The sequence below is a fragment of the Tympanuchus pallidicinctus genome, unplaced genomic scaffold (genome assembly GCF_026119805.1).
Source record: "Tympanuchus pallidicinctus isolate F22 unplaced genomic scaffold, pur_lepc_1.0 scaffold24, whole genome shotgun sequence".
NCBI lineage: Eukaryota > Metazoa > Chordata > Aves > Galliformes > Phasianidae > Tympanuchus > Tympanuchus pallidicinctus.
This window is the reverse complement of record NW_026294741.1, coordinates 1735082-1978874: the sequence shown is the minus strand read 5'-3', so window position 1 is coordinate 1978874 and position 243793 is coordinate 1735082. Positions and strand designations below refer to the sequence as shown.

The following is a 243793-nucleotide window of genomic DNA, read 5'->3' as shown; positions in this document are numbered from 1 at the left end:
TCACTTCCTAATTATGTATTGATGATGATGTTATTTATGCTCACTCATCTAAACAACAAGGTGTTCCTAATCCACGTCTGCCCCAGTGCTGCTGCTGAGCTGCAATGAGGGGCAGCTGCTCCCTGGTTGGAAGGCTTCTCCCACCCTCTTGCAGTCCATCAGCCCCTGCATATCGCTGTGCTCTGGAGGCAGCTCCATGCCCTGCACTGCACAGCCCTGCCTGTATCACAGGCTGCACCTACCCCTTCACTTTCCCACTTTTTTCCTCCCCAAGCTGAAGGTGTGCTATTCTGTGTTTTGATTTTTCGTTCAGGGGGAGCAATGGGGTAGAAGAGTTTGGAGGCATTTGTTGCTCAGTGCTCCTGCTTTTTTTTCTTTACATTTCCTTATTGTTGGGGTGTCTTTCTGGAGCCCTCTAAACAAGCAAACAGCCTGATATCCCTCTGCTCTCATATTCAGACCTCCCACTTGCTGACAGCTGCATTGCTGCCAGCACTCAGATGGCCGCAGCTCTTTAATGTGAAGCACAGGATCACACCTACTGCAGTTTCCTAAATTGCTCAGAACACTTTCCCAGATGCCTTCAGTATTGCTGTTTGTTTTTGGCTTTTTTTTTTTTTTTTTTTTAACACTGGGACAGTTTTTAATATTTTAAAATAAACTTCTAAAAGTATTTCTTATGGACCTTTGAACTTCCTGGTGCACTCAGCCTTTGCTCAGGGGCTGTGTTTCTGGATGGCTGTTTTCGTGGCTTAACCCTTTGGGATGGGGTTCTCAGTAATCCACTCAATACAGCTCCGTTGTTGGAGGGCTCCTGTAGCTGCTGCTCGAGCACAGAAGTAGAGTTGACAAATGCTTGCTTTACCTGAACAAGTCGCTTCTTTCAGAGCTCAGCTCTCACTTAACCACATACAACTAAGGATCAGTGTTGGTCTGTAAAGCATGACTAGGAGCATGGGATCTGCTCCTGCAATTGCAAACCATGGTGGTGGGGACAGCAGCTCAGCTGCTGAGGAAGGCTGTTATCCTGCTTGCTTACCTGGAACTTTTGCATCTTGTTTCTCTTGATGTACTTATACAGCTTCTGCAGCTGCTTTTCATCCTTATCTGAGAAGAGGGAGGTGAACCTCCACAGCATCCTAGGGGAAAGACATGTGAGTTGCATACTTGAGCACAGATTGCATGCTCTTCCTCCTGCTGTTTCTGGCTTATGGAGGGAGACAACTGGTGAATCCTTTGCATGGCACTTTTCTCCTTTTCCCTGAAGCTAATAAACTTATGAAAAATGACCCTTCCCAGAGCTGTAAGAGGTCAAAGCCTTACTTCTTCCAGTGCCGGACCTCTGAGGCTCTGCAGTGCTGCTGGAGGAACAAGTCGATGCGGTCCCCAATTATGGTCACGCTTTCTTTCGTATACTTCATTTTTTTTTTCCTGGAAAGGTGCTGGGGCAAGTGCAGCTTCCTGAGTGACCTCTTGAAGGGCCTCAAGTACTCCTTGCACTGCAAAGGAAGTGTTGGAATAGCTGTGTTCTGTTAGTAAGCTACTGAAGTAGTTGGCTGGGAAAGCATCAGAGTGTTTTCTGGGTGAGTACGTTCTGTGTGGGGATGGAGGGCTGAAGTGGGTCCCTGCCGAGTGTCTCCATCACCCTGAAGGGGCCTATCTCACACCTCCTGAACTTCGAGGTGCCACAGGCAAAGCATGTTGGGATGACACAGAAGGAGACTGAGGGATTTTCATGGCTGGGACTTCCCTTTTGACATCATAGGGTGAAACGTATTAACTTCAGGGTACGAAACAGCTGTTGTTCTGCATGGATGGGAAAAGGGAACTGCTTTTCACACACTGCTGTTTCCTGTGGCTGTGCCTGGGATGGTGCAAACCTCAGCTTGTGATGCAAGAGCAAGTACTGTGTCTGCATGCCCTCCCTCTGTGCCCGCATGGCTTTCTGCATGTTACACACACAGGGCCATGTGTGGGTAAGGGTGGGCGCATCCACTGTGGGCAGTGGTGTGGGATGAAATTTTGGGGCTGCCATCAAAGCTCCATGTGAAATGCTGAAGTGGCAAAATGCGTTTCCAAAAACTGAGCGGTGTGACTTTCGATGTGGATGGCCTGTTGTTTGCTTAACTGAAGTGTGATGCTGAGAAAACAACAAGGAGGTTAACCACTGTGGCTTTCCTCCATGCATGAAGGTTCAGTTTGCTGTCCTGCTGTCTGATTCCTCTGTCAAATGCCTGGGTTTTATTTTTCCTCCCTCCTTCTTGAAATGCCACAAATTAACTCTTTTCCCCTCTGCCAAATCCCGTTCAGTATCTCACAATTTTGAAGGTATCCTGGTTGAGGCCAACCGTGGAGCAGATGAGTGGGGCCCGAGGCTGTGCACGACCCGTGCTGCCCGCTGCAGGAACTGCTGCCTCAGTGCTGGCCACATCCTTCCCTAGGCCCTGTGGGTGCCAGAGACAGAGGTCAGTTACCCACTGGTGCCAGCTCTGTGCCCTTTCCCAAAAGCACAGCTGAGGACAAACCCTACCCTCAGGCTCAGGAGCATCGCTCTTCCTGCCAAAAGCATTTCAGGCTGGGTTTTCAGAGGTGCTTAATGAAGATAGATGTTTAATTGCAATTAAAAGCCTGTAAGAATTGGTCACCTCACTTTTTTGGTTTTGTGACCAACCTAAACCCAAGATAATGGTGTATTTTAGAATACCCTATGTGATATGTAATGAGTCCTCCCTCTCTGATGTACTCTGCTCTGTAGGAAGATGCCTTTGCAAACTTGGTTCCAAACTGAGTTTTGGAAGTGTCACCAAGGCTGAGCCCTGCTCTGGCTGTGTGTCCCTTCCTGCTCATGCTCACCTCTCTGGCCATGCTGTCACTGACTGCCTGCTCCTCTGTGCCCACCTGTTCTGTGGCACACACAGCCTTCATGCTGCCACCTGTGTCCAGGTGAGGAAGGGAAGCAACCACAGAAAGTGTTTGTGGGTCACCAGGGTGCCTGGATACGGGTTCCAAGTTCCACCAGCCCTGGGGATGGCTGGGATATGATGATGGAAGGCGCTGGTGATTGTGATTGTCACCTATGGTGTGGTCAGAAAGGGCCTTTTTCCTCCTTTCCTATTGCAGCCACTGGGCCGTGAGGCCAGGGCTGAGCTGCCATTGAGACGGCCCTGCTGGGTGGGGAGCAGGCGCAGCCACAGAGTGCAACACAAGGTGGTGTTGACAGAGCTGGTTAGAGCTGTGTTCTCAATTCCCAGTGAAGTGTAATGGAATTCTGAGGGTATCTCCTTTGTATGTGCCACCCACAGCAAGGTGTAGCTCTGCTGGGTAGCATCTCTTTTAAAGCTCTCGGTTTTAATAAAGAATAAATTGCATTTGCCAGGAGGAAGAAAGGCTTGTAGTTAAAGGGATTATTTTTTGGAGATTTACTTCCAGGCAAAATGCTTTCACAAAGAAAAATGTGTTGGGCCGCAGTCATGCCCTGACCAGTCAGACAAGTGCAATTGTTTTGTCCCTCAGACAATTAGTGTAATTGCTGCAGCTGTGATTCAGCTGTGCTCCTGTGCCAGGTTGCTTCTGGTACCAGGAGTCAGCACAGGGCTGCACAAAGGCCCTCTCTGAGGTTCCATGGCCACACGGAGGGACGGCTCTGCTCTCAGCAGAGCACGTGTGGCTGCTGCAGCATCTCTGTGACCCCAGTGCCTGAAGTTTTGCTGTCAGTTCCCTGATGTAGGAGCAAACACAGGGACAATTATATCCAAATGCTTTGCAGTTGGCTTTGCTTTGACTCTCCAAGGTACGTTGCAATTTGTTTAGTCTAAGCTGAGATTTCAAGGTATGTTACGCATTAGTTAACACAAAGCAAGGTCACTGTGTAGCAGAGTGGAGGAGTGGTGGCAGTGAGGATAAGTGAAGCTGTGCTAACTTCAGCCTGGATTTGGTAAGGCTGGTGCTGGAGGTGGCTTTGTTGAAGGGGATGTTGAAAAGTTAAAGGCTGTGTTGAAAGTGTGCTCAGTTTCTCAACGCCTGCTGCCAGCTGCACACCCTCTTCCTTGCCCTCCGCCTGCAGCTGTGAAACCCATCCTGATGTGGCCACCTCCAGAGGCTCAAGCCAAGAAGCTGGCAGCTCATGTCCTCAGCTCATATCTTGGGGCACCATGGGGCGGTGTGTTCCTGGCAAACAGGAGCACTGGGAACAATAAAGCTGCTTCAGCACAGGCTCTCACATATGGTAGCAGCCAGATTAAAGACCATGCAGGAGCCCTGGGACACACACCGGTTGTTATCACAGGCATAACCTGTATTTCGTGGCCATATCTGTGTACTTGTGAGATTACAGCCTCCACGTGACAGCTGAATGGAGAGGCTCTCTTGCTCTCTCCTGCATACTCTGCACCTTGCAGGCCTGAAGGTCCCCTTGGGCACAGCAGTGTACATTCTGCCTCTGAGTGCGCACTGCATCTGAGTGCAGCCAAAGCAGAGGGGCACGAGCTGCAGCTTTGGATGGATCTCCCTGGGCAGCCTTCATCTGAGGAGCTTGCTGTGTTTGGGAGCTGTCAGCCAGGGTCAGAGTGAAGCAGTGACCTTACAGCCTTCTCTGGCATTACTTAGTACAGTAGCAGAGCCAGAGTCTAAAAAGCTGAGGCTGCAAAATGCCTTTTCCCACTGTTGAGCTGTTTGATAATGCTCCAAGCTGCACTCTGACTGGAAGCCATAACCCTTCCCTGCCCTTGAATTTCTATGATTGCACGGAGCAAAGCTGCAGTTCATTTTGGTCATGGTGTAAGGTGTGCCAAAGATGGCATAACCCAGACTACATCTCTGTAAATCTGTCGGGTTGTATCGCTTACTTGAGGTCAGGAGTCCTTCCAAACAATGTTCTAATTGGGTGGGGAGAAGTCAGGAGTACAAATAGATTCCATGTCTCGTATTTCTTCTAATGAAGGGAAAGGAGCCTGAGTGCTGCTCAAACACAGCTGTGACAGTACAGCCCAGGAGCACCCCCAGTTCTCTGACATCTCCCCTGCAAACAGCGATTTCTGCACCTTAGTGAGTGCTTTCCTGGAGCTGTGCAAGTGCAAACAGCAAAGCTTTGCTGGCACAGCAGCTCTTTCAGTGCAAGGCTGGGCATATAGCCAAAAGGAAGAACTTGTGAAGACACCCTTTACGTGGCTGCTGTTTGTTGGTTTGTGCAGATTTAGCATGAAAACCACAGGTGATTTGATGAGTCAGGTTGCAAATAATATAGGCAGGTATCTGATGCAATATTGATTTAGCAGGAGGTCACAGGGAAGGAGAGCTGATAAACGCAGATAAATGTACAAGTAGTTGGTTTAAATATAATGTGAAATGTGTACAAGGTGATGTACTTAAACCTAAAAGCCAGACAACATTGCCAGACGCAATGCAATGTGATAATAAAGGAATTGTCAAGGGGAATGTTTCTTGGTAACCTGTTTGTACAATGCGGAGGTGAACGCCTCGTTTGATGGAGTGATTAATGATGCTCAGCATTGATGCCCAGCCTGCAGGGCGGAGACTTTGCTAATTGCCCTGGAAATTCCTCTCCTGGTGCTTAAGGACCATGCAAACTTTCACAGCCAACCAGAGACCTGTCCTGCAGCTGAGTGCCCATCAGCGCAGCTCCATCTCGTAGCCCTCTTGTCACACAAAGAGACCAAAAAGAATTTGGGCCTCGTTTGTATGTGATGTTGTTAGAAGAATCCTATTACGGCGTAGAAATCCCTTTTTGTTGAGGTTGGAAGTTGTTCATTTAATTACTTGTCTGAACAAATGTGGTGAAAATCCCAAATGCTTTTTGCGACCAGTGGTGTGTCGAGGTGGAACATGAAGCTGTAACCACATCTGCATCCCTTTCGCCCTCTCTGTCCTTTCTGAAATCTGACCAGATGTGCTCCAAGTGTTCCCACCCTGGGTGGCCCAAAGCTGCTGGTGACCTATTCCTCACTGTCAATAAATGTAGCTTGGTGTGTATGTATGTTATCTCGTGTTTAGGCTGTTTTGCAGGTGAGTTTCTGCCTTTACACTTCTAGTCTAGATGTTAATGAGTTTGTTGGTGTTTGCTGATGTCATACAAAAAAGCCTTTTGAAGTCTTCAGGAAATGAAAGAGCATTATCAGCTTCCTCCATGCATTGTGAGAAACAGGACAGTTTCAGGCCTTCCTTCTTTCTGTGTGTCAAAAGTTTTCAGAGTTTCTTATGCAAATTGAAACAAGCCTTGCTAATGACATGTTAATAAACCCTTTCCTTTGCTTCTGCTTAGCAAGGTGGGTATCTAAACATTAAAAGCAATCCAATTTATTTTGTTAACCCATTGGATGATTCCATAGGAGCTGCTTGAAGTGCTACCTGCCTCATTCATTTTCCCCTTCCCCCAGCTTACCCACTATTGTAGCAAAGAAGCAGAAAAAATAATAAATATAAAGGAGTGAAAAGGGCTTTTCCTATCTTTGCGATAGAGAAGTAAAACTTTCTGAAGGGGTTCTCCTGTCCTGTGTCAGTTTTCAGTCTTGAGTCTTTTCTCCGAATGATCCAGGGGGGAAAGCGTGGGGATGGAAAATAGCACCAACTGGGGCTGGGAGCGGGGCTGTGCCAGGTCTGCCCCTCTCTGAGCCACGGCGCCCTCAGTTTCAGTGACTCTATTTACGGCACAGGCTCCTAAATCTGCATCTCCTTTTCTCCTCCTCTCTCCCTCAGAAGCTCTGCTACCCACCTCAGTGCTCGCACAGGAGCTGCACCAGGCAAGTTTCCAGCAGAGTTGGTGCCAGCAGGCTGCCTGCCTGCAGGCACAGCGTGACGATGCTCTGGGCAGTGATGGGAGCTGCGCTGGCAGGGCTCAGGCTGCTGGCAGTGCCTGCATGCTGTCCTTGCTCTGACCCATGCCCTTTGCCTAGCCCGGCCCCGTGCTGCGCTGCCCCGCTCCCCACCATGCACAAAGCTGGGGCTGCTGCTGGGGCTGCTTTTACAATTCTGCTTAGCACTTCAGCTTGTGGATTTTTCAGAGGAAGTCACGTTTGGGTTTGGGGGCATTTTCTTATTTTTTATGTTTGGTTTTATTTTGAAAAGAAAGGAAATTCCCCTCCGGTCTACGGAATGCAGCTATCAAGAGAAGCAGTTAATTTTTCTGTCTTTTAACGTTAAATCGCATTTAAATAACAAAAAGAAAGAGAGGCCCTGTTTGTCTGATGGGTTTCAGACCCTATCGATATTGCAGGGGGGCAGCTGCAGTGAAGTGCAGGCTCTGCAGGGATGGGCAGAGGAGGAAAAACAGTGTGTGCCAATGTCTGCAGTGTTCTGATTCCCTCCTGCCAGCCCAAAAACGCTAAATGTGATCCTTTGTCTGGCATATGGGGATTTGGAGAATTGTTGCTAATTACTGCAGTTGTGCTATCTAGCTTAACCAGCTTAAATAATATATTAAGTGCTTTTACAATCTTCCACAGCGTGCTGGAATGTAAAGTGCTGCATTTAATGCTGTTTTCACTTTATAGCAGGCATAAGATATAACATTAATTTGCAGATAAACTGGGTTTGGATGACGTATTACTTGTATGGCTGGCAGTCAGGGCTCCGGGCTGTGGATGTAGGTGCTGTGCTGCACAGGGCACAAACCTCTGTGGGGTTTGAGTCTGCAGGGCAGGGGGCACTGAGTGAGCGCAGGGAACGGGGAGGCCAGACCTCCTGGGTTCCAGGCAAGCATCTAGAAAGGCTGATCCAGAGAAAGGACGAAGATGACATTATAAAGCTGCTCAAGACTCTTTTCTTTTACCTCCACTGTTTTTCTGGGGAAGTAATAATACTGATAGTCATTTGATTATGCTCAAATTCTGGCATCTCTTCCTTCAAAATCTGTATTTTGTATCATCTGCTGAAACAAAATGTGAGAAGGGCATGCCATGAGTGTGCTGCTGCTGGACTTGGAGTGATGAAATAACTCCGGAGCAGCAGAGCAGAGCTCATCTGAGGTGAAGGATCTTGTAAGACACGTGGTTCATCTTCATTTTTGTTGTTGCTTTGGGAGTGGTGGGGATGACGACTGACATTTCAGGATGTTGTAAACCACAAAGGGAATTAGAGATAGTGATAAAAAGGCCTGCATGCTCTGACCTATAATTTGGTTTAGTTTGACACAGCTCCCTGTAAAATCACAGGGACTGTTGGAATGTGCAGTAATTAGCAGTATTTTACCTACTTGAAACTGAAGTGCTGTGCAGGCTATGCAGATTAAAAAAATTATGTAGCTTTTTGTCTGGTTTTGCTTGATTTTAGCTTGAGAACAGGGGGGTGAGAGGCGTTTGTCAAATATTCAAGAAAAATTTTGCTCTTAAAAGATTGTGAAGACCTTCAGTTTCCAGGCTGTGACATGAAGTTAACAGCTACATTTATTCTGTTTTAATATGCTGGCAGAGAAGCAAACAGAAACAGCTGCCTAGACTGGCTTCAGTGAAATGGAGGAACTGATAGAAAATAATGGGGTATGGATTGGCAGAGGAGTGACTGTTGCTGGTGCTAGCAGGAGAATGTTCTCACCATGCTTTGGATGCTATAAAATGATTGATATCTATTGCTAAAAATTGAGAGATGCTCTCTGGGAGATAGGAAACACTGTGCAAAAGCTTTTTTCTGATTGGCCACACAGAAAAATTCAAGGTCATAAATATGGCAGCTTGCAGGGATGCACAGCTGGTACCTCAGCACTGCAACCAGCAGATTCAACCAGAAGGGTGTTAGTTGGCCATGTGGGCAAAAATGGAAGGATAAAATGAAACACCTGACAGAGGAAGAAACAGCTGAGGAAGAAACAGCTGGGAAGTGAAAAGAGAAAAAAGAGAAGCTCTTGCCCACTGCTGTGGTGTCCAAGCTCTCTAACCACTTCAAATTGCTCTCTTCCTTGACTGCACCAATTTTCCTTCCTGAGCTGCAATGATTTGGCATCCTCCAACTCCTCTGAATTGGCCATCGACTGCTGAGACCTGCTCAAGAATCTGCACAATACTCCAGGCTGAATTTAGGTACGGTCATTGAAGAGCTGCTGGGCCAGAAGCTCTTCCATGAGCAGCTGGGCTTCTAATCAAAGGGAGAGGCAGTGCCAAAAGCTTTTAGGGATATTTTTTGATGCTGTGTTTTATATAATAAAAACACATGCAAATGCTTAACTCAGTAGGCAAAATATTTGATTAATCCCCAGTGCTTTACCTCGCTTTGTGGGTACAACTGCCCACAGAGGTGGCAAAGCGTGACGCTGAAGGAGTTTTGTCCAGCAGCAATTTAGCACGCGTTGTTTTTCAGTCACTGTAGCACATCAGCACGCTGGGTGCTCAGCCGAGATGGCAGCTAAGCAGTCTGACCATCTCCATCTTGCTGTTTGCTGCTGCACTTAGGGGGAAATGAGGAGCGATGAGGTCTGAGCAGACCGCAGCCCTTGGACCTTTTTTGTTGCACTGTTGGCTCGACCAGCAGCTCTTCATTGACTCTGGGCAGATTACAAGCATGATATTAGCTCAGATAATGGCACTTTGTAAATAATCTTAATTACTATCTTTAGCCATTTGACACCATAAAATAGAGGTCTCTTATTTTGATGTTTTTTCAATCTCTTTAGTGTCCCTCGGGTGATGTCACTTTTGGATCACTGACAGTGGCAGCGTGCACACCAGCCTCACGTGTCCTGAGCTCTACTGTCTGTGCTGTGCAAGTGCTGAACAGAGCCACCAGCCTGCTGGCATGGTGCTGAAGGCTGACAGGTTTCTGTGTTTGGGATTTCTTCTTGTTTAGAAACCTTAAGTAGCAAATAAGATGCTTTGGCCTTGCCTCCCAAAACCAGAAATGGAATTGAGGAAAGCACGAGGATGTGCCAGATGATGTGATGGTCCTGGCTCCATGGCTTTTGCTTTACCCTGCTGTTCTGGAATACGTTTTCTGTTATGTCAGCTGTTGGCAAAATGTTCATAAAGTTGTTACAAGATTTATGTTTTGATACTGCTTTCTCTGTATACAGCAGTCAAGCTGCTAGGATGATGCTTGTTGGAGATCCTGTGTGCAGCAGCTGTTGAGCTGAGAAGAAAGCAGCTCGCCCTTTGAAAGACAAGCTGCCCTGTTGTGCCATGGTGGTGAGCCACTGCCTGCTGAGCTGCTTTGCTGTCACACTCTAGGGGCAATGAGAGCATTCTCTTCCCACAACATAACTCAGTGTAATTTGGATTAGCATTAGTCACTTCTTGCGAAGCCATTGCTTTGATTTGCTCTTCTGTTATTAATTACTTGCACTTCCTCTTGTCACTCTTTTTTTTTTTTGCTAATGAAGATAGGGCTGCAGAGAAATCCTTCATTCCCATTTCCAACAGCACATGGGTTATCTGCCTACAAGAAAGTACAAAACTATTTTATCAACCACATTTCTTGTTGTTTCTTGATGACAGATACTACTCTTAATCTACACAGCAACAACACTTTGAGATGGGAGATCTGTGTTCCCATCAATTTTTGCTATGCTGATAAATCACAACATATCTCAGTTTCTGAATGATGTGTTTCTGGATTTAGGTCTGCTCTTCTTCCTTTATCAGTTTTTCTTAGTGCTAGCAACAGCCTTGCCAAAACTCATCTGTTCCCTTAGCGTTCAGCCCAGCAAGCTGATAACTCTATCACTCTTCTCCCAGCACCAGCATACTCAAATAGGTTGATAGAAAATCAGGAAGAACATGATGTTCACAAAAGTTCACAATGCATCATGCTTCTCCTCTGACTTTGGTTAGTTATGGCACCTTGTGTCCTCTGGGTTGAAAGGGATGCCAACGATGTCTGCTGGGAAAAAGGAGGAATTCTCTTGTTCTCTGTGGTCTCAAGTGCAATGGTGTCACCCTGCACACACGTGAGCTTTGAGCACAGGGCACCTTCTGGTGTTTTCTTCTGTACACATGTGCCTCATCTTTGGTTATACAGATCATGCTGTTATAGCACAGGCTGAAATTATGTAGCGCTAGTGATATGAACAGCAATGTTGAGTCACTTCAAATCTGTTGTGATCTCTCTAAGCAAAAGCATCAGAGGGGAAGCAGCAAAACTAATAACTTACCCTCCTCCTCCTTCTTAGGAGGTGGCAAAACCAAGCAGAGGTCATCTGCAGCCCAAACAGGGCTCCTGCCTCACTCCTCTGTTCCTGGAGAGGGAGGGGAACTGCAGCCCATGCTGCTCCTCCTGCCTCCCCACCACGTTTGTATGGTAATATGTATGGTTTGGTGGCACTGACTCAGTGGGAAAGAAGGCACAAGGTGTCTGCTGCTGCTGGAAGCACTGCATTCATTTACACACCCTAGAAGCAAAATGGGGGGTTACTGGGTTTGCATAAACCCCATCTGAGTATTTGCAGTTAATAAATACATACATATATATATGCAAAACTTACTAAAAACACAGTGGTGCTTCCTGAGATAGAAGGTAATACATTAAGGCCCCATTTTCTTTGCTGCTGCTGCTAGCTGCAGTGAGATTATAACAGAATTCTGCAAGTACTACATCTATTTTCTTGTGTATGTAGTAGTGTTTGTTTGTTTGTTTAATTGTTATAATTCAGTTTATACCATAAAAGCTACAGTATTTTCCCCAGCGATGTCTTGCTCAGAGTTCATGGTGGCATCAGTGCTGGAACCTGCCTGGATTGTGAGACAGGAGGACCCTGGTAAGAGTCTGTCCCTTTGTTTCTGATCCTAGTTCATACAGATCTGTCATGAATGTCACCCTCTGACTGCTGTCTCGAACCACTTATTTCCTGAAAAATGGGACAGAAGCTGCATTTTGCATGTGTAGCTTGGTTGTTCTTTAAAAAAGTCTCTCACATTTTCCTATCTCCCTCTGATAACATCAGAATTAGATTGGCAGAAAATGATTTGAGAAATTTGTCTCATTCATCCCTTAATTATAACTAAAAAGATACGAAACCCTTCAGCTCTTAGGTGAATGAAAATTCTCACTGTACCTTGATATCTTTCCTACCTCCTGCTCTTTCCAAATATTTGAGATGTGCTGCACTGCACTCAGGACTGTGTGTAGCACAAGGGATCAAAGTTGTCTCATGTCCATACAGTGCCTGCTGCAGTGTCTCAAACCTGCACTGGTGATTTGCACTGTTGTCTTGTTTTTTCCACCTCTGTGCTGAAAAACTCTGCTCCCACCTAGCTGGTATTAAGCACAAGTACTGAAGATTAGTTTAATGTATTTTATTCATTTATTTGGAGCATCTTAAAGATTGCAATTATTCTCTAGAATGAAGTGCAGCATTTACATAGAACACCCTTATTTATTTATTTTGAAGCAGTATACAAAGATCAACCAGTCCTTAAGTGTCAAATGTCTCTGGAGGGAGACAGATACTGGGGAAAGAGGCAGAGATGTAGAGGCAAATAACAGAGCAGGGATCAAAGTTGTGTTTTCAGTTCCTCTTTTTTTTTTTTTTTTAAGCCAACTTTGAATCAGGAAATCCTAGGGACGACACCACCGCTGTTCTCAGAATTGTTTTTATTCACCACAGAAGTTCCACAATTGTATTTGGCTCATCTCTTCTGAGTTCAGATCTTATCAATGCAACTCAAATGCAGATGTCCACTTCAGCCTTAGTCTGCATCTCAACCCCATGACTCTTCTCTCCTTCCTGGCAGCCTGGGGACTGCCTGGCACCCTGCAGGAGACCAGCAGCTGCCCTGCCATAAGTGCCATGTTGCCACACACCTCCCCTGCACAGGAATAGACGTCTGCTTTGCCGCAGACAGTTGACAGTGATGCAAAGGTGCTTAAAGATATTTGCTTGGTGCATCTGAATCTGTGATTCGTGAATGGCTGCATAAATCACAGCAACCAACTGACACATGACCTGTCACAGTTAGCTTTACTTACATAGCACTCTTCAAACAGAGGAGAGGAGGTCAATTCATCTAATAGAAGTTTAGATTCACTCTATCTTAACTTGATTTACCTTTGGCATACCATTTAAATAGTAGCAATATCCGTAACCTTGTGCTCCCCAATAAGGCTTTGTTAAAAACTTACTGCCAGATCTAATCCACAGTTAGCATACAAAGCCTTATCTCTAGGTTCCTGCTTCAATGCCTTTGAGAACATGCTTAATTTAATCTGAACAAAGACACTGCCATCATAAGCCTCCAGTCTGATTTTCCAATCTAGAATATCTTTGTTATTAAATTTGGTGCAAGCCATGGTGCATACAATGGATACAATGAATTATTTTAAAGCACTCTTCAAGGAAAATTCTACTGCTTGTTAGACATCATTTATATCTGTGGGACATGAGATGTCACTTCCTATTTTTTTTATATGCCATATAAAAATGCAGAATTAGTCTAAACAACTTAGCAGTGAAAACCAGCAAGTTTTAACATAAAATGTACTTTTTTTTTAACCATTTGGGAGATAACTTTTTATCAAATAGTTTGTTCACCATCAGTATGATCTTTTCAATCTATCCTAATTCCTTTGGAGGGAAGGACCTCCTCAGTGAGTGTTTCTGCTTCTTCGTTGGAATCAAATACTGACAGCTGTTTCTGTCTATGCCTTAAGCTAGGATGGTAGCAGGGTCTGATTTGCAATCATCATTTTAGATGGTCAACTTTTTAAGCTATATCAAGTAAACCAGTTATCATTAAAAACCCTATGCAGCCTGTTAGCAGGGTTTGTGTGTGCTACAAGTAGGCATTCCTTTAAAGCGCGGCTGATAAATACCAAGAAACTTTGTAACACTGCTGTTGTTTAATAACGTAATCTACTGAAAGAAGCAGATTAAAGGAGGTTAGGCAAGGACAGTCATGGAGAAATCTGTGTGAAAACTATAGGAAATTGGTGTGAAGCCTGTAGCAGCTGTCTTAAGGCACCAGTAGTTGCTTCCTGCTCTCTTTGCTCTGCCAGTTTGGGTCTGGCTGTATCCCAGTGCAGCTTTTTGCTCCAAGCAAAATGGAGACTCTCAATGTATCATTATCTCTGTAATGCAGGGGACAAACCAAAATACAAAGAGATTATTACTAGGCACAAGATCACACAGCATCACATTGCAAAGTCAGGAATTAAACCATGTCTTCCCAGCTATGAGTAAATACTCAGAGAAGTGATCCATCACAAACGGAGCATAGCAGAATGAATGCTGCTAGCTGGAATTCTTTATTTAATCACAAGATAAAGCAGATATTCCACCAGCTGTTTCTACCATTGCCAGCTTTGCTTTTGGTTGCCATGATTGTTGTACCATCCTCCAGAATATCTTAAAGAGTTTATATTGCACCTAAATCAAAGATGCTTTGGGTGAGGGATGGTGTGGTGCAGTGAGAAGAGATATATAAGAAATGAGGGTGCTGAAGACCCAGGTTTAAAGGACAGGTATGTAATGAGGAGCCGATGTGTGAAGTATTCATTCCTGCAATTTCACTGATGCTTTCAAAAAAGCACTCCAGTTTACACCTTCTCATGGCATTCTGTGCTCCAGGGAAGCAAAAGGTTCATTGTGGGCATGTGTTATGCTTCAGTGCAGTAATTATATTCTTTGTCACAAGTCCAAGATACGCAATTCAAATGATGACAGGAAAAAAACAACAACATAAAGAGGATTTACAAAGTTTAATTCATGTGCAGTGACTTTGCACTTCAGTAGTGTTACACAGGGAGAAATCTGGCCTTCAGACATCACGTCTGCGAGCCGCGTTCCTGGCTTTGCCTATCAGGTATGGCATTTGTTTGGAATGTTTGCTGTAAAAATACCTACACGTGGACTCAGAAAATGACTTTGGCGTGACCTTCGGTTAGCTCTGGTGGGGTGAGAGCCTTCAGAGAGAAAACCATGCATTGGGGAAAGCTTTGCTTCTGTGCAGGAACAGCCCTGTGTACAACCTGGCCCTGGTGGCCCCTGTTCTTCTATGTCAGAACGTTCTGCTAAGGAGTGAGCGGGGCACGGTTGAGCACTGTAACAGAGCCAGCTGGGAAATCCTGCACTGGGACTGAGAGCAGGGCTGAGCGCTGAAGGCAAAGAGCAGGAAGGACGGAGCTGATCTCCACCCTTTCGGCAGTCAGTTCGTGTTTCTGTTTCAGATGCAAGGACGTTTTTACTGGTACAGGAAGCTCCTCTGCTCCCCGCGGTGGCAGTTCTGCTCGCGGGCGGATTCCCTGAGCAGGGCTGTGAGGCGCGTCAAAGGCCCCGCGCGCAGCCCGCCGCCCCGCAGAGCGGAGAGCCGCCCCCGTCAGCGCCGCCCCCGCCACAGTTGAAGGGAGGCGGGAGCCACGCGCGACGGCCGTCGGGGCGCAGCAAGCGGGAGAGGTGGGAGGTGACGCGTCACGTGACGCGGGGCGCTTCCCTTTCGCGGAGGGCAGAGCCTCCGCCGCCTCCTCAGCTTCGGCGCGCGACGTCCGTTAGCAGGCGCCCAGGGAGGGGACAGCAACGGCCCTCCTTCGTCACGTGACGCTCCGAGGCGGGCGGCCGCGTCACGTGACACGCCATGGAGGAGGCGGCAGGGAGGACGCGCGGCCGCCTCCTCCCCCCGGCCTCCGCGGCCAGCCCCGCCCCCCCCCGCCCTGCGCTCCGGAGGCGCTAGCGGCGCAGCCCGGGCTCCGCGGCGCCCCGCCGGCCGGCCGGGCCATGGACTGAGGGGCACCATGGGCGCCAAGGAGTCCCGCATCGGCTTCCTCAGCTACGACGAGGCCTTGCGAAGGGGTGAGGGCCGGAGGGGGGGAGGCGGGAAGGGGGCGCGGCGGGCCTGCGGCGGGGGGGGGCCGGTTCTGTCAGCTCCCGGGGGCTGCCGGCGGCAACGGAGCGGAGCGTGGCGCGGGGGGGGGAGAGTCGTTGTGCGCCTCGGGCGCGCTCCCCTCCCTGTGCTCGTTTTCTCCCCGCACGCTCTTTAGCGCCGGGCCCTGAGGAGCGCCCGTCCCCACGCCCTCCGCCCTGGCGGCTCTGCCCACACCCAGGCTCCGCCGGCACCGGCCGGGCCTCGTCGCTCCGCGGCCGCCCTGAGGGTGGCACCGGGCGAGGCGCGCTGACAGGAGCCGCCCGCCGGGAGCAGCGCTGCGCCCCGCGGGGCCGAGCCGAGCAGTGCTTGCCGCTCCGCGTGCTGCCGTGCCGGGATCCGGCGCTCCCGGAGGGGGAGCAGCGCGTAAACACGGTCACGCTGAGCGCTCCCTGACAAGCAGCCCCGCTCCATTCCGCTGTCCGAGGACAAAGAGGGACCGGGATTTTCGACGGGAGGTGATTTGCGCGGAGAGGAATGTGAAATGTCTTGGAATCGTTGGGCTGTGTACGCGCGTGATGTCCTGCGGGGTCTGGCGGCTCACCTGCTCCGTGTTTGCAGCGCTGATAAATTCCGTAGGCTCAGAGCGGTGCGCGGCTGCCCTGTTTGTGTCTGCTCACACCTGAGAAGCACATGACTGATAGGGAGAGCTGGCAGGGAGAGGTGAGTGTTAATTGAAGGGGAAGCAAAGTAACGCCAAATGGAATGGTTATTAGATGTTTATTAGTATTTCTCTTTTTTAATGGTGGAGGTGAGGGATGCCGTGTCAAGTAGGAAATGGAGCAGCATATTCTAAATACTGTCAAGCAGAGGAAACAAATGTGTGATTCGAAGTCCTTTTCATTACAGATCTCAGGCAGAGCAGTCTTAAAAGAATTTCAGTTCAAGTGATTGTATCTGAAGCTCTTCTAAAGCATCTCTGTATATATAGCTCTGTATATTGTATGTATTTTTAGAGGCACTGGAGTCATAAACGTAGTTTAGTAGAGGTGTGATGTTGAGTATAACAGGAAACGTTTGAAATAAACTCTGTGGAGGAGAATATGTTCATTTGGTCAAGGCTGAAAGCTCATAAATTAGAAAAGCTGTTTGAAATCATGAAGTTAGATTTAAAGTTGTATATTGCTTCAAAGTCTGGAGGCTAATCTGGAAATTTTGTAGGGAAAAGTCACTTAACATGAAAGTAAGATTAATTCTGAAGTTATTTAAAATTACTACTTGCACAGCGAATGTAATTTTTCTCTTCAGTGTTATTCTATCTATATGAATCTTTCAGTGCTGTATTTTTGTAGGGAAGCAGAAGTTGTTTCAGGCTTTCCAGTGCAGATGGATGCTTTGCTGAATGGTAGCCAGTGAATGTGCATAAAACAGGCTATCAAAACACTGTTACTAAGAAAATAAAAGCCACGTACATTCGTGATCAGTTGATGTACCTTATCTAATGTTGTGTCTAGGGTATTAAATGTTGAGACGTTTTTATATTCTATTTATATTTCATGTATCGTAATTTCTCTTGGGGAAGAACCAAAAGGAATGAAGGTGAGGAGAGTTCCTGCAGTTAAATGCTCACAATATAAATAACTGTAGCTAAAATGTAACTTCTGTTCAAAGAGAAGAAAATGTGAGGGCAGTGTTAATGGCCCGGTTGGCTCTGGAGCATGAGAGATAGCACTGTGGTTCTTATTTTGTTATATCTTGCTCGTGGGTGCGGGCAGCTGAGTGCCCTGTGGGTGATGTGGCTGGCGGGTGGCCCTGGTGGAGCTGTCTCATGGCCCCAGCTCAGCTTACTCTGTATTACAGACTTCTTTCTCTCTTCTGCCCTTTAAAATTGTTGATTGTGTAGCTTTGGAGTGGAAAGTAAGGGGTTCTATTTTAGACGTATCTTTTCTTGTTAGGAATATTGCTGAGGTATAGTCATCTTATTTACAGTAGCCAGAGGCACAGCTTTGCCCGTTGCTGTGGGGATGTTAGAGGTTTTGAACTTATCTTTTAGTAGGGCTCTTCCTGACCCGGTAGACTTGGAGATTGACTTCTTTGTAAGGAAATGAAATTCTTGGACAGGTGATCATAGATTAAATGAAGTACGTATGTTGTTGCAAACTATACATAATGAAATAGGTTTTCTCATCAAACTACGTTTGTTAAGAGTAGTGATACAAACATGGTTCTTGGGTTTGTTGCTTTTTTCTTACCCCAAGGGATCTGACTGTGGTGATGGCAGCTTTTTGTTTTCCCTAGAGCAGTGCTGCAAGTCAGGCAGGCTTCCCTGGCTCAGTCCGTACCCCTCCTGGATTTGGTACCTCGCTCTGAGGTTGCCCAGCGCCAGGCCTTATCTTACACTGAGAGATGGTGCTCTGAAGTCTGCCTTCTCTTCCCCCCTTCCACTGGCAGCCGTGGCTCCTGCTTTGCTGGGGGCTGCTGTGTGCTGCGTTGTGCTTAGAGCACTTCAATGAGGATTTCCCAGGAAAGAAATGTCTGCATGATATTAATTGATGGCTGGCTTATTCCTGATTCCTAAGGACTGTATGTTCAAATGACTTTAATGCATGCTGCTTAAATAACATTTAGAGTATAAGACAGGCACACAGAGCATAAATCTATCAAGGTACTTGCAAATTATGAGATGAAGCAGCGATTGCAGAAACTTGGTCTCCTATCAAGATAGCGGGTCGTGCTAACTCAGGCTGTTTTCAGCTTATGTATGCTAGATATTCAGTCAGGTAACCACTTAAACTGAGGCAATGTCAATGAACGGTCACGTATCTGTGCAATTTATGCTGGGGAGGAAGGCTGGGTTTTTATTCTGCTAAAAGCATGCTAACATTGCTCTGCCACATGTGCTGGGGTGGAAGAGGAGCTGCAGCAGCATCAGAGTGGCTAATGAGTATTGCCTTCAGAGAAAGTGGCTGCTGAGAGGTCTCTGGAGTCCCTTCCTACCCAAATCAGGCTTTGATTCTCTGCTCATTCATGTCCTCGAGCATACAGATGTAGTAAGTCTGACAAAAGGATGACGTGAAGCTGACTCGCATGTGTCAGTTGATCTCACCCCGATGACAAAATCCATGGGCTCAGCCCTTGAGCCCCAAGAGGACTCCTTTATTACTCCAGACTTTGAAATGAGCTACTTAAATCTGCGGTGCATTTTTAGGATCCTTACTGGGGCTGTCTGGATTAACTGGGGAGCTCATGTCAGCAGGTATCTGCTGGCTTTGGGGCTCTGTCACGTGATGAAAGCAGGTATGAATGCATTGCTTCTCACTTCCTGTTTATAAATCTGCAGAGCTGCGAGTAGCTGCTCGAATTCACAGAGCAGTAATTATTTCACAACTGTGGCACTTAGTTCTGATGCTTGTTTTGGGAGGAGACCTCGGTAGCCTTAGCTGGACATGTAGTATTCTGCACAAATGGCTTCTTAAACTTCAACAAACGGATGGAAAAAGGCTGCTTTTAGAAGTTTTCAAGCTGCAGTGCTGCAGCAAAGTTGCAGTGATTACTTTCTTTTTTACTTCGTGTTCCAAGATGACAGAAGTGGTTGTTTTCAGTCTCTTCCTATTTACCGTTGGAACATTTGCGTGGTGAACTTCAGTCTGCTAATGGTGTTGCCTTTCCCGAGATGCCCTTTGTTGGTCTTTAGAAGAATTTATGAAATACCAATTGAAAAGTTCTCAATGAGAGAAAATTGTTGTCATCTGATTAAGCTTCTGTGAATGCTGTGGTTTTTGAGGGAGCGCTTCAACTGCTGCACCTTTTGAGTAGGCCTTCAGTGACGCTCGGCTGGCTCCTGAGGCCGGCTCTGCCAGGCGCAGCCGTGAGCTGGGCAGTGAGTGCATGGTGTGGGATGGGCACACAGGGGGTAAGTCTGAGAAAGCAGTGTTTAAGGGTGCGGGTGTTTGATGAACAGCAAGTGGTTGAACACCTTAATGCAGAAATCCCTCAGAACCTGTAAGTATGTTTCAGTAAATGTTGGGAGTTCTCTGGTTTCTCACTTTAGCAGATTAAATGTATCTTTTAAGTAATAGTAGTCTCATAACATTAGGTGCATTGTTATCCTGTCAGCGTGTTACTAGAGATTCGAATCAGAGCAGTCAGGAAAGCTGCCAAGTGAGCGTAAATAGATAATATCATTTCAGCCATGGTGGCTGGGAGCTGAGGGATAAGCTGAGCAAATCCTCATTTTGAGTGTTGAACAACTTGGCATAAGCTACGAGTATACTATCTGGCAGTTATTTACATAATACGTTTTCTTACATTGATGTTGTAGATTTAAGTGAAGAGCTGAAAGCATTCTTATGTTGTCCTAGAGAAGGCACGGCTGTATCTCATTGCTCACCTACCTCTTTCTGTTCTGCTTTGTCTTACGTTTAATCAATGAAATCAAGTTATTTGTGGTCAGCTCTTTCTAGTCACTATGTAGTTGTTACTTGTGTGACTGCAGGCTTGGCTTTGTTTTGTTTTTTTAAATAGATATACATACCCAGAGAGATCGTTAAACTCTCACCCTTACAGGTTTCCAGGACCTGTCTGGATAAAGCCCTCTGCGCTCTCGTCTGAGTTGCTCTGACTCAGCTTTCAGTGACTTTCTGAGATGCTTTCTGACCCGATGGATGCTGTGAAATATTTCTGTTCATTTTCAACTTGGGAAAGACTTGTTTTTATGGAGTATAACTTCAGGCTTCTAAATCTACCTGACAATATCCTGGAGAGATGACAAAATAAGACAAAATAGGAACCTAAGAAGCTTTTCAAAATGATTTCAAAAGCATCTCTAATGACATGTGGGAGACAAAAAGGTTTGGGGATGGCTGCTTGAGTCCTGCTGCACTTGACCCAGACCAGTATTGGGCTTTCTGACTGCTGGCACTGCATGAGAAATCAGTAACACAACCTTCTTTCCCTTTCTTATGCTTAAATTGAATCCAGCCTACTATCTCATTTTGTAAGTATGGCATTCAGTTCTTTAGTACTCATAAAAAATGAAATTGCCTTCAAAACCTGGGTCTGTGAAGGGAGGACAAGCCATGTGAGAATAAAGAACATCAGAAAGTGATGTGGTTAGGTGAGACATAGCATGTCTGTTTAATTTTATAAATTCAGTTGTACAAGTGCTACTTTATGATAGCACCCATTGTGATTTTTCTGTAATTGAAAGAAGAATCAGACATTACTACTGTCTGTCATTTTGGAATGATAGCGTATGTTCTGAAAATTAGATGGGTATTTATTTTTGTTAGCTTCTGAATTCCCAAATTCATTCTAAACAAGTTGGTATGTGGGGAGTGTCTAACGAGTGTGTCTAATGGGTGCTGTAACCTTGAGGCCTTATCTTCACACACCAGTTATTTTTCAAATAATCCTGCTTGCTTTTGTCCAAGAAGAAATTCAAAACACAGTGAACATACAGAAAGGAAACGGAGGAGGCGCAGAACAAGTGTTGCATTTCCAAATACTGGGATTGTTTCTGTCTACCGAGCCAGTTATTTCAAGGACTGCTGTACGCCAGAGCTGTTCAGCTGTAGGCTGTTTGTTGGTGGGTTTTTTGCTTGTTTGTTTTTAGGACTCCCTGGGTTATTTAAGTAGCCTGGCGGTTGGCGAAGCTTTTCCCAGCCGGGAGCTGCGCACCCCACAGCCAGGCAGGTGCTGTGGGAGCTGCTGTCTGCAGGAGCTGCACAGGGTGTTACTGCTGCTGGCTGAGGGGCCGGGAATGCGTCCAGAAGAGCTTGGTGTCACAGCACAGGATCCCTTACAGAATTATGGACACCTCCGAAGTGAAGCTGTGTTCCCAGCAGTGGAGGTGGTGTGAGTTTTTCTGACTGTCCTTGACTGGTTGGTTCTTTGCCCTTGTGACCGGTGACACGTTGGCTGTCAGCGTTGTTAGTGTGCCCTAGGTGGCCAGCAGCAGCAAGCTATGTGCTAGCAGCAGAAAGACTCGAATAACACGCGGGACTTGGTGTGCAGAGGAGATACTTTGCAGCATGTGATGTTCATTCTGATCTGCTCCAGGTCAGCGCTGGCTGCTGGCTGGGTGTGTGAGGGACACGTGGTGGGATGGGGAGTGTGGCGAGGGCACGTAACATGAGTCTGCAGGCGCTTCTTCGTGCACATCTTTAGAACTGCGTTTTGCAATCTATCCTTGGGTAATATTCATAACAAAAACAGCCTATTCCTTATTTAGGTTCCTATACAGGAAAGAAAGTTTTGGAGGTTAATTCTAAATAAGGCTTTCAATCTTTAAGTAGTTTTAAAACAAGTTACTTAATTTGTTATTGCTTGAAGCAGTTGTTTTTTGTTTAAGTTATAGTTAATCTAGATTACTGTGAATATCCTTGTGATATTTGCAGTATTGAAGAACTACAGAAAGCATCTTTAACATTTAATTTTCATATGAAAAGGTCATTTACATAATGAGACAATGAAGCCTTTGGGCGAAGATGAATGTAGAAGAAAAAATCCATTAATGTAGATTCTGCCTCTGAGTTTGAAAGGATGTGATTCACAAAACTTTGAATACTATATTATTGCTAGCACTTACTGGAAGGAAAATACCCTGCTTTCTGAAGGGTGGCAAAATCCTGACGCACATTCTGTTTTGTGATGTCTGAAGGGACATCTCGCTTTTGTTGGTGGTGGCTGTTTCTGCATAGATCTGGTCTTCTCAGCTGAGCTGTATAATAATCATTACTTTTTACAAGCCAAATCTTAGCACCTTGGAGAAGTGGGTTTATCACTCACCTGTGCTTACAGCTGAGCGTGGTTGGTGAAGGCCTTGTAGGTAAGGATGGGCTTGGAAAGAGGGCCCACCTTCTGACTGCAGTTTTATTAGACTGTGGGGAAAGCTGGTCTGCATTTCTGATTCTTAATAGGTCTTCATTTGGAGCAAAATACATCTGCATATAATTTGTTGTGTTTCAACCAAATCTGTTTACAACTGGTGCAAGTTGCAATCAGTCACAATAATCTTTTGTGCAGGCACTTGGGTCACTCATCCCAGAAACCAGAAATCCCTCATTGTTTTAGTTTAGTCCTGATGGGAAGCTGAGTTCTGTGAGGCAGAGATGTGTGCTTGTAAGTTAAACAGTCTAGTAGTTTTTAAAAATGACTTCCTTTGAAAAAGTCAACTAACATTTGTAACAAGGCCTTCATTTGCCTTTGAGGCAAAATGGGGTAAGCCAGATAAAGGTTTGGGCAATTTATAATCAAAGCAGTTTGCAGTGGCCAGGGTTTATTTCCCACTGTATGCTTTATTTAATGTAAAAGCGGCTCAGGCACAAAATTTACCCCCCCAAATCACCGCTTGTCTCTTTTTTGCTCTGTGATTTCCTCTGCTGCAGTGATTGGCTCTTGCAGGTAGGTGACAGGCATGTGGAGGACAGGCCATGGTCTGTAGGCTCTTTTAATCCTTCTCCTTTGTGGCCGGCAGAACAAACCTCCCCCCCCACGTGGAAGCTTGCAGATGAGGCCGCAGTCAGTTGTGCTTAGTGCGTGCTGTGTCTGGGGACAAACCAATCAGCTCTTCTGGATGCTGCTTGTGAGCTGAGCAGGTGAAGTGTTCACCTGTGCATTAAGGAGGAATGTGCTTCAAACCATTCTGGGTTCCTGGGAAGCCAAGTACCTGCTGCAGGGGGAATGCGGAGCTGTGCTTTCTGGTGTCTTATATAACGTTATTCTGATGGTGATTTCTGTGTTCAAAACCTTTGAAGCTGTTTCACTTGGAGCCTAGGTAATTGCTGGCTTCTTGGAACTATGTGCAGGGTAAAAAGAACCATGTAACTTGGCTCCGAATCAGTTTCAATATAAAACTTTAACCTTTTTTTAAAATTGTAAATAAATAACTTCAATGGCTCTGCAACATCAGATCTTAGATTGCAAGGAAAGGGGAAGAAAAATTATGATGTGCTTTGCAGCCTTAGAGAAAGAACATTGAGAAGCAAGACTTGATGCTTCAGGAATAATGTTGCAATTGTTTAGAGTCTGAATTGGATCCAGGAGCTCTGAGAGGTAAATCCACCGTGCCGAAATAGGATGTGCTTTATTCTACATAGAGATATATTTCCCTAACGTTAAAAGTAACACCCATTACAACCAACCCACTTCTGATTCTTCCTCACATCAGCTATGTTTGGTATTCACATTGAATAAATTGAATAAACTGGTCTTATTTTTATTCTTAATGGTGTTTATCTTCCTTTCATACCATACAGGTATTTAGCATAGAACACACGTTTGTATTTCCTTTGCATTTTGTATTGATATTCCTTAGTTAATGCACAGTGCTTATGGTATTCCTCAGGTTTTGTCCTGCTGCAGGCTTTTATGGCCTGTCCAGTCATGAACTGAAAATCTTGATCAGATATTGTCACAGCAGGACTCTGCAAATGATCCGAAGACTGATTTAGTTGAATTTTGGCAATTATTTTAAGTGAGCGCTGTTGATTTGTTAGTTTGGGATGTTGCTACTTTGAAGATCTGAAACCTCAAATGGAAAAAAACTGGAAGATTGTGAGCAGAACAGGAAGTGCAGCGTGCAGTAAGTCTGCGTGGAAAGAACTGTGAGTGGGGACTTAACAACTAGAACTGCAGTTTTATGGATTTAAATTTCTTCTGTAAATGAACTCAAATATGGCATCATGAGTCTATTTTGGGCTGAAGAAGTACTTCCTTTCAGACCGTGCTTCTAGTACTTAAATGTCCAGAAACAAGAGCTTTTCTGCACTGGAAATTTCCTACTCTTGTGAAGAAGAATTTTACTGCATTTTATCCGATGTTGTGGTACAGTTAAATACGGGATTTCAGCTCAGAAATTAAGGAGGTGAATTTGCTTCATACAGCTGAAGCAGCATTGCTTTAAGAAAAGTAATTGCTGGCAGTGAATGTGAATAGTATTACCTGCTCAGTGTTCCATGGGGCTGTTAATGAAGGGTGTCATCAGAGGAAAAGTAAAACAAATACTTCATGGTCCTCCATTCTCAAACACTGCAGCTAATGACATTAATGACAAGTTCCTTCTGTTCCTAAAGAATTATAATCAATCTTTTTGCCATTGACAAATTCCCCCTCCCTCTTTTTTTTTTTTTTGTTACCCACAGCTCTATTGTCTTCTCGAGGTCTTGGTTAAAGAATGGCTGTTTAAGTGTCTTGGAATAATTAATCTTATTCCCTAAATAATGAGTAAAAATTGCTCCATTCAGATGTCTCAGTAAAGACTGAGCTATCTTAACACACTGCTTGGCAGTCACAATATGCAACAGGAATTGAAGGATTACTGCAACGTAATTTTGGTATTTAAAAAAAAAGAAGTTATTCAATCTTTTTTCTTTTTTTTCCCCTTCATATCTATTCTTTGGCTCTTGGTGGCTCATCCAGGGGATAAAGCTTTTCTTGGTTATATTAGACCTAACCACAGAGCATATCAAAGGTATGACTTCTTGTGTGTGGAGAGCAGAAGATTTAGTTATTACAATAGGATTTGCCAATTTTCTGTAACGTGAATACTTAGCATTTATGTGACACTTTTAATCTTCAAAGAGCTTACTTCTCACAGTTACCATCCTCAAAAAGAATGCCATTAAGTATTATTAGCCTGTTTTATCCATCTGTAAAGTATCTCTATCAGGGCACTCACTGTCACGTTGCTATTTGGATTATGTTTGCTTCAAGCAAAGCTAATCAGCGCAGGTTCTGTGACAGCCCTCCCCATAAGGCTGTGTGGATGGGAATTGCTACATAATAGCCCCAGCAGTGAAATAATCCTCCCACCATCTGAGCAGTGGAATCTTATTGGCTATATTTTATATCCTCAAGAATTAAAGGAGCCTGGTTTTACGTGCTCTTCAGTCCTACTCTGTAAGCCGCAGAAGAACGCTGAAAGAACCTGCAATCTCTGCAGGTCATTAAAAGAACTTTTACCGTGTGTACTCTTGCAAATTTAAATGCAATAGATTGCAGTCTTAAAGACAAAGTAATTACCGTAATCAATTAGAGAAGTGGTAAACTTGTTCTCAGCAGGTCCCAAAGCTGTTGCCAGCCCCGGTTCACCACGGATGGCACTGCCCTGGCCGTGGCCCTCTCCAGGCATCCCTTCTTCTTTCCAGCTCCGGGTGTTCTGGAGGAGTTCTCCCTGCCCCTGGAGAGGAGAGTGCCAGAGCCACACAGCCAGCCGTGGGAGCAGCGCAGGAAGGGCAGGGAGCAGAGGCATGCACCTGGAGCCGTGTTTAACACAGAACAACACAGGGTTAGGGGAGCCCTCACGGGGGGCAGCCCTGCATGGGGCGCCCGCTGCCCTGGGGCAAAGCCATCGCTCCTTGCTCTGCTCTGGGATTTTTTCCAAACGTTTTCCTTGCACGTTTTTACCTCGTTGAAGATTTTTAATAATTGCTTTGGTTCTTGACAACTTCATAACCGTGGCCATTGAGTCACAACAAGGACTAATGAAAAAAGTAATAAAATTTCCATGTATAACTAGGATGAAGGTTCCTGAGGGAAATATTGAACAAGTGATTACAGAGAAGATAATTGTCTGGTTAGAGAATTATATGCCCTGCGAATTTGATATTGAACCTGTAGAATTGTCACTTAAAAATCAAAATATTAGAGCTGTTAAAATCAGAGGTGTAGTCGGAACTTGAGGTAGGTGAGTTTTGCTTGCTTTCTGAAGGATAATCAAGTCTGTTATTTTAAAACTCAGTTTTGATTATTTTTAGAAAAGGATGAATGCTGATGGCTGCAAATTATCGCTTGCCTTGTGCACTTGAGATCTGCAGGGCAGATTTTGCTATAGCAAGCTGTCTTTTATTCAGTAGTGACTGGAATAAGTAGTGGGATTTCTGATTTCTTTTTTCTTAATTATTTTGTCTCCTGTTTGTTGAGTATTGCGGACATCTTGATGCTTAAGAATTCTGGGGGGAAAATCACCATCCCTGATAGGTATTTTGTAAGCTACCTCACACAGTGAGCTGAGTGTATTTCTCCTTCCTCTCAGCAGAGCTCTCTTTTTATTTAAATGAAATATTTTAGGCTTTTGATACATTAAGATCTTGTCCACTGTTGGTGCTGCTACTGCTGCTTACAGCAGTGCAGATGAGCTATGTGTGCTGCTTCGGGGCTGGTGGTGTAAGTAGAAGTCACCAACTCACTGAGTTGCTTTCAGCAGTCACTGCTGCCCCAGTAGGATGGCAGTGAAGACAGCAGGTAGGATGTAGGTTCTGTGGTTTGTTACAGGGGCTTTTAATTGGCTCTCAGTTTATAGCATCCATGTCAGACTGGCTCCTCCTACTCTCTGTTGCACTGCTGGGATTCTGTCCTTCTCACAGATTAAAGCAGCTCCTTTGTACAGTGCTTTTACAGAGCGTTTTAGATCATTTATTAAACATCTGTCTGATGGAGACTAGAATTTAGATTCGTTTTAGTGTTGAGAGACAATTAAGACAGGGAGAGGTTAAGTGTCTTTTGCCTGAATGTCTCAGGCAGTCTTAAAGAGCTGAATGCTGTGCTTTTATTCTTCTCTCTTGCTACAACAGCCAATTTTTCATGCTTTAGAAGGCCGCATTTCATATCTCGTTCTGCATCATCACAGCATTTTATATAATTTTGCTTGGATCTTGAAGATCAGGAGAAGAGGCATTGCAAAGGAAGGCATTTGTGTCTGATCTTGACTTTCCTAATAAATGTGAAACAGAAATTTAAAGTGCGTATACTGTGCTCACTCTTTGCACGTGTTGTAGGCAGTGTGTATAATAATCTTGCTATATAAGCCATAAAAAACCATTAAGCCTGACTAAACACTTCTTTTAACCTTTATGTAAGCTTCCATCAAAATTAATACCCATTTCTTATAATGCTTAACGTTCATGTGTGATCTGTTGCATCTTAAGCAGCAGTGCTTGCTCCCAGACTTTGGTGTTACTCTTCATTGCACCTGAAAGTCTTTAAACTTTGCAAGGACAGTGATGAGCAGCGTGGGTATGTGTGAGTTGGAGAGGGCATTGCAAGAGCTGCAGGCTGGTTGTCGGTGCTGAGCAGAGACTGTGGTGCATGGTGGTTATTTCACAGAATCACAGAATGGCCAGGGTTGGAAGGGACCTCAAGGATCATGAATCTCCAACCCCCTGCCAGATGCAGGGCCACCAACTTCCACATTTAGTACCAGCCCAGGCTGCCTAGGGCCCCATCCAACCTGGCCTTGAACACCTCCAAGGACAGGGCATCTACAGCCTCTTGTTTCCTTCTTGACCACAAGTGTTCTTGGTGGTGTATCTTTGTTGTTGTTTTGTTGTTGTTTTGTGTTTTTGTTTGTTGTCATTTATATAATTTGGGCTGATTTTAGCTGTCTTTATTGCTCTTTGTGCTATTAACGTAATTTGTGAGAGCCTTTAAGGACTGATGAATCTAACCCAGGGAAGTGTGGTAGGGCAGGCACTTCTGCTTGTGAGGAATTGACCTCAAGTTAACGATATTTTCTAGCTGTGCTTCCAGGCCAGGCAAAGAACCAGCAAGGCGCTTTAAGTCCAGGGCTGGGCACTTAGGCATGCGTGGTTTGATCTGTGGGTAGGGCTTTGTTCTGAAAGGAAAGCGCTGGGATGAGAACTGGCTGATAGGCACCTAGAGTGAAAGCAGCAGAGAGAGAGAGGGTGGCTTCCAGCACAGAGCTGTGTAGTGATGTGGTTGGTTTTGGAAGGTGCCATATAACCCTTGAGCTGGGCTGCTGTTAGTTAAAAAAATAACACTAGGATCGTAAATCCATATAAAACAGCATTAAGTTTAAATAACATTATTGAACTAAAAATAACCTTGGCAATTGGGTGAGCTGGAGGTTTGTTACAATTACTCTAAGTTGCTGTGACACTTTTAGCTGAGGTTGCATGGTTTCATTTATACTTTATTAAACAAACTGGAGCTCCAGTATTCCCCGGAGGGTTGGATGCTGCACTAATCTTCTGTTAAACTGTCTGCAGTGTTGCTGGAAGGCGTCCAGCCAAGGTAGAGCTCTGGAGGTTTGCGCTGCCTAGTAAGGTTGCCTGGACAGAAAGGCACAGCCTGTGACCTTTCCTTTGGTGGAAAAGACATCTTGTTTCAGGGATGTGATGTGGCAGCAGGCTGACTCAGATACAATTGTAAGAATTAGAATTCAGTATGTAACTACTGAAACTTGCTTTTGGAATTGGATCCTTACAATAAGAAGGTGGCTTCTGTAGTCTTGAGATGTGTAGAAGCAGGCACGTGGTTCCAGTTAATACCTGCATGGCTTTCTCTGCAATGAGATTGAGGTTCTGCCACCTGTTACTGGTAGGAATGACGAGATGTGTTGCTGTGTTGACTATCATAAGCTTATTTTGGGAAGTCTTAGGTGTGCTGTTTTTCTCAGGTTGTGAATGCAGCAGCAGTGTCTGCAAGCGCAGCGTCTGTGCGCGTGTAGGGAGAGCAGTGCGGGATGGGCTTTGTGGCTGCTGTAGAGACAAAAAAGAGATCTCCAGTAAATCCAGGGAAGTGCTGTTCAAGGCTGCTGCTTGGAAGCTGAGGGCAGTGTTTGACATTGACCTCTTACTAATATCTTTATTTGTGTAAGGAACACCTCTGACCTCAGTTGGGCTGCCTGTTCAGCGTAGGACTTGTGCGACTGAGAAGCAGTAGCTTGTGGCGTGTGGGTGTGCTCACTTTTGTGAGCTGTAATGAATGTACTGCTTCTGGGAGTAGTTCTTGGCTAATTTGGGACTTATTTCTTCTCATCACGCGCTACGTCTGTGTCAAATAGATGTTTTTTGTTGGGATTTTGTATTCAAATATTTTATGACTTCCTGACTTAAGCACTGATAATATCTTTTATTTCTCTGCTCATTTCAGTAGTACTTTCATGTGCTTTGATCTAAATGTATAATGAATTTATTTTTGTGAAGCTTTGCAGGTGATTTGAAGTGGCCTGCTTCAGTCACTTCAGTGTGTCCTGGGGAGGGAAGGGAAATGATCATCTTTTCTGTAATTCCATGACCTGTTTTGTAGTTTCTGTATGCAAACAATAACATTGTCATCTCCAGTGCTAGTAATTTACATTTGAAACATGACATAGACTGGCAGTATCATCTTATCAGCTACTTAATGTCATACTGGCAGTTCTTTCTGAAGGTGTGAGCAGTGCTGGTTGGCTTCTCCCTGCCCATCGCTGCCAGCCCATCCCTTGCAGGTCTCTGAGCACTGCACGACAGGGCATTTCAACACCATATGTGCTGGGTAGCAGCAGCATCTCAACATTCTTTTCCCTTATAATTGGTCTACACTTATTAAAATAAGACACAATGATAATAATTTCAGTATGTCTTTAGCCAAATTCTTATTTATTGGCAGCACCAATGTAGTGTGGATCCCACTTCAGTTGTATTTCTGAGATCCCCGGATTCTTTTTCTGGTTTAAAAAAAAAAAAAGAAAAAAAAATGTCCCTGGAATCTATAATAACATTTGAAAAGAAACTGACCCAATTTTTGCTCTTAGGCACAGCTGTAAAGTCACCAGGCTACTTCAGTGCTGATGAGGTTTGAAATTCAGAGGGAACGTTTTGACATGATTTGCTTTTCAAGCAATGATTTTTTTTGGATGAATTAATTGAAATGTAAAAGCAATAAAGAGTGCTGGATTAAGTTCTGAAGTGTTCTGTTTTATTTCGGCTGACAAAAACCTTGACAAGCTTTTGGCCATTCAGAGTTGCTCCATCTGACTGGTGATAGCAAGGAAAGGAAGACGTCTTCCAGTAAATAGAGTGAAATAGCTGCCAAGTACAGCGTCAGTTCCTTGGTGCCTGGATGGTAAATAGCTCTTCCTGCACTACATGGGAACTTGCTGTAGATCCAGGACACTGTTACGCTCTGCAGCTTGATTTTGACAAAGTACTTGAGATACTTCATGAGAGTACTTGATGCTGGTGGGACTGTGGCAGTTCTGTGCCTTGTTCAGAGCTTCTTAAGCGTATTGTTAGAAAAATGCCTTACACTTGTGAAATAGGAAGGCAGGGCTGCTTTTGAGAACAGTCATGTGCAAGTATGTGTGGGATCTCTTCAAACTCCTCACGTGTAAAGCTTCTGAAAAGTTTGAACAGATTTCAGCTGGTAATGAGATTTTGACTGTGTGGGATAACCTTAGTTGAAGAGTTACTTTTAATCCAAACTAGCTTTGCTGTTAAATTCTTGTTTTGCTCCACTGTTTTATAAGCCAGTACGTAGTGACCATGTTTTTTTTTTTCTACAGAAAAGTAGGCTGGCTGTGAGATGGGGTTGTTTGAAGTGTGCTGCTGGAGCTGCTCTCAATTATACTCACTGCTGTTGGTTTACAGTTCATCTCTCTAGCTTGTGTGCAACATGAAATCAATCATAATACTGCTTAATTTTCCTTTTGTATGAGGATAATGGTACTCAATTTAGAACAAACTTACAATACATTATTGTAGTCAATGAAAATTTAGACAGCAAACTGATTGTAATTGTTGTTAACTTTCAGTTCTCGCTGAGATTAGAATATTGGATCTCATCATCTAACTCTGCCTGGGTAAAATGATGCATTTAATTTCTTCGGATCTTTTTATTTTATGGTAAACATAATGTGGACAGGTTCTTGGTAGTCCTTAAGCTGTTACATTTCTATGACATTGCTGACCAAATCTTTTTTTCTCCTCTGACTCAATACAGTTACAGACATAGAGCTAAAGCGACTGAAAGATGCTTTTAAGAGAACTTGTGGACTCTCGTATTATATGACCCAACAGTGCTTCATCAGGGAAGTTCTTGGTGATGGAGTCCCTCCAAAAGTTGCTGAGGTAATCTGCAAGCTTCTCTGGGGAGGTGTGTGGTTGATAATGTGTGCCTACAGAAATGTGCGGCCAAACTTAATTTCTTTCCATTTTTCATGCAGTACCAGTGTGTTCTGTATCTGATGATGATGTAGGAATTACGGCCCTTTTTATGCTCTAAGTGGATTTCTTGTTTGTTTTTCCTGGCTCTGGAGTAGCTATATTAAGACTTAAACTATAGTATTCAGCAGAGCTGTGCATTTTCTTTTAAAGTAATAGCTCCAATGTAATGTAAAGGTAAATTACTTACATATGCAGTGTAGCCTCGAAGGCATCTTTTGAAATCGGAATGATTAGAAGTAGAAGGGTGGAATTCAAATCTCTGCCATAACGCTGGGTCCAAATAGAGCACAAATTTAGTTCTAATAATTTATCCCCTCAAGCATTTGCAAATGCATTAAACTTTGGTAATAGCAGATGATGATCTGAGCATCCTGTGGGACTTTAATGTGTTTGGGTAGCACTATGTCTCCCAGCAGAATGAAATTGCAAGTTATACGTAATGCCTCTGATAGAATGAGATCCTTCTATACTGTGAGCCTCATTTAAACTTGCCTTCAGACAGCTTTCAGTAGTCTCGAGTGCGTAGCAATGGATAGCATGATAGGTGGGCAAGGAGAGCATCTCCCAAAGGTATCGTGCAGAACTGTCTGGACATAGGTGTCTTCAGGAAATCTGTCTGGTAATAACCTGAATTATGTCAGGTAATAACTTTGGTATGGAAGTGAATGAGATTTTGGAACTTCCTACCACCTTGTTGCCCAGTGTTTCTGTGGAGGTGGGCTAGAACACTCACTGCAACTGCTAGTCTGCTTCCTACTGCTGCAAAGACAGCAGTGGTAGGTTTTTCTATACCTTGTTGTATGAATGGCAGTTAAGTAGTTAATAGAAAGTAGCTGGTCTGTGTTAGGTATTTCCTTTGCTTCTGTTTGCTGGTACAGTGCACTGTAGCTTAGCCAGACCTACCCAGCAGCCTTGGCAAGCCCATGGCTGGTTTTGTTTGGTTGGATAAACTGTTTCCTGTGAACATAAACCTGAGTGAGTTGGTCTTGTTTTGGGAAACATGGCACTCACATTTTGCAAAGGGATTTCAGTCTGTTAAGAATTGATTTTTCTCCTTAATGCACTTGGTTGTAGTGGGCTGTCAGGCTCCTTTGAAAGGCATGACTGATAATAGATGGCACTCGATGACACAGAATGTCCTGCACAGTTATGGTAGGGTATCGATGTTCTCTCGTAGTATTTGAAATGTGATTTGTGCAGTTATTTCATAGCAGTTTCATGGTCAGCTTAATTCTAGCTGCTTATTCTTGCCTAGAGGTCAACTGCTCTGAGTGAACTGGATTAGTGAAACCTGATGACAAAAATGGTTATTTCAAATCCAAATTTGTTCCCTAATTTCATTCATAGACCTGCTACATGAATGCTTGATTTGGCATAGATACAGGAAGGAGGTGTGGGAGTTGCCGGGCAGGCAGAGGTGCTGGGTTAAACCAGAGTTAATGCTGCAGTTCTGAGAGACAGAAGAGGGAAAGTACTTAAAACATGCACAGAAAAATTCTAATCGTATTTAAATACAGTTGGTAATTTATTTTATTTACGGCTTAGGATTATTCCTGTAGTTTTTTTGTAAAATAGATGTAGTATTTATAGTGATGTGGTCAGTGAAGCATCCAGTAGCTTTATGATCTCAGTTCTGTTTGTGAGAGGTCCTCAACATGTGGGTTTTGTCCAGTGTTTTTCAAATGATTCTCTCTGCTCTGTTGGTGATTCACAGAGTAGTGGCTCTGTCTACAGTAACATGGAACTTTGAACTCTGCCATTGCTATTTGGCTAAGTTGTCATGCAAAGAGCATGCTTTTATGGAAGAAGAATGAGAAAACAGTGCATAACTTCATGTACACATCCTGTTAGTAACGTTGCTCATTTGCAGTGTAATGCAAAGCGAACACTATCTAACATGTACATAATACTTTGATTTATAAAATCAAATCGAGCTCAATTTCTTTATTTTGCCCTTTCTCTCCCTCTCTTTTTTTTTCTAAATATAACTTCTTTAAACTAAAGGTCAGCACATGAATCTGCTATCCCAGCTGCGATCGGTGACAAATCACTTTGTTCTGCCCTTTCACAGTAATAGTTCCCTTTGGCTGCACTTAATGCTTTGTCCTTATGGTTAGATGCCCTGTGTGATACCTATAAGAAAATCATACTAAAAAAAACCAGAAGTGCTGAAATAACTCTCCTATATAAGAATAATGTATAAGTTCTGACTGCATTGTTTTCTTATACGTGAAGTAGATATCTCTCTTGTGATACTAATGAGGTACTGATGCTGTGGGAATGTATTTTGGGATTTAAAGGAGGAGTGCAAGTTAGAAAAGCAGTACAACAACAGATGTAAATCCCACTGTTAGCAGAATAGGGTACTGACTTGGAGTGGGCATTGCAGCAATAGGGGCAGTGCACAAAAGTTAAAAGCCTGGTTTTTTCCCTGTCACATCTTTACAAGTCAGCAATTCTTGGTGGTTTCTCCAACAACCTCTTGGTAGTTCTGAGGTTACTGTACCCCAATCTGGAGGAGAGTCCACCTTCATTACCTTGGTAAAGAAGAGTAGAGAAATAGCATATGTGAATGAATCCTTCTTTGCAGGATTGCAGCTTGTTAAAAAATACTTCTGTTCAGGAAAAATGTGTCTTTCTCTAATTGAAAGACCCTCAAAAGACAACTTTATAACTGCAATATCTACAAAGGTGTTTCAGAATTAATATTAAAAGTGTTTCGGTGACTGTGAGGTGATTAACTGGAAAAAAACATGCAAAATAGAGCCCTGCTATAATTTCTTGCTTTCCATTCTTTCTTAACTTTGTGGCTTAACTTCTGCTTTATTCTCCTAGGTTATCTACTGTTCATTTGGAGGAATATCTAAAGGGCTGCACTTCAATAACTTGATAGTTGGATTAGTTCTACTCACTAGAGGCAAAGAGGAGGAGAAAACAAAATGTAAGTATGTAACTTAAAAACAAACAAAAAACCAACAGGATAGTGTGTATAGAATATGCTCTTTTGCTTTGTATTAATGGACAATGATAAAAAAAAGGAAATATTTCTCAATCTAAACCTTATTGAGTTGCATTGGAATTGAATCAATGCAAGTTTTCAGTGCTGTAGTTGTTGCATTGCTTTTGGCATTCTTAGCCAGCTCTAAACCTGGTATTTGAGAAGTATAGCTGCAGTAGTTGCTTAAACACTTCTCTTCTTCCTCAGACATTTTCAGTCTCTTTTCTAATGAATCTGGGAGTTATGTGGTTCGTGATGAGATGGAGAAGATGCTGCATGTGGTTGATGGGAAAGTCCCAGAGTCTCTCAAGAAATGTTTCTCTGAGGTATTTAATACAAGTTTTATCTCATTGCATTAAAAAAGTGAGTATTGCATTGTGCAGTTTTTCTGCCATATACGTGCAAGTACCTTGTTTAAACATTAGAAAAGTTCTTCATCTTGTAATATACACTGATGTAAGTTGCAGCTTGGTGTGTACATGCAAGAGTTCACCATCCTGCTTTGCTTAGTCTGCTGCTTTGAAAGATACAGCTTTAAAATAGTTCTTGTGTCTCTCTGTGCCTACCAGGAGCTACAACATGTATTTATGTATTAGATTCTTTGAGAAATGTAATTTTCATGAAGCTTTCTGAAGTTCCTATCTTAAACAGGCTTCTTATATTGACTTGTAGATATTCACAGTACTTCTTTCTCCCAGAGAATGCCAGGTTTGTTTGATTTGTTTGTTTCTGTTGGTATTGGAGGATTACAGACCAGTAAAATTTAGTTGTTCTACATTCTACTGAAAAGCTAGATTGAGGAGCTTAAATTGTGGATTTCAGATTACTTTATTACCTTACGTTGTATGGTGTTCTGTGTTTATGGTAACTTTAGTGTGCTGTGAAGCTTGTGGCCAGCACTGGCTGAGGCAAACTTGTTTAATCTGGCATGGTATCATGTTGGCTTTGTGGGCAGTGATTGCATTCTTCATTCTTGACTGGAATCATAAATCATACGTATGCTGCAGTCCAGTGTCTGGAGCTGACCCACTTCAGTGTTTCCTATATTTAATTTCCCATCAGTGTGGTATGATGAATTGTACCCTACAAGTTAATTGCTTACTGTCCAAGAAATATATATAAAATAATATATTTATAAATATCTTGCAGGCAGAGAAGTATCAATCTGCTTTGATACCATTTTCCTGCTCAAGAAAATGTTCTATATTGATTATCTTCTAAAAGAAAAATAGTGTAATGACCCACTCAGCAGGATTTACTGACCTGTTAATCATACGAGGTCTTTGCTGGAGAATGAGAAAGTTTAATGTTCCTGTTGTGGGCCTTCCTTCCTGCCGTATGGCAGATGAGTTTATGTTTTCCAGGGTGATGTTGAAAGGTGCTCTTATTCTTTCCTTCAGAATTGTTGTATGTGCTCATCTAGAACAAGGAACTCTGAAGTTTATCTCTTTTTCCCCATTCCTGTTTCTAAAATGAAGGAAACAAATGCAGTGATACCTGCATTGCTCTGGTTACTTGAGTTCCACCATGGCTCATCTGTAAAACTTAAGTGATTCAAGTGGTTTTTCTGCCAAAACTTTGCTGTCCTTTGTCCTTCTTGTTGCTCCAATCAATTAGAATGATGTGAAAGCGTTACAAAACGTAATATAGCTCCTCTTCCATTTGCAGAAAGCTGTGAGGAAAAAAGTAGCAGGAAAGCAGAGCGGAAGAGGTAGTGAGAAAATGATGATGTGTCTGATCCAGACTTCTGGATAATGATTCAAAGGAGACTGAGAAGACAATTTGAACTGCATGTATTTATGGGAGAAAAAGCGTAACACTAATGTAGAAAGAAGAGGCAGAGAAGATCAGTGTTTGCAATCTGGAATAATCCATTACAGCTAGAATAAGAAGCAAATCATTTAGCAGCAGTGGTGATGAACCATTTTCTGCAGTTGGCAGCTGCCATTACTCCATGGCCAAATGCAAGTTGTTGCATTCCCTAGAAATGTAATTCAGTGAAGTTTAATGGTCTGTGATATTAGGGAAGTTTAGCCAGTCAATGGCTTCAAATGCTTTTTAGTTTGTAGACTCTTGTTTATTTCCCATAGTCATTAGGACCTCTAGATAATGAGTTTGTGTGCTGATAGTAAGCTTGCTTTTATTTTCAGTATTTCTACATTGCCTACAAAGCTAAGCTGTGATTTCATGGCCACATCTTGAACACCGTTCAGCTCAGTGTTTCAAACAACCTCTTGTGCATTTAAATTGTGTGCATGTATGGCTTTCATGTACTCCTGAACAGCCAATTCTATAAGACGTCCAGCAAGAGAAACTTGAGTTAGGAGATATTATGAATGTCACATTTGCATACATGCTATGAAGTAGTTTTTGGACAACAGAAGCATAAATTTTGAATGCTTCTGCAGTGATTCTTAATGCTGTTATTCACAAACCTAAACTTTCTGTGTTAGGTGTTTGCATACTTACATAAATATAACAGAATGTTCATGATTTTTTTTTTTAGCATCAGCTATTCAGCACAAAAGAGCTTTTATCTGTCATAATAAGCTCAAATTTGTAAAAGTAACTGCTGCTCTCATGAGTTGTAAGAATCTTTTTTTTTTTTTTTGGTCTAATTCCTATAAACTGAGGTACAGAGTAAATGACTTTTCCAAAGGCCACGCTGAGTAGGAGGCTGAAATGCAGGGAGAGCTGAGGAGTCTAATTTCCTTCTCTGTGCTGTATTTCAGGATGAAATGGAAAAGCAGGCATGGCTCCAAAAAATAATCTTATTGCTTATTTTTATAGGAAATTATTGTTCTTACAGCTATATGGTTTCTGTTTAATCACAGAATGGCCTGGGTTGGGAGGGACCTCAAGGATCATGAATCTCCAACCCCCCTGCATCGTGCAGGGCCAGCAACCTCCCATTTAATACCAGGTGAACCAATTAATGAGAAAGGAGAGAAAAACAGTCATGTTTTCTTATTTTCTAATAGGGTGAAAAGGTAAACTATGAGAAGTTCAGGATTTGGCTGTTGCACAACAAAGATGCTTTCACGTTTTCCCGTTGGCTGCTGTCTGGAGGTGTGTATGTGACACTCACTGATGACAGTGACACTCCGACCTTCTATCAAACCCTGGCTGGAGTCACACACTGTAAGTAAAAGATGATTATTTTGCACGCTTCTTAAAACTGTTTCAGAGATCAAAAACTGTAGCCTTGCTGCTTGTTCATTAAATCTTACTACTCTGATTAGTTCTGTTCAGCATACACAGCTTGTCTGTGCTAACTTGTTCTTTGCTTTTGGTGCTGTGATACATTAAACGTTGTTATGGAAAAGGATAGCTCAGGTCATTATTTTTAAGGGGGAGCAACATTTAATAACAGCATTTCCTATGGAAGATGGTGACTACAAGGTTGATTTAAAAAAAATAAAAAATAAAAAAATTTCTTCACAGAATGGCCAGAGTTGGAAGGGACCTCAAGGATCACAAATCTCCAACCCCTCTGCCACGTGCAGGGCCATCAACCTCCACATTTAATGCTAGCCAGGCTGCCCAGGGCCCCATCCAATCTAAACATTGATTCTTAAGTATATCAGTCTAAAGAGACCTGACATTAATACAGGTGTGCTATTTGCTCTTCCAGATATGGTGTGTCATGAAACTGTTGAGACAGTTTTGATGATGTTTGCTTCAAAAATAAATATGACCTAATCTGTTTTCTACAGTAAAATAAGAAATATTCCTGACGTATGATGTAGTCAGGGAACTAAATGAAGTAAAGAGAAGCCTCCTCAGGATCTGCATGTAGGAATGATCTCCAGAGAGCAAATGCTTCCTTGTGTCTACATCTTGATGTAAAAGGAGGAGCAGCTGTTTTTGCAGATGAAATGTAAAAACAAAAGGCGGGCAGATCAGATGTGATGTGCATGTATAATGTAAGCACACAGCGCAGTACTATTGGGGACTTAATATCCCTTAGGAAAAAGGTGTTTGCTTTTGAGATATCAATGGTTTGAACAATCTGCTTGTGCTTTAAGCAATCAGATTTCTTCAGGTGGAGCCTGGCAGTTTCTCTCTTCAGTGGTTGAATTATTTGTATAAAATTACGTATAGTTTTTTCTTTTGCTTTTAAGTGTGAGCATTACAGTTGTGTTTTGACCATCTAAAATGGAAGTACATAATAAAACCAGAATTTATGGATAGATAACTTATTTGCATTACAAGAGAGACTGCAATAGACATGGAGGCTTCAGGAAACCACTCCAAAACCCTGTAGGACAAAAGGGAATAATAATTAAACAAACCTTTCTGAATTGTGTAGGTGTGTGGGTGCTTAGTGTTCTTTCATCTGGGAGATGTGCAGGCATGGCTGCTCCTTTCTGCGTTCTGGTTTGTATGATCTGTTGCAGAAGCGACTTCATCTTTAAAGCCTTGAGAAAAATACAGAATTTCAGGTCTGTGCCGGGTGTTCCAACACTGTGTATATTCTAGTGGGGAAAAAGACCCAAACCCTTGCATTCAGGGGAAAACAAAGCAACAAAGTGTTGCTATGTAGGAGATCAGGCTACTGAGAAATTCAGTGTATTGAAGCAGCTGGCAGTGTTGTGCTTCTCCACCGGCAGCTTATTTGGAGAAGCTCTTGGGTACTCAAAGTGAAGATGGAAGTGAACAAGAAGTTAAGTTTTCCCTTGTCAGGATTAAAAACTGAAATAAAAATAAATATTTGTCAGTGTTTGAAACAATTGTTGAATCTTGAGGTATACAGTGAATCTAGTATCAAGGTTTTCATTTTGTTCAGGGGAATAGCATAGCTTACGCTTAGCACTGAATCAGTAAAACGTTTCCAACTGTGAGGTGTCTGCAGGTTCAGTATATTTGACCTCGACTGGAAAGCTCACGTTACAGGGTGTGTTTGGATTGCTAAATAACAGAACTACCAGAAAGTTCAATTTTATCTTACAACAAATGTTGTTAACAGAAAAGCCAGTGTATCTGTGCTGTGTTAAGGTGGCTGCAGCTTGGTATCGTTCAGAGGAGAGATGTGGGAAACTGACTGCACTTGGAGATAGTAAGAAGACAAACTGGTGAACTGCCCAGCCCTCCCAAAGCCTGAACAAATGCTTTTCATTGTGACCAGTGGTTTCCCTTGAGACTTGAGGCAGTATAGGAATCTCACAACAGATGTGAAAGTAAGGATAATCTGAGTGCTTGTGCACTTAAAAGTAATTGCACTGAATGAGATATGAACACCTGGGGCCTTTTTTTTTTTTAAAGTTCAGTATTTACGGTCTAGTTAAGTCAATCTGAAGAACAAGAAAGTAATCTAAACTTAGCTGACTGGGTAGAGCATAAGAGTTCCTTTTGTCTGAAGTCAGGTTTGTTTGTAATTCTTCTGATGGAGATAATTGTCCTTTGGGAGAAAAAGAAACAGAAAGAATGTTGGATAAACTCAGACATGCTGTTAGCAGAATGTATAAGAGAGCACACGTTGGGAATTCCTACTCTCAGCTGAAGACTCATTAATGAAACTCTCTGGTGTGGTGTCAGTGTATCCCCACTGCTGGGGCTGTGCTCGAGCCCAGCGCTGCGTGTTCTGTTAAACAACTGATTGGATGGGAAAGATCAGGACAATAAAACAGGGAACATTAACATTGATTTAGAAATTGACAGTGAGCATTGTACTGCAAGGCACCAGTGACTCCATTTACATTTGTTTAATGAGCCAGGCTCTCAGGGAAACAAAGGAATTCTAATTTTTCAGTTGTAAATAACATTTGTTTTGGAATGCAGATGACTTCAATTATTTTTCTCAACACATAATTGGAAATTAAACTTCAGAGATACAGGAAGTTATTCACACTTGCTGCTTTTAATCAAATTTTGTTCCATTTCGCTTAAATCAAAAATATGAGTCATTTTGTTTAAAAGTTATTGAAATAACTGAAAGTTTTCTTGGGCCGTTGTTCCCCACAAGTAGTGCAGTGGTTGTGAGCATCCCTTCTGTGCAAGCAGTGACAAACTGGCACCCTTTTGGATTGTCTCAGTTTTTCGGTGTGATTGCATACTTCTTGTTTTTGTTTAGTTGATCATCATATTGAATAGCATTGTAGTGGTACATGTAAATCAAAGACAGTCCTGCCAGGAACTGCTGCTAATCTGAATTTCTCTGCAGGAGAAAGTTTCCTACAAATCATTGTAAATCCTTAATAATTGCAAATGAAACACCTCATCTCCTCTAGTTCACTGAAATCCAAACGCAATAATTCAGCAATACATCAGCTGTTGTTCTGGTGCCCTAGCAAGTGTCCATCCTAAATGCACAGTGGGGCTCTCTGTTGCTCACTTCAGCAGATGGATGCAGAGGAGCAGGGGCATCTGGAAAGGTGAGGTGTTATGGCCTGGGTGGGCATAATTCTTCTGATGCAACCTGGGTGGTGTTGCCTTTTTGCAGCTGTGTCTGTTTGGTGTATCCCTGTGCTGGCCTGCGTACTCAGGTTTTCTGTCCTTTTCTATGAGGAGAATGGTTCCACTTATAGCGTAGCGTAGTGATAGGCTGTGTAATTTGTCCTTCTCTGTCATCCTGTTCTTGTGTCACTCAGTTTGTGCTAACTGACATCCTAATACTCTTCTGAAGGGACCATCTTCTGTTGTCAGAAAAATTGATCAAAACTCCTTGCTTTTGTGACAGCTCTCACAGAGATTCAGTATGATGACAGTGTTTAATCAGTATAATGACTATATTCTAGAACGTAGTTATTGCTGATTTAACATAATGAGAGAAGTCCTGGATAACTGGATGGCATTGCAGGAGCGAGTTTTTGAAACTTAAATTGAAGCAGAGTACTGTGGAAGTAACCTCTTCTGTCAGAGAAGTTCATGATGCACACAGATCTGTGCAGCACAGTGGGGCGACTGCTTCACGTGGGCTGCTGGGAAGTGTTTTTCTGCTTCTTCAGTTGTGGCACCCACCCTTGGGACACCATCTCTTAATGATGCACAGAAGGCTCCTGTGTAAGGTGGTTCTGAAAATTCAGATTGTATTAAAGGTGTTTTTAGGATACATTCTGTTCCCTCCTGTTGTTTTTTTTGGGGGGGTGTGTGATTGTGTGCTTTGAGGCGAGGTGTCATGCTTTATGCCTCTGCAGTGTGTGTTCAAATCCTTAAGGTACTGATACACACTGTATTCTGCTGGATGAATGTCTGGTTGGTAGCATCTGATGCACTGTGATGTCTTGGTTGAAGTTGTATTCCCTTCTTTGTGTCTCCTTTTCTTTAATAAAAAAACCTAAAAATATATATTAATTAAAGAAGCAAAGGGAGGGGGAGAGGATGGGGGGGAAAAAGGTATTCCAGCGGAGCAGGCCAATAAGAAGAAGCCTCAGTGTCACTTAAGCTGCATCTTGCACTTTGTTATCCTCTTAGTTCCCAGGTTATTTTATGTCTTGCAAAGCAGCTCTCTGTGCCCCAGGTCCCAGGATCTTCCACACGTTAATGTGGAAGTGGTGAGCAGCCACGTTCACACAGGAGTGCTGCCTGTTCACCACGCAGCCTTGGCTCTGGCCCGGGTGGGTGGCGATGAGCAGCGCTGTGCCCGGGGACTGGGCTTTGCCTGCAGGCTGTCATGGTGAGCGGAGAGGCGAGCCGAGTTTCAGGTAAAATGTTGAGAATATGGTATGCTTCTGCTGCTGTGAGCCAGAGAGGATTGTGCCGTTAGGTAGGTAAAAATTAAATCCTTCGTAAAATGTATTCAGATGGGTCTTTCATTCTGATGCTGTTTAAAAAACAAACAACAACAAAAAAAACCAACTGTAATGAAACCTTAAATTTTGTTTTCCCTAAGAATATTATTCACGGCTGTGCTACCTGTGTAATATTTAGGGAGTACGTTTCATGGAAATGGAATTAAAATGAAGAGTGCTTTCTTTCTTTTCTTTTTAGTGTTTACTGCTGATGTTGCAGCCTATCAGTCTCTGTGTAGTGGCTGGTTAAAATTGGCTTGTTTGCAGTAGGTGTGCAGTTCTTGCTGAAATGCATTAGTTTAGCTGTTCTTCCTTTGCTGTTTGAGGGCTCCAGTTAGACCTGTGCTGGCCCTTGTCTCATGGCCCTCTGCTTGTGCTTGTCTGACTGAGTTTCAGAGCAGAATTAGAAAGCCCCATTCTTGATCCTACAGATCTGGAAATTTTCCATGTTTTAATAGAGAAATGGCAAGAGGAAAATGAAATGTCACCATCACATGGTCATCTATGCTTAAATTTCACAGGTGCCTAATGTGTGTTACCTCGAATAATTACGTATCTTTAATTGACACAAATGAGTATTTGCCTAAGAAGCAATTCTGTTCTTGTGTTTTGGAATATATTATATTTAGAAGATAAATGTTACCTATTTAACATTTACGTTTTGACTCACTAAATGAAAGTCTACTTTGCACCTCCTGACTTGGTTTGTACAGGCATTAGAAACAGAAATTTATGCTTTAAGAAGTTAAAATACTTAATGCGAAGCCTATTGCAAGGAAGATGGCATTTTTTCATACACATCATTATAAGTACATAAACATTAGGGTGGTAAGTAGTCCTTATCACGCTTCATTTAAACTTCAGTATCAAACATGTTGTATGTATATATCCTTAGTGTCACAGGATTCCTCGTTAGGTGTAATGAGGAATGTATGATGTATGGTGCATTGCGTATGCTGGGATTAATTTGTGACATTAAGTGCAAAAAAAAACACTGAAGAAATTAGCTGACAGCTGGCTTCTGCTCTTCAGACTTAAACATTTACATGTGCTATAATCCAGTAAGTCTCTGTTTTAGGCAAGCGAGGTAGGCCTACAATTCTTGTTACCCTGAGATAAAAATATTGTTACATTTTTACTCCTAGTCAGTCTGAGTCATGTAGGTCTGTTCAGCACAAAGAATGCTCCTTTGTCCTCCTGTCAGTATCACTTTCTAAGACGTTTGGCTCTTTGCTGTAAAGCTCTTTCCTGTGTCCTGTCACTGCTTTCCCCCAGCACAGTCCCTCCTGGCTGTCCTGCCCCTTCGGGTTCTGCCCTTGTTTGGTGCCTAGCAGTTCAGAGAATCTTGTTGTATTTAAGATTCTGTCTCATAAAGTTGCTTTCACTTTTCGTTGGTTATTTTAATTTTTGATTATTTCTGTTCTTGAAACTCCACAAATATGCCTTTTTGCACCTCCTGCAGAGTGCTGATACTGCAGCTCTTCTTTGACTCCATGCAGGCTCTTTCAGTGTGGTAGCACGCTGATCCCTGTGGAGGCAGTGAGATTGAGGGAAAGTGTATTTTATCTGGCAGACTCTTTCTCACCTGTTGCTGCCCAGAGTGAAATAGGAGAGTCACTGGGCCATCACAGCACAGCACTGCTGTGTTTCGTGGCACGTTCCAGCTGCCTACCATCCCTCTTGGCTGTTCCACTTAGGCCCATGGAGCTGCCTGCATCTGTGGCACTGTCTTAAGCATCTCATGTTTCTATATGCTGATTTTCAAAGAAGTAACTGTCCTGTTACTCCTTGAATTCTATAATCAAATTCCTTTGTATGTGTATATTAGTGTTTCCATATGTATTCCAACATAACCAAGAGCCAGCAGATGACAGTCCAGATAAGGGAACTGATCCAGCTGGGAAGGAGGAGGAGAGAAGAAATAAATCAGTTTTTCTGCAGGATCAGTTCTCTTATCTCACTTATGATGTAAATGCACAGTAGCTGATAGTGGTGCAAGTGAGGATGCTGCAGTGTGCCTGGCACTAAGAGGAAGGTGAATTGGAGTTACATGAGAAATACTTGACCCTCAAGCTGCAGCTTTTGTCTGGATGTTCTGCACATCAGCGTCTCATCTGTTTCACGCCTATGCTGAATGTGCATAGGAGGAGGGCTTATTTTCACTGAAGTTGCTTTTCTATTTGCTGCATAAAAGCACAGAGAGATCCAAACCTTTCCTGCTCCTTGAGCCTGACTTCAGGTGTTAAACTTTTATTTTATTTGAACAATTTCCAAACTTTGTTCTGATGAGGGTATGGTAATGTATGCTTTGTGTTGCATAATGCCCCCTGCCTGTTGGGTAGATGCAGATTATTCTTGTGTTACCTAAGCTAGTATTTGGAATAAATTGCTGCTGTAAATGACATAAATAGGAAAAATCAATACTATTTTAACTTGACATGTGACTTTTTTGGTCTTTTCTTAAGCTGTACAGGATTATTATTGTTTCTGTAGACTAAACCAGGCCAAATAGCTCAAGTTAAACCTATTAGAAAGCTGGCATGGGTTTAAAGGCTCAGAACCATCTGGGAATGGGATCACACGTAGTGGTTCTTAATATAGACAGCTTTGTCATTACATATCTATTAGAGAACCAATTAATTTGCACTGACCTGAAGCGGTGCTGTGACACACTTGCATATGTGAAAAAGGCTAAAAGTATTGTTGAGCAGAAATTTAAATATATATGTATTTATATATAAATGATATTGATTTGAAGGGTAAAACTACAGCTGATCTGTGAAACTTAAAGAAACTAACCTTTGTATACGAATTGAAAGAAAACTCAGCTTCTCCCTGTGCCTATTTCTATTCACCTTTGCCTAACACCTCTTTTCTCAGTCTCTTTCCTTTTCCCTTTCTTTACATCAGATTGTGAGTTCCTTGGTATAAAGTCACTGTGGGGTTTATGTAATCCCTCTGCAATGTTGACCAGATTTCTAGGTGCGTCTCTGATAAAAACAACAGAGTAAAATAAAATACTTGTTTGGAAATAATGCTGGAGCAGTGTGTGAATGTCGCATCGAAATTCAGCCTTACTGCTGTATAAGTAGGCCCAAACTTTCGTATAGGGATTTTTCAAGGGCACCAAGGGATTTTCTTTCGTAAGAGTTCTGGTTGCTTTTTTTTTTTTTCTTAGTGCTGCTTTACATCCATTTTAGAGCATGTAAATATTGGCTGGTTTTGAAAGATGGCATTGTCATACATCCTGCGTGTTCAATTCATTGAGAGTATGTGAAAATGAAGAGATTGCTGGAGCCTTTTATAGAGTGTTCATTTCTGTATGTCTAAACGCTCATCACTTGCTGACCTCATGCTCCTTGACATTAAATAGCTAAAATTATTCTGTAGGTAAACCAGGTAATAACAGAACTTTATAGCTTGTATCTTTATTATTTATATGCATGAATAAAACAAAACAAAACAAAAAAAGCACCATTCTCTTTGTGACAAAATAGTGCTGTAATCATATTTAGTGCCCAGTTCTAACATGGTCCAGATGGTGGTAGATCTCCTTTTCTTTGTGTTGCTTGTACAGTGGAAGAATCTGACATCATTGATCTTGAGAAACGATACTGGCTGCTAAAAGCTCAATCAAGAACTGGACGCTTTGATTTAGAAACATTTGCTCCCTTGGTTTCCCCTCCTATTCATCCATCTCTGAGTGAAGGTATGGAACTGCGACAGAGCATTGGAGGAAACAGTGTGCTGTGCTGTTGGGGCCCTGGTGGCCTCTTGACATACAGATTTTAGTGCTTCAGAAATGGGATTGTGGTTTTGCCATTTTTTAAAAATATTTTAAGCTTAAATTCTGTTCACTGATTTGTGAATGTTGGAAATAAGAAACAATGCCTGAGAATCTGCATTCGTTGTGAAAGGTAGAATGACAAATGGAAGCAGTACTTCTGGCTGCTGTTCTTTAATACACTTTATTGAAAATCAGTTAAAATTACAAATGTTTGTCCTTGCTGTGTGAGCTGTTACAATTCACAGAGATGCTGTTGTCAGCTGTTTCAGTCAGGTGCTATAACAGATGCTTTGTTGTTTGCAGGTTTGTTTAATGCCTTTGATGAAAACCGAGACAATCACATAGATTTTAAAGAAATTTCCTGTGGGCTCTCAGCATGTTGCAGGGGACCCCTGGCAGAAAGGCAGAAGTGTAAGTATGCAAAGTATTAACTATTAATTCTAGAGAACTTTGTCAGTTTGAGCAAGTACGCTTAGTTGTTTTCACCTTCTTAGAAATTTGTTCTACTTGAGTGTGTTCAGAAGTTAAAAAATAAAATGAAGTTTAAAGTAGGAAGACTTCCCTTTTTAAAGCATGATAAAACTGAGCTCTGTGTACTTCATAGCTGATACTTTGCAAGTTATGTTGCACTGTTCTGTAGCTATGTGTGTTGTCCTGGCTGCTGTCAGCTTTCAGCTGGCTTCTTTTCTGCAAGGTGTTGTTCTGCTTTGGGAGAGCCTTCCTTCCATACTTCACCAAAGCCATATTGCTGGAACTTAAAGGCATTTACTGGGGATTTCTGTATGCACATATGTTCCCTGCTAAGTCACATCAGAAAACGCAGCACAAAATTGCAGGAATCTAGATTACAGTTTATTAAACACAGCTGCTCCATTTCCTCACTACCACATGCATCCTGCCTCATCAAAACTGTCAGCACTAAATAATGTTTTTGTGACTCTGCAGACTTGCATTCTGCAAGGGAAAAGAGAAAAGTTGAGTGGTTCTGATGCACAAAAGTCATTTCCTTTTTTTTTCCCCCAGTTTGCTTCAAGGTTTTTGACATTGACCGGGATGGTGTGCTGTCTCGCACAGAACTTAAAGAAATGGTGGTTGCACTTTTAGAGGTCTGGAAAGATAACCGTACTGATAAAATACCTGTAAGTTATATGTATGTATTTTCTTGCTCACTTGCTTCTGTTTCCTAAAATCATCTTTCAAAAGTAGGAGTAATATTCCTGTTTCAGATGTCAATCTTGTTTGATCATAGTTTCAGTGAAATGAAACAACTTTTAAACTGTCTTAACTGAGAACTATTGATAATATAACTTTGCCCTGCTGTAAACCAAAGTACTGCCATGGCTGTAATGTATGCTGCTTCATATGAAGGAGCCTCAGGTACAAAAGTACAATTGCCTGGAAGCACTCAGTTGTGAACTACATAGTGCTATCGTCAGCCTTCTGATAGTTGCATCTTTATTCTGAACACGTACTGCTCCAGAGAGTGCTTTGAGAATTTGAATCTTTTTTTCTAATCCTTTTGTGTGCCAAGGAGTTGGACATGGATTTGTCTGAAATTGTAGAAGATATTTTGAATATGCATGACAACACAAAGGTAGGAATTTGCTATTTTCCTGTCATTTCTATCAATTCTATCAGTATCTTCAATTGTGTAAATAAATTAATAAATGAAATAGTTGTGTGCTTTCCTTGAAGCAGGGGTGTCAATAAAATAATCTTACGTGAAATGTCAGTTTTCCACATTGTTCTGTTGCAAAGTAATGTTTGAATTTATAAGCCATTATATACAAAGCTAAACCAAAAAGGCTTAACCAAATAAAATTAATTTGAAGCATGCGCTGTTTATAAGGCTTTATTAGGTGTAATTAATACCACTTTTAAATCTGATGGCTTACTTCTCGTGAAGAATGCTGTTTGTTTCTTTCGTGTTAAAGCGATCTGGAGAAGAAAGATGTAGTGCAGTGGTGAATTTCATCTTTTTTGCTCTGTAAAAAGATACATTATTCTCCTGTACTGGAACAGAACTGCATTGATTCAAAAGTAACTCTGGTGTTATAACAAAATTTTTTTGGCAAATGACATCATATGCAGTCAGTGAATACGAACAGCACAGTATTACTGTTGGAAAGCTAAGTGTCTGTGAAACCATGGAGGCCACTGTCATGACAGAACAACAAATCTTAATAGTTTCTATTGTGCTTTGTAGTTAATTGTGAGTAAATCTTTAATTATGTTCCTGCTTTTTGCAATGGGCACCATTATCTGCAAACAATATTGTGACAGTTGTTTCCATTGTTTCATTCTTTGCTTCGCTAATTATAAGAGGAAGTGCAAATTGTGAGTAGTGTAAGAAAGGCTCTAAAGAATTCTTAGTTACTTGTTTGAATACTTCTCTTGACCGCTTGTACTTCTACAAAGCAGTAGGCAAATATTTTATTAGAGTTCAGTTACTGCTAGAGCAATAGGAAATAAGGCTTCACTGAGCTCCTTCTTCTCATGCTTTGAGGCTTTTGTTTGGTCTTTTAATGAGGTGTTTATAAGAGCAGCCTTATCTCCATAGAGTTGAAAAAAGTGTCTTTGGAATATCTTTCCTAAGTGCATCATGGATGTAGTGCTGGGAAGAGTTGGTGATGCATTAATTATGTAAATTGCATAACCTGTTCTCATACGTCAGCTTTGACCTCTGAACTTCAGAGCAAATGATCTGTGAGAGGAGGTGAGCAAACTGCCAGTGCTCTGAAAGTGACTGTGGGCTATACTGAAAAATCACAATTGCTTTTATCACTGAATAATTGACAATCAGAAATTAATTGATTCTGGTATTGGTCAGTGTTATGCTAGTGTAACTTTGCAAATGATTCAGAGCTAATATGCCATATTGTACGTTAAGATCATGAGGGTTTTATCCAAAATCGTTTTTCCCAGCCCTCAGGGAAGACAGCAGTCTTGTGTAGATTCCAAGTATCTGAGCAGCCACGCGCTGCCCCTGCTGCTGTAGTGGCTGGAGAAAGTAGTGGTCTGGATGGTACAGAGCAGGAGCAAAGGTTGCATGCTGTGTGTAGTTTGATGTGTAACCTTCAAGCTTTTTGGTTCTCTGGGTTGCTTGTTATATTGGAACTGGCTTTTTCTTATTTTATTGGATCCAGCTTTATTATGAATGGTAGATGCTAATTTTTCTCAACTACTAATTTTGTCATGCCTTGCGTGACACATTTAATGAGCTTTTTAATCGTACTTCTATTAAATAGTCAGGTTAATAGTTTGGTTCTTCATCCCTTTCTCCCATTCCTCTTTTAACTAAGCTTGGACACCTCACTCTGGAGGACTACCAGATATGGAGTGTGAAGAGTGCTCTTGCCAATGAGTTTTTAAACCTACTTTTTCAGGTATGTTTAAGAAAATTTAAAGATGTAATGCGTGGTAATTGGCTCATCAGCTTTTTGCACAGCTGTGAGTTGCAGCACCAGTGTTTGTGTCAGCATGCTTACACGTTTGTCTGTTGCATTAAGCTCGGTTTTACTTTTTCTTCTAGCAGTTATAACGTGTTCATTTTAGATGTTTCATTTCCCTTGATCCCTTTATGACATGGGGCACGGTCATTTCAGGCTTCAAGCTCAAAAGCATGCTCACACAGGACAGGGTCTGCCATTGATTTGTCTGGGCTTGTATTTAAACTGTCATGAGCTTCTGCATCTCATCTGCAGACAGAAAAGCTAAGTAGTCTGAATTGAGTGCCTTGGAAAGCTTTTTTTGGTTTGTTTGCAGGGTGGTTTATGTGAAAAATCTGATACTAGCACAGTGTAACATGACTTAAAAGGAAACATTGGAGCCAGCTGTGTTGTGTGTGCTGGAAAATCTGTTGCTTCCCAGCAGCTAATGGCTTTTGTTTTATTCAGAATGTAAAATGGTCCCTCACACTGTAATATAAATTTAAGTAAGATATCTCCCCAGTCATTAGAAGGCTCCAGCTGAGATGCAAATTAGTAACCTCAAAAGAGATGTAAGGAAAAGACTATAAATCATGTTATGAGTAGCAACCAATTTGACAAATGTCTTAGAGACAAGACAGCTGACCCTCCTCCCTGTGGTGGGAAGCAAAGATTCCTGCAGAGTGTTTCCCTGCTTGTTACTCCCCACTGCGTGCCCTGTGGCTGGGGGCTGCTGGGCCAGAGCTGCTGGGGACTTGGTGGCTGCCAAGGCCAGGATGCTTAGTAACATCTGGGAGTGCTGTCCTGCACACATAGCAATGCCCGCTCAAAACAGGGACTATCAAGGGCTTGTGCTTTTTTTTCTTCTGTATGTTCTTTCATTATTATTTTGTGTGCTGTTTTCCCTTTGAAAGAGAGAGGAAAGCAAAGGTTGTTCGAGAGCAGCTTTGACCAAATTTTCTGTGGTACTTTATTATCTTTACAGTGGGAGCAGGTGGCAAATACAGTAACTCCGAATATTTCTTGTTTAGTGACTTGTTTGATTGTAGGTAATGTTGCTACATAGACTTTTCAAAAATTCTTTATAAGTTATTCTTTTCTTTCACTCACCTAACGTTTGTTTCACATTGATGCAATTCTTAAAAATTACTTTTCCTTTTCCAGGTATGTCATATAGTTTTGGGGCTGCGACCTGCCACTCCAGAAGAGGAAGGACAGATCATTAGGTGTGTGCTTAGCTCTCAGTTCTAAATATATTTCGAAGTCATCTTTTAATAAATACTATCAAAAGAAGGGTTGCAACTTCCCCTTTTCAGTTAATACTCCGTGCTGTTTGTTGTTTGCAGAGGCTGGCTAGAAAGGGAAAGCAGATATGGCCTTCAGCCAGGGCACAACTGGTTTCTTATTGCAATGCCGTGGTGGCACCAGTGGAAAGAATATGTCAAATATGTAAGTAGAAGAGTAATGTGAAATGAATAAGTGATAAAGAACAGAAAGCAAGTGGCTGCTCAACCACCAATGCTTGAAATTAAGTATCCCCTGTTTCATAGTGGAAAATAATTGTTTTACTGAATCATCATTACACTGCGGGCTTTTCATTCAGCTGACACCTCTTTCAGTTTGATTTACTCATTCCTGATCTTTGAAATAAAAGCATACTCTCACAGAAATACTTCCTTGAAGTCTGTGGAACCACTCAATAATAAAAGTACATTGTTTGGTTTTGACTTCACACTTTAGGAATGTGGGATGGCTCTTATGCCATAAATTCATGCTGTGTGTACTCTGTGCAGATAAAGGAGGAAAGTGATTTCATTTGCCTTAAAGACTATCATGAAAATTAGTTCAACACCTGATCATGATCAAAGGAGTCCTGCTACAGCCTTGTGTTATGTGGTGCAATTTGAAGTCCTTCAACTGAAATATTCGACATAAAGCATGCATGTGAACTTGATTTGCATGCAGAAGAAATCGTGCTTAATAAAATTTAATTAAGATGGAGATAAGTATTCTTTAAAGGTGACAGCCAAGAATGCAGAATAAGGGAAATAAACAACTTATCAGAATAAATGTACATAGCTATAACTTATCACATACATACTTGAATTTTCATAAATTCAAATAACAAAAAAGGTTCAGAAAATTGCAACGCCTGCATTAACTAATGGTGTAATTACAGTTATTCATTGTGCACAATGAATTGGACAAATGATGGCTTCAGTGCTGGAAATGCTGGGTAATTTGATCCTTATCATAGTAGAAGTACTCAGATGGATGTGTAACTTCGTAGCTAATACTTTACGTAATAGTAGAATGCCATTAGTCGCTGTGTCTTCTTGAACAAAGTAAATACTCAAGTTCTGTGGAACTATAAATTACTGCTGTCATTCCAATGCACATTTTAGTCTCTTTTTTATACTTCCAGCTTTAGTGCAGAGTTCTGGTGTTTGGCTGATCAAAACAGGAAGTTAGGGAAGGCTTGTTCGCAGGTTTGAAGAGAGAGCGTGTTTTGTTTTGTTCTTGGATGTGCTGTCCTTGTTTCACCATGTGAAATTCAGTAGGGACAAATCCTCAGATATTAAGAGTCTGTAATTACAGCTGTCTAAAATGGTTGTCATTATACATCTGGTTAGAGAAAATATTTCTGCTAGTTCACAACGTTTATGTTGTGTAGAAGAATATTCCATTGATTTAACTATTCTGGCATTTCTTTTTCTCTTTTACATCTGTAGTTGTAGTAAGTTTCTTTGTCTCTGAAGTTCATTACAGTGTGTAAAAGTGTTTTCATAACTGTGAATTCTGGCAGTCGGTTTCACTGTTGTTAAGTCTTTGATACTGGCTTATAAATAACTTTTCCACTTGCTTGTCAATTTTAGGATGCAAACCCTGTTGTGATAGAGCCTTCATCTGTCTTGAGTGGAGGTAAGAATTCACTCATAGCTGCTGCAGCCAATACTTCAGAACAGGGAGAAGACAAAATGGGAGGTCTTAATTACTTCAGTGCAACAGAAGAAAAGTTTTCAGATAATATTTCTACTGCATCAGAAGCCTCAGAGTCTACTAGCAGCAGTAAGCATAACATCTTATTTCCTTGGAGGTTTAATATAGAAAAAGTTCTGAGAACCTAGATGCTGCATGGATTCCTCCAGACAAAAAGATACAAGTCTAGGTTGCAGTAGTAGCAAGGAGAAAAAAATAAAACAAACAACAGAAACATTAGTGCATATATTTTCAGTTTTGTATATAAGAATTTCAAGCGTTCGATATTCAAACATCAGAGAATGAGCACAAATGCAAAACACGTTTGCCCATGTGAACCAATTTGGGCTGTTTCTGTAAGTATCTCAAGAGTAGATTGCATGTAGTCCCTTGTTTACCTTTTCTGAGACCGCAAATTTATTTGCTTCTACTATGAAATTTGAGTTGTATACTGGAGTTTGAAGAATAGAGATCTTCAGTTATCTTTTAAAATATATACAAAAACAGTATGTAAAGATCAGTTTAGTTGATGCATTGTTGTTTTAAGGAGTCACTGAATGAAATAGAGAATGTGTTTTTCATGCTCTGCTGCAGATGCTCTTTATCCCAGCACACCAGGGACGGATGTGTGTTTTGCTAGGCAGCATAACACTTCGGACAATAATAATCAGTGTTTCCTTGGAACCAATGGGAATGCTTTGCTCCAGCTCAATCCTCAGAAACCAGGAGCTATTGATAACCAACCTCTTGTAACACAAGAACCAGTGAAGGTAAAAACATCTTCTGTTGCATGAAAACAAAAACAAAAAGCCAACAGTTTTCACTATACTTGAAGCTGTCAGAATAGGTGACACAAAAGATGGTCTTTATATTTGGACAGTCATTAGTGAAATAGTGAACAGTGAAACTTATTGGTATATTTACATTCTATCTTACTATGAGAAACAGATGCTAATTGTAGCTTAATGTTATTTTAATTGTTCACGAGCTAAAATTGTTGTAGCTGTGTGCTAGTTTTTGCACTTGAGATTTGATAAAATCCCTTTTTGTTCAAAAGGCTGCATCGTTAACAATGGAGGGTGGAAGATTAAAGCGATCGCCGCAGCTGGTGGAAGGAAGGGACTATGTCATGGTCCCAGAACCAGTTTGGAGAGCACTTTACCACTGGTATGGAGCAAACCTGTCCCTGCCCAGGCCGGTGAGTTGTGATTATGAACAATTAACTTGCCATAACCCCTTAAATAATGTGTGAAATCTACTGTCTGAGTTTTACCATTTCCACAAAGCAATCTCTTACGATCAGTTTCTACTTTATCTGAAAATTCATAGACAATGAAAAATCTTGAAGATCAAGTTGGGGAAATAGATAGTCTTAGAAATGCATGTGGTCAGAAAACCTGGAGATTTGTAGAACATACCCCAGAAAATATATTGCAGCAGTGCAGAAGTACTGCACAGCTGATCAGCTGGTCATGTTGGCTAAAACAGAGAAAGGTATGAAAACTTTCTTGATAAGAGGGAAGAAAAAGACCAACAAACTTAAACAACTGAAATCAGCTTCTTGAACTCATTGTGAGATTGTGTTAAAGATGCAATATCCTTAGTTAAAGATTAAACCTCTTACATGAGGGAATGTTTGGTAGATCCCTGATTGGTTTAGCGTTCTTCAATGTAATTCACCTTGTGGTGAGCAGAAATTTTGGAATTGATGGTCTGCCTGTATGTAAATTTTTTTAATAAGTTGTGAAACATTTTGTAGCCTGTAGATGAATGAGTTTATATAAGACAGGCCTCTCTTTTTCTAATGTTCTGATTTCAAGCAGATTTGAAGCTGCACTTTTTTTAAAATTAGTTTTATGTTCGGTGTTGGAAATGGGGAAAATTTGCTTTATGATTCTTTGAGGATTTGATCAGTTAGACATAGTATTGACAGTGATTTTTACAGTGAAAAATCACTGGCTTCTGTTAACCTCCTCCCACACATTCTCCATAGAAACAAACACATTTCATAATCCAGGAAAGGCCATATCACTTTATCACAGTACAGAACTAATATGCTTGAGATTTTTGTGATAATGCCAAAAGAAAAGAGGCTTCCATTCCAAATGAAAGAATTTAAGTTTAGATACCCTCTTTATGCAAATATAAATCGTGTGTATGTGTAAGCCTCGGATTTGCAGACCATAATTAGCTAACTGTCAGAATATTTATCTGAGCACTTGAGATGATGGGACCCTTTGGTTATGTGTGTACAGGCACTGCTCAGTCTCCCACCCCACATCAGGGTCTGATTGCTGCTGCTTTCCAGAAAATGTCAGCACCCTGATTTTTGTTGTAGCTGAGGTTTAATGCCATGGAAGTGAAGTGCATTGTATTGCTACTCATGATTTATGCTGAGTGTTTTCTTCTGATTCTCCTGTTCAGAAAAGTCCTGCCATTCATGTACATCTCCACTTGGGCAGCTCTAGATAGCAACTTCTTTGTAGGAATGTTGGCTGAAAAGCTGCAAGTCATGTTCCAGGGAAATTTCAGCTTTTTCTGCCAGCGTATCACGAGTTAATTTTGGTGTACCCTTACAATACAAAGACTTGAATTTCATACTGTACTTGAAAACAGAAGAAATGTGGTTTTTTTAATAGCTGTGAACCTTTTACATTGAAGTATAATGACTGAGTATAATGAGTTTCAGTGTAAATTCAAATGTATTTCATGAATTTCCACGAATGTTCTTTCCATGGCATTGTGCAGGAGGCTCTGTTTCCTTTAAGTAGGATGCTTGCTTTTGATAGTCTGAAACTAAAAAGCTTCAGAAAGCGCACAGAAATGAGTACATTTTTATTGCAGTGGATATTTGCATAAGACTTCAGGAAGAAATTCAGAAGACTTCTTGCCCCTTAGTAAAACATTAATTTTTCTTTATCTATCCCAGTGCTTTAATTGTTGCTTGCTGCTCCTTATAGGACTCCCTGCGCTTCTGATACAAGTATCTCTGAAATGTATTTTAAATGTCTTCCCTAGGTGATCAAAAACAGCAAGACAGATGTGCCTGAACTGGAGTTATTTCCTCGCTATCTGCTCTTTCTGAGACAGCAGCCTGCCACGCGAACGCAGCAGTCAAACATCTGGGTGAATATGGGTATGATGAGCCTGAGAATGTTTCCTCAGCATTTACCTAGAGGTAACTTAAGAATGCAGCAAGAATACGAGTGTGCAGTTTCTCAGAAATTGAGACCCAGAGCCGTAGAAGCAAGCTTGCTGCCACTGTGCTTGCACACCAGCTAATCAACTGTGAGGCTCAATCAGCTTTTGGTAAAAATTAAAAGGCTTTCCTTCCCTCTTCTTTTAAAAGGAAGAGGCGCGAGGGAGCGTTTTTAGTGAAATCAGTTACTTTGTGTAGTTAGTGCAAATAGGTGGACGAATTCAAAGTGAGAAATGAGCACTGCATAAGGTAAAGAGCTAAGAAGAGCAGACTGATCCCCACCGTTAGCTAATTGCGTAGCCCTAGAATCCACGCAGGCTACTTTGGTGTAATAAAGTCATCTGGTTCTGAGTTACTTGGGCAGCTAGACTTCAATGCCCAAAGGCTTTTTAATATCCTATAGAAAGGGGCTGAACTAAGGGAATATGAAGGCTGTTACTTCATGCAGCTTGGTAGGAAAATTGGATAGAAATTAACTTCCAAATAAAATACTTATGCTGTAATTGTAGAATTAATGCTCGCCAAAAAAACTGTACCAGTCATTGGCTGAAAGAGTTTGCAGCTTTTCTTGTTTAAGCTTAAACCAAATCCCTGTAAAAATGTTTAAGTTATCCATTTGTGACTGTAGTTGCATACTCGACTTGTACAGTAAGTCTGAAGAGATACCTGATTTTCACATGTATGTGCATTTGGATACACACAGATTGAATACCCACAGTAACGTATGTCTCAAATTGAGCTCATCTGACTACTGAAAAGACAATTCTTTCAGCCTTTTTGCTCGTGGCATATGTTTAAAAATCTCATGCAGATGCTCCATTTTTCACTGCTTTGGTAGAATCACAAACTGAACTGTAAATGGTGGCTGCCTGCTTGATCAAGTTCTGCTGCAGAAACTGCCTGCTACCCAAATTTGTTTTTCCTTGGATGCCTAAAACACCCAAAGTCAAATAGAGGGAATTTTCTGACATGACAATTTGATCTTGATTTAAAATTATTTTGCTCTGCACTAATTCATTTGCCCAATCAATTATTAATCTTTTTGAGTTTTCAAATGTGCTTTCTTGCTGTAATCTTACAACTAATCCTCTGATCCTTAATCTCAGAAAATGCTTTTTGTATTCTTTAAAAAAAAATAAATCAGTACTTTGCTTGATATACTTGAAAACTGACTTGAAAAGTCAGCTCTGCTCATTTTTAAGGTGATTACAGTACAGTCTTGCCCTGTTGCCAAATTGCATGTAATACTGCATCTTTTCATATGGTACTGCTTAATTTATTTTAATTGTTTGATGAAAGTAGAACAGTCATTTTTGTGGTTACTTAATGCAGTTGCCCAGTTGGGCTGCAGAACAAAAGCTTTCTGTGAATGTGCTCCAGACTGTGTAGGAATGGGGAACTTCTTAAGTTTTTAAACTGAAGAAGCTTGAAAAGCAAGGCATAGAAAGATCATCTCTTTCAAACTGAGCTTTTGCAGATGTTTAAAGATGTTTTCATGTTAGAGAAAACAACAACTGATGAAGGGTTTTTTTTGCCAACATAGAAATTCTGATGAAAATTGGAGTGATGGTTGTGAGGAAGTTGGCTAGAAGTACCTCTGTTGTGGAACGGCTGGGATGCTTTGTCTTCTCAGATCGGCGTTCCACCCAGGGAGAGGTGGAGCAAAGTTGTGCTGCTTCCAAGAGTGGTCAGAGCGATTTTTATTTGTATTTTTTTTTGCCTTATTTTTAGCTTGCAGTGTGCTTTCAAAAGAAAATGATGGTGGAATTTTGGAAGCTTTTTAGTTTGAAAACTACCATCGTCTTTGGTCCCATCTTTAAGAGGAAAAAAAAGCATGGAGTAGTCCAGTCATTTTGAAATTTCTTTTAAATTGTTTCCTTTGAGGATTGTAATGGAGCGATTTTCTAATAGGTCTTGGTAATAAGGGAGATGTTTTTATCTTTGTGATCGCATAACTTTTGTGTTGATGTGAGACATTCCCAAGGGTTGTTAACATCTAGCTCTCAGTGTAACACACTGTTCTTGTTCTGAAACTGAAGGAAGACTACTTTTTCAAACACAAAAAACCAAAATATTCAGAGTGTGCGCAGTAAGTTGCTGTGGATCTGATTTGTATTTCAGTTTGCATGTGGGTATATACGTTCTTTTGCCTTTTGCTTTTGTTCTGAACCCAGGGAATGTACCTTCACCGAATGCTCCTTTAAAAAGAGTGCTGGCTTACACTGGCTGCTTCAGTCGAATGCAAACAATTAAAGAGATACATGAATATCTCTCTCAGAGGCTGCGTATAAAGGAGGAAGATATGCGCCTCTGGTTGTACAACAGTGAGGTAATGTTGGTCTGCTTTTGTCTTTCTGTTTAGCAGCGTATGAATACTGTATATCATGTTATTTTATACGTGCATAGAAAAAATGAAGGCCGTAAGTTTCCTTTGTTACTTACAGCCATTCATGTCTGAGAGCTTGGACCAAAATGTGTAAATAAAAATTTCACTGACTTCACTTAAAAAAAAAAAAAAAAAAAAAGAGATTTTATTGCAAACCAAGCAATGAAATTTATGTTCTGGTGTTATTAGCTTGATAAAGATCAATTCTTCCTGTAATATGTTTAAAAATTGGCAGTTGGCTGACAGATTAATAGTCATGATGTAAATTTTCGTAGAAACTGTTCTGAATGGAAGTAAAAATGTGCTTTCATTGATATACACAATACTGTAGGGCTCTGTTGATGCAAGCCAGGAGCCACACAGGATGTCTTCCAAATGTGTATGAGAAGAAATGACAGTAAGCAAGCAGTATTCCTCCAAAGCACTGAGTACATGTAGTTCTCTATTGAGAAATACCATCTAAAACTGGAGCATTGAAACAGATACTTGTGCTGATCAGTGAACTGCTATATTTAATTAATTTCAGTTAATTAATTAGGAAACTGGTACTCTTTTCTGAAAAGAAAGTTCATACTATGTTAGTTTGATTGCTTTGAGACTAAAACATCCTCAGAGAATAATAACTGTGAAGTCTTTTTCTCCTGCAGAATTACCTTACTTTGCTGGATGATGAAGACCACAGACTGGAATATCTTAAAATCCAAGATGAACAGCATCTAGTAATAGAAGGTATAAAAGGAGGATATGAAATGGTTTTCATACTAAGAACAAATGGTTTTTTGACTCTGTGTATCCTTAATATGTTGTGCATATTACACCACAGAGTAATTGCCCACGCTACTACTCAAATGTATTTGGCCTGCTGTCCAAGTATTTATTCTTTGGAGATGTTTTGAGAAGGAAGAGTATGTGTAAATTTTAACCTATCTGTATAAACTGAGAGAAATACTGAAAGAAATACCAAAGCTGCAATCAATTCATTACTGCTAAGTAGGAACTGGAACGCCAGAGATAAAGTGAAATCTGTGTGATGTGGTGCATCTGAGGCTTTTCCATTGTTTGATTCTCCCCTGCCCCCACTGATTTTACAAGAATTCATGTTATGATACTTGTGTGAACACGTTCTTACAAGTGAAAGGTCAGGACAGCTGCTGCAGTCCTGTTTCAGTCCACATCAGGTTCCTTTCTAAGAACTTCATTACAAGCTGTGTTTCTTTTCCAGTCTGCAAAGAACCAAATACATTTCTGCTTGACTGACTGTGCTCACGGTGAAAAAGCTTTGTAAGCGAGCAAAGCCTTTCTTGTTTCAGTTTGTCGATTGAGTCTTCTGCCATGCAGTGCTGTGTCTGGCAGAGTACAGTCAGTTACTAATAAATTAGACCTTTGCCAGAGATATCGGAGTGCATGGATTAGCTGACTTCTTAAATTGGTTTGACCTGACTTTTTGTCTGATCTCTTAATTTGAGAAACAGATCCACCCTGCTCTTGTCCATAAGGTGACACGGGCTATAAATTTGGTTCTTGTGTTGTTTCTGTAGAAGTTTCATTTAGCATAGTTTCATGTTACGCTTCAGGCTGTTGTGCCAGGTGGAATTGTCCTTATGCCACTTGCTCAGTTCATATATTATCAATTTAAAATTGACACAGTGGCTCATCCAATTAACTGTTGTCTGTGTTAATCACTAGAAACATGGGAAGAAAGGAGTGTTTATGTTTTAGAGGGGAGAGAGGGTCTGCAGGTATCAGCTGAAACGATCCTGAGGCTGTAGTTGAATGAACAAAATCAACACTGCCACTAAATAAGCCGTTTGCTCCTCCTGTTTATTGTGTCATTTGTGCCCAACTATTTGTCACCTACCTGATGAGCTGGCTGTGAGAAGTAATACAGTAAAAAATAACTCTTATTTTTTATTTTTAGCAATATTGGTTCCTTAAGCCAGTTTGCTGATGTGCCTTAGCAAGGACTGTAGCAATGCAAGACAGTGGCTTACAGAGGGAAGGGATTCATGGGGAGGTGGTGGACAAGTTAGCTTAGGAATGAAATGTGTGAGATTTGTCACTGTTTTGAAGTGCAAATGAATCTTTTGTTAGTACACACAAACAAAAAAATAGTAGTGATCATTCCTGAAATAATACAAGTCTGAAGGATGTATTTTTAAATATTGAAACAGGTACTGAAAAATTGTTACTTGACAAGAAAGAAATTTCATAGCTGCTCCCGTAGGACATTCTTGACGTAGCTGAAGTGATGCCAGCGTTAGAATGATTTTCAGTAATGATGGGAAACAATTGAAATGAAAGCAAAAGTAATAATATACTGAAAATAAACAAATGTATGATCTCATTTGCAAATTTTAATTAAGAATCTTTAGCTGTGTAAGATGACTGGAATATTTGGCAAACCAGAAAATCTTGTGCTATATCTCTTTCTAGTTCGAAACAAAGACATGAGCTGGCCTGAAGAGATGTCTTTTATAGCAAACAGCAGTAAAATAGACAGACATAAAGGTAAGTGCTTGAGCCACAGTGAGGAGAAAAATCCAAGACTACATTGTACTGAAACAACTTATTTTAAGTGTTGTTAACATTGGAAATGGTTTTCTACACCCATGGGGCTTTGCATGTTCTTTCTGTTTTGTTAACTTAGATGCTAGTAAAGTGTGGTAGGCGGATCTGTTGATAGATGTATTTTCAGGCACTGAGATGCAGCAGAAGCAAATTCTGAATTTTGTGGGTTTCATCTTTTTTCGATGGTAGATCAAATCCAACAAAATACTGACTTCAATTTCTGTTGACATGAGCAGAGCTGGGAGAGTGGACGCTTTGAACAGGCTGGCCCTCTGTAGGATCTATGCAAGCTGTAGTCTCATAAGTGGGAGCAATTTCAGCTGTAATGGTTATGGTGAAAAGGTTGTATTCTGAACTTCATTCCTGACTAATCATTCACATCTGCTGAATTGATATAATTATGTTTTCTTTTTCTCAGTTCCTACTGAGAAGGGTGCTACTGGATTAAGCAATCTGGGTAACACATGTTTCATGAACTCCAGTATCCAGTGTGTCAGTAATACGCAACCTCTGACACGGTATTTCATCTCAGGAAGACATCTTTATGAACTTAACAGGTAATTTTTCTGAGACCATTGGCACTTAGGTGTCATAGCATTTCTTGAGATTAGTTTCTACTTTCAGAAGTAGTATGAGCAAGTCCTTCAAATCCATCATTATAAAATGTCAGCTGTGTAACAGGTGGTAATTTAGATGCATGGAGCTGTAACGTTTTTGTTGTTGTTGTTTTGGGCTGAGTTAAAACAGTTCAAGAAGCTTTTGTGCTTCCTCATTTATATTCATGCGTGAATTTTGTTTAACTTCACTTTGGTATTAATTTCTTTGTCATTTCTAGGACAAATCCAATAGGAATGAAAGGACACATGGCCAAATGCTACGGGGATTTAGTTCAGGAGCTGTGGAGTGGGACTCAGAAGAATATAGCACCACTGAAGTTGCGGGTGAGGCTGTGATGTGTATTATTTAAAAGCAGAAAGGAAGGATTTCTTAAAACAGCAGCAGATTGAATGCACTTTTTCTCAGTGTTAACTGTATTGGTTCAGGGACTCAAATCAGTATCTCCATAGAGAAAGGAAAGGAAATGTGGACTGTGCTCTGCGTGATAGAAGTTGGCTATGAAGCCAACAAGCGTAACTGGAATCATCACTTTTTACTCCAAAGTGGTTGCAGTACTTGCTCCTTTGGGAAAGGCCTGCCTCCTGCCAAGACACCCATTTGGAGGTGGCCTGGGTGCATCTGTCCTAGGGGTCAGCAACAGAGCAGCTTTCTGTTGAACATAATCATGATTCAGCGGTCGTGAGCTCAAAGGTTTTACCTGATGCAAATTAGAGGTTCTAAGATGTGGATTTTTGTAGCTCTTGTTAGGAACAGAAGATCATGCATTACCTGTCAGTAGTTTCTCATTCTGAAAACATAGGGAGTTGTCTTTAAGTCCTCACAATTGCATTTGTGTTTGTTGACAGCGTGCGATTTCTCTATGACATTGCTACAACTTTTGTCATGTAATGTGATGGAACTTTCTGGCTTTTTTATAGTGGACAATAGCAAAATACGCTCCAAGGTTTAATGGCTTTCAACAGCAAGACTCACAGGAGCTTCTGGCTTTTCTTTTGGATGGTCTTCATGAGGATTTGAATAGAGTTCATGATAAGCCATATGTTGAACTGAAAGATAGCGATGGTCGGCCAGACTGGGAAGTAGCAGCTGAGGTATAGGTTTAAGTATTTTCATTTGTTTGTTTGGGTTTATTTGTTTTATTTTTCTTTTGCCTTCATAACAGTAAGCTGTTAGAAGCTACTTGATTTCTATGTGTGGCAGTATTCTTTCAGAACTGGTCTTCTGAAACTTGTTAGATTTGTGATTTAAGGAGTCAGTTTCACATCTGATCTCAAAATGAGTTTAAATTAAATATTATAATAAGGTATAAAGATGATACTTCACAGTCATTTTGAATGACTTCAGAACAGTAAGACTTTTTTTTTTTTTTTCCCCAAGGGATGGTCCTTTCAGAAATACTTCAAATGATGTTATATTTTGATGATCTTGTTAGGGGAAGGAACTATCTTCACTCCCATGGAAACTGAAAACTCAGTAATTTTAATAAATCAGTAAACTGTTTCTGTGGAAGTACACTTGAATTCCATAGGCTGACAGAACTTGAGATGTCTTCCAACATAGCCTTTTCCTATCGAGCAAGCAAGTAGACTGCAACTTCTGACTTTGTGTTGTTTCTCTGTAATTTGTTTTAGGCCTGGGAAAACCATCTGAGAAGAAACAGATCAATTGTTGTAGATTTATTTCATGGGCAGCTGAAATCACAAGTTAAATGTAAAACTTGTGGACACATAAGCGTTAGGTTTGACCCTTTCAATTTTTTATCCTTGCCTTTGCCCATGGATAGCTACATGCACCTAGAAATTACAGGTGAGTCGTGTTATTTAACTCCCTATCAACTTGCCTGTGCTAAAATAGAAGCTCTACGTAGAATGGATTTCCAAGGAACAGATCTAAAACATTCTAAATTCATTTGTGTCAGCATTTACACTTAAAACACAGTTAAATAATTTTATATTATAGAGCGCAGGAATGTTAAACAAAAATAAAACCTTCAGAATCTGAGTGTAGATGGTCTGCTTTCAATCTTGTTGGAAGAACTTGGTACAGAAACAAAAAATTGAGGTTTTCGAGAACTTTGCTGCTTGTGTTGTGGAGGCTGTCCTTGGTCTGTGTACAGCAAGAACAGGAAAGGTGATAAAAAGCTAAACCGATTTTATTGCCGGTAATAAATTAAAAAGTATAAAATGAAAATCAGGTCTTAGTGGAAAAAGTTACTTCCGTATGAATATGTAATATTTTATTTCCATTAATTCTTTCCTGACTTGCTGACCGTGGCGTTTCTGTTCCCCTTTGAAGTAATCAAGTTGGATGGCACTACTCCCGTTCGATACGGCCTGAGATTGAACATGGATGAGAAATATACGGGTTTGAAAAAACAGTTAAGTGAACTCTGTGGGCTAAAGCCAGAACAGATACTACTTGCAGAAGTGCACAGTTCCAATATAAAGGTAAAAAAAAAAAAAAAAAAGCTGCAAATTTCTTACTGTTATTTGTATATGTTGGCACATGTCCATTCTTCTTGACATTAAGCTTTGTATTCCAGGAATGTGAAATAATTTAACTGAAAGTGTGATTAAACAAGTCAGCTTAGCTGAATCTCTATATGAGCTTCGGTTTATATTGCAGTCTTAAACTGTAGCTCAATTTGTTTTAAATTAAAATCAGAGTAAGCTGAGCAAAGGTAAACATCTTGTAAATAAAATGAGAAGTAAAAGCTTGCAGAAATTTAATTGAATTCATTACTAGTGATATTTTTAGAAAAACATGACATAGTCATCCTGTAACAAATCTCAAGTGAGAGTGCTGTGATGAGCTTAAACACTGTCAAGAGGCTGGAGACTAAAGTAGAAGCTCTGTACAGAGTGCATGATATGCTTACATCGATGCTAAATGATCTGCTTGTTGGCTCTCCTTTCTCCTTTTGGAAAGGTGTAAGAAAGCAGATAATCTGATAGGTGTAATGTTTTCAAAAGAACAAAACGTGTTCAGAGTCACAGAAACACGGACACATCTGACTGATCTTCCCTTTTTCAATGAAGAATTTTCCTCAGGACAACCAGAAAGTCCGGTTATCAGTGAGCGGGTTTTTGTGTGCATTTGAAATACCAGTTCCAGGATCACCTACATCAGCATCAAGTCCTGTGCAGTCAGGTAAAAGAAAACGTTCTTATTTCCTATTCATGTAAAATACTCAGTGCTTAGGAATATAAATACATATATAATAGGAATATAAATAGAAAGTGCAGGAGAAAAACCATACTGCTTAGTACAGTGTAAAAGGTGACACTCAAAAGCAGGACACAAGTCCAAGTTTTGGTCTGCAGGGGTGCTGTGAGCAGTCTCTGTGTGGGCTGATTCAGATTCTTATTATGCTTAAGCCCAGCATAGCGATCTGAAGATCACTAGATACACATTTTAGTTAGAAATATGCAAAATATTTTGTTATTTGTGAGTTGGCTCTGATGTAGGATGTATTTAAAAAAAAAAAGTGTTCAGTTTTTGCTTTTTTAAATTGTTTGTGGTTTCATGGATTGTAAATGCCTGTTATTCCTTGCTCTTGCATACTCTGAGTTCTGCAAAATTTTAGGCAAATAAAGGATTATGACTAAAAGACTACCTAAAAAGCTTGTGATGCATTATGATTGATGAAGCTGAGTAAGAATGTAATTATCTATCTGCAGATATCTCAACTGGATCATCAGCTAATGGAGCACCTAACATAATGATGAATGGGGACCTTCCCAAGCCAACCCTGATTCCAAATGGAATGCCAAATACTGTTGTGCCATGTGGAACAGAACGTAGCCTTGCCAACTGGACTCTCAATGGTCACGTGCCTGTGCTTTCTGATAGTCCATGTACAGGGTACATAATTGCAGTCCACAGAAAAATGGTTAGTAGATTTTGCATTTGTTTTAAACGATTTGTGTAACACCTAGAGAAAGTCAGAGAGGGTATTCTATCTACATCTGTACGATAAATTAATATGTATTTCTTATTAGGGATCATGAATGTTTTCCTACTGTATGTATTCTCTACTGTGTAAGCACCAAGTTATTTGGACGTACAACTCTTGTAGATTTCAATAGTAATGTCTACTGTTGGTGTATTTTTCTTCTGTGAGTATTGGCATGCTTACCACTTCTCTAATGTGAGATGCATACTTGGGTGCTCCCCGGCTCCCTGATTAAATGTTCTAGGATTCTTTGAGCAGAAAAAATCCTTAGAGGAACTACTTGAAATGCTTTTCTTCTCAATTATATGAAACAGCCTTATTTCATACACAGAAACAGTGAAGATGCATAGTGCATTCATAGTTCATTTTGTTGGCATTAACTACTCTTCATAAAAAGCATCTGTATTAGTGTTGAACTCTAAATGCCAAAGTTGGATGGCTGACCACCTCCAATAGCCATGTATTTGGTGTGCACTGTCTTCTTGTCTTCAGAGCCTGTTGACATTTACAGCTTAATGGATGTGGGCTGGGAGGCTATTTTAATTGACTGCATGTTTGTATGAGACTTTTCCTGCTTTGTTCTCTCAAGTTTGGTAGAATTTCTTAGGCGTTGGGTAGAATGCTTTTGAGCCATTATAGCTTGTTAGTTGTACTACTTTGGGTAAGAGGAAAGAGGAACCAATTCCAGCAGTCCTTCAAAAACCTAATTGAAAGGGTCAGTTGTATACAATTTTTGCAAGGCCATAGCAGCTTACTGTACCCAAGTGTCATTAAGCTGGTGTGATGTCTCTGTTGCAAATGAGACATGTAGCACAAAGGCCAATTTGTCTGTGTGGAGTAAGTTGTGTATTCTGTAAATGTAAAGATTTTCTTTCTATACAGAATATAAGCTTGCCTAGTATAGAGGTCATTTGGGAGCAGATAGCAGCATCACTAAGTGTCTGTCTGCATTACAGTGTTGCTGTCTGATGAGAAAAGTAAGAAATGTGCATCGTTTGATATGCAAAAAAAATGTACATAGTTGAAACAGATGTATGTTGATGTGGTGTAGTGCTTAAATAACATTAATAATTAATTAATAGCATTGCTGTGGTACCATAAAATAATACAAAAAGGCTTTCAGGCAGTTTCAGCAAAACTGGAAAAAAAAAAAAAAAAAGATGAAAAATTGCTGGAATAGTGCACTTTTAATAGAATTAATAGTTTGTTTTAATTGCTGAAACCTAAAATGTAAACCAAGGTCAGCATCCTAGTCGTCATGGTAAGAAGAGGTAGTAAATACTTGTATCTGAGTCATTCTTTTTTTCCAATATGCAGATGCGGACAGAGCTGTACTTCCTTTCATCTCAGAAGAATCGTCCCAGTCTCTTTGGAATGCCACTGATTGTTCCTTGCACAGTTCACACACGGAAGAAAGATCTGTACGATGCAGTATGGATTCAGGTTTCCAGGCTTGCCAGCCCCCTTCCCCCTCAGGAAGCTAGTAATCATGCACAAGACTGGTAAGTTTGGCATGCCAGCTTTTGGCTTGAGCTGTGCAATGCTGTAGCTGAGAGATTTGTTTACAAGATTTTAAAAATACTCGGTTTTCATTTCGTGAATTTTCACTTCTCATAAAGCTCTGTTGAATGAATATATGCTTTTAAATGTATAATTAAGTTTTTAATGTCAGCAATTCTAGAAATAATTGTGTGCTTCTATTTCAAGTGATTTCTGCCTATAGATTACATCTAGAGGGTTATTTTCATAAGAATTCATTTCAGAGTCCTGAAGTTTAATAATTTAAAAAAACAAAAACCTTTAAATCCTTGCAGTGTAGCTAAATGCAGCAGGCCTTCCAGTTGCCCTTAAAGATATGCTTGGCACGACTTAATTGGTTCATTCTCATGCTCTGATAACTCATTCAAATGGAAAAATAACACAGCTGCCATGTGGTCCCATTTCATACATCTTAGCAATAAATTACTGCGTAGTTTGTTATGCCAGGGACTTCTAGCAGTCTTGCACATTGTTTCATGTTGTGTTCTCTTCTGTTTTAGTGATGACAGCATGGGATATCAGTATCCATTCACCCTAAGAGTGGTTCAGAAGGATGGAAATTCTTGTGCTTGGTGTCCGTGGTACAGGTAAATCTTTAGACCTAAGGGAATCACTTCAGCAGAAATGTAATCTACGAAAATGGGATTTTGATATATTTCGGTCTTCAGAGCTAATAGCAATAAGAATCAGAAATCTAATTTAACCAGCACCCTCACGTGGCAGACTTGTGCTGCAGAATAACTTTTGTGACTCAGAGCTGTAAGTTCTGCTGACAGAAACCTTAAATTTGGAGAAAGTCAGGAAATCATAAAAACCCAAAAGCCTTTTAACTCCTTACCATCTGCTGTGTGTGTGTGTGTGTGTCTATATGCAAGCACATACATGTACTTGTTCAGGTGATTTGTGGGGATTTCATACAAAACTGAACTTTTAAAGTAAGTACATTATCTGCCCTCAATCATTTCTCTACTGTTCAAAGGGTAAGAACAGAAATAGGATGGTTTGAGATTCACCCTGGGCACATGCTTTGAAATTTTCCCTAACAGACATGCTACTGACAGTTTCAGACCTTTACAGTTAGGTGAATGTGTGTTTGCCTGTGGAAACAAAGCGTTGTATTTATGTGTGCAGCAGGCAGCTGCGTTCAACAATATACACAGGTACACAGGCTGGGATTACTCAACTGCTTCAATTTCTCGTGGGTATTAAAATTCTGTACTAAACCAGTCCTAAAAATCGTTTTGTAAAAATGTCTGTATTTTTCTTAGAAGTGTGAAGTAATGTAAAATTGGACATGTTTTGGGCAGTGTACATCCCACGTCTTTTTGTCTTAGATTTTGTCGTGGCTGTAAAATTGAGTGCACAGAGGATAGAGCTTCTGTTGGGAATGCTTACATTGCTGTAGACTGGGATCCAACAGCACTCCATCTACGCTACCAGACGTCCCAGGAACGGGTAAAATTGCAACAGAAACCCTTTGTTATTCTGTAGTAGTTCACCAAGATGAAGTTAATAAATAGATTTTTCTAAGGGTGCCAGTGTCAAACAGTTATCCCTAGTTAACCTGTTTGATTCATTGAGTCTGCAAAACCAATCTAAAGATAGTCATGTAGCTGAGTTGAACTCAACCAGCTATTCAGAATTCTGTGCTCTACAGATTGTTTTGTAAGCTGAGAATAAGGACAGATTATTTGTATGTTTGCCTCTTCATAATTGAAACATATTTTTGCTAGAATTTTTTGCATCTGGTTTCCATTCTTAATTAGCGTAGGATGTTATTCGTGTGATACTGTGAACAGAGGCTTCCTCTGAGCAATTTGTGTGTGTTTCCAAGTCGGATACAGTTCTATCTCACTTCAGATTGTAGAAGAGCATGAAAGTGTTGAACAAAGCCGCCGAGCTCAAGCAGAGCCCATCAACCTGGATAGTTGTCTTAGAGCCTTCACCAGTGAAGAGGAACTGGGTGAAGATGAGATGTACTACTGTTCCAAATGCAAGACCCATTGTTTGGCTACAAAAAAACTGGATCTTTGGAGGCTTCCTCCCATTTTGGTATGGTATTGTTTCATTTTCCTCCACAGCAATAAAAGCAAAGGGCATTGGTTAAAGATTTGAATTGCTAATTGTCATCTTGTTCTGACTAAGTTGTGTTTTTGCTCATGGTCTCAGGAGGGCCCTGACTTAGTTTGCAGCACACGTTTCTGTAATGCAGGCAAATAACTTGAAATAAATCTCATATCCCTTTGAATCTTTTTAGCTGAAACACTGCAGCAAGTGATGGCATTTTGTATTCTGTTTCATCTGCTCTGACAGAGTTCACACTTAAACAATCTTTTTGGCAATGTGATTTTTTTGTCTAGTTGTGTAACCACCTCCTTTGTTTCTTTCAAACTTGGTAGGTTATGCAAAACACCACTAAATTTGTCACTGAAGAGAAGCAACTTTTCCATCATTTCCCTGTGAAAATATTAGTTCCACAGTGCACACTGTCACATACTACATGGTTAATGTTTTATTAATAAATGATAAAATGTGTCTGCTTTGGGGGGAAAAAATACATTTAACAGTGAAATTACTCTGATATAATACTTTAATTTTTTTAACATATTTCTCTCCTTAGATCATTCACCTGAAAAGATTCCAGTTTGTAAATGGCCGCTGGATAAAATCTCAGAAAATTGTTAAATTTCCCCGAGAAAATTTTGACCCAAGTGCCTTTTTGGTACAAAGGGATCCAAGTCATTTTCAGAGAAAACAATTAACTCCTCAAATTGACGAAATTCCTGAAGCACGGATTCTTCAAGGGGACGCTAAAAAAGTAGATCTGCAGATCACTTATTCAACAGAAGGAGATGTGAACAGAAGTCCATCATCCCTTAACACTGCTAATGTCATGAATAATATCAAAGGTAGGTAATTATTAGGTAGAATTCCATTAAATGCTGATAATTGGGAAAAATGATATGTATATATATATGTATATATATATATGTGTGTATATATACATATATATGCATTACTAATATATATATATAATGCTAAATCACTACATTATTTTGAAACATTCACCACTTCTGTTTTTTGCCTTGGAAAACTTAATGAAGCTTTACCATTTTTTTAAAAAAAAGAACATTACAGAATACTGGTACTGTCCATGTCTGTGTACAGCGGGCAGAATTCAGTCTGAGGAGCATGCTTCTACATGAGATTTAAATGGGAGTGTTGGTGGGGGTGTGTGCACAGCTACTTCTACTTTTATATGGAACACTGTTCTCTTAATATTTATTATTATTATTATTAATATTATTATTTGCGAAAGTCTGGACGGTGTGTTTCCTTAGCCTAATAGTCCACATGTTTTCCGTTCTAGCATCTCCATCTCTGGGAAGGAAGAGTGGAACCAGCTGTCCTTCAAGTAAGAACAGTAGCCCAAACAGTAGCCCAAGGACTTTAGGAAGAGGCAAAGGGCGCCTGCGGCTACCGCAGCTGGGGAAAAACAAACTGTCAAGTAGCAAAGAAAACTTGGATGGAAGTAAAGAAAACTGCACTGACCAGGAACAGAAAATTGCTTCTGATCGAAGTGATGCTTTTACGAGGGGGCAGAATTTGGGTGGTAGTCAGAATGAACTGTATACTGAACTGTATACTGCTCAGGACAGTGAGGTAACTCTAGCCAACGGATACATCTGTGAGCAGAACGCGTATAGCAACGGCAGTATCAACGGCCAGATTGATAGCCACAGCGAGGAGGATATTGCAGATGACCAAAGAGAAGAAGTTTGTGTTAACCCTATTTACAACCTATATGCAATTTCGGTGAGTTGGCTTTTTGTGCGAGTAAACTATCTTGGTGGCATTGATTGACTGGACGTGTTTATTGTATTCATTACAGAAAGTAAAGGTTGATCAAACAGGAGAAAAAAGTGTAGTCAGCAAAATAAATTTGCCTTTAAAACTGAGTGAGAAGTACGTCTCTGCTTAGTGCTTTTTGTGCTTGGTCATATCCAGTCATTTAATAAAAAAAAAGGGTAAAAGCAAAACAGAATTAGCAGGAACACTGTGATATTCTTTATGAGATGAGAAAAATAATGTGAAAATTTGATAGCAAAAGAAATTGAAGGACAGAGGGAGACTGGCTGTGGGTGGGGAATGTTCAGCTGCTGGGGCCAGTGTGCACGAGGTGTCTGGCGCATGCAGTGTGCTGCTACTTCAGAGGAAAGAGATTTTGTTTAAGAGAGTCTGTGTCATTTAAGCATCTTTGGCAGGCATAGATTGTCGTCAACCATTGCTCCGTAAAAAATGGTGAATTTGTTCTGTGAATTCTCAGCTGTGATGTCTGAGCGTGAATTTTTTTCTTCTTTTTCCTCAGTGCCATTCAGGAATTATGGGAGGGGGTCACTATGTCACTTATGCCAAAAACCCAAACAACAAGTGGTACTGCTACAATGACAGCAGCTGTAAGGTAAATCTTCTCTTGTAACAAATTGCAGCCTCAGGTATCTAGATTCAAAGAAACTTGTTTTGTGTGAACTCTTCTTTTAAAATCATGAACATCTCAAATACTGCTTCATTTAATTATTCTTGTGGCATTTTTGTTTTTTAACTAAAATTGTACATGATGCTTCTTTCAAGTTAACATTTGTTCATCAGCTGCTATCATGTGGTTAAGGGAAGATGCTTGTTTTGTACAAAGATAGAAATGCTTCTGAAAATGGAAATCCAAGAATGTGTTTTCATGACACTTGTTGTTTTGTATTCAGTGACTGAATAATTAAGTTCCAGTATTTCTGAGTATTTGCATTTGGCTCTATGAAATTTGTTACACTTTCCAAGTAAATAATGGAGCCTGATAACTGTAATGAGGAAGGCAGAAAGCATGATCCTTCTAGTTGTGAACAGCCTCTAAAGAGTACCGTTTCCAAGGCAATTGTGAGTATTGTAAGTCGAGTGACAGTAACACAGTTGTACCAATGTGTATTTCAGAGCGTGTTTTTCTGTTCTGCAGGAATTGCATCCTGATGAAATTGACACCGACTCTGCCTACATTCTTTTCTATGAGCAGCAGGGGGTGGACTATGCACAATTTCTGCCAAAGATTGATGGCAAGAAGATGGCAGACACGAGCAGCATGGATGAAGACTTTGAGTCAGATTATAAGAAGTACTGTGTTCTGCAGTAAATGGATGGTCTTCAACGGGCAGTTTGATGAGTATGAGGGATAACACCCTGAAACTTACATTTGGCAAAATGTTATTGGGACAGATAAGCTAAGTGTAGTTATTGTACCCTGTGATCTGAAAGCACAAAAAGAAAACCCTAACTAAACAGCAGTTAATATAGAGATAGTATTGTTTCGTTCTGTTGTCTCACTACATGCTCTAAATGTTTCTGATGTTAAGACATCAGGCTGAGACTGCCATTGGCCTTTAAATAAAATGGTTTGAGAAAAGCCGACAAGGACCAAATAAGAGCTAAATTTAATAGTCAAAATAAGAGCTAAGCAAAATAGTGTAGAGTTCATCACCTATTCTAACGACCCCCTACATTTCTCCTTAGATTTAAAATATGGGGAAAAAATGTAGTGTTGTCTTTGGACAACATGATGTTGCTACCTCCTTTTTCCTGCAGTTTTATTGCATTTTACTGGCAAAATGGGGAAAGAAAGAGAATGGAAAGTAGACAAATTTAAAGAATGAACACCAGAAGTAGGAAAGCTTTCCAGTTTTGCCACCACTAATGTATCAGTTGCTTTCTTTCTATATGTTGGGAGCACAACCAAATCCTAATTTGGAAAGAGATTAATTTCTACACTTGAATGGTTTATTTTACCTGTGTTTTCTCCACGTGTTGGCTGTGCAGATCAACATGTTTCAGGAATGGCTTTTCTGCCTGAGAAGTGCTATCTTAAGCTTTTGAGATGCCTCGAGAAGAAACTTCAGGTTGAAGAGAGTAGCGGTGATTGCACGCGCGGTGTCTTAAAATGTGCACATTGCACAAGATGTTCCCAGCTTTTGGAAGGAAAGATGCTTGAGCTTACGTTTCATGACTGGTGTTGCTTTTAAGTTTGCACTTTTAAAAAAAATTCATATAATTCAAAAACAGTTTGTTTTTGTTGTTGTAAGGGCTCTGGAGTGAATGGCTGTGAATTAACCCACTGTGTATTTCAAACCAATAAGAAGCTGTGGTTGTCAGGTAGCTATCGTAGCATTCATGGGTTTTTATTTTTTTTATCCATTTCTTAATTTAAGAAGGTTTCTTTCTTTCAAAATTCGGTTGCCTTTTGGAATCTTCTGTTTTGCAACAGGTTATGCATATACTTGCAATTAAAACAGTTTTCGTACCCTCGCAAGATGCTCTTTTGAGTTAATGGGCTTATTGCATTGAAGGAGAGAACGAGCAAGTCTTGGCAGAGAGCAGAAAAAAGATGGTTATTTTTTGAATAGGCATTTCTTGAAACATTTTCAGTGTTAAAGCGTTAGCATATGTAAATGAAATGTTTCACACTTTCACCCCTTTGTTCTTCAGCTGAATCTAAGATCTTACTGATTTTGTCACGTGTCATCTTCCAAATTATTTGGATTTTCTATTCTCACTAACAGTGGATATTTACCTTGCTGATTTCTGAAATAAATTTTAGGCTTCTTTTTAATGTGTTTTACAAGAATGCCAAGCCTACCAGTAAGTGTTCAATTTTCAGAAGGATCTGGGTTTTATCTATTTAAGAAATTCTATCAGCTGATCTTGCTGTCTGTGTTCAAGCTGAAACCTCCCAGTCTGCGGAGGCCATGCCTCTGTCAGGGCAGCAGATCAGTTCCAAAATAAGTATTGTCTTACTTGTGAAGTGTTGCTCCCTATCCCATATGCTCTTTTATCTCTAAAGTGATCTGAACATTGAGACTGAAGAAAAATTGTGAACATCTAGGTTAGAAGCTTTTTTCGGTTCCCATTTTTCTATTCCTCCCTTCCCAAACTCCATGAAAAGTGAAAGATTTTTCAACTGATTTACTTTGAAATGTTTTATTTAAGCAGGTAGCACAATCTACTAATGTTATTTGATCTTCTGTGTTTGTTACATTGGTTGTAATTAATTTTTTTTAAATTAAATTAATTCATGATTTAGTAGTAAATTTATTAAGTTAACTATTAACTACATTCACTTTGTAAATTATTGTATAAAGCTTATTGACAATGCACTGACTTTAGAAAGATGTTAATGTACATAAATACCTTGTAAATAAAATAGTGTTGATGTACTGGAATATGAGCTGTATTAAAAAAAGGTATTGGTAATTGTATATGGAGTGAACCTGTTTATCTGTAACTATATTATTCAAACAAATTAAATACTGTGGATGCAGATAGTGTCGCTTCTTGTCAGATATTTCTAACAGCTCTCTTCCTCAAAGTTCCTGTGCTCTTTTAATGAAGCTCAGATGTCAACTCTGCGAACTGAAAAATACATGTGTGAGTAAGTCCTTGTCATTTCCCAGCATTGCTCGTAGCAGTGCTAAAATTACTCGATAGTTCTGAGGTTTAAGTTATTTTACTTCTCCATTTGAGGACGTGCCGTTCAGGTTGTAGTGTTCGTCCATTTAATCCTATTCAAAATGTGTTCAGTGAGAACCACAGGTGGCAGCTGGGGGTTGGACTGATGGTCCTGTGGGTCTTTTCCAACCTCGGTGTCTCTGTGATTCTGTGCCAGGTTGGACGGGGTCCTGGGCAACCTGATCTGAATGTGTACGTTTGGTGGCCCTGCTAGGCAGGGGGGTTGGAACTACATGATCCTTGAGGTCCCTTCCAACCCAGGTGATTCTGTGATTCTGTGATTCTGTGAGCTTTGGTATCGGTCTGAAAAGCCTCGTGCACTGAATTGCATTTAATTAAGCAATGCTCTCATTTTTTCTGCGCTGTATTTTTGCTGTTGGATCTCAGATCGTTGATGACTGAAAGCACAGCGGGCGAATTTGAAATTGCTAACTAACCGCGCCTGGGAATCCTTCTGCAGATTATTAAAGGTAGGGGGGAGGTAATTTTTAACACTTAATTATTTTTGTGTGTTTTGGGCAACTGAAATTGAAGCTATAAAACTTCATTCCGGGTTCCCGTACAGCGATAAACGAGGCCGTTGGAGGCCTCAGCGCAGGCCTCGCTGTGGCGGCGGCCCGGGCGGCTGCGGCGCCGCGCTGCTCTGTGGAGCTGCGGCACCGCGCGAGGGCAGCGCAGCCCCGCGGCCGCGCGGCGCTCAGGCGGAACGAGGCCTTTTGTGGAGCCGCGGTGAGGAAATGCGAGCGTTGCGGTGCTGGGGACGCCTTCGGCCCGTTGTTTATCGCCGCAGGGTTTTGCCTCACCAGGTAAAACGACTTCTAAAGCTAGATTGCTTCGTGGCACAGGAGAATCTGAGGTGGTGGTTGGTAATGCTGTGCTGAGGCGTTTCTTCAGTGTTTGTTGTATAACTGGTAGTTGTTCTAGAGCAAGCGGAATTCTTGTTTTGGTCAGTGGACATAACTTACAATTCATACAAAAATCACAGGCTAAAGGCAAATGCAGGTTGAGAAGTGTGGTTCTTCATCAGGGCTGTGGAGCAGTGCAGCCGTGCTGCTGCTGATGGCTCTTCACCTGTGGTCTGGAGGATGAAACTGCTCCCACAGCCAGCAAAGGAAATTCTCCTCTATCTGAAGGAAAGGACTCACATGGAGCACAGGCAGTCGTAGTTTCCAGCCCGTAGTTTTAGCAGAGAGCTGCCTTGTTGGATGGAAGAGGAAGCGTTCCTTGTATCTCAGATGCGTAGCACAGATTTGCAAAGAAAAGAGAACCAATATTTTCTCAAATATTCTTTTTAGTGAGAATTGAGTGACGTTTCCTCTAGAATCTTTTCATTGACTGATTATTCTTCAATGCATGCCACTGCATTGCTGATGTGCCCTACTGATAGGTTTTAGTTGAAGCAAAATATCACATTAGCGAAGTGAGAAGTCAGAGGCAAAATCAACCATTTAAACATTGGAGTGGTATCAGCTCTGAGGCAAACATGCAGAAATAAGGGGCAAAAATCAATCTTGCTATTGTTTGGATGCAAGCTTGCAGATAGGTTGCACTTCAGAAGTAAAATATTGCTTGAGGTTGTATGCACTCATTGGTTCGTGGGATTTCTCAAAAGAAGGAAGCAGAAACCCAACAGCTCTGATAAGCAGATTGAAACCGAACTGTATTTTCATTTGAATCTATTGTTTTGTTTATGAAAGGTAGGTTTTGTATTTTCTCTTGCCTCTCTTGGTCAGTACTGCAAGTACTGCAATTTGATAACAATGATATTTATTCTTAAGCAGCAATCCATTTCAAAAGTAAATGAAATGATCTTAGATACGTGAAGGGTTTGCTCTCGGAAACTGTCTGAAACAAGGATCTCAAGGTGCTTGATGTATGAGCACTTGGTCACGTATTTACTTCTTGACTGTGTATAGCACTGAGACATTTCCTCTGAGCAGCCACTAACTATACGAGACTTACTGTTAATTATAATCATGACTTGTTTTCTTTTTTTCCCAAAAAAGGAAGTAAATCTGGCAACTGGACTGAAGACCAGAGTAAGATGGCCTATCAGGAGTTGCATCACTAGGTGTTTGTTTGGTTTCAAATGTTTCCAAAAACAGTGTCGTTACATTTAGCTGGAAATGAACTATTGTTCTTATTTTTGGGCCCTTGAAGATGCTAAACAGATAACCAAATAGGGTGCATCAGGGCCTTCCTTGGACAGGGAAGCTGGTGTCTCAGTGGAAATGACACAGACTGTGCTGTAGTTATCAATTGTAATTGGAGCATTGAACAACGGCACTTGTTCAGCGTAGCCTTTGCTGCCTTAGAATAAGGGATCATGCTTGTGATAATTTCACAGTGGTGTTTGCTTCATTTGTGCATTTGCAGTGTTGAAAAACTAATTTAAAGAATATCACCTATGGTTGCTCCTATCACGGATTTGTCCTGTTAAGGCTTTGAAAGTGAAATAATGATAATCTAGTTACCTAAGATGTTTGTATGTACTGTTTTTGGTAGTAAAGCTGGATTCAGTTCTGAAGTGTGCCACAGGCCGTGAAGTAGATGAAGGGATCAGCGCTGCCAAAAAACTGCAGCTGCTTTTTGCTGTTCAATGCCTTTTGCTTCGGAAATGAAAACCGTGAGGTCTGTCTGAAATCAACAAAACCATCTTGGCCTGAGCAGATTGACAAAGTGGCCTGTGTTAAAGCTCTGCCCCTTCTGTGTGTCAGCGGTAGGCTGGTAGCCTTTGTGTAGAGGCTATCAAGTCTGAGAACTAAGGCTGTTTTTTTTCTCCTGTTAGAGAGAGGGGGAAACAAGCAGACGGGAAGGTAACTTCTCATGCTGAGAACTGTGTTTGCATCAGATTGGAAAGTGTGAATGTCCCAAGTCCTGTGAGTGCCCTGCTGCCAAGAGGAGTTGACTGCTGTCACTTCCCCCTAAATCTTAAAAACTCAACTCCACAAGTGATTTTTATCTTTACACCATTGTTTAAATCTGTTCTGAAGCTGCCAGTTGTGGCTGGAGTGTATCCTCTTGCTCCCTGAGCTCCCTTTAGCTAGCACAGGAGGTTGTGTCACTTATTTTCTCTATATTGCCCATTTGTCCATTATCTACAGATTGGGGCCATTAAACGCCCTGAGAAAGCACACAGACTGTAGGCATGGCTGTCCTTGGCTGGCTGAATGCCCACAGGATCAGCGTATGTATTCATTTCAGCTTTTGTTGTACCTTTTTTCCCTTAGGACCAGTAAATGGAGGCACGAAATTAGTGAAATGCAGTCATTCGTGCTTGCTGATTTATTGTTTCATGAAAATAATCCTGACAGAATCTTGGAAGATTGTGCCTTTTGTTTGGGACCAACCTCCAGCTTCCTCGTTCACGTGTAAAAGATTTCCTGTTACTGAAAATTAGCAGCAGTGTGTGATAAGGGCTGCTCAGCATATTGGCCACAAACTGGAATACTAAGATTGCTTTTCGATTTAATGAAAACAAGGATTTTTTGAGCACGTTTACAGAATCCAGAAACGCTGCTCTTCCTGCTGGTTGATCTCTTAATGAGCCTTAGTTCACAAAGGAACCAAAGCACATGGATGAAATCCTGGCTTTTCTGTTACATAAAATTCCTACATTTGGATGCCTGTCTTCTATTCAATAACATCTATTTCTGCTCCTCACCAAGGCAGAAACTCTTTTCATTGATCAAAAAAAAAGGTATGTTTCTTCATTCCAACTGAGCGGATGGAGGTTGTTCTGTACTGTCTGTTGCTTCCACCTGGTGCAACATAGATTAGACAAGTAGACAAGCACATCTTCTAACTTACTCTTCCCTTTTACTACTGTCCTTTCACTACTTCCCAGCATGCTGTGACTTGGGTTATCTTTACACCATCCATTGGAGAGGTTTTGTTTAAGCAGATAGAAGAAATGAACAAAGCAGGCAAATAAATGGCAGAAGTGGTGGTTAGTTTTGAAATCATAGAAATAATCTGAGGTACCAATAGCTTGGGCTTTAACCCAGCCCTACAGGACAACAGAGAAAAACTTGGCCAGATGAGGCTGCTTGTTTAAAATTTGCTCAAAAATGATAAAGGAAGTGCAGCATTCAGCTGGACCCTCTTCGTGTTTTGCATACAATGGCTGAGATGGTTTGCAGATTAAAAATTGTCCCTTCACTCAGTGCAGCATTTTGATGGAGAAAATATTTATGTGTGTTATAAATAAGCCTTGGCCTCCTGATGAGCTGCAGGAAAACTGAAGGGTTCATGCTAAGAACTGGATGACAACATAGGAAAGCTGCTGCTTCAGAGCCAGGAACAGGATCCAGCACCACCAGTGCTGAATTAAGAAAGCTTTACAAAATATGCTTGCCTTATGATGTTTGGAGTAAGGAGACAATGCGAGGAACAGTGTGATTACAAACATGTGGCCCTTAATATTGTTACATCCCTCCTAAAAGTGCTTCGTAGACGTTTGACAGTTGTCCCCATGCACTGCTCTCCGTGCTGGTGCCGTACTGAAGTGTAGTGTGAGGGGAAAGAGGATGCAGGATTTATTTATGAGGCCTTGTTTATGAAGATGAACTCAGCAGCAGGGAGTGGATGGACGTGTGCTGAGGTGACACGGCCTCAAAGTAAAGTGAAGATGAGGACAGTGAGCACAGCACACAGCAGCAGCGCATCCTGCCTGGGGGGAGGCAAGTGCCCCGGGCTGGGTTAGCAGGAGCCCGGCCAGCACAGCGGGGGAAGGGATCTCTCAGAGACTTGAGTTCATTGCCAAGCTTACAGGAGTAGAATGGACTGGGTTTTAAAGCTCTGATGGTCAGAGGTTTACTTGGCAATCTAATCAATGCTCCACCTGGATTCTGGATGTTTTTCTTTTGTGCTCAGATCCATCAGCAAATGGAACAGAAAGTCAGCTGAGGTTTTGCTAGGTGATGTTTTCCTTTTGACGTGCGAGAATGCTGCTTGGAGACTTTTAAATCAAAAATATTCACAGTGGGGAAGAATGCTTGTTCAAGGGGCAGGAAAGGATTCCTCACAGGAAGACCCAGATGATGTATATTGACCGCTTGTGTTTACAATCTTGCTCATAAGCAAGTGAATTGGAAATGTTTGCTTGCCCATGTGGTCTTTTTATCTTCAGCTTTGCTTACAAAATGTTCCTGTTTAAAATACATTTGATAAAATGTTGGCAGCATATCAGAGAACTAATGTGAACATGGGGTGTGGACAAAGATGTCACAGCAGGTCTTTAAACTTCTTACCTTTTCCCCTTGCTGTATTTCTTTAAATGATTGAATGAAATAGAAGTTAGGATGCTGCTGCCTCTGGTGATGTTTTCAAATAACAACTCAGATAATGAAGTCATTAAATGCTGGTTTAGCATAATCCAGGGATCTGACTGCTCAGTAAGACACGAGGCAGACTAGCAGCAGTTTAGAGTGGTAAAAATTAAGAGTGACCTGAAGAATTAGCGGCTCTGAGCACAAAATCTGTAGGAATCAGAAGCCTGACTTTGTCTAACTGACTTTGATGTAACTGGGACAAAAAGCGAGCTGTATTTTAAAGTAGCCTTCTCTTTCATGTGAGCGACAGGCAGGCTAATACAGTGAGAAGCTGAGTGTGAAGAAGAGTAGAGTTCAAACAAATTAAGAAGAGTCGGGAGTTGATTAAAGGGAAGTAAGGGATAAAATACAGATGTGAGGATCCCCTCTAACACTTCAACCTTCGCAGGGTTGGGTCTCCCTTTACCGGCCGGTTTTTGATGTTCTGGGGTAGAAAGCAAACACCTCCTTTACTTCAGCTTTTGTGTTCAAAGCAGCATTGACCCTTTGTCTAACAAGTGCTGGGGCAGGTTATAAATCTGTAACTTTGCATTTCACCTTTTGTATCTTGCTTAATGACCTTTTAAAAATAAATGCAGTGTGGCTGAAGGAAACTGTATCAGGAATGGAAAAGCTGACACTATGCAACCTGAGCTCTGATTTTTTCAGATCGCTCCACTCCGTTAAACAAAACTTCTTTTCTTTGTGGTTTAAAAAAGAAAAGAAAAGAAGAAAAAGGGGAAGAAATGGGACGGGGGAGTGTTTTTGTGTTGGGTTCTGTCTGGTAGTTTCAACTGTGAACTTCTTGCTGGAAAAATGCTGCAGTTACTGGCCTACAGAGAAAGGCCTGCAGTCATCCGACTGTGCAGACAATTTCTCAGCACAAATACCTGCAATTTTGTTTTCAGCTGTTTATGGAAAGCCTGCTGTTCAGGGGGATGCTTGCAGGAGCCACTGGGACTGCCTTTGTTTGTTTATGTGCGTGAAAAGAATCGTTTCAGATTCTGATCAGGTTCTTTTGCTGTTTCCCACAGTACTAAATTTAATATATGTAGCTTTAAGATGAAAAAAGTCATACTATCTTTTATCTATCTCCATGAGAACGTGTACTATCCCTGAGGATATCTTACTGTAAAACGTCAAATTTCTCCATCTCAATGAAAGGAAAACTAAACTTTCCCACCATTTAGACCAGTGTGATATTTTATTGTGGTGTTTTAAAGCACATTTTGGATCTGTGTATACAACAGCAAAGCACTGACATTATTTTCTGTTGTTTATGTATTTCGCTTAAAACAAAAGATCGCTCTGGAGGGGAGGCATCCGAGGAAGAATCCTTGCAGAGAGAACCCAGGTTGATTTTGGGTGGCGGCTCTGGTTTATCAGCTGCAAACACCCTGAACAATTGAGGGCTTCAGCCCACCTGCAGGTGCCTTTACCACAAATAATTTTAATGTAGAAAATCCACGGCAGCTGAACCGACTGTCATCTGCAAGCTGTAGCAATGGTTCTCCAGTAATGTTACTCCTTCAATCCCTCAGATGGTTGGGATGCCAAACACCAAGCAGGGCCGCGCTATGGGCGGTCGCTGGGGCTGTTGGTAGTTTCTTCACGTCTGCAGTTGTGTGCCCTGGCTCAGGATGAATAGATTCAGAGTGAACCAGTTTCCCAGTGCCCTCACAGCCTTTTCTCTGCGGTGAGTCTCTAAATGGCTGCTGCTGCCTATTCTCAGGGTCTAACTGCAAGCCTTCTCTTTTGCGTGTGCTTTTCCTCTGAGTCCCAGCTCTGATAAATGGTCGGTCTGAAAAATGTCTCGGATGCTTCACCTTGCCACAGCAGATGATGCAGGTACCAGCAGGAGGACGGGGAAGCCATGCTGCCTGCTTCGGGGCAGTTCATACACTACGTGCTTGTATCAACTTCTGGGAGTTGCACTCCACCCTATGCAGGACTATTTGTTTTGTTAAAGCCCCGACTCTTCCTTTCAGAATATCAGCATTTCAGTCCAGCCTTTGCACTTATCTGCCACCCTGCAACAGTGAATTCCCTGGCTGTGCGCTTCAGTCCACCAGCTCCAGACCTTTGCACTTTTCATAGATGATCCTGCCTGGGTTACAGATTCACGTGGTAAATTACTGTAATGTGTGCAAAGAACATCCTGCTCCCACAAAAAATATTCCACGTCAATTTGATTTAAAGTGGTATCGATGCCTTGAGCCCGACTTTCTAGAAAGAGGAGAGGAAACAGCACTGTCCACCGGGTGATTTTTGGAGCTGCCAGCTGAGCTTTGGTTTCTTTTGGTTTCTGCTGGTGTGTGGCAGTGATGAGGAGCTCAGCACACCTTACTGCACACCAGTGAGAAATGCAAGCTGCCGCCGCAGCACTAAGTCTCCTTGCTACTGGTATTTGAATTCCTGGCCCTTCTGCCCCAGTGAAAACTGAAATTTAAATACGAACTTAGAATTTTCCAATGGGAATTTCTACAGATCAGTTTAAAAACGTAGAGCTGTTTGTGTAGAGGCCAATTTCTCCCACTGTGGCTCGCTGTTTGTCCTCATGCTTTTGAGCAGTTGTTTTTTCTTATTTATTTGGGCATTCACAGCTGAGTGAATCTCTTAACGTGAAGAGTCGGATAGAGGATTTATACTGATACAGAGCATGACCTCTAAATTCTGTAATATAATTCCTTTGTTTAAACATACAAATTAATTTTCTAACTGGTTTACTCATTAAAAGCTGGTGACGCTGCACATTGCTTTGTCATTTATAATCCTGGGCTCTTCTAAAAGATGGGGGATAAAAAGAAGCAAGGGGTAGATGGAGGAAAAACTTGCTTTTCCAGCTAACGTTACAAATAACATCACTGATAATGTAATGCTCATAGGAATTTGATTGTCACAGATGACTTCTCTTAATAAGAACATATTGTGGTGTTGACTGAGGACATTCTGCAAGGAGCTTCTTTAAGGAAGTGTTGGGCACAAATTCTAACTGAGGAGCATTAAGAGCAATGGAATTAAAGCACGGCCTTTTCTTAGATTCGCTCTCACATAAGTTTGAAGATGAGAAAAAGCAAACAGAAACCCAGCATCAGAGTCAGGAGCACACAAGCAGGCTGGCACTGGGAAGGTTGTACAGAGTTTGCAGTGTGGAGACTGTGATACAGCACTGTGCTGAAAATGATGTTTCCCATGGAGCACCCTGGGATAATTGAGTGCTCTATAATGAGGGTGCAGGATGTGTTAATCATTCCATTTCAGCTCTCTTGGCAGGAATCTGACAGTTGCCTTATAGCAAAGCAGGCGTGGATACTGATGGTTTTACAGCTGCTGCCCATGCGACCAGCAGATTTTATTACTGTGCTGTTCTTACTGATTTTCTGAATGGAGGAGCAAAATACTGCACCTTTTTCATCTGCTCTGCTGGGATAAACTTGTACCAAAAAACGTAAAATAATTTTGTTGTGTTTTAAGCTTTCTCTTTTTACATTTAAGCTCTGTTTAGTTTGGTTAACCAGAAAGCTGAAAGCTTTGGGAAGATCTTTTGCCTGATGAAGCTGAGGCTAGCTTAGCCATTTATGTCTTAACCAGAGTTAGAAAAGGACCTGTTGAAGTGCATGCTTTTATCTCACAGCCGTTTTACAAAGCTCTGTGCATTGCCCCGCGTTACTGAATCGAGCCACTAGGTTTCACCAAACCGTCATCTCCATCTGAAAGCTGCGTCTGCCGCTGAAGTCATTTGGGTCTTCCTGAAAAACTCAGGTGTGTTTTTTCTTTTTAACAGTCTTCATGTGAGGCGTTTATGAATCACGAGCTGTGACTTATCTGTTGCCCGGCCATCTTCTCCCTGTCACAATCTCAAATAATTCCTATGGCTGCAATAAAAATCGCACTGACTTCTTCCCATGCAACAGGAATGTTTGCATTTTATGAGCTTTAATAGCTGTTTTTAAAATAAATCAGTCTTGTATTGTAACTTGTGTAGACATATCTGTGGGATCATAAATCTTAACATCCCGTTTATGCTCTGGCACTGCAGTAATAACAGTCAGGACAATAAGAGCCTGCTTCAGTGTGGGTATTTTTATATGGGTGACACTGGAGTCTCTTTTTGCACTGCTTGATAAGACACTCTGTTGTCTGCCACTCAAATTGCACTAAAATCATCGAAGTAAATGGAGCTGCAGCAATATTTCTGCTTACAACCTGCTTCAGAGCCTTTATCTAACTGTCACAATGCTTGTTCCCAAAAATGGTTCAGTTCTGTCAGTGATCTGGGGCAATGTAAGTCTTTCCCTTTGCTTATTCATGTTTGGAATGAAGTGCTGCACAAAGCCCAGAGCTGTTGGCTGCAGTGAGTTTACCTGAGCAGGACGGGGAGCCTTCAGCACCTTGTTGGCTGTCTGTGTGCCTTCCTCCTTCATTAAGCAGCATCTTTATTTAAACAGATCGCTGTTTTCCTCTTAGATTTATTCCTAGGTTCAACAGGAACTCTTGGATTCCATGACGCAAAATATTGTGTGTTACCACTTGTAAGGAAGTATTTCAGGTGATGTGTACAGCAAAGTCAAATGATTCTAGGTTTTTAGAAATACATCTTTCCTGGTAGAGAATGGCTATGATTTACTCAGGCCTTAATCTCAACATCAGTGCAATCAGCAAGATGTAAAACTTCTGTCTTCCTCTCTAATAAATTCCTCATAACTGCATGCATCTGTAACCTAACCAAGGGCACTTCTCTCACATGCTGGGAACAATGACTGCTCAGTAACCTGGGAATTGACTGGGTGTAGTCATGATGGGTGTAGTCATAATTTTAGTAGATGGAAAGTAATGTATTTTTCTGTGAGGTTTCTTTCACATGACAAAAAAAGAAAAAGGCACTGGGAAATTTAACTACATGAAAGTAGATTATAAGGAAACAAATGCCACAGGTAACAAAGTGATGTCTGTTCTTTTCTTTTTAAATTCAAACTGTTTGAGTACTAAATGTCTGAATTGTTTTAGAATACATTAATCAATAGAAGATTAGAAAATAGCCCAAACTCATCACAATCTTTGAAAACTTTATACCCTTTACATTATAACTTTAAATGTAATTTGCATTCAACTCTAAGAAAGAAAATAATCTCCCAGAGACATTTTGATTAATTGCTGTAGTTAATTTCATTCATAATTTTACATTTTTGACCGATTACAATCAAGTTTTATGGAATATATTCATTTATTTCTGTTAGAAGCCTGAAATTAGGTTTGTATGGGGGGGAAATGCATTTAAACTGAGTACTAAACTGCATGTTCTCATTCTCAGCAGTTGGTTTGGGGGAGCTGTGTCTGTGTTCAGGAGGGCCCTGCCGAGGTCACCATGCTTGCTGCTCCTGCTGCCCTCTTGCTCCTGGAGACTTTTCCCTGCTTCCATCTCCTCTGATTCCTTTTTAACCTGCCTCTGTGAAACAGTTCAGGCTCGAAAATGCCAGTGAATGATTTTAATAGAGAGGCAGCTCGATTTACTCGTGCAGTTGGGGAGGACTCTTGTCTGCATGGTTTGGGTTGCTGGCAGTGACTGGTGCTAACGCAGCAGCCCGTAAGTCCATGGCGATGGGCACTGGCACACGTGGCCTCAGAGTGCTGCCAAGTGGAAGTGCTCTGGAAATGTCCCCTGTGTACCGAGGGCCGTCCATTCCTGCCAGCCCAAAGCAGCTCTAAGTGGAGGAAATCCTCTTGCAGCTTGTTGTTTGCCATCACGTTTGTACAACCTGGGGTGGCAAGGCAGCAAGGCGGGGAAGCTGTGGTACTTTTGTGATCTGAGGGGACAGACTGGGGCCTCCCCTCAGCCTGGAAAGGCCCTCAGAAAATGGCCGCCAGCAGTGGTGGGAGCTGTGGGTGTCTCTGCTTTGCCCAACACCCCGCCGTCCTGAGAGAATGTTTCCTTTATTTTTCTTTCCCTCCACCATTTTTCCTTCAGGTTATTTACAAGCAGCAGGGCAGCCCTTGCTTTTGGTTCCAGCTCTGGCAGCAGCAGGTGCTGCAGCCCAGCACTGCGCAGTGCCATGCCCAGCCCTCAGCCCCAGCCTGGGGCTCTGTGAAACGTGCAGCCTGGGGATTCTCTGTCAGTGCCTCCCTCTCCACGCTGGTTGTCAGGTGGGTGTGAAGCTGGGCTGCTTTCCTGGTGCAGATCTGTTTCTCCATCTCTCAGCCGCTAAAAGCCTGTACTCAGATCAGTCTGATCCAAGGCTGGAGAAGGAGCGCTTTGGGCTTTTAGACATGGACAAGACCCGCTGAAGTGTGCTGTATTCCTACTGCTCAGCCTTACAGTGAATTGGCTCTTTCCTGGCAGCCATCACAGGTAAACCCTGTACCCAAATCCTACTGCCTCTGAAGGATGGAGTTCTCATTAGCTATTTCCAATCTTGTGGTAATCTCCCAAAATAATCTTCCAAACTCTTTTGTGAGAGGAATCTGCCGTTTTGAACACGCATGCTGTTTGTATACTGCTTTCTGAAATCCAAATGATAGTCATGAATGTCAAAGCCACTGCTATCTTTGTTGCTTTAAACCTAAAATATACCACTCTAGAGAACTTTAGTTTCTAGCGTTGTTTCATTTTCTATTAGTTTATGTGACTAAACATTGGGATATAATGGTCTTTAACCCTGGGTCCAATGTATGTAAAATGCATCAACAAAGTTTTGTGTTAGCCTCTAAGTAGGAAAACACTATTTCTTGTTTTGTTTTGTTTTTAGTATTTCTCAATTCTCTCCTATAGCATCACAGGTCAGCTATTAGTTCTTTAGGAGTTTCTGTAGTTTCCTGTTTTCTTGGGAGAGATTTCCTACTAAAATTCATGTGGATACAATTCTTGAAAATCTGTTCCTGAAGCTAGCTGTGAATAACAATTACTTCTCCATAAGGACTATCACAAAAGAAAGCCAAATGTTCCACTTGAAACCTTTCTGTCTTTTAATGTTTTTGACTGAATGGCTGTTGCTATAGATTTGTATTGATTTACTGCATTAATGCTAGTCCTGTTGTTGTCATACTCAGCACCAGAACAGTATGTGTCCACTTGGTTGCCAAGGAGCCTCTAACAAAGAACAAATTGAACTAGATCACTAACACAGATACAGACTGTAGACATGGCCCTCTGCTGTTTGTGTTGCATGCATTCTAACAACTTCCATGAAGCTCACAAGTTGAGTTAAACTTATGGAGCTTGGTGAGGCTTGGGACAGCTTAAAGATTTCTGTAATTGTGACCTGCTGTAACAGCTGGAAATAAGCAGGTGTGCATTAATGTCTGATAAGTCTAGGTATGGGGACATGGAGCTGTTGTCAGGGAGACCACAGTCAGAGAGGACTGATAATCTGCAAAAATGGAAAAGTATGAGGTCTCCATGCTTTAATTTCTATGAAAAAAAAAAAGCGTACTACACCTATGTGTCTTACACCAAAAATGTGAGGGAAAAATAAAAAATATCGTCAAGAAGAGTATATTGTCCAGAATGCACTGCCATTGCTTGAAACACAGTTCTGCACACTGAATAAGCCATGTTCGTGGCACCTGCTGAAGTGAAATTACTTAGGTTGCGTTTGTCTTTGAGGATAGGACTAGGATGATCATTTCTTGACATGTTCTCTACTTGCAGAATATTGAGATATGTAATGAAAATAGTTATGAGCAAAAGAGAGAGGTGCATTTCTCCTGGCTGCATGGGTGGTTATACTGGGTAGATCCATGGTACTATTTGTTGTCTTGTAAGAAGCCTGCATGGCCTCTACCTAATGAGCTGGAAGTGGTCACTAGGTCTGGTGAGCAAGGTACTGCACTCAAAGCTATTTTGTTGGGGGACAAGTGATACTTTGATGGCCAAGCTGAAGTAAAAGCTCCTGGAGCCTGTTGACATCAGAAATGTCCCAGTGTAGTACAGCTCCCCCCTTTCCCTCAAACCACCCTGAGAAAAAGCAAACCCAACCCTAAAACTTGTGAAGAAAATAGAAAAAAGAAGCATATTCCTTTTCTTAATGAATGTCGCATGGGTTTTTCTTCAGCAAAGATAAAATAAATAAAAACTCAATCCAAAGAATATATAGTACGTTCAGTTTTAATCTTTCTTTTTTGTTTGCTTCTCCAAAGATTTTCTGTTACTTAAAAATACAGTTAAAGTCCTAACCATTCTTCTAAACATAACAAGGTAAATCTGATTTCCCATGGTTTTTTTTTAAGCTCATATTATTAATTATTAAATATGAAAATAACTTTTCTCCTTTGGTGATCTGCAGTTAGTCACACTGTCATATCGTCCTGAAAATGACTGTGTAGCTGTAACGTAGAGACTTCCTTGCAAACATTGCCCTAAAGAAAGTAGTCATCCTCTGGAATGAAATGTCATCCTGGGATGGCCAAAATCTAAAATGCTCAAAGCAGCTGCAATGCTTATGGCACTAGCTGAAGGAAGCAGTCAGTTCTGTCTGTCTTCAGAAAGAGAGCTGGAACAGTGCAAGGAAATCCCATTCTCCAGTATGTTGAGTGTTCCTGAATGTAACTGGGTAAGAGCTGAAGAAACCAATTCAAATTGAAATCTTCTGACTGAAACTATGAATGTTAACCATACATGAATATTTTGAAGGTATGTTATGCTTTAAATAATTGTGGGAATATTCACTCTGAGATGTTCAAACTGAAATTTAAGTGTTTCTAAAAAAGTGATACTGGAAAGAGCCATTTCTTGAACTGTTCCATTTCGTTATAGAAATGAAAACTGTGAAGGATCTTGGAAGTCTTGTGCTCCAAACACAGCTCTACAAAGAGGGAATTTCTGCAGATGTGCAGCTCATATATGTGTGCAAGCTTCCCTTTTTCTTTATAGCACATTGTATCAGTCACGGGCATCCTGGACTAGAACATCATACTGGGCTGAATAAATAGATTTAGTAGAGAAACTTGGATTGCAGAGTCAGTAGACTGCATGTAAGAAATGCAGTATCCTTCCCTAAGAGTTAACCTTTTGGGTACTCTGAAGGAGGAAGGGGGAAAATGTGTTAGTCCAGGTGAGTTTGTCATTTCTTTCACTGGATAGAATGACCCAGGAGTTGTTCAATTCTGTGAGCATCTCTATGCTCTGTATTTTACCTTCATACAGGACAATGTAGGCATAACAAGAATTCCTCCAGGCGTTCCTTCCTGACTCGCAGTGTTGAATGTAAACATACTCCAGAAAAAAAACACCCTCCCAGGCACTTAAGAAGAGATTCCTCCTGAAAGTCCTCCGTATAACTTATCAAGCGTCCTTCCAGTGTTGTGTTAAAACCACAGGATTGCTGATAATCCATCCTAACGTTTTCTTTAAGTGTTTTTAAAATGAGAATCTTCGTAGTTTAATCTTACAGTTCTTTAGGATTTTTGTAATTTAGGCCATGAATTCATTTTATATAGGAGCAGCAACAGAAATTGTTGGTTAATGTACGAAGGAGGAGGAGAGAATGTTCTGTATTCAGATATAATTAAGGAATCAGTGGTTAGAGGGAATACTTGATACAAAACCAAAACAGAATAAAAGCCCAGAACCTTGAATGAGGTGAGAATTATTCATTGGAAGAGAGAATTCAGGAGGTATAGAAGGATCAGAGCCAACATTAAAACATGAGCAGGAGGCAGGAGGCTGCTGGCACCGGACCAGTACACATATCGACCATTCAGAAACTGAGCAGGCCGAAAGTTTTCAGACATGAGCGTTGAGTTCGTCCCTCCGAAGTGAACTGATGAGAACTGGGAAACCTGCAGACATTGGAAAAAGAAAATTGTAAAATCCTTTTTTTTTTTTTTTTTTTTTTTTTTTGTGGAACCCTGGGGATGATAAGCTCTTATAGCCGCAGTGCCTTATTCTGTGGCGTTGTTTTGATCTGTGTGGATGTGCTGAACCTTACAGGAAGCACCGTGCTGGAGGCTGCTGCCGGAGGTGACCCACTGATTTCAGAGTCGGAAATCACATGGGCTTCCTGTGTGAGCTGAATGCTTTTTGTCCAGCCCAAGCACTTGGTTAGATCAGACCTTGTGACACACACGTTCTGTCCTTGTCTGTCACATCACAGGGATACAACGTAAGAGGATTAGGTTTATGTGACTCATTTCTTTGTTTGCTTAGAAACTGGCGCAGGAGTGAGATGTGAGTGAGTATTGAGGCCGAGCCTTGCTCTTTGAGTAAAATGATTGAGTACACTGCAAATAACAAGCAAAAATGAAGGTGCTGACTCTTACCCAACTAGTATTGCTGAGATTCCATTCCACGACATCTTGATTGTTTTAATCATACAGTCTGTCAGCTGAGCAACATGCATTTTAGAGACAGTCATGACTTGGTCTCCTGTTCCTCTTTTTTGAGAGTTGATTTAAGAGAGCTATTAAGTGATGCTGTCAAATCTGGCATTAGGAGTGTGTATGGATTTAACCTAATGCTGACATGTGTCTGTTTGTCATAGCAACAAAACCTTGGAAACTTTTTTACACCAGACAGCGGTGGGCACGGCAGGCTCCCCAGGGCAGGAGCACAGCCCTGAGCTGCCAGAGCTCATGGAGCTGGTCCCTTCCAACTGGGAACGTTCTTTGTTGTTCTGTTCTGTGATTCCATAAGCAGTGGAGCAACTAACAGGCCTGAGTTAACTCATGCGAGTGAGCAGGCAAGCAGGAAAATCACGGGAAGCAGATCTTTCAGAGCATCCCTCTGAGACTCACCTGCCATAAACTGAGTTGAATTGGCTTCTCAAACACTGTCCAGATGACCGTCTCGTGGCAGTCAGGAGTGGTGAGGGAGCCCTCGTACCGATAGTACTTTTCAAGTTCGGATGTCGGTGGGAGAAGAGAATTCAGCGGCAACGGCTCCATCTGTGATGACGTGTCTAGGCAAACCAGGCAGAAATGCTGTTTTTAACAAGCACAGCTGAAGGTGTTGTTCATATATGTCTTCAAATGCACCTGCAGCTAATGCATGTGTAAGTTCTTGTCCCCAAGTGCTCTCCCCAGGCTTGCTGGCACAGCTGCAATGCATTGCTTGTGAAGTCTATGACCACTGCCTGCAAAATCCCACAGAACTCAAAATATGAACACCTCTCATTATAAAAAACATTTGTTTTTTTGTTAAAACGTTCTTCTGCATGCTTTTCTTCTCACTTTGCTTTGTTCTGCAGAAACAGAAATACTCATTCTGGTGCTTAGGTGTTCTTCACCTGCAATTATTGAGAACTAGATTTTCTCCCACCTCCAATGCTCTGAGTTCTTGACAAACCAACCTTTATTCTTTGCCTGTGAATTTTCAGTAACAACCTCTACTATAACCAGGATGGGATTGGACCTTGAATTGCCGTGTGGAATATATGCTCAAAGTAAATAGATATGTGTATCAAACAAGCCAAGTTTCTTACCTTTCTGTAGAATATTATCTAATTCACTTATTAGAGTTGTATAGTTTTTATTTTCTTCATCAATCTGAAATGGAAACATTTTTATTCCAGATCATATATTCCTCAGCAAGTGGTTATTTTAAATGAATTGTGAATGTGGCAGTCAAGATTCACAAAGGTAACAGCAGCAAGTGGAATATAGAAAAGGATAAAGGAACCACGCTCTGGCATTGCATGTCCATAGAATTTTAGGAAGGTTTAGGTCTTGGAATAATGTAATATTGACATCGTGGTACATGGCCAACTTGCTATTAGATTGGAGAGAAAGAAGTAGAATTTGGCCACCTACCTTTATAAAGAATGCTAGCACAGCTATACCATCTGCATAGTTCTTTGCATCTGTTAAATCCAAAGCATCTTCTCTTATGTGGACAATATGAAGCTGTAACAAAACAGCTAAGTTAAAAGTTAAGGCCAATGATGTGATTGCTTTCCTCTGCAGTTAGTTTTAAGTGTAGTCTGGCTGTTTCTCTGCACTTTGGCTTTAGTAGAGCAAGAGCTGCTTCCCCACCCATGTACCAGAAGATAAGTGCTCTGTGGACTGCAGCAACCCTCCGTTTTCAGGCTGTGCAGTGGAACAGTTGAACTTTTACTCAGTTTGACAGTGAGTGGTGATGTCCTTCCACCAACCCATGCACACCAGCACTGGCAACTTGCCTTGACTTGGAGAGACTTTTATTTTTCTCAGGTAAAGCGATTAGTTCACTGTTGCAGTCCGGGAATGGAATACATAGTCTGAATAAACATATGAGCGTAATCAGACTATGCAGACTTGGAGATAGTTCTCCCTAAAAGCTGCGTAACTCCAGACTTGCTATCAAAACTGTGCCCTTGTTACGTAAATTCAGCATGTTTTCCTTGGTGTTCTGATTAGTGAGCAATGTGTCCCAGATTCTTTATTTCCACTTGTTGGTGATTCATAGGAAAATTGCCCAATACTTTTTCTCTCACAGTGTCATAAAAATACAAAGTATTTTAATTATGGCCCAAATCTACTGGGTGTCCCACCTACCTCCATAGCTTGTTTTTCACCATCTATGCTGTGTTCTGACCCAGGAAAGTAGAGCTGTTCCTCTTGGACTCCCCAGTGCAGATGGAATTCTACCGCCTTGTATCTTCTATTCAGACCTCCGCCTTCAATTTTAGGGTGCGTGCTCAGTGTTACCTTAACTGGGGAAAATGAATAAATAGTTTCTAAAATGTTCCCATCATACATTAATACACCGGAGAGATTGAAATTTACCCTGAAGTTCAGGTTTGATTTTTCATACCAAGTGTTCCACAAATTCAATTCTTCAGAATCTGAATTTATTAAAACATGCTAGCTGAGACAGATTGGAGATGAAAAGGTGGAATATCACAGCCCGCTTTCTGGTTAAATGAAACAGCATTTGGGTGTTCCTCACCTATGGCACTGCACCTGGAGCTCCTGCTCCCTTTTCTAGCTGGGATTTGTTCTGAATTACTTGTTTATCCTCTTAATTGCTAGAGAACTGAGTTACTCATGACTTCATCTGCAGATGTAAGAAAATAAATTTGATAAATGCTGCTATAGACTACTCTGGGAAAGTGTTTTATAGACCTCTATGGCTTTCATTTGTTTATCCTTCAGAGAGTTATCTGTTGCATTTTGAAGAAAGCAGGGTAATAGATTGTCTTTTCTTGTTTGAGTAGGGGATGGTTCACTGCCGTTACAACCCAGGGACTCGAGGTGCACGTCTCGTTTGGTCGATCCTGTACTTCTTCACAGTGCCCCCTGTCAACGTGCACAAACTTGTCTGCGCTGTAACATTTATTTTAGACACTATTATTTAAATTGGGCCTGATTCTGCTTTAATTTAGATTGGTGCTACTACTTAAGTCAAAGCATTAAATCATTTTATCTATTCAATGTGATGATCAATTCTCTGCTAAATAGCAAAATAAAATTACCCCAGAAAATATATTTTCTATCTGTAAGTGGCCATCGCCTGTGTAAAGCACGCGGTGTGCCTGAGACATCCAGTGTGTGCTTGGAAATCTGGCTTATGAGCGTCTCTGCGTGAAAGCCGGTACTTCTGTTTTTTTCCATGAGGAAGATGGATTAAAGCCCTGGAGATTTCACTTCAGTTCTGAGTTCCAGATGAACTGGAAGATTCTGTGAGTCACTCAGTTACTTTTCTGTTTTATCTTTATGTGGATGTTAATGTATCTTTGCTGGCTTGGTTTCTTTAGGTTGTAGGACCTTTGAGGCACTGACCTTTACTGTCTGCACATCACTGAACATAATGATAGTCTAATCTCATGTAGAGCTTTTAATTGCTCCTGCAATTTAAGCAATAGCAGTTTCAGTGTTGTTCTCACAGCACAGGAATTGGTTACACACAAAGGAAAGAAATTTCGAAAGCCCAGATATAAATGTAATTCTTTTGCTTGTTTGAAAACGATGGCAGTTCTGAACAATTGTTTTTAATATTAATTTTTATGTAAAAGACTTACTATGCACAGTGACTGTAATATGGACTCTAAAATGTCATAATATGAAATTCATTAACCTGTATATTAGTGAAAAATCAATCATGGATTTTTCTTATGGTTTGTCAAAACACCGATGATCTGAATGAGGATCTGCAGTGGTGAAAACTTACCCAGCTGTCTGTGTACTACCTCTCCATCTTAGCTGAGGAATGTATTTAAAGCCCTCAGCTTCCCCTTCTGAGAATTCAGCCATTAAAACAACACATCTAAGATTTCAAGAATACCAATGGATAACTTTAAAATAAACTATGTCTTGTTGCATTTTTTAATAGTAAGTTAGCGTAATATGGCTGAAGTATCATCGTTACTATTGCCTTGATTGAAAAGAGAAAGTCGATCCGTGTTGAACTTCTATTCCTGGGATTATGGTTTATTGAGTTGCTGTTCACAGACTTGTTTACTGAGTCAGTAAAGAGCTGATCGACAGCCCCACGTTGTATTACTTCCTCATTTGGAAAAAATAAAGCCCATGTTGAAGTCTGAAAGGATTTATGCTAGTTATTTACAGAACTAGCAAGACACAGCATGGCACGCCAGGGGTTGAATGAGTCTCCCAGGTTGTATTGTTCAGCAAAATCCTTCCTTACACAGAACAAGTGTTAGAGAGGGCAAGCCCAGCAGTGAAGGACGTAAGATTATTCAGCAAATGCCACGTACCTCTGCAAAGTCTGTTACCTCTGTGCCCACCTGCCTCTTGGTTCTAGATGGTGTTATCTGACTTAGAGGTTCCCTGGCTGTCTCAAGCTTAGTTCTGTACAGACACATAGATCAAATTTCTGTTGCAGTGCTCAAGGACTGTGTTCAGGATCCAGAGATCAGACAACAAAGTTCCCACAAAGCCTTGGTTCAGGTTTTCTGAAAGTTTTGTTTCTGAAATAGGAGTGTGCTAGCTTCTTTCTTTCCATTAAGTGAAAGCAGTGGTAGGTAACAGCTTGCTCAGAACATGGAAGGAGGGAAAGGAGATGCAGTGTGAAGATGCAAATAAGTTCTATCGCAACGTATTTGACAGTACTTGCCTGTATGTCCGTTGTTTTCTATTGTCCATTTTGAGGTCTCTTTCACATCATAATTTTCAAAATACAGTGGCGTCAGGCTCTTGTCATAAATGACGTTTTTGGTGACAATATTGATGGGTGACTGTTTGCTTCCTTTGCAGTTGGCATCTACTGCATGCCAGTGTCGAGGGTCTATTTAAAAACGAAGAAAATATTATTTTTCTGTAGACTGAAATCCTTGATAAAACCAGAACACCCACCAGCTAACACACACTTGCTTGGGAATCTGGAAATATTTTTTTATAAAAAGAAAGAAAGGTCTTTGGGTAGTGGAAACTTAATAAAGGAGTTTTCTTAGTGTGTAGTTGTTGTATTCTAAGCAATGTTAATATACTTCAACAGTGTTAACTGAAATAGGAAAATAAGAACACAGACATGGCTGTAAAGTTAAATTATACTATTGTTGTGATTAGCTGGTTGACTGGAGAATAAAAATAAATAAAAGAGTTGTGGTGATGGGGATGTTGGGATTGAAATGCTGTTTCCAGCACAGCCAGGCTTGGGAAGGGCATCACTGGGCACAGTGTTGAGCAATGGAGCACACAGCCAGCATGGGTACTGCTGCTAAAAGAAAGGCTGCAGCTGTAAGAAGATCAGGGTTTCTCATAACTCTGTCCTCAAGAATTTAAATGCTTGTCTATATCAGACTTGCTAGGATGGTTCTCTCTCCGGTGTGTTTTTGTATTTGTACCTTGCCTGGTACAAAATGAATAGAGCAAGTACTGACATTTTTAAAATGCCCTCGTTAGGCACTGTATTCAGCACTTGTGGTTACTTGTAGTGTGATACACAGCATTACATGCAGCTGTGTGCATCCTGCCCTTTGCAAAGCAGAAGGGCCCAAACACCAACGTGACCAGAGAAACAAATTGTTAAGCAGTACCTTCACAGGTTGGCTCTTCGTTCTTCTGCGACAGATAGCACCAATGTTGTCCAACTAAGAAACAAACAAATAATATGGTCAGACATTCAGAATTAGATGAGTGAAAAACTGTACAAATTGCCCCTCCAAAAAGCAGATGTGGAACGGGTTTGGAACTTGCTGTCCTTGGGGAGTGATGAGGTTATGACTGGCCGTGCAGCTTTGACATCTGTTTGATCTGCTTAATTTTATTAGAATCAGAAATCTCATGTTTCATATATATAAATAACAACCGGGAAAAGGTGAGTGCTTTGCTTGTAAATAAACCTATATCTTGTTTCTAGACACTTCTTAGCAATATAGAATGCACACCCAGGTTATCCTGGTTCTAACATCAAATACTTCAGAAGACAGTGTGAAAATTACAGCAGCCCTGTCCTCTTTTTAGATCTCCTTCTGGTCCTACGTGAATCAGTCTACACCTGTTAATACTCCTTCACAAAACTGTGGTAGCATGAAATAGTAGACCTGTGGATGAGTTGCAGTTCTAAACAATGTGGTTTTGATACCTTGGCTTAAGGGAAGGTTCTAATCTGAATTTATGTAGTGTTAACGTAAATAATGTCTTATCTGTACTTGTCATTGTTTCATTTACTTGGAAATTAACTCACTCAGGATGTCTTACCTCACTCTTTGCACAGTGCTGCACAAGATACCTTGTGCAATAAAAAGTTTTAAGTAACAAAGGGTCTCATTTTTAGTAGGAAATGAAGCATCCTCATTCTAATTCAGCTGTGATCCCCCAGAGAAGGTTGCAGAATTTTTCAGTGGAAAGCCTTTTCCTTTAGCAGGAGAAATGTGAAATTCAAAGGAACTAAACTGATGTAATTTAACTATGAGTTCATCTACTCAGGAAATTAAGGACTTTTTTTGTTTATAGCCCCATGTTTCAATGGTTATTTGTGACAGTAGTGAATTTTAAATGGATTTTAATGGAAATAGTTCTCTTTGCCTATCTAACTGTGATCAACAACAATTCAAAACCTCTTATAATCGTTGTTTGTATCAGACTAATCCATTTATAGAAATTGCTATGGAATCCCATGTGTCATTTGACTGCTAATTACCATGATTTGTGACACATCTGCTGGAAGGCTCTTAGCTGCTTTCAACACTTGGCATCGATAACATCACAGTGCCATTTTTCTATTAAGTTCTTAGGAAAAGTTAGAAAAATGTAGAACCTCAACCAGCTGCAGTAGAATAAGAAGGAAGCTTGGGGGAGCATTGTTGCAATGAATTTAAGGTTGACAAAAATGATATTGTTTTAGTTCATTTCTCACAAAAACTTAAATTTATGCTGGAAACTACAAATAACGTTGGCTCATTCTAGTTAAGAAACGTTTATTAACATTAAGACAAGAAGTAAGCAAGGAATACGGCATTCGTGCTGTCAGAACAGCAGTGGTTTTACATTGTCACTCCTTCAATATTTTGTAATTATCAAAAACTTTGTTGAATCAAATTTTTACCTTCTGGCACACTTCTAAACATCTACAAAGCTTGGCTTTAAAGCCTGCCATTTCTAAAAGTGATTGCTGCATTATTTCAGGCCTGTGTATACAAGGCAGTGGGCAGACCTTCAGCAGTGCTGAGCAATTCCTTATTTCCAGTAGGAAACAGCAGAACCCAACATTCCAGGTGCAGAATGTCACCGAGCACCTTAACCAATATTTTAATCAATAAATGCTTAGCAAACAGTGGGTAAGCCAAGCTCCACAGTGCTTGATTATGTTTCAAATGGGTTAAAGTTTGCATAGGTAAATGACTGCAGGCATTTTTAGAAACTGCTTTGGCTCAGTGGCTGTCTTGTTAAAGCATCTGAGTGTGCAGGCACGGCACACTTGGACTGGGGTGGGCTTTCTATGCAAGTTCTATACACATAAACCCTCAGGTTGTGCACTGTGGGAATGACCTGGTTGCGGATGTTTAAAGGTAGTCGGATGTTTGCATGCAGGGCTAGCTGTGTGCAAAGACTTGACTCAGACTTTTTGGGATGTGAGTTATACCAAAGAGGAAAGCTGTTGGGTGAAAAATCAAGATCATATGAGGTACTGTAAATTCTTGAAACAAAGTTTACTGTTCTGGGTTTGTATGAACATGATTGTGACTTGGACATCACAGCACCATTGCAATGCAAATGAAAATTTACGGTCAGCCTGATTCACCACTAGGAGAAAGTGCAGTGAGTGCATTGTTCACTGGCTGCAAGGCTGTGGAGTTTTGGGTTGTGACCACAGCAGGATGAAAATCAAAGACCACCATGGGAAGCACCGAGTAAAGGAACTGTCATCACATGGTACCATCAGTGCTCCTAATCCTGTGCCTCTGTTTCAGAGGAGTGAAATGGGGTAAGCAGTGGAGCCCTTCATTGCTGGGACTGAGTCCAGCCCCTCTCAAGTGAAGTGACCACCAAACTTACTGCCAGCTGGCAGGAATTTGGCAGGTTCTCTCAGATACGCTTGCGAGTTTCAGTCACATCTTAGTGGACTGGCACACAGACACTAAGAATCTCAACCCGCACAACAAATTGCAGAGAAAAAGAAAATAAATCCAGCCCACCAGTGATCTGATGCCTCACATGCAGCACCCACGAGAATTCTCCTTACTCCTGTTGAATGAAACCTACACCAAACAACCAGTATCTAATTGTTGCAGACTTTCCACAAAACTCATAACCTCTACAAATAAGAAGTCTTTTTCTGTCACGTAGTTCTCACAGCTGTGGTTTAGAAAGCCGGATTGCATCAGGGAAATAGAACAGAATATCAATTCAACAATTCATAGGAAAAAGGCCCTTAAAGCTGTTAAACCATAAACAATGAGCTAATTAAACACTGTGGAACGCAACGAACAATGAATTAATGTTTCTTGTGAATGAGACATTGACAATAATGCGCCATTAGATAACGGGATGTTTGCATAGATACAGCTCAGGAAAGGCCATACTGCCATACTCCATGTCACTTACAAGGAAAATTTGTACTTGGATTTTCTTTGAATCAGATGTGGTTCTTCCCTACGTCTTTGGGCCTTGCATTTACAATGGTCCTTCTTTCCCCCTGGACTTTGTTTCTGAAGCAAATAGGAAAGATACTTGTCACATTCGGTCTGTTGTCTGTGCTCAGAGGTATGATTATGCCCTAAGGTATGTTGTCTAGTCTAGTTTTGATTGTCTAGGTGGCTCCTGCCACTTCCTGCAGGACACTTTTCCACAGTCTATTAGAATTCACTGTCAGGAAATGTTTCCTGTTTAAAAGCTTACATTTTCCACTTGCTTATCTGCATCCCATCACTCCTAGAAATATCACTGAACCACCCTAAACAATTCTTTTCCCTCCCTGATGTTTACAGTGTTCAGATAGCTCCTTCATAATCTGCAATTCCTGCCCTTGCTGCATCCATCCTTTGTCCCATCCCATGACAACCTGCCCTTCACCTTTCTGCTTCAGAGTCTGTCCCGCTCTCTTTCTCTGAAGCTTCTTTCTGACATTCCTCTGACCCCACTCCTCTTCCGCCCAAACCTCAGCTCCCCTGTTTTCTTTCATGTTGTTTACTTTATTACCTGGAACAATACAGAGGATATTTTGTGGGGGCTTTGTTTTTGATTTTGCAATTGAGGTGCTGAAACCATTGCTGTAATATCAGCGGCGCTGCAGGATGTCGCAGATCATTCCCATAGATTTCATTAGCTTGTGAGTTAAGCCGTGAGCATCCATGCTTAGGACAGCATTAGATACTAACCAGGATTTCCAACAGCTCCTTGTATTACTGACATTAACTTGAGACAGTGCTGCTGTTGCCTTTGGCAGTACCGTGGCAGTGTACATACGCTCACCTGTGCACTTGGACTTAAACTTGCTGTGTCGTCATCCAGTTCTGGCTCTTACGCTGCGTTATGGACTCTCAACTTATGTTACAATGCACCATATAAGAGTTGTTACCCTGACTTCACTGAGTTTTACTTTACAGCAGGGCTGAACTGGGCTGAAGGCCTCCTCTTCTTTCACAGGCAGTTAAATTTAGGGAGTCTGTCTTGGCAAGTAAGCAGCCCTACTTATCTCTGCTTCTTCCTTGTCAAATTTACAACTGATTTCCTGACCAAAGCTGTTTCTTGGCACCAAAACAGCTGCAAAACAATACAATTACGCATTGTTTTCATTTTATTGTAAATGTTTTCAATTGTTTTAGCTATCAAGCCTAGCTTGGAAGCCAGAGGAAAAAATTCCTTCAGTTGAGAACTCCCTCTTCTGTTCACTTACGCAGCTGGATGGAAGAGGACAGTGCTTCTGGCTGGAAGCCAGAACGTCAGCAGTTGCTAATGTGCCATTGTGTGATGTAGGAAAAGACCCTTCAGCTCTTTGGACAATGGTCAGACTGCCTGAATTCCATCAAAGTTCCCTACTTTGTCCTGCTTGTTCCCACTTACTGCCCCGCCTGGACCTGCTTGGAAGCCTGCATCTCTGACTGCAGGGAGGCTGGTTAGCTGAAAATTGCTCTCTTAATTTGCCCGTCTCCAGAAGAAAGTTAATTAAACCATTTTTAACCTTTGAATAAAGTGCTTGGCAATTTAATAATGGCCTGACTGCTAGCTGTTTCTACGAAACATACTTCATCTCTTGAAATAACCTTCCTGCCGCTAACAGCCGAAGTACCGAGGCAGTAAGAATGCCTCTGTGGCTCTTTGTAATCCCTCCTCTCTCTCTTTCACTGACTGGCTCCTTTGTTTGCCCCTTAAGATCTCGTCACCCTCTTTCAGCCGTGTCCTCTGACAACCCCTTGTTCCCGAGATGCTCAGCTGATAGCGCTCCTGCCTCGCAGGGAGCCCGGGCTGCCCTCAATGCCGCAGCTCCCCTGGCTGCGGGGTGGCCGCCTGAGTCAGGTCCGTGCAGCCGAGGGAAGGCTGGCCTTTGCTATGAAATTACGAGTGCTGGTTTTGCACTCGGTGTATTTTTAGCTTTGGTTTGTGTTGGGACAGGAGTATTTTTAGCTGGCTTTGAGAAACGTATTATCTTTAGTACAAAAGAGCAAGCAACTTAAGTGCAAGCGGAATCTAAGTCTGTCTTTCTAATTAATGACTTGCTAAACACAAACTAAGCATGTATGTATCTGTCTTTGTATATGCTTTTAGGTATTACTCATTCTCAGGAAGCTCTCATCAACCACTCTGACAGGCAAAATCAGTTCCAAATGTTTGCATCTATCTCTAGCATTATTAAAACAAATGCTAGTAATCGTTCATCTCTCTTCTATTCATTTTTACTTGGAAGTTGTATTTTTCATAATGTTATGCATCTGTATGTATGTGTGTAGGTGTTGCTTTCCAATCCATTACAGGGACTTAGGCTCAAAGATAAACTTTAGTATGGTAATGAGGGGACTGCATCTGATTTGAGCACAGCATTTATAACTTGCACATGTGTACATAAATCGTGTGCTCAATGATGTCTTACTCTGCAATGCATATAAGCTAAAGAGGATTATAGAGATTGAGAGGTTCTAAGTTTACTTTATAAATACTTGTAAATGGCTTCCTTTGTGTCACATAGTGAGGAAGATAATTTTATCTCTGACCTGTGATACTATTGTAACTTCTGTCATACATGTATATCCTCATAAATCTCCTATGTCAAAAAAGGAAGCTGACTTTTAGCAAGAATAGAGTATCCAGGGCTAAGGTGATAGCTTCTGTGGAGAAATTTGCTTTGCTTTGTTTAAACAGAGCAGTGCCAAACAAAATTCAAGCAATATCTTCTTGAGTATTTTAAAAATTCAATTCAAACAAATTGCTATCTGGTTTTACAGCCCTTCCTCTAATGTTCTATGCTGGATTTCTACTGACTGTTCCTGCAGCTAGGTGTTAGTAACTAACCACTGACCATTCCATGTGCTCTGCACCCTGTTAACAAAGCATCACCTACAGTGCCACAAACTGAGGGGAAAAAATATATTTGTATGGAGATGGACATAGAGATGAAGAACTGAGCCTCGCATTATGCCTTAAAGACCTTGAGGTTTATGCTGGTTGTTTGAACAGCTAAGAGGAAGCTATGAAAGTGCTTATCTGCTTCCAGTTTTCAAAATCCAACTGTAAAATTTATGACAAGTCATGATTCCAGTTTTAAGTACCACTGCACAACGTGCATCATGTAAATGTTAATCCAATGCTTTTTGCTGTAGGAGAAAGACAAATAATTTATAAGCTGAAGTAACGTTACTTGTCACCTATGAATACCTCCTGTGTACATTTTCTATAATGTTCCTTTTTTTCCCACAGAACTGAAGTGAATGGCAGCATGAACGTACCTGGCTTGAATGCTGAGAAGGATGAGGTGATGCTGCACATTGCAATTTTGTATGAGGATCAGCTGAACAGTGAGTTTGTACAAATTGATAACAATGTGGTGTTCTCACAAGGTGATCTTTAAATTGAGCTTTGATGATGCGGCTGGGTGCAGTGTGCGTACAGAAAGCTGCCCACTCGTTACATGTCACCAGAAACAGGCTGCTATCTGCTGACCAATGGTTTTTGAACTTGGAGCTGTGATGCCCTTGGATGCACCAACGTAGTAAAACATCTGTCTGCTCAAGAGCATCAACTCCTACTGTCTTAGGCACAACACAAATACAACAAAGCACAATTCATGTCACCTGGGCAGTCATTCAGAGCTACATGCTACATGCAATGGCTGCTCAGCAGTTCAGGGTGAAGGGGCAGGTTTTGGTTTTATGTGCAGCAGAGCCAGCAGAGGTGATCTTATAAACTTATGTAATTCTTAAAGTGAAAGTCAGGATCTGCAGATGAATTTAAATTACAAGATGTGACTAAACAGTGCATGCTCTTCAACAACTTCACACATCGACTAACGTGACGAGAATCAAAGCATTCCTGTTCTGACATAATTGATTCCTATGTGTAATGTGGATGTGTTTGGATACTATAGCAGGCTCGCTACAGAAATGAACAAAGGTAAAAGCATTTCAAATTTCATTCCATACACAGCTCTAATGCCTTTTAGCTGCCTTTCAGGAGCCCTCCAGCAATGTGCAGTGTTGTTTTGTGGCTCATCATATCCTGAGCTGCACCTCTGTTGGCAGCAACAGTCCCTTTTATAGAGCTAAAATGTAATTAACCCAGTATTTAATGGAAAAGTTTGTTAGTAGAATTTTCAGTTTTGAAGATATTGAGCACTTGGCGCTATTACTGGTTAGTCACAAGGACAGAGCTAGAAAAACCTCTGCCTTCTGAAGGTTGCTCGTACAGTTGATCTGGCTGTGCAGACAGTCGGAGTGCAGAGTGCTATCAGTGGGCGTCTCCTGCTCTGAGTGCACATTCAGCAACTTGCGAAATGTGACCTCTTCTTCTTGTGTACAATGGATCTGACACGGCATATGCTGATAAATATGGACTATGGTAAATATTCACAGATAAGGCACCAATAATATTTCAGCAGCTTGAATGATTCTATGAAAAAAAAGGAGAGAAGGAAGCCCTAAGAAACATATCTTGTGTAACAATCGTAACTTGAGTGCAAAAGTCTGTCTGTGCTGAGACTGCCAAGGTAACTTGTTGGAGATAATGTCAGCCATTCCTCTTAAAGAAGTTTATTTTTCAGTGATGTGTGAAGCTGGCTCTAACACCAATACCAAACTCCTAGGTGGAAATATTTTACTCTCCACTGCAATTGTTGTCCTCCGAATGGCACTAGACTGAATGTATCTTTCATAAAAGCTCTCTATCAAAAAGTTTGGAAAGTTTCTGATGTAACACTGCAGATACTTTGCTTCACTTCTATTCACCTAATAGCAGTTCCAGAGGGTCATAGATCTCTGAGACGATTTGCTTCTGTGTGAAGTCACAGAGGGCTGTTAGCAACATACATATTTTTAAAAAGTAAGTTCTATGCTGAGATACCAAGAGAGGTCAAGTTTGAAGCAACTTAACATACGAGCAGCTATTGACATTGGCTTTGTAAGTGTGGTGAGTATTGAGGCTGCCTGTAGTAAGGAAACAGCCTGGTACAGGCATGTTAAATGTATTGATAAGGGGGTAAGTCTCAAGGTAGTTCTGAAAAGTGACAAGAGCAGGAAAAAGAAAAAGATACAGGAAAATATTATTTAGGCAGATGCTCAAAAGTCATAGCTTCTTAAAATGTCCAGCCTTTAAGGTAGCATGTAATGTACCCTGTGAAGCTTCTACCTCATGAAAAGATTTGGAAAGGAAGGTGAGAAGACAGCAAGTTTCTTGAGCATTAATGTCTGTGCCATTAATTCTACACTCAGAAAAGAAATGGAAATTGTAACAGATTGTGGGGAAAAAAAGAACAAAATGTATTACATGCATTCCCTGTGTTGATTCTTTCTGTTAAAATACTAATTGCTAGTGTTAATTTAATAATACCTATATGGGTTTTCTAAGTGGTCTTCTAAGATTCTGTAATAAATGCCTTAACAGAACAGTAAATTTAGCAAAATATTAATTAATCAGTTATAGATTTCTATCAAGCAAATAGTTGTAGACTTTGGAAGAGCAAGGGTTCTTTTTGCTGTTTTGTACCTGTACTACATTTGGAAGCCTCTGGAGACAGAAGAGCTACAAAATACAGACTGAAGAAGAGAGAACTGTGAGGTATGGATCTGGAAAAGGCAAGCTACTGGTTATGGAGCATTTAGAACAAAGAAATAAAATGTGAGGAACACCATCATTACCCCAGTGCTTATGCAGTGCTTAAGGCTGTATCTGAGTACCTGAACCCTCTGTTACTTTAAGTCTGGAAACTGAATCTTGAGCTGCTTTAAAACCAGGTCCCTTTAATGGGCTCTTGGTGCACTGCTTCCCTCTGATACCTCTGATAATACTGTATCTTTTTTTTCCCCTTAATGCAGTCCTGTCTATTTTAGTGCAAACAATAGACCCTTCATTATATTAAGGACTGCAGTGTTTATTTTTAATTTTGAGACTGTGTGCTGATATTTACATAGGAAAGGGTATTTATTCAATGTTATAGTGCTGCTGATTTAATAGAAGCATAAAAATATCTCCTTTTTTCAATACTAATTATAGATTGCTATTTAAACTAGTCAATGTAAGTGCACAGTGCACTTACGTACATAGTGCATAGAGTGCAAAAATAGATGGATCTGCTGGGCTAATGCAGCAAAAGACATATTGCTCCTTCTCAGTAGGCAACTATAAGAATTTGATCTTATAAATGACAAAGCAATATGAGTAGAAATCTAAAATAAGCCATTTGAAGTTTTAAGAAACACATTATTTTACTTGTTTGTTAATTTTTTGCATATACGTACGAATAACCACAGAGATCAAGCCAAACCCCAGTGATTTTTCTTGGAGGAGGAAGGTAACTAGAATTTCTAAAGATGAAAAAAAATCAACACTCATTATTCATGAGAGAAACCTGTATTTGATATTTTCCCACAAATGAAAAAGGCAGAGAAATAGATAAAACATTCATTTTTTCATATTGAAGAAGTAGAGAGTTTGCCCTGTAAGCTCCAATGCTCAGAAACAAATAATAAATAAGAGTAACCTTGGTAGATGGGGTTAGAAATAACAGAAAAGGACTTACCTACTACCTCTGTCTTGAGAATGTGCAGAGAGAACAGAACAAGGAACAGCAATTCCATTATCTATTTTAAATAGGCTCAGTGTTGAAACCAGAATTGATTAGACTTCTTAGTATGTGATCATATTTCTGCTCTCAGTTTTATACTGGAGTAAGTAGTCCTGGACAGACCTGAAAGCCATAGCCAGGAAGGTGAACTCCTCCCCCTTGTAATTTCCCCAGATTTACTCTACTCACGATCTGCCTGAAGTCATTTCTCCAAAATGAATGGCAAAAGGAATACAGTTTTCTAGCTCTGAACAAGTATCCTGCAGTGAATAGCTAAGACTTTGCAACCTATGCACATCTAGTAACCTATTACTGAGTGTTGCATTTCTGTTTTTCTCTGACAGACACGTGACTTTCAGAGTAATTGTGAATGTATGCATTAATGTTAGAGTCCCGTGTCAAAAAAATCACCCCCACTCCAACAGCACACAGCAACCCTTCAAACAGCAGGTTGGTGACGCTGCAGGATGGGATTTCTGTGTGCAGTAACAGGAAAGGTTTAGTAGGTGGCATGCCAGCACTTTCCTTACATTGATTTTGCTTTTAGTGGATTAATAGAGACCATGCTTCTTTTTTCCTTTGCATACTTTTTCTTAATGTTCTTTTATATATGTGTGTGTGTATATATATGTACTATACATGTATGTACTATATATACATTGCATGCCATAAGTACTCTGTTATACTATATCTAGTATTTTTTTTTTCTGTCCTCTTTTCCTATCTGAATGCTTTAATTCCAAGTGTCTGATTCAGTGCAATTCGGTCTTTATGTTCAACAAACAAAGGTGTGTACACAAGAGTGGCACTGCTACGTTCTGCAGTTTCTGTTATACACACATTTTCTAATTTTCATTTGGGACCGGATTTTGACACAGCTGAGGAGGAAAACAAATCAGGGAATGCAAATTCTCCCATTCTTCCAAATGCTTCTCTCTCCATGGGTGTGCAACCCAAATCCTGGGTTGGGTGCAAGGAGAGCAGGACGCTTGACCCAGTGCCTCTCCAGGAAGGAGTGTAAAGGTTGTGGTGTGGCATTATGTTGACTGATCACTGCGGACCTTTATGCCTTTACCAAAAGCTGTGGGCTCTCAGGTGGAGGGCAAGGCCACTGTGGCGTTATATTGGGGTCAAATGGGATCAGGGCTGTAATAACAATGGGAAATCTGACAGCTGACTTTATTCATAAAAAAGATAGCTATAAATAACATTCCAACAATGAAGATTTGCTGGTTAGTGTTTTTCCGTCTTGGATTAGATTAAAGCACGAACAGACAATGATTTGCCTAGCACATGGTGCTAAGACAAATAGCTACTGCAGTGATAAGAACAATAAGGGAATGCACTGCATTTTTGAACTTCCTAGTTCAGCAATCTCTGTGGAGCTATCTAAGCAAGGTGCATGCTGAGCACGTAGAGTGGAGCGGGGCTGTGAGCATGGCAGTGTCAGGTGCCTGCCTTCAAGGGCACGTATCAGATGTTTTACACTTGGGCTTCTCTGGTTTCATGCCCCGGGGGTGGTCTTCAGTCAGAGAGTTTAATCAAAGCTCTGTGATAAAGTTTTTCTCACTTTACTTGTGTTCAGCTTTCTGGAAGCTGAGAGTTCTTAGAAACACTCTGATTTGGGCTGAAATATCCAAGGGTTAAAAACGTTGTTCTTGAAATTCAGGATTCCAGGTTCTCATTATTTAAGTGGTAATAATTTGCACTGCAGTCATGTTCATTTGTGCTAGAAAGTGTGTTTAAACTCAGTGAAATATATTCCCTAACCATATGAAGTTTACAATCTAAATAATGAGGGCAGGCACAATCTTTTTATGTAACCAAACTTACCAGACGCTTTGTTATCAGTTCCCTCTGACATCTTTGCACCACAAACATTTTTTGAAGGAATTGCAGTGCAGGTGGGTTTTCTATAAATGTCACAGGATATTGGACCTAAATGCATGTAAGGATCCATGTCAGAGGAGCAAAGAGCCAATGTTTTGCAGGATTCATAAAATTCAAGGTTTTTTTTTTCAGGCAGTGTAGTTGCAGCTGTGTCTGTAGCTACAGGATAGATAAGAGCAGGAGAGAACATTAAAAACAGTGAAAATTGCACTTCATTTGTATCTGTGTTGTGGAGTACAGCTGCAGAGGTTTTGACTTATTTCCCTCAGTCTGGCTTATGAAATGTGTGAGATCCAACCTTAGCCTGCTACTACCAAGAGGGCTTCACAGGACATTCGGAGGGACTGACGTGACATCTAATGGAGCTCACATGTGCCTGAGCCAAATGACCCTACCATGTGCTGCAGAAAGGAAGTCTAGAGCTGCTCGTGGCCTCCCAGGCGAATGATTGCAGTTCCTCTGTACCCGGCAGCACGGAGAGGACAGGATGAGAGCAGGTTGGAGCTCAGTCTGTGTCCAAAACCAGGACAGTGGCACAGCTCTTTGTGCTGGGGAGCTGGGCTGAACGTACACTTAGAAAGAAGATCTAAGGCTTGTGTAGGTGAGACTGACTCCAATTTGTAGGAGGGAGAGGAGGTTCTTTTAGTGTATGTACATGGTGAGACCAAAACACAAGAGGTAAAATGTTAGCCCAACCAGTTTATTATCCCTAGTTGCTCAGGGCTATGGGGAAGGGAAGACGGGCGATAGAAAAGCGATGGGAAATAAAAGCAAAGGGTCTTTGTAAAAAGTGGAAGGGAAACAACTATGCTGTATACTTCACTTGTAAAAGAGAAGCAGGGAGGGAGTTGTGCATTGCATTGCCATTATTTTGTGTCTTGCAGTTAATGCTGTTTAACACATCTGAAACATTCAAACCTGATGATTGTCTTCACTTTGTGTTCATGGTGAGGGCCAAGAAAGCATGTATACATATATATATATACATCATACAGTTTGAGTATGCAACTTTGAAGGTAGGACCAAATCAGCTGTACTGTGGTTATGCTATGGAGCTCTCATTTTCGTGACATGATGCAGCTTTTTCTGCTGTAGTGTCAGGTATAACTGAATTCTCAGGGCATAATCAGCATAAAGAGAATTGCAATTGCAGGGTGCTAAAGTGGAAGTGTATGTTGTCCAAGGGTTACTGTGCTGAGCTAAGAGTCTCAGTTTTGGAGCTTAATTTCCTGTTTTGAAACCTCCTTTGGCATGTCTCAGCTGGGACCTGTTATTCTGAGGGCTGCCAAACACCATTGGTTCTTGCAGGTTCTGGGCATTTCTGTGACCACAGCCTCGGTTGTGTGAAGGTAAATTTTCCAGAATGGCTGCTTTAAGTGAATGGTCCTTAAAAATTCAAGGCTTATCACGTCCCATTCTCTTCAGCATTTTCAGCATCTTCAGTAATATCTTCTCTGCAGGAATTATCTGAGGCTAATTGCTATCAAACTCATAGATTCCAGGAGGTGTCAATGAGAAAAGTATGCTATTGCTATTGCTACTGCTGGGATCTTTTTCACAAAATAAAGTAATGCCATGTCTTTCACAACAAAATCAAAACAACAGCAGTTTGGATATTCAGATAAAGAAATTCAAAAACAATTACTAAACAGTACTAACAAGAGCAGTGGAGAGGGTGAAATCGAGGTAAATGTTAATCAAATGCCTGCTAGTAGTAAGGCACAGCCAGTGTTTAAAGTTTTAGCCTAGGTTTACCTCTGTTCGTGCCGTTCTTTCATGTGATCTTATGCAAATAATTTGTAATTTGTAACACACCTCACAGGTGTGTTGTGGGTGTAAGTATAATAAGATTATGAAGTTCTCAGAATACGTGATAAGAATCACCTTGAGTGGACATTGTTATACGTGCGGGTTTGGTAACACAGTCGCCTTCTACCTCACAAAGTGTTTGCTTTCAGTTGAAACTACTTTTCACCTATTCTTACAAGAGGTCAGACTTTATCAGAGTTGAGATGTACAGATCTGTGGAGTTTGTTTGTTTGTTTGCTTTATATTGAAGCGGACTAAAAAAGTTTTTTCCATAATAATACTGTCTTCCATCCTAATTTTATGCAGTTCTATTAGGGAATTTTATGCAGTTCTGTCAGGGAATTAAAATTACAAAATGTTTTGTTAAGAGCCGTTTATATTTCTCAGTATTATTTTTAATTACATTCTGAATTCATACTTCATCATTGAACATCAACTTCTTAAACTAGAGACAAGTAGCATCTTCAGGAATAGGGCATTTTGGAGCCCAGCTTCATGGCTATGCATTTCTATTTCTAGGTTTTCAATTTCTAGGTAGTTTCTGAAAGATTTTTGAAGATGTCCTTTGTAGCTAGCCTGCTGTCATCACAGCCCTCAGCCCCCCTCCAGTTCACAAAGTCACAGAGAAAGTAATCGGGAGAGATGGGGAGTTCATGCAGATTGATCTGGTGTCCTCTGCCACCCCTGCCATCCATGCTGGACGTTACCTGCTGCTGCATTTGCTGTTATTAAAGGGAGCTGCTGACTTGTGGTGCTGGCACTGAGAAGATGACAGAAATAAGAGCCCTTGCTCAGCAGCAACCTCATACCAAGGGTGTGGCTGCCAAATCTGCACAAGGCATGGCACAGAGAATGCTTTGCTGTGACACTTGAGAAGAATAGTTCATAGGATATCAATAAATCAGCAGACGTGGTGAATCAGTTCTCAGCCCTTATTTCTATATAATCTTTGGATTTCACAGTGACTGTCCGAAATATTTTGCTTACCTGTGCAAAGCATTTCTAATATATATTAATTTTATAGTGCTAATTGCACATCAACCCTAGTATGTTCATAAATGTCAACTTTAACAGGAAGGTTTTTTTCCTTTTTAAGCCAATCAGATTTGCACAGATTTATTGCCCTGTAAATTCTGTCAGAGCTATCAGATAGTTCACAGACTTACAGTATGAGAGCTGAACTTGCTGCTATGCTGTACAGATAACAGCACAGAAAGTGGAAAGCTCCTAGGCACTAGCTGAGCTACTTTGTAAATATCATAGTATAAAACTGTTACTAATAAAAGTCAATCTTTTGCTAGAATGCCAATAAAGAGTGGGGAAGGAGTACAAACCAACTACAGTAACAACAACAAACTCTTACATGGAGCCTTGCAAATTAGTTGGGAGTAACTTTGTAAGTGAAATGCCTTCACTTAGATGCTTTCACCAAGGGAAAGCTTGCAAAAACTCACTGCTCAATTGCAATTGAATGCCAGTCACAGCTAGAACATGTTGGAAAGGTCTCTCCATATGTAGGTGTCTCAAATAAAACATGGGTCTCCCTGAGGTGTGCCATATCGAGCATTAAAGAACAAAAGCAGCCACTCCTGGGCAGGAAAAAAAAAATCCACGTTATCTGTAATGATACACGGGTGTGCTCACTGCTCTATTGCTAATGACACACGGGTGTGCTCACTGCTCACCCCAACTGCTCCAGCGTTCAGAATTGCCGTGCTGCCCACTGTAAACTAATTGTTACAGTAGTGCCCTCTGCTGTCTGACAGCATAAATGTACGTCCGAAGAATAGTTTTCCTAGTCTCACGTATTTCAAACTTAGTTCCCATAAATCATTTCAGTTTAAAAAGACAGAGAAAGATACAGTAATGTTCTGTTGCTTTGTTAATGTACAAGTCTTTAAAAAACTAAACAAAATATCCCTCTGCAATGGTATCAGCATAAATGCCTGTCATGTTTCTACATCAACTTCTGATTTATACAAGAGAAGGAAAATACAGATGATTTTAGGTGTATTCTGAGAACTTCTGAGTACTCCAGCATTCAGTACTTCCTGAGATATTTCTGTAGGCCCAAGCACAAGAGCTACGTTGAAGGCGGAACCTCCTCCCCTTTTGGGAGCACTTTTGTAGTGCTGCTGTTGATCTTGCCATTTTGCTGTCTAGGCTGGGGTTTGTTCTGTAGATATGATCTAACCATATTTAGAAAAACAGGCACCATCAGTCCCATTGGTTTGTAACTGTAAGCAAGAGACAGTAACCAACTTGATTCTGTTGTCCTCCAATCAAGATTTAAAACTGTACGTTAAGGGATTATTGAACACATAAAACTGAAGGAGTCCGTATAAAGAGGGATCTTTCGTTATTTTACAGAGTAATATTTCTAAGAACAGAATTGCAGGTTATGTGGCTAGGTTAGTGACAGAAATAAGGAATCTCCAGCTTAATGTCAGCATTTTTGTCCATTGCTTGTGTACGGTCTGAGTAGGGGCAATTAGAGGGATTAAAATTGGAGATCTCTGAATGCCTGAACCAAATTTTGTTCTTGATAAAAGCTGCTTTAAGCAGATTGATTCTATAGTAGTAAATGTGTTTTCCAATTTTAGCTATCCTAGCAACTGAAGTGCTCTGAGTTGGTAACCCAAATATTTAAAAACACAAGTGGTTAAAGATTAATCCACTGTCATGACGATGATGTGCCAATAGAAGCTGTGTTTGAAGACTCATGTTTTGATTGAAAAACAAGGTGACAGTAGCACTCAAGTAGTACAGCCTCTTACAGAATAGGAGATGTTCGAAGCAAATGGTTACCAGTTGAATCTAGGATTTTCCACCATGAATGGATACTCAAACTGTTCTGCTAACCATACGGAAATTTGGAGTCGTAATTTAGTGCTTGCACTGGGCATCCCTCAGCTGACCATTAACATAGCATCTGTGATCTTCAACTGCACAGCCATCATCACCAGAAAAGCAACAAAAGATCTGCACAAGCCTATCTCTGTACTCTTCTGCAATTTGGCTTTTTCTGATCTCTTCACAAGTTTTTCTGGTTTTTGGATTTCAGTGCTGTTCATCACCAAACCTGATGACACAATCTTTGGATCCAAGGATATGCTTGCACCTTATGCCTTATATACTACATCTATTTTATCCACCATCTATAACTTGGTAAGCATTGGAATTGAACGCTACCTGGCTGTGGCTGAAAGCATTAGGACAAGGTTCAGGGTTGCTAGAAACCATTCCATAGCTGTAGTTTTAATTAACTGGGTCCTTGCTTTCTTTCTGGGCTGCCTGCCATTGATGGGGTGGAACTGCTTGCACACAGGAAAAAATCTCTCAGTCCTCTACAGTCCATTTTGTGTTGACTACCTCATCTTCATCACCACTCCCAATGTTGTGGCAGCTTTTATTGTTCCTCTGTTCACCTACCTTAGAATCATTATGATCCTGAGGAAAAGAAAGCTGAGAATGAAAGCGTGTGGGCAAGCTATCGGTACCTACAAATCAGCTGAAATCCAGGTTGCCAGAACTAGTATTTTTATATGGCTCCTGGCATTGGTGTCCTACGCTCCTCTTTTTGCAGGAGTCATCTTTGATGCAATAAACCACCAGTGCCCCCTCGATCTCTATCCAAGCGTCTACATCTTCCGAAACTGCACAGCTATGCTGATAACCATGAACTGTTTGGGAAATCCCATCATATATACACTGAAAACCAAAACCCTAGGGGCTAAACTCAAGTCTCTGAAATGCCTTTCTGGCAAACGTCTCCAAGCCTGCACCATCGCGAACATCTAACCGCGGCCGCCCCTGTGCTCCGTGGACTCTGTTCTGCTTCCAGGGCAGCGGGAGCGCCCCGAAGCGAAGGCCGAGCCCTCCGCCGGCTGCGGCGCTTCAGCACCCGCGGCGGGAACAGCTCCGGGCCGGCTGCGGGCGGGGCGCCGCGCGGGGCTCCTCGGCGAGCTGCGCTGCTGTGCGGATGGGAGACGGGAGCGCGCTGCTTGGGAACGAATCACACCCCGTCAGCTGTGTTTGCTTGGCGTTTGGAAATCCGCTTCTGACGTGCTTTCTTTGCTGCTCAGATTGTGGCTTTTTTTTTTTTTTTTTTTTTTTTTTTGTTCAGTTGTGTAGGGGAAAATGTAACGTTACTTTCTCATTTGCAGCATGTGACATCGTATCTGTTAGTATTTGATGAATCAGTTATTGGGGCATTCGGCGCAGTTTTTCTGTTGTCGGTGTATCTGCAGTGCTTCTGTGGGAGCTCTGTGACCACACGTTTTGTGTCCCTGCTTGAGAACGGCAGCACGCTCGTGTACTGTGGCCACTGACATTTGATTTGATTTAGGAGAAAACCTCAATGGAGGTTTCATTGTCAGAACTGTAGTCATGGCATATAGCAAAATGAAATAAAAACTTCAAGAGCACGTGTTTTGTAGAAGGAAAAGGTCTCCCCTCCCTCCCTCTCTCCAAAGAGGAAATGGTTGTTGCTTAATTAACTGGTCAGATCCTGGGCTAAATGAATGCTTACATCGAATGACACGGAAATGTTGCCTAGGAGGGTCTCAACGGCCCAGTTTGTTCTCCCACCTCGCCCATAGTGACAAACCTGGAGGCGATGACCAATAGACCCAAATGACACACGTTCATTGTTAAATGCTGCTGCTGTTAAATCGTGTTCACAGGAACTGCTGTGCAGCGCCTGTGAGGAATGGAGTTTATGTGAGAGACGGCCGCCCGCTGGTGTAACAGGGAGGCGGGTGCCGTTACATTAACAAACCATGTACCCAGCATTTTACATCATTGCCTTAAAACCTCTTTCCTGTTTTCTTTACGCCACACAGCTCAGGGAGATCGCGGTCAGCTCTGTGACCCCATTTAGGGACGTGCTTAGTGATCATGGTGGGGACGGACTCGGTGATTTCCAGCCGGAACGATTCGATGTTTTTTTTTCTCCTGACCCGCGCACGATCACCCCGAACCGCCGGCCCCTCCCACCGCCGCTGTTCCGCTCCGGCCGTCCCCGCTCGGCGCTCTGCTACCCGGCCTGAGCGGGGCGGGGCAGGGCGCTGCGGGCGGCCATGCGGGCGGTTCGGCCGTGCGCGGTGTGCGGGGCGGACGGCGCCGCCAAATACCGCTGTCCGCGCTGCGCTGCCGCATAGTGAGCGCCGGGCGGGAGGGGGGGCGGCGGCGCGGGGGGGAGCGGGGCGGTGGGCCGAAGGGCGGGGGGCTGCGGGCCGCCTCTCTGAGGGGCCTGCCGGCCTAATGGCGGCTGTCATCCCGCAGCTGCTCCGTGCCGTGCTGCAAGGCGCACAGAGGTGAGTGAGTGAGAGAGCGGCGCGGTGCGGTGCGGTGCGGTGGGCCGGGCGGCCGTGACGGGCCTTGTCCCTTATCGCAGAGCGATGCGCGCCGCAGAGGGAACGGCCGGCGGAGGAACGGGCGGCGCAGCGCGGCTCTCAAGCGGACGGCGCGTGGTCTGTGGCCGACATACTGACAGAGGAGGACGAGCAGGACCGCGTCCCGCTGCAGAAACTCCGGCTGCTGGGTGAGCCGGGGGGCGGCGGGGGCCTCGAACAGGCGGGACGTTATGGCGCTGACAGCCACCGCTCGGTGCCTCTTTGGGGGTGCGCCGGCAAAGTAGGGATGGTTATGGCGTCGTTTGTGACTGCGCGTAGTGAGCCGTGCGGGATCACGGAATAGTCCCACCCGGAGTGGACCCACAGGGAGCTTTGAGGCCCAGCCCTGGCTCCACACAGCGCTGCCCGAACCCTGTGTCACGACTGTGTCCCAGCGCCCTGTGAGCCCCAGCCGCTCAGGGCTGTGCCTGCTGCCCTGGGCAGTCTGTTCCCTGCCTCTAGGGAGGACCCTGCCCCTGATACTGACTTGAGATCGTGTGCTGGTGGAGGAAATGCATAAAAACAGAAAGTGAAGATTTAGTTTGTGATAAGTTCTGTATCCATGCTTGGTTATCACAAGAGCGTGACCTCATAGATTTTGCTCCAAAGTGGGATTTGCTGTGGATTTCATGCGGATGCAGGGATTAATCTTCTGATTTGGTTCTGATAGAGGAAAGGGCTTCTGCCTTCTCTGGCTTGAGGGCTGAACTGCATCACTTAACAGAAACCAAATCCTTTACAGTGGGGACTTCAGGTGAACATGATACTCATTATCTTTTGTCCTTGTCTTTAAAGGAGAATCAGAAGAACTGAGAGGTTTGCTGCTGAACCCACACCTCAGGCAGCTGCTGCTGACCATTGACCAAGCAGAAGACAAAAGCTCTCTCATGAAAAAATACATGCAGGAGCCACTCTTTGTGGAGTTTGCAGATTGCTGCTTGAGGATTGTGGAACCCCCAGAGAAGGAGAACATTCTTCCTGAGTGAGCGTGGGAATATTTTTTGTTCCTTCAGGTTTTCCTCTTACAAAAGCCGTTCTGCAGCACCCCACGGTGCACTGTGCCATGTATTCCCCCCAGTTCAGTTCCTCATGAATGTCAGCACTCTAATTTTCATTTTAGAGTTGATAAATAATGACGTAGTGCTGGACAAATTTATAGATGCTAGGAATTGAATTTGGTATTATGTGGACTTGCCCTCTGTTGGTACAGAAATCCTGTCACCTGTGGGAAATACCACTTCCCAGTAACAATTATATTAAATATACTGGCATTTGTCTTAACTCACAAAATGAACCCGAAATGCTTTTGTTGACCTTGTTGAGGATAGTCATACGCCTTCACAAGATACTTAAGAGTTTATTTAGATATGGCATACACAGAAAAGCTGAACATTTTCAAGACCCACGTACATAACAGAGGTGGTATAGTGTGCCCTGATGAGAACCTTGGTCCCTCTGCAGAGGTAATGCTGTTGGCTAGGTCATGTTAGAAACACACAGATCACAATGTATTTTGGTCCTGTAGATAAAAAGCAAGACTCTGGTCTTGCTTTTCCCTGAGACATCTGCCTTTCGTGTTACAGTTGAGTGCTACTTACTTCCTTGGTCGCAGGTTACTGAATGTTTGTGGTACCTCCCAACAAGAGCCCGGCACACATCAGAAGTGTTTGCCTTTTTTGCTGTCTCATTACCAGCCTCTTGTTTTGGCCATGTACAGCTAGAAGTGTTCTGTTCCAGTATATACTTTTTAAAGCACTTGATCTATTTTCTCATAGTACTGATTATCTCCTCTAGTACGTGAGTGTGTGAGAGGAGGAATGCCTCCCCTGCATTCTAAATTTGAATTATAATATGCATACATTGATTATACGTGTGATTATGGGAAACTGAGGTAGCAGCAGATAGGGACGTTGAGTAACTTGAAAAGCAGCAGCCTGCAGGCAGTCCTTCCCTGAAGGAAATGTTCTGTACATGCGGATGGCCAAAAGTTATGTTGGAAGCAGTTCTTTTCTGTCCAATAAAATCTGGTTAAAACCAGTGACAGAATAGGCAGCTGTGTGGGGACTGACATCTGCGTAATGCAGGGGAGACTTCTTGCAGTGAAACCTGACAGAGCCCTGGAAGAAAACAAGGTGGAGAGGCCAGTTGGTGCTTTGCAGAACTGTGATCTAGTTTCACTGTTCAGACAAAGCACTGCCTTATTATACAAGCAACTTGTAAGTACAACTAGAAACTTTGATCAGTTTGTTCCTATGACAGACTAGCAAGAACTTTCATGCTTTGGTCTCACAGCTGAGACCCATGTCTTACCTGACCTATTAACATCAGAATCATCCTTGCATATCTAAAGCAGTGAAGAAAGAAAGAAAAACTAGACTGACAGCAGACTTTGTGCCAGTACTGTTCTAGGATCCTGACCTCATGACAGTTTAGTTGTGCTGTGTGAGGTATCTTACCTGCGGGAGAGCTCTAATAGAAGTGATGCCACAACCTAAGAAGCTGCTTTCCATCTTGTAGCAGCCAACCCTCTGAAGTACTTTCAAGCATGCCAGCAGAGACAGCTCTCTCCGGAGTCCCACTATGGTAACAGGCGCAGCAGACAGGACGAGGCCAAGAGGCCAAAGCTGAATGATTGCACGTAGAGGCCAAGCTGTTTCCAAAGAGCATGGTGATTTGGCTGACATTGCTGAGAAAGGTGCCTTTTCACCACCCTCATCTAATTCCACTGCTGCTAAAGCAGCCATTTTTGCCTGATAAAGAGATGCAGAAAAGATATTGAGCAAAATTTAAAACTGCAAACAAAGAGTCTAAAACAAAGTATAAGGGATAAAGAGTAAGGGATAGGACACCGTGTGTGATGGTTTCCCATTTTATAGATAATTAAGAACAAATTAGCTCCCAAGCAGCTGTAGAAGACTGGCATCCATCTTCTGTGCTTCAGTTTAAGAAATGTTTTCTGAAGAACTGACAGTGTGGGTTTTGTACAGTTAGTTGGTAGGGGCAGATTATTTCTCAAACCACTACAAAGCTTCACTCGCTCAGCTTTAATCCTTTTCTGTACCAACATACTTACTTTCCATTTCCTCCATCCATGCTTAATGGCATCTGCAGCCCTGCGCATCCTTTGGAAGCGGTTCCTGGCTAACCAGGAGCGAATAGCTGAAGATTTAATTAAAAGAAATCTAAGTACAAAGAATGTCAGCAGTTGTTGCAGACATTGTAAGAAAGATGGCACTTAAGCCTTCTCCATGTTCAATTAGCATATCCCTTCTTTAAATACCCACTGTGGCTGAAATGTTACTAGTTACATTATGTCCAGCCACACTCTCATCCAATTACCTGCTTGGATGAGTGTTGCAGACCTTCTCTCCTTTGCAAGTTTCTTCTGTTTAAATCTTCTCCAGCAACACTGAATGCAAAATGCTTTCTTGTTTAACACCTCTGCTCTTCTAGCTTCAAGCTGCTCTAGCTGTGTTGGGGATACGAACCTGCAGTTAATAGTCAGGGACAGAGCTGTGTTCTTAACCCTTCTACAATCATTTGCTGCTTGTCAGGTCCCAAGATTGCTTATATTTTAGAGATGACAGCATGTCATTAATGCTTATTATACAGTTATATATAGTATGTAAGGTTAAAGTAGAAAGCATGTATATCTGAGGGGGAAAAAGTGTTGTGGGGGAAAACACACTCCTGAAGTCACAGTAACAGCTGGCTTAAAATTAGCTCTACTGAGTGAGAGTTGCTTTTTGTTTTGTTTTGCTTGTTTTTTAAATAGCTACACCCTTCAGTGTGCAAGCTTTGTAAAAGTGCAGAAGTGCCTTCTTTGTATTTGTCAAAAAAGGATCTGCTTGGGCCTGTCAGAGGAGCTAAGCTACCAGCAGAAGCCAGGGAAAGCTGTCATCCATGCTGAAACAGTGAGAACACCAGCAACACAAGTATATTCCAGAACTGTTAGCTGAGGAAATGGCACTCTTACCACAGAATTAGCCATAAATACTTTGGTTTTGCCACAATACACTGGAGTGTTCTCTGATCTCTTCCCTGTGGGCTCAGCAGCACTTTGTCCTGGAACAACATTCTGCAGGATCTCAATGACAACAGAACGTGATGCTTTGTTGTCATCCACTGCTGCAGTCTCACCTGCAAATGAAGTATTGAAAAGAAGGTATTGCAAAATTTGGAAATCAACACCAGGTTTGCCTTTACACTGAGACACCGCATCCATGTGGGGGTGATGGCTGAGATATGACTGGTTCTAGCCACTAGGGAGAAATGCAGCTGCATAGATTTTGCCATGTGCTAACAACTAGAAAGATAGCTCAATGTGTTTAAAGGAGGATGTGGTTTGGATGCTAATGCACTGTATTATTGCCTCCATTGTGGCATATTCAAGCTGGCATGGGAGGAAGACTTAATTCAGACTTGTCCTTTAAGGAGACTGTATTGCTCAAGGCAATGCCGCATGAGTTTTCTGCATGCCTAATGCCAGAACTTGACAGTCACTGTATCTTTTCATCCTGGATACAGTTTGTTTTTCTGCTATAATTATTTGTGAGGAGATGAGAGCATTTTAAGGCGCTGCAAACAAATACAAACAACTCTTGCATACAGAAAGACATCTGGTGACTATCATTATGTTCATGGGACCAAGCTGATAGGAAAAGAAAAGCTTATCCTCATGTTTAGGAAATTGTTTTATTTTGTTTGCAGATTGTAATCCACTGAAGATAAAAAGGAGTACTAACTTCACAATGAAGCATTCTAACTAATGGGTTTATAATTAAGGGAGAAAGATATGGAATGCAAGTAATTTTCCAGACTGTACTTCCCTGCTTCATTTTATTTCAGCAAGGTGAACGGATTTCCAGCCATTAAACACATCTGAAATGGGCTGGTCCTTACTGACCTTATTTCTCACACCTACTGGTTACTGAAAAGACCCAAGAAGATGGGATTAATCTGGGGCAGGGAAGGGATTTGCAGTCACTTTCAATATTAAATGTAACTATCTGATGATGAGCTCCTTTTTCAGGGGCTCACCAAAGACATTACCTGGTAGACTGGGTTATGTATTTAATGTCCATCCTCGCTCTTGTTTAGAAAAAAGAATTGTGTACAGAAGTTTGTAACAGGCAGAAGAAGCAGCAGAATCCAGGTAAGCTAGAAGGTCAGTGCGTTTGGCAAGAAAACAAAGTGGGGGGAAAAAAGAAGGATAAGGAATATAAGTAAAAAGGTAAGTGGTTTTCTGGTTTACTTAACTATTTCTAAATCAAATTATATTACTTCATAACTAATTGCTTCTACCAAAGAGGAACATGGAAAAGCAGTAGTAAAGATGAAGGATTTGCTCTTTTTAAAAGAGCCCACCATATGCATTAGGCAGATTAGAAACTGAAGTCAGTTTAGAGAGGTTAGAAATGTATTTTGAGAATAGTGGGTGTTTCAAAGTGCTGAATACAATTACTGCATCTGATCTATGTGATATCAACTTGGTGCAGGGACATTTTTATAGCAAAGGGTCTATCTAAACAAACATACCTTTTTTCTTGGCAGTATGGCAGTTGCTTTTATCACATGCACTGGTTTTGCTGGACCTACGTGACTTTCTCAGTATTTCATAGCGATCAGTGAAACTTTGAAAAGAGATCCTGATAGACAAAAGTACAGTTAATACTAGGCTAGTATCATTTATTACTATCTGGTAAATAATCTATCCTTTGAAGGGAAAAAATTGCAGAATGGCTTAAAAAACCCAACTCATAGACTGCAAAAAGACTGAGGCCTATGTAGTCACCAACGTGTAAGAAACTATAAAGTTACTGAAGAAATTCAGGAGGCTACCTGTCGCCCAGTAATAGACAAGGACTTTCAGCTGTGACAAAGACTACGCAGGAATTACGCTTTTTAGATGAAAACAGTAAGCTTCACTCCAGTCAGTAACATGACTAGCTCAGGCCTTGTTCCCTCCATCCTCTAAAGATGGTAAGAAAAGCCAGGAAGATGACTGGCTATGATAGATACTGTACTGAAGAAGGCCACACTTAGATGAATGCCATTTTTTCACGTATTTTTTGATTGCTGCAATTGATACTAAGAAGCACATAAAAACCAGAAAGCTTTAGTACATGATAGTCTACATCAATACATTTCTTCTGCAGCTTCTCTGCAAAGGTACAGTGAGGTCCCAGATTTGTGTCAGGTATTGCTGTCTCCAAACTATGAAAGGTGCTCAAATAAGCTTACAAACAAGCACAGAGCAGAACCCTTCAGACAGCTTTAAAAGAATCCCTAAGGCTTTGTGGTATAAAACAGATTACTAAATATTTGGATTTCCCACTTAAAAGCTCTTCTGAATAACTATTACACCACGAATTGCTATAGAAATGTATTATGTAAGACAATGCTCAAGAAGTTTGGCCTTACCTAATAGGGAAGCCTGCTGCGCTGATGGTGATGGCTTCAACTATTCCACATGCCTGAAGCTGGCTAAGAACCTGAGGCACAAATTGAGTTGTTTTAGGAAAACTCTTGTTCTTTGTGGAAGCTGCAGTGAAGGTGTGCATGGGATGCCCTCAACCCAAGCCGTGTTCAGCTCTGCTCAGCCACCACGCTGGTGGTCAGGGAACAAATGGAGAGGGTGGAGAAGGGGATTACACAGCTAATGAGCATTTTCTAACACCCAAGCAGACTTTTGTTGTGGGTTTGCACTGTGAAGATATCTTTGTGAGCAGGGTAGCCATAGCCAGATGAACTTTACCGACTTTGTGAGCTGAGAAGCTGTCATCCCAAATAACCCGTGAGCACTGTGGTAAGGGAATGTACCATACAGCAACAATTAAGTTGCACCTGATCAAGCTGCTGATCTTAACAGTGCCATTTTAGACATGCTTCATCTGATTCTGAAAGGACATTTATCTTGGAAATTTCAAAGGAAAAAACATTCTTTTGAAATATACTGTGGAAAGAGATTTACAAGTAAATCATGGCCATCTGAGACTCAACGCAAAGCCCTGCACGTTATTTCTGGGAAGTTTCTGACTTAGTAAAGAAAGGTTTTGGAGAAATTACCTCTTCTTTTCTGAAAGTCCTTGCCTTGCAGTCAGCATTAGGCTTGATGCATCGGATGTAATGTGGTTTGGTGCTGTTCAAGATCTGCATGAGATTTTCAAGTGAACTCTGCAAAGAAATTCAGGAGAAATACTGAATTCCTCCTCCACAGGTAGTTTAGTGAATTGGTGCTATTCTATAGAAGCAATTGAGCTCCTTTTTTTTTTTCTTTTTTTTTTTCCCCCCCTAAGAATGACTTTATGCTCTCAGCATTAGCACAGCTGATATCAATATGGATTCTTTTAAAAATGACCGATGGCAAATTCAGAAAGTTTCAAAACTGTATCGGGGCTGTTAGTTGAAGCTAATATATCAATAAGAACACATACAAAAAAGCCTGACAAAGGGAGATGCCCAGCTGTTAAGGGTAAAACTTGAGTGAGTCAAAACTGCAAACCCAGAGATTATCAGAGCCTGATGCCATTTCAGGTTTACAGCCATCTCATTTAATAACAGTTACTGATCTTGGTCCATCTCTAATGTTTTCTCATCTAGTTATGAAGACAGCATTAGAAAGCAGAATCTTGAGTAGTGCATGTACCTTGAACTTTGACACCACTGTAACAACAGCCGCTCTGCTCTGCGTTTTCGTATTATTTTGGTGGTTTTCTGCAATGGGAAACAATTTCTGAAGCAAAGTGTCCTTAGAGTTTTGAAGAACACGGACAAGTTCTGGTGGAATGGGGTCCTGCAAGCACAAATGTGACTCATTAGCATTTGGAGTTACACAGAAACCTGTCACCTTTTATTCACATCACTATAAATTCTTCCGATGTAGATGGAGTTGTACTTCTTGCGATAACTGACTGAGCCACAGCTGTAGTTTCAAATCTGCGATGATTTATTTGGAGTAAGATGTGCAGAGTCAGTAAACATTGCTGGATATACAGACTAGTGATGCTTTAATCTAAATCTGCTTTTGGTCTGTTTTTTTAAATAGCCGTTTCTGAAAACACCTACCTTATTTTTCTCCACCATTGCTGCCAGCTGGTAGCAGACTTTCCCAGCATAATGTGAAATAATGAAGTTTGGCTTCTTACTAAACTTGTCTCGACTTAAACATTGATTATCAGACAAAGCTTTTTCAATCCGAGTTTGAAACAGGTCAGAGTTAGAGGATCTATTCAAACGGCATTCCTGCGTAACAAACAAAAGATGTCTTTTAGTAATTAAAGGCAACATCTGGCAAGTTTCATTCTAATTTAGCACTTGTGTTTTCTTTGCTGGTTTGGAATGGACGGTGTGCAAGTAGGCCAGAAGGATTAGCAGTTCGCTTACCTCATTCAGCAGAGAAAAAATGCTGAGAGGGTTGCCCTCTATCAGGTCAAGGCAGCTCTGGTTGTCCTGGTAGTTTATGAAAGACCACTGTAGACCTTCAGATGCATATTCTTCCTAAAGTAAGAGAGAAACTGAATGTTCTGCAGCAGAGGGCACCAGAGCTCAAATAACTGCCTGTTTTTTCTTAGCATATGATGCAGTTACTGTTTAAGCAAACAAGTTAATCACAGACTCAGCCTACTCATCCAAAGCTCAGTTCATGAGTTCAGCAGGAATCTTAAGAAAAAAAAAAACTGAGGATATTTTATCCCAAGTAGCTTCTGAGTACATAGCAGCAGATCCCACCTGAACAATTAGATTCATTATTTGGGAACTTTACAGATTTATCAGTGAGAGTTTCATAGCTGCTTTACAAAGTAAACAAAGTCACATTAAGCTCTGCTGGGTTTTCCCTTGAAGGGCAGGGAACTGCTTAGATTGGGACACAGCCCTGAGCCTACCACTGTGTGCCAAACTTTACCAACCGGTCTTACTAAACCAGTCTGATCCAAAAGGAAATGGACAAAGGTATCAGATGAAGCCATTTGTACAGTATTTATGCCGAATTATGGAATAAACTATAAGGAGTGCTTAATAAGCAGAAGCCTTGGCTGGTTATTTTACGAGTCTCCTGCCAAAAGCTTGCTCAGCACAGCCACTAATGGCATTCGAGTGGTCTGGGACACAGCCAGATCAAGAGAGCTAAGAGGGTAGGCAGTAACTGGTAGGAATGCTATTAAGCAGAGGTTATGAATCAGTGAAAAGTGATTGTGTGCTTGAACTTAGTTTCCATCTTTGCTGACCATTAACTCCTGGCATACTGACAAAGGCAGGTGGAAAAAAAGCTGGTTAGTATATGAAAGCACAAATTAAGGGCAAAGAGGTACTTATCTCTGAATAAATGGATACAACTATGCTCTGAGGCAGAAAGTGCCATCACGTTGGTACCATTAAGGAAACAATTTTACAGATTCCAGTTAATGACAAAGATCACTGTGGTAATGCATGTGTAATAGGGAGAAATTCAACCAGGACTGAATGGAGTCTACGAGAGCAGCAGTCTGGGCCTGACAGGAAGTCTGCATCTCTCAAAGATATTAGATGAGACCTTGAATTAGTGTGCATGGCCAGTCAGGTTAGTGACAGCAATGTATTTAGCACATCCTACTGTTTTCTGTGGCATTGTTTGAAGGTTGCGGTCTGACCAGAAGCACAGAAATACAATCAGAGAGACAAAAGATGCTGTTTTAAATCAGATATTTGACATTAGGTCTTAGTGGAGTGTTACCTGTTGCGCCTTCAGATAGTGTGCTACAAAGTGCTGCTGCAGTTTTTCATTGGCATAATTAATACAAAGCTGTTCCAAGTTGTTTTCAGGGAAGGCTTCAAAACCATAAACATCCAACAAACCTAGGAGTATCATAAGGTAGTGCATTTTAATCTAGGAATAGACTGAACGGCTTAAGGTTGCTCAGTTAAACCAGGGATGAAAAACGATACCTATGAAGCTGGTCCACAATGATGTATCTGCGTAAATGCTTTCATTTATGACCAAAACAAGCCATTCAAACAATCTGTGGACAATAACAACTGAATTAGTTGGAAAAGTGCTTGCTTTTCTTAGTGCCCAAACAAAATCCGTGCAATAAACCAGAAGTTCTCTGTAGATCGAATAGATACTGCAGCGACATCAGTATCTGGGGCTGAATCAAAGGTGTGTCAAAGGGGAAAGGCAGGGTTATACTATTCTTTTGTCCAAGCAGAAAGCCAGGGAAAGGAGGATTCCCTCACAGAAATTGCATGGATTAGCACAGCAGCCTGGCCTGCATGTCCTTACTTAGCATAGATCACTTTGGCAAGGCAGTCCCTCCTAGTGTCACATTCAGTTCTAGAGCACGGCTTCTTGAAGACTTGCTGTTGTTTTCCAGCAGTTATTGTTCGAATTCTTAATGATTCCAGCAGCTCGTCCACAGGTATCTTCAGCAAGTCTCCTGCAGTCTTCACAAAGTCTTACTCAAGGAAAAAAAGAGTTTCAGGATTATCTATCTGGAGTGTCAAATGAATGCAGGTCCTTCTAGGTTATGGAAGGTCTAGGGATGATACTAAAAAACCCAGCTCTTCTGTGAATTGCCCAACTCAAATATGGGATTTTGCATCGTTTTACCCAAACTCAGAAGAAAGTTTTGTACAATCAGCCTCTTAATTTGCATGTACAGTATCCCTAGAATTGCAAGGACTCTATTTAAGATGAAACAACAGTATCAAAAAAAAGTCTGAAGTTTGCTACACTGAAGTGAGCACTACAGAGGTTACTCTCTAGGTTATGTCCTTGTTATTTGTTCACCTTTTTTGAGCAGAAACTTCTCTTCATTAGAGAAATGAGTATTTGCAAACAAAGGATTTAAGATGTTGCTAACCTGAGCTGTATTCAGTACTATCTGAATATTCAGCAGTGTGAATTCAGAGCATGTGAAATAACGGTATGAAATTTCATTGTTCAGGACAGTTTTAGTTCTGAAGGAAAACTAGAGCTTTGCATCTCCTAAAGATACGCCGAACAACCTACGTGCTGTGCAGCAACCTAGCAGATTTGCTCTGATTGTGGAATGTTAGTCTTTATCAGGAAAACTTCAAAGCTCTGCTTTGAAAATTTAAAAGCCTTGCTTTCCACTCTAGATCAGATTTATGGAAGTCTTATGATGTCAGTGAAAGATTAGGATCAGTTGTAACAGCCCTGCCAATAATCCTTCTGAAGTGACACTCCAGTGCTACAGTTGCCATGACTGTAACATAAAAACCTGTAACATCAGGGTATTATCTCTCAGATTTTGTGCAGTAGTTTGAAACCATGAAGCTTGGAACACAAGCACACTTAAACTTTGGTCTGCCTATGACCCTGATGGTCTCTTATCAAGTAGAGGAATATATTAATCCTTTCTACTAGACATCTGCTCGAAGATAACAATAGTCCTTAAAGTACAGCATGCTTGGTGCCTCACCTTTGGCTTTATCTTCTAGTTCACAAGGCTGAGATTCATCCACTGGATTAGAGAATTGAATGTTCCCAAGATGGAGAAGGCCTGACAATACCTGCAAGATAATCAAGCACGGTGTTTTCTAAAACAGAGCTCCAAGGCATTGTCCTCTTGGCCTGGCCACATCAACAGGGCAAATCAAAACATTTCTGTACAAAACAAACAAAAAAAACCAACACAAAGGAAGAAGATTCCAAATTTCTACAATAATTCCTCGTGCAGCATTACTGAAAGAAATCTACAGTTCACAGCTGCAGGCTTTTGGTTAAAAAATAATATTTGGTTATGCAACCTAATGTGTAGCTGCAGCCATTCTAGGCAGCATTGCCAAACAATCCATGGACATCTGGACATGTCTACAGAAGCAGATGTACATCAATCCCAATGCTAAAAAGACATTATAAGCATTGTCATGAGCTTTGTGGTGACCATGCATTATACCTGACCTTGAAAATATTGTTCTGAGTGGAGTGGTCAATGCCCAAGTGAAACATTGCATCTCTGGTCACCTCGAAGCAGTCCTCTGAAAAGCCAAACAGGTGTTACTTAGTAAGAAAGCCATGCACACAGAGGCATGTGGAACAATCTCCTCCACGTCCAGTTCAGCTGGAATTGTCAGAAGAGATCGAGGAAACAGCTGTTATTTTGGTAAATCCCAAACCAGATTTGGAGAATCAAATCACAGATTTGCTGCTGACTCTGGGGCGGTGAAGATGGGCAGCAGGCTGCTGAAGTGCATCCAAAGACAAGGTGGTTTTAAACGTAACCACAGAGCAATGCAAATTTGCTGGGCCAGAAACTGTAGTTTCAAGTCAGGTGAAAACTATTAGCAGTGCAAACTGAAACTTAAAACTGAATCACATTAATGCAGATGGCTTTGCAAAATCTGCTGTGGTCAGGCCAGGAGAGTGCTGGATGACTAACCTGGGTCACAGGACTTAGTGAGACAGATGCATTTTTACCTGCCTTCCCTCAGTGTCACATCTGTTATTGATGGACAGTTTGTGAAACTAATCTTTACCCTCTAAGTTTCTTTCAGAATTTGGCAGCCAGCGGTAGTCAGCCCCTTCTGGAAGGTTCCATGCCAGTCTCTCCTCTGCAGTGGCACCTTTTGTGATCTGAAGACAAAATAAAGTAATGAACAGACTCTGCCCTGGGTGTTCACATCTTGTAGATGGGGAATAATAATTGACTGGGAGTACAGATTAATTTGGAAGCATGGCAGACAGATGAACTGTTAAATATTGGAAGTTACAACTGTGCTAAATCTGGTGATTTCACACTCAGTGTTTCTCAGAAACATTTAGCAAAACTAACTGAACACAAACCTGATAAAATATATGAAAGTTTCTTTCATTGGGGGCCTGATAGGCAACTCTTGTCTTCTCCAAAAGGAAAGTCTGAATGGAAGCACTACTCAGATGGTGAAACCTAGAGGGAAAAAATAGGCAAAAGAGCAGATTTTAACAAAATTCCCCTCATCAAATTTAGAGGGAGACCACAGACAAGCTATCTAAACAGTAGTTACTACCTGTCCAAGTGAAGCTGAATATATTTCCCAAAACGGCTGCTGTTGTTGTTCCGCAGAGTACATGCATTTCCTGTGAAATTACCAGAGACATCATCAGCAGCGGTTTTACTCTTCCATGTAGGACATACAGACATTAAAAGTTGATTTGTATACAGTCCCACTATTTGAAGATTTTGTCTTTTAAGGAGAGGAAGCAAGAGGTAGCTTAAATTTGTACATTAAAAAAGAAAATTCCCACCGTGGCCACTACTTGTCCATGCTGTTAAGAAAGCTGCTTTTACCAAATGCTTCCATGATAGGGTTGGAGTCCAACACTCTCTTCTCTATCCGTTCCACAGCTTCATTGCCTTTTGGGGAGGTAACAGAAGCAGCAACAGAAGCATAAAATTTCATAAGGCAGCGAGATGTCCAGGTCTGCAAGAGAAAACAGGCCTTTGTCCTTACCATGTTATGTCAGTGAAACAGTGCTGGCTTCTGAGAACACAGTATGCATCTGGTGACAATGCTGGAGAGCAATGGTGTCAGGTTTATAGCTCCAGCTCAGCCAAAACTTTTTGTGCATCAGCTGATGCGCAACAGATACACATGAAATCCTACTGGAATCAAAGTGCTTTGCTGAATGGCAGCTTTACCAAGATGTAACCATCTGGAAGCTTAGCTGGAAGTAATAGCTAGTGTTTTAAGATGAACTGAATATTCTGAATGTGTATGTTTGGTGGCCCTGCTAGGCAGGGGGGTTGGAACTACATGATCCTTGAGGTCCCTTCCAACCCGGGTGATTCTGTGATTCTGTGATTCTGTGAATATAAACAGACTTCGAGTCACTAACACTCAGCAAACCATGTTCTCAGTCTTAAAAATATTCTCAAGTGTTTTGCTGAATAGGAATGGATATTACAGAGGGAGCTAGGACAGGGTCTGACCTCTCCTGCCTCTTAAGGGTTTGCTGAGACATGACCTTCCTAACTGACTAAGCTGAGACTTCAACTCAGGAGCAACTCCTACTGAAGGATTCAAATCCAGCCCTTCCACAAGTGGCAGATGTCACCTAGAAAGCAGTTACTGTGAGTCTATTTGACTGTGGCGACCATTTAATGCTTTATGCATGTCAGGAGAGTCTTGCTAGAGCAGGCTGGCTACATGCTCCATCTTCTTTGCTCACTGAAGTATTCTGCACTACAAATCACTACCAAATCTCAAACAATGAAAGCAATGTCAGGTCAACAGAAAGCAATCTCCTTACCTTCCCAGCACCACTTTCTCCACTAACAATGATGGTCTGGTTTATGGGGTCTATCTGGCTTTGAACATTTCTGTAGGTTTCTTCGGCCACTGCAAAGATGTGAGGTTTTAAATCCTGGCAGCAAAGCAGAATATTCATGTTTAAGAGAACAGTAATTACATAGTTCTACAGCAATGGACAGCAAGGATTTCTTGCATTTGTCTGAAAGTAGAACTCATATTTCAGTAGAAATGGGCTTCATCATTCAGAATTATTTTGCTCACACAGAGATTTTGAAGAGCCTGAAATCTGGGTCCTGCAGAAGGACAGGGATTTCAAATACAAGGATTACCTGGGGGCGAACAGCAACATGGTACTCTCTCATAAGCTCAGGTGAATAGAGGCAGGAGATGGGTTGAAATGGATTTAAAGCCACCAGGCTGCAGCCAGCATTTGTATAAAACAAGTTTGCTGTGTATCTTGCTTGAAGACATTTCAGAACTGAAAGATACACCTTCTATTAGCGTATTTGAAAAGTGTATTTGACTCTTCCTGTTTGTAACAAAAATCTTCAGATATGTTATCTGTTATGATTAACAGAGAATGAGAAGATGAGCAGGAGAAACCTATAGATCTAATATACATAATTACACCTTTAAAAGTTGCCCTTGTTCTTAAGAAGCTTAAGTACTTTGACTCCACAATTCATTAAATCGCATGCTTTTATGAGCTTGTACACAGCACATCCTAGAAAGCAAAGCTGTACATTTGCAGAGCAGAGCCAGTCCCCATCTGCACAAGGAAGATGCCTTAGCTTGTCTTAGCAGGGCCATCTTTAAAAGCCAAGTGAGGAATTCACTTTTCCAAACCAATTTTATGGACATGTGTTGAATCTACATCGGAACCTTATTTCCTGATACGTTCATATGAAACTGAACTGCAATCACAAGGTCATGCAGGAGCAATCCGGCGCCATAAACTCTCAACCAAACACTGGCTACCTAAACCAACAGTACAAATGTGAGTTTGGCATGCAAAGCTTGCTGAGAGGTCAGTATGGCTAAATCTGCAATAAAAGCGTTCACAAATTTTTCAACAAAACATGATTTTCTAAGCTGATTTGAGTAGGCTTTGGTGGGAATGGTAATGACCACGTATCAGTAACCAGCAGGGAAAGGGACCCCTCAGAAAGTGCATCTCCTGACTCACTGCTCACCTGTCGTCGTCGTCACTGGATTAACTTTTGTGAGATCATCAATAAGATGCAGCTTTTCTTCATCACTGAGAAAAGCTCTGACTTCTTCTTCAAATGATTCATTCACGTCATTCTGCGTGACGGAATCTTCTTTTTGGCAGTTTACCTAGGGAGGATGTCAGATCAGCACCAGTCCATGGCTGAGTATAGCAGGACTGTCATTTCACTCCCTACAAGCTATAGCTCTTCTACCACATCCATGTAACACATGTGCAGGTTCAGAAGGAATAATAATTTAGTGTTGGAGCTGCTGTTCCTCCCAGTTTGAAAGCAGTACCCTCCCTCTGCATCACTGCTTCCCATGGCACACTCTGTCTTTAGAAAGTATTATGTGCCATATGAGAGATGGCAGGCTGACAGCACTGTAAGTTGAATTCATTGCTGGCAGTACAGGCTGTAAGCAAAGGTGCCCAAAAAGAATGTGTCCTAAAACTCACAGGATCCATTGCTCGCAATTGTGCAGGACATTCAGCACAGACATGCTTGTACAGCGATCTTAAACTGAATACTTTTAGCCTATGGACATCACCCAGTCAGTGCACACACTGACTTGGGCAGAGGGAAGCAGGCAGGACTGGCTGCAGAGCTGAAAGCAATGAGGTCCAACACAACAGTTTTCCTAGGAAAGGCTTCCATTTTCAGAGCAGAGAGAGAGGGTCCTGAGACTGAAGTTGAAGACTGCATGCATTGCAGCCAGGGGAAAGAACTGCTAACACTGTAAGAGGTGAAGATTATATTAGGTGAAGATTTGTCTCCTTTGGATCATTAGAAGAATTTAAATCTCAGCCTCCAGGCTCCCATGCCCTTGACAACAGTAGTTGGAAGGGCACATTTGTTACACAAGTGTAATGGAAAACTTAGCCAGATGAGAGATTTCAGGTCCTGCTTGTTATGCTGCGGCTGGAAGGGAAGAGATGCCAGTCCTGATTTTTGCATTCTGGATATTCTTTTTCTGCTCCCCATCTCCTGGTCAGGAACTCCTTCAGAGTAACCCTGCTCATTTGTATTTAATAACACAAATCTGCAATTCTTTACAAGTTAACCAAGTTAATGAATAGCATCACGTTATTTCTACACAATGAATGACTTGTGCCACCTGTACAGCAGAGCTGTCGGTCCTGCTGCAAAGCGACCCTTAAGGATGTGCTTGCTCCCTGCATTAACATCATCCTGTTCATGCCAACGGCGTGACAAAAATCACCACTACTGTAAGGGCAACACAGCACGAAAGTGCGTTAGTAATGCCGTTCAAAACCGCACACTTAATGGGTGCAGTCGAGCTCCTGAAGCCGGGGTGAATATCCGTTAGCAGTTACCTAATCCTAACTGCAGGGAAACAACCGAGAATCACTTGCCGGCGGTACGAACGCGATCAGCTCACACAATTCCCGCTTTTCTTTTACCTGCTTTGGCATTTTGGCACTTCTGCAGCGCTGCGCTGCGGGCGATTCCGGCCGTGCGACAGGGGCTGAACTCGGGGTCCTTCAGGCAACCCAGTCCGAAGAGCCCTTCAACACAACGACGAGCGCTGAGGACAAGGACAGCCGTGCCGCTCCGCGGGGCTCCGCACGCAGATCCCGACGGCAGCGGAGCGGATCCGCATCCAACTGCAAAGCGCTGCGTGCGACCGCCGCGGAACAAACCGCCGCTCTCTCGAATCAAGAAAGCGAAGTTCCCCGGCAAGAATCCGCAGCCATCCCCGAGTCCCGTCGCTAAGAAGGGAGGAAGGCGCACAGAGCTACGCGAGGAAGATTCGCGGCTGTGACGGCGTCACGGGAGCGGTGCTCTGCGGCCAGCGGTGACTCACAGCAGCTCGCAGCGGGCTTCTTCCCGCCTGCTCCGCTCCCACGCGGACCCCGCGCCGCGGCACCGGGCAGGGCGTGCCGATGGGACCGCCGGCCGCGGGGACGGCCCGGCCCCGCTCCCACCCGACTGAACGGCGGGCAGCCCCAAGGTCAGCGCGCTCAGCCCGTCCCGGGCGGCGGCACGACCGCCGCGGAGGGCAGAGCCGCGTCCGACCCGCTCCCCGCTGACCTCTCAGCGGTGCCCGCGGGCGCGATCCTCCCCGGGTCGCTCTCACCGGGAACCGCGGGCCGAGCGGACGGCGCGGAGCGGACCGGAGCGGCGGCGGGAGGAAGGGGAGGAGGAGTAGGAGGAGGAGACGGGGCGGGGGTTGCGAGCACAGCTCGTGGCGAATCGGGCGCTGCGGAACAGCAGCTGCACGCCGCTGCCGGAGGAAAGTGCGGGCGGGGAGCGCGGGCTGCGTTTACATAGTGCGGGACGGGCTGAGCGCGGCGGGCCGAGTGGGAACTGCGACTTTCAGGCTCGCGTCCTCCTCGTGTCCGCTCCACACTTACGTTCCGCAGAGCGGTATGGTTGCTTACAATGTATTTGCTATCTGGAGAGTTTGGGGAGCGAGGGCTTGAAGCGTCTCGTTGGAGCGGAGCGGCTACTCGGCTTCCCCGGGCACGGCGAGCTGTGAGGGACGCTGCGGCTGCTGCAGCCCACGGCTGCCCGCACCGAGCTGCCCGTAGCGCTCACTGGGGAGAGGCTGTGAGTCCTGCTCCACGGAACCGACTCCGGTTCGTGCTTCTCATTTCAGAGGAAGGAAGCGGAATGTCGCAGAAGCACCTGAAAGAAGCCTTCGTCAGTAACCTGAACGGAACCGGCCTGCTGGAGCTGACCCTGGGCATGCCGCTGGCCCCGCTCTGCCTGCTTTGCAGAGGGCTGCTCCTGGTGCTGCTCTGCCGGCATCGCGGGAAGCCGTTAAGCTCGAGGCCTTCCGGCCTGCTGCTGGACTTCTGTGTGCTGGTCGCCCCTCTGCTGTTCTCCTGCACAGTCCTGTCTTCAGTGTTGTTCCTGGTTCCAGCCATCCTCACAGCCCTCTGTGCAGGAATATTTTTTACAATATACCGCCAAAGCCAGGTGCCCTTCAGGCAAATAGTGAAAGACTTTCAGAACACGTTCCTGGATCCGGACTACATTCCGGCCATAACCGTGTTCCGTGTTTATGTCAATGTGTTGACTTCCATCAGCATCTTAGCAGTGGATTTCCCGCAGTTTCCACGACGATATGCCAAAGCTGAGACCTATGGAACAGGAGTTATGGATCTGGGGGTTGGAGCTTTCATTTTCGGTAACGCTCTCGTTTGTCCCGAAGTTCGGCAGAAAGCGGCTGTGACACAACCCAAATTCTCCAGTCTGGCCAAGCAGCTTTTTGCCATTTGGCCATTGGTTGTTCTTGGCATTGGACGACTCCTTAGTGTTAAATCTATAGAGTACCACGAGCACGTTTCGGAGTATGGTGTGCACTGGAATTTTTTCTTTACCTTAGCCCTTGTGAGGCTTGTGGCATCTCTGCTGTTAGCCATATTTCCCAAAAATAAATCTTGGATCGTGGCTGTGACTGTTGCTGTACTTTATCAGCTCATTCTTAACCTTACCTCTCTGAAGACCTTTGTCTTGCACGGCAGCAATGGCGAAGATAGTAGGACAGGCTTTTTGAATGCCAACAGGGAAGGGCTGCTGTCCCTCTTTGGGTACCTGGCCATATACATGGCAAGCGTGCAGGTGGGGCTCTATGTGCTGAAGCGCAGAGACTCCGTCAAAGACTGGATGGGAGCAGCGTGCCTCCTGCTGCTGGCAGCTCTGGTGCTCTTTGTGTTTCTCCACATATCCCAAGCCCACGCAGACCCCGTGTCCCGCCGCATGGCCAATCTGTCCTATTGCTTGTGGGTCATCGCTCACTGCCTCACCTTCTTTGTCAGCTTCGTGGTGGCTGATCTCGTGCTGGTGTTCACAAAGCTTCTCGTGAAGGGCTCTGCTGTGCCCTCGTGCTGGCGTGCTGTGAAGGCTGCAGACAGCAGGGAGCAGCGGCAGGCAGGGGCTGTGCACATCTGCCTGATTGCTGCCATTAATAAAAATCAGTTACTGTTTTTCTTATTAGCGAATGTTATGACTGGTATTGTGAATGTAATGATGGACACCATCCACAGCAGGGCTGCACTGACGTTATGTGTACTGCACGTGTATATGTTTCTTAACTGTTTCATTATGTATATATTGCATGCCAATAACATAGTATTAAAATTTTGGTGATTCCACTCTGTCTCAAGGGGACTAGCTACACTTTGCTGTATATGAATGGAAAAAGAAGTATCTTTCCTATATTTACCAATAACATAGATATAATATTTTATAACATAGTATTTATAACAGCTCGTTAAGACTTATGGATATTTATTGTTATTTTTACTCATTCACTTCTATACTTTCTTTCACTAAACCATGCAGTCAGTGCTGTTACCTGTTGAAAAACCTTTTTTTTTTTTTTTGCTTTGCTGAATACTTGTGCTGATAGAAAGACATTAATGTACGTCTGTCTGAAGGAAGCATGTATGCAGAACAACAATGTGAATTCAAGAGGTACATCCCAGTGCTGGTAAAATTCAGTACCAGTGTATGGAGTAGAAGCCAGATGAAAACCATGAATAATTATGTAGAGAGAGACTTAACTGTAAAGATTTAGTTGGTTAAGGTCCTTGCATAAATAATAGATAAGAGTAATTCTTTATCTAAAAGGCGTAGAGTAAGTGGATGCTTTAAAATGCTTTGGCCCCAGAAAGATTTGTGCATACATTCAGCTTTGATGGCAGTAATGGTGTGTGGAATGTTAATCATAGATTGACATCTAAATTAGCCTTTGAATTAAAGCTACATTTATTTTCACCTTCAGTGCTGAATGTAAATGAAGACCCTATCTGAAGCACGATAAAACCCCACGGCAGATGAATTCATACAGGATTTGCTGGGATTTGTGGTGCAGATAATAAGAGCTGCACGAACTTCTCTAAGAAAACACAAAGATCCAAAGCTAATTCACCTGCAGCCTGCATTCCAACATGCTGTGACAGCTCATCTTTAGGAGTGCTGTAGAATATGGTCTTCAGCTCTACTTTAAGGTACTCAATGCCCACATATTTGTCTGTAAGGTTATTTTAAACAGTAGCTCATTTAGTAGTGTTTTGACAGCTGAGATGTCTTGAAATGGGAATGTTCTGTGTGAGTTGTTAGCAGGCTGTGTGCAAATGGGAAGCAGCACACTGCAGTAGGTCAGGGTACTGATGTGTGTTGGTGAGAGATGTGCTCATCTATCACAGTCTTCTTGAAAACTCAGAGCAGAACACTCTTTTCATTCACTTCCTTAAGTCTGTTAAGACTGTTCTTGACCTCATTAAGTCCCTGAGAAGAGAAATATGTTTAAAAGTCATGAGGAATTCAAGAATGCAAGATATAAACAGTATAGAAGTAGAATATAGGTGATAGCTGATGGTGAATGCCTAATGTTAGTGGAATGACAGGAGTGCACATGGGTCATATTTCAACTTTTTCTTTCTCTCTTGAATGCAATGAATCATAAAACCTAAGGGAGTTTAGGAGTGCCTCCAAATCAAATCCCTTAAGGCAGACATGCTGGGGAATGTTCTTAAATTTATGAGGTTCTCTCAGGCTTTGGCCAATAGAAAGATGCAGACTGAAGATTGTATACCATGGACACACTGAGTTCATGTTTGTTTACTTCCAAGTTATAGCCCTACAGTCTATGGAACTAAAGAAAAGCAGCCTGTATTATACTTGGAACAACTGCAATAAGCACAATTGTCAGAGTTGTTAGCAGTGCTTCCTGGGAGCTGGTGTATATATTTATTCCAAAACAATTCCAAACGTCGCCTAGGGAAGAAGGGCCTCCATCGCCGATTGGCCTGACTCGTTTGTGACAATAACTCACGGATATTCATTTCTGAAGCGTTTGAAGCACGAGGCCTGCAGTGAGCTCTGCCTGAGAGCACAAGTCTATCACAGTGGCTCAGCACGAAGGCGTTAACTGGGTGTGACAAAGCTGGGTTCTGTCTGGACAAGCAGCGCGCTGTCTGGATGTGAACTGCAATTTCATGAAGCTGGAATTCTGTGGGAGGGCTGCAGGGCCTGCAGGGGCCGGTGGGCAGCAGCTGCACCACGGAGCTGTGGCTGCAGGGACGGAGCTGAGGGCATCACATGAGGGAGAACAGGGCACAGCACCACTCCTCTGAAACCATGTGAAGCAAGCTGTTCACCGCTGAATTAATGAGCAACAATTAATTCCCATTACTTATTGTCACTAACAACCGTGGCAAGTTCTTCCCTGAAGCAACCAGCGGTTATTAATACTGAATGTTTTGACTATGAATGGATACAGATAATTAACTGTGCTCCTGCAGGAACCAAGAGATGTGCTCAGATCATAGAATCCATGCAAGGAAATGGGGAGCTGCAGGGGGCTTGAAAAGATGCAGGAGTGAATAGCAGTGGAGGCACCCAGCCCTGGTCCATCCCTGCCACCCTGTGGACAGTGACACAATTCACCTCAGTTTGGGTGTGTTAAGATGTGTAGGCTTATGTAGATCTACAGATACATATGAAAAAATGAGTCTTCATCTGTTAGGTAATTAGTAAAAGTTACATTATCAACTGTAGCATGCCACTGACATCAGTAAGAATTGTAAAGCAGAGGACCAAGAAAAGAGAAACTGTATCATTTTTGATGCTATAACTTTACAGAACAACCTGTTTGTAAGGCTGTGGGATAGAAGGAACGTAGGTGAGCAGAAATGGTCACATTCATCTTTAAGGTTGCTCCTCATGAGTCATCAGGTCCTTCTTTCCAAATTTCATTATTTTTAAATGCGTTGGGTTTTGATGCAAACCTCAGCGTGCCTTCAGTTCCAGCCCTTTGAAGTCGAATGAAGACTCACACGAAGCACAGTGCAGGTTCAGGCCGTATCCTCAGCACCACGTCCTGCAGCACGGAATCTCTTCCGAGGAGAACAAGGGCACGAAGCGAGGGCACAAAGAGCTGCCTGCCTTTACTCTGCGGGGACCGACAGCTGCGTTTCCTGCAGATCCTTCTCCAGGCATAAAAGCTACGTGAAAGGGAGCGGCGATGTTTTCGTAGCTCGTTTATTGACGCGCACACGTGTAGCTGCTGGGAGCGCAGCGTTTGGGCAGCGCCGCTGCCGTGCCTGCATCGCAACCCGTTTGTCGCACGATGCGGAACCGAGGGGAAAAGCGCCCGCCGCCAACCGCACCGCTCTGCTGCGAGGGCTTCAGTGTGCGGAGCGACGGAGCGACGCGGATCGGCAAAGGCGATCCCAGCCGCCGAGGATCCGCCACGGCGCGGCTCAGCAGCCGCGGCGTTTCGTTTTCCGTCAGTTGCGCCAAGCGCAGCGCCCGGCGATCCGCCCCTCTGCTCCCCGCGATGCGTTTCCGGCGGCGGAGGGAGGAGTGCGGCCGTTAGGGGCCGTTCGTAACGCGGCGTTGCCGCGGAGCCCCGCGGGATAACGGACGGAGCGACGCCTCCCGCAGCCTCGGCCGGACCGGGCGCTGCCCGCGGGTGAGGCGGGGCGGAGAGCGGCGAGATCTCGCGAGAGGACGGCGGGGCGGAGCCGGCGGCGGCGGCGGGGAGGGTTCGGGGAGGGGGAGAAGGAGAGGAGGGAGGCGGCTCTGTGGCGGAGCCCGAGGTGTCCGCCCGCCTGTCACAGCGCCCGGGCCGCGGACTCGCGGAGCGCCGGTAAAGGCCGGGGCCGGGGGGGGGAGTGGAGCGGCGCGGGTCGCGGGGAGCGGGAGGGACGGAGGGCGGGCGGCTCCTGGCTTCCTCTGAGCCGTCGCCCGCGGGCCGCGGGCCGGGCGGGGCCGGGAGGAGCCGGGCCGCGGGAGGGCCCTGCCGGCCGCGGGCCCCGAGGCTCTCCCGTTCCCTCAGCCCGGCCCGCTGGCGGTGCTGGGGAGGGACGGAGCCGCCGGGGGGCCGCGGGCGGGCGGGAAGGGGGTCGGCCCGGCGCTTCCGTCTGCTCCGCCGCCCGCCCTGCCCTCCCGTCGCCCCTCGCTCCCCGGCTTCTGCCCGTGGCCTTCCGAGCTCCTCCGGCGCCGTGCGGGAGCGGTGGGCCCGGCGCGGCGCGTGGTGAATCAGGCGATGCGGAGCGCAGGCTCGCTCTCTGCTGGTGGTGAAAGTGTGCCGGCGGAGCGCGGCGGGCCTTTACCTCTGGGCGCTCCCTGCTCGCAGGCTGCAGCGCGGGGACGCGGCGGAGATGGCGCGGCTGGTGGCGGTGTGCAGGGACGGGGAGGAGGAGTTCCCCTTCGAGAAGAGGCAGATCCCGCTCTACATCGATGACACCCTGACGGTGAGTGCCGGCCCCGCTCCGCTCGGCGGCGGGGCGTTGCGAGGCCTTTCCCGGGCTCCTCCCGCGGCGATCGGCTCCGCGCTGCCCGGGGTTACCGGGCTCTGGGCCGAGCGGCTCCGTGTGACCGGTCGGGACTGAGAGTGAGTCGCTGCCCGGGGCCGGGGGTGGCTCCGAGCCCGGGCCGGAACGTGGAGCGCAGCCGGTTCTCGGTTCATAAGGAAAGGACCCCTAGAATGGCTGATTCGTGTGAACGTTAAACCCACGTCTGTGTTGGAGTGGTTGCCGTACTTTAAAATAGGCAAAGAAGGGCTGAAGGTATTTTCCACAGCTTCGCCTTAAGGTAAGGGTTACTGAGCATGCAGCAATGTGCTACTGCATCTACAGCGACAGAGCTGCGAGCTTCCATTCACTGTATGATGTGGGTCCCTGAAACGGGGGCTTTGCTGCTCTGGAAGGTGCAGCCCAAAGCCTGCTCTGCCACCCTGCTCGGGAGAAGCACCCACATGGCAGGAGCATGTGCAGCAGCTCTGCCGGCCAGCATTGCTCTCAGCCCTGACAGTAGGGGAAGGTCAGGTTGAGAACTAAACACGCTGTAACCAGGTATCCCACTCGTGTGAGTTCTGGTGTCAGCTTTGTGCCATGTGACAGTCACTGATGTTGCTTATATGATGTATAGTGTATGTGCTTTCAAACCCTGACCTGATTCGCCTTTTTCTTTTCTCTTAAATGTTTCCAACTTCATAATTTATATTCTTCCGTCTTCCAGCTCAAAACATTTGAGCACCTCCAGTCTGTAAGCCTGCAGTGACACTGATGAAGACTCTGTCTCAATCCCATCTGGTTTTGCATTGTTTGCTGGGGGGCTCTTTGCTGTATTTTGGTTTTGATTGCTGTAAATGGCGCGTATTATTAATTGTCGCTGGTTTTTGGCCCCGTGTAGTCTGTCAGTGCTGGTTAACTATGCTGTACACTGTGTAGTTTTCCAATCATGTTTTTCAAAGCAGTATTTTCTTCCCTTGCAAGGATTTATTGACAGCACTGTGTAGGAATGCCTTAAGTTTTGAGCTTGCTGTACGTCATCTGTGAGATCCTGAGATACCTTGTCTGTTCAATCTTTTTTTCCCTCGTATAATTTGAAGGTCTCAGATTCTTTTTTCTTAGATTCCTGTGTACAAATGACTAGCTAGACTGTGCTAAGCAGACACACCGTGCCATTGTTACCATTTGCTGTACTTAATAGGTTGAGAGAGGGAGTGTGGAAACTCGGCCAACCCAAGCGTGAGATGGATGAATTGACTTAGGCTGACCTGAAATTGTGTTTCTGATGTAGTTCCAGAATTTATTTCCCTGCCACAAATTTTGCACATTTGTGCTGTGTTGTTGCTGTAATTTTTTTTTCTACAGCAGAGGCATGCTGTAGTGTGATTGAGAAGGTCCCTATAGCTGTAAATCAGTTTGGTGTCCATCTGAGTGAGGGGCATTTATGTAAGTGCAAGTCATCCTCACCACAAACAAATACTGTCTTGCGTCCGCTTTTCTTTGTTTTCCCTGTTCTGTTGCTGTTATAAAGCATTCAGATTTCTGTGTCTGGGGGTGAATAAGTCTGCAGAAACAGAGGAATGGAGTTATTGCTTCCTTGTCTTGGAGCCTCCTGTTGCAGGAGGTGATAGGGAGGTAGTTGTGCTTGAGGTGGGTGCTGTTGTCTTTGAAACGTAATTTTATCTTTAACATTATCTTTAAAAATGAATGTCAGAACTAACTGGCTTGTGTTGGCCCGTTTGAAACTCAAAAAATGAAAAGCAGTGGGCCCACTGAGTCTGTGCCTTAAGTCTGGAAAGAGTGGGTCAGTCATTGTGGAATACTGAATGAATGGTTTAGAATGCTCTTGAGCTTGTAGCGCTGCTCCCAGGCATGCAGGCGCCTCCCTGGGTGCAGTGCAGCACTGCTCCTCTGCTCACTCTCACCTGTCTGTCTCTTATGCTTCAACTTGAAATTGAAGGAGCTTTAAATACCTGGCTCTTTTCATTTCTGAAGCAGCTTTTAGGGTCTCCAGAAGGTGTGCCCCTTGATGTGGCCGTGTGGTTGGTGTTCAACCAGCTAATAAAATCTCATCTAACAGATGCATGAATTAATTCAGTCGTTGATAATGTAACTGTGTTGTGCCCAACGCCCATGGGTGTTGTCTGATAGCGGACGATAAATGAAAGAGGAGAGAAATGTGCAGATGTCTCTTCTCTCTGTGTTAGCAGGTAGTGCTGTTACTTCTGCATAGAGCTCGCTCCTGACGGGGACATGAAATGAACCATCCAGGAAACCTGTCACCAAGCAGCAAAGGTTTGCGCTGCTGCACAGTGTATGGAGCAGGGACAAGAGAAGGGAAGAGGGGAGAGAAATGCCCCAGGGGTCAGAATTCACAGTGAGCACAGTTGTGCACCAATGCTGTCCTCCCCCAGCATGTGGCAGAGCAGAGAAGCACCATGCTCTCTGGCCTTAGAGAATAGATGTTTGTTTTGGAGCAGTGCTGAGTGCTGTAGAAGTAAGCGTGCAGTTCTGTGGGGGTGGTGGCAGCGGTGGTGATGCCAACAGGGAGCCCTGTCCTTAGCAGCTGCCTGAAGGAAGCCAGTGCTGGCCTGTGGAAAGAGAACTATCCGGGCTGTTTCATCTCGGTGCTGGGTGGTGTTCGAGTTGTTAATCAAGCTCTTGTTCTGTCTTTCAGATTGTAAAGTGGACTCTCAGTGTTCTTGGTGATAAAATTGTATTTCTCAGTTTGGACAGAGAAGATGAATGAAGCCAGTCTTTGCTTTTGCTTCTGTTTGGCTTCATTTTTCCCCATGGTTATGGTGGAGTTTTGTCTAACAGTAATTTCACTTTTTTTAATTCTCAAGATGTTGCTCTCTTTGCTTAGTAATTGGAAAAGGGTTATTAATTACTTGCTGGTAACCCCAGTGTTCTGTAGGCTTGATGTTTTTCTTGGAGCCCCTTGAGAGCTGCAGCTGCAGACACAAAACAAAGGATACCTTGGAGTGCCTTGTTGAATTAATGCCATTTTAAATTCACCTTTGAAAGAGACAACCCAAAGTCATGGAACTGTTGTGCTGTTCTTTTCATACTTTATAAATTGCTTTGCTGTTGGATTAGTTTGTGTTGATGTGCAGTTCTTTCTTTCCTGTAGACGATGTAACAGAAATAGCGGTTTTCCATCTAGTAACTGCTGCTCTCCTACACCAGCTCTTGGAATGTTTGCTGTTTGTAACCCTCCTCTAGAACATCATATTAGTGACAGTTGTTAATTTGCTGAAACGTTCATTGTTTTAAACTGTTCTTGCACTTTTCCAAGCTTGTGGTGCAGTTATGCTAAAAGAACGAGGGTTTAACGTTGTCTGTCTTAATGTCCTGTTGTTCCTTGGGAAGAAAAACAAACAAATGCTGCACGTTCAACTTCTGAAAGCCTTTTTTCTCCTATTTCACTCAGATGGTGATGGAATTTCCCGACAACGTGCTGAACCTAGATGGACATCAGAATAACGGTGCACAACTGAAGCAGTTCATTCAGGTGAGTATCTCACTGTTTTTTTAAAGAAAGCCACGTGTTACTAGGTTCTGGTTTCTGTAGATTCCTGCCCTTATGTCTCTAGGAGGGAGGTTGTTAGTCCTGGAACGAGTTCATGAATGACACATCAGTACGTGTGAGCAGTTGTGTTGGTACCAAAGGGCACTGGCTGCCTGCACTTTTGGTACCACAGCTCATACACTGTTGTCTTCCCAGGAGATGTTGCTGCATATCCAGCTAAAATTAAGAGCTGGTCACTGCTGGTTAATTCTTAACAAAAGCTATGCTTTTTCATACGTTCAGACTTCTTTCTGTACACTCTGGTACTGCTTAGACAAGTAGGAGTGTGTATTGCTTAAGACCTTAGAGTTGTACGGTACCAAGACAGCATAAGTGTGGTAGTTTATAGATTAGGTGTAGTTGAACAGAGACATTTTTGCTGTGCCCCTGACAGTTATGCACTGACAGTGCAAGTAGCCCTGTAGCCAAAAGAAGGGGAAGCAGGAGAGCACAAGCAGCCGAAGCCTGATGTCAGAAGGAGCAGGGCTGTTTGGTCGTGGGCATCTTGTACTCCTGCACTGGGGTTTGGCAGCAGACTCTGGGACATATGCTGCATATGAAGCATAGCTGTGTTGTGAAAATAGCTCATTTTTGTTGTTGCTGTGATTAGTGCTATTAATTACAGAAAAGAGGATTATTGCAGAGTGCTATCGCTTGTCAGATTGTTTAATGTGCCTTCCTTTCAGAGCACAAACATGTAGTATTTTCTGATTATAGCTTTACTTGTTATAATAAATTACTTGAAGTGAACCAAAAATAGTCTTGCACTTCAGTTGGTGTGTTTATACATTCCATGTGACTGATTATTTTGCTGTATTTTGTGGTCTTCTTTCTTGACAGCTGAGTTCTACATTAGCAGCCTCTAACTGGGTGTGATATGACAGCAGTGTGGCAAGACATTCACTGTATAGATATGAAGTACAGCTTTGTAAGCCTGTCTGTATAAGCAGGGGAAGATGAGACAATTAATAGAGTGACAGCACTCTGCTCCTCTAGATAATGTTGGGAAGTGCCTGTAGCACTGATACTTGAAGTGTGGATTTGTTGGCTGTTGTGTGAGGAAGGAACCATCTGTTCTGTTTAGCTGTGCTAGTGGAAGTTCAGAGCTGGAGTCCGAGCCAGTAACGTGGCAGTTAGGAGAAGCAGGAGGGTATCCTTATGCTCCTTATGGGTCTGTGCAGGGGTGTGTTTGACAGGGGAATGAGGAGAAGCACCTCGAGCTGTTCGTTGACCTAAGAAATATTAGAAGGTGTTCTCTGTGAAGCTCTATTATTAGCACACGTTGAATGTTCACTACTGAAGTGAAATGTTTCACCCTGAATAGTAATGTGTGCTTTCCTGAGTTACGGGTGTTAGATTTGTAATGGGAAACAGCATTCAGCCTGTCAGGAACAGTGCTGCAGAATTGTTTTGGCGTGAAGAAATGAAGGTGGTTGTAAGTGAGATTTCCATACATAGCAATGAGCATCCAGGAGTTTCCTTTCTGTGTGCCAAGGACGAAATGAGTGTGAGTAGAAGATGAAAATGTGTGGAGTTTGCATATGAGGCCCTTCAGTAAAACATCTGTGCTGAGTTGCTGTAAGAAGGGCTTCTCACTGATGGGCACAGGGAGGTGTGCTGTCTGCTTGGCTGCGTTGCTCGCTGATTTGAGTGGCAGGAGAGAGCAAGAGGAGAAAAAGTTACTTCCTTTCTGAGGGCAGGCTGTAAGACTTGAAGCAGGATTGCTCCTTTGATGGTAGTGGGCTGTGGTTCGTGGAGTACTGGAGGTGATTAGTAGGAAGATGGTGACCTGAGGCTCTTAAGCACTGCATATGGTTTCCAGCACATGTGTGTTTTGATAAGGAAACGTCAAAAGCAAAGAAAGTAGAACGGTTTAAAGTGTGTTTCTATTTCTTTATTTCTAATCATTTCCTTTCTTATTCGCCTTTAGAGACATAGCATGCTTAAACAGCAGGATCTCAATATTGCCATGATGGTGACATCACGTGAAGTTCTGAGTGCTCTTTCTCAGCTGGTCCCATGTGTGGGGTGTCGTCGCAGCGTGGAGCGTCTGTTTTCTCAGCTGGTTGAGTCTGGAAATCCAGCCCTGGAGCCTCTTGCAGTTGGGCCGAAGGGGGTTCTTTCCGTAACTCGAAGCTGTATGACTGATGCAAAGAAGCTTTATACACTGTTTTATGTGCATGGGTAAGTTAGTCCCACAGCTGTGTTAGAACTACTAGAATTTGCCTGGAAAATCCACACTGTATTTTCCTTGTGTACTGCAGGAGTGTTTGTTGTAAGAAAAAGTAGGAGCTAGGAAGAAAGCTTTAGATTTAATGTTCGTTAGCACAGGAGCTGAATCAGCCCCTTGAAAGTTTATCTGGATAACAAGATTTTCTGTCCACTAAGTTACCTTTTTTCTGTAGGTCCAAACTGAATGACATGATTGATGCAATTCCTAAAAGTAAGAAGAACAAGAGATGTCAGTTACACTCTCTGGACACACACAAACCAAAACCACTGGGGTAAGTTGGGGTTTAACATGTGCAGTTAATCCTAAAGTACTTGAGGAACCAGACTGCAGGTACATTCAGATCACTTTTTTAATGCTGTTATCTATTTAGAGTAGTAATTTCCAAGCTATTTGAATTATAGTAGTCCCAGAAAACTGCCTGGAAGAGAAGCAGGGGCACTCAGGAATTTGGGGTAGCGAATGTTAGAGTTGCTTTTCATAGGAAAGTGCTTCACATTTTGGGTTTTGTTAATGTGGTGGCAAGCTGCTGTGGTTCCCTTCCTCTATAAAAATACTTGGTTAATTTCAAAGCTAGCTGCTGAAAGCTAACTTGACCATTACAAACCAGTACTTCTCTGTGCTTTTTGTATCTCATTTGGATCATGAAATGGAATATGGTGTGCCCAGGGCATGGATGGCTTCTGCATTGTGATAGAAACAGTGCGCTAGAAAGAGAAACTGCTTTTTAGTTCTCTATACCAAAGCAATTGATCAGCAGTTTTCTCAAACTGAGGTGAAATGACGTGCTAAATAAATGTCATTTTCCTTGAGGTTGTTTGGGGGGGGAGGGGGGAACCTTGTTTGGTCATTAATTAAAGGCTTTGTTGTGGTTGGGTGACAAAATTAAAGCTAAAGGTCTGTAAACCATTTTCTCAAAATAGGACAGCATGTTTTGAATACATCAGTGCAAAAGGTGCTTGTATGCTTCTGTAGAGTAGGAGGTGAAATGATCAGAAAGATGCACCATACAGAGCTGTGGTGTGGGGTGTCGTTGTTTGTGCTGGTGCTGAGGTGATAACCAATAAATGTGGGTACTGTGCTTAGCTGCAGTGCAGGAGAACTTCAGCTGTGCTCTGCTTGTGGTGAAGCACCCAACCTGTGGAAGTTTGCCCCTCACGTTTCCAAGGCAGGGCTTGGATTCTGTGCAGGTTCTGGGCATGGCTGACTGGTGGGCTGTGGGCAGCTGCAGCCTGGCCTCTGCTGCTGCTGCTTGTGCTGCTGGCTGATCGCTGTCCCCCGTTCTGGTTTGGTTGCAGACTTCACATGTAGTTGTTTTAAAGCTTATATTACATAAACAGAAGGTCATAGAGGTGCATTTAAAGAAAAAAATACAGGAATTCCAAGTGTTTTTGCAGTTTGTTTTTAGTAAGATTAATGTTTTCTTTTTAAGAACGTATGTGGCAGAACCTGCGCTCAGCCTTTTGGCAAGGCGAAGCAGTTCTGCAAATGGCCATAGAGAGGAAAATGCTGCCCTCATGCTGGAGGAAGTCCCCTCTGTATTCTGGGCACTGGCAGGATAACGTGTGAAAGAACAATACTTGAATACTGCGAGTAAAGCTTTTGGCTTTATCTGATAGTGTGGTGTGTGGGCAGTCGGTGTGGTTTGCTGGGGGAGCACAGTGTGCACTTTGTGCTCAGCCGCCGTCCCGCTGTCACACTGCAGGCGTGCTCAGGGCGTGCAGCACCAATTCTGCTCCAAGGAAAGCTGCTGAGATCACAGCATAAATAAATATTCTGGAGAAACTAATTATTGCATGGGAATGTGGGAATGCTGCTTCCTCTGTTTTACTGCTCCGTTGTATCCGTACATGAGTTTAAACAGAGATGACCATTGTGAGAACTGCAAGTGTATCCCGAGCTGTGAGTAGAGGTGACTTGCTCCTTCCAGTGTGTTCTTGGCTCTGTGAGCGTACTTCAGGCACATCCAGTGGTGGTGAGGGAAGTATTTTAACACACTTTGGAAATTTAATGAAGTAAGTTGACGTATGAAATGTAAACTACCAGAAATATTACAGCTTGGGTATGATTACACTTAAGGTAATGTACTGAAAAACTACTGGCTTTCAGCTATAAAAAGTCATCGTGGATCTGGGTTTATGAACATGGGTAGCAAACTCTGTGTCTATTATCTGACTCTTCTCTGTAATTTAAGGCTTAGCCTGTGAAAGTGTCAAAGCAAATGAAGGAGCGCTGCAACGCTTTCATGGTGCCTGTTTGGGAAAAACAGCCAGTTTGTAGTAGATATGGTACAGGCTTACAATTTCTTTTACTATATGACAGTGAAGGGAGCAGTAGTACACTCAGTGCAGAGAAATTAAGTGCAGATAAGAAAAATAGTGAAGACAGCAAGAAGGAGGAGAAGTGTAGGATCACTTTCCACTGTGGGCCCTTCCAGGGAGCGGTCAGGTAAACTACCAGTGCTTTCATTTGCTTCTTTCCCAAACTGCCAGCAGGATAACATGCTTTCTTACAGGTGTGTTTGTTGTTTGTTTGCAGGGGATGTTGGATGGATGTATGGGAGCTCATGTCCCAGGAGTGCAGGGATGAAGTAGTTTTAATTGATTCTAGCTGCCTCTTAGAAACATTAGAAACGTATCTACGAAAACACAGGTATGTTACAAGAACAAAGGCACCTTGAGACATACATGCTGCATTTTCTTGTTGATCAAAATAAGTGTGTAGTCTACACAATGTCTAAAAGTTTAGAATTTTCTTGATGGCATTCTGATGCTGTTCTAAAACTAAGATCTCCGCTTTGTGGTGGTAGAGGACCTTACCAGATTGCATCTTAAGCTATGGTTTGCAACTTGTTGTTTTGAAATTGCGTATTCTTTGTATCTGTTCACATTTTAATACGTGTTACATGAATCTAAGCACGAGTTTAAATCGTGTAGCAATGAGGAGTCTTTTAGCAGCAGCTTCAGTACGCGCTGATGCCCAAATGAGGATTTTGGGTGGTTCGTGGCTTTTTTTTTGGGTTGTTTTTTGTCTTTTTTGAGAGTGGATGTAAAGTGAGCAATGGCAAGAATTCTAATTTCAGGTAAAACTACCCCCTTTTTCGTGGAACTTAAAGGAGTTTAATGGATATCTTTAGAACCCTGTTTCTGAGGGAATCTTGGATTACTTTTGTTCTAAACTAATGCAGTATAACAGTAATTCTATGTAGTAACAGGAAATAATAGTAGTGCCAAAGCAGTGCATTTTAGTTAATGCAGAAAGTTGAAATTGATGGCTTCTATCCCAGAAATTTTCCTTTCTGCCAGAGCTTGTAGGGGTGTAAGGCTGTGACTCCCAGAGCTGCCCTTTGGAGGCAGCCTGTTGCCTTTGGGGCTATGCCACCTTTGAGGGGTATACACAGGTTCACAGTAAGGGGTACAAGACTTATAGATGCAGATTTCAGGCTGGTGCTTATAAATCCTGTTCCTTAAACAGGTGTCTGTGACAGAGTAGTGCCAGTGCTGTTATGCCTTTCTTGTAGGGAAGGAGTGGGGCTCAAGCTGATGGTTGGATGTGCTGGATGGTAGCTCTAGCACTGGTTAAAACCTTAATTTCCAGCGGTTTCAAGGTTCAGATAAAAGCTGTGGGGGCACAGATGGGTGTGGGGGTGGTGGTGTGGAAATAACACTTTGGAAACAAAATAACTTTAATCTCCTGTGACATTAAACATGGTGTTGGCTGCGTTCCTGATGCTAACCTACAATAATGTGACTGTTTTCTTTCCTTTCGCCGCAGAAACTAGCCAGTTATCATAGCTCTATCAAACACCCAAATATGTTTGACTTAGTGTTGTCAAGTGACTGGACAAACTAGGGAAGGGAAAAACACCATCCAGAGATGGCATGAAGAGCAAACTTTTCAAGCTGAAAGCTGAAATGTGAGCAGCTTGTCTGACTTGCATTTTTTAGAATAATACAGCAGACATTTTGTAGCTTCTTGAAGATTACTTTTAAATTAATTTTGTTTTGTTTAAATTATAACAGACTTCATAACTGTACTATTCTCCTATCAGCTATCTGAACAGTCCTGTTTACATTGAGTACACTGTATTGTAAACAACCCTTGTTTTGCTATCTGTGCAGTAATCCAGTAGTTCAAAATATATTTCAAGGTGCTTGTAGTGGAAGCTACTCTTACACAGCAGGCAGCAGAGGATTGTCCTTCGTACTTGTTATCCCTCACTCAAATATCTGTTAAATAACTGGTTACTAATAACTAAAGTAACTTGGAGTGTGTTACTTTTCCTACCTTGCACTAACTGTTCAGTTTGCTCGCTACCAGATTTCTGATCCTTGATTGTGTATGGAACTGCATATTCATGTAGGAATTTCTTCATGTTAACAGTTAGATTGATTTATGTCTTGGAGCATGGAAGCTGATACTCCAGCTTGTAACATATGATGGGTAGTATAATGCGTATGGTAAACTCATGTGGCTTACACCCAAAGTCTGTGACTGTTTCATGTTTTCAAGTAAGATAAACCTCAGCATGACCTATTTTAAATATAGCATGCACTATTAAAGAGCTCAGTGTGCTTTAACTTGGATGAAGCTGCTCCAGGTTTCTGCTCGAATACGAATTCAATTCCGTTACGTTTTCTGTTTCACTGCAGGTTTTGCACTGACTGCAAGAATAAAGTACTTCGGGCATACAATATTCTTATTGGTGAGCTAGACTGCAGCAAAGAGAAGGGCTACTGTGCTGCACTGTATGAGGGTTTGCGTTGCTGCCCACATGAACGCCATATACATGTATGCTGTGAAACAGATTTCATCGCACACCTCTTGGGTCGAGCTGAACCAGAGTTCGCAGGAGGGTATGAGTATGTAATTTGCTAGAGTGGGCTATCTAGCGCTTTGCTTCTTTATTTTATTACCAAATGTATTTTGCACAAGTGATTTTTTTGCCTCCTTGCTGCACAACAAACTCCTGAGCCTCGATCCTCGCGTTGAGGTGGACTTTAAAGGTAGTGCTTCAAAGCAGTGAAGATACGTGCTTTTGATTTTTAAGTGCGTTTAACTCTGAAGGCAAGACTGAAAGCAGTTGCTGAACGTCTTCTACTTCATTTGGTCACTCATTAGGGCTGCCTGCTTTTCCATTGAAGCGCTCAGAACATGCGAAATAGAAAGAGAACCTTGGTTGAATGTTTAACTGAATGCTCCGTGTTGAACTTCATTTTGTTGCCATTTGTATTTTGTAGTAATATTTGAACCTGTACCTTGCAACTTGAACGCAAAATTAAAAATGCAAAGCTCAGCTCACTGTCTTTAGAACTGGATCATAACTGTTGGATTAGGAGGGTAACTAGTTCTGTACCAATTGTTCTTTTATTCATAATAGATACGGTTTAATACTGAAGTATGTTTTATTTTGTAAGGTAGATAATGTACACGCTTCAGTTATCTGGAATGCCAATTTAGGAGCTTAAAGTGTTTGCTCTACATTAAGTAAGAACTTTAGGAAATGAAAGAAATGGCCGTATCTCTTTGACATTAAAACTCCACTGATGCATTCTAGTAGGAGCAAAGAGACTGAAGGAAGTCACAGGGTAGAAGGCAGCGTGCAGCTTAACCATACTGTGCTCCAGTTAGCACGTCAGGAATGTAGTACTGAGCTGGTCCTTTCTATTTTGCATCTGCATGCAGCACAGCAGAACTCAATTAAAAGAGCTGTTCATGCAAACACAGCTTCGGTTGTACGTACAGAAAATACCTCCTTGAGTTGCTTTGATCTCTTGGTAGACTTCCAGGTACTTTAACAATACTCTGCTTTGGTTGAACTCTCCTCTAGACGAAGAGAAAGGCATGCTAAGACAATAGACATAGCCCAGGAAGAAGTTTTGACCTGCCTGGGTATTCACCTTTATGAAAGATTACACCGAATCTGGCAGAAGTTGCGAGCTGAGGAACAAACGTGGCAGATGCTTTTCTACCTGGGGGTTGATGCTTTACGCAAAAGCTTTGAGGTAAAACTTCATTCTTTATTTAACTTGTGTTTCATTGCTATGGTGACTATGTACGTTTTCACTGACCGTGTTTTTGTGCTTTGTTCTGAGGCTGGGCTGGAAGGAGCTTCCAGGGCGGTGTGTTTGACGCCCCATTATGTGCTGTGTTCTGAGAGGGGTCTGCACTTCACAAATGAGGCTGCCTGAAAAATCAGTTGGATTTTTCACTGGTTCCTCTAGGCAGAAAGCTGCGGGAGTGCTGCAGCAGTAGTTGTAATGTGGTTTTCTGTCCTGCTGTGTTAGATAATCAGAGTTTCTATCATGTAAACACAGATACAAAAAATCTGTTCAAGTCTCTGCTTCTCACTGAAAAATGAGACCATGAGCCATGAGAATAAACGCAGTGCTCCTCCCACCTCCCTTCCATACCCCTTCTCTGTTGGTTGGAATCTAGTGCCTGAATCCAGCACTCTTCTTCTACACTCACTATTGCTGCTTTGACGTTATCGTTGACGGTGCTTGCCTGCTATTTTCCCCCTTTATCAATGTAAAAACTTAAGTAGTGTTGACTTCTATAAGCAGATGTAACCTCTCATGTACAGATGGCTGTGGAAAAAGTGCAGGGGATCAGCAGGTTGGAACAGCTCTGCGAAGAGTTCTCAGAAGAAGAAAGAGTGCGGGAACTTAAGCAGGAGAAGAAGCGCCAAAAACGAAAGAACAGACGGAAAAATAAATGTGTGTGTGAGATCCCCACCCCTCTGCAGGCAGCAGAAGAGAAGGAAATAAATCAAGCAAAGGTAAACACCGACAGCTGTAGCTTTCTGCTGGTGTTAAATAACTGATCCCTGCCTTGGTGCTTCATTCATCGACTGACATTTCTGTTCTGCAATTCTGGAGAGGTTTTTAGGAATTTTGTTTTTGGGAAGCAGTTCTTGATGGCTGCTGGGATTTCTCTCTTCTCAGATTAGCACAGTCTTTTTGTGAAGCTGTTACTTTGGGGCTTCGTTTCTGTTTTAATTTTAAAACTGGGAGGTCAGCTTATGATGGAGCATTTTTCAACCACTGTTTCTTAAAATTATCACTTCAAATAAGAGATTTCAAATGCTATTTGCAGACAATTGCCATTGAATTTTTGGGAAAGGAAGGATGAAGTGCAGTTGTTTTAAATATTGTTTTTTTTTGTTTTTTTTTTTCCGTGTGTTCCTGAAGAATTTAGCAGTGCTGTGGCTGTTATCAGTGTCAGCTGCTATTTAAGGAAAGAGCATCTTTTCTAAAAACACTGACTGAACTAATTGCAGTAATTGCATATATTGGTTTTGTGGATTTTGTTTTTTATCTATTTGAAGGAAAACCTGGACTTCACGGAAAATAGCTGCAAAGCCTGTGGTAGCCCTGAAGAAGCTAACAGTTGTGTAGAAGTCATTGTTACCAATGAAAGCACTTCTTGCACCTGTCCTAGTAGTGGCACCCTGTTAGGTTCACCTAAAATAAAGAAAGGTACGTCAGACTCTGGTTGTTTGCCATTTGTGGAGTAAGCAGTGTTCAGTTACTTTTAAAAATAAGTATTTTTTTAAATATATCTCTGTCACTAGAGGTGTGAATAAGGAATATGGAACAGCTACCGCAGATGATTGTAACTTTCTGCTTCAACTCAGGTCTATCTCCACATTGTAATGGTAGTGATTGTGGCTATTCATCCAGCATGGAGGGCAGCGAGACGGGATCTCGAGAGGGGTCGGACGTGGCCTGCACTGAAGGCATTTGCAACCATGATGAAAATGGTGGGTTTGGGAAGAAGTTCATGTTGTTTCAGCACATGCAAAACTTCCTTGTGTCTAAGGAGAATATGCCCTGTCTTCTGCAGGAGATGATGCCTGCGTCCATCGCTGCGACGACAAAGAGGAGGATGGAGATAGCTGTGTGGAGTGCTGGGCTAATTCAGAAGAAAGCAACACAAAAGGCAAAAACAAAAAGAAGAAAAAGAAAAGTAAAACTTTAAAGTGTGAGAACGAACATGTAAGGATCCACGAGTATTCTGGAATAGCTATTTAAATGCATACATTTTTAAAGAACCATCTGAAATTTCTGTTGTGACTCACGCAGTCAGTGAGGTAGTGTTGGTCTTCTGGTATTTCTCCATTCAGTTTTTGGAATGGAGGTCCTTGGGTCGATTGTAGTGGTAGGAATCTCTTCTCTCATGCATCCCTTAGCTCGTGTACTTTTGTGCACTCTCAGTGTATTGACATGCTGTTTTCCTCCAAGCACACACGCTTAAAAATACGTATATATCCTTGTCCTTCTCTTGAAAGTTTTTCTTTCCTCCTTCCTTCCATCTGAACTCTCAGTGGTTCAGTTTTAACGCTGCTGTTTTGGATTTTAGATTCAGAAACTTGGAAGCTGTATGGCAGATCCAGGTATCAGAGAGACCTCAGGAAATACAACGCACACAGAGTTTCATCGTGACAAGACCAAAGACACACATGCTGAAAGCTGCTGTAGCTCAGAAAAAAGTGGGCAGCAGTTGCCTTGGTTTGAGCATATGAAAAATGTGTCACAGTTTGCAGAACCTACAGAAATGTCACTTGTTCCTGATACTGGAAAAGGTGCCAAGAGCTTAGTGGAGCTCCTCGTAAGTAACCACTTACACTGCAGTCATAGGCTGCTGCATACTGCTTCCAATCGTAGTGATTGAGGGTGGGGTTTGGAACTTCACATCCCAATGAGCAGCTGTTAACGTATACTGAATAACGTAACTGAAGCTAAAATTCATTGCTTGCTCTCCCAGTGCTCACTTGGTTTGCTTTGGCATTTTCTCTGTGAAGTGTGTAACCCAGTTGCTTTACAGAGGAGGAGGAATTGCCTGTCACTGGAATGCGAGTGAAGGAACTTGCAGTATAAGTGTTTGTTGTTAAGGATTGGATCTTTCCGTAAAATGAAGCATGCATTACTGATGCCTTTGTGCTTCAAACATTGCTTCCAATCCCAGGCTCCTTGGCATGCTTCCTTCTGTCTCCCTTCCTTTTCCTAGTCCTTTCTCATGCTCTACTTTCCTGTTGCTGTAATTAAGAACAGAAAAAAAAACCCACCCACAAACTCAAATAATAGCAATTCACTGAAAATGTGTGAACACTGGAGCTTTCTTTAGTGGGTTTCATGACTGCACAGAGCACTTCTTACCCAAGAGAGCAGAGCATCGTGAACCAGGTGGTGGGATTGGCCAGCTCAGGCTTCTGTGTTGTGATGTGGAGGCAGTATCCTTCTTCAGAGGAACTGTAAACAGCACCTATGGTTGCCAGGCAGGTATATTGTATAGAGAGGTGCCCTGCTGGAGGCTTTAAACACCTGTTTTTGTTTGTAGGATGAATCCGAATGCACTTCTGACGAGGAAATCTTTATCTCACAAGATGAAATACAGTCATTTATGGCAAACAACAAGTCTTTTTACAGCAATAGAGAACAATACCGACAGCATCTGAAGGAGAAATTTAATAAATACTGCCGTTTAAATGATCACAAGAGGCCCATTTGTAACGGTTGGTTGACAACGGCTGGAGCGAACTAAACACAATAAAATAGCTCTGTCTTTCATTGAAATTCTCGAGATGACTACTGCGCCTTCTCTTTCAAAAACTTAATTTAGTGAATTATGGCAAAATTTTATCTTAAATTAATGTGATTCTTTTTTTTTTTTTTTTTTCTGTTTTTTTGGGGGGAGGCTGGTGGAGGTGATTTCATTACTTTTGTTCTTTCTTCAGGCTTGTATCTTTAGTTGAGTAGCTGTGCAAGCCTCTCTTATAATTTAAGCCATCTCTTTTCATTAAATGTTTCTCTTACTGTGAGACTTACAAAAAGCAGACTAGTGGCAAAGTAATGTTGTACCTATAATTCTGTACAGAATGACAATGAGCTGAATATAAGATTTTACAAAGTAGACATCCATTTGCAAAATGTTTTGGATGTAATATGTTAAAGCGCAATGTGCAAAATTTAAATAAAGAATATTTATTAATATGCATAGTAAAAATGGGTGTACACGTTTCTGCTTTAAGTGCTTTGGCACAGTTTGAGTTACTGCTGTTCAGGGTGGACGAGAAGCTCTTAGTTTGGTTTGTGGAACTTCTTGGAGGTAACAGTGAGGTGAAGAAGCTTCCCTAGGAAAAGTACAGCTGGTTCGTTGGTGCTTGTGGAAGCAGAGTGGTTCTGAGCCTGTGCCCCTGTGCTGCTTTGAGGGCTTTTCACTGAGCTGCCTCCGAGTTGTGGCACTGCAGCACTTGTTGACAAAGCCCGACGTTCAGCTCTCTGATGCTCTCAAACAAAAAGAGGTTTCCACACACCTTGATGTTTCCTTAATGAAATAAGGAGCTCAGTTCTGAAGATCAAACGTGAGTGCTTTGCTGTAAACTTTTCAACCCTATCTTGTTCTTATTGCTGTAGTATTTGGTGGTCTGACTCGTGTGTAAGAGGAGGATCTGACGAGTGGCAAAGGTAGGGAATGTGGGAGAGGTGTGTTGGGGATGGGGGGTATTTCTTGTGGTGCTACTCTAAAAATTACAGATGCATAGAGAAATTGAGACACAAATGTATTCAGAATAATAAAACCTCGTAATTTTCATTGTACTCTTAATGCACAGTGCTGGGACTGTTTTGTAGCCATTTCAGAAAATGGGATGTGGAAATGTGTTCATGGATGGGCTTCATGATTTTTTATTTTTTTTATCCAAGATGACCGCCAGCCGGGCCCTCCGTTAGATCAGGTATGCAATAAAACATTAAGAGAAAAAACCAAAAAGCTATTAAGATAGGATTGTTGTATATTAACGTGGTGCTGCTGACAGCAGCAACAGCCGCTGCTAACAGCCGGCACAGCCGCTTTCTGCTCATGCCCCGCAGCCCGGCACAGCTGAGCGCTGCTGGTGCTCGCGGCCCCGCTGTCCTCGGGCATCGCACAGCTTTCTGCTGCCGCTGCCCAGGTGCTCTTCAGCAGCTGCGGTGATTTGTTTGTACCGCCCTCGCCCTTGTGGCTGCGGTATCTTTTCGGGGATCTTTAGACTTCTTTGTAACGCTGCATCGTTTGCTTTTCCTTTGCTTTGCTTTTCGGCAGTTCCCAAGGCTCCGCACTGCACGCCTCGACGGACCGCGGAGCGGCTGCGGCTGAGCCCGGACGAACTCGGTGCGTGCAGCGCGCGGGGAGGGGCGTGGCCAAAGGGAGGGGGCGTGGCCAAAGGGCGTGGTAAAAGGGGGGGGCGCGTGGTCACGGCGCGGGGGCGTGGCGCGCGGCGGGCGGCGCTTTGTGCGCTGTGGTGGCGGCGGCGGCGCGGCCATGGAGCGGTGGACCGGGCGCGTGGCGTTGGTCACCGGCGCCTCGGTGGGCATCGGCGCGGCCGTGGCGCGGGCGCTGGTACAGCACGGCATGAAGGTGGTGGGGTGCGCCCGCAGCGTGGACAAGATCGAGGTAGCGGGGCGGGGCCGGGGGGTTCGGCTGCGGGAGGGGCGCGGCGGGTCTGATAGCGGAGCTTCCTTGGGCCCCGTGGGGGGGGAGCGGGGCGCGCGCCCCGGCCGTGCCTCACCGCGAGGCCTTTCCAGGCGGGACCGAACGGGGGCGGCGGGCGGAGCGCCCTCGGAGCGGTGCCTCACCGGGCGCTGCGGGCTGCGGGCTCCCGTCGCGGTGCCGTAGGAGCGGCCCGAGCAGCGGAGCCGGCTCCGTTCCCTGAGCCGCATCTGTCCGGGCGGGCTCACCCTGCGGGGAGCGGGCCGGGCAGCGTTCAAGGGCACGCGAAGCGGCGCTCGGAGGGTTTCACGCGCTTCGTTAACGTTAGAATAAGACTTCGGTCCTTAACGTGTTCTTTACTTCTCCGACGAGCATCCCGAGAGCCGACTCGCAGAGCTCACGTGTTGTCGTAGGAGTGAGGGAGACCTCGGGTGCCCGGCCGCGATTCGGGGCACTTGTGGGCATCGCTGTGCGGCTGCGAGAGCAAAACCGCGGCTGCTGTTCAGAGGAAGGCGGAGCTGAGCGCGCTCATTGCTGCTCGGAGCCGCGCTGCTGGGGCAGGGAGGCTGCATCCCGCGTTGGTGCGTCCAGGGGGTGTGGAAGCGTGCTGGGAAGCAAATGAATCCGTGCCGCCCTATGGGGTTTAAGGAAGTGCTGATTTCCTTTTTTTTTTTTTTTTTTTTTTTTTTTGAGGCTGTTTCTTTTCTTTTTTGCTTGCTTGCGTTGCATGGGAAACAAAGATCTGACAAGTCAGGGTCGGATGGGGCCGTGGGAGGGCTCGCACAGCTCTGCGGGGAGGAAAGCTGCAGGCAGTGCAGAGCTGTGGCGGCAGTGCGGGGCTGTGCTGTGCACACAGCGCTTCTGCTGCCCTGACCCGTTGGGATGGTGCTGCTCTGCACAGCCGACCACACCGTGAATGAATTGCCAAAAGACCCTGAGAAACAAAGCTTCCAGTGAGACTAAAACAGTAACGTATTGAAGAAACAGAACTTCTATTCTTCATCAGTCAGAAGGATGCACACCACTTGCAGGGAGGATAAAATGTACCAACAGAACCTCCTGAGCTGCTCTCTGGGATGGCGTTCCTTGGGATCTCCCAGTGGTTCGGTGCTGCACACGACTCAGCCACGTGATGGATGATCTCTCTGGGTTGTTTCAGTACATGGCTGTGCTGAGCAGCACTGAGTGCTCACCTCTTGCTGCTGTCATCTGTCAAGTGCTTGAGTTAAACAGTGAGGCTCGTGGCTGGCCCTGGTTGGTTCTCTCTCCCAGGCTCTCAGGACTGACTCGTGTTTGCAGCCATTTGTTTTGGTAGGTGTCTGGGCTGTGTTTTGCTCTGTTGCTATTCTGGTTTTATTTATGTGCAGTGTGTGTCCTTAAAGAGGAAGAAAATGCCAGAGGTGCTGCTTGCTGGATGGGACTGGAGTTCAGGCTGGCCCAAGGTCACAGCGGGACGGCTCTGTCCCTCATCCTGCTGCAGGTCAGGCTTCTTGCTGCACCTTTGGGAGATCTGTGTGTGATAACCAAGCTTTTCTCCAGGAGCTTCGGCTTATTTTTTCTCTTTAGAGATGTTCAGGCCTCAGATTTGAGCCTACAGTGGGACTTGAGACTTTGGATGTGTTTGTATGAATAATCTCGGAGAGCGTGGGTGATGTGGAGGAGCTTGACCTGTGAGCCTGCTGCCCGTGGATGGGCTTTGGGCACACAGAGCAGTAGGATGGAAATGAGAGCATTGTTCTTTTCCCTCAATTAGTTATCGTGTAACCATGAAATATACTCATCTGTTAACTCTGGCTGCTGTTTTCTAAGCTGTTGTTTTCTGGTAGGAAGGTGTCCTCGCAGGAGCCTTGGTGGGATGAGGAGGATGTGCTGCTTCTAGGAGGGCTTTGGCCACAAAGGGCAGGATAGAGTGGTGAGGGGCTGCAGGGCAATGGGAGGATGAGGGTGGTGTTGGGGAGCTGAGAGCTCGGTGCTGTGAGCACAAGGGGGGCTGGAGCATCTTGGCGGTAGGTGCTACAGGACAGAACTTTTTGCTCTCTTAAGATTGAATAGTTCACTAAATACTGCAGTAATTAGTGATGTATGGAAGAGTGCACCCAGAAAAATAAACCAAGACATCTCGAGATGGGAGGAGTGTAAGTGATGCAATTGAAAAACAGGGATATGGTGCTCACTTTGTAGTAATGAGCATAAGTTGTTTTTTTTTTTTAATGCTGTGCACTGGAGTCATCCATTTCAAGGAGAAGTTGCAGGAACCACTCTACATGGTGGCTTTACAGCCTGCTGTAAATGGCTGAAAGAGTATGCAGTCTCATGGGGAGTTTAACGTGGGCAATAAATGCTATGTCAAGATTTCTTAATCTCTTGGAAAATCAGATAAGGGCTCGAGGCAAGATAACGAGTGAATTGCAAAGCTGTGGTTCTGGTATTAAGCCTGTGTCATGACTCCAGTGCTCCTTATTTGACTTCTGAATTGTTACTGGCTCACGGGCACTGCAGCAGCCTTGTTCTGTGCCATACAGAGAAGCTCAGATGGAACCCAGCGCCGTGCTGTGGCGTTGCCTCTTCTTTCCAAACTGGGTTTGATTTATTTTTCTCTCCATACACCCCATTATCTGTGCAGGCATGGTGACAGTTCACTTCCTCTGTGTGGCTGTGTGTTTGAGCTGCAGTGCTGACCCCTGTGCAGCCCTCAGCCCGGCCGGTTCCCCACAGCGGCCCTTTGTTTGACCCATTGTGCCGCTCTGCAGCTCGGTGTGTGTGGGCCAGCAGCGGTGGCTCTTGGGCTGCGGCCAGACTTTGAGGAGCAAAAGACAATTAAAATGATTTTACTTCATTCCTGCACGCCGGGAGATAATTTGGGTTGAAAGCTTGCTCAAAGTGCAAAGCCTGGAGTTGTTAGCAACTGCCGCAGACTTCTTGGCATGTGGGCTTATGGAGTGCTCTCTACTCTTCTTTGTGTATTTCAAGTCAGAAGTGAGCTTAAATGCTCCATGAATTAGCCCAGAGCTTTTTGCACGTGAAGCTGCTCCCCATCCGTGGTGGCTGTGCTGTCACCCACCAGCTGGGGCTACAGTGTGAGCTGCAACATCCCATGGACCAAAGGCAGCGCATCACTGGTAGCGCCTCCATTGCACATCTTGTGGCCTGAGAGCAGCCCTGGATGTACCCTGGTGCTTTGGGAGCACAGGGAGGTATGAGCTGCAATGGGACAAGCTGTGCCTGTGGGGGCGAGCCCTGTGTGCTGTGGGGCTGCCACTGCTTTGGAGAGCACCAGAGAGATTTAGAGATGGATATCGTGTGGCTGTTGTCATCGAGGAGATGATAGAGCTGTGCAGGAAGCCATAAATGTTGCTTAAATTACAAGGTTTAACTGACTGATTCTAATGCATTTGTGACAGTTATTGATCAAAGGTAACATTTATAACCGGGGACTGCATCCTCAAGGTTAGATCTTGCTCAAGAAATAGCCTTTGATAAGCTGAGCTGTTGCTTGCAGGCTGGAGCAGCCTGACCCCTGAGGAGGCGAGGGCTCCCTTCGCTGTGTCTATGTGGGAGGGGAAAGGGACAGATGCTGTACGTGTCCCCTGCAGCCATTGCATGGCACCTGGGCTTTGGCCCAGGCTGTGAGAGGTGCTCTTGGCCTTGTGGTGCTTTCGGGCAATTGATGTGAAAGCCGAGTTGTTTCATAGCAGGTGAGTGTGGAATGTCACTGTGTTGTGTGTGAGTCCCCAGGCAGGAGGTTGCCTGGTTCCAGCAGGCCCTGTGCTGTGGCCTTGCATGTCCCATCCAAGCTGTGCATGTCCCGTCCATCCCTAGGGCACAGCCTGGCTGAGCTGCTGGTCTGCGAGGGGACCCTCAGTTATTTTTAAGGCAGCGATTGCAGGTCTCAGCAGGATAATCCTAAGGCAGATTCTGCTTGTGAATGAATGACCTTCAGAATATCCTTAGCCTCTGGAAGGGTAGCGGCCACCGTGCCTCACAGGTGCTGTCACTGCCGCTCATCCCTGACCAGATCCTTTCCTGATAAAATGAGAGATCCCATAAGCGCCACTCTGTGCAGCAGGAATGAGCGCTCAGCTGTCTGATGGCTTTCCCCATCTGTGAGGTGTGGGGGGGAAGGGTTGCTTTAAAACTGCTTCCATTCATCCTCCCTCCCCCTTCACGTGATTTGGAACTGTCTCATTGTGTGTTCTGTCCTCTGGGGTTTGTTAACAGGCAAAGCTCTGTAGAGGTAAAGGGGCACTGAGGATTTAACCCCAGCTCATGCCAGCATCCCTACAAGGAGTGCTGCTGCTCATTTCCTGGCCGATGCTGTCTCTCACTCATCCCGGTCGTTCCTGTATGGATTTAAAGCTCAATCTTGTTGCGTGGCGTGAAATGGGGATGAGAGTGGCAGTTGGAAGCACAGGACCTGTGCTGTGGCTCTGCTCGCCAGACTTTGCTCTCTGCTGCGCTCAAGCGAATCAGTGCAGCCCTGCTGGGGCTGGTGGCTTAGCTCAGGATTAGCAGCGGTGCGGATGTGCCCGTGCTGATCCCGCCGTGCCCGGTGCCTGGCGTCGTGCTGGCGGCCCTGCAGGCTCTCGGTCGCAATGTGTGGCACCCACAGCCACGTTGTCCCAATGCTCGTGCTGCAATGTGCCCGAGCCTTCATCTCTGGGCTGTAAATCCTGAGCACGCCGCAATTCAGGGCCTGCGCCTGAGTTTTACTGCTGGGGGATATCGGAGAGCCTGGGAGGGAAGGCCTGCTGCAGAGCAAGCATGTGCTAATCTTTCTTTTCTGAAGAGGATTCGTTCAGGATTACACAGGTGCAGAGCAGAAGCTGATGAGACAGATAAAGGCGTGGGGAGCACAGCTCCTGCCCTGCCCGCACAGCGCTGTGTGGGCAAACACCCAGTGCTGCCTGGCTGGAAACTGAAGAATAAATTGGGCCATGGAGCGCTGGAAGTGAGAGGCTGGCTGTAGGCTCCTGCAGCAGGGATGTGCTGCTGCTTTGTGGTAGCAAGGGGTGAGTTTTGGTCCGGCCCTGGGGAGTTCCTTGGCTACTTTCGCTCCGAAGGACAAGGTGTGCTCAGGTTTTCCTAGCCTGGTTCCTTGTTTGAGGAGCTTAGAGTGCGCTGTTGGGTGTCCAGGGCTGCTTCAGTGTCCCACAGGTGTGAACAGCAAGGCTGCGAGCAGAAAGGCCCCAGGAGAGCTCGTGGCAGAGATGTGGACAGACACCTGCTGCCCGTGTGGGTGCTCCAGCATCTTCTGCACAAACGCGGCGATGCATTTGGTTACAAAGCATGTAGCACAGAGATGTGTGCTGTTATCTGCTGGGTGCGGCGATGTGTGCTCAGGTTGCCTTGGCAATGTGCGCTGGAGCGGGCGGCGGTGCAGCAAGATGCATGAGCTGTCACTGCATGCAGGGAGGCACAGCCTCCTCCTGAGCCCCCCTGCGAGGGCTGCTGAGGGCCGGAGTGGCTGTGGGACAGCAGCTGCAGCCTTTGCAAGGGCGTGGGAGCGCTGAGGGAGGAAAACATCCACGTGCCTGGCTGCATGGGAACCTGCTGTATGTGCTTCGGAGCTGAGAAGTGGGCAGGCACCCACCGTGCTTGTTTTAGGATAGTCATAGCTCAGAATAAGCAAGGAATATTGCTCTAATGAGCTGTCATAGTAGTGGCAGTGCTTCTCCTTCTCCTCCGCTCCCGTCTGCAGCAATGTGATCTGAGCAAGCACCAAAAAAAAGTGCCTTCACCCTTGACGTAAGGAGCAATTGTTGGAATGCCTTTAGGTAGCAGGAGCTTCCAGGGTGATGGAAATACAGTGATTTGGCTTGTGTGTGCACCACTAGAAATTTAAAATTAAGTGAGCTAGAAAAAAGTGTCTTGAATGCTGAACTGCTGAAAAGTACAGGGAGCAGAGAGGGCTCAGAAAGAGCAGTTCAGCTCCTCAGCCCTCTGGGGACTGCTAATAGCATGAGGAGGACATGACTGCACAACCAGACGCTTCTTTACCTGGGAGCCTGGCTGAGATTCCTGAGCTGAAGCCAGCTGAATGGCTCCTGGGCCACATCCCAGCTGTGGACAGGAGTCAGTGTCCATGGGACGGGTTTGTTGTGTGGTCCAAAGGTAGGTGTTGCTACAGGGTCCAGCAGCAGAGCCTGGGTGGCATCCAGCATGAGATGCCGAGGTGTCACTTGGTGCTGATGGAGGGCACGCTGCACCCTGGGTGCCCATCTGCGTTGTTTCTCACTGCTGGGAGCAGGGAAGCATCAGAGATGTCCAGGAAATTTTCCAGGCTTGTATTCCCTTCTCTTGTATGAAGTGGGATCTGTTTTCTTGGGATTATTTATGGAATGTGCTGATTTTGTGTGCCACCTTTGTGTCTTTGCAAGGTCTGTAAAATAAGTACATTTAGAGTGCTGAAGGATAAAAAAAAAAAATAGAGGGACCTCAATTTTCTCCAGGTTTTGAGCTTTTTCTTTCCTTTGACAGTGCTGAGAGTTTCTGGAGCAGCATAAAAATAATTCAGCCTCCCTGGTTAAACAGTCTGTGCTTGAGATGCACTTCAGGCAAACAGTCTGAAATCAGTGCTAATGCTTCCTCCTTCGTAGGTTTTCCTGCTGGTGCCCCCAGCTGAGCACTGCATGTTTGCTTTTCCATTTGAACCCTATTTTCCATGCTTTCTTATTCCTACCATTCTGCCTTGTTTTGGAACAGAAGAGGATCTGAGCCAAGGAGCAGCAATTTGCAAACAATAAGTAAAAAAGCATTGGTCTAAAGCTCAGGAGAGGTAAGGAGAATCACTTCACCGTGTTATTCATTTACACAGTCCTTTGAGACTCCTGTGGCGGCCCTGTCTGGGGACCTGACGCCATACAAAGAGAACTGGCAGAAATCTGAGGTACTGATGATATACAGGCAAAAAGCCCCAGGTCCCCGGCTGCTCTTGGGAGGGGCTCAGTGCGATTATCTCCCTTTTGCAGAAAAGGAATCTGAGCTCTGAGTCTTGCCTTTGGTCACTGAACTCGCCATGGAAATGGCTGGAATAAACCCCAGCTTTATGCGCTATACGCAGTTGCACTGGTATTAAAACTTAATTAAAAGAAGCTTCAAACTTGCCAATCAGTAAGGTGAAAGGATTTTTAAGCCCCCAGTTTTCTTTTACATCTGTGGTGCTGTTCATTAGGTTTTTTTCTCCTTCATTTCCTTTAGATAGCAAAAGTAATTGGGGTGACTTCAGTTTCTTTCCACTTGGTTTCTTGGTACAGCTCCGTATTTAAGGATAGCCTAAATCAGTAGGATGCAAGTACCTGTGATGAATGGCAGGTCAGATTAAAAATTACCTAATGGTTTCTGCTGGTTTTAATCTCTCTGAACTAAATGTGTCTGAAGTTAATAGGATGGTTTGCCAAATAAAGCCCGAAGTGACGCTTTTCTTTTTTGCCTCCCCTTAAGAGTCCCCTGAAATGTTTATATCAATTAGTTTTGTAGAACCATGTCACCAGGACTGAATGTAAATGCATGGTGCTGTGCCCTCTGTAAATGTCTTGTGCACAAAGAGTGTTCACTCTTGGAAGAACAAACCGAGCCCTGATGTTTGGAAATCATCCATTAGGTGTGAGGCATCCTTTCAGCCTTTTAGTAGACAGCTAAATAATGCATGGTAAACATCACGACCAGGGATTCTTTTCTGTCCCACCTGTGTGTAGGTGTTGGGTGCCTTTTTCATTTGCTCATTCCTTCGTTCAGCGTTGCTGAGGATTGAGATAAATCACGGTGAGATGGAGAAATTGGGCTGTGAGCAGGAGGTGCACTGTGGCCTGTGCATCTCGTGTGCATGCTGCCATTTTGGCTCACTGTTTCTCACCAGCAATTTAGATGCCCAGAGCAGCGAGCTGATCTTCCCCAGCTAGCTTGAAACTCCACGAACACGGCCTGGAGCTGCATGCACACCAGAATTAGGGGGCTTGCATCAGTGTGATGAGTGACTCTCAGTTAAACGTTGTAACCTAGGCTGTAATTATTATTCCTTTGTTGTCTGGTTTTGGGCTGAGCAGTGCCAGCAGACCCATCTCCAAGCAGGTGGAAGTGGCGCTGTGCAGAGCTGATGGAGGCGCTGGCTCTGGGCTGGGTTGGTGCTGTGATACACACTCGCTTTCAAGTTGCTTCTGAGATCTAGGAAAGCAGCTTTTATTTCTTCTTTGCACATGTGGCTTTTCTTTAGGTGGAATGAGCATTCATTGAGGGGCTTAACTATTGCTCTGGAAAAAAAATAAATCTGCAGGCTTCCTAATTAAGAGACTGCCTTTACGTGTGTCTACGAACCGAGCCGTGGTTGATGTTCCTTTGAAGAGCCTGTGATGGCTTTATCTGGAGATGTGTGCTGCACGTTCAGCTCAGCCTGGTGTCAGCGCTGCTCAGCGCTTCGTTTTCAAAGGGAATTTGTTAGCATGAGTGCAGCCTGAGAGATGAAAGGATCCGTGCTGATTCCCATTTGAGGCAGTGAGAAACCAGGCAGGAAAAGCAGGATCTGGGGAGCTGTTTGTGGGCAGCTTTCTGTGGTTGGTGGTGGCAGGGGAGCCTCGCTGCAGGTGAGGCAGAGCTTTCTGGTGGTGTATCTGAGCCCTGAGCTGAGGAGAGGTGTGCAGGACGGCTAGCAGCTCCTTTGCATGCCTCTCTGCTATGGCATGTGGTGTATGGGCCCCTCCTGCCTCCATCCAGGAGTTGTTCTGAGAGCTGCACCGAGTAGCAGAAAGTGACAGCGGAACATGGAAACTGAGATATTGAACATGGCAGCTCCCTCTGGGCCGCAGATGAGCTTGTCTGGCCTTCCCCGGCTGCATCCCTGGGCTCTGTCTCCTTCCAGCCAGCTCCCCTGGCACAAGTCCTCTCCCTGGGGGTTCACTTGGATTCCCCGTGCTTGTATTTATCTTTTAAAGTCATTGCTGTGACTTAGGGGGAGGGGTGGGTGCAGCAGGGCTGGGTTTGGCTGCTCTCTGTCTCACCTGAAGGTTATGAAGGATGAGAGGGAGGGCAGCCTTGCCCAGTTTTTCCCATCTTTAAGTTTGCAGGAGCAAGGCCTTATCCCTGCTGTACTTCCAGCATCCTCCAGCAGCCCCTCATTCTGCTTATAATTTCCTAAATGTCACTCTTGCAGATTTTTCCCAAACTGTTTTCTAAAGGGTGCACTTTGATCTTTAAAAATACATATATTTTTCAGACATGACCAGCACATAGCCAACAAGATTGCACATATGGCAAGGTGAAACCAGCCCTGAGAGGGTGCGGGGTTGGTTCGGTGCTGGGGGCACCTTTGTTCTCCGCTGGGCAGAAATATTGCTGAGCTCAGCCGCAGTGGGGCTCTCCTGAGAGCGAGATGCTGTTGGGATGCATCGATCTCCGGCGGAACTCGTTGTGCCTGTCCTCTCCTGGCTTGATGCTGTGACAGCAATAATAATTCCTGTGCTGCTGCAGTGCCTCCGCTGAGCTGTACCAGAAGGGCAGTGGCTGCAGGAGCAGATCTTTAGGCTTAGGATGGTTTCAGCTTGTGGCCTGAGATCTGTGGAGACCTGCAATCTGCTGCTGAACGCCGAGCATGGCAAACCAGAGGGGGCTTAAACTTGCAGTCAGGAGCTTGCATCACCTCTGCCTCTGTCTTAGGGATTGAGAAAGGTTGAAAATCATTTACCAAGCAGAGCTCTTTTTGCCTTTATTGCTCTGAGGCCATGTGTTCTGGGTGCTGAGAGGGAGGGTGGGTAAAACTTTGCTGTGAGGAGCTGATCACCAAAAAGAGCCTCTGGAAGGGCTGGGGTCAAGAAAACATTTCAGGGCTCAATGCTGGGAGTCAGCTCACAAGCTGCAGATGGATTTTCCCCCCTTTTTGGACACGGTGACCAACTTGCCATCCTGCCTCAGAGTGAGCCGATGCCCAATCTGATTTTTCTCCCCTTCCAGTTTCCCTCACGTTCCATGTTATTATTCCCTTTGTCTGATGTTTCGTTTGGGATCTGGGTATCGCTCTGGCCCTGCACCTTGCAGCACGCAGGCCCGGGCCGAGCCTCGCTCTGGTGGTTGCAGGCACCTCGGCAGGCAGGGGGGAGCCGCACAGCCGCCTCCAGCAGCAGAGCTGCATTGCACCCACTGAGGTGTCACATTGGGGACAGTGCTGCAGGCGGTGCAGTTCGAGTGATGCTGTGGATGTTTGTAGCCGGAGTCCATCTCTGTGGATCCCAGACATCACGTGGCCCCGCCGTGCTGGAAGCTGTCACTGTCTCCGCTGTGACACATCAGAGCTGAGATGCTGCTTCTCGTTAGCGTCAGGGAAAGGGGCATCGTGCGGAGGTTTGGCTGCGTCGTTAGCATGGGGCTGTCAGCGGCGCTCGGCCTTTCGTTTGCTTTATATCTGAGATCTGGAGGCTTGGGATGACTGTTGGTAATGGCTGATGAGGAATTGCGAGGCATGTGGTTGCTGTGTTCTTCATCCCCTCGGCGGTGTGACAGCCCTGCAGCACATCAGCCCGGTCCCACAGCAGCATTTACTGGTGGTCTGCCAGCACCTGCTCCCCTCCAGCTGTATGGCTTAGCACGGTGGGCAGCACGAGAGCGTTCCTTCTTTGAGAGAAGTAGGTTAATACATTAAAGCCAATGCAAAGCTACGGTCTACAAACGTTCATTTGTAATAGACTGAGCTCTGTTGCTGAGGCCACCACATACCTCCTGCAGCATCACAGGCCACGGAGGAGGCTGCATCAGGCTGAGCTTGCAGCCATCAGAGCTTCCAGGAATAAACTGTAGCCCCTGTTGTTCCCACTGCACTGTGAGGTTTGTGGTGTGCTTGGATGTGCTGCACGCATTGTGCCTTGATTTGCAGTTCTTTGGTTCTGCTCTCATGCAAGTACATAATCACAGTGCTACTTTCAAGCAGCAGTCACCTCTGCTCTGCTTCCAAGCAGCTCTGCTCTCCTGGGCCTATCCCCAAACAGAGAAGGCTGATGGATGTTTTCTTCCTTTCTCTCTTCCTCAGAAATTGGCAGCTGAATGCCAGAGTGCCGGCTACCCTGGGACCCTCATCCCATACAAGTGTGATCTCTCCAACGAAGAAGAGATCCTGTCCATGTTCTCGGCCATCAAGACCCTTCACCAGGGAGTTGATGTGTGCATCAACAACGCGGGGCTGGCGCGCCCAGAGCCTCTGCTCTCAGGGAAGACAGAGGGCTGGCGGACGATGATAGACGTGAGTAGTGCTGTGGGAGAGCAGGAGCTGTGTGTGAGCAGTGGCCTGGGATCCGCAAACACAGCCGGATGTGGGAAGTAGATGGGGGACCAGAAAATATTTTGTCACATTTCTATTTTTTATTTTTTAATGGGATCACATTGACTTTCCATTTATTTAAACTATGCTCAGCTTGTCTAGATTGCATAGATTATTTTCTTTCATTCACCAGCACCGTTGTGCCCATCTGTTTTGTGCGTGGAGCTGAGGACCACTCCCCCTCTGGCCCTGCCATGGCTTTGTGCTGGCTAGGCAGGAAGTGGAAAGGCATCATGTACTGCTGAGCCACTCGCCTTCACCCTGGAGCATGAAAATATTCAATACCTTCAGTAGTGTTTTTCCTTTAGATCAGTGTCTTTCTACAGAGTGATGAGCCTGGCTTTTTTTTTCCCCCTCAGAATAGGAAATTGAATACCAACACTGGCTTTTGTAGCTAATCCTGTTAGTTTTAGCAATGGGTTTTAAAACAGGCAGATTCTTTTTGGCTTAAAAAGCTGTAATGCTTTTGTCTTTGAAGCTTCATTTTCTGCCTGTAATCTGGTTAAAGCTCAATACCAGCAAACCCATTTCATCTGCCAAACAGAGAAGCAGTGCGAATTGTTGGTGCCATTCACAGGCAGCACTTCTCTCAGGGCGTTGCTGCCCTGAGGTGCTCCCTGCATTCTTTTGGGACTTGTCACTGTGTGGCAGCCCTGCTCTGCACACACCTGGCATGCACAGCTGTGGGACATGTGCATGTTTGCGGGCTGCTGCCTTGCAGCTGCTTTAGGTAGGTTTCCCCTTGTATGCTCCATATTTTTGTACGTGAAAGCATCATCTTCATGGGGAACAGGATTTGTACTTGAGTCTTTCAGTAAACCACAGTGTCTCTGCAGCAGCAGCAGCTCTGTTGTAGTGAAGGAAAAAGATGTCTGTTTGAAAAGTTGTTAGAAGTTGCAGGCTTGGGGCCCCTGTGTCTGACAGCAGAGCCAGCCTGGATCTGTCTGCCCCATGGCAGCTGGTGGCCTTCCATCCCTAGCAGTTCCAGGGGCTGTGTAAAGCAGAACAGGCACACAGAGGCCTCAGACTCCTGCTGCCAGGGTGAGAGCTGCTGTATTGTGTCTAATTAAGTTCTTGTTAGGATGTTGGCTGCTCTGCTCACTGCTGCTACTGCAGCCAAAGCAGGCTCTGCTTGGCTTTGTCTGCCCAGCCAGGCTTTTGTGGGTTGCCCAGCCCGGGTCACTGCACTGACGCATCTCCCTGCTCCCAGTTGCCATGGAATCTTTAAAGAAAATTAAGTGAAGTGTAGCTAAGGCTGAGTTGGAATAAAGCAGGGCACTTCCCAGCGTTGTTTTGCTGCGAGCCTGGCCCTGTGGGTCGCCTGCACCTTGTCCTGGTTGCTGTCATTCTGTCTTGTCTGGAAGCTTCAGTGTGTTGCTTTGTGTCACTCATGCTCCCTTTCCTTTGTTCCTCTGACCTTTTGTTCTTTCTGAAGTGGGCAGGCTGGTGCAAGGATGAGGCATTTGCCTGCTGCCTTCTCTCTGTGCTCCATTCCCGGAGCTCAGGTGGGAGCACTCCTTTGCTCTCATCTTCCACTAATTTTCAGGAGCAAGGATTTGGAAGGGGATTGCCCTGTAGGATACGCTCCGTGCTGTTATTTGTGGTGGCCAGAAGTGAGATTTGGGAACCTGTGGGGTCCTCCTCCTTGTGGGCACTGCTGTGTGTGCCCTTTGGAACTGCTTTGTGATGATAGGTGGTGTGGCAGGAGAGAGGCAAGATTTCAGATCCCTGGAGCAGGTTAGGAATCTAGACTGGGGGTATGTTCTATTCCCAGAGGTGATCTGCACCGTTTTGTCTGCACTCACTTGCTTGACAAAATTGCTCTTGATGTTTCAGCTAGGGGAATAGGCTCAGACACCTAAGCTCCATGTACTGGCCCCTGGGGTGGCAGCAGAATCAGGGGAAGATGGATTTGCACCAACAACTCTCCCTGCTGCAACACGCCAGCCCAGGGGAGTGCTCACCACATCCATTTCTGCTGTGTGCTCTGCAGCTTTCAGGGTCAGAATGGGGGAAAGCTGCCAGCACCTTTCACGGGCTGCTGACCAGGAGCAGGGAGGCTTCTTCCAAAGGTGGTTTCTGGAGAAAGGTGTTAGCGAGCAGCGTGCTTAGAAATGTGGATGGAGAGCTTCTGTGTGCTGCTGGGCTGCAAGATGGGGAAAGTTTCTAAACAGCCATCAACATATTGATTTGGGAGGCATTAGGGCCTTAAATTAAAGGCATTTTTTTTCTTTTTGTTAAATTGATTTTTCTTTCCATGCATTTTTTATGAGCTTTGAGGCTGGCTGTCTCTTTTCCAGGCTCCTCTCTCAGTATATGTCTAGCAGTTGAAGTCGTGTTCTTATTTACTTATTCCTCTTCTTTAATGTTCCAGTTCCTTATTGTCTGGTATTTGTTCTAAAGGGAATCATCTCCAGGAGTTTATTCTTTTTGGTCTGCAGGAGCTTCAAGTTAGGAAAATCACGTTCCCACCGCTGCTGAGCAGCTGAGCTGTCAGATAGCAGATTCAGTGTGTGCAAGAGAAGGGAGCATTTTATCTCAGACGTGGTTCTGAGCCCTTCATCTTTCGATTTACAGCTTCCCCCTCTTTTCTCTCCACTTGTTTGTGAGCCTGTGCTTTATGTCAGGCTGGAGCAAAGTCCTCCGGCTGTCCCCGATCCGGTGCTGTGTACACACTGACTTGGGGCTCTGAGATCTGAGCAGCTCCTTCACGTTTTGCCTACTGACCTTTAGAGCCAGGAATTCAAGCTGAACTTTCCACTTGCACTGTTCCAAGCACAAAGGACTGCAGCACACATCCTCCCACTGCTGTAGGCACTGAATGGGTTTGATTCTTGGCATTATTCACTGGCCAGTGAGGCTCTGTTCTTGTTGCTTTTATAAACCATCTGTGCATGGATGTGTGTTCTGTAACCTGCGTTTGTGTGTGTGCTTAGGAGCTGGGATGCTCAGTTTGATATCTTAAAAAACACTGATTCTGGGAAGCAAAGTGCTCAGCACCTCCAGAAACTGAATCCTTTATGTTCTCCCAGGCTGACAATGGGAACTCATTAATTACTACAGTGTGCCCTTATTGTTTCTGTTGCATTAACAAACACATGCTGTGGTTGCAGACCTGCTGCATGAACTCAGAGTGCAGATGTACTGACCATCTTTTCCAAGAGACCTTTGAACTTATTGTTCTTAAAACAGAAACGTGCTGAAAAATGTCTTGTGCAGGTATTTGCAACAAACAGCCTTTCTATTGTTTCTAGAATTGATGTAGCCATTAGAACACGCTCCTTTTCCAGGCATATTTTTAGGTTCCTGAGTGCCTGCTCTATGTTTTGAAGTGGGATAGGGATCCCGAAATCCTGTGGGTGCTTTCAGGAGAAGAGCTGCCTTCCAGCTGGTTGTTTTGTGTCCCTGCAGTGTGGGCTCTGGCCTTTCCCATGTGGCTGTTGATTAGTATCTTGCTTTGCCAGTAGTTGTCAAAATGTTGTAACTGCCCACGCAAGGAAGCATCGCTGGGTGTGAGTCACTGTGCTGCAGCCTGGCTCCGTCCTGCTGGCAGGCTGATGTTACCCTCTAGTGGCCCGTGGAGATGCAGTGGACTGGCAGCAACTGCAGCAGCGATGCACTGCACTGAGGCTCGGTGCTTCTTGAGGCAGAGAGGAAAAGAAAGAGGAGGGAGTTTGGGTTAAAATTACTTTTTATTTTATTATGCTCGAAGTTGGCTCTTCACTCGGTTGATGTGTGAGACTGGAGCAGCTTACTCCCATTCTCCTTGACTTTCACCGTGAAATCCACAAGATTTCAAGTGCCCTGCTTGTTCTGGGCTTTGCTCCAGTGCTGAGGTGCTGCTTCTGCTGACATGTCTGCAAAGTTGTGATTCTGTTTCTTCCTTGCACAGCTAAGGTAAATCTTCAACCTGGTGCTGGGGAATTATCGCTATGGTTCCAGGTACAATGGCTGAGATATCTGGCAGTGACTGTGTGCTCAATCAAAGTGCACTTGGATTAGGATGGTTACTTCACTTACTGTGTTGCCTGGGTACTCCATGTTAACGTGGGATCAGATAAGAATACTATTTATCTGTGCAAAGACCAAAACCCATAAGCATATTCTCTGTTAATGAACAGGAAATAATGACCAAGACAAAAGCAATGGCTGAAGATCCTTCAGCTGTCCCCCAGTCATCCGTCCAGTGTGCTGCTCAGTAATCACAACTCTGAAATCTGTCTCTTTTTGCCTTTTGCTTTCTAGTGTCCCAAGTAACGTTCTTCTCCTGTCGCTGCATTTTTGTCCTTTTGTGTTGCCAACCTCTAGCTAGCTCTCCCTAGTTTTTGTTTCTAAGTTGTATGGAGATGACAGACAGTCACTTGCTGTCCGCATGACCTTGTTCCTGCTGCTTCTCCCGTTTATAGTTACACCTGACTTCTGATTCATCAGAAATTTACTTCTTCCTGGATATTTAGTTCACAGTAGTGCTTTTGAACTTGCCTGGCCTGCTTGCTTGGTTAAAAAGTGACATGCCATTAGGTAGGGCCTGCCAGCATGCCCTGCACTGAAATGGTTTCATCCTTTCTAAAGGGCTTCAGCAAATAGTTTCCACCTTTTGGCCACTGTTTTGAACATAAAGCACTATAAACTGGAGCAGTTAGCACTGCTGCTGACAGGCTTCTCATTGGTCTCACACATACCTGTGGGTGCTTGGTGCTCTTGTATTACAGATGGGGGAATTTCCACGTCTCTACTTTCCTGGAAACTCTGAGTGTGTGTTTTATGGCCAGCAAATTGTCAATCTGTGCTCTAAAGGTGGCACCTTGCAGGGGTGATGTGACTTTAGTATAACTGAAACCACAGCGTGCTGGGCAGCGATGGTTCAAAGAGCAAGTACTTGGAAAGCTGTGGGTTGTGTACTAAAGGATACATCACCTTTTCCTTCTTTCTTTGGTTTACCCAGTGGAGGAGGATATCAGCAAGCAGCATGGCAGATCAGCGGCTTTCACATCTCAAGAGTTCCTTGCCCCCTTGGGCCCTCCTCAGAACCACACGATGATCCTTGGCTTCATTTGTGCATGGGAAGCTCTTTGGCCATGTGGTTTGCAGTGCCTAGCAGTGCCTGGCTCCCTGACAAGGCTCTATCTGGGGATTTCCACTTTAACTGGCTGACCTAATTACCCACTGCTAGCGTCCTATCGGCTCTCCAAACCCCGGTGTGCTCAGTGCTGTATGAGATAATTTTGTCTCCTGGAAGGACTGCTGACTGTGGGGTGTTTGGGGCTCTCTTACCTTGCGCGCAGCCCTCACACTTGCCCATAAAACTATAAAGTCTATTTGTTTTTGGCAGAGGCCAAGGTCTGTCTCGCAAAACAGGACCTCTGTGCCTCTCCTGCCCAAACCCTTTATTATTGCAGCCCTGAGCACAGTTGCAATGTAACGTGGGCTGTGGGGCTGTGTGTGCAGTGAGGTCTGTGCGGGTGCATTTCCCTCCTCTGTTGGTGTTAATAGGAAATGCCATGTGCTGGGACTTGTGGATGCGACTGCGCTCACATACGAGCTGTGCAGGACAGGGCTCCATTGGTGCAGCTTTGCTGCAGGCTGATCGTTGCTGTGAGGAGGTTGCGGTGGGAGGCTCGCAGGGCCTGGGCTGCTGCTCTTAGTCTCCACTTCTCTTGTCCCTCAGGTCAACGTGATGGCTGTCAGCATCTGCACCCGGGAGGCCTATCAGTCCATGAAGGAGAGAAACATCGACGACGGTCATATTATTAACATTAACAGGTACACAGGGTGGGAATGCAGGATCTGCCATGTGGGATTAGAGCAGAGGAGCTTTCACCCTTCTGGGTGGGCTCAGCGGTACGAGGATCATGATGGCTGATTTTTCCAAACTTTTTTTTTAACCTCTGCTTGTCTAAATACAACAAAGACCGAATATGCTGTTGGTTCTTTCTCAAGGCTGCATATCCCCCTCCTCAGTACTCTCCTTTCTGCCCTCTCCTCAGCATGAATGGTCACAGCGTTGTGCCACAGTCTGTGGTGCACTTTTACAGTGCCACCAAGTATGCAGTCACAGCACTCACAGAGGGGCTGAGGCAAGAACTCAGAGAAGCAAAGACTCATATACGAGCTACAGTGAGTACTGGGAGGGTTCTCCCTCTCTGCTGGCTTTGTGGGCTGCTGAGTTTTGTGGGGCAGAGTTCTGGAGTTTTTGCTTTTGTTGTTTTTAGTTTGTGTTTGTTTTTTCTATTACTGAAGGAGAATTACAAATCCTATTAGGATGTGCTCTGCTCTTTTCCAGTGTATATCTCCAGGACTGGTAGAAACAGGATTTGCTTTTAAGCTTCATGATAATGACCCTGAGAGAGCTGCTGCAACCTATGAGAGCATTCGGGTAGGACATGGAGATATGGGAGCAGAGGGAAGTGGCTCTGATTGTAGTTTAACAATCTTTCTCCTGGCGAATTGCACAAGAAGCTATTTCTGCAGAATGCATAATGCTTTCCAGAATAGTCAGCATCCTCCAAGTCAAGTCTTGGCACTCAGACCTCAGATATTGCACTCATTTTTAAACATTGTGCAAATTCTCGTTCAGGTTTAGTTTCTCATTCTCTATATTTTTTCTTACTTTGATGTACCTGTAAATAAATCATCAGTCAGCTTTGAAATTTTGCAGGCTGTGACTTCTTTATTACAGAGAAAATACAACAAGCAAACATGTCTACACACGGATGGGCAAGAAGTGTGTGTTGTACTGCAAGCAGCTGTCATAGGATTTCTTGCTCCTCTGGACATTTTTTTTTGTAAGGATGGCAATGCTTGAGCTGGCAGAGCTGCTGTGCCGATAGTTTGGCGAGTTGCTTAGCCACACTGTCAGCCACTGCAGCTCTTCTACCCATCCCCAGAGTGCCCTCTTTTCTGCTGAGCAGCTGCTCGTTTGCTCTTTGTCTTAGCACACAGCTCTTTGATTGTACAGACACATGTCACATATATGTGACACACACGTACAGATGTGTCTTCTCAGCTCTTTAGAGAGGCGTTGTCTCCATATGTTTTTCTGCCCAGCACTTGAGGATCTTAATTCTAGCAGACACCTCCAAGCATTTTGCGGAAAGGTTATTCACATCAAACAGATCAGCTCCAGACACTTCCTTTATTAATTTTTTTAATGGATTACTTTTTTCCTTCTTGTTTCCATCTTTTTTGATATGCCCCAGTGACACTTGAAACTTTTTATTGATGGTTATGAAGGGAGTGATTTTATAGTTAGTTTTTCCTAAAGTGTTCTTTGTCTTAGATTCTTTTCTCTGTCTTCCCAGTGTCTCAAAGCTGAAGATATGGCTAATGCTGTCATATATGTCCTCAGTGCCCCACCTCATGTACAGGTAAGCTGTGGTTGAGTTAAAGGACTCTGCTTTAAGTAGGTATTTAAAGGAGGAAAAAGTAACTGCTGCCCTGATATTTGCTAATCAGTATTGCAGCTGCCATGTCAGCTGTGTGCTTAGTGGAGCTGGGGATTAGTAGTGATCACATTTGTTTACAGTTCCCTTGTAGCAGCTTTGGGACCACGCTGCTCAGGCCACTCACACCCATGTATCCATCCAGGATTGCTCTGACTGCAGAGAAGATTGTGCAAAGCAGGGGGAGTGGGAGGGATACAGGCACATCTTGTCCCTTCTGGACGGTGCCATCTGAGATTTGCTGACTGTCTTACAGCTGGTTCAGGTTCTGCCAGTTGCCAAATGTGTTGGGCTGGATCCTGCCAAGGTGCTTCTGCTGCCAGAGGGACTTCTTTCCTGGGAAACAAGAAATAAGTGACCAGCTCTGAGCGGGAAACAGGAGGAGGGAAGAATGGTGTCAAAGTTTAGGATGTTGACTAAGCTGCTGTTGCAAAAGCAAACTTTGATCACGAGATGCTTAGCAAACCCATAGTATGATCTCTGCTCCTTTGGAGCAAGGTGCAACCATCTTTGACGTTAGATCAGTCTAGAAGCACAGCACCTGAGGGGTCCTGTCTCTAATGAAGCTGGCCTTCTTGCCTTAAGAGCATGAAAGGTCATCCTGGGGGCCAATGTGGAGAGGTAAAAGCAGTGCCTCTGTTTCATCCTCTGAGCAGGACCATGCTTAAGACTTGGTTATAAACTTTTATAGTTCAGTGGCATCTCATACTCTTTTCTGTGCATTTTGCTCTTTTTTCTTTTCTGCTATAGGCAAAAAAGTTACATTCACTTTTATTTCTTTTTAGTATCTCAGCTAAACAGCCTTATTTTTAGTTGCAGGAACTTCCTTTGTGTGCAGCTTACCACGGTAACAGTACAGCATGCGAGTACACAGTGCAAGGTTTAACATATGTCAGTGCTGCAGCAAAATCATGTGCTGGTCTCTTCTAGATTGGAGATATACAGATGAGGCCCACGGAACAGATATCATAGCAAATGAAGAAGACCGTGAGCAGCACCGTGCATCCACTCCACTTGGAACCCTCTGGCAATGTGGGTTTCATCAGCTGGCTAGCAACGTTTTATTCAAGTACCAAGGATCATGTTTGAAGAATTATTTTTCTCTCCCTCTCTCTCAGCTGGTGCTGGTATGGAGCCAGTTTTAAAAAATATATATATAGTAGTGAGTCTCTTTCTCCCCTACTCTTTTGGAAACTGAGTAAGAGTAAAATGTATTTGAAAATAATGCAGGGAAGTGGTTTGTGGAAGATTGTCTCCAGACTGGCTTATTCTTCTTTTTGCTTTCTTTTCAAGGTTGGTTTGATCTTATTTGATGTCTGGACATAGGTGAAGTGGCACAAGGTGTTTGCCAGCTTCCATGTGCTTAGGGTTTGAGATTTCTGGTGGATGTCATCCATTTATTTTTCACGTTTCTTCTCATCATTTTTGATACTTTTTTGGTAACGATGGATGTGATATTTTCTTCTCTCATATGCCACTGCCCTAAAGCCAATGTACAAACTCACCCTGCCTCCCCAAACTCTCCCTTTGCATTCATATGAATTGTGCCTGCCAAGTTTGAGGAGGTATAAACGTGTGCTTGCTGTTTCTTTCTTTCTAGGTAAGTAGGTAAATAGTTTTGGGAAAAGAACCTGTATTTTTTGCAGGTTAGAATGATCTTCTAAGTGGCATAGGTACAGTAAGAGTGAGTTGTTTAGTATTTTTAATAAAAATTAAATGTGCTGTCTTGTGACCACCTTTATCCTTGGTATCATCACCCAGCACTCTTGTTGGTTTTCTGTATGTTTGATATTTGCATGCATTGATGCTTTTTGGAAGTATTGATCGGTCTTTGAAAGATGTATGATGCTGTTTAAGTGCTGATCACTCTTAAGTTGGAAATATTGGAATTTTGTTTATATGCAGAGATACAAACTCAGAGAGAAAGAGAGAGAGAGAGAGAGAGAGTGAAATGAACCATGCTGAAGCTGTCCAAAATGAAAATATATTAATAGGGGCATTTGCTACAAAGCAGTAGGTGAAAGGTCTGCTTTGGATCTACTGCTTCTATGCTGGTTTGGCCCCACTGTTTTGCTCTGGGTTTCCTCTAACTTGAGGGAGGGGGGAGTTAGCCCCCTGGCTGGTGCATGCACAGCTGGAGATGACTTGAGTTGTTTTATTTGCTCTTACAGTGTGGCAGAAACATATCTGCATTGAGCCCAACTTGATTTGGCACTGTTAACGTGCATGTTGCCTTAAGGCTGCAGTCTCTTCTGCTGTACTTTGGATTTCCTCTAGTACTTCAGCAGGTGAACACCTTGTTGCAGGTGGAGCTGGTATGATCAGCTGATTTGAATAGAGGACTGAGAGCCAGGGAAACTTGGTTTGGATTGTTTTGCTTATGCCAGTGCAGCTCTGTGGGAGTTCATCTGTGTTACAGCACCACAAGGGAGACCAGACCCGACCACTATGTCATGAATTCCAACTCCCTGTATAACCTTGGGCAAGTCGCTTTACCTCTCTGCCTCAGTTGACCCATCTGTAAAATGGGGATAATAATACTTAACCTACCTCACAGGGGTGTTGTGAGGACTCGCAAGCTGTTTTGTAAAGCACTTTGAATATGAGAGGCGCTACGTAAGTGCTGAGTGTTGATATGAAGTATTATTATTAATTAAATCTCACGATGCATAGAATTCCTTGTGCCAAAGGTGAGCAAGCATGGAAGGCTGTAAGGGGGAAAGTGGTAAAGCATTCCTTCATAATGGTAAAAACAAAGGCTGTGTGGCCCTGTTCTTTTCATCTTTATAAATACGCTCTCATGGTGTGTTCTGTCCCTCATCTGTCACCGGTTTCTGCTAGTTAGTACATGTAACCTTGTGTCTGGATTTGGCCTTTCAATTTACTCTGAGTGAAATTCATGCCCTGTGGCAAAGTCTTGCACTACTCTGATGCACTGCCCTCCTCCACGTAGCTGAGGCGGTGGCTCTGTGTAGGTTCTTGCTGCAGAGCTGACTTTCACCTGCAGCACCGAGTTAGACTGTGTCCTGCAAGGAGCAGCCAGTCCAGGTCTGCACACAGCCAGCGATGCTCAGTGCAGTGGAAAAAGCCTGTGCTAGCTGGAAAAGCTCTTCAGCCTCCATGCTGCTGTGGTGCACAATCCAGAGGCCTTTTGCTAAGGAAGGTCCAACCCCAAACTGTGATGTTCAGTTGTACTTAATATGAAAACTGTGAGTTTTTTCCATAGGTTTTCTTTCACAAGAGTTTGTTTAAGTCAACAGGTGCAGCGTGCACCGTTTTTTAAAAAGAACTGAACTAGAAGCTGAGGGTCAAAAAAGAAAGAGTTGAGAAATTAGCAGGAAAAAAAATAGGCAAGGCTGTGGGAAGCACTGTTGAAATGGCTGAACTGGTGGCTGCAACTGTGTGTGAAATTCAGCAGCTGTTGAAATGAATGGCTGAGACAGGACCTGGCTTATCTTTCTGCTCTGCAGATGTAAGGCCTTGAAAAGGGGCCAGTATGGATAGTCACTCCTTGCAGATGCAACTTGGCTGACCTGCAGCCCTGGAAGTGTTTTTTCTCCATGAGTGTTTGTAACATTTGCACATCTTTAAAACATCTCGTCCTTGAAATGGTATCTATTATGTTTTTCCATTTTGAATGAGATTTTGGGGGATGATTTTTCCTGCCGGATGACTTCCTGCCTCTGGCTGCTTTCCCATGTGAAGTGCAGCCCACAGAGGAGTTTGGCACCGGGAGCTGGGCCTGTCTGCCTCGTGTGACCTGGTGGCACCTCGAGCCTTCTTCCTGGGCTGGGATGAGGTTGGCAATGTGACCCAAGGTGTTCAGAAACTGACAGGAGAGTGACCTGTGCAATTTATCAGTAGGCTTCTAATTTGTGAACTAGGAAATAAAGAATAAGAAGAGAGGCGCAATGTAGTTCTTCTGTTGCATATCGTAGTTCGTGTTTAAACATAACATCCTTTTTACTGTTCACAGCTAAACCTATCTTTTGTGAAGAGTTCAAACAGAAACATGTGAATTTGGTTCCTCACGGGGAAAAAAAAATGCAATTGCTTTCTAGAGCAGAATAGCATCCAGTTGTCTCATGGATGACCTGTGGAGATTGGACTCGCCCTTCCCTGTTCAAATGAAGCCGTGCTCCACAGGGATTTGCTGAAATCCCCAGGTAGGCTGCTGGGTTTGGCTAAAACTATGCAAGGGATGAGCCAGTACTGCTGTGCAGACTTGGATATTGAACGCTTTCAATCTCCCACACTTGTTTGAAGTGGGGTGCATTATTGCTGTTGTTAAATGAAGGATTTTTACTTTCCGGTCCTCTTTCAGGTTGTCCAAGTGCAGAGGCTCAGGTTTGCTGTCATTAAAACACAATGTTTTTGCAAATAAGTAGTGAATAGCTGTGTTGGCTGCCTTGCTGGATTTGAGGCAGGTGTTTTGGATACCTTGTAAATAGGTAGAGAGCATTTGTGGAATTAAAAGCATGTTTGTTTTTTCTAATCTTGTGCTTTCCTTGTTTTTCCTACGTAATAAATGTCATCAATTGTGTTAACATTGCTGTACCTCTAGGAGATGTTATGTGGCAGTCTGTGAGTACTGCTGGCAGATCTCGGCTCTCATTTTGGGTGGGAGGAACCATGTTGGCTCTGGCAGGCAGCAGGATAAGATCATTTTACTCAAGAAATCTCCATCTGTATAAACAGAAGAAGACTGCTTCAGTAGAAAACGGAAACCCTTCTCTCTGCAAACTCCTTTTAGAAGAGATAGTCGTGGAACAATTGCCATCTCCTCCCTTATGAAAGGAAAAGATGGATATGAAGTGCGCCGCCACTGGAGCAGCGTTTTGGTTTTGGGTGTTTGGTGAGCTGGAGTGAGACAACGTGGGGCGCATCGCATGCACTCTGGAACCTCTGCCCGCAATGCCAGAGGCAGCACGTTGTGATTACTGTGTCCGGGTAGAATAGAGCAGGGTTTTGCCCTCAAAACTCGTATTTCCAGCTCTCGTGAGGCATTTTCCTATTCAATGAAGGTTTTAATGGAGATCCGGGCCGTGAGGCTGCGCCCCGCCGACCGCCAGGGGGCGCTGTGGCGCTGAGTGGCCCTCTGGCCGGCCGGAAGCGGCGCGGTGCTCGCGGCGGTTATAGGAGAGGGCGGGGCCGCGCGTGACCGCGGTGCCTCCTCAAGGAATCCGCGCCGCGCGCGCGTGTGCGGCCGGGCCGCGTCCCGGTCCGATCGAGTGTTTCTGCGTCCCCTCGTCCTGCCCCCCTTCCCCGAGTGGTACCGGGGGTCTCTTCCCCGTGCGGGTAGCTATGGAGCAGGCGCTCAGGTCTCTCGCCCGCGGGGCCGTGGGGCTGCCGTCCGCCACCTGCAGCCGCTGCTTTGGGAAGGGCCCCGCGCGGGTCCGGCAGCCCTGGCGGTTCTGCACGGCTGCGGCGCGAGGCGGGGACCGAGCCCGCATCTCCTGTGAAGGTCTGCGGGACTCAGGCTGGGGCTCAGCGAGACGCGAGGTCTCGAAGGGCGGGAGGAGGCCGGACGGAAGGGCTCTGTCCATCGAGAGGACGAGGGGCAGCGAGATCCTGTTCGGCGTAGCGCCGTGCTCCATGGCCCTGTCCCGGGCCAGGAGGGATCTGTTCAGGCTGTTCCTCAAGCGGAGCGGCGGCCCTCAGCGTGCGATCAGCAGCGAGTTCGTGCTGCAGGCCGCGGCGCGCGGGATTCCCGTGCTCTACGTCGGGAGGAGGGAGCTGGATGCGTTGTGCGGGGGCCGCGTCCACCAGGGAGTGTGCTTGGAGGCCACTCCGCTCCGCTTCAAGAGGCTGGAGGAGGCCGAAGAGCCCGGTTTGGGGGATGGAGAGAGCCCGAATCGGCAGCTGCTGTGGCTGGTGCTGGAGCAGATCCAGGACCCCATGAACCTGGGGGCACTGCTGCGCTCTGCGTATTTCTTGGGGGCGGACAGAGTGGTGACGAGCCGGAGGAACAGGTATGGGGTCGGCTGTTCGCTGCCGCGGTGCTCAGGATTTCTGTTTTCTTCCCCATAGAGGTCTCAAGCCTAGACTCTGAACAGCAGCTTTAGAGGGCTTTCTAAGACTGACCTCGAGATGTGGGGTTGGGCAGAGCTGGGCAGTCGAGGCTGTGGGATGCAGCGTTCCAGGCTGGCAGGGAACCTCCTTGGGTGCCCTTTTTTTTTAAAAACCCATTTTGTGTTTTAATTGTTCAGCTGCGCACAAAGTGCTGCAGGCTGTCTCCTGGGTTTGTATCTGAGCCTTCCTGTGCCCCATAGGAAAGCGCATCCATTGAGAGAACAACATTTTTTGCAGACTAGATGAAGTTGGGTCGTAGGAGAAAATACAGAAGCAGAAATCCTCCTAGTTTTCCCTTTCTGTTCTTTTATGAAACTTTTCCTTTCTTTTTCTCTTGCAGCTGCCCCTTGACTCCAACAGTGAGCAAAGCAAGTTCTGGAGCTATGGAAGTCTTTGATGTCTACAGCACAGATGATCTCAGGAGCTTTTTGAAGGTAGAATGATGCACATTTCTTTTTACTATTTTACAACGTATGGAAGGCTTCAAATAGTATGTGTATTGAGCAGAGAAGGTACAAATAGAGGACTTGGTTATTTGCAGTGTTCAGAGCTCCTGCTCTGCATTCCTGTTTGCTGCTTGTGGTGTGTGCCATAGGATCTCTTACAGATGTGCACCCCCAGTCTGGTGGAGTAGCAGCTCTGTGTTGCAGGGCCTTTCAGGAAAAAGGTGCTGGCATGGTAGGATGGATTTACCCAGTAGGATGGGATCTGTCCCCCCACCCATCCATGGGGACCAGAGGTGGTGCAGTTCCCTGCTGTGGGTCTTCCCTGATGTGCACGGAGGTAATGTCCTCGAGCCTGGCACATGATGGCAGCATTGGGCAGCTTTTAGTGCAAGGGAGTGGTGAGAAACCAGGGCTGTGTGTGAGCTGCACCCAGTCTGTAGCTCTGCTTCTGTCTCTTTGAGGGGGAGCTCATCAGGTGCTGTGACCATGAGCTGGACTAAGCGTGGACTCTTCCCACACTGTCAGAAGGCTGGTGTTCAGCTGTACAGCAGGTCTGTGGCAGCTGGAGCTCTGAATGATGAAGAATTGAATGTACATAAAGTACATTCACATCGAAACAGCTGGAAGAATCGCTTTGTTGCTGTAAAGTTTGAATTATTAACGTTTTGAGCCATTGTAGCCATTCATTTTATTGGACCCAGATTCTCTGGCCTAACCATTGGAATTGTCTGGTGTGAATTTGATGCAACTTAATGTAAAAAGTGTCAGTTCCACAGGAAATGAAGCTGGCAAGAGGCAGCAGCTCTTTTATTGTTAAAATAGGTTTCTAAGACAAATAATTAAAGTGCATTATGTTAGGGCAGGGGAAGGAGGGCTGTTTCTCTGGCTACGTGAGGTGCTGAGTGTTGAGTGCCCTGCTTTTTCATGAACTGATTTTTGGATGTGCATCTGTATTTGAAAATGTTTCTGGGGGCTTCTGGTGGCTGAGTTTGTGCTTCAAAACTTTCACTGCATTACTCTGTTCATTAACTTTAAGCTGATTTGTTTAATACAGCAACTCCTGAATGCTTTTCAGGGAAACAAAATAAAGCAAAAAAACACCCAAACCTCCCTAGAACTGTTGCATTGGCAAAAAAAAGTAATTTCAGTTGCTTTTTGTTTGCTTGCTGAACTGGAAGAAGCACCAGAAGGAAAATTACTTTTTGTTTTTCTTTTTCTCATTCAAGGTTTGTGTCCTGGTTCTGGTAGGGCTTCGGTGGTGAAAATTCAAGGGATGTCAAAAAACCAGTCAGCTTAACTGAGAATCTAGGAAAAAAATATGGTTATGTACATGTCTTATTTTCTTTTTAAGATTGAAAAGTTAGTATTGTTATAACGTTTGTTTCTTCTCCTGTTCTCAGGCTAAAGCTGCAGAAGGCTGGGAAGTTGTGGGAACAGTGAGCCAGTCTGAAACTGTGGAAAATGTTCCTGTCATCAGCTGCTTGGAGTTTCGGTGGAACAAACCCATTATTTTAGTGATAGGTATTTCAATTTACAGAGCCTTGGTCTCAGGGCAAGTGCATATGTGAGGGAATGAGGGGGATGGCATTCCATCCCCTAAGCTAGTTGCAGATCTGTTATGTTCCATTACACTTTGGTCTGGAAAAGAGAAGCTGAGCAATAGAATGAGTATAAAATGATCTGCCTGGAAATGGAACATGGTCTCAGAAGAAAGGGGAAGGCCAGGAGCTTTCTCACAGTGTGCTGTGTGAGCAAGAAGTGCCACTTTCCCAGTCCTGAGCAACTAAACTGTGATTACTCCAGGGCCTTCTGCTTCTCCTCCTTAGTGTGGAGGAGATTTGGAAAGGGTGCTGTCCTTTGCAGGCAGAGTTTGGAGCTGTGTAGGCTGACAGAAGGTGAAAAGAAGGGGAGTAATGGCCTTGTGGCAGCTAGAGGAAGAATGCTGCTCTAAGCACCCATGTGTGGCATCTTCTTGGTCCCCACTTTGTGTCTGTCACCTGGCATAAGAGCTGGCTTGAGCTTTTACACTTGAAAGTGGTGTCAGGCTGGTGATGAGCCATCAAGGGGCTGTAATCCTGCCCTGTGCTGTGGTTTTCTTGGCTCAGAGGACATTCTTTTAATTAAAATGTTTATTGAACTCCTAGAAATACTGACAAGACAGTGCAGCAAATCTGGCATCTCTACAAGATGTGTGAACCTATATTATAAAGGGAATAGGGAGACTGGCAGCAGTGCTGATAGACCACAAAGAAATGCATCCCAGAAACGTTGACAACACCAAGAGAAAGGAAGGAGGTGAAAGTGGCAATGGTGTCATTACCTTGAATTATGAGAGATTTCTCCAGGAAAAGGTCCAAGTATCCTTTTGTCAAGGGAGATTGGAGGCTGATTGGTAGATATGTAAGGAGAGCTCCCAGACCTTGCAGCAGTAATGATCTCAGCCCTCTGCTGAGCACTAACTCTTTGCTGAAAAGAAAATTGAACATTACAGTTGTCTGATGCTCGGGTTGTTTGAAGAAACATCCTAGATCTGAATATGTAGCACACTTCTAGCCACAAACAGCAGCAAAGATATATTAGCATGGTAGTGAGCTTCCTGGCATCGCACAGATTGTCTTACAAGTTGTGTTTGCAGACTCGAATCCACTCCTCTGGTGTCCTCGCTGGCATAGCAGAGAATGATTTGGACAGTCCAAGTTGGTGTTGTTTGCTCTGGACTCATTGCCAGAGGTGGCAGACATGCTGACTGGCCTTAAGACTGGAAGCCTTGTGTGAACAGGAATGGGTTGGGAGCACGTAGATGCATTACCAAACAATTCAGAGGATCTACGTCAGGTGCGCTGTCAACGGGAGACAAAACTGATACTGAAGCCAAGGATGTGCTTTTTATTCACCAGTACAGACCAGGATTTTATCTGATCTAGTCAATACTCCCTCCCACGTGTCGCACTCTGTGCAAGTCTTTTTGCCCTGAATTTATGGGTCCTAATTATTTTAAGCAGCCTGGGCCATAAACAGCTTTGTAAAAGCTGGAAGCCAAATTGCTGCCTTTATTAGGAATCGTAAGACCTTTATCAGAGAGAGGAAAGGAATGCTCCAGGAGCTGTGGCACCGCTGGTGATAGGTGCAGTCCAAGTTGAAGAATCCTATGAAGCAGAGGCACAGCAGCCCCTGTCAGGCAGTGTGTGCCCCTGTGCTGCTGTGGGATGAGTCTGGACCAGAGCACAGCAGCTGAAGGGGAACGTTTGGCTTCCATCATGCTGAGCCTAGTTTGTTAGGGGGCAAGCACGTCTTGAAATGAGCCAGGTGTTCCTGCAGCCATGTAGCTGTCTGTGTAGCTCTAAATAATGAATATGGAAGAAGTCTTTGGGGAGCTGAACAGGCTGGGAGGTCTGCGGTCTTCTGAATTTTCACTTGTCTGCACATAGGGTTGTTTAAAGCCTCTCCCTTTCCATTTCCCTTTGTGACAGTGTGAGTCAAACAACTACTAATGACCTGGGATAGATTTCAACTCTGTTTCACCAGTGTATCAGCCCAAACATATCAGGGCTGTTGGATGGTTTAACAACTAATCAATTGAAGCCTCTGGTTAAACTGTCTGCATTCACAAGTTGCACTCAGCTGGTGGTACTCTCTGCTGAAAGGGCTGAACCTGTCACTATTGATAGGGACACAGATTTGCTGTGGCAGAGGAGGCCAGTGGCCTTGTCTGCTTCATCCCCTGGCAGCAGCCCGTTCTGTGGGCAGCTGCATATTGGATGCTTGCTTATGGGATCCTCACACTTGTGCTTGCAAGGCTCTGTGCTTAATGCTGGAGTACAGGTGTGATGCACAGGTATTCCTCAAAAACCCTGCTGGTTCTGGGAACAGATCCAGGGTGAGTGGAAGGGGTTGGGAAGGGAAGATAGGACAGGTTTCCATCTGTCTGTGGTTGTTGTTAATGGGAGTTGGGAAGTTACTTCACAGCGACGTATACTGATGAATGGAAAAGAGGAGCGTGGCTGCAGGCTGACCTGAGCAGTCTTTGTTCTGCAGGTAGTGAAGGTGATGGCCTTTCCCTGGAGACGCAGCTCCTGTGCCACCAGATGCTGGTCATCCCCTCTGGCAGGGCACTGCACCCAGGCATCGAGTCACTGAACGTCTCCGTAGCCACTGGTAAAAACAGATCCTGTGCAATGGCATTGGACTGAATTTCTGCATTTAAAAATCAGTCAAGCATCCAGACCCTCAGATTTTCTTACAGAGTTAAAATAAAAGATTATTGTCTTTTTGTTTACTTTCCTACAGGCATTCTCCTGCACTCCATCTGCAGCCAAAAGCTGAGGCACGGTGATTGATTTTTGTCCTGGCACATGGTGGAAGTTGCCCAGCCAAGATCTTTGATGGCAAGAAACTGCTCAGTGTTCCATGGCTGTGTTCAGTATGGATATGGTAGTACTCCTTCCAGGCTCGGCACCATCTCAGCAAGTTTCAGGGTGAGCCCTACTGACCCAGGGTGTGTTCTGTCTCATGCACCACACCAGCAGCCCTGGGCCAGCACTGAAGTCATGCCTGCGTGCATAGTAACACGTTCCACCAGCATCTCAGAGGAGAGATTGTAAGGAAGGAGGTTTGAAAGTAGACAAACCTTCAGTTTTAGCAGTAAAATAGGCAGTGGTGGCTGCAAGCCTTGTGTTTGTTGCTTGGGGAACTTCTTGCATTGCTCAGGCTGTGGGTATGGGGCTGTAGATGAATGGTGGTTCATGCTGACTCAGAGAACAGCCGTGCCCTGTGCCTGGAGTGCTGGATAGAAGCTAGTCTGATCTGGGACTGCTCAGTAGCCATTTATTCATGATGAGGCAGTCTCTCTGTTACACCTTGCTGCTTGAATGTCTGAAAACACACCGTGTTGTATTTGTAACACAAGTCTGCGGCCGTGCCAGAGGATGAACGTGACCTGTTAGAAACAGCTGCAGTGGGGAAAAATGCAGCCCATTAAAATAAAGCCTCTGTAAAGATTTGTTGTAGACTTGACTCAATCCTTTTTGTGTCATATATAAATCCAGAGTGTGATTAGTGGAACGAGGCACTTCCTTCAGGTGGGAAGGGGAGCCGGGAGCTTGTTCTCTTCATTTAGGGAAGTTTTCTTCTCGTGATGGATCTAATCCAGCTGGACTCTGAGCTGCCCAGCACTGCTGTCCCCACTGATGGTGTGTGGATTCAGGGGCAGTGATGACAGTGGCTTCATTTGCAAATATCCTGGTTGAGAACAAGCCTGGCTGAATTATTGAGAACCGAATGAATGTTATCGCTTAGCACCTTAATTATTTTATTTAGCTACTGTGGCCCTTTGCATAGGATTCCTCATTAACACTTAATTTACAGTGCCCTTTAGGGATAATTTCAAACAATTCAGCTTAGTCTCCCTCCTCTCCCCCTTCCAAGTGAACGAGTAAATCACTCAGAGTGACTAATTAGGACTTTCCTTTGAGCTAAATGAAGTCTGTAAACCAGTCTGTGGATGTGGAGGTTTTTCAGATGTGTCCCTGCAAGAGGCTGGCGGCCCTGCTGAGGGCAATGGCTGTGGTGGGATGAGGAGAGGGACAGGATGTGGGGTGGGACAGGACACACTGCTCTGCAACTGCATTGGCAGTGAGGACTTTCCTGGCTGAAGTGAGCATGGAGCGCGGCCCATGGAGGCAGTGACCCAGTGGTGGGTTTCATGGTGCTGACTGCTTGGCTACAGCCTTAACTGCCTGCGCTGCTCTGAGCCCTCAGTGAGGTGGGACAGAGGGGCTGGGGCTGTGTCTGGAGGAGCCCCATGTGGATGGGTAAGGGTAAGCCATGCCCTAATGGCATCTAGGTGGGATCCTGCACTGCTCTGCACTGAGAGATGTGACTTTTCGGTGGTGTTGAGTACGCCATTCTGGGTCTGCAGCCGCAGCTGAAGGTGCCTGTTGTGACACAGTGTATCCTGAGGTGTCTCCTCTGCAAAAAGACAAAACCGAATCCTCCCCGAAATGCCTGCTGCAATGTGAGCAGAGCTGTGGTGCTGAGTCTGAAGATGTTCACTGAGTAGCAGCTGAGGTCTGGTGGACGACAGGGATAGTGGTTCTTGGGCAGGTGTGGGGCACTTACGTTTCTGGGGCTGAATGTGCCTGGCTCTTAATTGCGGAAATAAAAGGGGAAAGGGCTGGGGAGGCTGCTGGCGCGCTGTCGCCACGATGTTGGCTGTGCAGCCGTGTCTGTCCCAGCAGAGGGAGCCCGTGCTCTAGATTTGCTTATTTCTCGCAAGCCAGATGCAGCTCTTGGGGCTAGCAGGGTTCATCCTCTCCAGCAGCAGGGATGAGGATAGAGCCATTGCTTTCTTCTTGACCTATAGTTAAGTGCGTTAAGAGAGAGATTTCTAATTCCATATAAACTGCAGTTTCTCCATTAAAAAACAAATAATGTCTTTCTCTGTGCAGTGCTTAAACATGAGGAGACCCTTCATTAAGGTTGCTTGTGTTTGGGAAAGCCACGTGCCCTCTGCCCACGCTCAGCCACAGCGGCTCATCCCCAACAGATCCCAGGTGAGTAGCGATGGAGCAGGAACCTCTTCTGCAAAGCTCCCAGAAAGCTTTGATGCCTGTGGGGACACTGCTGCTATATACCTCTTCAGGCCTAAATTTGGTGCTGCAGTGTCAGACAGGGCTTGCAGGGTTTGAGTTGAAGAGGCAGTGGTGCTTTATGGTTAGTGCTAATGAGAGTTTGCCTGCCAGCTCTGTTGGCACACCCAGGGAAAGCGCTGGGAATGGTCACAGCACCAGGCAGAGCTGCACCTTTGGAGCTGGAGCTTTGAGTGCTGTGCGGTTTGCCCCCGATTTAATAAATGCAATCCATTAATTGGATCATTGCCTGCTTCTGCAGTTAATTTCCTGGATATTTTTAAATGTTAAAATGTAGTTTTTATAGTCTTTCATTATTTTTAGCCTTAAGCTCAACTATAATCGTCCCTGTAATGTAACTGTAAAAAACTCACGGCTTTATATCATAAAGGAGGACATTAATTGTCATTTTTTGTGTACATCAGCAAGATCAAAACATGCTTCCTGATTACTTCTGTTTGTACATAGAGTCTCTTTGATATTTAGATATGAATAAAGCGTGTGTTTGTGTAATTTAAAAGTCAATTCTTCCCTCCCTGCTGCTTGTCATGGATTCCTTTTGGAAGCATATTTACCAAATTGATTTTAAAATTTAGTAATTGCCCTTCCAAAATGATTTCTCAATAATCAAAAAGTCTCTAGGCACGATGGCAAAATATTTGTCCTTGTGTCTCAGGAGCCACGCTCCCCATCTCTGCCTTTTTACCAGGGGAGCACAAATCTCTTCATCCCCCCCAAATCAGGTCAAAGAGCCCAAGGATCCCAATAAGCACACGGTCCTGTTGCTCTGAGTGGTTCCAGGGAGGCACAGAGGGTCGTCCTGCAGCACGTGGGTCCTCCAGGCACAGCAGGGAATCCTCCAGCGAGGAGCGGAGTTTGTAAATGTAATCAACCTTGAGGTCTTGTTACTTCCACAGGTGCAATTAGCATTACCATCTGCTAATCCATGATTAACGATGTTTACAAATATGCTACAACATGTTAAAATGTGCCTGCGTTCCTTTTTGTTGTGTGTTTTTTTTCTTCCCCTCTCCCTGTTTTGATGGGGTTTCCCCGTGCTCCCCATCAATGCAGACGTTTTGTTTTCGTTATTTAAGAGTGGTGTTAAACTCCAAACCAGCTGCAGGAATGACAAGTTCAACTCAGAAGGTCGGTGCCACTAAGTGGGATTTAATTGCATGGGGGCTGAGGTACAAACTGATGAATCTGAATAATAAAACTTTCTTGGAAGCGACATATGGCACAGTTTAAAGTAAATCTTTATTGATTGTCCCACGACTGATGTGGTAAAGGATGGCAGTCTTTCCTTTGGGTTTGATGTTGGCGTGGAGTTTTAATAACATCACCCAGGAATATTGTGGATTCTAATAGGAGGGTTTTATTTAAAAAAAAAAAAAAAAAAGTGTTTTCTATTAACTGCTTCTTTCTTTTTAACACAGAGAGGAATGTATTATATCCCACTGTATGTCCTCCAGATCTAGGTTACGTGTAATTGCTTGGTAATTGGTAGAACCATGTAAAAGCCATGGTATTTGCCAGTCAACCCTCCTAAGTCACCATGAAATTGAAGTGTGATATTTATTCTCTATAAAATTTGTGACCCAAATGTTGTGTAACATCAAGCATGGTTGACTATGGCTGCATTCTGCAAGGCTGCTGCATGTAACTGCATGTGTCTGGGGCTGTGCACCTGTGTCCCCTGGCACCTGGGGGTGGGAAGGAGCTGGGGGATTTGGCTGGGTGGTGGTGGGGGGGGGTGTTCTGCTTTGAGGGAAAGGCTTTAACCTTGATTGGGCTTCGGCCTCATTGTTATTAATGTTATCTTGAGGTCCAGCTCAAAATGATGGAGGTTTTGGAGGTAGCCCGAAGGGAATCCCATTCTCAAGAAATGTCCCTGATTGAAGCGAAGCATTTCAGCATCTTGCTGTGCAGGGTGTTCAGGCACGTTTGTTTCTTTGTGATTTTTTTTTTTTTTTTTGTCATTTTGAATTCAGTTCCAGTTCAGAGCCTTCCCATGCCTGTGCACAGGCAGGTTCTGCCCTGGCTGTGCGCAATGCAGGGTGGGCTCAGGGACAGCCCCTTGTTTGCCTACTGCACAGCTTTGGCTGCATGCAGAGGTAATGACTTGCTTATGATCAATAGTTTTATATACTTCAGAGATGTAACAACGTGCTGTAGCTCAATGCAAAGTTAAACCTGCCAATTTTTTTTTTTTCTCTTTTTTTTTTTTTTCCTGCCCTGTTTTAGAAGCTGCAACATCAGCAGTGTTTCTCCTGCGCTCCACAAGTCTTAGCTCAGCTCTTTTCTCTGGAGATCCAAAATGTGGCTGCTGCAGATCCTGGCAGTGCCACACTCCATGCTGTGCAGGTGCCACTGCAAGGCCGGCGTGTTGGGTTCCAGCAGCTGCTTTTAGTGCTCCTCAGTGCTGCTGTGCGTTGGTGGCACAGAGCGTCCAGAGTGATCCAGCCTGGTCGTGGGCATGGCTGAAGGGACACAGCTTTGTGTTCTGCAGCAAAAGAAAGGGGCCCTGCTTCTGCCTGTGCCCTCATTAGCACCTTGCAGCGCGGCACGGCTCCTTCAAGCCATATCTCAAGGCTTTTGCTGGAGATTACATCTGTACCTAATGCGCATTTTTCTATAAACAAGGGTGCTAAATGGCCTTTCAGTTCCCTCTGTAATGCCTTTTTTAATGGAAGGTCCTGAATTAAGAACGTATATATATGTATGACTCTTAAGAATTTTCTAAGTGATATTGAAAACCTATTGTGAGGTAGGATTTCTTCTTGCAAAATTATTTTAATGAGGTTCCAGTTTATTTTCTGGCTATATTTTACTTATTTAATCCTCCAGAGGCGTTTTTCAGAGGCAGCATCTCATTTTCAATGCAACTATTTTTAACGTTAGGGAAAACTACCTTGCTGAAATGCATGAGAGAGGGGGAAAAAAAAAAAAAAGAACCAGAGGAAGATGTACGAGATAAGAATAAACTTGAAAAGCTTTGAGGTGGTTTATGGCTTCTCTTGAAAGAATAACACTTCATGTATTTTTGTTATGGTGTGGTTTAATGATGCTTGCAGGAAAAAGATAAGGTAGAAATGGAAATATAAAATTAAACCAGCAAAGTGAATGTGATTATTTTAGTTACTAGTATTACCTGGGGAAAACGCTCTCAGGGATTTTTTATCTAGTCTAAATATTTGCTTTTCCAAGAGGGAAAGCCCTCAGCAGTGCTGGGCTGCGATGCAAAGTGCTCCCTGGTCCTGTGGCCTAAAAGGGACATGGCTCCCTTCTGTTATTATTAAGGAAATTTGATGGTTTCTTAAGGGATCTGCACTTTACAGCCGAGTTTGCTGCCCTTTGGGGTTCTGCCCTGCTTGCAGGGATGCCCATCAGCAGGTCTTGGGTACGGCTGGTTCTCAGGGCACAGACCTGTCCCATTCCATTAGGAGCCCATGTGTGGCCTTGAGCTTCACCGGGTGGTTAATTTTTCAATTTCTTCCATGGATGTGCAAGTGCGAGGAGTTTGTTTATAATTAAAGTACTTGAAGATTTACACTTTAATTCAAATAGCTGAAAAGAAGCAGTTCCTGTGTAGGTTTCTTCACTATCAGAATCTAAAACAGATTATTATGTAAATTTTTTTTCGATCCTAAATTCATTATAATATTCAATTTCAGGAAATGCTCTTGACCATCTGCTGCTGCTCTAAGAAACGAGTGTTTACCACCAGAAACATGGGAGGTATCTGGGATAGATCACAGCAGAGTGCAAGGGCAGAGTGCAGCCACTTAAGCAAAGCCGTGCCACAGTCACCATGAGCCTGGAGTCGGAAGGTACTGCTCCTCCCCTGCCCTGGCACACGCTTTTCCTGATGGTATTTAGCATCTGTGTGATAATCAAAGGTTTTTCTGACACCACTTCCAGCTTGCTCCCACACATTTAGGAAAAATTTCTTCTCTGAAAGAGTGGTGAGACATTGGAACAGGGAAGTGGTGGAGTCACGGTCCCTGGAGGTGTTCCAGAACTGTGGAGATGTGGCACTGAGGGGATGTGGTTGGTGGGCAAGGTGGGGTGGGATGGACTTGGGCCTGGGGGCCCTGGAGGTCTTTTCCAACCTAAATTATGCCATGGTTCTATAAGGGCATGATGGTGATGGGTTAACTAAGGTGATCTTAATGGTCTTGTCCAACATCAGTGATTCTGTGAAATATCAGAGCACAGAACATGCTGAAGATTGTTTTTTGTGCCTTTCCTTCACTCACGTACAAACCAAGAAAGTGCTGTCTCTATAGCTGGAGCCCTTCCTTGCTTCAGCGTTCAGGGAGAGCTGACCTCCTCCTTTTCCCCCTCTGGGGACATTTCTGTTCTGGTCTCATGCAGCCCAGGGGGATGAGAAGGGCAGGACCCCATTCTGGGAAGCATTGCTGAGCTTCCACCCATGGGTGTTCCCCCTGCCCTGACCGTGTGCCCCCAGCATCCTTTGTGTGTGTGCACCCAGCAGCTGCGAGCGAACCCGCGTTCGATTGCTGCAACCGCCTGGGGAATATTGCTCACTAATTATAGAAAACAGAAGATGTGCTCCCCTCCTCTTGATTTTTTTTCTTTTTTTTTTTTTTGGAAAACATTGTCTCCTCTCAACAGCCGAGTGTTTAATTAGTGTTGATTGCTGCTCGCGTGTTCGATAACTGCTCATCAGGCGGAGGTGTCCACTGATGCAGCGTGGCCTGGAGCGCGGAGCGGCGGAGGGTGCTGCTAATTAGGGATGCCATTTATTTTGGGAAGTCATGTGGACAGCAGCCTGACTTTTAGGTTAAATTTCAAGGTTAAAGGAAAATGTTGTGAAAAAAGAAATGGACCATAAGAGTGAGTTCTGATGGCAGAGCCATCACCAGCAAGGGGACACCCTGTAGGTCATCCCTATATGTGTTTATACATATATGTAGTGCACGTGTGCCTGTATATGTGTGTATATGTGCACGTATGCAAAGCTCTCCCATTTAGAAGAGGAGAAAGAAGACCTCAAACACACAGCACTGAGTTCCTAGGGGCAGCTATTGATATGATCAGGATGACTTGGCACAAGTAGGTTCCTCTCTTTTGCCCGGAGCACGTGCCCATACCAGGTTTGCGCCAGCATCCACAGGAGGATGAAAGCATTGAGGGGTACAGGAGCATCCCCTGCCGTGGGGATGTGGGAAATCCAAATGCCAGCCCTGTGAGTAGGGCTGGGTGTTGCTGCATGGTGATGTGAGCGAATGCCGGTCTGCTGCATCTCTGTCCCTGTTATTTATTTATATGTTTATTTGCTGTGCCACCTGACAGCGGTGATGGAGCTGTCATGCTTTGGTGGCCACCAACTCGTGATCCAGCACCTGTTCTCTGCGCTTTAATCTCTCCTCTCTGCTCACATGGAGTCTATACATAACCCCCAGCCAAACAAAACGTGAAGAAAAATCAAATCTAATTACAAGCCATTGATTTCTCTCCAAATTTGCTTCTAATACACTTTTTGACTACTCCTTGATTCCTTTTTTTATTTTTTTCCCCCCATTTTTCCCTTCCCCTCTCCTATCCCAGCTGCTCAGTCAGCGGCAGCCTCCTCCCGTGGCACCAGGAGGCTGCAGCCTGCAGTGAGCACAGCAAGACCTGGCGCAGTAGGGAATACGTGGATGGACACAGGGATTTTGCTGTGGCCAAGCAGTAGGGATGACTGGTGTCATGCACCTCATCTTAAGGGACAGGTAGGACCGTGCAGCTTTTCCTGATGGCTTTTTCCCTTCCTTCTCACTGCTCTGGGTTCTTCTCTGTGTGCTGCTGGATGGGCTGTGGGTGGGGGGACGGGGCAGGACAGCATGTGGCTAGGTAGTGGCACGTGTCACCCTTCTGCTTTTTGTTACTGCTTGGCTTTGTGTCTCCCCTCGGCTCTGGGTCACCCTGGTGCGGTCAGGGAGGAGACCCTCAGGCCGTGTCACCACCACCCATCCGTGGTCCCGGTGTCATTGGTGCAGTGGTGATGTCCACCTCCAGCAGGAGCCCCAGGAACACTGAATTCTAAGGGAGCATCCAGATATATCGTGTGAGGTGGAATACATGAGCTGAAGACAGTTTGGTTGTGTTAATTATGGAAATCTAAAGATAATCTATATTTAATGTCAAATTTTTCTCAAATCTACTAAAGAATGAGGAGAATATATGCACATGATGACATTTAAATGAAGAACAAGGTGCAATTAAACTCCAAAATGTACAGTAGACTAATTGGGAGAGGATGACAAATATAGTTATCATCAGCAACTAATTAGGGACCTGCTTTAGCTTTCCCTGCTTGATTAATCTTGACTAGGTGATAATAAGTTGCACAGGACCGGGTACCTCGCTCAGCACTTTGGTGGCAGGAGCTGGTTTATGGCAGGGGAGCACACGGACTCATGTGGGACACGTTGTGTTGGGGTATGAATGGGTTCTGAGCGATGGGGTGCTGTGGTTGGGATCCCCACCCCATCTTGTTTTGAGGTTGGTGCTGAAACTATACCTCGGTTGCATCCATCAGTGCGGCTTCCATGTTGTTTTGGCATCCTGTGGGCAGTGCTGCAGGGTTTGTGAGGATGGCAAGCACCTCTGGAGAAGTGTCCCATGAGGCTTTTCCCTCGGTCCGGGTGGCTCTGGGGACAGAGGTGTCCCTGGCTGTGCCTGCTGAGCCACGTGGCCCCGCTGACACTGACAAGATTTACTCACTTATCTTTTTGCTTTGCAAGGTAAGAATAATAGTAAAATGTTAATGCGGCACTCTATGTATAATGCTGTGTGTAAAGGAGTGACATGACGTGAGAGACTGATAAATCATAGCTGCTTTCAGACAGTCATCTGCATGGAAAGCTCAACGCACGGCCTGTCCCAGCGCAGGAGGGTGCTTGGGAGCCAAGAGTGGCTCCTGGGTGCTGCCGTTGGAGCTGAGTTTTATGGCACGAGCTGCCTGTATCCCTGTGCTGCTCAGAGTGGGAACCGTGCATCCTTGTGATGTCAGTGTGCCAGGAAAGCACGCAGTGTGCCATGGTGCTCACACAGTGCGTCCCCAGGAGCAGCGTTGTGGCTGCAGGGAGGTCTGGGTGCCCGCTGGGCGATGCGCTCAGCCCAGCCATCGCTGTGCTGGGGGTGAACTTGGCTCGGTCACCATGGAAACAGTGGCTGGCCCTGGTGCTGCTCGCGTGTGCACAAGTCCCGTTGACCTCACTTAGAATTATTACCTTTGGCCAAATAAAATAATTTGTGTTAATAAAGAGACCATTTTCACTCGGCTTCCAAGCGAGCCTTCCCCAGAAGGCAGAGTGACTCCTTAATTACACTTTTACTGCAAGGTGATTAATGTTCAATATGTGATACTCCATTTAAATAAGTCGCTTATTAACACCTTTAATATGTTTTAATTTTTTCTTTTTCCCCCACTCTTTTTCCTCCTCCCCGCTCCCTGCTGCACGCGGTGGAGCTCTGTGCCTGGGCACAGCACCCACGGGCTGAGCCACGAGAAGCCCCACAATGGGGAAAAACCCAACTGGTTGTGGTTGTCAGCAGCAAGATTAGATGGGCGGTGTGCTGGGAAATGGTGCTTCCCCCTGTTTTGGGGACTGGGATTGCACGATGCTGCTGCTGTGCATCCCTAAAGCTGCACCTGTGTTGCTCTGAAAGTGCACCCGGTCCAATTCTCATTGCATTTCATTTGCACTGTCGGGCCAAAAAAGGGTGTTGGGTGCTGTTTCCTCAGTGCAGTGTGAGAAGAATGACTACAGATGCTTTGCATGTGAGTGTAGGGACTCATTTTCCTCCCCCTCCTCATGATCTGGTTGGTGCTTATGAAGAAAGGAATTTCAGTTACTGAAATGGATTGTTTCCCATGATTACAGACAAAGTTGGAAAGTGAGAAAGTCATTTTATCTCAACTTCTTTCAGAAGTAGTTTATTTGTGCAGCAACAGTTGTGTCTAGGTATGTTGCTATTCATCATACAAAAGGCTGGATTAGCAGTAATAGCCCTTTCCAGGTTACTCTGCTTTTCACACGTGTGACTTCTACAGGGTGCACTCTGAACAAATCCCAGTGTGATGTGCAATGCTTTGCGATGGTTGAGGCTGACATATGGGAAAACTCATCCTAAAAAGAATATAAATGCAAATCTGACATTGCTGTGGAGCACACACAGGTTGGAGAGAAACCGCCAACGTTATTTCCAGATTCTGCAGTGGAGAGATGCTCTAAGGGATGCTCTGAAGGATGCTCAGAGGCTGGCACTGTGCTGCTCCTGCAGCTTGTGCAGGTTTGGTGCCCATCGTTGTTTTCTTCTTCTTTCCTGTGCATCAGGGCGTGTTGCAGAGTTAAATAAAATCACAAGGAAACTGATGGTTTCTAAGTGAATTTGCCCTTTACTTTGTCAGGAATAGCTTCAGAGGGAGGTGCTCAGGTGCTCCTGGTTATAAATGTAGCAGAGCTCCTCCTTGGAGCCCCCAGCTCCCTGCGTGTGCTGCAGGTAAGGAGAGCAGCAGCTCGTAGCCATCAGAAATGCACATTAACTCCTTCCTCTGTTTGATTTCCTACTCCATGCCTTCTGAATGGATTGGATGATTGCTATTGTATTGAAGGAATGGTGTCTGTCCCTTTTGTGATTTTGTTTTTGAGTGCTCATCAGTAAATGATGATAACAGTTCATTTGAGAGGATGCCTCTGTACAGCCCTGCAGGAGGGGACACCTGTGGTTTCCTCTGGCAGTTTCCCTGGTGTCGGGCTGTCTGCTGGTCTGCTTCTAGCTTCTGTCTCCTCTGAGCAGTTCAGGAAATGGTGCAGCTTTGCTTGGGCTGTGGAAAGAGGTTAAGCTGTGCTCCAAGAGGAGGTGAGAGCTGTGGTGATGCTGCTGTTCAGTGGGATGTTTTCTCCATGGTTTGTCCTGTTCCCCACCCCGGGTAGAAAGGCACTGCACTCCCAGACCCTGCATTTCCCTGCCAGATATCTGTGAGTTCATTAGCTCGCATGGCTGAGCCCTACTTCACCCAGTGGTCATCCATCCCAGGGCTAATTCTCATCTGAAATGAGTTTTCACTGCATTCAATAAAACTTCAGGTGATTCTAAGAGCAACGTTTCTGTAATGCTTGAGGCCCGGTGGAAGGCTCCATCCACAGCAGTGCCAAGTGCTGCAGGTGAGCCAGCAGTGGTGTTTGCTGCCCTCTCCCTTTGCACTTCACTTTTCAGCTCTGTGCAGCCCATCAGAGCGCTGCCCAGCAGTGAAGCAGCTCAGTGCTCCCACATCACACCCTGCCTTTCTCCCTCTACTGCTGTGACCAAAACTGAAAAGAGAAATTCAGCAAAGAAAATAAAATAAATAGTAAAGCAGAACTATAACGACAAACCTGCAGAGGTGTGTATGTGTGACTTACAGCTGCAGCCTGCTTTTATGGAGGCTCCTTATTCTCCGTAAATTGATGAAGCTTAAAGGGGAGGCTAAACTTTTAGCCGATATATAGGTGGAAAGATATTAAATTCCCATATTAAAGCTCGTCATTAACCTGTTTGTTTTTTATGGGGCTAACAGTAAACACAATGGGCTGTGAACAGCCCTTTTAATTATTCCAATGAATATTCATAACGTACAGGACCTTGAGAGTAAATAAAGGCAAGAAATTGTTCTGCAGAGCTTGATACGCAGAGAGGGCCTTAAATTCAGAGGGAGCAACATGAAATACACTCTGAGAACCTCTCGTCCTGCAGATGCTCTGTGCTTTAAGAAGGGGACGCAGCTCATGCTCAGCAACTTGTTGCAGAGCCTCTGCTTGTGAGTTGGCACTGGGGACTTTGGGGTAACTTTGTTCTTTAGAGTTCCTGGTGCAGAGATGGAGTCCCTTGTCCCACACACAGGGATGTGTGTGCATTTCATGGGCATGAAAACGTGTGCAATGGGATGGGCTGCCATGAAGGGAAGTGTGATTTGTAAAGGAAGAGACTTGGTAACCTGTGGAATAGTGGCTTAAAATGACTTTATTTTGTAGCTAGTTTCTGCCATCTGAGTGATGTTGCATGTGTTGGTTGTATTTATAACTTAACAGCTTTTCTCAAATTTATTATACTTTTTATAGCACTTCATAATTTATCTGGGATTCCTTAAGTAGGCTGAGGGCAGCTTGTGGGGCACCAAGGTGGCACGGGGAGCCTGGCTGCAGTATGGCTCCAGTATGGCTGCAGTGCATCGGGGTCAGGCGGCCGTGCTGTGGTTCTCAGTGGGGCTGCAGCCCTCACTGCTGCAGTGCTGCTGTGTGTTCCTGTGCTGGGGAGCATGCTGTACCACAGGTTTTGTGGTGGGTTGAGAGACTCGTCGTTGTCCAAGCTGTGAAACCAGCAATTTCCTCCTATGTAGAAGGAGATCCTGCATGGAAGGTGAAGGTGCATTTTGGCAGCTCGGGGTTTTGCTATCCACAAAAATTCTGTCGAGTTCCCCCGTTCTTCCACCGTCCTCCAGCTGACCCCACAGCACGTGGGATGCTTTAGCCTCGCTGCCTTTGGTTGGGCACGATGCAGAGAAAGCACCACTGCATCTGGGGATGTGAAGTGGTGCAACCGTGGGCACAGCAGCTGTGTGTGTGTGGGTGACCCTTTCCTGGCTGCTTAGTGCTGCTGGCGGAGCTGGGGCACCAAGGATGTGACCTCGGGATTGAGTGGAAGACTCGGGCATCGTTTCTTTGCACAGCTGATGACAGCCCTGTGCCAAATCCCACTCAGGGGAAAGTGGGAGAAGATGGGGCTGGCTTCCTGCAGCACCCAGCCCTCCCTGTGCCTCCCTCACCTGTTTTGCCTCTGCACCATCAGTGTGCTCCCCACCCCGACCGCCTTCATTATGGGCTGCTGGTCCACCAGACCGCAATGCATTTATAATTTTTATTGTTATATCTTTTAATTTTATTTTGCTTTCCTTGCTGTCTTGGAGAAGGGAAGATAGGAGTCCATATTTATTACAGTGCAAACGATCTACCTCTGCGAATGTATGTATCAGTTAATTTAATCTCAGCGGTTTTATTTAAACTGTTTTTCCTTCCTTTCTTTACTTCCCTCCTCCCATCTCTCCCCCTCTTCCTCCTCCTCCTCTTGGCGCAAGGTGATCAGTTTGTTGAAAAAAAAAAAGAAAAAGAAAAAAAAAAAGATGGAAAGTAAAACTATCCCGTGCCTTTTATAATCGGCACTGAAAAGGCTTTTTCTGGTTGCTACGGAATCGCGCTGCCTTTCACCGCTTCCGCCGTGTGCCTCCCGTGGCCCCCAGCCTGATTGACATTTACAAATTACCAAGCTGAGAGTGTTCAATCTTTGACCCGTGTGTTTCTATTCAGCAATGAGTGAGATTTGCAAGCATTTTGTCATATAATTACTGCAAATCCCTTGAAAATTTCCACAACAACGCCTAGATGAATGGTAATTTGTGCAGACAGCCTCTGATGCCTTTACAATGCACTAAGATGCAAAACAGTTGAATTTTTTTTTCTTTTTTTTTTTTTTTTGCCCAAAGATTTCTTGGGGGGGAAAAAATGTTGTGTGTGTGAGCGTGCTGTAAAATATTTGGATTGTTAGATTTATTTGCTTACACAGCCTATATTTGTGCTGATTTTATTGTATTGACTGTATGCATTTTTTTCCTCCCATTCTACAGTTTTATTGTGCGTTGGTCATATGCATACATCACCAGCATTGTTCTCCAGGAAATTTATTCCACCTTTCAGCGTGCTCTTGATAGGACTTATTGCATTACTAGTTAAGTGCTGAGATTTGCTACTACAAAGATCTGAAACAGCCCCTTGTAATGTTTATTTACCAGCCCTGGCTGAGGTCACATCTTTTCATAGCTCTTGGCATGGCACGTTTCACAGCCATTGGGCTCCAATGGGGTCTGGATGGACCCAGTGCTGCCCCGGCACCAGGCACCCAGAGGAGTGGATAACAACACCTGTTGAAATCGTGTGCATTTATGTGTTATTATGAGTGTTCATTTGTTGTTGTGTGTATTTATTCACCTGTCAGAGTGATTGCCACATATTGGCCAACATGCCCAACCACACCAGTGGCACCACCAGCAGCGCTTTTGAGTCATTCAGGTTGCTTTTTCAGAACTTCCCACATTGATGTTACAGTGATGCATGCTCATCTCAGTACAAACTGATGTATGTGTGTATATGCATCATATATACGTGTTTGTGAATAGTATACAAACCTACCCAGAAGCTCCTGGTGCAGTGGGAGCTTCTCCTCTTGCAGACCTGTGCTCACTGCCTGGTGCAAGAACCACGAGATGCATTTCATTGGTGCTTGTTGAAAAGCAAGCACTCGTGCAAGAACTGCAATAACCAAGTTGCATCATTGTTGTTGGCACTTGTGTTTTTTTCTTCCTACCACTGGATGGGCGTGTTGGCTCTGCTGTCGGTGCAGTGTGAAATGCTGGGCTGGTGCTGCTGTTGTGATGCCCATTGCATGGTGCAGGGATGCTGGGCTCCTCAGTCCTTCCAATTATTTATTGGTGGTGCTGTCACAGCCCCAACTGCACAGCACCATTTTTGCTTTGCTGAGGGCTTCCCTGTTTGTTCTTTACATGTGATTCTCGGTGGAGAAGCGCAGACTGTGGGAGTTGTGACTGTGTCAATGTGTGCAGAGCGCAGTGTGTGCGTGTAGGAAGGAATTCTGGGGATCACTCTTGTCACATCTGTGTCTGTGAACAGTTGGAGGCTCCCAGGAGGGTGCAGGATGGGTGGCTGGAGGCAGGTGGCACAGCCCCATCCCGTGCTGCTCCAGTGGCTCACCTTCCACTCCAGGAAAGGCATTTTTTTTGGTGAGGAAAAAAAAAAACCCCTCAGAATAAAAAGAGATTTTTTCAAAGCATCTCTCCCAGTGCTGCCCATCCTGAGCCGCTTTGCCGCTGTGCCTTGGGTCACTGTGACAGATCAGAGGGAGAGTTCAGCGGCTGCAGCGCCTGAACAAACCGCTGCTGTCATTAGGCTGGAAATGTAATCTCTGCGGAAGGAGAGGCCATGGTAGACTTAGCAAGATCTGTTCACGTTATGGGAATTTAATGCACCTGGTAGAAACTAACTGCAGGTCATCAGTTTTTATTGGCGTAGTGCAGACATGCAGTGTGATGAACTGATCTGGCAAAGCATTAACAAAGAAAAAAAAATAATAATAAAAAAAATCCCAGATCTGTGGGGTTTTTGTTGTTGTTGTGCCTGTCCCTGAAATCGGAGTTTATACCACTCTTCAGGTGCTCTGCTCTTCTTCCCCTGTAATTTCAGCTGCTGTGCTGCTGATGTCGATGCACTCTTACACAGAGTTCACAGATAAATTTTTGTCTGACGTGTATCTAGAACTTATATAGTCACCTACTAATTTAAACCAATTTGCCCTAGGTGATGGGTGAATACACTTGAAAATTAAATGGGTCTGATTTAAGCATCCCTTCTCTGAAGCCAAAGATTATATAATTAAATTAAAAGAAAATGTGTTTTATAATAAACTGTATTTCCTCTTGGCAAAATCCAATTTTGAAACAAGATTGTAATATCATATCGAAAAATGTTTTCCCATGGGTATTACCAGTCTATTTCATTTAATTGTTTTCACCCATCCTATGATGAGCTTTCAAAGGAGTGGAAGGAGTGCAGTTTTACAAAGAAGAAGGAGAAAGGGAGCAGGGAGAATGGAGGATGTCCTGCCTGCTGTGGGCTGGTGATGCATTGGGCTTGGCTTGGTGGAAGCCGGTGCCCCCAGAGCAGGAGAGCTGTGGGTTTAGGGGTGCCTGCAGCCAGCCCTCAGCATCTTGGGTTTTCCTTCTCCAGCCATAGTTTGGCGTTTGAGGAAACTTAATGAGCCATATGTTAAAGATTTTGCACTTAAGCAGAAAATGTTTAATGCTTTGAGTCTGAGTGTGGGTGCAGCTCTTGGTGTTGAAAATGCTGTAGTGTCCTCGGGGTTGGACAATGCTGTAGTTTCCTTGGGGAAACAGGGAGGACTTTTCATACGTGGGCTTGGTGTCCTAGCAAAGTGACAGCAGCAGGATGCAGTGGTGAGAGCAGCCAGGTGGGATGCTCTCATGTGCCCGGGGCCACAGATGGGACCATGCAGTGCCAACCCACTTCCTTCCGTGTCCTGTCCAACAAATCTACATCCCTGCTGAGCTGACATTCCTCAAGCCACTGGTTTCTCAAGGCCGCCTGCATGCTGTGAGCTGAAGCCCCAAAATGAAGCCTTGCTTGCAGGCTTCCCAGCTGTGCTGTGCTCGGCGGCCTCGTTAAACCCTTCAGAGCTTTTATCGGGGATGGAAACATTGACTTTCTGGGAGAATGTTGATTAAAGCAACAGTGAGTGGGAGCTGCAGGGCAGCACTGCTGGGCCTGGCCGAGGAGCAGCGATGTGACGAGCGCTGCTGCACCTGAGCAGGTCGGGCTGTGCAGGAATGGGGACACAGGAGGGAGGAAACGCTTTCTGTGGTGTGCAACCGCCGTCAGCCATTTTAGGTTTCTGAATCCTATTTCCCTGGTGCTTCCAAGAGAAGCTTTTGGGGGAGTCCCCAGCTAAAACTCAAATTTGCATTTAAATGGAGTTTTTCTTCTCTCTTTTTTTTTTTTTTTTTAATGAGCAGGATGCATGGGAGACTCAGACTATTAGGTTTCCTTGTGGGAGAGTGCAGAATTCTCTCACCTTTTACTTCCCACCCCTCCCCAGCCCCTTTTAATGCACACTTTAAATTAGACATTAAAAAAAGGGAATAGTGCATCTTTAAGGAGGATATAATCATAAACAAATAAGTCTCGTTGCCCTTGCAGCAGAACTAATCTTCCCTCAGCTGAGCTGTGATATAGATCAGTAACAAGAGCCACGCGCAGGGGGCTCCTTTGAAATGCATAATACCTCCTCGTATAAATTGGAGTTGGTGTGATGGAGCTGTGAGATGACATATTGTGGCATGACCCCTCTCTACTGATTGTGGGTGAACCCTGCAAAGGTAAATCTAACACGGCGCACACATCAGACAATTTCATTTTCATCACCCAGGGACAAAAACATAGCAACAGAATCTTTTCAAATGATAATCTGCATGCTGGGCGGAATATTTTCCCTCCCCCTCCTTTTTTTTTTTTTTTTTTTTTTGCATGTTCAATTCATGATGTAGGTGAAAGGAATTATAAATTGCTTCCAAAGTTCATTCATTCTCTTCTTCTCATTCTTCCCTTTCTTTTCCTCCTCTTTTTGCTGCTGTTCTCTTTTTCTCTCTACTTTCCCTCTCTACCTTTCTCCTGTCTGTTTTGTGGTGTTTGGTTTTTGTTTTCTTGAAAGAGAAAAGGAAACAGAGAAAGTTTGGCACTGTGTGTGTGTAACTGATTCATTCTTCTCATCCCCTCAGGGACGTTCCAGTAATAATGATTTATAGGAGTGCAAAAATTTATGCTCTTGCTGTTACCAACTAATATCCCTCCTACCCTCCAAAAAGGGAGTTTTCCTGTGGAAAGATCCCTCTGTACCAACCCTTCTCCCCTGCTTGTCTCCACTCCCCCTTCGCCTTCCTGTGCTGTTCCGTTCAAGTACTGGCAGCAATCAGCCCATGTGCATCACACCAGCCAGGAATACATCGTCCTGCAAAACCCTGTCTCGTCTAGAACGAGTCCCGATTGACTGAAATGATGTTATATATCTGTTCTTTGTTCTTCTCTCCTCTGGTTTTGTGTTGTGTGATATTTGCAGTCCTGTTTCCAAAGCTGTGCTATGATGTGCTGTGCAGGGCGGGGGGATACAGGCCCTGCTGGGGAGGAGAGCCTGAGTTGTATAACTGGGCCTTGAGGTCCGGCAGCCTCCTGCCAGTCCTCCTGCCCCAGTAGGAGGGCTGAGAGCTGCCTGGGTTGGGGCCATCACGTCATCACGTCATCACGTCATCCCGTTCCTGATGCTGAGTGACACAGCTATTGTGTGTGCGGGGAGCAATGCAGAGATGGGTCTGTCGGTTCCACCTAGCATGATGGCCGCCTCCTCCTTGCCAAGAAAGGAGCGAAATTGAAGGAGAAGAGGTCAGAAAAAGCTGGTCATCCCCTGCTCTTCTCCCACACTGCTCCTTCCTCTGGATGGAAACAAGGCATGACAGATTCTGTGCCGCCTGGGACTGCAGGGATGCAGAAGGGCGCTATGAGAGCGGGGCCGGGCGGTGATGCTGACACCGTGGTGACAGTGACAGGTTCCTCCATTAGAAGGAGGCTCTCCCATGCCATCAGCCTGCCTGGCATCCCACGGCTGCCCTGGGGCAGCGTCTGGGAAATGGCTTGATGTCCCCTATTGGCACATGGGTGCAGAGGTGTCTTGCCACACAGGCCCAATGGCAGGGCAGAAACGCACGATGCTCCCATTTCACCAGCACTTCGCCGGTCACACAGCCTCCCTTGGCCTATTTACTGTCTCAAGCATCTAGTTCTAAAAGTTATTAGCAGATTGCTGGTTTTCTATCAACCTCAGGCACTGGTCTCCCAGTGGCACCGTTGTGCTTTAATAAAATGCATCTGATAATCCTCAGATAAAGGCTGAGGAGGTGGGAGAGAGGAGGGGCTCTCGCATGGATCCCTCCAAGGGACGGGGGCTAGAAAAGAGTTAAACACTCATGTTTCTAAATGGCTGAACTACTGTATGTTGTAGTTTTCAACTGCAAATCATCTTTAATAGCAGACATCACGGGATGGCTCATTACATTAAGCTATTTTTCATGCTATCTCCTGTAATATCCTTTAATCCAATGCGTTTCAAATCACCTCAGGCTAAAATAAGAGACATAGCGATGTAATAGCCTAGTGTATTAGTGGGTTAATTGCCCTGTTGTACTCTCTAGTAGATATCTCTGGAATGAGTTCTATATTAATTGTAAATTGCTTAATACATTTAACTCCTTGAGCAGCTCTGCGTCTGCAGTGGGCGACCAAAGTTTGGGCAGTGTCCTGGCTGCATCCTGCTGTGTGCCCCTGGGCCCACGGCCATCCCCAGCGGGGCACCTGCAGGTGCTGGGGGAGGAAGGTCTCAGTGAAACATCACATCTGAGTCCCGGGTTGCTGTCGGGGAAGACGAATGAAGGGCTGTGCAGCGCTGTCTCAGGATGCGGCAGCGGTCACGGACGCACGCGGCGTTCAGTGTCGCACGTAATGTGCAGCTGCTAGTTTTCGAAAATGACTTCTGTAGCAATAGGCAGACGTGGCTGCAGATTTGCAGTCACTTTTCTGAAGATTGGAGCGTAAGTGCTGGCGGGCTCGCAGAGGGTAATGCCACTAATTTCCCTGGATTGCTCCCAGCCGGTGCGGGTGGGATGGGAGGAGGAGCAGCCTGAGCGGAGGCTGAGCCGCGTGCAGGTGAGGCATTGCTTGCTCATCTCTTCAGGGACGTTCTGGTTTCTTTAAGTGCTGGCAAAAAATGTTACTGCAAATTTAAAGGGATGGTGCAGAATAGGAGTGCAGAAAAGCACTGTGCACAGCAAAGCTATGGAAATTTAGGAGAAACTTTCCTGAAGTGCCACCTACTGCTTAAAACCAGCAGCAGGGTGGCGTGGATTTGAGCTGTGCCTGAAAGCTGTGGCCACCGGCCTGCCTGGCCCCGCTCTGCCACTCAGTACAGTGCCTGCAACATGCAGCTCTCCTCTGTGCCTTCTGTCTAAGGGAAATGGAAACTCAACTTCAGGCATATGCTTCAGTTCCAATGCTTTTAACAGAGCAGTGTTTTAATGCTCTTTGCAGGTGGAATGCTTAGTGGAGGAGAAGTTGGGGTTGGGGTAGGGGCTCAGCAGGGCTCTCCTGTCCCACTTGCTGCATGCAGGGTTCTGTTCTCATATTGCTTGCAGAGCTTCATACAGAATTACTTTGGGCTTATGCCCAAAGAGAAGAGAATGTACATACACAAGTCTCTTAGATAGCGACTTCCTTGGAAATGTAGCCCAAGTAATGCTATTTGTGCCTTGCAGGGTACGGAAGAGCAATGAAATGGGCTGCATGGGGAAGCTAGCAGTGGGCGAGGAAAACTTCCTCATGCTCAGTGGATGCCATCTAGAACCAACCCTGGGAATCAGCTCCTTGCTCAGTGCCCTCTGCCATGGAGGCAGCAAAGCTGAGGGCTGCCTCACTGCAGTTCTGTGTAGGCAATTTTGCTCTAAGGTAACTGCACTGGCATCAACAGAGCCACTCCTGATGTGTACTCTGTATGCAAGGAGGAGCCAAGCACAGGGTGATGCTTTAGCATCGCCTCACCTGTTAACAATTCCTTCTGGTTGCATGAGCAGCTAGTTTGGGCTAAAAGAAATAGCATCACTCTATTCTAAAACATAACACAAAGATATCTGAGACAGGCTGGGTGAAATGTTCATAGCTTGTAGGAGAACATTCCTGTGGAGCTGGGGAGCAGGTTGTTCTGTGAAGGAAAGACACCCAGTGCTTAGAGAGCTGGAAAAAATCCATCAAGTAATTCTGTCTCTCTGTAAAATAGGTGGTAATGCAATCCGAGCTTAATTTTGATGGCACGCTGTACTTCATAACAGCGACAACACCTTAAAAAATGTAATGAAAGGGCCTGATTTATTGCTGAAATAATCCATTCAGCACTCCAATAAATAAAGGGAGAAAATACAACCAATGTTTCGGGAGAAGGGAAAAAAAAAAAAAAAAAGCAAGAGAAAAATTGCAGTGCGTAGCAGTTTTGTGTGAACGCATCCAGAGGCTGTGCCACATGGTTTGGCTTGATTTTTTTTATTTTTATTTTTTTCAGACAAATATCGATTCAAAGCTAGATTTGCAGCTCAGGCCTGGTGTCTGCTCTGCATTTACTTCTAAAACTCTGGCCATGAGATGCAGTGGCACACGGAGCGGCTCTGGGTGGCCAGGAGGAGGAGAAGGGGAGGAGAAAACCCTTGTGCTCTGCCTTGCAAATATTTGATTTTGAATATGCTCTCGTAGCTGTTATTATGTGCAAAGCAAACATGTTTTCCCTTCGTGCCAAATTTGTTTTAATAACGCAGTGTTACTTCTGCAAATGTCAGCTGCAGCCTCGTTCTGTTCTGGTGGCACTCGGCCCAGGGCGAAGGCGGGGTGTTTTATGCTCCCTCTCCATCACTTCCATTAATCTGTTTAACATGCTGACGGTGGCAATGACAGCAAAGGCAATGAAATCCCTGCATGGCAGTGCTGGTGCTGCCGTTCTGTATGCATGAAGAACCTGAGCTGCCCAAGGATGGTGCTGGCTGTGCCCCAGAGCCCCACACCCTGAAGAACCCCACAGCCCTGCCTGGCCTAATTGGCCTGTTTGTTTGGCAATAAGTGATTCCTGCCTGTCGCGGGCCGGATTGTTTTTCACACCATTAAATGAAGTTCTGCTGTATTGATTCCTGTTTTTCCAATTTGAAGCCTGAAAAGTGATGAAGACATTTTCTTGTTTTCTCATGTACTTTTCCCTCAGTTCATTTAGGTGAGCTGTCTTTAGTTCCTTGCTCCGCTCGCTGTAATTGCTTCTTCAGAGTGATGCTACACCGCAGGCGTGGGGCTGCTGCCTGGCTGGCCTTCCATAGACAGACCAAGGAAGGTGAAGCTGCAGTCATCAGCAGGTTGGTCACAAATGACATATCTGCAGCGGTGCATTGCTGTCTGCTGCTGGAACCTAAACAGTGCCAGAGCTGAGGGCAGGAACACGGGGCAGCTTCAGGCTGCTCAGTATTTGGCTTCAGAGCCTGGAAGTAGCATGGAATATTGGTTTTCTTTGGGTACAGATGTTGTCCTCTTTACTTTTGAGGAAAAATTTCGGTGTTTGGATGTTTGTGTGAGGTGTGCAGGTGGAACACAGAGAGGTGGTGCCTTCCTCTGGTGTCTGTGGGGATGCTAATGCTCCCTGCAAGCACAACATCAAGAAGAAACTCTCTTTCCCTGAAATATCTTGTAGCTGTGCGGATGGGGAGCGCTGAGGTCTGTGGGTTCATGGTGCACGATCTGTCCTTTGTGTTCTTGGCATCTGTTAACATGGAGGTCCCTGCTCCTGAATAGCCCTGCAATGTACTATTACAATACCAAATAATCTGTGAAATAGACAAGAGGTCGGGGAAGGAATGCGGCAGAAGAATGAGTTTGTGCCAGTATATTACTCCAAGAACAGTAAAAAATCCAGCGTGTGGTTTGAAAACATGGTGCCACGTAGACACATAGGGACAAAGCTTGAAAATAATGGCCCTTGGATCTGAATGGACACATTTCAGCAAGGGAGCTGCACTGGGCACAGCAAGTAGCAGAAATTCATGAGTCAGGAGGGTTTCAAAATTTCCTTCTCTTTCCTGCAATTGTTAAATCCTCAGAAAGAGGGTAAAAATTAGGAAAGGGGGTAACTTTCAGAAATGGGAGATCTGTTTACCACCTAAGTGGTAGGAATGAGATCGTGTGGGGGGGTTCTTTTGTTTCTTTTTTAATTTATTGTAAACTACCTTATGACAATTGGTGATAAAAGAGCTGAGCCTTTCAAAAATCCATTCTAATAAAACACCGTATGACCTCATAGATATGCATAGGATTTAGAAATAACATGGATTTTAATGAAGGTACTTGAAAGGTATGGTGCCATATTGCAATTTTATGGAAGATCTTAGATTAATGAAATTAAACGTGAACTGCATTGTTTAGATGATGAACTTAAGGTCATATCTGCAGCATTTGAAAGAGAAACCTTGAGTGGAGGGTGTAGAATCATTGATTTAGACCCTGGTAGACAGCTGAATAGCAAGCATTGAAGCATGAAGGTAAATTCCCATATTTCATTGTTAGAAGGTTAGCTGGTGGCTGCCAGCTTTTCAGTGATAATCACCAACCAATTCCACCCTGTTTCAAAAAAGATTTTGCTTTTGTGTGCTAAGACACTTTTAAAAACCATTACTGTTCAAAGCAGGGGCACACTGTTTAAAGAGAAGCTATTTCTGGAAAATATAGGATGGCAATGAGTTGATGCTGTCCTTGGATAGCGATGCTATTAAGTTCATTAGGATAATCGTCCATTTAAAATGCTTATAAGGAGAATTTAGACTGTTTGCTGAGGGTGCCAGACACCTCCTACTGCAAGTCATAGAATCATAACTACCTGTCACCAGTAATTAGCTCTTTTGCTTCCTTCAGATGGCCTATAAGACAATGGCCCTTTCAGATTGAAGCACTGTTTTCCTGCCCTGACACACACAGGCACGCAGCGCACACACAGGGAATGGATGCATGCACGTGTGGTAAAATAATAGACGTGAATTTGTACAACAGGAAAATTGCAAGGAATGAAATCCTCAGGCCTAAAGAATAAGTGATAATGGAATGATACTGCCAATTACAGCTCGAGAACAGCGTTGTCACAGGGAACAGCTCATGGAGATGGAAGGATGAGGGGAGGAGAAAAGGTTCCCTTTTGACAGTTTGCCGTTAAAGCGAATTTGTCAAGGATGTTAAAATTAGATTTAACTGGGCCAGATCCTCAGATGACATAAATCAGCCTGGAGACTTCAAACCATGGGCTGGCCACACATTCCTCTTTGTTCTTTCTTCATCTTTATTATCTGCATCATAACACTGCCTGAAGGCTGCAATGATGCTTTAAGCCCCATTGTCTTAGCGCCGTACAGATGCAGTAAGAGAAGGTGCTGCCCTGCATTTCCCTGCTTGGTCACTGTCTTTTATCACTTAAAACATCCGTGGGTTTTACAAAACCTACCGTGTGTGGGAGATGAACACCTTGTCTCACCCAGGCTTTGGGCTGTGAGGCAGTTTGTGGGAACTGGCCTTTTTCCAGGGTAGGTGAGATGAGCTGCTTTGCACAACAGCAAGAGCGATCAGGTTCCCTTTACTGAGTGCTGTTGCATACCAGAATGAGTTTACGGAGATGGGGGCAAACCCAAAGTGATGCTCACAGGTCGTTCTGTGTGCTTTCTCCTCCAGCCTGAGTTTTTGGCAAGCTGAGTGAAACCCTGCCGCATCAGGAAAACTGCCAATAAGGAAATTAGAGAAGAAATAGTGTTCGATAATGGTCATAAATGAATTATGATCATTCCTTTCATTAGAAACTTCCTTGTTTTCTCCCTGGCCTATACCAGAAACAGCTTGCATGTAATTTATTTGTATGTGTTTGGGGAGAAGAGGCAAAGAGAGTAAAATCTAAGCCGCTAGACATTCAAAAAGGCAGCTGGGAGACGCAGACGTGATGCTGATGAAAATAAATGGAAGCCATGTGTTCAAATCCCCTTGTCATTCTTGAAGATCTTGTCCCTACAAGCCATCTGACAGTCCATTCCAAATGGGGGTGCTGCCTCTCACATCTCCAGCACGCATCCAGGTGCAAATGGGCAGTAAGAGCAGCTTATGTGGGACCTGAAGGGTGGCTGCGTCCCGCTCCCCTCTGCAGAGCGTTCTGCCATGTGCAGCTCTTGGTATCAGGCAGACTGGCCCCACCGTGCCCAGCTCTGCAGAGCTGGTTGGCTGAGCTTTTCGTAGTTCCGTGACTTTCCACTCTGTGCTACATCTGCCAACAAATGTGTTTTCATTTTATAAAGAATCTATTGGCGTTGGCCACTTCAGAAATGCTGACCCATTAAGTCTAAACAGGCAAGTTAGGGCATGTGAAATATCAATTGATTATAAAACCCATATTAATTGACGTTTAGCAGCCCCACTAATGGAGAGGAGCTCATTACATAGCAGTTAACCCTCAACGCATATATATTAAATAATCAATTAGTATTTATTTAACATACAATCACCTCCCTATTAGAGCTAAATTAAAAGCCTCTTTATGGAGGCCTAGCAGAAGGCACTGCACTGTGCTAACCTGCAGCCAGGACCGTGCATCAACAGCATGGATCTGTGTTACCTCTGCTGCCCCTGAGTGCTTTAAGTGACAAATTGGAAGGAGGGTATTGCTGTTACACCTGGCTCCGGGAAGGGGGACTCTGCCCTAGGCTGGGATGGAGCAGAGAGAGGCACAGGTCAAGATAAATCTTCCATAGAGCCGTGGCGAGAGCAAACAGCTCCTGCAGCACAACGTGTTCTGCAGGCTGATCCTGATCCTGGGAGAGGCCAGGCTGAGAGGGAAGGGAGGAAGAAGGGAAAGTCATCATTTCACCTTTGAGGACAGATTGGAAAGGTGCTGCTTGTCCCAGGCTGAGCAGGGCGAGCTCTATGTGTGTTTGGCACATCTCTCAGCTGTGAAAAGAAGGCTTCAACACCACGCGGCCTCTTATAATCAGAATGTTCAATTAAAGCTCACTCCGAATGGTATGAGGGGTGAGGCTACGTAGTGAAAGGTGAACCGAATTTCTTCAGATTTAAACACAGTGACAAAAGAGCACCCACAGTTCCTGGGCAGGGGAAGGGAGGCTGCTGACGGGGTGTGCGGTGGGTGTACCCAGAGGCGTGGGACACAGAAGGGAAAGGCCTGAAGGTAGAAGAAAAGTATTTTCAAGGGCAAAAAAAAAGAACAAGGAGAGATGTGGGCAGACAGTGATGCTATATAGACAGCAGAGGTGGCGCGGCTGGGTAATGGAAATAGGGCAAACTGGGGAGCTGGGAAAGGAGGAGAACTAAATTGCTCGAAATGAGCCTCTCCTGTGTTATGTCCTGAGCTGCCATTTCCATCTGTGTGGAGTGCTGAATATAAGCAAATGGATTTACACCAAACAGAGACAGGAGTAAGGGCCTGGCAAGGAAGAGTAAAGCACGGAGCAATTCTCTTTTCCTTGGAGCCTCGGTGAGTTTTATATTTGGGTCTAATAGGCCCCAAACCTATTTGGAGTTGAATTATATCACCCCTGCCCTATGCAATAATCTGTTTTCTGGTGGGGGAGAGCTGGGAAATCAAGCAGCTTCTCCAGAAGTCAATTTTGGTTCTCAAAATGGAGCCAGCTTGAGAAATAGTCATTGATCCACTTCTCAACTTGGAGCAAATTTCCATACAAATAATCAGATGCTCCCAGCTGCCAGAGTTTGTAATGCTGCATGTTTCCCTGGGTGGGGTGGGAGGGCTGGGAGAACTGGAGCTGAGCGGGCATGCTTGCTGCTTTGGGTTCCTCCTCTTTGCCATGCAAAGTCTGAATTGGGAGTTTCATGGGGGATGGGATGGGATGCCTTGCCTGCCCTCTTGGCAAAAATAAATGAGCTAATGAAAGCAAGTTGTTTGGCCTCGTCCTCAGCTGACGGAAACTGGAGCTGCCCTATTAGCCATAAAAAAACCTTGATCCATTTAGGCTCCTGAGAAAGCATCCGTGAATAACTCAGGGAATGCGGCTTGATCAGGAGCCCTGGAAGCTTGGGGAGCTCTGACAGCAGGACAGCTGATTCCATTTATACACATGTGCAAAGGGGTCTGTGCCCCCCAGCACCTGGCTGCCCTGGAGGGCAGAGCCCCAGCCCTTCTGCTTCGGTGGCTGTGGAGTGGCAGAGAGTGCCAGTGGGTGCAGGGGAGACAGAGATGGGGCAGGATCAGGCACATAACCAGGGATGTATCAGAGCGGGGACTTTGCTGAAGGGATGAGCAAAATTAAACAGGAGGAATGTGGCAATGTTGTATGAAGTGTAAGGGTAATAATGAACCTGACAGAAAAAATTACTTACAACATTTTGGATTCATCCAGAAACCCAAATAGGATATTATTTAATCATTAGAACGTTTAATTGTATTTCAGGCCACCTTTGCTTTTCATCTCTGTTGTGGAGTAAAATGCAAGCATGTGTCAGTTCCTGCCCCCCAGAACTTGGGGAGGACTTTGCTGTTTGCTCTACAGTGGAAAGAGACCTTCGTGGTCTTCCCTCTCCAAGGACAGCACTGGTTGCCTGAGCAAGTGATGGTCACCTGTATTCACAGGTATATGATGTATTTTTAGCACCTGCAATAAATTACTGCTTCTTCCCTTACAGCTTCTGGAAACATTCCCAGTCCTTGGCGTATTCATCAGGATTGTTACAATTCTGCTGCCACAAAGAGGGAAGTATCTTGTTCTCCTGTTATTTATTAGCATATGCTGTAGTGTGAGGGGCCGTGGTGGGGAGGGGAGCCCTGCTGTGAGGGGCACTGGGTAAACACAGCCGAAATGACAGCAGCAGTCCTCATCACAGAGCGTTAGCAATTCTAACAGCCACGTCAGGCGGAGAATTTGAGAGACGGATGTAACACGAGCAAAGGAAGAATGTGGCAGTTTGCAAACAGCGAGTTGCGTGGTGTTTTTGAAGGTGTGTTCATTCTTGAAGCACCTCGAAAGAAATGCAAATGAAATGTATGGTGGACAGGTCTACGTGCAAGCAAGGCCTGTTGGAGCTTCACGTTGGAGACGTAGAAACTTCTTTGTCTCATAGAAAGGGATAACAAGGCTTTTTGAAAGTGTGAGCAAAGCATTGGAGGCCTGTTTTTGCCTGAAAGCACAGTGGGATAGATCATGGAGTCTGAGGAGCAGGGAGTCGTGTGCTATTCTATTAATACAAGCAGAAGGAAGTAACAGAACAGAAGCAGTGGAGCAAATCCAAAAGCCAGTGCCCCACCAAACGGGCAAAATCCTCACCAAACAAAAGCTGATGAATTTCCGAGGTAGAATTTGCTGGCAGACAGACTGAGCTGATGTTTCCTAAAGCAACCAGTGTAATCCCTCCACTCTGCTAAGGCAATGCCAAACAAAAGAAACCTGCTCAACGTTTTCTATTAGCCTGAAATTTTGCTGTAGAGAAAATGATAACACAGAAGGAATTTCCTTGGGAAAGAAAAGAGAAAAGGGCGCTGCGGAATTATTTTAGTTCAGGCGACTGCAATGCTAAAAATGAATTCTGGGGCAGGACAATAAACTCATACACGAATACTAATTCTGCTTCCAATCATCCAAGGAGTTCAGTCACTGAAGCCCATTCACAGTCTGTGTGGTTCCCCAGGCTCAGAGGGATGCTCCAAAAAACTTTGAAAATCCCAATCTAAGCACGTTTGTGTCCAACTTTCTAAAGATCCTCCTGTGGGGCTGCAAAGAATAAGTAATTTCTATCTGTAGCACGTTATGAAGTCCTCAGCAAGTAGACACCAGGGCAGTGTAAAATGGTTATTTTAGCAGTATCTTCTCTTACAATTGCTTGTTCTCCATCTCCACGGAGGGCGGCTGGCAGCACAGTGCTGCAGTGATTTAAGCCCACCAGGCTGCGGTGTTGGCTCTTGTGCAGTGCCTGAGCCCCGCGCAGGACTTGGCCATAAACTGCACAGCCCAAGGAAGATGTTGCTTGTTTTCCAGGACAGGATGAAATCACCCCGTGCATGTCCTCTGTCTATTGCCTCTCCGGGCAGGGAAAACATAAATGCCTTTCCCATCATTTTATTTATTGCCTTTCTGTGTTTCCTGGGAAAAGCCTATTTTTATTTTTGTAGCACTTGTGTGTGTGTGAGTCTGTGTGGGGTAAGCGTGTGTGTGTGTGTGTTTAGGAGGTTAAAAAAAATTTCTTGCTGTCAGCAAGTGATGTTACAAACCTGCTCTGACAAGGCTGGTTGTATATTTACAGTTGGTGAGAGCGAAGGCTTCATCAATCTTCACGCTTTGAAAGGGACAGGCCCGCTCCCATGAGCACCTGCTCCGGGAGAACAGCTGAACTGTGACTTTCCAGGGAGCTGGCTGTAAATTTTAGCCATTCCCCCCACAGCCCACGCATGCTTGAGCTCTTTAACCTTCCCAGGCTGGCAGGAGTCCCAGCAATCAGTTTAGTGCAAAGACTGGGGTTCTTTTTAATTAACCTTTTGTTTCCCGCTGCAGGTGTTTCGAAGTTTCTTCATGTTAAAAAGGAAGAGGAAAAAAACTGTTTGCAGAGGTGCATTCACTCTCTTCCACTCTTGCTATGCTCGGTGATCAAATGGGACCGGTCTTTCTCATCTTTCTGCTCCTCATTTGCCTCCTGCATGTAAGAATATGGCAACATCTGCTCCAAACCTCTGTAGGCACCTACACAAAGTATTCCCATGAGCACATTTCAGTTCTGTCCTGCAAGGTCACACTTCCATCCTTTGTGAGGCACCTGCTTTTCCAACCCACTCTGTTTTCTCCAGGCAATGTTTTCCCCACGCCTGACTCCCTCAGTGGGTTGATGTTCTGTTTAATTAGTTTGGCCTCTCACAGCCAGCCGGGAGAAATTTGATTAGAGACTCAGACAACACTTCTGTTCCTTCAGCCTCCCGTCCTCCCAAAGCACACCTGAGGAAAAAAGGCTCTTTCCTACAACTCCGTTCAGCCCATCCTGCATGGACCGTCCATGCTGGTACAGCATACAAGGCTGGTGAGAAGTCAGAGCTTAGCAAATGTTGTGGTAGAGCACAGGGACAGAGTTTACTTATGTTGTGCTTGGGAAGCACAGCACTGTTTTTATGCACTGTTCACAGGTTGCCCAAGGAGGCTGTGGATGCCCCATCCCTGGAGGCATTCAGGGCCAGGCTGGATGTGGCTCTGGGCAGCCTGGGCTGCTGGTTGGTGACCTGCACACAGCAGGGGGGATTGAAACTAGATGATCATTGTGGTCCTTTCTATGATTCTATGATTTTTTTTCTTTTTTTTTCATAAAAGCACTTGATGTTCTTCAGCACTTGCCCTGTTAATAAAAGAATCTGTATCATTTCGTATGGTTAAGCAGCGACAATATTTGCTGCTTAAAGGCTTGCCACGTGAAAACCCAGCTACCTACATTCCAAACACCTCGTTTCAGAGGGGAAATATTCCTTCAGTGTAAGAAGGGAGTGCTGTTGTCCTATTTGAGCAATAAACTCAGTCGAACAAGACTGTTGTATCTCTAAGAAAATTCATATTGTGGAAATTTATCACAAGGAAAAAATACACTTAAGCCTCACTTAAAATAATAAAATACGTCTTTTAGAGAAAGTTTCAGACTTTTCTGGGTAAGAGGAATAATGGTTTCTATAATTTAATAGGTGCTAAATTTGGTGAGGAGTGCCAGCAAATCCATTTCACGTAATGATATTTTATCTCCCCTGAAACGGTCATTTTCACAAATGCCTTTTTATTGGTTCCCTTGTCCCATGGAGCACCCAGGCTGGAGCTGGGGTGAGTATAGCAGTGGGGATGAGTAGGGAAACCAATTAATAACAGGGACACAAAAACGGGCAGGAACTGCACGACAGTTAAATGTGCTCCCTGTATATAAGGAACAATTCTGCTTTGACCCACAGGACTCTGGCTTTTTTGCACTTGCTCTTGTAGGAGTTAAGGTGGATGCAACTATTAACAGCCAGAGATGACCCACATGGACCTGTGGGTGAGAACAGCATTGAAAAGACTGGCAATAAAACAACCAACAGCCCTCCCTTTCTGCAGTTGGTGACCACTGTCACTAAAAATAAACTGAGTTTCAGGAAAGGGAGTTGAGAATTTTTTTTTTTCTGGTTGGGAAAAAGCAGTGGAAAGTTCAACGGATTTTCAAATCAGAATAAAACGGAAAGAAGGGGAAATATCTGAGGGTCGGTTTAAAGAGGGAATGCATGAATTAAAGTGGGATACATAGGCTTGGTGTGAAACGGTCAGCGATATTCACAATCAGCACAAGGTCTTTGCTGCCCTCCCTCTTATGTGTCATATACTTGTAATTGCCATATACTTGTAATTCCATTGTATTTTTTTTTTTTTTAGTTCTGCCACCCTTTGAATTCTCCCTCTTAAGTGGTGTGTTGCCTTCCTGGGAGCTCCTGCAGCCCTGCCTGTGTGAACAAGGATGTGATAATACTGGGTCCTGAAGCTGCAAATGCAGAACGAACCAAGGAGTAAAAGAGTTGACAAGACAAGCGGTGGTGGGAAATGGAGGGAAGACAGTGAAAAAGGTTATAATAAATAATAAGAAATGTTGCATGGGCCAAAGGAATAATAGATCAGCGATGGAAAGACTCTAAAAGCTGCTGAGGGTTATTTATTGATGGACATTGTTTAAAAAAAAAAAAATTCAGTGACAGTTTTCCTTCGTGTTCACAAAGGCAGATGGCAGGGCAGGTGCCAGAATGAAAGATAAATTTCCTTTTGCATAAAGAAGAAATATTGAAGGAAACTGAGCAGAGGTGATGGAGAAATTAGAGCATTGAAAGACCCTGAAAGCATGTGGTCCATGTCAGCCCTCTCTCAGGATTTTCACCTGAGTCAGCAGAAAGCAGGAAAAACTGTTGCGGGAAATGAGAACCTCTTTGAAGACCAGTAATGGAGAGGTTCCTGCAAGTGTCATGTCCAGAGGTCTGAGGAGGGCTTTCCAGGAATTAAAATTGGTGGGGCAGAAGGTTCCTCGTGTGGCTGAGTGGCCGATGTGCATCATCATCTGGGACTGCAGTAGAGAAGTAGAAGTTATGAATGTAATTAAGGGGAACCATCAAAGATTCAGAAATTGGAAGCCGGACCAGTAACAGGAGAAAACTGACGGAGGGTTTGTGAGGAGTTTGTGCAAATCATGAGCCGGGGGGAGCCAAGAGATACAACTTGTGCAGTGGCAGCGAAGGTTGGGTGTAATACAGTCAAGATAACATGGAGAGGAAGTGATGAGTGTGGGACATGGAAGTGCCTGGTGGAGCTCTGAGCTGGTGGTGCACACAGCTGCTCTGAGGATGCTTTGGTTTCTGTTGCCCTGGCTGTGAGCGGGGAGGTTGGGGAGTCTGTGGGGGGATCTGTAGGCACCGAGGGGGGGGTTACAGAATGAATGTAACTGAGGTACAGAAGAGGCATGAGGAAGGGAACAAACCCTGCAGGAGCCGAGGGCACCTGGCCTGGCTGGGGAACCTGCAGGGTGGGTCCAACCCAAGGCCAGCAGCTGTGCTTCTGCAACATGTGCTAGGGAGCTCTAATTAACAGCTCTCCAATCTTCCCTGCAGTAGGTGAGTGCAAATTAGATGGCCGTTGTCAAACACGGTGAATCAGACCTGCCAACTTGCTTATCTGAAAGGGGAGGTTTTTTTTTGGTTTTTCTTTTTTCGGAGGGGTAACAGCCTCACTGTGGGTCTCCCCTTAATGGGCATTCATCCGATGTCCAACCAGAATTAAATCACTCATCGTGTTGCTCACAGTCAGCAACGGGGGCTGACAGGAAGGATCTGCGGGCTCTGCTCACTGCGTGTCCTCGTGTCTTTGTTTCAGGAAAGCCGCCTGCCCTTCTACAGCAGAGGAACGCGGCAGCCTGGATCCACTTTTGCACACACAAACCCCACCCCGTCGGATGAAACCCCTCACAAAGTGCCATCAGGTGATGGCCACGACGGGGTTATGTGGGGGCCTTCATCAGAGCTCAGCTGGGGGTCTGCAATATAAAGAGGGGATGAGGAGGGAGGTTCTCCAGCACAGCAGAGCTCCTGCTGCTTGAGGGCTGCCCGGCCCGCGTCAGACCTCAAACAGAAGGAAGCGAGGAAAAGACGACGGAACGCGTCCCCTCGGAAGCAGGGCATGCTCGCTGCAGGGCTGCTCCCCGACGGCCGCAGCAGCAAAGCGCTCAGGTTCCGCCTCGTGCATTGCTCGAGTCGCGCGCTGCGCTCCGCGCACGAGGCGCCGTGCAGCCACGCGCGCGCCTGGCGCTGTGGGAAGCGGTTGCGGGGAGCCGGGCTGCCTCAGCGCCGCTCGCCTCGACGGAGCCCCCCGACCCGCCGCGGCTCCCGCAGCGCCCGCCCTCCGCCGCTAGAGGCTGCTGCACACCTCGTTAAACCGACGCGGCCGTTCGCGGCGGATCCCGACGGTAGGTGCGGCGCGGGTGGGCGCTCCGAGGGCAGCGGGGCGGGGCGTTCTGCTCCCGGCGGGGGGCGGCCCTGAGGCGGGGGGGATCCTGGCGCGTCGGCTTTGCTCCAACGCCTGAAGGGACGCTCCCCGACGGGGCGGTGTTGCGCGCCGCACAGATGCGCGAACGTCTGTAAAAGTAGATAAGTTACGGCCCCACGTAAACATGTTTGCAAAGGAGTCCTGGGGATCCCGAGGTAAAGCATTGTGAGAAATCCTTTGTCTGAGAGGAACCGCGGTTCTCGGGCAGCACCGCACGGCCTCGCGACGGGAGCCCAAGCCGAGGCCGGGAGCACCGCGCGGCTCGCAGCGCTGCGCGCTCTGTTCGGGCTGCTGCAGAACGTTGCGCACGTGCCCTCAGCTGTTGTGTGCGCGGAGCTTCGGGCTGCGCCGTGACGGAGCGCTGTACAAGCCCAGCGCTTATGCTAAGTAAATATCAGCATTTTCACCGGCCTCCTTCCTCCCCTCCGCAAAGCGCAGGCTTGCTTTCCTCTCCCCTCCCCCTTTTGCCAGCAACTTGATCTTATTAGGCTGCAGAGTTATAGGTTTGTTGTAAATCTGGACCACGGAGAGCCCGTAGCAGCCAGGCTCGTGTTTTCATTTCTGTATCTTTCATTGGCGACGTCGGTTCAGGGTTTGGGTCTTTTTTAATTATAGGGTTATTTTGTTTTGTCAACATCCATCACACAGTGCACAGTGTTATTTAAAACCATCTACAGCAGTGGGCTGACCACGCTGTGTAAAGGAGTAGTACCTTAATGCCCGTATCCGGTGTCCCTCTGCCGCTGAGTTAGGATCAGTGTTGGCATCCTCTGCCCTGCAGAAGGGCAGGGAGCCAGCTGCACCCATCTGCATCCCCAGGATCCCACTGTGTTCACACAGTGCTCTGTGAGCACTTCACCTAACCAGCGCTGCCATGGGCATTCAAAGCTGCCAACGAGTGAAGATGATGGGGCACTGTCAGCCTTCCCGTGGGCTGCGTGTTAGGCAGCACTGCTGCTCTGCCTTTTAGTAATTTTATGGACCTGATATTTTAAGGCACCGAAGGGAACGATGATGTTCATTCGACATGTGAGATTATAAAACGGTGAAGTGTTTGTTTGCATGGCCTGGGTTGGTAATGCCTGTTTTAGAGAGCTTGTTGTTTTATTGCCAGCTTTCTGGTGGGGAAGAGAGGAAACAGAAACCGCAGAATTATTATCATTTATTTTGTTGCAGTTAGGTTTTTATGAAGATAGGGGTACAGATGGATATATAGATATGCACAAGCAACTGTAAATGTAAGATGAAAATAGATCTCCTTCCCGAGCCGAATTCTTGCCGCTCTTTGCATCCTTTCCAGAGATGTTTTTCTACTGAAGAACATCAGCGATTTGCTTTAATGAAGTATAAAAAGCATGCAGTGGTGCGAGGGAGTCTTGTGGGTGGAGATGAATAGATGGGCCTTGCAGGCAGCGCGAGTTCTGTTCCGCTTTCACTGATGCAGTCCTGGAGGTTTTGCACCCATGAAGAGCTGTGGAGGTACTCAGGTGTTGGGAATGGGATATCCCAGGCTGGGTTATGTGGTAGAAGCAATGCATGCAAGTGTATATATCTGCATCTGGTTGCACAGCACATCCAGGAAGAAGTAAAAAGGTTCTGCTGACTGCCATGCATACGGTGTGTTTCCTGTAGAGCAAAGTGGCCGTGCAGTTGTTTGCTGCCATGGGAGCCCATCTCCATTTGCTGTGTATCGTTTGAGAGAGGAAGTTAAAATCTGCCCTTAGGTGTACGCTTGCATTTGCTGTAGAAACTGAGAAATCCTACCTGGTGATGGGCTGCGTGTGTGCAGCTGGGGGCAGAATGAAGCCCACGGTTGGTAGCAGCCACACAAGTGTCACCTCCATCCTTTTTTCCTGGGATATTTTTCTGCATGATGAAACGTTCCCCTTTTTTCCTTTTCCAGAAGGACTCCCTGTAGCATTTGCTGTGTTTGTCACTCACAGCTGTGGAGTTTCTTCGCTGCTCCATAATCAACAGTAATTCTCCTCATTTTATAGTTTTTAAAACATCCTTGCTCCCCTCTTACCAACTCCGTGGATGCCGTTAGCGTGCCTTGGGATTATCGTATTTTGTGTACAAATGCCCTGCTGTTGTAAGCCTCCGCCTTTCTATGGTGCAGTTGCTAGAAAAAGGATTAAAAATTAAATGCACATCTTGCTTTGTTTGTTTTTAATGAAATCTGCTTTCCAGTTAGCTCTCGATTTGATCAAAGCCTGCGTTGGAGTTAATGGGGTGGATTTTGCTCAGTTTATGATTCCTTCTCTGAGGTAACATAAAAGATGTTGGGTCAAGTTACCCAAGGCCAAAGCAGTGCCTGTAAACTAAATCAAGTGCACAACTGTAGGCACAGCCTACGGTAACTGGGCTGGACGGTAAATACGAAATCCGTGTTGATCTGCCAACCCACTCCTTCATTTCTCCTTCATGCTGTTGCTACCTGGACATCATCTCTGATTCCCTGGAGCTTTCCTCCTGACAGGCAGCAGTGGAGCAGTTGGTCCAGGAACAACTTGTTCTGTGCCTGATGAGGTGGGAGGGTGGGATGCTGTCCCTGATTCTGGCTGGAGAGAAGCCCTGCTCTACCACCGCCATCTCAGTCATCCGAGTAAATATATATAAAAAGTGCTGCTGTATTCTTAAGCTTAGTGTTAAAAACAAGTGTAATACATACTTTTGTAATTGCTATCAGCTTTGATTGTGCTTGCACTAAGAAACCCTAGCTGTAGACATTATTCTACTTATGTACAGGCTGTAAAAATGGAATAGTTAAAGGAAGCCCTCCATGATGCACACAGCCCGCTACTTGAAGACGAGGTTGTGCGATTCTAATTGCAGACAATCCCAAGTAATTCATTGTCAACAGTGCTTTTCCAAATGGACTCCATGACAGCAGAGATGAATCTGGCCCTAGCATGTTCCTGCAGCGAGCTGCCGTTACGTTTTGTCCCCGTTATTCCTATGAGTGCCTCTGCTGCTGCACCTTGCAGCACTGTGCAGGGACACAGCGAGGGTATTTCGCAGGGACGGATCGAGCTTAGCTGTCATTTCTCTTTGTGGGGAATACCCTGGTGCCTTTTTGGCCCACGTTTCATATCCTGTGTGTACGACAGGATCTGATGATTGAAGCCTACTGCCTGGGATCCGAAATGAATCGTTTGTTTTCTCATGAAATGTTACGCTTCTGCAGTTCCTTCCCCTTTGCACACACACACACGCGTGCATTCACGCAGGCACGCCGGGGCTTCATCATACAGCAAATTGCTTATACACATGTAAGCAAATATCTTCTCAAATCATCTCTTATCACCAAGTGGGGTGTGGTGCTCGTTGTTCAAGGGGTTGAGGTTGCCTTTCAATCTGCCAGGGCCAGCCTGACACCAAAAATAAACAGCATAAGCCTGGAATGGTTGTCACAAGGGGCAGAGAGAACTTGTCAGGCAGGAGTGTGTGAGCCGGCAAGATGATAATGTGGCATGACACTTCTGAAATGAGACACCGGTTGCCATGGTGAGGAGTCAGGAGGGACTATCTCTCCAGAGGCTGAAATAAAACATGCTTTAAATGATGTTTGATTAGAATTTAGATCATGTAACTGAGTGGCTGGACCCTTCCCCCCTCTCCTCTTTTCCCCCCCCATACTTGTTGTCATTGTCGTCGTTGGCTGCTGGTGGAGTTCACTTTGGGAAGAAAGGGCGGTGGGTTTGGAGCAGCCCTGGCTGTAACCCCTCTGCTCCACCACTTCCAGCGTGCTGAGAGGTTACTTAGTTCCGTGCCCAGTCAATTATGCTCCTCGCTAACTCTGCTTGCATTTTCCACTTGAGTCCATCATAGTTTAAACCAGTTAAAAATGATTCCCTCTGCTCTGAAAAACAGGTAATCAATAACACCCTGAGAATATTTCTTGTCTTCGTTTGCTTTCCCTGACTGGTCCACTCAGGGTATCCGTCATCTTGCTAATATATATTAAAAATACAGTCCATGAAGTCTTAAGCACAATATCCTTCTTGGACTCTTCATATCAAAAGAGGGTTTTAATGTGTGCGTGTGCCAGGCTAAGTGGTGAAGGAACCCGAACCAGAAAGCATTTGAGAGAATGATGTAAAACGTTGAGGCCTTGTAAACGAAATGGGACTTTTTAAAAAGTAAATTTAGGTTTCCTTGCAGTTTAATACAACGCGCTTCTCAATGTATTTCTCATGACCATCCCAACAAAAACTGCACAAAGCTTTTTAATTCTTTGGTGCCTGTTGGTGTATCCAGACATTTCAAAACCTTGAAGCGGATACCCAGCACGTAGGTCAGTCTGTTGGGCAGTAACAGCCAAACCCAGTGCTGGCTGGTTGTGCTCAGAAGCGAGGGCAGGAATACCGAGTGCTGGTAATCTCAAGATCACTTGAGGGACATCTGTTTCTCGATGTAAATCAGACAGCTTGGCTGGTGTGAATGCACACCATACCAGGGCCTAAATTCTTGTAGGTGTCATCTCTCATCAGCTGTGAGTAGAAGGTGCTGAAATACAGGGGGATTTTTTTGCTGGCTGAAGTGAATTGAGTTTGATGACTCACTATTGGCAGTCATTGGTAAGTCCATTTTGGACGAGTCAATGCAGCAGCAGGTGTTATTGGTGATTTTTTGCCTGAAAGGCAGAAATTTAATCATAGGAACTCTACCATAGCATACAAGGGGTGGAGATACTTTACACACTGGTAAAATTCCCAGGCAGCTGTGAACAGGGGTCTACGTAGCTAATAATATTCTTATATACACACTGTAAATGAGCTTCCCCTTTATCAGCACATTTAAACTGTGGTCATTTGCTTTGGTAATTGAAATAGTTACAACAGGCCAGTGAACATGTGACTGCAACTACGTTTTTCTCAGCTATTAAAATCTCTATGCAAGACCATGCTGATTAGAGTCCCTATTGTGTGTATTTGGGGGGGGGAAGACCACATAGTGGCTATGTAAGAGGCAGAATGTATTCTAGGAGTCACACGATGCCCTGTAATTTATGGGAGACAAAGAGGTACATTAGATATTGTTAGAATACATAATAATCCTCTGGCAATAATTTATTCGGCTTGCAAGGTTAGGATCTCCATAATTCTTAGTTGCACTCTAATGAAGGCTGCTGATGCTTATTATATATTTTTGTGTACATTAGAGGTACCTGTGAATATATGGATGCTGTACTTGCCTCCTGCTGCCCCACTACTCAGAGCTGCCAGGGGGACTCTATTGTGCAGGCCATTTGTCTAACGAGTCCAGGAAAGTGCACGAGCTGCATTGGCTTCTTGTCAGAGGCTCTCTGTAACTTTGTGCCCGTAAAACCATCTGCTGCAGTTTCAGCCGGCTTTTCTCATGCTGCTAGGTCACCCCTGGCTCTGGGTTGTGGACTTGAGCAGCACTCACCGTCCAGCTGCAAACCCAGACAACCCAGATAGACGTTCCCACAGAGGCGTTAAGCTGGGCGTTGCAACCTGGTTGATTTGTTGGCGGGATGGGGTGGGCTGGTCTGGATTCAGAGGGCGATGACAACTTCAGGGAAATAACAGTTCTGAAGGGGCAGGTCTCAGCCCACCGCTCTGCTGATGGGCAGTTTTCTTCAGCAAGCATCTCGCACTTCTGGCATCCTTATCTTACAGCCAAGATATTTTTCTGCTTAGCTGATTCCAGTAGAGTTCACACTTAGGAATCAGTGGTAAGGAACAGGTTAAAATTATTTATAAGGCTTTTTATGCATATTAATTAGGTATTGCTCTATTTTATCGCTGTACTGCACTTTGTACAGCATTTTTCAAAATGCTTTAAGTAATGTTTGCTATGCATCCCACAGTCTAATCTGCCATGTAATTTAGGCTATTTGTGCCATGGAATTTACTTACCACTGACACAGAAATTAGCCCCAAAGTGCTGGAAGATCTTAGGGCTGCTGCTGATGGTTGCCTGATAGCAGCACAGGCCTACAGCTACGTTATGCATTGTTTTCACGTACCAGCTTATCGTTTTGAAGGCAGTCAGCACTGTGGTCATATAGGCGTGCATTATGAAGCTCACCACCAGCAGAGTGGAGAGAAAAGCCACCTGCAGGCTTCTTGGTGTGCAAGACTGTAATATGAAACGTCAGAGACTTGCAGCAGTGCTGTGTCTCCAGCCTTGGATCAGGCAAACCACTCATGGAGCAGTGGCACGACTTCAAAAGCTGAAGGTTGCTTTGTTCCCCTTCCCAATTTGGGGAAATCTGAGGTGTTTGCTGGAATGGCTGCTGCAGAGTGGAGGCTGAGGAGCCTCCCATTTCAGGACAACATTTCTAAGTTAGTTCAGATTGTACTTGTTTGTCGAATCAGAAGTGAGGTTACTTCAGCAACTTGCCTTTCTGAGAGTGCTTGTTTCCTGCACGCAGCTGTCCAGAATGCGCTCTGCCTGGTAAACCTGAATGCATCCAACAGCTTCTGGGTCTGGGACTTGACGGGATAATTAACAAAAAAAAGCAAGGAAGAAATGATTTGGAAATTACTGTGCTGCTTCTTGAAATACCTTCTTTGGAAACAAATTTCTTTTTCTTGAACCTTGTATTAAAACCTGTAAGATTCTCCCATGGAGAATTTTGCGAGTTTTCTTTTCCCACTGTATTTCCAAGCTTGCCTTCCCTTCCCGTCCTCCTTTCCTTTGCCCAGCACACATAAAGCCTTCCCACAGCATTCGCACGTGCCGTTGTAGCACACAGCTCTTCTGATCCCATGTCAGGTGTCAAATCTTTAATATGATTTCCTACATGTTTGACTAATCAATGCAGAACATCATCACGAAAGATAATTTTACCCTCTGGCACTTCAGGGACAGGATAATGAGGCCCGGTGTTTTCCATTTTTTATTCTTCCACAAGAATCTACATTTTTTAGTCCCAGCTAATTGATTTAAGTTCATGGAGGAAGGTTTTTTTTTCCCCTTCCCTCCCAGTTCTTGGATATTAATGGATTCTAGTGAGCTAGCAGAGCTGTGTGATCAGTATGTTTAGAGATTCAATATAGTGCTGTTCTGACCTTTCGGAAGCCAGGGGAAAAGCATTAGGCCCAGCATGTTGATCCCACATGAGCACTGAAATCTCTGGCAGTTCGGAGCTTCTTGAGCTGCTGGAGATACGGACCTTCTGCAGCAAGAGAGGTTTGACCTCAAATCCTTCGCCAAACAGGGGGAAGTGCAGCCTCACAACCCAGTAAGAACTGGGGGTTCATGACCTTGCTTAGGAGGTGGTGGAAGGCAGAGGGATGGAAGCAGGCATCTGTCTGTGCATTGCTCTGGAAACCTTGGTCAGAAAACATGGCGTGGTGGGAAGTGAGCGTGAAACCATGGGCACGTGGCAGATCTCTCTGGCTCTCCTGGTTTCATCAGAGAATCATCACCCTGCTCCTTTTCAGCAGTGGTGGAGCCTTGCTGTTTTCAGAGGAGGGCTGGGCAGGATGCTCACTGATCACCTGTGGGGCTGGAGGAGTGGGGCAAACCAGCAGAATTGCATCCCTCCCAGCAAAAATGTTTGTCCACGTCTTGTCCTGAATTTGTGTCCACAGTTCTTTGTGAATTGAGTGAGTGAGCAAGAGATAGAGAACACAGAGCTTCAGAGTGCCCTGTTTGGAGTCTGCTCTGGGCTCCAGCTGAGCAGTTTCTGTCTAATCCCTCTTTTACCCTCGTGTCCTGGCAGATGTGCTGCTATGGGTGCTACCTGGCAAGGATGTGGGCATTCCTGCCTTGACTGGGGGACAAACTGAATGGCTTCAAAGGCTGTTTCTCATGTGGCAGCAATGTGAAAATGAAGCACCAGGTACAAAATGTGGACGTTCCCTGGTATATATTATCCCCATAGGCCACCAATCCCCTAATTCCACTGGATGAGACCTAAAGAGGAGTACAGTCCCACCATAGCTAAGGCTCTGAAAAGTGCGCTAGGCACTTTTTTATGAATAATTTGTGTATTTCCTCTGTATTCTACCCCCATTAACTAGAGTTACTTTTGTATTTTATTTTAGGGATGGCAGCAGCTTATGACAGATTTGTTTAGGGTTAGCCCTATCCATAAATTAAGTGGCAGATAAAATTTAATTTTTCTTATAAGAAAAGCCTATAGCTCCTTAAATTGCTCATTTAACATCACTGTAAAGTAATACTCCACTTTAGAATGGACATCGTATTAACTTTAAAAGGCCTATTTAAAGTGACGGTTGTCAGTGAGTGAAAGCCAGATATGGTAATTTCGAGTTACAAATCAGAGTGAGGAAACTGTAGAACGGACAACCTTGTTAACACAAGCGCGACGGAGGAAGCACTGGGGTCAGAGTGCCAGCACGGAAAGGAATAAAGACACAGCACCAAAAATATGTCCTATAATTAGGGCAGCTGTAAGAGTCAAGGTTGAAGATTCTTCACCATGACACGTCTGATATAGAAAAAGTGATAGCCAAGAGTAATCACTTACAGGCAGCGAGCCTTAAAGGAGCAGCGCTGCTCTTCCCCTGGCAGGGCAGGGGAGCTGGGAGACAAAGGGCAGAGGGGCACAGCGTGGCTCCGGAGCTGTGTGTGCGGGGAAGGAGGAGGGAGGAGCTGGAGATTTCAAGGGTCAACACTCAAAGGGACGGAGAGCCAGGAACAGCGATTGCCTGGCAGGGAGGTTTTCTGATCACGGTGTGGAACTGAGCGGTGTCTCGGAACACTGTGGGTTACGCTGGGTGCTGCAGGGGTCTCCTGGGTTTAGAGAGATTGAATGGGAACTGTGAACCCCTCCGAGAGAGGGGTGGGAGGGGGAAAATGAAGCCGTGTACGTAAATGGATAAACACGGACGTTTGTGGGTATGCCGGGCAGCAGGAGACGCTGGGGAAGGAAGGATTGGGACAGAACTGCACAGGCGTTTGAAGCGCACGGGAGGAAGCCTGAGAGCAGTGAGCAAGCAGTGGGCACACGTCCACTCAGATGAGCGTGGGATGCACAGTTGCTTCCTCCAGCTTGGCCTTCCACGGGGCCAGGTGTCCCTGGGGGTGGGGAGACAGAAAACGCCCGGGCCCGTCTCGGCTTCGGGAGCTCAGCCTGCCCCTCTGCTCGGGTGGGGGGAGGTAAGAAACCAGCAGGGGTCAGACTGTGGCACAGCCCGGTGCTTCCTGTGGGAGCCCGAGGGCGCATAAGAAGGAAAGCAATGGGGAGCCATCCTTGGCGTGCTGGCAGGGCTGAGCTGGCTGAGCTGCTGAGACCTGGCCTGTGCTGCTTGCTTGGCAAAGGCTCTGTTCTCTTGTCTGCAGTGCCCAGAGGAAAATCCCTTGCCAGCTAGGTCAGAGTGGAAGAGCAGGCAAGGAGACATTTCTATTAATGGAAAATGCCTCCTTGGGTGATTCTGGCTTTCTGAGAATCCTTTGGGATCTGCGTAAACCTGGTCTCTGCCACCCCCACCACCCTGTTGTGCAGCGGGTGCCCAGGAGCCTGGGTTGCTGTCACAGGAGAAGCCTTCTCTTCTGCTGCACTTCCTCGGGGAGCGATTCAGTCCAACCAGCTAATGCAGAGTGACATGGGCACATGCTTTCCTCCTTACTCCCCGCCTCCTCCATGGGATCCACTTGAAAAGATAAAAGAAACAAGTGCCTTACTCCCCGAACGCTCCTCTTTCTCCCCATTAGAGTGTATTACACAAGAGCTGATGTAGTTTAATGTCGCCCATCTCCAACTGAGCTTCCCTGCCGTGCGTCTGAGAACTCTTGTGCTGGACCAGGCACCTGCGTTCTCTGGGAGCTGCAGTGCTCCCCCTCTGCGTTTCTGAATAATCCACAGCATCTCTCTGGACAAGCCTGTTCCCCGCTTAGGCTGAATGATTTCTTACGGTATTTAAAGGTTTATCAGTAATAACCACAAGCCCTTGAGAAAGGGACCGCTTGACTTTGCTTTGGGCTACCGCCTCCCCTCCCATTGCTATCGCAACAGATTTAGTGACCTTACATCAGTTTTTACCTACCTGCTCGCGGAGTCAAACCTGTCTTCAAGGGCAGGAGAGTCAGCCTGCCTCTTTGGACACCTCCGGTACCCATGGTTTGGTTTGCAGCGTGCTTGCTGTGGTTTCAAAGGCAGAAGTGCAGCAGCACTGCTCCCTTGCACGGTGGCAGTGGGCACGGAGCCTTGTGGCACAGCAGAGCTGGGCGGCTCGGTTCCCACGCAGCCCCTTTGTCTGCCCGTTTATTTTGCCTTTGTCTTGGCCGACCTGTACTTGGGGACGCTAATTCGATTTTCCATTGAGAGGTGCGGATATCTATATTATTTTCCTAAAACTCCAGAGAATATTATAAATTTCTTTTTATTGCTTCCAGCCATGTTATTTAAAGTAATTAACCTTAATTTATAAATTTTTATATCAAACTGCCTTTTAACTTTTAGAACTGGCAGGAGAAGTCCATTTCCCAGGGCTCCTAATAGTTCTCCATTTAATCAAAATTCATCCATCAGATTCCAGTGTTAAATCATCTTTTAATTGGGAGTTACATTCTGGTTAATAGTTTTATAATTCGCCGCCTCTAATAGTTTTTACCACAGGGATCTACTCCATTTTTTCTCACTCTATTATTCCTGGTGTTCAGCAGGGACATTTTAAAAACGTTCACTTCCCCTGCCTGTTCTTTGTGATCTCATTAATTCTTGATAGCAAGTTCCCTTTCTCCTCATTACTGGAGCACAGCTACCTTTATCACGAGGTGAAATCTTATTCATTTCTACAAGTGCTCTCCGTCTTTATTTGTTTATTTTGCCTCTTGAAAAAAAAAAAAAAAAAAAAAAAAAAAACAGTCTACAATTTATTTTGGCAGATAAGAGTCTGTGTACTGTGTATGGTGTTGGCACCTGACCTGAAGCTTTCATGCTGTTTGGATTTGGGGACAAGGACTCGCTCTGACTTTGCACAGCTTTTCTTGCAGTAGGACGCTGACATTTGTGAGCTTTTCTGTGAGATCCACCAAGCAAAAGATAGGAGCTACTAGTGATGGTGACATAGGAGAACAATCCAAGAGCCATAAAGAGGAACCAACAGGAATGGCGGATCTGTTTGCAAATCAATGTGTGCTGGAGTGCCTTTTGCATTCTGTTCTGTTAACTGCCACCAACGTTCACCAGCCTAGGGGAACAGAGCCAGGCAAACCAAGCGCTGGTTTACTTGCACGTGACACTCAGTTGTCAGGCACACTGCATGCAGGCAGCCCTTCACTGCAGCCCAGCAGCCAGAGCAGTGCTGCATTAGCTCGATATCTTGCAGGACAACGAAGAGAGTCCAAGAAGTAACTGATGTTGTATGTGAGGCAGTAAAACCAAGCTTGCTGTTTTTCAAAAAACGCCTGGAATTAGCGTAAAATTAAATCTGAAACCTTAATTCTCCAAGGACCGATTCTCAATTTGCAGATCCACCAAACCTCTGCAAATTACCCCACCAGGCCTACTGACAGTGTGATAGGAATTGCTGTATTGACTGCCCCAAGTCAGCCTCTGCAGGAAGGAGTGCGTTATGAAGTGCTGTGGGTGAGAGCAAGGGAAACCCATCCGCAGGGTTTGTTGGAGACCCTTCCACAGTCCCGCAGGATGGTTTCATATAGAACTTTGTATAGGAAAAACAGGATGGACAAGTGTAAACAGAATTATTAGGCAGTTACAGTGGTCCTCAAAATCACTGTAACACTGTCCTTGGTAATCTTTATGCCTCCATTAAGCACCACTGCACGCTGTTCCTGCAGCCCTTGGTTCACCCTGCGCAGCAGTGCAATAACTTTTCCTGCTTACAGCCTGCACCAGTGTGGTAATTTGATATGACAATGATTGCAAAATACTCCAGCAGTTTTAATTGACTGCTGTTGAGATCGTATCACCAGAAACAGACAAGATCTTATCTCTTGTATGCCTTCCATCCCGCCTGGCTGCTACAATATTTATGTTAATAAGGACCTCAGACATTAGCCAAGTATTAAGTCCTCAGCCCTGCTAGCTGCGTTTAGAAGCAAACCATAATGTCACAGGCTGCTGGCTGCCTTTTCCTTCCAGTGCAGCAGTGACCAAGAAATAAATAAAGGTTCACCTTTTTGCTGGGTACGAAATAAGGTGTTTTTAGCATTTTCAGATTTCTTATGGGAAATAGTACAGTAATTCAGCAGTTAAAAACCTGAGAGCTCCATGCTGTATCTGAAGAAATTACCATAGAAATCCAAAGCGGCACTGCACCTCCTGTATGCATAGCAGGCACACTATTACCTCCTCCTTTGTTGCTGCTGCAAACATTTACTTGAAGAGACCTTATTGTCAATGAGTTTTTGACAGAGGTCGAAGTATTTCTGAGTGAAACTGAAAGAGGTCTGGGACTTGTATCAAACAGCTGACAGCATCAACAATGGTGTGTTTACTCATCCTGCATGCTGGAAAAATTAATTAGAAGTGTTTGTGAGATGTTTTGAGCCTGCAAAAGCCTTCTGTGCTGTTGGTAATGAGCGTGCAGTGCTGCTCCTGCCTCTGGGTGGAGGAGGACCGCAGCTAGCAGTGGATGGCTGGGGTTTCTTTGGTAGGGGGGGCACTGAGTGATGCACAGCCTTTGGGAACGGCAGCAGTTGGAACAGAGAAGGTGCACAACATCTTCTATAGCACCCATAGCAACATCTGTGCATCTGTATTGCATTTACATCTAAGATTTCTTAAAAGGTCCCAGGCTGCGAGTTCCCTGGCAAATCGTTTGATCCTGCTATAAATTCTTCCCAGCATTAAAATACTCCTCCTCAGGTTAACTGTTGAAAGAAAACATGCAGAAATGTGGTTGATCCGTTGCATCGCTCCATTGTGCCCGGTCTGTTTGGACTTCAGAGGTCTTAGCATGTGCTCAGATCTGTCCTGCAAAGAAGGGAAGACCTCAGGAATCAAAGCCAATGTTGGTCGTTCTTTATTTCAAACAGACATACGCTCAGGTCTGGATTCTGGCAGAACCTTCCTCCTGCTTTTGGGTCATGTTAATAACTGGACAGAGTGCTTTGTCCTTGTAGGTCATAATGCAAACCTCTGAAAGGCTTCACAAACTCTTAGGAAAAAACGCTGCAGGGTTTAATGAGGTGTAATAATTGTTCTATAGGCTTCTGGAACTTTCCTGTAAAATTGTTGTCATCTTAGGGAAAGCTTTATCTACCCATGTGTATGTGTGTAAAAAAGCCTTGTTTTTCCTTTGATTGATTCAGGATTATTGCAGTAGGAGTTGATTTATTTTTTAAGGAGCCCGATTGGTTTCTGGCTTCTCTATGCAGCTTTTCAAATACAATTCAATTGTAAGAAATACTGTCTGTGTCTTACAGGGCTGGGGACTTCGGAGACTCTCTAAGCCTGAGTCACTGAAGACCTTGGGTTCATGCTGCCAAGCCCTGGCTGCTGGTACTGACAACGGTAAGCCTCCCCTGAGCCTCCCCTAGTGTCTCTTATACATCTACAAAGATGCAAATGGAAGATTGATTGGACGTTAAGACCAGCACCTTTCATTTCATGAATGTACATACATATACACGCATATATATACAGTATTTAATATTTGGGCACTTAAAATATGCATCTGGTCTTTTCATTCTGTTACTCTCTACTAATGCATTTTTAAACGCTTTCTCTGGAATCAGCTCAGTCTCCTCTTTCATGAATCCTTATCTCTGTCCTATGGGCATCTATATCCCTGCCCTAATGTTCCACTGTACAAGTACTGAGCTGTTCGTAGCCCTAATCATATAAAAACAGATGATTCATTACTGAAGTGGATGAAATAAGGCATTAAATATTGGCATAAAGAGAAAAGATAAACTGGTACTAGATGGTTCATCTCTATTAGCCAGAGTGTCTGGGGAGACCACAGAAATAAACCTAGGGTTATAAATACTGCCCTTGATTAGGGACCTGCAATGAGATCCAGGAGAATGAACCTGTGTGCCCTATTTAAGCCTGCAGCCTGTCTGCAGGGCTCTCACCGTGGGATCAGGGCTGATTAGAGCTGGAACATGTGGCAGCTGCTCTGGGTACAACAGCCAGGGATTTGGGGCGGTGTTTCGCTGCAGTTAACGGTGGGCATTCACTGTAAGGAAATAACTCAGGAAATAACGAGAGCCAAAAAAATCTTGCAAGCTCTTAAGAACTGCAGTTTGGACATCATCTGTCAGCTTCTCCTGTCAGGCAGGAGCTTTAAGGATTTTATTTTAAGGAAAAAGTCAGCTGAATTCACTGGATTGCAAGAGTTGAAGGCATAAACAGAGGATCAGATCTTGCAAAACTTCTGATCAAGCAAACAAAAAAAACAAGCAGCAGAAAGGAGGTAAACCTACACTGAGAAGCTGCACACTGCACACGGGGCATCAGTGCCTTAGGAGGCAGTGGGTAAAGGCAGAACTCCAGCACAGCTGACCATGTTGGTCTCAGATTGGAGCTAGGAAACAAAGTGCGAGTGACCAGTCCCAAATTTTCCTTTAATATATCAGCCCAGACTTTGAAGGCGAACCTTAGAGGGAGGCACTGCACAGCATGTCGTCCCATGGCTGCCTTTGGCTTCTGGCACTCCTGCCTGGTAGAAAGCAGCTGTGAGGGGTTCGTAGGGTTGCTGTCTTCTGTTCCTCCTTTGGCCCCTGGGTTGCCTGCAGGACAGGGGCAGGGTTGTCTTTGGAGAAGAGCAACAACGTCAGCTGAGTGGAGAGGCCTTGGGAGGTCAGAGCACATATGTGGGACACAACTGTATTCCTGCTTGTTACTGAGTGAGCGGGGATCCTCTGCAACCTGTGCACTGCTGTCCATGAAATAACTGTACTCAGGCACAAATGAGACCTCCCTGGAGAACAGGGGAATCGGGCGGTTGGGGAAGCAGCCCTGAGCACCACAGCTCTGCCTGCCGAGGTCATGTTCAGCTGCATGCTGTGATGTAAGGCAGCCCGAAATTACCAGCAAACAAACACAGAACCCAGCCGCTCTTCATTTCTCTGCTGTGTGGGCAGAAACTCATCTGGTAGCCTGTAACAAAGTGCCCAGGTGGGTAGCAAACAGGGAGGCTGTTCAAACAGCTCCTCCTGTGGAGATGCTGCGATTTACTGAATCGTTAAGGAATAATACAGGGTGCAGCACTCTCTCTTGTTCCCTCCGCTCATAATCAAACAGAAAACATGCAGCATAATCCCATGCATTTGGGGAGAGGCGTAATGAAAGCCAGAATAAACGCAGGCTGTTTTTAAGTGCAAGGCTGTTGTCTACCCTCCTTTGTGCCTCAGCTGACTGCTTTCCCAAAAAGTGGCAGTGAAGGGGGGGACCTTACAGAACTAATTTCTGTTAAAATTTACACTCCCTGATTTTTGTGCCTCGTCTTTTTCCCTTTTCTAGTTTTGTAGCTATGATGCAGTATTGATCCAAAGATCTATAGGATCATACCATGGCTCCAGGTGGGTGACAGAATTGAGGCTAGGCTTCATTTCCATTTGAATGGTGCAGAAAATAATTCCACTTTCCAGCTTTTATTGCTCAGAACATTGCGTTTCTCTCATTGCAGTGTATAGGAATTAGCTCTGGAGGAAAGAAATGATTTTTTTTTTTTTTCTTCCCTTGATGTAGAGTGGAGCAGAAAGATTCAGGAAGAAGTAATGTAGGAAAACAGGCAGCAAGCTCATTGCTGTCTGAATTAGGTGAGCCTCAATTGCTCTAATGAAATGGAACTCCTCATCTCGGGCTCAGGCAGTGCTTCTGTGAGCTGGTGGTCTGCAGAACACCTGGCTGGCACCGTTTTCTAAGCAACACAGTGTGTTAAATGCAGTGATAGTAGAGGAGCATACAACTGTTCGGCTCTGTTCTAGGTGCCAGTAGGAGGGGATGCATGAAGAAATAAAGCAGGACAGCGGGAGCTAGAAATACCTGTTGCTGGAAAATGCTCTGCATCGTCACTGCTACCCAAGCCAGCTCCATCTGTCTGTATGAGCTGCTGTCATTTGCAGCTTAGACCTGCTCCTGCATCTCAAGCTGCCTGGGACAGGCTGCTCCTGAGCCTGAGAGCATAGCACAGCGTGGTCCTCGCTGGGGCTGTAGTGACAGCTGGCCTGAAGAGAGGCTGCGGGCTGTATTAAATACTGGCTTCAGAGACCAAAGGAAGCTGCTGGTTCTGGAGCAAGGGCAGGACTGAGCTTGCAGTTGGGAGAGAAAATAAGTGACAGTGAAAGAAGGTGTGCCTTCTCTAGATTTGTGGTGCCTTGCTGATGTGTGCAGGGCTGACACCACCAGGCTGGAGGATAAGAGGTGATAAAGCTGCTTTTTGTCAAATCTTGTCCTAGTGCTCCTTTGAAATCATCAAATTCTTGGCTGGCTGGCAAGTTGTCTTCTACTTCCCAACCCCCCCCCCCCTAAATAAAGGACAGGCTCATGGCTCAGTGACTGAGGATAGCAATTGAAATGGTGACCCATACTGGACTATGGTATGGACATAGTTCATTCAATTTGCTGTGTGAATTTAGTAAATCAGAAGTAATTTCTCTGCAAGAGAAGTAGGCTGCCACCTGCTCATGAACTTGGCACCCTTAAGTCACACATCTGGTATTATATTCTGCTAAAAAGTTTTCAATAGAATTATTTCCTGCTGAAAGGGAAAGAGGGGAGGAATTCAGTACCATGCCAAGGAAATGGTGCTGCCCCATGTCCAGCCTGGAAAGAAAGTAATCAGGACATTACTTCCAAAATCCAGTGGCATGTCTTACGTGAGGAGCACAGCTCCCAGATCAGAGAGATGCTTTTATGAGAATACGTGTCCTCACAAAGCATTTACTTTTAACATAGAGTGGATGCTCCTGCTATCTGGTGTCGCCTTACTTAGGGCATTTTGTGACAGCAGTGGGATTTTCTTCCCCTTGCCTCCTTTCTCTCCTGTCCCTCCTATGCACCCAGTTTGTCCCAGCCATCAGAGCTGCTGCTGGGCAGATCTCTTGCAGTGCCAATCATGTTGGCACCCGGAGCAGGGCCTGCTTCAGTGCTTCTGGATGAGTGTTTGAAACGCACCGTTCTCTGGCTGTAGGATTTGTGTGTCCTGTCAATGACAAGTGGAGCAAATATTGACAGTGCCTCTCAAAGACTCCAGTTACTATTGCTCTTGTTAATTCAGGGCAAAATTAATCCTTGTGCCAAAGACCCGTGTTAGTCTGTGCTATTGAAACAGCTGGTTGGTATATGGATTAGTTGCTTTGCTCATTTACTTTGTGCTCATAATTTGCGCCGTTGAAAAAGTTTCAGTGCCCGTATTTTGTAATCTGGGATTTTGAGAACTCGGAATCATCATCGATGTCTGCAGCACAGAGGCAATATGTGACACGCTCATTCCCAGCTTTTCTTCAGCTCCCAGGCCTTGCAAAGCCTCAAAGGCTTCAGGAAGTGGATGGAAAGGAGTACAGGGGAGCTTTTTTTCAGCTAAATTTCTAGTTTGAGTTGTATGCAAACTAAGCCATAGGCTTCACTTCTTCAGTCTTCATTGGATCCCAAATCCTGCAAAAAATTTCATGAAAGTTAAAAAAACAATAATAATCTAATTGGGATGTGGGGAGGTGGAGACCAGGTTTGGCAGAACCAATTAGCTGCTCTCTTTCTGCAGGCTGCTGGGAAAGGTCTGTCTCTTTAAAAGATGCCGATGGATGAAGGGGGAAAAAAAACAACAAAACAAAACTGAAAAACAGACACGGAAAAAAAAAAACCAACCTGGATTAAACTGTCACTCATATTCACAATCTGTCCAGGAAACTCATCCATGCCCCTACAGGTAGCTAGTTATCCCATCAGGAATTTCATATTCTTGTCTGAATCCTGGAACACAAATTGGTCCGGCGCTATGGGTCTGCCTTGATTAGGGTCTGCTGACACAGATGTCCACAGCATGGGCTCCCAAAAAAGCCTGCTTAAATAACTGCTTCTTTCCCCAAAGGGATCAAAGGTTGAGATGATCTTTCTAGATCTTTAGCCAGGCTGTGCAAAGCATCTGCAAAGTATAATCCTCCAACCTTTCTTTCCCTCCCTCTTTTTTTTTTCTGGTAAGGATGGCATAAGTGGAGTTTAAGGGTTTATCTTTTTTTTTTCTTTGTGGAGCGCAGCTATTATTTGTAAAGAACCCCTGAAAAAGAAAGCACAGCCTTTCCTTTCAGAGAGACAGTTGGGTTTTGGCTGCTCTGTCAAGGATAAAGCCCGGAATATCTCTATATACTTGTGTAAATATCTAATGTTGACACCTTTTGCCAGCTGCTGTTGCGGCTTCCTTTTCCTCCATGAACAAAATCCTCCCGTGATGTGGCCTCTGAGCGTCATCAGAATTCAAAGAATTAAAATTCAATTTGAGCTGCTGTCATTACACAATGCAAAGTTCAACACCGCCGAAGGTGGATTTCATTGATTCTGTATTGGGTGCTCCGTGGAAATAAGTTACCTGGACACAGACATGGGATGGGCAGTGGGAGGCACAAATGGTCTGCCTCCACTCCTTGCTCACGTTCATTGCTAGTGGCAGCTTGCACAAACCACTTGTCCCAGTGTTTCTGTATCACAACATGCTCTTTCAAGATCACTCCAGTTATGGAATTATCTTTAGTTTTAAATAGCAGTATAAGATTTTCAGCCTTGGTAGACCTGCAGGAGAGAGTTAAGTACTACAAAGCTTGCTAGAATTACAGTTCTCAGTGTCAGAAAGGAACCTTGCTCTTCTTGCGTTTTGGTTTTCCTTGGTTGCTTTTCCTCTGTTTACTGCTCAAATCTGCACTTTTTTTTTTTTTTTTAGAGCAGGATTTGTTTCATTAAGAAACAACCAGCTCTCATCATCCAATGCTTATTCAACACAATTATTTCTGTGTATTCAAGAGCCTGAATATAGACTTAAAATCGGCTCTTCTCAGTGTAAGATGCGTTCTCCAAGCCCTGGTGAGAATCATTCTTGTTCTCTGTAAATGCTCCTGCAGCAGAGTAGCTGTACTTCGTGCTTCATGTCGTGCTTCACTGCCCTGCAGCAGGGCTGGACAGGAGAAGCAGGGGTAGAAATGCTGATAAGGAATGAGTGCAGGAAGTGCAGAAATTCTGGGCTGTAGAGAGGCATGTGGGCAAGTGCACGGGGATGATTGATCTTTGGAGGATGTTTTTCTAGCCTTTATATTAGCATTTTCACTTTGTGGAAGAGTCATATTTCATTTTTTCCCTAGAGTGCCTCCTTGCATCAAAGCCTCTGTTGTTTCAGTATAATTAACTATTAATAATCACCAAGGATTGAATTGGGTGGGAGAGGATTCCTGGGCACCTCGCCTGTCTCCAGAGGAGACTCTGTGCCCGTGTGCTGGGGAGGTGGATAAGATGATGGGTGGAGATGGAGCAGGGATGCAGCTTCCAAGCCTGAATCCCAACGTGGGAGCAGGCAGAAGGTGTGCTTCGTGTGCACTTGAACCTTGCCTGCTCCCAGTGCATTGCCTTTCCTGTTACATCAGAGTGTCTCCAGTCCTGTAGCAGCCTTGTGCATTTTCAGGCAGGTGTGTTGTGTGACTGAAAGGGAAGATCTAAGCTTGATAGAAGATCTGGCTGTGAGATGCCTCAGGGAAAGAGCAGAGAGCTGGATTACAGAAGGTGCTCGTGTCTGGACTTTGCAGGCAGATCCGTGCTGGTGAGGTTAGGAGTGCAAGTGAGGTTTGAATTGACCTGCGTGGTTTGTTTTGAATTAGGAGCTTCCCAGGGGTGATGTCCCACTGCCCTGTGCTCCTGGGATGCCTCTGAGCAGGACGGAGGGCAGGGAACAGAGCAGCTTTCTCTGCTGGTGGTGTTCAGCACTCCCCGAGCTGTGTCTTGGAGAGGGGAAAAGAGCTGGTTGGGAAGGAAAACTGTTATCAGTTGTTTTGGCAGAAGAAGCAAACTGCCTGGGAAGATCTTGTTTTCTTATTATGTGACTGCTGCTTGGCTTATTGCTACCTCATTAGCAAGGAGTTACCTAATTAGCAAGGCAAGCTGTTAATTGTGCATCGCATTACTCAGCTTTAAAAATTCTTTTAGATGTTGAAGATCTTAGTGATAAGGAATTGCCACAAAAGCGTTTTCTTTCAGTGTGGATTTCTTGCAGCTGCCGGAGCAGCACGGATCACAAACTTCTGTCAGCACCACGTCCTGCAAAAAGCAACCGAATTTCTTGTGGCAGAGTTGGCACTAATGAACAGTAATCATTTTTTAAAAATGTAATGGGAAGGACTTGGGAAGGTTAATAAGACAGCAGAACCGCCGTGCGTTGAATCAGCTTTGGTAAGAGAACAAAAACTACATGTTTGCTAAAATAACTTTAAAAACAAATAACATCGACTTTCCACACCTAGCAGAGACCAAATTTTCACTTGCTTGCATGCCTGCTCTCCCGGCATGCTGGGGCCTGTCACCGTTCCGGCTCTCACCAGGACAGCGTGACTTTGATTTTTGACTGCTGGGCAATCTTTTTCATCAGATGGAGTTGGATTGCAAGGTGGAAATTAGGTGTCCCTGCCTCTTCCCACTCCTTCGGCTCACATGAAAATTTTGTGTTGAGGACATGCGGCCGCTTCCTACTGGCCCCACCGCATGAAGCTTTGATTAGCAATTATTTCCGAGACATTAAAGAACACAATAGATGTTGCAGGACCCTGCGTTCTCCGTCGTGGTTATTAAGGGAAAAGGAGGGCCGTGGTTACAGTTCTGCACGTCAGAATGTAAATTATTGGCATAGCCCTGTGATAACGTGCACGTGTGCCCCTGTACTTACGAGTGTTAACTCTGTCTTCGTTGGCACCGATTAGCTGGATTGCTAATTATACTTGTGGGGAACAACAGACTGAAGCAGATAACACCGAGTGCTTTGCACTTCCAGTTGCAGTGGTGTCTTTACCTTATGCTGCTGCTCTCTGAGTGTGAGCAAGGACTTTTGGGTAAGGAAAAATAAACTTTCCAGAGCGTGGTTTCTCTTGGGGTGAAACTGGAGGCAGAGAAGAAGCGCTCATATCGCTGATTGCACTATGGGTTAAAATTCTTATTCGACAGTCAATAAATTACACACAAATAGTTACTATTGCCAGAGTGAGCTGGCAGTTTGCAGAAGGGGGCATGTGGTGTCTTAACGCGCAGCCAGTTGTAAAGGCTTGGGAAAAAAATTTCAACTGCACATTATCTGGGTGAGCTTCCATATTTTACCATGACACCGACTCTGAGACTCATTTCCCTGGGTTAAGTAGTGTGGGGTGAAGTATCTGCAGCTCTCCTTCTCCCTATCCATCTGCTGCGGTATTCTGGGCATTTAACCTGGAGCGCTTGCTGATGTATGACCAAATCAGAGAAAAGAGGCCACGCTGTTTAACCCTCTCCCTTTGTAGCTGCACTTAATGAATGTCACACAGGCCCACTATAGAAATGATGGAACATCCATTCTGGCAGCATGAACAGAGCCCACCGCGCAATGATATGGTGAAATATGCTGAAAATATTCACAGGAGCCCGTGAACATAAACCCATGATTATTTTTTTCCCTTAAATCTCTATTTTAGCTGGTTTTCCCCCATATGAAAGAGCAGTTCCAAGCACTGTCCTCTTTTCCAAAGGAAAGAAAACCCTATTTTCGTTTTAATGTGACTGTACCAAAATTGCTAACCTATGCTAACCAGCATGTAATTAAGTTGTCCGTGCAGGTCTTTCTGTCTTTCTAAAAAATGTCTTGTAAACAAGATTGCAGGTCTTAATGATTCTGCCCAGTAATTCTTGGGCTAAATTTAAAGGTGATAAAAGTAGGTCTATACCTTCTTCTGCAGGAGTTATTCTCATGCAGGTATGTGCTGCTTGCTGGTCCAGTTCTGCATTCACTCATGAGAAGGTGACTCGTTAAGGACTTGTGCCTTCTGCGGGGTCCTGGTTGAGCAAGGGGCTGCTCAGCACCCTGGATGCTGGCAGGACAAACAGTGAGTGAGATGGAAGGAGTGCGGAGCTGCAGAGCTGCTCCTGGTGGGAACTGCAAAAGCCTCCTCTTCCCTCCTTTCACCATTTCACTCATCTTTATCCCCATGGTTACTTTCTTCCCCCACCTTCTGAGTGCGGGCTCCATCTCACCACCCCTCACCTCCAGCCTATCGCTGCATGTCCTCCTCCCGTTGGACGCTGCTGTGTGAGCAGAATTCAGCATGAGAGAACAGCAGAACTCGCTCTCAGCTCCAGCAACTACACAAACAGCCCCCCTGCCTCACCTGGGTCTCTGTGATTCATCAACCCGATGTAACTATAAGTAAGTCTGTTTTGCTTGAAAAAAAAAAAAAAAAAAAGCAATCCCCAAACAAAGAAATGATAAAAAAACCAACCAAACAAAAATCAAAAGCCCACAGGTAAAAAGCTGTTGCTTAATTACTTGTGTTGGATTCAGTTTCATTCTGGCCTGTCAGCTGTTCTGCCAAAGACGATGGGAAGTATGAAACACGTGGAATGATTTCCTTTAGAGGATGCTGTGTTCCACGGATGATTTCCATAGAGCTCCTCCCCAGAGAAGTACACTTTGCACCCTCAGAGTGCTTTCCTAGCTGAGGTGCTCTTAATTTACAGAGCCCCTGTTTATGCTGAGAGAAGCTTGGATCCAAACCTTTGCTTCTCTGAGAGCATCAGCAAACTCAGCATGAATGTGTGTGAACATGACCTGTGTAAATAAATGGATGGTGGCTATCGCTGGGACCTTCACTGCACTTCAGCTATTGAATCGTCTCATCATAACTGCTTGTTATTAACCAAGTACTGTAATTCCAGCTCCAACTTCTCCTTTGTTTACTAGAGATGTGCTGAAGAGCTAATGCTGAATACTTGATTTTCAACCTTCTAAGTGTATATGTATTTACGGAAAGACCAAGCAGTGTTTGTCTCAAGGGTCTGTAGGTAGGTGATGAGCAGCTGAAGGGCAAATCTCCATTTCTTTGTAAAAATTTTTTGGGGGTCTGTAATCTCAGAGAAAAATCTTACAGACACCCATTTAGATAGAGAAAAAACAGAAGGCACAACTTCTTATATTCACACACTCTCTCTCTAGAATACATTCCTGCGTTGAGTCAGGAGGAGGAAGCGCAGGCTGGATGTGTGCCTTGTATGTCTGCTTCTCCGGCCTGTCAGATTAATGCACGGGGCAGGAATTTGGCCAAGTAGGCTGTAACTATTCACCCAGCCTGAAATACCACTTTTATAGCATTGGTGCAGGCACTCCTACAGCCGGATGGTGACATCAACACGATCTTGTGGTGTCTGCTCCTTTTGGTGAGGTTAAAAAGGTAAAATATGCCAAGTATGGAACCTGTGGTTTTAGTCCGGTGTAATTTGGGTAAGAAGGGATTTCAACAGCAAGTTGTACCTGCGCTTTGTGATATTCTTCTCTGCCCTTCCCTCCCTCTGGTGGGAAACAACCTGAACATATTAAATGAAGCAGAGCTCAGTGCCATCTCTGCAAGTTACCATACAGCTTCCAGTGGCCACTGATAACCACCCAGTAACCCTAGAACGGCTCGTGGGTGTTGTGCCATGTGATGGAGGACAGCTGCGTCCTTCAGACCGTGATGGCAGTCTTCGGAAGAAGGTTTCCCATTCGAGGTCTTGCTGGACCTTTAGATGCCGTTGGAGCTGCTAGATGCGGGCTGCGCTTGCCTTCCCACGTGGTCCTTTGCTGTGGCACATATCTGTGTGTCTGTGGTGATGGGTGGGCTGTCCTGGAGCCGCTCGCACTGATCCCAATGCCAGGCAGGTCTGACAGAAAGGGTGCCCCAATGTAAACAGGCACCTTCTGCGCACAGCTGAACATCGAACTGTTCCCATGCTCATCTGGAGCCGGCACTGAATGGATTGTCACAGGAGGCTGGGGACCTGGGGGAGCGTTACTGGGGCACTGCCTGCTCTGTCTGTCCTTCCGCAGAAGAGGCTGGAGGGCCAGCAGCAGCTCCTGCAGCCCGAGGATTGCAGGCACCCGGATCTGTGCCAGCAGCACCCAGCTGCAGCCAGGCCAACGAGAGCCAGCACTGCTGCCACACAACATATGGGGCCCCGTGGTGGTGCGTGGGAGGGGGCAAGAGGAGCTGGGGGAGGGAGAGGCATGCATATAAATCATTATTGGCGAACATCTCAGCTCTTGAGCCAGGCTGTCGCTTGCCGCTGCTCATGGTGCAGCCCAGACATAAATCATAATTCCCCTACAATAGATCCTTTTGCAGCCGCCATCAGGAAAAGTGTGTTGGTTTTATCGATTTTTTGACACCGGGGCCCTGGCAACGGCCGCTCTGAATCATTATGAAATGAAACTGATTAGGAATTCATGGAATACTAAATAAACTTTACGAGCCCGTTGTAAGTTTTTTGATGCATGGGGAGCGGAAAATGAAAACTAATGATATAAAAATTACACAGCGTGCTGAGTATTATTATACTGCTATTGATTTGTTTCAAACTGTACATCAAAATCGAAGTGTGCTGGGTGTGCTTGGCTGCAAGGCTGATGCTCAAAAGCTTTTGAGTGTGTTTTTTTTTTTTAATGCTGGCTCCAGCATTTTGGCCAGCCGGAGAAGGTTAGTGGCACTGCAGAGCTGGAGTGCTCTGTGCGCCCGCCTGCTCTTCTGCAAGCACTCTTTGCATGGTTATCGCTGCCTTTATTCTCCTCTGTGCGTGTGGATTCTCATGAGAGAAAAATATATTGATGAGGATTTCAGCCTAAGTGGATAACTCCCCACACGCACTTCTGCTCTGGGGAATTTTACTTCTGTTCCTTAATAGCCAACAACGTGAGAGGAGCCCAAGACACTTGACAAACATTTATGCAAAACTGCACAAAGGGATCATTTGTTCTGCTGCTAACTGCAGCCACCTCGGAGCGAAGGGTAACAGCTGGTTGTGATGCTGCCCATCAGCTTGGGGCAACAGCAGATCGTTCACAGTGCAAAAAGATGTACTGTAAACAAACAATATGGTCCAGCCTTAAAATCAGTGGAAATAAGGAGTAGAAATGGTGTCGTCTATTTACTGGTTTCAACAGCACAATATAGACAAAATAATAATAATAATAAAAAAAAATAACACCCAAACCTAAAAAGGCTACAGTTGTTTTGGTGAACAAACTGCTGAATGAGTGAAGTCAGATATATTGCTGGCATTGGCCTTGCATGTCTTTATTGAAATAAAAAGGATCGCAGAACAGATCCATAGGGGCTGGAAGGTGATCCAGTCCGACCGACCCCTGCTAAAGCAGGCTGTGTAAGAACCTCGTGCATCAGCTTGCTGTGCCCATAGGTAACCAGCTTGTTTCTCGGTGGTCTCTGTTCTGCTTGTTTCCTATTTTGTAAAACAAATACAGGACCCATGCTGCTACGTTTAAAGCATTGTTTGGAAAAGGTTTTCTTTATTCTGGTGGAAAAAAAAAAAAAAAAAAAATGATTTAGAAATTTCAGCTGATGTAAATGGAATCAGCAGGTGATGGAAGCAGCTGTAACAAACAGGCTGTGGCAGAATTTCCCAAATGCAGGAGCAAACCTCACGCCTGCATAATTAACAGCTTACCATTGCTGACATGGACACAAGCCTTTTGGGTGCGAAGAGCTTCAAGTGTCCTCAGCTGTGGACCAAATACTTAATCTTTACAGGGCTTTGCAAATGTAATGGCTTTGAGATTCTCAGGGTGATGTCCCTGTGC

General features: G+C 44.3%; 9 protein-coding genes across 25 annotated transcripts; 7 read left to right on the top strand and 2 right to left on the bottom strand.

Moving 5' to 3' along the window:
• Positions 1–15573: 15573 nt before the first annotated feature.
• Positions 15574–74219, top strand: USP32 (ubiquitin specific peptidase 32). Of its 3 annotated transcripts, none has more exons than XM_052688703.1 (34): positions 15574–15718; positions 31452–31579; positions 34511–34616; positions 34881–34999; positions 37655–37814; positions 45981–46112; positions 46494–46601; positions 47214–47329; positions 47722–47784; positions 49493–49576; positions 50783–50844; positions 50965–51067; positions 52495–52540; positions 53192–53367; positions 53655–53795; positions 55616–55775; positions 57971–58125; positions 58830–58911; positions 60616–60690; positions 61169–61307; positions 61586–61691; positions 62286–62459; positions 63000–63174; positions 63664–63815; positions 64407–64518; positions 65049–65260; positions 66641–66825; positions 67363–67449; positions 68197–68317; positions 68723–68914; positions 69483–69771; positions 70233–70678; positions 71232–71324; positions 71868–74219. In XM_052688703.1, exons 1-34 carry the CDS (start codon positions 15661–15663, stop codon positions 72039–72041), a joined length of 4731 nt encoding a protein of 1576 aa, XP_052544663.1. In that variant the 5' UTR covers positions 15574–15660; the 3' UTR covers positions 72042–74219. The 3 variants fall into 3 exon arrangements, with proteins under 3 accessions (XP_052544663.1, XP_052544662.1, XP_052544661.1); XM_052688702.1 differs by having other exon boundaries at positions 52495–52687; positions 55616–55733; XM_052688701.1 differs by having other exon boundaries at positions 52495–52687.
• A 907-nt stretch (positions 74220–75126) lies between these two features.
• LOC128083751 (lysophosphatidic acid receptor 1-B-like) lies at positions 75127–113117 on the top strand. 2 transcript variants are annotated; one of them, XM_052689296.1, is made up of 3 exons: positions 75127–75213; positions 101944–102041; positions 112065–113117. In XM_052689296.1, the coding sequence occupies exons 2-3, from the start codon at positions 101963–101965 to the stop codon at positions 112799–112801; spliced, it is 816 nt and encodes a 271-aa protein (XP_052545256.1). In that variant the 5' UTR covers positions 75127–75213; positions 101944–101962; the 3' UTR covers positions 112802–113117. The 2 variants fall into 2 exon arrangements, with proteins under 2 accessions (XP_052545256.1, XP_052545255.1); XM_052689295.1 differs by lacking the exon at positions 75127–75213 and having other exon boundaries at positions 109520–113117.
• CA4 (carbonic anhydrase 4) lies at positions 87805–105567 on the bottom strand. The gene is made up of 8 exons (XM_052689297.1): positions 105257–105567; positions 95628–95681; positions 94706–94876; positions 92185–92342; positions 91462–91554; positions 91134–91197; positions 90448–90611; positions 87805–89493 (listed from the first exon to the last, which is right to left on the bottom strand). The coding sequence occupies exons 1-8, from the start codon at positions 105312–105314 to the stop codon at positions 89305–89307; spliced, it is 951 nt and encodes a 316-aa protein (XP_052545257.1). The 5' UTR covers positions 105315–105567; the 3' UTR covers positions 87805–89304.
• A 917-nt stretch (positions 113118–114034) lies between the features above and the next one.
• On the top strand, positions 114035–125951 carry ZNHIT3 (zinc finger HIT-type containing 3). The gene is made up of 5 exons (XM_052689298.1): positions 114035–114161; positions 114287–114318; positions 114399–114545; positions 115192–115378; positions 125839–125951. The coding sequence occupies exons 1-5, from the start codon at positions 114082–114084 to the stop codon at positions 125849–125851; spliced, it is 459 nt and encodes a 152-aa protein (XP_052545258.1). The 5' UTR covers positions 114035–114081; the 3' UTR covers positions 125852–125951.
• Positions 115734–131725, bottom strand: MYO19 (myosin XIX). 3 transcript variants are annotated; one of them, XM_052689288.1, is made up of 24 exons: positions 131267–131725; positions 129825–129969; positions 128961–129109; positions 128630–128743; positions 127668–127800; positions 127387–127456; positions 127184–127286; positions 126877–126973; positions 126302–126378; positions 125820–125910; positions 124658–124829; positions 124321–124394; positions 124109–124230; positions 122782–122895; positions 122464–122640; positions 122045–122191; positions 121465–121572; positions 120820–120890; positions 119935–120044; positions 118373–118536; positions 117736–117865; positions 117470–117555; positions 116853–117146; positions 115734–116513 (listed from the first exon to the last, which is right to left on the bottom strand). In XM_052689288.1, the coding sequence occupies exons 1-24, from the start codon at positions 131276–131278 to the stop codon at positions 116385–116387; spliced, it is 2889 nt and encodes a 962-aa protein (XP_052545248.1). In that variant the 5' UTR covers positions 131279–131725; the 3' UTR covers positions 115734–116384. The 3 variants fall into 3 exon arrangements, with proteins under 3 accessions (XP_052545248.1, XP_052545249.1, XP_052545250.1); XM_052689290.1 differs by lacking the exons at positions 115734–116513; positions 116853–117146; positions 117470–117555; positions 117736–117865 and adding an exon at positions 119449–119556 and having other exon boundaries at positions 118430–118536; XM_052689289.1 differs by lacking the exons at positions 115734–116513; positions 116853–117146; positions 117470–117555; positions 117736–117865 and having other exon boundaries at positions 118419–119556.
• Positions 131726–132114: 389 nt separating this feature from the next.
• PIGW (phosphatidylinositol glycan anchor biosynthesis class W) lies at positions 132115–133966 on the top strand. The gene is made up of 2 exons (XM_052689293.1): positions 132115–132233; positions 132466–133966. Exon 2 carries the CDS (start codon positions 132480–132482, stop codon positions 133959–133961), a length of 1482 nt encoding a protein of 493 aa, XP_052545253.1. The 5' UTR covers positions 132115–132233; positions 132466–132479; the 3' UTR covers positions 133962–133966.
• A 3379-nt stretch (positions 133967–137345) lies between these two features.
• GGNBP2 (gametogenetin binding protein 2) lies at positions 137346–153924 on the top strand. Of its 2 annotated transcripts, none has more exons than XM_052689292.1 (14): positions 137346–137469; positions 137959–138076; positions 141549–141629; positions 143617–143870; positions 144092–144190; positions 146455–146568; positions 148569–148772; positions 149747–149921; positions 150503–150697; positions 151247–151397; positions 151556–151681; positions 151765–151916; positions 152281–152529; positions 153259–153924. In XM_052689292.1, the coding sequence occupies exons 2-14, from the start codon at positions 137984–137986 to the stop codon at positions 153460–153462; spliced, it is 2097 nt and encodes a 698-aa protein (XP_052545252.1). In that variant the 5' UTR covers positions 137346–137469; positions 137959–137983; the 3' UTR covers positions 153463–153924. The 2 variants fall into 2 exon arrangements, with proteins under 2 accessions (XP_052545252.1, XP_052545251.1); XM_052689291.1 differs by having other exon boundaries at positions 148569–148778.
• Positions 153925–155200: 1276 nt separating this feature from the next.
• On the top strand, positions 155201–178673 carry DHRS11 (dehydrogenase/reductase 11). Of its 2 annotated transcripts, XR_008208112.1 has the most exons (8): positions 155201–155352; positions 166397–166606; positions 172353–172447; positions 172672–172801; positions 172968–173060; positions 173986–174051; positions 175057–175253; positions 178103–178673. XR_008208112.1 is itself a non-coding variant. In XM_052688936.1 (7 exons), exons 1-7 carry the CDS (start codon positions 155221–155223, stop codon positions 175096–175098), a joined length of 768 nt encoding a protein of 255 aa, XP_052544896.1. In that variant the 5' UTR covers positions 155201–155220; the 3' UTR covers positions 175099–178673. The 2 variants fall into 2 exon arrangements, 1 of the variants encoding a protein (XP_052544896.1); XM_052688936.1 differs by having other exon boundaries at positions 175057–178673.
• Positions 178674–179288: 615 nt separating this feature from the next.
• On the top strand, positions 179289–220253 carry MRM1 (mitochondrial rRNA methyltransferase 1). Of its 10 annotated transcripts, none has more exons than XR_008208110.1 (13): positions 179293–180098; positions 180539–180632; positions 182045–182165; positions 184680–184799; positions 184932–185119; positions 187091–187195; positions 190948–191103; positions 192848–193011; positions 206747–206891; positions 212212–212289; positions 214082–214215; positions 215949–216136; positions 217428–220253. XR_008208110.1 is itself a non-coding variant. In XM_052688935.1 (5 exons), the coding sequence occupies exons 1-5, from the start codon at positions 179431–179433 to the stop codon at positions 184979–184981; spliced, it is 1053 nt and encodes a 350-aa protein (XP_052544895.1). In that variant the 5' UTR covers positions 179293–179430; the 3' UTR covers positions 184982–185650. The 10 variants fall into 10 exon arrangements, 1 of the variants encoding a protein (XP_052544895.1); XR_008208106.1 differs by having other exon boundaries at positions 215949–216795; XR_008208105.1 differs by adding an exon at positions 205263–205452 and having other exon boundaries at positions 215949–220253.
• The last annotated feature ends 23540 nt before the right edge of the window (positions 220254–243793 follow it).

Bases quoted from the DNA above. Each gene is read 5' to 3' on its own strand.
- USP32 (XM_052688701.1), top strand. From the start codon at position 15,661: ATGGGCGCCAAGGAGTCCCGCATCGGCTTCCTCAGCTACGACGAGGCC. The intron at 63,175-63,663 runs GTGAGTCGTGTT...TCCCCTTTGAAG, and splicing joins CATGCACCTAGAAATTACAG to TAATCAAGTTGGATGGCACT. The intron at 69,772-70,232 runs GTAGGTAATTAT...TTTCCGTTCTAG, and splicing joins TGTCATGAATAATATCAAAG to CATCTCCATCTCTGGGAAGG.
- CA4 (XM_052689297.1), bottom strand. From the start codon at position 105,314: ATGGAATTGCTGTTCCTTGTTCTGTTCTCTCTGCACATTCTCAAGACA. The intron at 95,682-105,256 runs GTAAGTCCTTTT...TTTGTTTCTTAG, and splicing joins TCTCAAGACAGAGGTAGTAG to TTGGACAACATTGGTGCTAT. The intron at 94,877-95,627 runs GTACTGCTTAAC...GTTTTTAAATAG, and splicing joins CGAAGAGCCAACCTGTGAAG to ACCCTCGACACTGGCATGCA.
- LOC128083751 (XM_052689295.1), top strand. From the start codon at position 111,788: ATGTTCGAAGCAAATGGTTACCAGTTGAATCTAGGATTTTCCACCATG.
- ZNHIT3 (XM_052689298.1), top strand. From the start codon at position 114,082: ATGCGGGCGGTTCGGCCGTGCGCGGTGTGCGGGGCGGACGGCGCCGCC. The intron at 114,162-114,286 runs GTGAGCGCCGGG...GTCATCCCGCAG, and splicing joins CCGCGCTGCGCTGCCGCATA to CTGCTCCGTGCCGTGCTGCA. The intron at 114,546-115,191 runs GTGAGCCGGGGG...TTGTCTTTAAAG, and splicing joins GCAGAAACTCCGGCTGCTGG to GAGAATCAGAAGAACTGAGA.
- MYO19 (XM_052689288.1), bottom strand. The intron at 127,457-127,667 runs GTAAAAGCAGCT...GTAATTTCACAG, and splicing joins CCCTATCATGGAAGCATTTG to GAAATGCATGTACTCTGCGG. The intron at 122,896-124,108 runs GTAACACTCCAC...CTCTTACTTTAG, and splicing joins ACTATCTGAAGGCGCAACAG to GAAGAATATGCATCTGAAGG.
- PIGW (XM_052689293.1), top strand. From the start codon at position 132,480: ATGTCGCAGAAGCACCTGAAAGAAGCCTTCGTCAGTAACCTGAACGGA.
- GGNBP2 (XM_052689291.1), top strand. From the start codon at position 137,984: ATGGCGCGGCTGGTGGCGGTGTGCAGGGACGGGGAGGAGGAGTTCCCC. The intron at 149,922-150,502 runs GTAAAACTTCAT...TCTCATGTACAG, and splicing joins CTTTACGCAAAAGCTTTGAG to ATGGCTGTGGAAAAAGTGCA. The intron at 151,682-151,764 runs GTGGGTTTGGGA...TGTCTTCTGCAG, and splicing joins TTGCAACCATGATGAAAATG to GAGATGATGCCTGCGTCCAT.
- DHRS11 (XM_052688936.1), top strand. From the start codon at position 155,221: ATGGAGCGGTGGACCGGGCGCGTGGCGTTGGTCACCGGCGCCTCGGTG. The intron at 172,448-172,671 runs GTACACAGGGTG...CCCTCTCCTCAG, and splicing joins CATATTATTAACATTAACAG to CATGAATGGTCACAGCGTTG. The intron at 172,802-172,967 runs GTGAGTACTGGG...GCTCTTTTCCAG, and splicing joins AGACTCATATACGAGCTACA to TGTATATCTCCAGGACTGGT.
- MRM1 (XM_052688935.1), top strand. From the start codon at position 179,431: ATGGAGCAGGCGCTCAGGTCTCTCGCCCGCGGGGCCGTGGGGCTGCCG. The intron at 180,633-182,044 runs GTAGAATGATGC...TCCTGTTCTCAG, and splicing joins ATCTCAGGAGCTTTTTGAAG to GCTAAAGCTGCAGAAGGCTG. The intron at 184,800-184,931 runs GTAAAAACAGAT...ACTTTCCTACAG, and splicing joins GAACGTCTCCGTAGCCACTG to GCATTCTCCTGCACTCCATC.